At 50.4% G+C, this 274133-nt stretch overlaps 16 protein-coding genes, 3 long non-coding RNA genes and 1 pseudogene across 49 annotated transcripts in view; 12 read left to right on the forward strand and 8 right to left on the reverse strand.

Moving 5' to 3' along the window:
- Window positions 1–384: 384 nt before the first annotated feature.
- UBQLN4 (ubiquilin 4) lies at window positions 385–15315 on the reverse strand. 4 transcript variants are annotated; one of them, XM_067728148.1, is made up of 11 exons: window positions 15139–15311; window positions 13466–13617; window positions 12860–13077; window positions 11803–12065; window positions 10017–10175; window positions 6065–6290; window positions 4852–4991; window positions 4278–4361; window positions 3998–4113; window positions 3613–3799; window positions 385–2244 (listed from the first exon to the last, which is right to left on the reverse strand). In XM_067728148.1, exons 1-11 carry the CDS (start codon window positions 15244–15246, stop codon window positions 2092–2094), a joined length of 1806 nt encoding a protein of 601 aa, XP_067584249.1. In that variant the 5' UTR covers window positions 15247–15311; the 3' UTR covers window positions 385–2091. The 4 variants fall into 4 exon arrangements, 2 of the variants coding, with proteins under 2 accessions (XP_067584249.1, XP_067584250.1); XR_010941143.1 differs by having other exon boundaries at window positions 2107–2244; window positions 3613–3836; window positions 15139–15314; XM_067728149.1 differs by lacking the exon at window positions 4278–4361 and having other exon boundaries at window positions 15139–15312.
- Window positions 15316–16243: 928 nt separating this feature from the next.
- Window positions 16244–19703, forward strand: LAMTOR2 (late endosomal/lysosomal adaptor, MAPK and MTOR activator 2). The gene is made up of 4 exons (XM_067728153.1): window positions 16244–16430; window positions 16726–16888; window positions 19188–19277; window positions 19514–19703. The coding sequence occupies exons 1-4, from the start codon at window positions 16363–16365 to the stop codon at window positions 19568–19570; spliced, it is 378 nt and encodes a 125-aa protein (XP_067584254.1). The 5' UTR covers window positions 16244–16362; the 3' UTR covers window positions 19571–19703.
- Window positions 19704–21059: 1356 nt separating this feature from the next.
- On the forward strand, window positions 21060–27704 carry RAB25 (RAB25, member RAS oncogene family). 3 transcript variants are annotated; one of them, XM_067728150.1, is made up of 5 exons: window positions 21060–21369; window positions 24285–24480; window positions 26064–26257; window positions 26915–27053; window positions 27375–27704. In XM_067728150.1, the coding sequence occupies exons 1-5, from the start codon at window positions 21327–21329 to the stop codon at window positions 27442–27444; spliced, it is 642 nt and encodes a 213-aa protein (XP_067584251.1). In that variant the 5' UTR covers window positions 21060–21326; the 3' UTR covers window positions 27445–27704. The 3 variants fall into 3 exon arrangements, with proteins under 3 accessions (XP_067584251.1, XP_067584252.1, XP_067584253.1); XM_067728151.1 differs by having other exon boundaries at window positions 26915–26995; XM_067728152.1 differs by lacking the exon at window positions 26915–27053.
- Window positions 27705–28809: 1105 nt separating this feature from the next.
- Window positions 28810–46645, reverse strand: MEX3A (mex-3 RNA binding family member A). 2 transcript variants are annotated; one of them, XM_067728166.1, is made up of 3 exons: window positions 45278–46645; window positions 37830–38296; window positions 28810–34225 (listed from the first exon to the last, which is right to left on the reverse strand). In XM_067728166.1, exons 2-3 carry the CDS (start codon window positions 38281–38283, stop codon window positions 33117–33119), a joined length of 1563 nt encoding a protein of 520 aa, XP_067584267.1. In that variant the 5' UTR covers window positions 38284–38296; window positions 45278–46645; the 3' UTR covers window positions 28810–33116. The 2 variants fall into 2 exon arrangements, with proteins under 2 accessions (XP_067584267.1, XP_067584266.1); XM_067728165.1 differs by lacking the exon at window positions 45278–46645 and having other exon boundaries at window positions 37830–39270.
- Window positions 46646–57433: 10788 nt separating this feature from the next.
- Window positions 57434–69041, reverse strand: LOC137219493 (uncharacterized). The gene is made up of 2 exons (XR_010941146.1): window positions 68245–69041; window positions 57434–59068 (listed from the first exon to the last, which is right to left on the reverse strand). It is a non-coding gene; the product is annotated as an uncharacterized lncRNA (long non-coding RNA).
- On the forward strand, window positions 62969–81993 carry LMNA (lamin A/C). The gene is made up of 12 exons (XM_067728163.1): window positions 62969–63561; window positions 75008–75164; window positions 76488–76613; window positions 76874–77044; window positions 77247–77372; window positions 77929–78149; window positions 78243–78465; window positions 78896–79003; window positions 79112–79231; window positions 79661–79750; window positions 80547–80816; window positions 81093–81993. The coding sequence occupies exons 1-12, from the start codon at window positions 63206–63208 to the stop codon at window positions 81117–81119; spliced, it is 1995 nt and encodes a 664-aa protein (XP_067584264.1). The 5' UTR covers window positions 62969–63205; the 3' UTR covers window positions 81120–81993.
- Window positions 81994–88640: 6647 nt separating this feature from the next.
- SEMA4A (semaphorin 4A) lies at window positions 88641–113828 on the forward strand. Of its 8 annotated transcripts, none has more exons than XM_067728159.1 (15): window positions 88641–88717; window positions 95702–95872; window positions 98039–98199; window positions 100013–100075; window positions 100336–100434; window positions 100666–100771; window positions 101592–101708; window positions 102087–102211; window positions 102373–102545; window positions 103590–103740; window positions 109311–109491; window positions 111369–111487; window positions 111597–111754; window positions 112020–112120; window positions 112513–113828. In XM_067728159.1, the coding sequence occupies exons 2-15, from the start codon at window positions 95731–95733 to the stop codon at window positions 113103–113105; spliced, it is 2289 nt and encodes a 762-aa protein (XP_067584260.1). In that variant the 5' UTR covers window positions 88641–88717; window positions 95702–95730; the 3' UTR covers window positions 113106–113828. The 8 variants fall into 8 exon arrangements, with proteins under 8 accessions (XP_067584260.1, XP_067584258.1, XP_067584262.1 ...); XM_067728157.1 differs by lacking the exon at window positions 88641–88717 and adding an exon at window positions 91386–91475; XM_067728161.1 differs by lacking the exon at window positions 88641–88717 and adding an exon at window positions 91505–91645.
- On the reverse strand, window positions 110621–115315 carry LOC137219492 (uncharacterized). Its single transcript, XR_010941145.1, has 2 exons — window positions 115094–115315; window positions 110621–111292 (listed from the first exon to the last, which is right to left on the reverse strand). It is a non-coding gene; the product is annotated as an uncharacterized lncRNA (long non-coding RNA).
- Window positions 115316–115979: 664 nt separating this feature from the next.
- Window positions 115980–116463, forward strand: LOC137211357 (large ribosomal subunit protein uL23 pseudogene; annotated as a pseudogene).
- Window positions 116464–124062: 7599 nt separating this feature from the next.
- On the forward strand, window positions 124063–142589 carry SLC25A44 (solute carrier family 25 member 44). 7 transcript variants are annotated; one of them, XM_067728174.1, is made up of 5 exons: window positions 124063–124230; window positions 125625–125811; window positions 129554–130191; window positions 136324–136451; window positions 139971–142589. In XM_067728174.1, exons 3-5 carry the CDS (start codon window positions 129567–129569, stop codon window positions 140160–140162), a joined length of 945 nt encoding a protein of 314 aa, XP_067584275.1. In that variant the 5' UTR covers window positions 124063–124230; window positions 125625–125811; window positions 129554–129566; the 3' UTR covers window positions 140163–142589. The 7 variants fall into 7 exon arrangements, 5 of the variants coding, with proteins under 5 accessions (XP_067584275.1, XP_067584274.1, XP_067584278.1 ...); XR_010941147.1 differs by lacking the exon at window positions 125625–125811 and having other exon boundaries at window positions 124064–124230; window positions 136329–136451; window positions 139971–140111; XR_010941148.1 differs by lacking the exons at window positions 125625–125811; window positions 139971–142589 and adding an exon at window positions 133615–133721 and having other exon boundaries at window positions 124064–124230; window positions 136324–136446.
- A 93-nt stretch (window positions 142590–142682) lies between these two features.
- PMF1 (polyamine modulated factor 1) lies at window positions 142683–169955 on the forward strand. 6 transcript variants are annotated; one of them, XM_067728183.1, is made up of 7 exons: window positions 142683–142975; window positions 150804–150821; window positions 157558–157646; window positions 160248–160252; window positions 164086–164186; window positions 165465–165599; window positions 167123–167639. In XM_067728183.1, exons 1-7 carry the CDS (start codon window positions 142815–142817, stop codon window positions 167160–167162), a joined length of 549 nt encoding a protein of 182 aa, XP_067584284.1. In that variant the 5' UTR covers window positions 142683–142814; the 3' UTR covers window positions 167163–167639. The 6 variants fall into 6 exon arrangements, 5 of the variants coding, with proteins under 5 accessions (XP_067584284.1, XP_067584282.1, XP_067584283.1 ...); XM_067728181.1 differs by having other exon boundaries at window positions 142699–142975; window positions 165404–165599; XR_010941149.1 differs by lacking the exons at window positions 142683–142975; window positions 150804–150821; window positions 157558–157646; window positions 160248–160252 and adding exons at window positions 159697–159931; window positions 163228–163333; window positions 169643–169681; window positions 169886–169955 and having other exon boundaries at window positions 165404–165599; window positions 167123–167249.
- LOC137219499 (uncharacterized) lies at window positions 142992–148824 on the forward strand. The gene is made up of 2 exons (XR_010941150.1): window positions 142992–146642; window positions 148639–148824. It is a non-coding gene; the product is annotated as an uncharacterized lncRNA (long non-coding RNA).
- Window positions 167780–170887, forward strand: BGLAP (bone gamma-carboxyglutamate protein). Its single transcript, XM_067728184.1, is given in 5 exon segments — window positions 167780–169409; window positions 169643–169681; window positions 169886–169955; window positions 170109–170226; window positions 170228–170887. Coding segments are annotated over 5 exon segments (447 nt in total). The 5' UTR covers window positions 167780–169345; the 3' UTR covers window positions 170384–170887.
- Window positions 170888–170905: 18 nt separating this feature from the next.
- Window positions 170906–175101, reverse strand: PAQR6 (progestin and adipoQ receptor family member 6). Of its 2 annotated transcripts, XM_067728170.1 has the most exons (8): window positions 174305–174555; window positions 173849–173924; window positions 173275–173402; window positions 172937–173142; window positions 172684–172810; window positions 172193–172289; window positions 171836–171986; window positions 170911–171498 (listed from the first exon to the last, which is right to left on the reverse strand). In XM_067728170.1, the coding sequence occupies exons 1-8, from the start codon at window positions 174514–174516 to the stop codon at window positions 171224–171226; spliced, it is 1272 nt and encodes a 423-aa protein (XP_067584271.1). In that variant the 5' UTR covers window positions 174517–174555; the 3' UTR covers window positions 170911–171223. The 2 variants fall into 2 exon arrangements, with proteins under 2 accessions (XP_067584273.1, XP_067584271.1); XM_067728172.1 differs by lacking the exons at window positions 172684–172810; window positions 174305–174555 and adding an exon at window positions 174562–175101 and having other exon boundaries at window positions 170906–171498.
- Window positions 175102–176526: 1425 nt separating this feature from the next.
- On the reverse strand, window positions 176527–204416 carry SMG5 (SMG5 nonsense mediated mRNA decay factor). Of its 3 annotated transcripts, none has more exons than XM_067728168.1 (22): window positions 204307–204416; window positions 200151–200249; window positions 199503–199626; window positions 198980–199136; window positions 197010–197099; window positions 195967–196056; window positions 195177–195255; window positions 191510–191635; window positions 191336–191404; window positions 190666–190874; window positions 189825–189962; window positions 189060–189659; window positions 187166–187341; window positions 185945–186020; window positions 185063–185238; window positions 183904–184062; window positions 180733–180792; window positions 180172–180331; window positions 179657–179747; window positions 178734–178808; window positions 178162–178300; window positions 176527–177981 (listed from the first exon to the last, which is right to left on the reverse strand). In XM_067728168.1, exons 3-22 carry the CDS (start codon window positions 199599–199601, stop codon window positions 177898–177900), a joined length of 2853 nt encoding a protein of 950 aa, XP_067584269.1. In that variant the 5' UTR covers window positions 199602–199626; window positions 200151–200249; window positions 204307–204416; the 3' UTR covers window positions 176527–177897. The 3 variants fall into 3 exon arrangements, with proteins under 3 accessions (XP_067584269.1, XP_067584268.1, XP_067584270.1); XM_067728167.1 differs by having other exon boundaries at window positions 204184–204410; XM_067728169.1 differs by lacking the exons at window positions 198980–199136; window positions 199503–199626; window positions 200151–200249; window positions 204307–204416 and adding an exon at window positions 197662–197704.
- A 1693-nt stretch (window positions 204417–206109) lies between these two features.
- On the forward strand, window positions 206110–211826 carry TMEM79 (transmembrane protein 79). The gene is made up of 4 exons (XM_067728185.1): window positions 206110–206244; window positions 207038–207840; window positions 208121–208334; window positions 210762–211826. Exons 2-4 carry the CDS (start codon window positions 207081–207083, stop codon window positions 210973–210975), a joined length of 1188 nt encoding a protein of 395 aa, XP_067584286.1. The 5' UTR covers window positions 206110–206244; window positions 207038–207080; the 3' UTR covers window positions 210976–211826.
- A 255-nt stretch (window positions 211827–212081) lies between these two features.
- Window positions 212082–215079, reverse strand: GLMP (glycosylated lysosomal membrane protein). Of its 3 annotated transcripts, none has more exons than XM_067728187.1 (6): window positions 214930–215079; window positions 214177–214434; window positions 213773–213973; window positions 213430–213648; window positions 212700–212956; window positions 212082–212308 (listed from the first exon to the last, which is right to left on the reverse strand). In XM_067728187.1, coding segments are annotated over exons 1-6 (1014 nt in total). In that variant the 5' UTR covers window positions 215008–215079; the 3' UTR covers window positions 212082–212307. The 3 variants fall into 3 exon arrangements, with proteins under 3 accessions (XP_067584288.1, XP_067584287.1, XP_067584289.1); XM_067728186.1 differs by having other exon boundaries at window positions 212082–212585; XM_067728188.1 differs by lacking the exon at window positions 212700–212956 and having other exon boundaries at window positions 212082–212585.
- Window positions 215080–222557: 7478 nt separating this feature from the next.
- CCT3 (chaperonin containing TCP1 subunit 3) lies at window positions 222558–237548 on the reverse strand. Its single transcript, XM_067728189.1, has 14 exons — window positions 237380–237548; window positions 235439–235500; window positions 234670–234720; window positions 234518–234580; window positions 233726–233822; window positions 231296–231413; window positions 228929–229115; window positions 227869–228018; window positions 226969–227101; window positions 226707–226788; window positions 225030–225210; window positions 224033–224278; window positions 223626–223757; window positions 222558–222888 (listed from the first exon to the last, which is right to left on the reverse strand). The coding sequence occupies exons 1-14, from the start codon at window positions 237408–237410 to the stop codon at window positions 222784–222786; spliced, it is 1638 nt and encodes a 545-aa protein (XP_067584290.1). The 5' UTR covers window positions 237411–237548; the 3' UTR covers window positions 222558–222783.
- Window positions 237409–261860, forward strand: TSACC (TSSK6 activating cochaperone). The gene is made up of 8 exons (XM_067710454.1): window positions 237409–237431; window positions 238009–238112; window positions 242356–242478; window positions 243416–243457; window positions 248120–248171; window positions 250047–250127; window positions 255552–255722; window positions 260533–261860. Exons 1-7 carry the CDS (start codon window positions 237409–237411, stop codon window positions 255613–255615), a joined length of 489 nt encoding a protein of 162 aa, XP_067566555.1. The 3' UTR covers window positions 255616–255722; window positions 260533–261860.
- A 3307-nt stretch (window positions 261861–265167) lies between these two features.
- Window positions 265168–274133, forward strand: part of RHBG (Rh family B glycoprotein) — a 13872-nt gene continuing 4906 nt past the window's right edge. Inside the window, exons 1-5 of one of the 2 annotated variants that reach the window (XM_067728190.1) lie at window positions 265168–265546; window positions 270566–270752; window positions 271250–271400; window positions 271523–271670; window positions 273730–273896. In XM_067728190.1, the coding sequence (XP_067584291.1) occupies window positions 265360–265546; window positions 270566–270752; window positions 271250–271400; window positions 271523–271670; window positions 273730–273896 (840 nt within the window). In that variant the 5' untranslated portion in view covers window positions 265168–265359. Of the gene's footprint in view, window positions 265547–270565; window positions 270753–271249; window positions 271401–271522; window positions 271671–273729; window positions 273897–274133 lie in introns of those variants that run through there. The other variant, XM_067728191.1, reaches the window with a different exon arrangement.

Consider the following 274133-nt stretch of genomic DNA (forward strand, 5'->3'; position numbering starts at 1 on the left):
TCTTGTTTTGACCTTTTTCCCTGGGGTAAGGAGAGGGCAGTCTTGCCAAAAGATCAGAGGATGGAAGTAAGGACTTAGCCATATTCCCGGCACCTTTCATACATTCTTCTCCCAGCCCTGACCTATGGGGGAGCAGGGGTGGGATCTGATAACTTATGGTCTGGCGATGGGGAGTAGAAGAAAGCAATCCTTCCCATTCCTAAACTACAGATTATAGATATCCCCACGATCAGTTATCCCTTTATCTTCGATGTTTCTGAACACCTGTGGTAACCGAACCCAACTTCAAATTCCTCTAGATCCCACTTTACAAAAGTCCTCTAAAACCAAGAAGTTGTCTTCAGCCAGCCTCCTCTCCCCCAGAAAACAAACACCAAGACACCCTCACAACAAAGACCACACCATTTATTTACAAAGGCCAGTGTGGGAGTTGGGGGAGGTAGGGAGGGAAAGCCACACAGACATCCTCTCTGGACTGCTTGAGACCCTTTCCCACTTGGAGAAAATTCTGTTCCTCTTGCCTCCATATTCCCAGCAATGGATCCTCCAAGCAGCTGGGCTAAGTAGCAGATAGAGGAGGTGATACGAGCCTCCTCTGTGCTCCAATAGAGCAATGTCCAATTCCAGATCAAAGGCATCATTGCTGCCCTCTCCTTTCCTTCCTCAAATAGAACTTTCTGGCCTGGAGGGAAACAGTGAAAACTCAAAGGGCAGGAGCTAAGACGCCAAAGGCCAGGGGTTCTAGAGGGAAAGACTCCTCCCCTACTATTTCCCGAAGCAATGAGGGGAGGGGTAATAAGGGTGCTGGTCACAGCCCTGACAGCTTCAGAAGAGGTACCCACACTACCCTTGGCTTACCCAGTATCCAGAAGCCCAGGGGATCTAGCTCTCCAGGCTGTATTTATTCCTGACCTAGACTGGCCCTTTTGCCTACTTCTCTCTGGTGGGAGAAAACTCTAAACCAGAAATCGACAAGGGATCCACCCTCCCACTCAACTCACATGCACATGTGTGCGTGCATGCATGCATGCACCCACCCACCCCCACACACACCCACTGCTAAGACAGACCCCAATCCTCTTCATGTCTTTTGAGGGGAGCTTAAATTACTGGTACCTGGAGACACAGACAGGTCCTGGGTTCATGGAAATGTGTGTGTATATATATAAGCATGTGTGTTTGTGGAAACGGAACCAACATAACCCCTTGTGAGCCGTATTGTTTAGCTTCATTGAGCCCTTTTCTTCCACTCAAATTCCGTCAACATCTCTTAAGTCTCCTTTGCCAGGCCTGAGCCTGGACTCTCCGGCCTAAAAGAACTATTAGTTCTTCCATTCCCTAACTGTCAGTTCCAACTTCCAAGTCCTCTACTCAGGCTCTTTCCCTGATTGCCTTCCTCCAGAAAATCTCATTCCCTCCTCCCCTCATTGGGCTGGTCCAGGGCCTGTTAATTCGTGCTCCAAAGGGCTGTGTCTCACCTCTCCCTTCAAACGGGGAGAACAGGCATCTTCCTTCCTCTGGAAGTCCCAACAGACCCCATGAAAAAGTGCTGGATGAAGTGAACAGAACAGGGGGTGAGGAGGAAAATCACAGCCTGTTTCACCTGCCCCTCCTTCGGAGCATGGAAGTCTAGCATTGGTTAGGCTAGAGGTGGGAGGGGATGGGGGAGAGAAAGAAGGAAGAGTTACCAAAAGTAAACATAAGACAAGCAAAACCCTAGTGGTTCAGAAGGAAGACCCTGTTCCAGTAAAGCAGAGAGTCGGTTCCTCCTTCAGCTCTGCACTGCCACTGAGAAGTCTGAAGGTTGCAAAGGTGAAGGCGGGGAGGGCCAAGGAGGAGGGGCCAATCAACAAAACTGTGAGAACTGTTTAAATAGCTCTGCTAAAGCAGGACCAGGAGAGAAGGTTCTACAAGAGGTGCAGAAGTAAAACTGGAATTCTCAGAGCTACGGGGCTGGGGCCCACGCCTCTAAAGTCACCCTGCCGTCTGGAGAGGACAAGGGAGAAGACAGAAGGGATGACAAGCTGCAGAGGGTCGGAACCAAACGCTGGCATCGAGGGACGGGACAGGCAGGAGGCACGGGCCGAGGGATTAGGACAGCTGAGAGCCCAGGAGTCTCTCGATAGCTGCGTTGATGTCCCCTCCTGTGGCGATCAGGGCCTGCAGGTTGGCCTCACGATTGATGAAGCCCATGGAGTTGAGCTGCTCCAGCTGCTGCTGAAATCTCACTTCTGGCGTCTGCACCTGGAGGGGACAGGCCTTTTGAAGCGGGCACAGGACCAACGCCAGGGGGCCTATCTGATTCTGAGCGTTTATAATGGTGAGAAGAAGACATCCTCAGAATCAACCAATGGGGCAGGGGTCGGTGAGCTGCAAACAGAGGCCAAGGAGCCGGCGTCCCAAGTCACTAAACAACTGTGTCATCATAAGATGGGGGGCATCTTTCTTAAGATTTCGAAGTAATGGATAGGCCTAGATCAGCCGATATTCCCAACTGCTTTCCATCAACACTCTGGAGATGTTAACAGGCAATCCAAAAGCCAAATGTTCTGTGGTTGATAAATACCACCTCCAAACCCCCTCCTTCCTGGCAGTCAACACACACATGGCCATAGTAAAGGTCAGAGAAGGGCCCCAGGAAAGCAAGAACCTGCTAATTGTGTTTAACCAATCAACAAACACGGTTATTTACGAAAGAGAAAGCTTTTCGTTTTTGACACTCCTATAAACATCTCCTGGAAATGTTTTCCCCTAGGCATGTTTAGGAGGCACTAGCCTAGATCATGAACAGAAAACTCAGAGCTGAAAGGAGCACAGCAATCACAGAGGCCCCCAACACGCAGTACAAGAGCCGTTTCCAATGCTCCGTGCTGTTTTTCATCACGGTCCACACAATTTAAGCTGGACTGGGCCTTGGGGATCCCTTCATCCAGCCCCCTCAGTGCCTTGCACAGAGCTGGGCACACTTATATTCCTGTTGAAAGGTTTTTCCCAGATGAGTCACAGAGGCCATAGAAGGGTTAAGGGGCTCATCCCTGCTCCTCCCCCAAACCCCAGGCCTTGACTATGTGGCCCACGGCTCTGGTCACCTCACCTCCCAGAATCCTCCTCTCTTGTCACAGAGAGGGAGGCTACTTTAATTATCAAAAGGGTCCTCTGATATAAGCAGAAGTGGTGTAACAGTAGTTAAAGTGTAAATTCGGGAGCCAGCATGCCTCAGTTTGAATTTTAGCTCCATTACTTACTAGATATGCGACTCTGAGCAAGCCACTTAACCTCTCTGGGCTTTAGTTTTCCCCTTTTGTAACACAGAAATAATAATAATAGCTTCCTGGCAAGGCTGTTGTGGAGAATAAAGTAAATGAGCTCTTATACATAAGGCACACCGACCAGTACCCAGCTGACCCAGTAAGGGCCATTACTAGTCTCATCTCCATTTCACAGCTGTGGAAACTAAACTTACGAAGGTCGGTAACTTGCCCAAGGCTAGAAAGTAGCAGACCAGGAACCAAAGCCAGGTCTGGCTGACTCCAAAGCCTGCTCTGCTGTCTCCATTCTACTGCCACCCTGAACACTGCAGGGTCCCAGCGCCAGCCCCGCTGCCCCATGTACCTGTGAGTTTCCACTTCCAGCCAAAAGCTGGATCATCTGCTGCATGAGCTGCTGCTGAGCACTGGAGGCCCCTGTTGGAGAGGATGTGGCTGGCGGGGCTGGCAAGGAGGTGGGGGCCTCAGGCGCAGACCCAGCGTTGCTGCCTGTAGAGGAGGCTGGGGTCCGGGACATCCCAAAAGAGCCAAGGCTGCAGGCAGGAGAGACCGAGAGGTGGGAGATGGCCTCTGAGAAAGGGATGGCAATGTGAGATCCAGAAGGAAAAGCAGTTGGAAGGAACAGGAAAAAGACCCTCAGAGACACAAGGGCTGCTCAGAGAGTGGCAGGGAAAGGGGTTGAGGGGGAGGAGTAGCCAGAACCTTGCCGCCCACCTGCCACCGACCCTCACCTGGGTACCAGTCCGGGGGCCTCGGTCTGCAAGGTCTGCAGTCCCTGCTGGATCTGCAGCAGCGCCTGCATGGCTCGGGGATTGGTAAGAATGGAGAGTGACTCCGGGTTCTGCATCTGGTGGGAAACAGCAGAGAAAGGCAACAGGAGGTACCAGGAGACAGGAGGCAGCCTACACCCTGAGTCCAGAGCCAAGCGCGGCCCCTCCTTTAAGTTCCACCCACTGGGCCTCGGGGTCTACCCCGGCCCTCAACCTCCGCCCGTCTAGGCTCCTCACTCACCTGCTGCAGGAAGACTGGGAGCTGCAGGCGGAGCTGCTCCTGCAGCTGGGGGTTCCCCGCGAAGAGCGGCACGTTCACCATCATCTGCCAGGGTGAAGGCAGTAGGGGAGGCCTGGGCCTACCCACCCCCAGAATGCCCCCACGGCCTCATCTCCCTTGGCACCCCCTCCACTGCAGGAAATCTGGCCAGCTTTTCCAAGGCTCTCAAAGTATCCTGAAGGCCTAAGTGGGACAGTGAGAGGAAATGGAACTATACTCTGGACGAGGACGAGAGTCAGGAGCCAGTCTGACGAGGATGATGACAGCTAACATTTCCGAGTACGTAGGGCTTACTACGTGCCATGCCATGTTCTAAACACTTTATGGTATTAACTCAACGCTCACAACTCTCTGAGGCAGGAACTATTGTTATTACCATTTTACAGAGGAGGAAACTGGGGTTAAATAACTTGCTTGGCTCACGCAGCTAGGAAGTGGCAGAGCTCAATACAGAAACTCGGCGGTCTGGCTCCAGAGCGTTTTGATCATCGCAAGCAACAGCCCCCAACACACTCCCCTCGTGCCAGTTCCATACCTGAGCAGCAAAGTCGGGGTTCTGGGCAAGCGTTTGCATCATGCTGCGCATGTAGGGGGCTGAGATCACATTCTGCATCAGCTGGGGGTTCTCAGAGATCTGCTGGAGGAGGGCCTGCATTTCCGGGCTGTTGAACATCCCTAGGACAAGAAGGAAAAAACCAGAGAAAAGGGGTCCAGATGGAAACCAGATGCCTCACTTCCATCTACATTACTTCAGGCACTGAGTGGTTACAAAACTCAGAGAGGCAACAGTCAAATGGGCACCCAAGTACTGGGGCGTGGGTCCAAGTCTCTCTTGACTCCGAGGTCATCTCGCCCGGCTTTGTCCTGGCCCCTTCCCCAACTACTCTGCTAAGGACAAGCAAGTTGCAAACTGGATCTGATTCATGCCCCTCTGGACTGTTCCTGCCACAGGTCAGATGTCAGAGTTGGAAAGGATTTGACTAAAGATCATCCAGTTCAATGGTTTTCAAACTTGTCTTAGCAGCAGAGACCCTTTCCTCAAACCAAATCTCACTTGGAAACCAAGTATGTCAGTGGTCTGGTTGGAGCCAGGGCAGGAGGCCTGGAGCCTTTCGCTTTTGGTCTTCCCTCATCCTGGAGATGGGCCAGAGCCCTCAAGACTCAGATGTACAATTTTAAAACCATGGATCAGGTTCAAGTACCTTATTTATGAAATAAGCACACAGAGGGGAAGGGACTTTCCCAATCAAGATGCTCCCCAGGGTACAGAGAAATCAGAGCATCTACCACACATCCCTAGAGCCATATGTATAGTCATAGTCCAGACAAATGGGGCATCTCCCAGGGTTGTGCAGTGCATAACCTGCACCTCTGTACAAGGCAGCTCTGCACATCCCTCTCCCCCAGCCCACATCTACCTGCCCCCTGATTCCTCTCCCACACCCCATTCCCAGTCTGACCCATTTACTCTGGATAGTACCAGCAGTGTTGAAAGAGCTTAGGAAGTGGGGCCTGGTTTACTCATAAGCCTTTACTTAGGTCACTCCTAGGGACAACAGGACAGGGCCAGAACCAACCCTTACCCTGAGGGGTCGAGCCACTACTCCAGGCTACAGAGCCCCCTCTGTGGCTTCAATACAGTCTCACCTCTGTCTTCAATATTCTGGAGCAGTGTGAACCCCATTCAGTCCTGGGGCAGAGGGACTGCCCTGGTGACCCCACTAAGCTCCTTCCACCCTAGGACATACCTGACCCCAGGCTAGCCGCATTGATCCCAAAGGGGTTCGAGACTGTCGGGTGCACCTGGCTGGTCCCCGATCCTCCGGTGCCCTCCCCACCGGACCCGGGGGCCTGGGAGGTGGGGGGCGAGGGGCTCCAGGGGTTAGGGAGGGGCTCTCGATTCTCAGTCCGCAGAGGCTGGGAGGATGAGCTGTCGGAGTTCCCGGCCAGGGAAGAGAAGGGATTGTTGCCAAACTGGGAGGAGGGAAAGGTTTTGGGTTAAGGACTGAAACAAATCCTTAAGGGCTAGGCCCTTTCTTTCTTCTCACCTAATAGCCTCCCCTTCCCCGGGAAAGGGAGAGAGATCTAAAACCTTGGAGGTCCTCAGGTCAATTTCTAGCCCCACAATGGGCAACTTCACCCTCATCCTGCAGGGTGGGAGCTGCCTGCTGATGACTGGATAACTGAACCCCTCAGATAACTGGAAACGTCACTTCTCCCCTGGTGGCTCTAAATATTTGGTATCTAATCTCCTCTGTGCTCTATAGTATCAATACTTTACACACACCTTTCCCATTGTGTAGTGAGATATTTGTTTTCCTTAGCTCTTAAGGGGCAGAGACGATGTCAGATTCACCTTGGCACCCCTGGCCCCTGACACTAGTAGGTGCTCAATAGGTAATTATTGGCTTGATGGGAGCTGGCTCTCTACTTTGACCCCGATCTGCCTCTAGCTCTCCCTTTTCCAGCCACCTTGGTCTAAGACTAACTCCACTGAACCCTCTCCCTCACCCCCAGGTCCCCCACGTGGCATTCTGTCCATCCAGGCACACCACAATGGAGCCCCTTAGTGGGCACACCTCTGGCTGAGCACACCTCTGGCTGAGCACACCTCTGGCTAAGCACACTTCCCTAGGTCTTCTCCTTCTGTTGCTTCCTCCATGTAATCTTCTCCTTCCCCTCCCTCCCCACAGCCTATCTCCTCAGACTGGTTGCTTCAGCTAAACAGTCCCCCTCAGCACCAGGCCCCCAACTATGTTATCCAGGATCGTCTCAGGGTCTGCACCCCACCATATGGTGGGCTGCCCACGGCAGCACCCACATGTCCTCCCTCTGGACCCGCCAACACCCACGCAGGAGGTACCTGAGCAGCCTCAGCCCCTCCCCACCATGGAGTTTCGTATCCAGTCACTTTTCCTGTTTATTCAAAGTGGGTCGTGGGGACCAGGGTTGACCAAGGACCCTCCTGCTCTGAGCTGTGGTTCCTTCACCCTACCAGATACCTGTTCAGGTAACAGGGATTGCAGGCCAGGGTTCATGCACCACAGTTTCAGTCTTTGTCAACGTTTCAGATTTCCTGTTCAGGTTAACTTGCCTAGCACCCAAACCCACCTAGTTCTGGGTCCTGCTTTGCTCTTCCCCATACACCCTAAGGCCTGAATTTCTTTCCCTGAACTCCCAAAAGTTATAATAGCTGCCATTTATTGAGCACCTACTATGTGCCTGACCCATTTATTCTAATGTTTACAATATCCCTCTAATACACCAGTTCTCAAAGTGTGGTCCTAGGACCCCTGCAAGGTTTACAAACCATTTTTATAATCCTAAGATGTTATTTGCTTTTTTCACTCTCATTCTCTCATAAGTATTCAGTGGAGTTTTCCAAAGGCTATGTAACATGTGACATTGCAATGGACTGAATGCAGAAGCAGATCTGAGAATCCAGCTGTCTTGTAGTAAGCCAGACATTCAAGAGATCTGCAAAAAAGTCAAACAAGGCCATTCTTTCCTCTAAAGTATTGTTTTGGAAAATAAAGTTATTTTTCAAAAGAATATGCTATTTATGTTAATGTATAATGGATTGTTATTTTTAAATGAGTTAATAATTTTTTTTTACTTCTCAGCTTTAATTTCAGATACAGTGAATATCAATAGGCCTAACCCACAAAAACAAAAGCTTCTGGAGTCCTCAATAATTTTTAAGTGTATAAAGGGGTTCAGAGGGGAATTCCCTAGCGGTCTAGTGGTTAGGACTCTGAGCTTCCACTGCAGGGGGCTCGGGTTCAATCCCTGGTTGGGGAACTAAGACTCCCGCATTCCACACGGTGTGGCCAAAAAAAAAAAAAAAAATTTTTTTTTAAAAATTAAACAAAAAATAAATAAAGGGGTCCAGAGACCAAAATGATTGAGAATACTGCTATAACACATTGTCTCCATTTTGCAAATGAGGAAGTGAAGACTCAGGGAGGTTAAGCAACTCACTTAAGATCACACCACTGAAGTATGATGGAGCAGGTATTTGAATCCAGGTTTGTTGATGCCAAACGTTATGTTCTTTTAGTTGAACCAGTGGTTCACACACCTTAGAGTACATCAGAATTAGCTGGGTGCTTGTTATAAAGCCTTGCTCAACTACCTGAATTTTTTTTTAACCAGGTACATACATTACTTTGATATACATTTTTAATTAAATACTTATATAAAATTAAACTTAAAATAAATTAAGTTCTTTAAAAACTCACAGTTGATCCCTATAGCACTTTCTAAAATTTGAAAGAGCAATGGCAAGAATAACCAAGAGGATGGTGAAGTATAAGCTGGAAGGGGGGAGGGGAGGTTCACCCTACCTGATGCCCAGACTTAATTAAGACAATGTGGCATCATCGTAGGAACAGGGTCAACAAGGCACACTCATCTGTGGAGACTTGGTGTAGGGCAGAGACGGCATGAACAAGGAATCTGCTGGGATAGCACGGGCCACTCAGGATATGGTGCTTTTTCCTTTCCACAAGGAAGAAGGAATGTGAGGCCCCACCCTCCCACTTGGGTGCTGGTCGGGGATGGTGGGGCGTTCAGTCTGTGAAAATCCATCAAGCTCTACACTTATGATATGTGCACCTTTCTGCAACTATATTATTCTTCAATAAAACATTTTTAGATTTTTTTAAAAAGTTTAAAATTATATGAACAGCATGATAGCACTTCTATAAGGTTGAAAATATGCAAAACAAGGCCAGAGATTGTTTATGGATTCATACATAGGTAAATAAAAGAATCGAAATGACAAACACCAACTTCAGGGTGGTAGTTAGCTCCGGAGAGGGAAAGAGAGGTATAAGATGGGGGAGGGGTATGTGAAGGCTGCAATTCTATGTGTAATATCTTATTTGCTAATGTTTAATACGTCTAGGAAAACATACAAAATACTAACAACATTTGTTAACTCTGGGGTGGAAAAGAGGTGGCTGGGAGATGGAAACAGCAGGATCCCTTGTGTATACTTTTGTTGAGCCTATATACCTTTCTATACTTTTTAAATACCCTTTTGTTTACTTTGTGTAACTTTTGAGTTTTGAAACAGGTAAATGTATACTGTATTTAGTGTAAGCTAAACTTTAAAAAAAGAACCTAAAAAGACACTAAAACTATATATGGCAACATTTTAGGGCCACAAGGATACAAGAGAATGCTATACTTTTTGTATATTTGGAAAGAATTCTTAAAGCCTTTTTTAAAGTGTGTATTCCCAGGACTTGATTCCAGAGATTGACTCAATAAGTAGCTCAAAGGTGGGGACCAGGAATCTCATGGTTAACAAGCTCCCCAGGTGATTCTGATGCAGGTGATCTGTGGACCACACTTGAGACACACTGTGCTAGGGCTGGCTGTTTGACCCTAGGCGTGCCCCACAACCTCTGAGCCCTTGGTGCAAGAAGTTTGTCAGAACAATGTCAAATCCCTTGGATACTACCCATTGCCCACTCCCCTAGGGAACTCTGCTATCTTCTGCCCTAGTGCCTCAGTCCCATGCAAGTTGGACCATCCCTGGCTATGCAGCGTGAGAACCACTTTTAAGCCAAGGCCCACCCTCAGGGGGCTAGGGAAGGAAAGAGGAGCAGACAGCACCTCAGTCTTGCCTGGGTCTGGGGTAGGTAATCCTAAGTCCAGACTGCCCTCCCACAGCCCAGCCCCTGGCCCCACCTGTTCCCGGGCAGCGCTAAACATGGGCTCCTGGATGTCCGTGTACATGCGGCGGAGGGCATTATACCCTCCAGGGATGCTCTCCAGGTTGCTTAGGGCCCGGTCCTGGTTCCGCATCATCTCCTGCATCATGGCTGGATTCCGAGCAAGCTCCATCGTCTGGTGGAAAAGGGAAAGAGAGAGAATGGCCCTGGAACCAGGGGATCACCAAGCTTGGAAAAGAGTGGGCCCTGATGAGGAGGTCTGCATCAGGACCAGGGTCCAGGGCCTAGGAACTGACCCATAGTGGCAGGGAGTAGGGTGAACTGGACTTCCTTCCTCTACTGTCACCTTGGCTCTAACCCTGTCTCCCTATGGGTATTCTGGTTGACTTTTGGGGGTACAATGATCCCAGATGGGGTGAGGGCAGCAGCTTCCCTCCCTCAGGTTCAGAGGATCCTCAGAAGTGTCAGGGAGCACAAGGAAGTTGAATAAGAAAGGACATGAGAAAAAAGAAGAAGCAAAAGAGAAAATTAACATCTACTGAGCAGTTACGACATACAGGCACTGGGCTAAGTACTTTACAGAATTCAAATCATTTAATACCCACAATAACCATCCCATGTAGGTATTTCTGTCCCTATTTAGCAGATGAGGAAATAGGCTCAGAGACTCATTGCCTGGGACACACAGCCAGTTAGTGGTGGAGACAGGGTTCAAGGCCAGATTGGTCTGTCTGATCGAGACCAGACTATGGCTTCTGGTAAATGACAAGTTGGGGAGGGAAAGGATTCAAGCTGGGACAATGCTACCAACACCTTCTAGATCTCACCCCAGGTCTTTGGCCTCACTGAATCTTGAGAAACAGGATGGGGGCTTTCTCTTGGGAACCAATAGCTCACTTTCAATAAGGAAGGGGTGACCTATGTCAGCTCTAGGGGACAGCAGTACATAACAAATAAAATGAGCATAGCTGCTTCTTGTTCCCATCCAACCTGGAATGCCTTCCCTGTCCTTCCTCCCAAATTTGCTCCATACTTGCCTCTTCTAAGACACTTTTATGTCTATGATAAGATTCTGATCTCTTATCCCACAATTCGTTCATTTAATAAGTACTTATTGAGTGACTACTATATACCAGGCACTGTTCTAGGCAGTGAACAAAACACTTGCAAATCCTTGCCCTCTGGAACTTATCTTCTGGTGAGTCTAGCACTAGTGTCCACAGCTCTGCTGAGATCGTCTACCCTCGTCCCATTCCCTGGTGGATGGCCACGAGATGGAGCTCCCAAAGACCAACACCAAATCACCTCCCCTGGGTCTCCCTTACCCACCAGGCCCTGTCCAGACACAATGCTCCCCAATCCTCCTATTATCTTTCATTCCCAGGCCTTTGTACTTGCTGTCCCTCAGCCCTGAATACTCTTTTCTTTTTCTTCCTCTGGTTCATTCTTCCTCTTTTGGGTCTCTGCTTGGGTGACACTTCCTTTAGGGCCTCCTCTGAGCCCCAGGTAGGATCAGGAGCCCTTCTGTGTGCTTCTAGGGGATACCGTGACTATCTCTGTAATAGCACTGACCACACTTTATTATAACAGCCTGCTTACTTGTCCCACTTCCCTTTGAGACCAGAAGTTCCTGGAAAGCTAGGCCTATGTCTTTTCATCACTGTACCCCCAGGGCTCAAAACATGGCTGCTGACTGAATGAATGAATGAACAAGTCAAGGTAGGACAAGGTGGGAAAAGGCCAGGCAGGGCACAGCTGGGCACCAGGTGCCCTCCACAATCCCAACCTTCTCTCAGACCCACCTGCCTCATGAGCTCAGGGTTGTTAAGCATGTGGCTGATCTCGGGGTTCCGCTCCATCAGCTGCTGCATCTGGGGGTTGGCCATGATCATGTGGCGCATCAGGTCGGGGTTAGACATCATGTCCTGGACCAGGGGGTTCTCCATGATCTGCGACAGCATCTCAGGATTGGACATCAGCTGCCTCTGCATCTGCTGCTGCAGCTCCATGAAGTTGGCAGAGCCCAGGCCCAGGCTGCCCAGGCCCAGGATGCCCCCAAAGCCAGCTGGGGGGAGGGGGCAGGGTCACAGTCTGTCACAAGACTCTTCCCCTACCTGGCCAGAGCCACTGAAGTCAAGTCTCCAGGATGGGCCCCTTCTGCTTCTCACATCTCCCTTTTCCAATCATTTCCACAGCCCCAGCCCTGATCCACTGCTGGCAAAGAGATGTGAGCCTACTAGACTGAGACCTCTTTGATGGCCAAGGCTGACAGGCGGGCACAATACTGAGCACAGAGAGGGTAAGCAGTGATGGCTTACTGAATGAGCAAATAAATATTCCCCAACTGGCTACTGTTGGACCCACCTTTTTCCCAAACTCCAATATCTTTACCCAGGGTTCCCCACATCCCCAGCCCCATTTCTCCCCTCACTCTTTTTTTTTTTTTGCGGTACGCGGGCCTCTCACTGCCATGGCCTCTCCCGCCGCGGAGCACAGGCTCTGGACGCGCAGGCCCAGCGGCCACGGCTCACGGGCCCAGTCGCCCCGCGGCACGTGGGATCCTCCAGGACCGGGGCACGAACCTGCGCCGCCTGCATCGGCAGGCGGACTCCCAACTACTGCGCCACCAGGGAAGCCCCTCTCCCCTCACTCTTAACATTTTGCCATGCTCTCCTCTTCTGGGAAGCCCTCACAAACCGGTTTCTTCCCCCTCTTGGCTCAAGTACCAATGTCTGGACCCCTATGTCCAGGGGTCCCCAATCCCCATCAAATCAGGAGCAGGGACCATATTTTCCCCTCTTGGCTCTCCCACAATCCACAGCCCAAAACAGGACAGTGCCTTCCACACTAAAGGCTTACAGAGTATGGATGCAGTGGCACTGGGAGGTCCCTCCCCAGTCCCTGGGGAGGTACCCCCGCCACTGCTCCTTCGGCTTCCACTGCCAGTATCCGAAGTGGCACTGCCAGAAGTGGAGGGCTGAGCAGAAGTGGCGGGTGAAGCAGGCGTGGTGGAGGGCGCTGAGGCTGGGTCTGGAGTGGAAGGGGAAGAAGCAGTGGCAGTAGCCGGATCTTGAACCCTGAGGACAGAAAGAAAAATCCTAGTTGAAGTGAACACAAAAGGGAAGACAATGATTCCTATGTTTGCTGTGCAGGTACAGCCCTAACCCAAGCCACCTCCTAAGCAACCTTGAGGCTGGGGCAGGGTGAGGCTGGGGGCAATCAGTAAATCAGACAGAGGAAGAGAGGAGCGAGTATTCTCTATCTTCAGGGTATTCAGGGAGAGGTAAATCAGGTTCCCTTCCCCTGCAGATGAGATCACAGGGCTTCCTGGCAATCCATCCAAGAGCCACCTTCCTGGGCCTTGGCATAGGCCTTAGATGTACAGTTGAACAATGGGTGAGAAAGTATCAGATGGGGAAAAAAATGCCCAATCCGAAGCTGGACGTGCTCCTCTCCTGAACTTACTTCTGAGGGGTCTTGATGACCAGATGGACAGTGAGCCCATCCTTGATCCCATGCTGGTTCAGTGTGTCCCCATCCTTGAGGATCTTGCCTGCGAAGATCAGGACCAGCTGATCCTGCTGAGCCTTAAATCTCCGGGAGATTTCCTCTTTGAACTGTGATCAAGAGGCAAAGGTCACTGTGGAGGCTGCCTGGGCTCCTCCAACCAGGGACCCTGCCTCTTCTTCAAAGCCTCTGCATTCCCTTGCCCCCATCTCTAGTCGTGGGAAGTCCTTTCAGCAGTCCTGACTGCATCCCTCCAGCTGCAATAAGCAGCCCCTTTCTTAACCAAGGAGTGGACCAGTGAGAAGCTCCTCTCAGCTCTACCCCAGGGTCTCCCACCCTAGAAAGCCCTTGCTTCTATCTGCCACTCCTTCTTCAGTCCATCCACCCAGTTTCCTGTGAGCATACTACCTGGGCAGTTCTCTCCATCCTAACTCCTTCAACAGCCTTGGGCCTAGGCCCTATCTCCCTTCAGCCTTCTCTTTCCTCTCTTTATTCCCAGAGTTCCTGTAACAACTACAACAAATAGATCCTACTTATAACGGCACTAACTATTCACTAGTTAAGAGTCTAAGTCCCATGAGATACATGTTAATTATTATCTCCATTTTAAAGATGAGAAAACTGAGGATCAGAACAATTAGGTAACTTGCACTGGGCAGACTGGAACTCAGGTCTTGACATCAAAGCCCCAGGCTTTTAACCAAATACATGGGGCCACTCAATTAGGGCTGATTTCAAATTCAGCTTTGCAGGCAAAAATTATTTAAATTCTGGAATGTAGTCATTTTATAAGGTGGGGGGAGGGGCAATGACGGCACTAAAGAATGGCTTGGGGAGAGTTAGACTCCCCAAATCTATCAGCAACACCCCTATCGACCCAACCAAATCAAACCCACACTCTAAGTAAAAAGAGTGCACTTGTTAAGCAAAGGCAGCTTCCAGATCCCTCCCTTCCAACCAGACGCCTATCTTAAGCCCCGCCTCTGTGAAATTCTGGAGCAGCCACAGGGGGGTGGTGAACACAGGCAATATTCCCTCCTTCACTCATTCAACACATTTTTATTGAGCACCTACTGCACACTGTGTAAATCCCAGAGGGGCTGAGAATCAAATGTAACCACCTTGATTGGAAAGAGTAGGAAACATCCGGGCAGAGGGAAATCCTGCCCCCTGGCCGGGCGTGAGAATGCTGGGCGTTCTCTGAGGCGCACAGTAGCAGCCCGGAGCTCTCCCCCAACCTGCGCCTCCCGCCCGCTCAGCTCCTTGCCCGGCCCCCACTCTGACTCGGCGCCTCGAACCCCGACCAGTAACTGGGGCGAATACTCCCCTCAAACCCAGGGTCCTTCCCCCTTCCCTGTGCAAGGTGTTCTCTTCGCACTCTCCACCACGCCCCCAGCCCAGGCCACAAGGCAAATCCCCGGCCTCCCTTCCCCAACACGCGCCACGCTCCCCCAGACCACCCCCGCAGGACGCCCCCTACCCTCCTGCCCTTCCCTTCCGCTCCTCCGAGTGCGTGCTGGGCCCCCGCCCTCCTCTCCCCGGCCCTCCCGTACACCGCACCGTCTCAGAGCCACCCCCCTCTTCGCAGACCCCTCCTCCGCACTCACCCCCACCCCCGCCTCCCGTACTACCTCTTTGACCGAGGCTCGATCGCAGATCACAATTTCCTCCTTGTCCTTGGGGGTCTTGACGGTGACCCGAATGGGGGGCCTCGTCTCGGCCCCGCTCGGCTCCGCCATGCCGCCGCCGCCACCCGGCCGCCCGCCAGCCCGCCCCGGCTCCTCCTTCTCCCCGCCCGGCCGGCCGTCCGGGCTCGGCTCCGGCGCCTCCAACACTCCCCTCTCCCCTCCCCTTCCCAAGGTTTCACCGCCCCCTCCGGACCAGCCTCAGCCACAGCGCCCCGGGCGGACTGGGGGGGCCACTGCAGCGGGGTCCGCCCAGGACTGAGCCCGGGGTCCGGCAGCTTTGACAGGGCCTTGCTGGGCTGCGGCCCCCGAGGGGTTCAGGACGGAGGCGGGGCGTGTCCGTCACTGCGGGACGGGGGCCGAACTAGCCCGCCCGAGCCGAGTTGAAGTCCACCCGGGCCCAAAGCTGCCCCCGCCCCTCCGCGGGTTAAGTCCCGTTCCGGGACAAAGGACTTTCTGTGTCGCCGCTTTATCTCCGTTCCCTGTGATAACTGGTCTTTCTCGGGAAGCCCAAATTCTTTCTAGGCCTGAGACCTCTCCCGACTTTGAGGTTGAATTTTCCCACTTCTGGATGTCCACCTAAACCCTTGTCTCTAGGATTGACTTTATTCCCCTGAGAGTAGTGGCCTGCCCGAAGTCTATTAAGTACAGTTCTAGAGACCTGAATTTTGCCTGCGTGGCCCTTCTGAGCCTTGGTTTCCTCAATAGTATCTATCGCCTCATCTCACAGAACTGTGCATAATGTAGAAATTTACTTTGAAAAGTAACCAAAGGTGTGCTCGACAAATATAGGGATTTTATTTTCTTTTAACTACTGAATCGTGAATTGTCAAGCGGATATGACTTTTCTCTGCCCGAGGGGGTTAAATGTCCTTCCAGTACTGCCTCTGTCCTTTTTCTCCCGCTCTTTTCCCCCATAACCGCGTGGTCGCACTGGAAAAAACGAACTGTAGTTCCCAGGGTGCCTCGCGAAATCGCAAAGAACTACAATTCCCAGGGTACTCCGCGGTGGGGCGGGGTTGAGTCAGAACCACAAAGCCAGGCCAGAAAACTACAACTCCCAGGGCGTTCCGGAGCAGGGCAGCTGGACTACGGGAAGCGGCGGGCGGAGGGCAGCAGTAGGAAACTCGGGGATCTGGGTGCAAAAGCCCAGGGATAGGAGCTGCAGGCATGCTGCGTCCCAAGGCTTTGACTCAGGTGCTAAGCCAGGCCAACACTGGAGGCGTCCAGAGCACCCTGTGAGTGCGGACCGAGAACCCGAGTGGCGAGCACTGGCGTGGGGCAGCGCGCGACTCTCCGAGGGAGGGGTGGGGAAGGGAGGAGGTGGCAGAGGGAGCAGCAGCTAGGTGAACCGGCCGGAGGGCCCCTCTCGAAAAGAGAAACCGACGTAGTGGGTGCTCGGGGCACGTTGTAGCACACACTCAGCCCAGACGCTTGCTTTCTAGAAGGGCCAGTGGCGGGAGTTAGGATGGGAGCCCAGGCGTTTGATTCCCCGTCCTGAGCACGTTGATATCCCTCCTGCTCCTTCGCCAGGCTGCTGAATAACGAGGGATCTCTGTTGGCCTACTCCGGTTACGGGGATACGGACGCCCGGGTCACCGCTGCCATCGCCAGTAACATCTGGGCGGCCTACGACCGGAACGGGAACCAAGCGTTTAATGAAGACAATCTCAAATTCATCCTCATGGACTGCATGGTATGGAGAAGGGAGCCACTTCCTCTTTCTCTAAGGGCATCCCCAAGGGGCGACCTGGACCCCATCCTGGATGGTTGGAGGGGCAGGGACAGGATCTCTGGAAGATTACTAAGAGTCGGTCTGCAGCAGCATTTATAATAGGCAGGACCCTATGCATCAAGTGGTGATGAGAAAGGAGTCCTGGACCTGAGGTCTGGCTGGGCTTCTGGTCTCAGCTAGCCACTTATCATTTGTGGAACCTTGGGTAAGTCACTTAACCTCTCTGGGCTTTCTTAACCACACCTCCAAGGTGAAAACAATAATCCCCATCACCACACCATGCACACAGGGTTGTTGTGATCAAATGAAAGGGTGGATATAAACTGTAGAGTGATATGCAGACACAAAGTGTTGTCATCTGAGATTCACAGACTCAGAAGCATGGCAGAGTCTCCAGACCCTAGTCCAATCCCTTCAGTTTACAGAGGAACGCGATGCAGTCCAGAAAGGGGAAGTGGCCATTAGACTGTGAACTTCTTGGAAACAGAAGCTGTCTCATTCACCTTTCTATCTGTTCAGTCAACAAATTTTTAGATCCCTGCAGTGTTCTCAGGACTGGGGAAAAAGTAGCAAACAAGACAGACAAAAACTACAGCCCTAATGCAGCTTACAGTCTTACATATGCCTTAAATTAAGTAAAATATGTATGTTCATAAAATAAGTTCGTAAATATGTTTTGTAACATATGTATGTAAGTGTAAAAAGTAGTATGTTAGGTATTCAAAATGCTGTGGAGAAAAAGCAAAAAGTAAGTGAGATAGGATGTTTGTGTCAAGGACTGTCTCACTGAAAAGGTGACATCTCATCAAAGATCTAAAAGATCTAAAGGAAGTTGGCAAGCCATGTGGCTCTCTGGGTTAAGAACATTTCTTTTTTTTTTTTAATTAATTTATTTATTTTTGGCTGCATCAGATCTTCGTTGCTGCGCACGGGCTTTCTCTAGTTGCAGTGAGAGGGGGCTACTCTTTGTTGAAGTGCACGGGCTTCTCATTGCGGTGGCTTCTCTTGTTGCGGAGCACAGGCTCTAGGCACTCAGGCTTCAGTAGTTGTGGCTCATGGGCTTAGTTGCTCCGCAGCATGTGGGATCTTCCTGGACCAGGGCTCAAACCTGTGTCCCCTGCATTGGCAGGTGGATCCTTAACAACTGCGCCACCATGGAAGTCCAAGAACATTTCTGATAGAGAGAACAGTAAGTGCAAACGCCCTGAGGCAGAATGATGCCTGGTCAGAGATCAACAAAGTTGAAGTGGCTGGAGTAGCATGAGAATGGGAGAGGTTAGTAGATGAGGTACCCAGAGAGGCAGGGGGTGCAGCACCTGGTTCCAAGCACACAGTGGATGCTTAGCGAAAGCTTGCTGAACCAAATTGAAAAAGCCCCAAGACTGAACTCTCCAGGAAGGATTTCCACTGTAACTCAGCCACCTACCTCTTCCTCACTCCCTCCTTAACCAAGGATACTAGTTCCACTGATGATTCCTAGGGTGCCTACCCTAGAGCTGGTGCTATAAAGGCGATAGCTTTCAAATGTTCTGACCACAACCCAGCCATAAGAAATATATTTTAAGTCAGAGTCCAGTAAAATGAAAGTTTCATGAAACAGTACTTCCCTTACTATATGCAATATACTTCATTTCCCTTCTTTTTTTTGGCCGTGCCGCACAGCTTGCGGGATCTTAGTTCCCCGACCAGGAATTGAACCTGGGCTCCAGCAGTGATGGCGCCGAGTCCTAACCACTGGACCACGGAATTCCCCTTTTTTTTCTTTTAATGCTGATCAACTTCTTAATTGATCTGGGGTCAGTTAACCCTGGGGCCAAACCTACAGTTTGAAAAACATTACGTTGGGTAGTGAGGAGAAGTATAAGTTGGGTTACTGCTCTTCCCTTACCATAATGATAATAACTGTATAATAAGCCATAATAATAACATCACCCATCTGGACAGCCCTTTGCAGATACAAAACTCCTTCCTGTGTATTAGCATCTTCACCAGCTGGAGTGAGGTACGGGTTACAGAAAGAGTAACTGAGCTTCTGGGAGATTGAGTTTCCCAGGGCAACTTGGTTAGTAGGTGGCTGTGCTGAGGCTGGAATGGCCTCAGAACTTCACGTCCAGGTCTGTGGCCAAAGTTCCCCAGCAGAAGCTCCTGCTGTGCCCAGGACATGGAAGGAAGATACAGTCTCTCTCAAGAAGAGCCCATGGGGGAAGCGGGGCAAAGGGTGCAAGCAGAGCATCACATCCCCTGATATCACCCCCACCAGGAGGGCCGTGTAGCCATCACTCGAGTGGCCAACCTTCTACTGTGCATGTATGCCAAGGAGACTGTTGGCTTCGGAATGCTCAAGGCCAAGGTGTGTATGTGCCCATCCCTGTAAAACCCTGGGTCCAGCCTTCATGCTGTGTCATTGTGTCCACTCCCATCCCCACCACCTTCCCAGAGTCGTTCTCGTGTCACCCAATCCACGTCTGGTGCGGGCTAACACTGGAGGCTGGGGGCTGGGGGCTCGGCATTAGGAGTTGACCTGAATTTAAGATCCCTCCAATGGCAGGCCTTGTGTGGGACTGGTTTCTCCTCCCTTTCTCGCAGGCCCAGGCCTTGGTGCAGTACCTGGAGGAGCCTCTCACCCAAGTAGCAGCATCGTAATGGGTGTTGGTGGAAGCAGGGGTTCAGAAAAGAGAGATGACCTTTTGGAGGGGCAGGGCCCCCTGGGGAAGCCTTCCTGGATGTGGAGGGTTGGGGGGACTTTGTTCTTCCCAAGAATAAACTTCAACTCCTGTCTTGTGTCTTGGCTGCTTTCTTGGATGGGGGGGAATCAGAGGAGATAGGAAGGAGCAGGGATTGCTTATAAGGTTCTTCATGTTTTGCAAGTGAGGGGCTTCCCACTCACTCCTTCTCCACGACCTCCAACACCAAAAGGTTATTGGCAGTGATGCCTCAGGTCCCTTGGCCTCTCCAGCGGTGTGACCTCACCTGGCCGCCGCCACTCAGAGAAGAATCTTACCCACCTGTTGGCAAAACCTAGGGAGTGGGCTTCCCTGGTGGCGCAGTGGTTGAGAGTCCGCCTGCCAATGCAGGGGACGCGGGTTCGCGCCCTGGTCCGGGAAGATCCCACATGCCGCGGAGCTGCTAGGCCTGTGAGCCATGGCCGCTGAGCCTGCGCGTCTGGAGCCTGTGCTCCGCAACGGGAGAGGCCTGCATACCGCAAACAAAACAAAACAAAACAAAAAACCTTGGGAGTGAGCTGAGAGGAACAAGGGGCTGGTGGGGGTCATGTTGGACAGAGAGAAAACAGGGCGTGGGAGTTCAGTGTCCTTCAGTCCTGAAGTCCCTTGGGGGACACCTTTTCTACTCTTGGTTGGGAGAGTGCCCCCTAGCGGCCTACAAGGGCCACCCCTTCCCTCTTCTCCAGGCATTCACAAGCTCACACAGACCTTCTCCATATCAGGAAGCCCTTTGCAGACAGGAGGGCTTCTCTCTGAAGCCTCAGGTCCTGGGGAAGGAGTAGAAAAAATCCAGAAGTCCTGTCACTGCGCTCAGACCCCTCACCTCATCTGCTGTTTCTGCCCCAGGTCTCCCCCTATCCAGCGTCCTTAGAACAAGGCTGGATGGGGAGCTACCAGCCCCTTTCCTAGTGCTGTAGGAAGGGACCCATCCCAGGCAAGCAGGTAGGTTGCAAGTTCCAGCTCCACCCAGGATGAGGAACTGCCCATCCCAGGCCCTGGGCTGTCAGGGAGCGGCAGAAGTTGCTATATCTAAGATGCACCTCCCAGAGCTCTGCGCTGCAGCAGGGTGACCCCAGCCCCTCCTCACGACAGCCCTTCCTCTTGTGCCCCCAGTTACCCCTCACCACAGGCTCTGCGGAAAAGCGGCAGGCCGAGTAGCTTCCTGCTCCCCAAGGGACTATTACTCCCTGGTGGCTGGGCCCCCCATGGCCACAGGTCCCAGGAACCTAGCACCGCGAATTCTGTCCTCTCAGCTGGTTCTGTGAAGGTCCTGTCCCTGTCCCAGCTGCCTCCATTGTCACTCCCTTGAGCCTGCCTGCTACCTGCTTGCAGGAGCCCAGGCTGAGAGCAGACACCCAACCTGTCTAACCTGTCTGACGTCATTGTCTCTCCACCCACCTGGGCCCCAGGTCTCCAGCCGCTCACTGTTCCTGTTCTCAGCTTCCGTCCTCTCAGCTTCCTTACAACACCGCCACCTGCCAGAGCTGAGCCCCCCTAGGCCCTGGCTAGCCTGAAGTCGGCCCTCGATCCCTCTGGCTGCAGAAGTCTCTTTACTCCTGATGAGAGGAAGGCCGGATCCAGGTCTCTTGAGAGCTGAGGGTTGACGGCATTGAACCAACGCACAGACCCGTCACCTCTGCCCTCGAAGACACTTGTGCCCTCCATGTGGAGCCAAGATGGGGAACAGAAACGAGGAAGATTATAACTTTGTCTTCAAGGGTGAGTCGGGGTCCGTAGAGAAAGAGGAACGCCTGAGAGAGACCCAGGAAGAGCACAACAGAGCCAGAGGCCCCTTCCTGCTTTTTAATCACTTAGCAGGACCTACCTCCTAGGGCTCATCATTCCTTTGGATAAGAAAGAAAGCCTAAGGAGTGGGGGAGGGTCTGTTTACTGGCGCTGCCAGAATGCTCTAGTAAATAATGCTGATCACCCCTTAATGGTACCAAGTTAGGCTCCTCTGCCCTGTTCCTAATGGAAGCCCAAACCCCTAGGAATATTCAGCCACTGCAGCACCAGAGATGGAGGATTCCCTCCTGAGAAGAAGGGGAAACAAGCCGACTTAAGAGGAAGAAAGTCACCTTTCTAGGCAACTGTACAGGAAAGGAGAGATAGGATAGATCTATCCCGTCGTAGCGCTGGAGAAAGCCATAGGGAAGATGTAATGATTGGGAGAAGGGTCTAACAGAACCTGGAGGACCCCCAGCACCATGGCTTTGTCTGTCTGCCCCTTGGGCTCAAATACCAGCAGCTGGGTTCAACTTGGCTGTCCCTGGAAGCCCGCATGTATCTCTCCTGCTCCTTTATCTCGCCCCTGTGTTTGGTCAGTCTAGTGTTCCCCACCCCCACCTGCACACCTCCTTCAGGGCAGGGTGGACTGGCTGCCCTATGGTTCCCTCTCCAGCCACCCCACCCCACTGCCTCTCCCAGCCTCGGCCCCGCCCTCACTTGAGCTGGGACTCTCAGTCGACCAGGGGTTGGGGAACCTGTACTCCCAGCATCTTTCCCAGGAAGGGAGACAGAGTAAGGGTTAGCAGTAGGCTGGGGCAATACTACTCCTATCGTTTATTGAACCCTTGCTATGTGCCAGCCAGTGGCTCATTAATCACCATAACAACCCCAAAATTATCTTTCATTTTGAAAGCATGAGTTCAGATCTCAGCCCGGCCGTTTACGAGTTATTACAGGTTGGGGTCACTAGAAGCAGACACTGAGAAGTTTGGGGCATAAGATGTTTATTGTGGCCCAACAGCAGTGAAAGGAAGAGGCAGGACGCAGGATTGGGCAGAGGGAGAAGTCACACTACAAGGCAAGATCACAAAGCTTTGGCCGAGGGCAGGCAGCTCTGGGTTCCCCTCGCCTTGCTCGGGCGCTGCGTGCAGACTGCCCAGGAAAGGTATGACCTCAGGTGAGGCTACCCTCTGCATCAGAAGCAGATGCTGAAGGAGCCAACAGCTGAAGGCTGTGTGCTGACTGCACTGCCTGCGGCTGGGGGCAAGTCCTTCCTAGAAGGCTCATCTGAGCAGCACAGCTCGTGTTTACCACACTAGCTGTGCCATCTTGTGCAAATAATTTAACCCCCCTGTAAAAATGGGGTGATACTAATAATGGTACTTGCCTTATGGCATTGTTGTGAGGATTAAATGAGTTAATATGTGTAAAGCCTTCAGGATGGTGCCTGGCACACAGTAGGCGCTCAATAAATGTTAACCATTAGCATCTCCATTTTACAGATGAGGATGAGACACAGAGCAAATAGCTTACAAAAGGTCACTAAGTCAGTACTCAAAGCCAAGTCTGTCTGACTCCAAAGCCCTTGCCCTGAGCCCCTTTTGGGCCAGAGGATAGGGCTCAGAGCACACCCACTGGGAGGGATGAGATGGGGATGAGGTTCCCAGTAGGGGAGAGGCAGGACACACAAACACACACACACACACACACACACACGTCCACACAACCTCTTATCCACACACACCCATATAGCTCCCAGCTCTTTCCTGCACTAAACAAATAGGGAATTTTTTAAGTTGGAGGGGGCCTTTAAAGGTTTTATAAACAGGGAAACTGAGACCCAGAAAAGGTGAGCCACTTGTTCAGGGTCACACAGCTAGTCAGAGGCTGAGTGGGGACCAGCGCCCAGCATATGTGGTGTCCAGTCCTGGGGTGCCTGCCTGCCTTTCCAGAACCGCCCTGGGTAGCTCAGAGCCAGTGCGATTATGAGCTGTACTTACAGCAGCCCCACATTCTAACCCCGGTCCCAACTCACCCATGGTGGGTAAGGCTGGGCCCTGGGTGCTGCCCTCCAGCCTAAACGCTCTTCATGGCCCCGCTGGTGGCTCCTTGTCCCTGGAAACCTAAAGGTAAAAGCACTGTTCTACCAACAACAGTAACGACAGTAACAGTTTTGCACACTCACTATATCCTGGGCAATATCTCGTTTACTTCTTGCAACAATCCGTAAGATAGATGCTATTGTTATTACCACTTTTTCATAAGAAAAAGGTCAGAGAGGATAATAGCTTGCTGAAGGACACACATAGCTGGTCCCACACCCAGTCCCATGGTCTTAACCATACAAGACTGCCCCTTCTTGGGGACAACTGGATCCCAACTTCTTGTACACATACGTCCATACCTTTCCCCCACCTACAGACATGTCACCTGCCAAACTTTCTCCTCACCCACGCTTCTGTTCACACCTCTGCTCCCCACGCAGAGACACACAAACCTCCCACTTGTCCTTCCAGCTCGTATACATAGAAACACGCACAATGTTCTCATACTCCCCCACCCAGAAATGTGCAACCTCCCCCCCAGGCCCCTACCCTCCCTCCTTCCTCACAGCCCTGAATGCCAATACCCACAAACAGCCCATAGACGTCACTCCATCACCATATTCGCAGGTCGACTCTGCAGCCACGTCACAACACACCAGGCCTAGAACTCTTAAACGGCCTGTTTCAAACTCTCAGCCCTTCTGCCCACCCCCACCCCCCCGCCATGGATGCATTCATGTAGAGTTGCAGACCCTAGCCTCTGCCAGGAGACCTGGCTCCCTCCTCAGTTTTCTGAGCTCAGCTCCCCTTTTCGGATGGGCAGACCCTCCAAGCTCAGCCCTTATCTCTCCACTCCTTCAGTGGTGCTGATCGGCGAGTCAGGCGTGGGGAAGACCAATCTGCTATCCCGATTCACTCGCAATGAGTTCAGCCACGACAGCCGTACCACCATCGGGGTTGAGTTCTCCACCCGCACTGTCATGCTGGGCACCGCCGCTGTCAAGGCTCAGATCTGGGACACGGCTGGCCTGGAGCGGTATCGAGCCATCACCTCGGCGTGAGCTGGGGTTGGGGGTCTCCTGGGGCGCGGGGGTGCTGGGGAAGTCAGGGCACACCTCTGGAGGAGAGGTGGAGGAGGAGAAGGAGGCAAGGACCCTCAGCAGCAAGTTCCCTGCATGGGACCACAGGCCACTGCGCCCGAGTCAGGAGACGTGAGTACTGTGAGCTACGAACAGTCTGAGACAGGCTGCGGTGATACTGACTGCTGGACCTAAACACAAGGGTCATCGCCACCACTTACTTAAGTCTTTGCTATGTGCCCAGGAAGGTACAAGGCACTTTACATTGGGCATTTTATGTAATCCTCAAAGTACCACAGGAGTAGGGTGCTATCATTAATTCCTCTTTAAATACGAGAAGTTTGAGTCTCAAGCAGATGAAATCAGGGTGCAGCTGGGATGGGGGCAGGTTCCGTGGTCAAGAGCACCCCCTCACTTCTGCACAGTGCTTTGCACTTGGCAGCCTTCACTGTCTAACCACAAGGTGAAGGGCTGGACCCCTCAGCTGCATTTTACAAAGACTCAGAGGACATAGAGGAACGTAGGTCTCCTGACACCAGACACAGAGTGTCTCCCAGTCAGTGTTAGGCCAAAGGTGGTGTGTGTGTGTGTGTGTGTAGTGGGGGACAGCACAGGAGTCAGGGGCTTTGTTTATACATACCCATTACTCTTGCGCTGGTCACCTGACTCTTTTTTTAAAACGTTTATTTTATTTATTTATTTTTGGCTGTGTTGGATCTTTGTTGCTGCACACGGGCTTTCTCTAGTTGCAGTGAGCGGGGGCTACACTTCATTGTGGTGCGCGGGCTTCTCATTGCCATGGCTTCTCTTGTTGAGGAGCACGGGCTCTAGGCGCGAGGGCTTCAGTAGTTGCGGCTCACGGGCTCTAGAGCGCAGGCTCAGTAGCTGTGGCGCACGGGCTTAGTTGATCCGCAGCATGTGGGATCTTCCCAGACCAGGGCTCAAACCCGTGTCCCCTGCATTGGCAAGCGGATACTTAACCACTGCGCCACCAGGGAAGTCCTGGTCACCTGACTCTTATGAGCCTCAGTTGACTCTTCAATGACATGGGAGTAATTAGATACCGCCAGTCTGAAGAAGCTCCATCTAACTCCAAGAGTGAGACTGGGTGCTTGCAAGGATGCCTCAGATGATAGGGGAGATTTAGCTAGTCCTAGAAAGACGGCCATGAGAGAGAAGACACTGTGGGTCAAGATCTTAGAGGTGGGACATCTAGGAGGCTGTCTTGACCAGAGCCCTGGTATACATTGGTGAATAGCAGGGGCTAAAATCAGAAAAAAAGACCTGGAGAAGCAGAAGGGCTAGGAAGGAGGAGGGAGCCAGTGGTTTTGGAAAAGGGAGGTGAGTCTTCGGAGGCTCCAAGACCAGTATCCCTGGAGGGTGCTCAGCTTCGGACATGGGAGCTTTGGGCTGCCCTGTGCGGTTTGGGTCTCTGGACTCTAGTTTTCATATTTCCCCATCTCTGGTACTCATCTCTGGCTTTTGGCTTGAGGGCTCTGCTCTGAGGCTGGGCCTGATGGCCCTGACCTTGCCTCTGTCCACCCCACTACCCCCCACCCAGGTACTATCGTGGTGCGGTGGGGGCCCTACTGGTGTTTGACCTAACCAAGCACCAGACCTATGCCGTGGTGGAGCGCTGGCTGAAGGAGCTCTACGACCACGCCGAGGCCACGATCGTCGTCATGCTCGTTGGTAACAAGAGTGACCTCAGCCAGGCCCGAGAGGTGCCTACTGACGAGGCCCGCATGTTCGCTGGTGAGAGCCCACCGTGACCCAGCCTGACCCCTCCAGCCCTGCCGATGCAATCCCAGATCCCACCTCCCCAGCCCCTGTTCCCACCGTAGGGCTCCGGCCTGGACGTCCTCCGCAGGATCCCCTACCTCTATCTCATCTTCCTCAGAATCTCCTAGACCCTCCCCTCTGTGACCCCGTGTCCCTCTTTATGTCCCACCACTTGCCCTGAGATTGTCTTTATGGGCAATTATTCATAGTTGGTTTTAGGACAGCCCACCCTGCGATGCTCAGAGATCTTAAGTGTAGCAGGTGGGCTCCCCTTGACCACCTGCAGTCACACTTTCCCCAGGCTTTCTGGGGTTTAGAGGCAACAAGATACAGTGGTTAAGGGTGTAGGCTGTGGAGTCCCATGGCCCAGCTTCACATCTCTTGGCCAATGACTAGCTGTGGGACACCAAGCAAGTTCTTTATTCATTCTCTCTGCTTCTGGGCTTCAGTTTCCTCTTCTATAAGAAAGGGTTAGTATTCAAACCTACCTCACAGGTTGTTTTAAGTTTTATATGAGCTACACATGCCAAGGGTTTAGTGCATAGCAAATGTACATGGTAAACATGAAGTAAATATTATTATTATCGCGTTGGCCCTCCACAGCTAATGGTGTGCTTCCTTTCCTGTCAGAAAACAATGGGCTGCTATTCTTGGAGACCTCGGCCCTGGATTCCACCAACGTTGAGCTGGCCTTTGAGACTGTCCTCAAAGGTAGAGCCCCTGCCATTCGGCAGGCACCCTATCCCATCCGTGAGCTTCTGTGGACAGTGTGAGGAACGCAGACACCCAGCCCTCGCCCGCCCCAGCTGATTCCTCAGCCCCTCTGTCGACCCCCAGCCTTCTTAGAGCCTCCCTAGTATGCCCCCCACCCCCTCAGCTGGAGCTTAGGGAAATAAGCAGAAGGCCACACTTACCAGGGAGCTGAGTCTTAGCCCTTCTCCACCCACGTAAGTAGAAGGGACCCAGGTGCCCAAACTCCTCTTCCTTCTAGCAGAACCCCCGGTGTTCAGAAAGGGGCATGTGCAGTGTGTATGCGGAGGGCGGGCTCTAAATCTTCATCTGACCTGACCACTGCCCTCTGCCCTCACAGAGATCTTCGCCAAGGTGTCCAAGCAGAGGCAGAACAGCACCCGGACCAATGCCCTCACCCTGGGCAGTGAGCCGGGCCCTGGTGAGAAGAGGGCCTGTTGCATCAGCCTCTGACCTGCCCCTGCTGGCGCTCTGGTGTCCCCCATTCCCACCCCAGATCCAGGAGCTTTCCCTGCCCTGTGGTTCCAGATGTCAGAGTGGCCGGTCCCTGTTCGCAGCCCCGCAGAGCTCTAAGGTCTTCATGCGCTGCCCCTCCTCCCCACATATCTCTATTATCGGTCACCCCCTCACAGAATAGGGCCCCCCAATAAAGCTGTGTTTTGTATCAAGACCTGGACATCCTGCTGCTTCCTTGTGCCTCCCCTTCATCTCTGGCCCAGTTCCCCTCCCCCTCCCCCTCCCTCCATCCTCCCCACCATACACTGCCCCCCAGGGCCAGCTGCCTCTGGAGTCCGGGGACAGTGCCAAGGGGGTGGGAGGGGCCCGCCCTTCCCTCTGCCAACCCCCAGGGCAGGTAGGGGAGGGAGGACAGCATGGCAGAGAGGGGGTATCTGGAAGGCAAGACAAAAGGAAACCATCGGCGGGTACCATCTGGTGCCCAGGGCCCTGGTGCCAAGAACTGAGGGCACTCCAATGCCAGGGGTGAGGGGAGGAGGCGGGAGTCAGGGCTGGCCCTGTCTGTGTGTGCTGGGGAAGGGGTTTTAAGCCTGGGAGGTGGCGGGTCTAAGTGTTCCTTCCAGGTTTCTGCCTGACCCCGAAGAGGGGGTGTGGTGTGTAGGGATGGATTGAACCTGGTGGGGATGAGTGGGGAGTGCTGGGCTCTCAGCTCTCTGCCCCTTCTCCATCGAGTCCACGAGCTGGCTGTCCGGGGAGCATCGAGGTCACCCAGCCTCGCCTTCCCCTGTTCTGCAGGGCAGAGTGGAAGGAGGTCTGCTGGCACCCCCAAGGAACAGAAGGCGGTAAATGGGGAGAAAAAAGAGAGGTTGAGCACTTGGAGACGCAAGTAGGGAACTGTGGAGAGCAGACAGGAGCCGTCCACTTCCTGCAAGGTGAGCAGGGTCGCCCAGAATCACACCAGAGAAAACCCCACTCACCCCAAGGTGGTTCAGACTCGCATGCAGAGAAAAGAGGCCAGAGCCTTAAGTAATAATACTTTTAATAAAATTAAGTTCTTAATAGCACATTTAATACATTAACCCTCCCCCTTCTTGGTTTCTCTGTGTTTTGTGCAACATCACTTTGACTTGATTATTCATGGGTCCGTTTTTTTCCCGCCTTTATTTTGCTTTTGAAACGTTTTTCCTTGGTGGATTTGTAACGTGTCTTCACTAGATGCCTCAAATTAAGTCTGACCACAATCCTACTCTACTTTCTACAGTGGAGAGACCACTCCCCCTGCCCCAGGGCTGTCTCCCCCCACCCACCCTACCCCACCCGTACCCTCGCGCGGGGAAGGGGAAGCCCTCCCCACCCCAGACGCTACCTTCCCAAACTAGCGGGGTTTCTAGGACAAAAAGAGCAGGGGGGATATCTGTCCCTAGGTGGGGTGAGAAGAGTAAACTGGGGAGAGGGAGATGTGTGTTTGGGGTGTAGGGCCAGGGAGGGCCATGAGTCATTGGTGTCATGGAACAGGCTCTTCTTGCCAAGAACCAAGGGGCCTCCACACCCCCTTGGATAGGAGGGAGGGGCCCGACCTGATTGCAAGCTGGGGTTGGTAGAAGGCAAGTGCTTAAAAAACAAGTTGATTTCTCACAAGCGAAAGCCAAGCTCCCCAGTTTTCTGTGGGGAGGGCGATGTGCCCTGGGGCCAGGGCACAGTGGACGACCCCTACCTGAACACTTACAGATGGAGGTGGACTAGAACAGAGCATTAGGGTCAGGGTCACCCAAAGTTGCTGCTGCTCTCCCCCTGCCTTTGTACCCTTGGGGACCAGTTCTCCCAGGCCTTTAAGGGCAGCATCTCTGCTCTACCCCAGTGGGTGGGAAGTCCTTCTTGGAATCTAACTTCTATGAGATAATAAAGCACTTTTGCAAACCTGTAAAGCACAGTGCAGCTTTAAAGGAGAACGATTATCGAGTTGGCTCCTCCACCCGCTGCCATGGAGGTCAGAAGCTAAGTAGAATATCGGGTGGGAACAAGGAAGGGGGACAGACCACCCCCTCAGTCCCCTTGAAGCTCTGAGAAGGAAACATGTGCATGTGTGTCTGTTGGTGAAATGACCTACCAGGCTCTTGAATCAACCTGAGGTGGAGTGGATTGAGGTTATACTTCAAGAAGGACTTCCTCAGTTAGGCCCGGGAGAAGTTGCCTCAGGAGGGTTGGAGCTGGGCAGTCTCCATCCTCCCAGAGAACCCCAAGAGGACATATTCGGAGTAAGGGCTGCCCGACAGACAGGGAAGGCCAGGATGGCCAGGCCCTCAGGTACTGGGGTGCAGAGCAGGGGTGCAGGTGATTGTGCTCTCCCTCCTCTGCTGTCCCTAGCCCAGCCCTCCTCTGGTTGAAATGACCACTGTTCGTCCTTTCAAAGACCCTGGGAACTGAGCCCCTTATCTATTTGTCCTATAATTTAAAAATCCAAGGATTCTCAGAATCAACCCCAGCAGACGGGAAGGAAGCTCCTAACCTTACCTAGCAACCTGCTCCCACCCTGATATCTGAAGATGGAGCGGCTTAGGGTGGACTCAGCCAGCCACTTCCCTCCTCTATTTTCCTTTTCGTTATGACTTTTATACATTCTACTGGACCCAGGGGCCCTCAATGCTACTAAACTTTAAGCTATCTGAATATCATCTACTAAGTAACTAGTAATTCTTTCTCTTTTTCTCTAGGATTATATGAAATAAATTTGAATTATTATTATTATTATAATTATTATTTTGTAGTATTCTTTTCTTTTAAACCCCTCGGTTTCTTTCTTTTTCTTCTCTCTCTCTCATTTTTGGTTAAAAAAACAAACAAACAAAAAAAACTATTTCTCTTAAATCTCACACCTCTCTGAGGGTTCCCGTAGGCCTGCTAGGCCTCAGTTCTGGACTTCCCCTTCTCACTCGCCCCTGGGACAGGGCAGGGGAAGGGGGGGACACCCCAGGATCCTCAGTCCTCAGTCCTCCAGCTTCTTCCTTTCTCCTTAATCCCTTTCTTTGTTTGGCTCTGCCGGCTCCCCCGAGGGGGAGGGGTAGAGGGGAGAGGGAGCCCCGGGAGTGAAATCCAATCTACTTGCAGGGCCCCCGAGGGACCAAGTTCCCCTAGCCCCTGTCTCCACCATCCATCCCAGGATGCTCCCCCGGAAAAGCAAATGACATTCCTCCCCAAAAAAAAAGTGGGGGGAAAAAGGAACGTAAACCCGAACATATATTAAAAACACTTTTTTAAGATTTAACTCTGAATACAAATGTATTTTTTTTCTTCTCTCCCTACATATATTCTAAACCTTCTAAAGTTTTTTTATTTTTTTTAAGGATCACTTTATCATAAAATAAAATATCCTTTTCATATAATAAATTACCTAATAAAAAGTCTTTTTTTTTCATATTAGCCCAGGTTCTTTGCTACATTTATACGGTAATAAACGCCTTTATTAAAATAGAATATTAAATTATAAAGAACTGCTTTTTTTTTTTTTTTTTTTTTTTGCTATTTTTGTTTTCTCTCCTCTGTGTTGGTCACCTATCTCGCTCCCTCTCACGCTCTCTTTCTCTCCTCTATCTTGTCTCTCACTATGTGTTTTGCGTTTGTTTCTAGGTTTGGCTCAATTAGTAAGAGTGGGATTGAATTTTCCGAGCCCCCTAGTGTAACAGTCTTCTGCCTTTGTGGGTAGAGTGGAGAGGGGGAGGGGGATCGACAGACAGACATCCCATCTTCCCACCCCCCTCCCCACCCCCCCTCGGCGACCGAGGGGTGCCCATTTGGTTTGGTTTCTATTGTACAGACATCTCAGGATGGCTCACATTGGCGGGAAGGAGGGAAGTTGTCACAGGCCAGTGTTCCTGGCTGTGACCTCCTTCCGCTCCCCTCCCTGGCTGGTGGTCTGGAGGGGAAGGCTGAGGAGAGGTGAGTTAATTCACAACAGGAGGAAGGAGAGGAGGAAATCCCCTCTGTACCCCCATCCCTGCACCCCCTCTCCATCCAGGAAGAATGGGACTCCAGAGCTTAAGTGCTCAGAGATCACTTAGAAGAGTCCCACCCTACTATATACAAGAATCTCCTAGGACCCCCCTGGGACTCCCATCCCCCATCCTCTCCTGGCCCGGCCAGCGGAACCCAGGAGGGCGGGAGGCTGGTGGCTGCCCCAGATGAGCAGTAGGGAAGCAGCAAAGGGGGTACAAGGCCTAAAATCATACATGATTCTCAGAACAGGCCCTGCTATACCCCAATCCTGCTTGGCTCTGGACTGACCCCTGTCTGAAGACCTGGTCTCTCTCCTCAACCACAATGAGTGAGACACAGACTTCATGATTAGCGTGCTAATAAGGGTTCAGGTCAGGTCCAGAGAGGGGCGCACGGAGTGGGGCACTGCAGGGGAGGAGGAGCAGCCCCTCCCTCCAGCAGCCTCTCCTATGGCCTCAGGCCCTTTCCTGCTCAAAACTGCAGACACACTACCCTGGCTCTCCCCTCCCACCACCAGAAAATCCAGCCCAAGAACTGTTCCCTAAATGTAATGCCCCAAGATGATAAAGGTGGAGGTTTGACCCTTTATGTAACCCAGTATTGGTCCCCTCCTCAAATTTTCACTGAGAACGGGGATACATTCCATCAAGAATTTGAGGTGTTTCTTTGGAGGAGTAGGAGAGAGGGCCTCCGGATGCCAGAAGAGGAATTAGGGGGGACCATCAAATTGTTCTTCCCCCTACTTCTCCCCAGGGGGATGGTGTCCCCAAAGCTGGGCTGGAAGGAGCAGGAGGGAGGGGGGAGAAGGGAAGAAAGAGAAAGAGCAAGACAGGGCTCGTTGTGACAGCCAGCAAGGGGAAGCAAAGAGGAGAGTTGGGGGAGAGAACAAAGGAGTGAGGAAAACCCAAAGGGAAGAAAGATGGGGAGGAGAGAGTGGAGGGAAAAGCTGCAAGGGGCAGAGAGGGGCACCCCCTCTCCAGATTCCTCTAGCCCAGCATTGTGGGGATAGATGAGTTCTGAGCCCTTTATTGGTCGACATACTTCCTCCCCTTCCCCCTTAGAAAATCTATCCCGACTTCCGAAAGGGCCCCAACCCCCTTATACTGCTGGAAACCCAGGAACAGATTCCCAAACAGGATATGGCGGTGGAGGGTCTAAAGGGTCGTGGTTGGAGGTCAGAGGTCAGGACCAGAGGGCTTGGGGATCGTTAGAGCACCTCTAGATACAGATGGTAATTCTCCCTCTCCCTTTCCCCATCCCCTCCACAGAGGAAAGGGTAGTGTGACACACACAAGGGTAGGTGGAGAGGGGGTCAGGATACCTTCGCGGCCACCTCTGGCAAAACAAAAGTTTCTCTTAGCTGCTTCCAGACTGAAGGGTGTGTTGAGGTATCAGAGTTGTAACTCTAGTAAAATTTCCGGCCTGGCCCCCTCCCAACCTTTCCAGGACAGGGTGACCAGAGGCTCTGAAAGTGGTCCACCCTTCAACCACCATCGCCTCCCCTCCCCCCTCCCCAGAGAGCGAGTATCTCTAAGCACCTTGCCCCTCAAATCACTGATTTCCAAAAGGCCCTAGTGGAACACAGCTCCAAGAAGGGCCCCTGGGAGGTGGCCCCAGGAGGCAAGGGGCAGGGGGCTTAGGAAAATATTCGGATGGCTTGCGTGGCTGTGATGTGGCAGACGGGACACTCCGGGTCCGTCCTCTCGCAGATGCGTACTGCACACTCCATGCAGAAGAGGTTGTGTCCGCAGGGCACGAGTGCGGCAGTCACCTCACTCTCGAAGCACACCATGCAATCCCGCCCGCCGCCAGGGCTCCGCAGGCCGCCCCCACCAAGTTTAGAGAAGCCCTGGAGCGGCTCTCCCGGCGGGCGTCTCGGGAGTCCTGCCAGCTCAGGCCCCGCAGAGGCGGCAGGAGAGCGGTGCGCGCCCGGGGGCCCGGCGCGGGCCTTGGCGGAAGAGGAGGAGGAGGAAGAGGCGGAAGAGAAGAGCACCGAGGTGGGCGTGGCGTTCTCCTGGCCCGCCCAGAGAGGGGGGCTAGTCTCCGCCACCCCGTAATACACGTCCTGCTTGCCCACGCCGTAGCCGGGAAACAGGTACCCGCCGTAGCCAAAGTCCCCTCCCTGCTCGCCCAGGCGCGGGGCCTCAAAACCAGAGTCCACTCCACACTCGCCGATGCAGCCCAGACTGTTCTGCCTGAAGGTGGAGAGGGGCTTGCAGCCAGGCGGGTGCACCCGCCAGGCCTCGGAGTAGCGGCTATCAAGCGCGGCGTCGGGGCTCCCAGCCAGGAAGTCGTTTTCATTGTTGTACTCGAGGATCTTGCCCGTGCGGACCGCGATGTGCGTCTCGATCTCCTCGCGCGCACGCTCCACGTTGCCCGGAGCACCGGTGATCTCGAACACCGGGTCTCGGTCCCGGCTTGGCGTGATAATGTACGTGTTGGTCTGCTGCTGGATGCGTTTGATGGTTGCCCCCTTGGGGCCCACCACCAGCCCCACCACGCGGTAGGGCACCCGCACACGAATAGTCACTTGGCCGGGCAGAGCAGGCGCCACGCCAAAGGCGGCGCCCGACTTGTTGCGGGAGGCCCGGATCATGGAGAAGTGCTCAGCTGCTGAGATGATTTCGCGTCGGGCTGTGGCCACGTCCTCCCGCCGCCCGGTCACCATGAACACTGGCTCCTCGCCTCGCACCGGCGTCTTGATGTAGGTGTTGGTCTTGGCCCTCAGAGCCTTAATCTTGCAGCCTGGGATAGGTTGGGAAGGGAAGAGAGAGAAAGAAACTCACCGGGCAAGAAGGTTTGTGCTGAGTCCAACAAGCTCCTGCTCCTGCTCAGATACTCAGCCCCCCAAGGAGCCTCTGTCTACCCTTTGAACCCCGCCCCCCCAATCCACCCTAACCGGAACAATTCACTCATCGTATCTTAAATCTACCCAACGTCTCTATCAACCACAGATCGTCAAATGTCCCAACATTCCCTTGAATTCCATTCAGGACCTCCAAATTCACGCACTCTTTGAAATCCTGAAAAAATCACTGACCCTCCAGACGAGGTGCTAACCTCAAACCTACTCACTAATTCCTCTCCAACCACGAGCCGTTCCCACAATTTCTCTACTGATTTCTGGCTACTCAAACTTCCAAATCACTTAATCACCCCACCCTGCCCTGCAACTGCAATCTCCGATCTGTCACTGATCTTGATCTTTCCTCAGAACTGCAATGGACCCAGCAACCCACAATCTACTCCTTACTTGATCTCCATGCCTTAAAAGTGTCCTCCAGTCTACTCTGGGACCACTGACCCCCAGCTGCTCCCATGCCTTCCACCATGAGTGTCTCTCAGTGGGTCCCAAATTCATAGCAAGTTTTCAGCAACTAGTGGAGTGTGGGAGACTGGGAAGGGTCTGAGAATCAGAGTTTCAAGAGGGAAAGGAGGATAATGATGTGTGGTGCCTGACCCCATGGACACTCCTGCCACCCTGTCCCCTGGGGGCAGGAGAGCCAAGATGGGCTGGGAGCTGAGTAGGGTGGGGAAGAAGGTGTTCTGGACCTGTACTCTTGCTTTGAAGGAGTGGGTTCAAGGTAGGAGGTTGGGGAGAGAGGCAGAAAGAGAAATGAGAAAGGCCCAGACAAAGAGAGACAAAGAGGGAGAAGGGGAAAGAGAAAAGTGAGGGAGGCTGGGGTGGCCACACTGCAGTTTAAAGGTGGCAGACCTTGATGGCTGACTGAACAAGCCTCTCTCCTCCTCTCCCACTTCCCTCTCCCTGCCCCTAGCTTCACACAGAACCTCAGAGACTCACATGCTTTCTCGAAGCACACATGCTACGTGTGTGAGTTTGCGCGTGCGCACACACACACGGACCTAGGAGCCGTGATGCAGTGTGCCTTTATCTAAGTGATACTTGTGGTGCAAACCTAATGTACACTTTCACATACCCCTCTCTCCCATACACACAGATTCCCTGCGTTTCAACCTTTCATCCGTCCCACTCTTCCATCCCCATCATTCCCAGCACACAAGCAGCACATTCCTATACACACCTGCCCACAACTTTGGTCCCCATTCACATTTAGACACGTTCACACCCCTCTCCAGATACACATTCACCATTCCCTTCCTCGCTCCCCAACCAACGCCAGTGGTCCTAGTTTTCCGATTCTGCCCCAACCCTCCAACCACAGGCCTGGGGTGAGCTCATCTTTTTTTCCCTCTCCTTCCTCCACTCCAGATGGCTTCTTCTCCAGATTGGCATGTGGGAGGAGAGAGTGGGTTGGGGGTAGCTCTCCTCACCTTCAAGAGACCTCAGGAAGGAGAATTTGCTCCTCCCTTTTTGTCTTCAGACCTCTTGGCAGCTGAGAAGTCCTACCTGTTGTCCAGCCCACATCCTTGCTGCTCTAATGTCAGTAAATGACTGCTCTATTTGTGAGGCATGGAGGGTTAAGGAACAGTGAAGCCCCTTCTCCTACAACTTCTAATCGCACGGCATCTGATAGGCATCGGGGTTCTGGCTCTAAGTTTTGAGCCCATAAACTTACGCGAGAGCTAGGTGCCTTTAGGGACTGGAGTTAGGGTGAGGAGGACAGGCCGGGTATAAAACTAAGGAGAAAAGCTAGAGGCCTGGAGGTGCAGAACTGGTGGTGGACCTCGTCCTGGGTTTCGCAACCCTGAAGAAGCATCTCTTGAAGGGAAGACCCAGTTGGCTTCACCTTCCTAGAGGTCAAATAGAGGAGCACTGACACTGCAGCAGGAGGAGGGAGGTTAGACAAGAGAAAGGACTTCCATTTACTAAAGGAATGAGGGAGAGGCCTATCTTCTCTGAATAGGAGAAATCCCCCTACTTTTATGAGAGACAGGCCCATCTGATGCGGAGGCAGAAGAGGAAAGAATGACTCTATGAAATTCCGGGGCCTCCCAAGACCACCCCCGCACCCAAGAAAAGATATCAGTGTCCCCACCCAATTCCAGGGCTCTGGGTCCCTAGTTTCTGGCAACAAGAGGAAATTCAACTTTTAAAACCAGAAATCTCAAGAGATGGAGTGCCCAGGAGGATGAGGGCTATGCCTGGGAGTGGCATCTTCCCCTCCTCCATTCTGGATCTCCCTGCAAAATCCCCCCAACCCCCCACACTTCTGGTAGATGAGGTGAGATGTGGAATAGGGGCCCTCCTGGCTTGCCTCCCCTCTTCCCCGGCCAGCAGCCGGCCTCCTCCCTCACTCCCAGCCGGAATGCAGCTCCTCTATTGTTCCCCACTGTGGGACAGCTCCTCCCCTGCTCCTCCCCCACCCCACACCTCCCCAGCCCAGCCCCCTTGCAATTTCCAAATCCCACCCCCCAACTCCCCTTTGGGAAACTGGGAGAGGGAAGGGTCCCCAGGATCCCGTCTGCTCAATCTGGACCCTCACCAACACTCCCACCCCCACCCGCCCAGGGATGCTGGAGCGGAGGAGGGTGTGGTATCAGACATACTACACTGGATTAATTCTACACCCACACCCCCCTCCCCCCAACAACACACCCAGACACATGCCCTCCACCAAATCTCCAGGTGAAGGTTTCTTACCCCCCAGCATGCCCTCACCCACTCCGTCCTACTCTCTCACTACCAGAGAACCCTCTCCAGGCCTCTGGCCCCTGGCCGTGGCCAGCCCAGAACAAAAGCCTGAGAGGGAGGAGGAGAGGTCCACACCAGGACGTGGCACTTCATTGGAGGCGCCCCTTCCAAAACCCCACAGACCATTCAACTTTGGTGTGTGGGTGACCACAGCACTCCCTCCTCCCAGCAGCCCCCCTTTCCCACCTCACCCCCAGGCTGGGACCCTCCCATGAGCCACACCCCCTTCCATTCCTACACTCAGCCCAACAAAGAGATAGATACTCAGTCTAGCTTCCCAGGCCAGGTCTCCCCCAAAGTCTGTAACTCCAGGCGGCTGGGGGTCCCAGGGGTGCCCCCTCCCCAAAACCACTAGCAAATGCCGGAGTTGGGGCTTCTGAGTAACTCTTTGCACATTCCACCAGTTTTTCTGTCTACGAGTGGACACCCCCTCCGGACAGCCTCCCCAGATTGGAAGACCGATCCCCCTCCCTTTTCCCTCTCTCCACGAGAGGATATTTCTTTGTCTAAGGGCAGAGCCCTGGGGGAGGAAGGATCTGGAGAACAGTCCCAACTGGGGGGGTGGGGGTAGCAGGGAACTTTGTGGCACTTGGAAATCAGGGTAGGGGGCGGGTCCCCCTTTGTGGGGAAGGGACAGAGCCAGAGGCGGGCAAGAAGGGAGGAAATGAACTTTCCGTGGTAGGGATGGGGTGCCCCCCACTCCAATCCCTCTCCGCGGTCCCGGCGCCCGCTTACCTTGCCTGCCCACGATCTCGGCCACGTGCTCGGAGGTGGGCACGGGTACACACTCGGTGGTGTTGCTGCTGCCCTTCAGGCGCAGCTCGGCCTCTTTGTAGAGAGCGCAGAGCTTGGCGTCGCTGGCCCCTTTGGGGGCGGTGGGGGGTTGGGGCGTCTGCGCCGCGGGGGCCGCCGTCGGGGCGGCCGGGGGCGCCGCGGGCGGCGGCGGCGGGGCCGGCTGCGGGGGGGCGGCCGGCTGCGCGGGGGCGCCGCCCCCCCCACCTCCCCCGTCCTCGCCCGCCGTGGGGGCGGGGGGCTCCCCCAAACCCAGGAGGCAGAGTTGATCGAGAGCCAGCTGAAGGGCGCGCTCGTCTTCCAGCAGCCCTCGGTCCTTAGCGCTTCCCCCGAAACATCCTAGTTCTCCAAAGCCCCCATTTCTTTCCATTATTCCAGATACCACTAGACTAGGCATGGCGAAACAAAAGCTGGGGGAGAGAGAGAGAGGGAGAGAGAGAGAGAGAGAGAGAGGTGGTGGAAGGGAAAAGAGGAGAGAGGAGGGGAGGGGAGAGGAGAGGAGGGGGGTGTGTGGGGAGGGGGGAACAAAGAACTGGGGAGGGGGGAAGAAAGCGAGATAGAAAGATAGACCCTCCCCCTAAGCCCCCCTCCCCAAACACCCTGTAACCCGACTCCCCTCGCCCCAGCCCCCAGGGTGGGGGTGGGGGGAAAAAGAAGCAAAGCCAAGAAAGCAGATCTCCTCTCCTCTCCGGGGGTGACGGGGGGCGGGGGGCTGCGGGATTTCTGCCCCCACCCCTCCCGTCTCGGTCCCGGGAGTCTCTAGACCCCACCGTCCAGACGCCCCCCTTAGGCTCCCGCACCGAGCCCCAGTCCAGGAGCGGCGCTCAGTGGCCCCCAATAGAGCCCAGCCCCTTCCAGCGCTCAAACTCTTTTGTTTTAAATGAACTGGATGGAGCAGCATGGAACTGACGGGAGGGGGGCGCGCCGGGGGCGCCCGGGGCATGCCGGGAGTTGTAGTTTCCCGCCCTCGGGGGCGCGGGGACGAATTCCTTGACCCGAGGAAGATATGGATGTGCCTTCGGTCTTTACTCGCGGCTGGGAGGCGAAGTTGGGGGTGGGATGGAAGTCAAGGTCCCTCATTTTTCCAAGAGGCGGGCACCGGGAGAGGAGTCCGTGTACAGAAACGGAACGTGTTGAAAAAAGGCTAATGGAATGTGCCCCCCTCCCAAGACGGGCTCCTTCCCGATCCGGGCAGGTCTTTGGTCCCTCTTTCTTATGGTAATGAGGGGGGGGCGAGAGGGCGGGGAGCGGTCCCGGCTGGGTCACTGCGGCTTTCTGTCGCTCGCTCTCTCTCTCGCTCTCGCTCTCTCTCCCCTCTTCCCCCTCCCTGCCGCGCTCCCTCTCCGCTCTCAGCTCCCCCCTCCCGCTCTCCCAGAGTCGATCCCGGCTCTGGGCCGCGGGGAGAGGTTCTCCGCAGAGCAGACAAAGCCCGCAGCCGCGATGCGGGGAGAACACGGCTGGGCGCGCTGGGGGGGCCGGGATGGGGTGCCGGCTTGGAGGGTGGGACCCCTTGGTAAAAGACGGGGTCCCCTCATCTCCAAGCGGCAAGCCATCCCCCCTCGTCCTCTCCCGCTCCCCCAGTCTCGGAGATCTGAGAGGCACCGACTGGGAGGTGAGTTAGTTAACATCCTTCTGATCAGTAGAGGGGAGCTGGGAGGGCTGTGGAGAGATGAAGTGAGGAGGATGAAGGGGTGGAGGGAGAGGAGAGAAGTGGGGGGACAGAGAGTGAGGAGGCAAGGGAAGTCTTAAAGGCATGATGTGACTTAACAGTTTCGGGTGAGAGCCAGGAGCTTTGGGTGCGACAGAAGGAGGAAAGAGAGACTGGATGGAATGGAAACCCAGACTTCTTCAGGCCTGGGCCATATATGTAGCTTGCGGGTGATCTGTTCTTTAGCCTTCACCATCATCCCACCTCTCCCCCATTGAAAACCCATTAATTCAGCTCCTTTGACTCTGGAAATTTGGTGAAAGTAAAAATCAGTTTTTAAGGCATGAATCGGACAGTTGGGCACTTTTAGGGGAGTTTGTGGAAGTTGGAGTGTAATGCAATCTTTTCTCCCCTTACCCCATAGCTTCAACATTTCTTTTGTTACCCTTTTTATGCCTGGGTCTTTCCCAGTAGGAGAAGGGATGGCACTGCAGCTTGAGGGCTTGAGGTCAGACTTTTAAGAACTTCCCAAAAGTTTTATAAGAATGGGTGGGTGAGCTACAGTGGTAAGGTGTCCTTTTCTGGAGTGCCTTGGAAACCAAAAATCTGAACTAGTTTGTGAGGTAAAGTCCTGCTTGGAGGCAGGGGAACAGAGGAGATGACCTCATAGACCAGGCACTGTGAGGCCGTGAGGGCTGAGCTGCAAGCCCAGTTCCCTAAATTGATTCTTGGAGAGAGTAAATTTGCACACCAATGGGAGGGTGGGAGCCAGCGTGGAGGATCACAGGAGGGGTTGGGGGTTGGCACACTGCGGGGCTCTTGCTTCTTTGCCTGGCAGAAGATGCAGGGAAGGGGAGCCATGACTGAGAAACCCCGGAAGCCCCGGGAATTGGAGAAGGGGTGCCCTCTGGATCGAGAATTTAACATAAAGTTAACAACAGACCTTCTTGGACTGGGTGCTCCCGCCTCTAAGCAAGAGTGGGCGAGGAAGAATTGGAGAGACAGCCCTGTGGGAGTGGCTGTTTCCTGCTCTTGTCCCCTCTCCTTCTGCCCCAGGAACTTGGATTGGGGGAACCAGGGAAAGCGTCCTACTCTGTGGACCAGGTGACTGTTTTTCACATGAACAGAAATCGCACACGGTTGCATAGGACTGATTGTGTGCCAGGCCTTTCTGTCACCAGCCGGTCTGAGCCTTCCTGTCCCCTCTGAAATGAGATTCCCCCTAGACACTCACTCCTGAATTTGCCCTGCTTCCCACTTTCCTCCCCACTAAGCTAATTAAAGCAGGAGGTTAATGACCAAAGAAGCCTTGGGGGTTTGGCCAGGGAGGAAAACAAAGGACAGAAACAAGTGTGTGCGAGTGGGGAGGGGACAGCTGCTGAATGGGAAGGGACAGACTAAGGGGCAGGGTAGGGGAAGGGGCAGTCCCTGCTGGACCCCCGCTCACTGATCCAACAAGGACTAATCAGACCCCCTGGGTGTGTTCATGTACCATGGGTCCACCCTCAGGCTCCCACTGACTCCAAATAGCCAAGGTGAGAGAGGCAAACGTGAACCTGGCACCTGGAGGGCAGGACGTGTGTGTGAGCGCACTTAGGTCTGGGGCTTGGCTGTGCACATAGAGGCATGTGCCTGCAGATTGTGCGGGGTTCATCCACCCACAGGGGGCCTGCCAGAGTGCCCAGTGGCAGCAGAGCCTGGCGATGGGCACCTTGAGGAGCCAGGTTCTCAGGAGGTTTTTTTTTTTTTTTTTTGGCTGTAGGATCTTAGTTCCCTGGCCAGGGATTGAACCCATGCCCTTGGCAGTGAAAGCTCGAGTCCTAACCACTGGACTGCCAGGGAATTCCCTCGGGAGGGGTTTTGATGAGTCCTTCCCTCACTCCCAGAGGCTGGTGCCCTCCTTTGTTCAGGGGACTCCCCTCCTCCACTGACATTTGTGTTGGCCAAGCTGAGTTTCTGTCCAGGGGCCCTCCTTTTCCTTTCTCCCCCGCCTGCCCATTCTAGAATTAGGCCCATGAGGGCTGAAGGCCTTACTTAAACAATTTTGCTTGGAACTAGGTAGCTATGCCCGCCCCACCCCAGCCCTCACTCTGCCCATGACCAGCAAGGTGTGTAGGTGGCATATCTCTCCCCTTCAGGACCTTGGAGGACAGGACTGTGTGTCTCATCTTTTTTTTTTTTTTTTTTTGCGGTACGCGGGCCTCTCACCGTTGTGGCCTCTCCCGTTGTGGAGCATAGGCTCCGGACACACAGGCTCAGTGGCCATGGCTCACGGGCCCAGCTGCTCCGCGGCATGTGGGATCTTCCCGGACCAGGGCACGAACCCGTGTCCCCTGCATCGGCAGGCGGACTCTCAACCACTGCGCCACCAGGGAAGCCCTGTGTGTCTCATCTTTGTCATTGTCTCCTACCCTGGTCCCCCAGTACCTAGCACACGGCCCTGCCCAGAGCAGAAGCTCAGTAAGGGTGTAGTGAGTGTAACTGCGCATTCCAAGCTTCGTGATGTAGGAGGAAGGAGCAGACCTCTGGAGCCAAACATGCTGGGTGTTAATTCTGCCCCTTGAGCAGTCAATTACTGCTGAGCCTGGATTTCCTCATCTCTCAAATGGAAATAATAAGCCAAGTTCCTAGCACAGTGCCTGGCTCATTTAAGGTGTTCAATCAATGTTAGTTTGGGGGCCCTGTTTGCTCTCCCCTGGCAATTGACTTTACCTAGACTGTGGTCTTCATTAATTAATTTTAATTCATTCATTCAGCTAACTACTTCCTATTGAGCTCTTAGGATGTGCCAGGCACTGGAGGAGGTCCTGACCCACTGTGAGTCATTTGAAGATAGTTCTAGATCTAGACTTGCAGAAATAAGATCATCCCAAACAAACAGCAGATAAATCCAAAAATAATTCCTGTTGAGCACTGGAGTGCAGGTGAACTCTATATGTCTCTAGCACACACACAGCCTCGGGCCTGAGGAACAAAGGACCCTGTGGAGTCGTTGAGTTGGCTGTATGAGCCTGTGTGTCTATGTGCAGGTGTATCTGTGTGTGTGTGTGTGTGTGTGTGTACACAGGTCTGGCTGCAAGGCAGGAAAGGTGACCCAGTTGAGAGTGGGATGGCCCAGAACTCGAGTGGAGGCTGAAAGACAGGAGTGGGATGGGTGATCCAGACTGTGCTTATCTGTGTGTGGAGCTGTGTCCCTTTTCTTCTTCCAGCAAACCTGGGCACCTATTATTGCTGTCGTACCAAGGGATGGGGCACAAACCTAACACCTGCCCCTCCTCTGCCCTATTCTCAGAGCCCCCAGGGAGGGAGGCAGACACAGGAGGCTACCATCAAGGTTGCCCTAGCAAGCTGGCTGGCCCTTATAGAGGTTATCTCATCCATCTCCCTACTCCTCTCGGGATGCCTTCTCCATCTGTCTTAATCAGCTAGGCCTCCTGTCCTGTACTTTATGGGGTTTATGTTTTCTTTTCTTAATACCCCTCCCTATGGCTGCTGAGAGTGCAGCCAGTTTTCTCTCTGTTGCTGGAATACACTCAACTCATTAATTTCTTTCCTTCTTTCTTCCTTGCTTCCTTCCATCCTTCCCTCCTTTCTTTCTTTCTTTCTTTCTTCCTCTCTTTCTTTCTTTCTTTCTTTCTCTCCCTCTCTCTCTCTCCCTTTCTTTTTCTTTCTTTCTTTCTTTCTTTCTTTCTTTCTTTCTTTCTTTCTTTCTTTCTTTCTTTCTTTCTTTCTTTCTTTCTTTCTTTCTTTCTCTCCCTCTCTCCCTTTCTTTCTTTCTTTTCTTTCTTTCTTTCTTTCCAGCCACACCACACGGCTTGTAGGATCTTAGTTCCCCGACCAGGGATTGAACCCAGGCCATTGGCAGTGAGGCAGTGAGAACACAGAGTTAACCACTGGACCACCAGGGAATTCCCCTCAACTCATTAATTTCAATCAGTGAGAATGTATTGGGTAAAATTCTCTAGGACACACAAAAGAAGTAACAGACTTGATCTCTGCCCTCAGCAAGACACAGAAACTAGCCTACATGACCCAGAGAACATGGACAAACAGGATTAAATGTGAGGGCAAAACAGTCTTTGGTACTTGGAGGGCTACAGAGATTGGAGAAGAGAGGAGGTCTCTCTGGGTTCTTCCACTGTTGTGGGCCCAATCTCCAAGGGCTTTGGACCTGGACAGACAAACACCTCTCTGCTCCTCCCCTGGGACCACTCCAGCACTCCCCCTAGCAGGTCCCTTGCACTCTCTGATTTCCCTAGGGAGAGCAGCTCCGAGGGGCTGGGGCAGAACTAGGGTCCCCCAGGACAGCTGGCTGTCAGGGCACCTCTGGGATTCAGGGCCGGACCCAGGTGTCCGGGAGGCAGGTGATACCAGAGCTGTGACAGTTGGTCCCCAGATTCCTCACCCAGTGGCGCCAGCTCTGGTTTCGGGCTGAGGCAAGGGAGGGGGAGGGGCACCTGGTGCCAGGCAGGCCTGGGTGTTCTCTTGGGGCAGGGAGAAGGAGGCAGTAAACATGCCCTTGCTAGGTTGTTGGGGAGGGATTTTTCCAGTGCCCTCTCTGTGCCAGGCACTGTACTGGATACTAACAGGGGATACTGAAGCATAAGACACAATCTGGCACAGGTGAATTAATGGATATAAAAGACTGTATAGAATGTCATAGGTGGACTAGAAACTAAATGAATGAATAAATAAAATAGATTCACCAGTTATCTAATGACCTTGTTTTACAGAGAGGAAGATTGAGGCCCAGAGAACTCAGGTCCTATGACTCTCTTGTGCCTTTTGTTCCATCATGCTTCCTTTTTCAGGAAAGGGAGGAGGAAGTTAGAGAGAGAGGGGTGGGAAGAGGGACTTTCCAATTCCTGAGTTTCCTTATTTCCAGGCTCTCTTCTTGGTGTTTACAGACTTGATCTCATTTAATCCTCTTACAACTCTGTGAGGCTGGCATTGCCATCTCTGCTTAACCTCAGGGACCTAAGGCTCAGAGAGGTTAAGTAACTTGCTCAGGTCACACAGCTGGTAAATGGACACTCCAGTGTTCAAAGGCAGATCTGTCTGACTCCGGAGCCTAGGACCCCAGAAGTGAACAGTGATACCCAGTGAGTGGTCTGGAGGCCGAGGAGAGAGTGATCACTGAAGTTGGACCAGGAGAGGCTTCCTGGATCTGGAGTCCCTGAAGGATGAGTGAGGTTCGTGCAAAGGGAGAGGACTGGAGATTGATGTCAGAGGTGCCCAGGAGGCTTGCTGTTTGGGAAAGTGGCCTGCTTGCCTGGATCCTGAGGAGCTCCAGGGACAGGTGGAGGTAAAGCACCTTTGAACTTTGGCCACGAGGTGGCGCTGCAGGCCAGTTACTGGGAGCTACTCCAGCGTGGGCTTGCACACTAGGACCCAGAGGTTTCTTCCCTGCCAGTTAGGGATCCACGCCCAGTCCTGCCTCCTCAAGTGTCATCTCAAGCTTCCACCTTTCCCTTTTCTGGAGGGGCATCCACCAAGTGGGAGACAAGGAGGCTACCAGTCTATTCCTGACTAAGGACAAAAACCCAGGTGGCCGTGACCTGGGCATCCCCATGGTCTGACCAGCTCTGCAGGTCATCCTGAGCCCCCCTCCAGCTGCTTAAGACTGGTTAATGTCCAGTTGCCCTCCTGAGTCCCTGGCAGACACTGATCGGGGCCAGGCTAACCAAACAGACATTTGAGTACAACCGACCTGGGTCTGAAGCAGAATAATAATAAAACCTACCTAATAAGGAGTTAAAAAGTTTTCATCCAATAAACACATATTGAACACTTGCTGTGTCAGGCACTGTTCCAGGCATTGGAGATATATCATTGAACATGACAAAGTCCTTACTCTCATGGACCTGATATTCTGTGGGGGAGGGGAGACAGAGTAAACAAGTAGATCATGTAATTTATGGTAGTGGTAATCGCTGTGAGGAAAAACAAAGCAGGATTTGGGGGTAGAAAGGTGTGAGATGGTTAATTTAGAAAGAATGGTCATGTTGTGAGAATTTAACTGGACATATATAAAGCACAGTGCCTGGCATTGAGTTAGCAATTGTTACGATTATTTTGTTCCCTTTGCTTCTGCCCTTCTCCATCCCCATGTTCCCCTTCCTCTGTCTCACATTCTCCCTGCCTTTTCCCAGTAGTCCCCCCAGGGAAAACAGGTGCTGGCTTGGAACCAGGAGTCCTGAGTTTTTAGTCCTGGCTCTGCCACAACAGTCCAAACTGGCTTTCCCCTCCCCTGCTTCTGGTAAATGACATCACCCTCCACCTGGTTGCTCAAGCCAGAAATCTGGAGCTATCTGTCATCCCTGCCTTTTCCCTAACTTCCTCCCATCTAGTCCATCAACCAATTCTGTCAACTACACCTCAAAACATTTCTCAAATCCATCAACTTCCCACCTCCACTGCTACCCTCCTGATCCAAGCCATCATCCTCTCCTGCCTGCAATAGTCTCTAGCTGGTCTCTCTCCTCCATTCTTGTCTCCCCTGCCCCCTCCAATCCATTCTCCACATGGTGGCCAGAGAGATAATTTTTAAAAACCAAATATGATCATGAAACTCTCCTTCTTAAAACACTGTATTGGCCCCCCATTGTCATTAGATCCAAAACCAAACTCCTTAGTGTGATTTAGAATATCCTTCACATTCTGGCCCTTGCCCAGCAGTCAGCTGATCCTGCCCTCCCTCTCACCCTCCACTCCAGCTACATGAGCCCTCTTTCAGGGCTTAGAGCACACCATGTTCTGCCCATCATCCAGCTTTGGCCTGCGCTGTCCCATCTGCTGTTCCCTCACCCTTCACCTGGCTCATGCTGGTTCCTCTTGTGGGACTCAAATTCCATGTCACTTTCCCTGGGAAATGTCTCCCGGTCATTTTTGGAGATCTCTTAACCATTCCGCACACTATATTGTAACTGTCCGTTTACACTTCTGTCTCCCCAAGTACCTGGGAGCCCCTTGAGGACAGGGACCGGCTCTAGTCCACTCCTGTATTCCCAGCACCTGTGCCGGCACACAGTAGGTGCCCAATGTTTGCTGCTTGGAAGCTGCGTGCGCGCGCTCATCCATACTTCCCTCTTGAACAGCCTCTTCCCTTGACCCCCACACCCCACCATACCTCCCACCCTCCACACCCAGCTGCATCTCTCCCCTCCCCTCCCAAGCGCCACCCCTGGGCCCTCACAGCCATCCCTTGTCTGATCTCCAGAGGGGTGCCGTTTGCATGATGCTTGGCATATACCTTCACTGGGTTGGAACCAGGAGTCCTCCTCTCGCCAATGCCTAGTCCGGAACACATTCACAGCAGGAACTCCATAATGGTGCTGATTCACTGGTGTGACTTCTGACTGATGGCTCAGAAGGGATCTCTAAGCATGTAAACCCCTCCCCTCAGTCACTGCTGGTAAAAGGAGTCTTGGACCCAGTAGGCCCTTGAGAGTGAAAAGAAGTACACATAGATCATGTGCTCCTGCCAGGTCCTCTCATCCCCCTACGCCTTTGCAGGTGCTATTCTCTCTGCAGGTGCTACACTCTCTCCCCCATCATCTTGTCTATCTCCCACTCATCCTTCCCACTCACTCCTGAGCTCAGGAGTCATGTCCTCTGAGAGGCCTTCCTGACCGTGCTCATGGACTTCAGTGCTCCTCCTGAGTCTGCTGTGGCCCACAGTGCCGTCACAGCCAGTGTACATGTTCTGTATGCTACTCCAGACTTCAAGCTCCCCCAGGACAAGGGACATGTCTTGCCAAAGCCTAGCGGAGGGGGCACTCAATACAAATTTATTAAGTGAATGATTAATTGAATGAGTAAGAGGAAGAAAACTACTGTGTGATACTGAGTAAGTCACTCCCCATCTTTGGGCCTCAGTTTCCTCTTCTGTGGAGTAGGGACAGGAGACGGTAGAACAGAGGTGTGCTTGCACATATTTAATAACGGGGTGGGGTGGGGGGGAAGTCCTGGTTTGTGACAGTTGTCAATTTCCAAGGTGTAAATTCTCTCACCATGGCTGATTTCAATGTGAACAATGGGTTCTTACCAGCAGGCTTAAGCTCCCTCCAGCTCAGGACTACAGATGGGGTGGCTTGGGCCAGAGGGACTTCAAGGCACTTTCTCATTCCAACATCCTTGCACAAGGCCCCTTCTCCAGAGCCTGAGGGAGGTCAGGCTGTTTCCCAGTTGTACTTATACCCAGACTGCCAGTTATACCCTTATTGCCAGTTTTCTAGAGGCACATCCATGCCCATTCCAGGTGGGTAACTATACATGTCTCTCCCAGGCAGCCTTCCCAGACTGCTCCAGGCCTGTTGGTTGGCCCAAGCCCTGACATCAGACCTGTGCAGAGGGGTCACCTACCCTGCTCTCCCGGTGTTTCTGGGTCCCACCTTCCCACACTGATGGGCTCCCTTAGAGAAGGGGCTGAGTCCAGTCTCAGTTTTTATCTTGCTGAACCTCTGACCTCTGACCCTGCTGGCCCCTCCTTCCTTCTCTATACCCTTTATTTCCTCCCCAGCTTTTCTCCTACCTCCCTGGGTGCTCCTTTTCAGTTTCCTTCGCCCGTCTCTCCCCCTGTTTCCACAGGGCCAGTGATTTCCAGGCCTGCAGTTTCCTCCACCTGGAACACACTTTCTTCTCCCTTTCTGCCCAGCTATTCAAGCGAGAGCCCGTAGTGTCCTCCACACCTGGGCTACAGGTGGGCAGGTGACCTATTACTGGTGAGCTCTATGCAAATTAACTACTGTTACTGAATTTGTTTTCCCCATCTATAAAATGAAGATAAGGGTAGCAATTACCTCATGGGATTGTTATGTGATAGTGGCAAGAGGCATGTAAAGTACTAACATAGCGTCTAGTACACAGAAAGTGCTTAATAAATGTTGGTGATTATTATTCAGGACTTAGCTTAGTCACCCCTTGCTCGGGGGAACCGCAGCCTGCGTTAGGTGCCTCGTTCTCTGCCCCCGCCAACCCTCGCATCCCGAGCTGCGCCTTTTGAGGCACTCATGACAGTTTAATTGCTTGTTCCACAAGGACAAGAGCTATTTGGGGCACACAGATGGTAAATATCTGTGAATGAATGAATGAACTAATGATGTGAATGACTGTCTCCCCTGGCAGGACACAGAGCCGGGGCCTTCTGCCACTCAGGGCTAGCCTGGACACGCCCACCCTTAAGGAGGAGGTGGGGCTGGTACCCCCGGGCCAGCAGGTGGCGCCAGCGCCCGTCAGTCTCCGTCCGTGGCCACCTCCCTTGCCCTCGCTGGTTTTACAACCCCACGCTGACGGAATTTGAAATGGGCAGGAAAGGTGGGGTCCTGAGGCCCGCGGGGGCAGCCGGGGCTGAAGTTCAGTCATCTCTCACGGGCAGACGTTTTTCCAGGAGGTGCCCAGACTAACTTGGCAGGGAAGGGAGTGGAGGCCGCTGGGGAAGAGGGCCCTGCTGAGGGGCTGTGGGCACAGATCCTGAAGTGGGGACAAGGTTGATGGTATCCTGGGGACATGAAATGAGAAGCTGTTCAATCAGTGAGTCAAAAGCCGAGATCTAGGAACCAGACACAGTGTGGGGAACAATGTGATGAAATCAATCAGTGAGAGAGGAAGAGGAGGTCCGGTTTCTATGACAATGGTAGTGTTTGTGGCAAGCTGGGGACTCCTGGGACCCCAGGGCCTGTGAACAGTGATTCTCCACAGGAACGGGAAAGCTGCAGAGGGACTGTATGCTGGGGACCGGATGCCCTGTGATTCCTTCTTGGTGCTCAGCACGTGTTCTCCCAACCACAGCTCCTGAACCTGTGCTCTTTCAGATGCTGCGAGGGGCGCTGAGCCCTGACAAGAGGCAGGCCCTGTGCTCCTCACCGTACATGCACATTTCACTTATTGCTCACAACGGCCCTCTGGAATTAGTGTTACCCCATTTTACAGAAGAGGAAATTGTCAGGCTGGCCAAGGGTGACAAAAGTAGGACATGAGTGGTAGAGCCAGGATTGGAACCCGGGCTAGTCTGACTCTAACCATCCTGTGAAGACCCAGAAAGCAGAAAAAGAAGAACAGGGGCATGGAAGTTAGATCATGTTTGACCCCCTACTCTCCACTCCCAGCCCCTGCTAGAGCCTGGGAATTCCCAGCATCCTCCAGTCATTGTCAGGACAGTTTCATTCTTGTGTAGCTGTGGGGCCGCCACAATTTCAGTATGAAAGGGGGTATCCCTGTCTCATCCCCTAATGACATGCAAGAAGGAACTGTAGCTCTTCACCATCTCTTCCCCTGCAGCAGAAGGGATGGAGGTTGCAAGTGCCTTGGAAATCTTCCAATCCAGTCCACTTGTTTTGCAGATGAGGAAACCGAGACCCATAGAAAGGAAGCAATTTCTCCAAGGTCACAGAGCGAATTAATGGAAAAGAGAACTAGATCCCCTGTCTTCAAAGTTCTGTGATCCCAGAAAGAACCTTCTTAAATTTGGCACTGGGTTCTTAGATTGGAGTCAGGCAGAGGAACAGAGGGAGGACAGCAGATTAAATGGGAAAACCTAACATAGTATATAGCCCGTGGAAAGAAGGTACACAGCTCATGCCCCACCTGTCTACCACGTTACAACAGCAATGATAGTGGGGGGATCATCAGAAAGACTTATCACATATGTATGTCAGGGGGTAGAGGATCTTTGGTCAAAGTGGACTGCGTGATCGTTAGCAAATCACTTACCCTCTCTGAGCTCCAGTGATAATGTGGAGTACCCTACCTCCAGGGTTTTAGGGATGATGGATGGGATGGTGGGCAAGTTTTTATGAATTATGAGGTGACATGAATGTTCTTGGTTTTCAGGGAAGGCAAGTCATGTATAGTGGGACTGGAGATAGAGTTGCCCTGGAGTGCAGAGGTAGGGGATAAGCTGAGGTGCTTGACCCTTGATCCTTAGGAGAGCAAGGAAGCCACATGAGCCTTCCACATGCTCACTACAGGCAGCAATTCTCTTCCCTGGGGGAAGGGGGAGGTGGGCAGCAGGTTCCTGCAGACCCTGGGGGTGCCCAGAGGCTGTGGGAAGCTGAGGACTAATTAGCTCTCACTCCCTAATTGGACTTAATTGCCTGCTTGTGATCAGCAATTAGGAGGTTCCATCAATTAGCACAGGGGGGCTGGTCAGGGCTCCCCTTCAGGAGGGGAGGGAGGCAGGCAGGTGGAACGGTGGTCCCATGGGGAAGTTGCCTCACTGCCCAGGCCCTTACCGCCCAGCCCCTTCTGCCACTGTGAGGGAGGGGCCGGGAGCTTTCAGGCCTCCCACCTGGACTGTGGCTTCTCTGACCTTGGTTTACCCACTCTCACCGGCTTTCTGACTTCTGTCTAGAGGAGATGGCATCTGGCTGGGCCTGGCTCCACCACTGGCTCCTTTGCAACTTTGGGGTTGAGAGTGTGAGCTTCCAAGCCGGGTCTCTGGGGTTTGAATCCCAGCTCCACCACTGATTGGTTGTGTGACCCTGGACCCACTGTGCTTTGTAAAATGGAGCTGATAATAACAGTCCTTCCCATGCAGGGTCCTAGTGAGGATCAGGTGAATAATGCACCTGCTCTATTTAGACCAGTGCCTGGCATCGTCAGCACTCAGTGTTAGCTGTTATTATAATCCCTACTCCAAACCTCAGCTTCTCCATCTGTTAAATGACAGACTGAAGTAGTGTTTACTGAAAAATGCCAGGGTCCCACCCTAGATGAATTATTGAATCAAAATACCCAAACTTTGGGTGCTGGTGGTTTTGAAGGGCCCCTCCCCCAAGCAATTCTGATGCCCAGTGAGGGTTGAGACCACAGGGTTCCCCCCAGTCATGACCCCTGAAAACCCTCGAATAAATCCCACCCCACCCTCACCCCCATTCTGGACAGCGGCTCCCTGTCCTGTGCCACACAGGACCCCCTGCATGGCCCTGGAGCTTCTGCCATTTGGTTGAGAGCCACCTGTGTGGCCAGAAGCCAGTCTCTCTCCACTCACTTGGACCAAGTCCCCTTCCATAAAATGAGAATAATGACCTTGCCCAGCTCAACTCCCAGCGCTGTCCAGAGGTAATGTTTCAAGAGTGATAGGACTGGGGCTTCCCTGGTGGCGCAGTGGTTGAGAGTCTGCCTGCCGATGCAGGGGACACGGGTTCGTGCCCCGGTCCGGGAAGATCCCACATGCCATGGAGCGGCTGGGCCCATGAGCCATGGCCGCTGGGCCTGTGTGTCCAGAGTCTGTGCTCCACAACGGGAGAGGCCACAACAGTGAGATGCCCGCGTACCGCAAAAAAAAAGTGATAGGACCTGCTGTAAAGGTAGGCAATTATATTGTTCCTTCCCTCAGTAGACATTTATTGACGGCCTAGTATATAACCCATCTCCTTTACACACAGTGATGACAGAGTTATAAGCTCCTGGAGAGATTGGTCCTGAACCATCAGACAAGTCAGGTTCTTGGGCCAGTCTCTTTTTTTTAGCTCCTGCTGGGTATCAAATGAGCCAATGAGTGGAAAGAACCTAGAACAGGCCCTGTCCCATAGAAAGCGCTCTGTAAACAGTAGCCGTTGTTACTACTGGTATTGGGACTATGCCCTGGGCTGGGCGTGGAGAGAGGCCTGGTTGCAGAGCGAGCACACATAGAGCTCCGATACAGGGAGGCAGTGAGGGGCACGTGGGAGGAAGGCAGGGCTAGAATTAGGTGCTGAAGAGTGGGGTGTGTGGACAAAGTACAGGGAGGAGTTGAGCTTAGGGAGTGCTGGTTCAGGAGGGAGGTCTGTTGAGATGCTCAGCTCACATGTGAACAGAGAAACTTCTCTGTCCCAGGCACTGTGCTGGGTGCTGGGAATACTGGGGAGGGCCAGACCCACCCAGCCTCTACCCTCAAGGAGTTCCCCTAATGTGGGAAGACAGAGGCGAACACAGTGTCAAATTCGTGTGACAGGAGATGTTGAGGGCTTAGCGGGACACCTAACCCGGACTTAGTGGCACTTTTTAGCTGAGCCTGGAGGGTGAGTAGGAGTTGGTCAGAGGGCAAAGCATGTGCCAAGTCCAGGAAGGTTAGCTTAGAAGAAACGAGAGAGATCCAGATTGCTGGAATCTAGAGGGCAAGCAGTGAGGCTGGAGATAACAAGCAGAGCCTGGGCCATGGAGGGCTTCACGGGCCAGCTCAAGGAATTTGGACTTTACCCCAAATATAGTTGGGTAAGTGCTGTTAGTTTGAAGTCTTGTGGAAACAGGCGGAGGTTTACATTTTGGAAAGATGGCTGCGGTTTAGGGAGGAGAAAGGATCAGGGCAGAGGCAAAGGTGGAAGCAGGAAGACTGGCCGGGAGGCTCCTGCAGTTACTCAGGCGAGGGCTGTTGGTACTCAGAGCCACGGAGCTGGGAGTTCCCTTGCGGTCCGGTGGTTAGGACTCCGTGCTCTCACTGCCGAGGGGCTGGGTTCGATCCCCAGTTGGGGAGCTAAATCCCACAGGCCGTGTGGTGTGGCCAAAAAACAAAACAAAACGAAACGAAAAGAACCACGGAGCTGGAGGCAGAATGGAGAGAGATTCTGAGTCCACAGAATGTGGGGGATCACTGGCCAGGGGAGACAGAGGGGGTGAGGCTGAGGAAGGAGGAACAGAGTGGGGCTGGGGTGGTGTTGGGGAGACGTGAAGAACTCCATCTGGGACATCCAAGGAGGGGTGGCAAGTGTGGAAGCTCGGGAATCGCCCCTGACCTGGGAATCCTTGGAGGCCTCTTCCAAGAACTCTCTGGAGTGGAAGGGCCCCTCACCTATGGCCCAGTGCCAGGCTCCCCTTTCGCTGGCCTCTCCTGGACAGGCTGGGACTTCCTGGCCCAGAGACACCATGTTGGGGCAGGCCTGCCTGGATCCTCTCCAGCCCAAAGGGAGAGAGGTGCCCATGTGCCAGCTCCAGGACATATGTTTTGGGGAAAGAGCAGTGGAGGCAGTGAGTTCAGGGAGCTCCACTTCCTATCCCACCTCCCCGGGCCTCTGGCCTCCGTTGTGGCCCTGGGAACAGATTCCAAGGAGGAGGCCAGAAGGCGAGCTCTCTGGGCCTGGGCTATACAGGGCAGCAGGGTGCAGCGGCCACACTGTAGTTTCGGCAGTGGTTGTGTGAATGAATTCTCCTTCCTCCCTTCACTTGAGCATCTAAGTGTTTGGAAGCCGAATTCTCCCTGGCCCGAGGTGTTCCCAGTGGATGGATCACCGTACGCTCGTCTGCCCCAGGCCTGGCGCTCATCTCCATTTCTAGACCCCTCCTGCGGCGCCTCTCTGCCTTCTTCAGCCTGCTCTGTGCCCTCCCTCATTAAACGTGGTTTCTGTAGAATGTGATTTGAATTAACTCTTGGGAGAAAAATCACAGAAACCAGGAAAGGGGGGCCATGGGGAGGGGGCAGTGAGTCATGTTTCCGTGTGTATTTTTCAAACTTTCCAGTGGGAGTTTGGAAAGCAACACTCTTTCGGTTGCCAGCTTGGACCTGGCTCTCCAAGGGTCCCTCGGTCTGTTTCTATAGGGCTGTGCCCTGGCCCACCCTTCAGGTCTGCTTTGCTTCCTGGGATCCCAACCCCTTCTCCCTCTCGGCCGGCTCATGCTGTGGACGGGCTCGGGGAAGTCCCTCCTGGTGTGGCGCTTCAGTCTCGCCTCTGTTGTCATTTCACAGTGATGGCCCTCCATCTACGTCCATTTCAGGGTGGACCCATGGGGCCTGCAGCCACTCTGGCCAACCCTTCAGCCCTCAAGAACCTCCATCAGCACCAGGGAGCCTGGGCTCCAAGAACCTCCTCTCTGCTGTGGCAGCTTCCTCTTTGTGTCATTCCCTCCCATTTCTGCACCCCGATTTCCAGAGGGCCTGTGGCCGAGGGTGAGAACCCACTGACCCCCAGGGAGAAGCTCTGCAGAGCAAAGACCTCACCCTGAGGAGGTGGGTAAAGAAGAGAACCCCTCTTGTGTGCTGGGCCCTGGGCCCATCTTCTGCCCTGGGAAGGGGTGTCAGTATGTCCATTTTGCATATGGAAACCGAGGCTCAGCCAGGGAAATGGATGGGAACCTTACGGGTGGTGGGGAGGTCATCTCAATCCCTTCTTGCAGGCCCGGAGCCCTTTTGCCCTCCCCCAAAGCTCCCATCCGCTGCTTCAGGGGTCCTGGCCTAGCTGTCCGTCTCCCCTGCCCCTCCCAGCTTCTGACTAATACTTCCTGGCGGCAGTTGGATGTCCTGCCCCCACTGTGCCCATGCCAGCGACAGCCCACGTCACATGGGCCACATCTGGCTCCATTTGAGTACACCCTCCCCTCCTTTGTCCCTCCCCCTCCTCTGCCCAGGCACCAGATCAGGAAGGACCCCTGAGAACCTCTCTTCTCTGGATCCATTAGCCCTCCTTGCCTGCCCTTTCACAGCCTCTAAGGGAGTCACTCCTTCCCCTCCTTTCAGCCTCCTCATCCTCTCTTCCAGCCTCCACCCCCTGGACATCTTGACTCCATCCTTCAGCATCCCCTCCCTCACTCTATCCTGACTGCTTGGACCACCTCCTTCTCCAGCCACCACTGAACAATAGATTGGGAAGGGGAATTTTGCAAGGTTCGAGCCCCCAGAGCTGTCCTAGGGCGAGGGGAAGGCGGGCAGCCCAGGGATTAAGTTGCCTCTAGCCCAGCCCTCTGTCCTGTTACCAGCGTGGGGCTGGGGGGGGGGGGGACATTGGTAGAGGTGACTCCAACATATGTGTGCATGGAGGGATATAGCCGAGCCTGCGTGGAGTGGGTGGAGGGCTGAGGGGAACTGTATGGCTCACCCTCTCTAAGTTGTCTTTTGTGAGGGACGGGAGGAGCCTGGAAAGCCCTCTAGCTACTGGCTTCCCTCCTCCTTCCTCCCTGCTTAGCAACTGTTGCTGGGTAAATATTTGCCCCACCAGGATCTGTGGCTGGAGAGCTGGCGTCAGCCCGGGCAGCTGCCCCTCTCCTCAGTTCCTGGGCCTCCCCTCTGCCCAGCTCTCCACTCCTCCTGGGCCCCCTGACCTGGACTCCAGATGTGATCTCCCCCACACCTCAAAGCTCAGTTCTCCCTCCCTCACGGTAGACTTCTTCCCCAACCTTCTTCCTCTGCCCACTCTTATCTCTCCCCCATCCCCGCTTACCCTCTGTGCTCAGATCTCTCTGGTCCATCCTCCACTGCTGGTCCACTAAAGTGAGGCCCCACCTCTGAGCCAGACAAGTCCCTTGCCTCTACCCCACCACACTCCACTTGGAGCCCAGCCTGGCTATCGCATCTGGTACATCGCTGGTGTTCACTGAGCCCCAGAACCTAACCTCCTCTGCTCTAACAAAAAATATGCCCCCACCCCTAAACCTTATCTGAGCTCCCCGAAGCTCCAGGCAGAGGGAGGAGAGGGAATGCGGGATGTTTTGATGGACACCCTGTCCGTCCTCCATTCCCAGGCCAGGCAGCTCCGCTTCAGGAAGCCAGCGCCATTTTCACCTCCTCTGGGGGTGGCATGGAGGGAATCCTGGCCAAGAGGAAACAGATGCCCCCTTGGCCCCTCCCTGGGCAGCCTGAGAGCACACCAGCCTCAGCCCATGCATCCTGTCCCTACCAGCCAGTCCTCTGCTGCCCACCCCTGCTCCAGTGGTTTCCCCATCACCTATCACTGTGATGAAGAGCCCCTCAGGGGTCGATGGCCAAAGTGAGGTGGGCTCTCAGGGTGCCCTGTGAGCTTTGGATTTACTGGACAAAGAGGGCAAATGGGGTGCTACTCTGGGGCAGACCTGTGGGTGGCTTAGGGATAGTGGGAAGGGGGAATCTGGGAAGTTGGACCAAAGCAGGTCTAGAAATGAGGGGGGTTGGTCTGCATGATGTCCTAACTCCTCCCAGCTCTGAAGTTCTGGCTTCTAGGCAATGAATGATGAAGCACTGGCCCAAGGCAGTCCCTCCCCATCCCATGGGCCTCCCTCCAGGAGCTCCTGATCTTGGCAGAGATGCTGCCCATCCACCTGCCCCACCTGGCAGTCCCAGCCACTTCTCCAGAAAGCGCCCTTTGCTCCGTCCGCCCATCAGGAAATCTCTTGCAGATTAACCACCATTCTCCTTTTGAGAGTTCACTTTCCCAGTTGGCCCCCCGGCGTGGACCCTCAGTTGCAGGCCGGGGAGCCTTCCCGGCCTTTCCGGGACCCTCAGAGGAGTCTGCCCGTGTTTGCACGTGGTCATATTTCTGTGTAAAATCTGTAAAAGATATTCTCATATTTTAAAAATAAAGCCTCCTCACAAAAATTGGATGAACACTTAGGGAGACCGATTGTCTGGTTTGCCAGGAATTGTCCCGGTTTGAGCACCGCAAGTCGCTTGTCCCTTGTCTTAGGAAACTCCTCAGTGCTCTGCAAACAGGACGGGTGGCCACTCCAGTTTCAGGCCCCACATTTGTTAACGTTTGGTCCCTACGTGGATGAGGGGAGGGGGACGGGGAATCCTTTTCTACCTCACTTTCTGCAAGTGTACAGGGCTTGCGGACCCTTTTCTCCAGCCCCAGTCCTGGAGTTGTGGAGCTTCTGTTTGTTTCCTTGGCAACAGGGAGAGGAAACCCCCATTTAGGAGACCCGGGAGGCCCCAGCAACCATACACACACACACACAGAGACACACAGACTCACAGGCAGCCGCCCACACGCAGGCGCCTGCGTCAGCACTAGCCGTCAGCACTGCCCGCCTCCAGGCCGGGGCGGGGCGGGGAGGGAAGAACAACCCAGTCGGAGCCCGAGTCACACTACCGCCCCAACTGATCTGCCGCTCCACATGGCTCCACCCATGTCTCCGGTGCCCCGCCCCTTCTCACTCCTACCTCCCCTCCCCCACCCTCACCAGGTGGGGAGGGGCCATAGCTGGGGGATGGAGAGGAGAGGAAGATGTCACTGCCGAATTCCTCTTTGCGCCCTAATCTGGTGTGTACTGTGGCAGTATTGTGTACTGTGGTGTGTACTGTGACAGTTCCGGAAACCTGAGGCTCACAAGGTGGGGCGGCTCTCTTGGCCCAGTTGGGAGGGGGATGGGGTTTGGAATGTTGGGCAGGACCTCCCCAGCAGACTCTCCGGATTTTGCTGTTGGATTGGTCTCCTCGGGGCCTGGGCTGAAGAGAGGTGGGATGTAGTCAACCTGGAGGCAGACACCTGAGGTTTGGGGCCTGCTTCTGACACCTGTCTGCTGTGTGGCCTTGAGCAAATCAGTTAACCTGCCCAAGCCTCAACCTTGGGGGTAATGGTGTTTGCTTTCTGCATCTCTAAGAGGTTGGCGAGGGTTAGTGTTACGGTAGTAATCTTAATTGTGAAAGGATCACACCTGGGAGACCTGCCCAGCCAGGTATGAGGTGTAAAGGGTTAGTTCTCTGTCCATTATCCTGCAGCCCCTTCTGGCCAGGCCGGAGCCCTGAAGGAAAAGAACCGCGCTCTGGCTCCGCAGCCAGCACCCCTACGTCACAGTGACGTTCATGCCGGTCTCTTGAGGTGGATTAGCCCCTCAGATAGGTCCGGGGTGCTGTCCTGTCTCCTGTGATAGCATGCGTTGGGGGCAGAGTGCTATTTCGGGGGTTCTGAGTGACCTTGGGCACATCTTTCTTCCTCTGGCCTTAGAAGCCACTTGTAAAGAGAGGGGCTTATTCCCCAGAGCCCCGGGGGCCTCTTGGGAGAGGCGCAAGGGATCATCAGGCAGGAGTCCCCAAATCTCCCTACTAGAGAGGCTCTGCCTCTGTCATTTAGTATCTTGGGCTTTTGGGGTGAGATTTCATTCGAATGAGGGGTTCTCTGTCTTTCCAAACGGCTGTCAAACACATGCTCCCCTTCTAAGGGCCTTCCTGGCTGAACTAAGCTAAGCTAATTGCCCTGAACCTGCATCATTCCATCTAGCTGAGTCTGGGTAGGAAGAAGGCAGTCTAGTCAGCTGGGCTACCTTAGGTCAATTAGTCAACCTCTCGGAGTTTTGGGGTTTTGGTATATATTGATAAAATGCAGATAATAATACCTCCCTCATAAGGCTAAGGTGAAGATTAAGTGGGATCACCCACACACAGCCCCTAGCCCAGTGCCTGGTGCATGGCAGCCACTTAAAGAACAGGCAAGTCCTTCCACTCTCAAGGTTATAATAATCACCTGTGCACAAGTGACTCAGCAGTTCAACAGGTGTTTAGTACCAGACCCTGTGATCAAAGAATGAATAAGGCAGGGACACTCCCTCAAGAACTCACTATAAAGGGATCCTCAAACCATGGCCTTGACTCTCCAAATCAGCCCCCACTCCCTAGACCCTCCTCCAAAGGGTTACCTCTTCCCTCCCCTATGGGGGAATATAACTGTCTCCCCAGTGGCCTAGGACCCATCTGAATCCTCCTCTCTCTCACTCCTACCTGTCCAGGATTATAACCTGGTGGGTAAGTGCTTGGCTTTCAGAGTCAGGTCCACCTGTATTACAATCCCAGTTCTGCTACTTACCATATGACCTTAGATAAGTGGTTTTCAACTGGAGGTGATTTTGCCCCACAAGGGACATCGGCACTATCTGAAGACTTAAAATATATATATATATATTTATTTATTTGGCTGTGCCAGGTCGTAGTTGCGGCACGCGGGATCTTCGTTGCTGCGTGGAGGATCTTTAGTTGCGGCATACGGGCTCTTTTAGTTGCGGCATGCAGGACCTAGTTCCTTGATCAGGGATCGAACCTGGGCCACCTGCATTGGAAGTGTGGAGTCTTAACCACTGTACCTCCAGGGAAGTCCCCCTCTCTCCTTCTTGACCCCAGGCTTATCAAGCAGCAAAAATCCTCTCTCGCAGGCCCCATCCCTGAACCAGGCGGCTGCCTCCATCTCCGCCTTCTCTGGTCCTGGTCCTGACTTTCCTCCCACACTTTCCTGCCTCACCTCTAGTGTCTCCCTGCTCAGCTCAGCTGTGCACCCTCCTCAGCTCTTTCCCGCTTCAGCACCTCTACACAGACTTCCTCCCTGCACCAGTCCACCCCTACTCCTCCCACAGTCCTGACAAAGTGGCATAAGATAGTGAAGTCCTGGACCTGGCTGCCTCGTCCAAGTTCTGAGCTCGGCCTATTACTGTTTAGTTTTGGGAAAGTCAGCCTCAGCTGTGAAACAGGGAAATAATCTCCAGCCCATAAGGTGGTTTTGTGGAACGAAATTGAGAATGTATGTGAAAACACGCAACTATAAAGAGCGTCAAAGTGTAGGTTACCCAGTGTGTTGAGCATTATCCCACTTTATATTTTATTTTCATAGCACTTAACCACCTTCTAACAAACTATAATTTTGTCTTTTATTTATGGACCATCTCCCCCCACTAGGATGTCAGCTCCATGAGGGTAGGGATTTTTGTCTGTTTTATTCACTGCTGTCTCCCAGTGTCTAGCTCAGTGCCTGGCACACAGTAGGTGTTCAATAAATGTTTGTTGGATGAGTGAATTCACTATCTATGTATAAGGCACTTCTGTAAAGCCCGAAATCTACCTCCTCCAAGGAGCCTCCCTTTAAATGCATGTTACTTAATCATTGCAGCATCCCCATGCTGCAATGGGGAAACTGAGGCTGAAAGAAAAGAAATAACTTGCCCAAAGTCAGTCACCTGAAAAAGTGGCAGGACCAGATGCATTTGTTCATTTAAGAAACACTGAACACCTCCTGTATGCTAGGCTCTGGGCCAAATGTTAGGGACACAGATGGCCAAGATTTGGTCCCTCCTGTCCCTCACAGCACTTTTGGGAGGCAGGGTCAGAGGAAGGCCCAGGATGCTATGGGACCAGAGGAGGGTCCCCCTCCAAGGTCATGGGTCTTTGAGACAAGTACCCCTCCACTGCCCAAACCACCCCTTGGACTCAACAACCACATTCTGATATCACTTATTAACGTTCCAGCTCCCAGCTTCTGGGATCCATTTGGAATTCGTTATCCAGTTAAGGGTTCTATGCTGCTCTTTAACCACTTGTGCTTGGTTTTGCCTTTCCCTCTGTTTTCCCTACAAGTGGGCAACTCCCTTGAGAGCAAACATAGTAGCTCAACCCCCATGTCTCTGGTAGCCACACTACCCATGTTACAGGTGAGGGAACCGAGGCCCAGAGAATTCAGTAGCAGACCTGTCATCACATAGCAAGTGGGAGATAAGATTGGAACCTGGTCTCCACCCAGTCACAACTCCCCCCAGCCCTCACCCCCAGCAGGCTCCGCTCCTCTGGACCCGGCCTTCCCTGCTTTCTCCTGCTTCTTCTGGGACTGGTGATCTACACCTGGCAGCAAGAGAGCAGATGATGACATTTGGGATTCAGAGTTAGGATTGAATATTCAAGATAAAGTCCCTTCGAAGTTCACGTTTAGGATTGAGGCCATTGTGGTGGTGGTAAGGTGGGGGGACCCTTTGGAAAGGACCTAGAGTGAAATTTAGGGTTAGTTCCCCCCCTTCTTTCTCCTGCCTCTTTTCTCCAAAGATGGGGAGGTCTGGGCTAGGAAGGGTTAAGTGTGGTTTTGCTTCCCCAGCCAGGAGGGGAAGCCAGGCCAGGCAGGGACTGGGGGTGGGGGGTGGGGCGGGGGGACGCTCAGTGGAGTGGGGGCTAAGGCAGTGGGAACAGCCAGTGTCCCGCACGTTTCATTGGCACACCCACCCCGCCTCTGCTTTTGGTTTGGAGAGTACAAGAGGGAGAAACAGAACAAGGCTTTTTGTTTTGTCTGGGATGCTGAAGGTGAGTGCCATGCCCTGGGGGAGAGGGCTGCAAGGAGGGGAAGCCATGTCCTGAGTCCCTCAACTGGGTGCATCCTGGATACTCACACACTGCCAGTCACCCCCCTAGAGATGGGAACCTAAGCATCCCCTTCCCGGTTCCTCTCCCTGAATACTCAAGAGTCCCTGCCTTAATCCAGCCCCTTGTCCCTCTGAAGCCAGCTCCAGAACCCAGAACAGAGGACCTGTCCAGCTCTGCTTCTCTTGCGCATCCTGATATCCTGGAGCTGTAGGAGTCAGCAACATAATTTAATTTCCCCCGTTGCTCATCAGAGAATAAGCTGTGGAGGCCACAGGGGCAGGGCAGGAAAGCACATGGGTTCTGGAGCCTCAGCCACCACCACCTCTTAGGATGAGATGGTTGGTGGGCCCAGGGCCAGGATAAGGGGAGGGGAGTAGAAGGCTGATTAAAGGGGTCTTTGGTGAGTCCTGGGGAATGGAAGTCCCAGAGCCTAGGGTGGGGAAGCCTGGGGACTTGGGTGATCCTGTTTTGTGAGAAGGCCTGGCCCCTCCCCAGAGCCAGTGGCAAAGCAGACCTGGCCAGAGAGGAGTGTAGAGATAAGTGCAGTGCTGGCCCTGCAGCCAGCAAGGTTGTGGGAGTCTTTGCTGTCCCTACCTCCCACCACCCCTTCTCTGGCTGAAACCGGGATAGAGACCCAACATTGGCTGTCCAGCCCCCAGCCCTGCTCCCCCTTTCAGGCCCCTCTGGGAACCACAAAAATCTGGGACCTGGTGTCCTGGCAATGTGATGAATGCATGCACAGCTCTGGTATCTGTTTTAAATTATCCATTAAAATAAGTACAGTCCTGGAAAAAAAAATAAGTACAGTCCTGGAGTTGGTGGGGTGGGGTGAGGAGTAGAAAGGGACTGAAGGGGGAGGAACCCAAGGCAGGCTTTTATTTCCAATTGCTTGAATCCAAAGGAAAGGGGCAGGAGATGGGCAGTGCCTGGGTGCAATTCTTGGCCTTCTCTGGGGCCTGTGGCTTGTTCCTTGGGTCTAAGACCCAATGGTTGGTTTTGAAGGCAGATTAAATTGGGGCAGAAGATAGGAAAAGAGCGACTCCAAACTCCTGGTCCCCACCCCAAGTTTGAGGGTGTAAAAGGCACTCAGGATCCAGAACTTTGCTGCAGCCCTCCCTCCAACCACGCCAGGGAACCCAGGCATTCTTCCCCACCTCACCCTGGCATCCTGAGATGCAACTTTGAATGGACTGCCCACAGGTAGGGGGGCGGGCGGGGTAGGGGTGACTCACTATCACTATGGGGAGGAAAGGGGGAGCCAGTGGTGGAAGAAGAGTGAGTCACCCTGATGGGCACCAGCCTTAGCCCTCCCCCTACTTTATCTGCCTGCCTGGCACCCTCCCTTGCTTTACACCCACTTTCCCTCTGTCCCCCGCCCTTTGCCCACTCACCCTCACCCCTTGGCTCTGCCCTCTACCCCCGAAGGCCTGAGGCAGTGGTGGCAAGCTTGCAGCTTGGAGCGCTGAGCAGGCAGGGACCTAGACGCGAGCTTCAGCTAAGCCCCGGGCACGCAGGGGGTGCGCGAGAGAGGGTGGAGCCCTACTCCGCCACCACCGCCGGGTGGTCCTCTCCCCTCCTCACCCCTCCCGCCCCCCAACCCCCCGTGGGTATGCGACGGCCCCTTTAAGAGCAGTGGCCCCTCCTCCAATTCCCTAGACCTATTAGAGCCTTTGCTCGGGCGCCGGTGACTCAGAGTGTTCGCGGGAGCGCCGCATCCATACCGGCCAGCCCAGATCCCGAGGTCCAACAGCGCCCGGCCCAGATCCCCACGCCTGCCAGGAGCCAGACGAGAGCCAGCCAGCCGGCCGGCGAGCTCCCACCCCGAGCAGTCTCTGTCCTTCGGCCCGAGCCGCTTGCCCTTACCGGGACCTCTGCCCCGCGGGCAGCGTTGCCACCCTGCCGGCCATGGAGACCCCATCCCAGCGGCGCGCCACCCGCGGTGGGGCGCAGGGCAGCTCCACCCCGCTGTCGCCCACCCGCATCACCCGGCTGCAGGAGAAGGAGGACCTGCAGGAGCTCAATGACCGCTTGGCGGTCTACATCGACCGTGTGCGCTCGCTGGAGACGGAGAACGCAGGTCTGCGCCTTCGCATCACCGAGTCCGAGGAGGTGGTCAGCCGCGAGGTGTCCGGCATCAAGGCCGCCTACGAGGCAGAGCTCGGGGATGCCCGCAAGACCCTCGACTCGGTGGCCAAGGAGCGCGCCCGCCTGCAGCTGGAGCTGAGCAAAGTGCGCGAGGAGTTCAAGGACCTCAAGGCACGGTGAGTGCGCCCAGGTGGCGGCGTGGGGCCGGGAGAGGCGCAGAGAGGGCGAGCGGACTGTCGCCCTTGCCGGGCTCCAGACGGCTGATAACTTTGCGTTATAGTCTCCTCCCTCACCGGAACCGCCCCCAGCGGGTGACTGGCAGTGCCAAGGGAAATTGTCAAGACAGGACAGAGAAGGGAGGGGTCTCTGGGAGAGGGTGGAATATATAAGGTAACGGCGCGGGCATCAGGGCCAAGTAGGGGCTGGTGGCAGGTCCACATTCTGTCAGGGTGGGATTTGCCAGTCATTTGGGGCCTGGGGGAGAGTCTTGGGCAAAGCGGAACTGACTCTGCCAGGTCTAAGAAATCTGGGCACCCAGGACACTTTGGAGTGGGTGAAAGGCTCCTGTTAGAACTTTCTTGGCAGGCTTGGCACTGTGCCAACTTTGCCCAGCCTGGCTCTGAACACATGACACCCACTAAGACAGGGTTCCCAAGCTGGCAGATGTCCAGTGGTGCTGGAGAGAGGTCACCAAAGCAGGGTGACCCCCTTTTTCCCCTGCAGGGGCATGGTGATGGCCCCCTCAGCACGACCCTTACCCGGGTTCTCTCTAAGAGTTGGGAAGCTCTCCTTCACTCCCTACCTGTCTGAGACCTTCCCTGGACTCTGACAGGCCCACCAAAGAGCTCCAGGAGAGCGGCTTCCCCACAGCTCTCACAGCCCTTGGCCTGCTTGGCCCAGGAATGCAAGGGAGGGAGGGAGACAGAGGGCAGAGGCTCCCAGCTCAGGAAGTTGTGCTATGCCCAGGTCTGCCTCCCCCCTTCCCCACCTTCCCCCATCCCACCCTCACCCTCTGCCTGGAGTCTTCGAGGGTTGGGGGCTTGTCGCTCCCTGCCTCCCTCCTTGGGGTGAGCCGCTTTCATTTTCCCAGCCAAGCTGAGCAGCCTTTGCTCTGGCCCAGTCCTCTCAGCCGCTGACTTTTTGTTGTTGTTGTTCTTTGCCTTGTTCAACTACCAGAATATAGTGACATTTTTGAAATCCAGCCGTTGGAAGCTTCAGGCCACTCCTACCTTACCCATCCCTGCCCCATTCTACCGCACCCTACTTGGCTCCTCCCTCTTTTCTAAAAAGGCCTTCGGAGGTGGGAAGTTTAGGCCATCTTCAGCTCCCCAAGAATTTGTTTTCTATGAAGACCTCAGCCAAAGAGCACTAAAGGTGCTTGGAGGTCCCTGGTTGGGGTGGGGTATGGTTTGACTTTCCTTCTTTCCCTTGGCATCATCTTCTCCAGACTCACGCTCTTCTCAGAACCTCTGTGTATTCTGTGCTCTTTATACCCCTTCGTGAGCCCCTACCCCAGGCATGGTGGGTGTGGCAGATCCATCATCCCCTTGTGAAGATTAGATGGAAATTGAAATTGTGTGGAGAGGCAGGGTGACTTGCCTGCCGCCCCCCACTCTGGCTGTGGCTTGTGGGGATCTCAGTTCTCCCGCCAGACCAGGGATCGAACCCGGGCCATGGCAGTGAAAGCCCAGAATCCTAACCACAAGGCCACCAGGGAACTCAGGGTGACTTTATTTCTGTTGAAAGGGATCACTCCTGTCATTGTCCACTAGCGATAGGAGTAACTTAGTTAGCAGGGCAGACAGGAGGCAAGCTAAGGGGAGTCCCAGAGAATTAGTGTTCTAAACTAGTCCACGCAACTACCAAACTACTACCTTGCAGATCCCTGTGAAGGGCATTGTTAGCAGATCGTTTTCTGGGGAAGGCATTGATCAGGGAACAGAACAAGTGGAGTCTATGGTCTCTCGCTAACCCAGCCACGCCAGTCTGTCTCCTCTGCCTCCTGGTGCAGCTGTCGGGCCTGGGACACCAGGCGGGTGTGCACGCATGTGGGGCAGGGCCGGGGGTGGTGTGTGTACTTGTTATATTTAGCCACCTGCCTCTCCTCTCCCCCACTCATCCTGGCTGGGGAGGCTGGACTTCCGGAAAAGGGGGGGCGGGTTTGCACACCTGGATCCTAGGCTGATGAGAGGCAGGGTGGAGACAAAGAGGGCTCAGGTTGGGGTTTCTGTCCTGTTCTATGTCCCCAGTGGGAGGAGCAACGATTTGTTGCTCCCTTTTGCGTCTGCTGTGCTCAGGGTGAGGTGTGGAGTAGAATGAAGAATTTGGGAGAGGAAGAAAGGCATTGTCCTAACTCCTCCCACTAAAGCCTAGGGAGAAGGTGTTGCCTGGTTTAATGTTTAGTTAGAGCTCAGAGTTCAGGGCCAGGCTTTGGGTTGGGATGCAGAGCTGTCTGTAAGATCTTGTGGGGATTCCTGGCCCAGCCTGGGTACCTTGACCACACCCAGGGGTTTGGGGCACCCTCTCATCAGGCTGGGTTACAGGCTGCAAGCAGAAACACTACCCCCACCCACAAACACATACACACACCCTCTCAATTCTGGAGCTCCAGGGATTGGGACACCTAAGTGCGGGAAGAATGAGGAGGTTAAAAGATCAGGGAAGGCCTGCCTGGGGTCCAGGCTTGGAACTAGGCCCCACCCCAAGCAGGACAGCTGGGTGGATGACTCAGATGCTGCCCCCCTCTCTCCCACCCTTGTGGCTTTACAAAAGGCAGCAAGAGACAGGGTGGAGACAGCAGACGTCTTAAAGGGAGGGATGGGGGCCCGAATGTCTGCATCTTCTGCTCCCCGCTCCCCACTGCATCCTGGGATCCTTTTCTACCTCCTTCCTAAGGTTCTGGTGGTGATCTGAAACCAGGACTCCTGACAGGCAGTATGCACAAGTAGTTCTAGAGTTGAGGTCTAGAGTTATGGGCTTGGGCTGCGGGATGGTGCCAGGGTCTGTGTCTTCCCGTGCGGAACTGGTGGAGGAAGGCTGAGTCAGAAGTGGGGAGATCCCAGCCCCACAAAGCAGAAGCGTCTCTTCCTCCCCAGACAAGGCCTGGGTGCTCAACGACTTCCTGAATTGCCCACCTTTTGCGGCCCTGGTTGGGATAGGCAGGGACCTGCCAGGCCCAGGTTCATCCAAGCTCTCATCAGGATAAGAAAAGCAAAAGCCAGAGAGGTATAGAGGCTTGTGCCATGTCACACAGCAGGGGAGTGACAGGTCAGGACTTGAGCACAGGCCTTCTGCTTCTTAGTTATGTGCTCGTACCATTAAACCGTACTTCTCTAGCTTAGGGGACAGGCTGGAGGATCTGGAAGGCGGGTTGGGATGACTGAGGTGCACTCCTGCAGTCTGGAGATTCTGCTCTGGGACCAGTGTTGTCTTCATGTTCTGCTGTTCCGCAGGGCCTGTTAACCCTTGATCAATAGCCTTTGCCACATCCCATACCTGGAAAGACCCAGGACCCTGCCAGGCCATGGATCATGGGACAGAGCTCAGGGAGGCTGGTGATTCCTGTCTTGAGACTGTCTTGGGACTTGTCATGGGAATTGTCTGTCTACCTGGATCTGCAGGAGGCCGTGCCCTTTGGCAGATACATAAGGATAACAGGGATGGAGGCCTTTCGAGGGTACCTGGGCCCCAGTCCTCACCTGAGGGAGCTCCTGGTGTCATCTCTTCCCCCACCCCACACTCTGAAGTCCACATTCTTATTCAAACGGAAAGAAGAAGGTACAGCTAACCCTGGGGGCTGAGCAGTAAGTACTTAAGGAGCCCAAGAGAAACAAGAAAGACAGTAATTCCTGCCAGGGCCCCTGATTGCCTTCCCACGATTGATGCCCCCAGCCGGCACATCCCCTGGCCTCCAGGAATCTGAGACTTACTCTTGCATGGGATGTGCCCATTGTCCCCACTCCCAGTCCCACCCCCAGTGATTCAGTAGCTCAGTGTCAGGGCTGAAGGCAGGGACAGCTGTGGGGACAACTGGTAGGAGATGCCTTTACCTACCAACTGTGCCCTCTGCTCCCCCTCCCTTGCCTCCCTCCTCCCCAGCCCCTGACTACCTCTAGCAGCTGCAGCAGGCAAGACCAGGTCTGGCTCAGAGGCCCAGGGCAGTTCATTCCATTCTCACCTCCCTGAGCCCCACCCTGTGTACTGAAGATGACACAGGCCAAGCTCGAATATTCTTGGAGACAGCAGGAAAGAGGTTCTTTGGGGAAGGTTGCAGCATCTGCTACTGCTTAACAAGAGGCAAGGTGGTCCACCAACAAAATGACAGGTAGCAGGAGGTAGCGGAAACAGCCCTGGCCCTTGGTGTCCTTAGTTCTAGGCTTGGCCCTGCCGCTAAATTGCTGTGTGACCTTGAGCAAATCACCCCCCATCTCTGGATTTCCCTAGCTATAAAAGAAAGGGGTGAGGGCAGAAGGTCTCCAGAGATCCCTCTGGTTCCAGAGTCGTACAATGACCCACAAAGTGAGAAAACAGTCCTCTAAAATACCACGCTATAAGTATGAAAATCGAATATAATTAATAACCAATGCTATTCACAATAGAAATATTTCCCACAAGCTTGGAATTAAAAGTACTAACACCCTCCTCTCTTTCTCAGAGAAAGTTTGTGAGAAACGGTTAACTATTCTGGCATCATATCCTTGGCTTATGCTTTGTTTTTACTGCTAGTAGGAAAGGACACTACGTTTTTAATGTGTCTCCCTTCAGGACATGTCATGTAGGCTGTATCATGCAGGAGAGGGAGAGTCCCATGGATCTGTGTTGGGGAAGAAGGGAGGCTCTGGGGCAGGCAGGACTCTTACCTTAGTGCTGGCCAGGATTAGACAGCATGAACCCGGAATAAGAGGGAGGTGCAGGGGTGACCTTGAACTGCCCCCCTTCTCTCCTTCCTGCACCCGCAACCTGAGGCTGGGCTGTGAGGAAGTCTTGGCCCTTAACAATCTCTCAAGGAAGGGGACAGTTTGGGAAGGAGGCGGGGCAGGGTGGGGGGACAGGAGCTCCCCCTGCCCGTTTGTGGGAGAGGAAGCTTGAATCCTGCCTGTCGAAACCAGGAATAATTCTGGCTGGAATCCCAGGCCCAGCAGACGAGCTGAGTCACGGTAGAGGGCAGAGTAGAGAGTGGACGGGAGACCCTGAACTTGTCCAGTCAGAGAAGAAAAGGCAGAGGGATGGCCTTTTATTGAAAACTACGATGGGTGTTCTTGTTGAGTGGCAGCAAGAGGGATGAGGGCCTGAATCACATGAGGGACAGATGGAGGGGAGCAGAACACAGGAGTCCCTTTAGGGACTGGCTCAGGGGAGTTAGAGACCCTTAATTTCAAGGGTCCCAGACCTGGGCAGTTGAGAGGGGGCTGTTTGGGATTGCCAAGGCACCCCCTTCCTTCTCCTGAAGCTCCAACGCTGCCACCCTCTGCTGGCTGGGAGAGAGCATTGCATCTTCCCAGGCTGGAGTTGGAATGCAGTGGTACCAGAACTCCTCGGCCCTCCCCCCACTACCTCTCTCCATCCTGGGGTGCAGCTCCCACCCCCTTCCCGCTGTTGTCAGGGTTAATAACCATGAGCCACCAGTCGGAGGGTTAATACGTCCTAAGAAGGGACAGCTAAGTCACCTTCTTGTAGGGATCCCCTAAATGTCCCACCTTATGGCCAGTGGCCTCCCTCCCTCCCACCCCCAGGACATCCTACCTCTTCCCAGGCCTTCCGTCTCCCCTCCATGCCCCCACTTCTTTTGGTCTGTTCTCAGGCCTCAGCCCTGCATTTTTATGACAACACAGGAATAATTTCTGGAGAAACAGGCCAGGAAGAAGGAAAGTGGAGTTTGGCATGGGACCTGGAGGGAGCAGTTGGTCAGGAAGCCTGCTGCCTGTTGTCCAGGACCCCAGCACCCTGGCCTCTGGCCGCAGGCCTCTCCTGCCTCTGCACAATGCCACGTTGATACACCCAGCAGCTGTGACTCAGGCCTGGCCCCCTGCCAGTCCCAGCGCCTCTGCTGGAGTTGCGTCTGAACGTGTCAACAGGCCTCCTGTCCCCCTCTCAGCACCAGTTCCCCCATCCCAACCCTCCCTCTGCTTGGAATTAGACCTGTCTTTGTCTGGGGCGAAGACAGCTGGGAGCCTGGTGGCTCTGGAAGGGGATCTGAGGACCCTCAGACCCCGAGCATATGTGGCAGGTGTCACGCCCAAGGGAGGCGTGTGGAAGCAGAGCCGTGCCTGCTGTGGGTGCATGTGCCTGTGTGGGGAGGCCCATGCACCCACATACTGGGGGTCGACCTCTACCATGTGCTTTCCAGGTGCAAGACATTCAGAACTTCACAGGGTGGCGTTTGGGGGAGGCTCAAGGGGCTTCTAAGTCCCTGGAACACCTGCCCCTCTCAGTTCCTCTCTTCAAGGTCTCCTTTCCAGAAAGGGCTGGTACCTTGAATGCCAGAGTGGGGAACCAGATGTCCCAGCCTATCCACGTCCTACCCATACCTGAAAGTGATGGCAGACCCACAGACCAGCCAAGAACCCAAGCAGTGGTTACTTTTGGGGGTGGGGGACCGTCAAACTTCATGGCTCCACACACAGCTGTGGGAGTAGCTGATGTTTGAGGGCTGTTTCACTAAGTCTCTGTATCATCACTCTCAGACTGGGGTGGCTCCCAGCAATTGAGCAGAAGTCGAAGTGTCTTCCAGGCTCTCTCCCTGGGTGTCTCTGTCTACTTTCTGCGCCCTCTGTGTGTGTCATGCCATTTTCTGTGTCTGTCTCCATCTGTTTTGAGTGTCCTCAGGTGACTGGGTGGGCAGGGTTTTAGGGTCTGAGGCTGCTCTTCTCCAGGCCTCGGTTTCCCCATCTGTAAAAGGGCAGGAGTTGGTCCAGGAAGAGGTCCCCCTAGAAGCCTTGAGCTCCTCCTAGTCTCAGGGCATTTGGGGACATACAGAAAAAGCCCGGAGACACACTTATTACTGGAAAGAGAATAAACCAGCAGATAAAACAACAGCTGAACGCACTTGGAAGAAGAGAGAGGGCTGGGACTGGATCTGGAGGCGCTGGGCTGAGGCGGGGCTCAAACAGAGGTGGGGGCGTGGATTTGGATAGGTGGAGGGAGGGAAGGATACATTTCAGTGGGGGGAGTTGCTGGAACAAAAGGAGGAACGTGCGGCCGGCTTGGGGTGGCCGTTGGAGACGCCCCATCACCTGGCAGGGAGTCAGCCTGGGCAGAGGTCTAGACCCCTGGGAAGAGAGGGGAGAACTCTCGCCAAGCCAGGAGGGCTGGGACTCACTGCTCTGCCCCCAGCCCTGCTCTGCCCCCAGCCCTGCTCTGCCCTGCCCAGCCACAGGGGTCTCCCTTTCCTGTGAGGCAGGAGACGCTCGGGGGCTCAGGGCCCTTTGTGCGCCTGCCTCCCCTCCCCCTCCTCCCGTCTCTGACCCGCGGCGATGGGGAATACGGAGGGCCGGTGAGGCTGGGGCGGGGCCAGTGAGTGGACAGGGGCGGGTCTGAGGGAGTCCGGCTGGGCTGGTCCGGCTCCTCCACCGCTCCCTTGGCCACCTGCCCCTCCCACTTCTTATTTTTAGCCCCAGTCCGTTGTCGTTGCTCCCCTTGTCTCTTCCTCAGCTCAGCGGAGGAAATGGGGGCCTCTCCCTCGGGGCCTAGCAAGTTGCTCCCGGCAAGCGGGCCCAAACAGGCCTGCGGCCGGCCCTGGCTTCCATATCTGGCATCTGAGCTGGGCTGAGGAGGGTGACTCAGCGGGCGGGTCAGCGCCTGGCCCAGTGCCCACCTCAGCCCCTTTCCCGTGCTGCGTGCCTTTCTCCCCCTCCCCCGCCCCCCCAGGCAGCCCCCAGAGTCCTGGCCTGCAGTGGCCCTGGAGCCTGGCTTCCCTATCCCACCAGCCAGCCTCAGCGTAACAGAGCCCCAGCCTGGGGCCACACGCGCCAGCTCCCAGGTCTCATTTCTACCTTATTCTTTTCCTCTCTGCTCCCCTGCCCTCCCCCACCCCACTCGTCCCTCCTTCTGCGATCAGATATGCCAGACGTGGGAAGAGTTAGAAACAGGATGCCCAGCCCTTCTTGCCTCATGAATGCCCGCTGGGATGGAGCCACTCCTGTGTGGGAGGAGCCTGGCGGATGGGAGGGAGAAGCCGGCAACCCACTGGCATGGCACCGGGCCTGGGGCAGGACGTGGGTAAAGCCAGGGTCTCCCCTGTGAGCACCAGAGGATTTCCCGACCCCTGCCAGAGTATTGTGTGCTTGAGGATGAGTCACCTGTGGAGCCCCTGGTTCCCACCCTTCCAGCTCCCCTTGCCTGCCTCACCCTGTCCTCCCTGCCAGCCCAGTCCTCCCTGCCCTAGCTGTGGGGCAGCAGTCAGCATGTGCCCGGCTTTCCCACCGCCAACCCCCAGTGGACTCAGGCACGGGCAGCAGCACCACTCTGGGGCTGAACGCCTGGCCAGTGTCTGCTTGGGGTCCCTGCTAGGGCTGAAGACCCCAGCTAGGGAAGAAATGGCATTTGGACCTGGTGGTCAGGCAAGACTGGGGAGGAGGTTGGAGAGGCACTGGTTTCCGTACTGCCACCCGCAGCGGTCTCTTGGGGAGTGCTTGTGGCTCCCTGGCCACAGAGCTCCTGAGGTCTGAGTCATGAGCCCATGGGTGACAGTGGGTGCTTCCCCACAGAGGGGAGCTCCCCAAACACGGCTGAGAAAACCACAAAGGCTCTTCCTTGCTTCCCTCTCTTTGCTTGGGGTTTCCCTCACCTGCAGGGTGTGCCTTAGTCCTTTCATCGCATGTCTTTTAAGCGCTAATCAAAGCCTCCAGGAGGGGAAGGAAAATCGCCCCCTTAATTTCTCTGGAGGCCATTAGAGCACGGGAGGTGGAGCAGTACATCAGTGATTTCCAGCTCTGCTTCCGACTTGCTGTAGGACCCTGGAGGGACCCTGGACGTAGCTCTCTGTGCCTGTTTCCTCACTCACGCAGTATTAGCACCTATCTCAGTAGGGAAGCTGTGGAGATTAAGTGAGTTAATATTATAATATTTAGGGCAGTGTCTTGTATGCAATTAGGTGTGTTTGCTGTCATTATATGATTATTAGCATTAGTCTGAGTATCAGTATTAATATTAGTATTACTACTACCCCACCTTTGGGAGCAGAAGGAACTGAAGAGGTTATACTGAAGGACAAAATCCTGCAGTTGTCAGGCTGTGTGAGCCCCCGAGGACAGGGACCGTGCAGCTCCGTTGTTTTCCTCTGTCAGTGCTGCGTTGCACTGCCACAGGAAAGGTATTTCCAAGGAGAACTTCTGCAGTTCCTCTCCTGGTGTCTGAGGAGGCCAGGGAGGCGGGACTAGGGAAGAGACACCCTTGAGATGCCTTCCGAAAGCATCACGGTGCTCCTTCATGCTTCTCCCAGCTCAGGCTGGCTGGATCTGGGAGCCCTCTTTCTCCTGCTGGCTTCTCTGCTCTCTCTAGACCTGTGGCTTAGGGGGAGGGGGAAGGGGAGGGGAGGGGGAGGAGGGAGGGGAGGGGGAGGAGGGAGGAGTCCTGATCAGCAGCCAGAATTGACTGTGACCGCCGCCCCCCCCCCCCAGCCCAGTCCCTATAGCTGCTTGCCGTGCTTGACACTGGGTCACTCACCTTCCTCCTCTGTGCCTCAGTTTCCTCATCTGTACAAGGAGGGGGTTAAGCTGAACGTATGCTCAGCTCCTTCTAGTTCTCTAAATTCTGAGAGCCTCCCAGGATGGCCAGCTGCAGCCGTTAGCCTGCAGGGTAGAGAGGCCTCTTGGCTGGGAAGTCCCTGCCAACCTTGGAGTCAGCCCAAGGGGATCGGAATCTATGTCTGCTGCGTCGCTTCGCTTTACCAGCGGTTTTTCTTCTTTTTCCCTCCTCGCCCTGCAGCTGCCTCAGCTTCGGAAAAGTTCTGAAGTCATGGAAAGTTGGGGCTATGCTCCCAGCCAGGGGCTGGGCCGGATGGCAGCCAAAACCTGAGCTGGGTTTTGACTTTATTTTTAGCTTTTCTGGCTGAGACGGAGGAGGGGAGACATCCTCCAGATCTGGAAGGGCCTCTTTTCACAGGAGACAGACACTGTTGCATTAAACAGCTTGTTCTGAGATGTGGCCAGAGGCCTGGACAGAGCAAGCGTGCAGGCTGGGGGTGCTTCCCCCAGGTCTTCGGGTCCTTCCCTTGCCTGTCTGGGTGTTGCTCTGTCCCCCCTCCCAGTGGAGCCCAGTTGGAGGGGAGGTGGCTCCTGTTTGAAATCTAAGCTGGTGGCAGGAGAACACCGTCTCAGTCTCGGGCCCTCCCTCCAGAGCTGCCTCCAGTCTAGGCTTCTCCATCCTGCTTCACAGTGAATTGTTGGGTCTGCTGGAGCTGAGGGCTTTGGTGGCAGGAGAAAAATGTTGGCAGGGCCACTTTTCTCCTTTCCAGGATAGAATTTTTTTCCCCCTGCCCACGTTTGGTTTTCCTTTTTTCCATCTGCCATGGTGGGTTCATGCTTGAAGTCTGATGAGTTGCAGATGGCAACTGGGCCCAGGCCCCTTGTCTCTTCCCTTCCACTCCCTGGGCCTAGTGGTTTCTCTCACCACGCATTGCTGAAGGGATCATTACAACTGAAGAGTTCTTGGGTTCCCCAGAGGTCTTTAAGAAAATAGGATCCCTCTATTTCTCTAGGTCACTCTCCAGCAAAAGTCATCAGCGGCCCAGAAAGGGAAGGGAGGTGGCAGAGGCAACCCCTGTTTGGTTGGTTCTAGCTAAAGCTTTACCCAGTTTGAGGAGTGGGGAGGTTCAAGGCTGGAACCCAGGTGGACCTGGAGGCCTGGGGGTCACATCTGGAGCCAGATGCTGAGGCCTGTGGTCGATGTGTCGGGCTCAGCATTCTCAGGCTCTGATGAGGCCCAGAGGGAGGGAGGCTGGAACCCCTGTGCTCTGCCCAGATCAGGGGACCCAGACTGGGTCCGAGAAAGGGAAGGGTCAGTACCATGCCTGGCTGTCCTCGTCCCAGGTCTCCCTGAGCTTTAACCAGGCTTTCCCTCCCAGCAGTTCCCGGTGTGTAAAAGGGACTAGGGGAGGTGACAGACACCTTTAGGTCTCAAACTGATAAGTGTTAGGGACGCACAGACCCAAGGCCTAGGAGCCTGGCTGTCTGGGTACCCACAGGGAAGGAGGCTTGGCTGAATGGAAGGTGGGTGGAGTCGGGGGAGAAGGTTAAGGCCCTCTGTGGGAAGGGGCAGGAGACAAAGGTGGCTCTGTCTCTTTGGGAAGGAATGGGAGGGGAGAGAGGGAAAAGCATTCATCTCACGGGATCGAGCTTTGCCCTTGGCCCCAGGCGCGTTCCTGAGTACTGAGTCATGGGAAGGGTGGAGAAGCAGGAAGGGGGTTTTGGGGACCTTGGGGGAAGTGGGAGTCCAGCCCCAGAGGCAGGCAGATGCAAACGAACCAAAGTCAAGGATGCCCTCCCCTGGCAGTTTGAGGGATAGCAGAGCCAGGCCCCACAGCTGACCTCCCAGAACCTGCCTTCTCTCTCTCCCTGCGGGACCTGGCTCTCTCTAGGAACACAGACTCCTCCTCTTAAACCCACTCTTCCCTGGCTTCTTTAGCAATACCAAGAAGGAGGGAGACTTGATGGCTGCCCAGGCCCGGCTCAAGGACCTGGAGGCTCTGCTCAACTCCAAGGAGGCTGCACTGAGCACTGCTCTCAGTGAGAAACGCACGCTGGAGGGCGAGCTGCATGACCTGCGGGGGCAAGTGGCCAAGGTGAGGCCCGCCCGTGATGCCACCTGACACCTGTCCCCCCTCCCCTGCCAAATGCACACTCACTCTTCCACCCCAGGCCCCCTCAGGAGGTGCCCAGTCTGACCTGTCACATGGTATCAGAGCCATTCCCATGTCCTACCCTCGTTGCACCCATCCAGACCATATTGCATCCTCCTTTGCTGCCCATGGTGTCTAGCACGGTGAATTTAAAAGAATCCACAAGCCATTTCCATTTAACTTTGCAATGAATTGTGCCTGGCCCTGGATCCCTCCCGGTGTGACCCTGCTAGAGAGAGCCATGACCTCTCTGGGAGGCAGGAGAGGATGTAGCCTGTCCGCAGAGCCCTGATCGGGAGCTGATGGTCGATCACGTATGGATGCATGTTCTCAGTGCTCAGCATGTATACGATGGTCTTTACTTTCAAAACACTTTGCTATGTATTCTAGCCTCTAATCTCTCATGTTACAAGCTAAGGAACAGAATCAAAGAAGCTGGCTTGTTCCCAATCTCACAGCCACATCTGCTCAGAGCAGGACCAGGACTAGAGACAGTCACCAAGCTTCTGTCCTGGGCTGTCTTCCCTCCCAGGCCCTGCCGCCACGGTACACCGTGGAGAGACCAGGAGAAGCCAGCATGTTGACAAAAAAACCAAGGCTGGGCCATTCTCCTCCCAGGTCCTGCCCCCAGCCCTTCCCAGCTTCACTTTCCAGCTTGGGCTTTCTAAGATGAAGATCTAAGACAGGTGCACCCCTACTTGAGCTTCAGAGGATTGTTTCGTGGCAGATAAGGGCACGTCTCTCCATGATCAAACCCCTGCCTTCCAGTCTGGCCACCTCTGCTGTCACTCTACCCGCTGAGCCCTGTCCTTCAGGCTTCAGCAGTACTGACTGGAGATCCTGAAGTGAAGATCCTTCTTCCCTCTGTGCCTTTGCACTTGGTTCCTGTCTGCCCCACTCACCTGTCCTTCAGATCTCAGCCTCTTGGAGGCCTTCCCGGAAGCCCCCTCTACCACCCCAGGCACACTTTGGTTCCTTCCCTCATATTCCTTCTGTATTCTGGACATACTTCCTTTATAGCAATTGCTATGTTGTGCCAGAGAAAGGAGGCACTGTCTTTTTTTTTCTTAGCACAGTACCTACCCAGAGTCATTACTGTGAGGGAATAAATATATTATTACCAATATGGGTATCCAAGGCTCTCACTCCCCTAGACCTGTTTCTGCACATATAAAGGGATGTGCTGGATGCAGCCCACTTCTCAGCTTCCTTCCAGCTCTGATGTCCTATGATCCCTCTCCCTGACCTCTGCCCCCTTCCTCTCAGCTCGAGGCAGCCCTGAGTGAGGCCAAGAAGCAACTTCAGGATGAGATGCTGCGGCGGGTAGATGCTGAGAACAGGCTGCAAACCCTGAAGGAGGAGCTGGACTTCCAGAAGAACATCTACAGCGAGGTGGGAACTGTGCCCTGCAGACCGGAGGACCAGGGCTGGGTGGTGACAGACGTCAGAGCTGGGGCTGGGGGATCAGCTGTGTGCAGAGCTCCCTGCCTGACTCCCTTGTACTAGTGGATGGGGAGTTGGGGGGTGGCCAGCCCCCAGGTTAAAGTGGGGCTTTACAGTGACTCCATTCAGGGTTAGGACTGGGCCGGGAACTTGGGTTTCATCCTTGAAGGACTAGTTCTGATTTTGGTTTCTGGGTCCAACCCTTCCAGGAGCTTCGTGAGACCAAGCGCCGCCACGAGACGCGACTGGTGGAGATTGATAATGGGAAGCAGCGTGAGTTTGAGAGCCGGCTGGCGGATGCCCTGCAGGAGCTGCGGGCCCAGCACGAGGACCAGGTGGAACAGTACAAGAAGGAACTGGAGAAGACCTATTCTGCCAAGGTGCTCATTATCCCATGGCTCCCTTGCTGCCTCTGCCCCCAGCAGCCCTCCACCCGCCCACCCTGAGATGTCCTGTGGGAGATCGGGAGGACGGTGGCAGGAGCTCAGGGTACCCGGCCCCTGACGCTGCAGCAGTGATGCCCTTCTCAGGTCCCTCCTGCCTTTGGTTGCTGCAGCCCTAACCCTGTATCCTCCCCTCCAGCTGGATAATGCCAGGCAGTCAGCCGAGAGAAACAGCAACCTGATGGGGGCTGCCCACGAGGAGCTGCAGCAGTCCCGCGTCCGCATCGACAGCCTCTCCGCCCAGCTCAGCCAGCTCCAGAAGCAGGTGATGCCCCCACCCCGCCCCTCCCCCATCAGCCAATAGTCTGGGCAGGATGTCAGGCTGTCAAGTGGAAGTCCTGAGGAGGGGAGGGTAGTGGACAGAACATGCCCCCAGGACCACAGGCTGAGTAAGAAGCCTAGGATTTGGAGTCAGATGACCAGTTTGCTGTTCCAGGACTACCTCTTATCTCGCCTGTAAGAGCTTGCTTCTCAGAGCCTTGGTTTTCCCATTTGAATATGGAGATCATTCTTATCCTCCCTAACTCATAGATCTGCCAGGAGACCCAGTGTGAGGTGTTAAAAGCATCAATATTCTTCTAGCTGGCTGTGCCACTTGTGGCAGAGGAAATAGGTTCTAGCCTCAGATTAAGAGGTTTCAGTTGGATATTGAGAAGGCCTCCCCAGTGGTCACCAGCCAGCCGAGGCCACATTAGAGCCATAAAAGGCTCTGATGGGAGCCTGGAGATCCTGGGGAGGATAACTGGGTGTCCCCTGCCCCTTACATCTCCATACTTGGGGCCCTTGGGAGCTCATCAGACCCCTGCCCCCCCGTCACCCAGCTGGCAGCCAAGGAAGCAAAGCTGAGGGACCTGGAGGACTCGCTGGCCCGTGAGCGGGACACCAGCCGGCGGCTGCTGGCAGACAAGGAGCGGGAGATGGCGGAAATGCGGGCAAGGATGCAACAGCAGCTGGACGAGTACCAGGAGCTGCTGGACATCAAGCTGGCCCTGGACATGGAGATCCACGCCTACCGCAAGCTCCTGGAGGGCGAGGAGGAGAGGTGGGCTGTGCGGGAGTTGGGGAGGTGCTAGCGGCCGCCTCCGGCCTGCCACCGGCCTTGACGAGGCCCCCCACCCTGTCTCCCCCTCCGCAGGCTACGCCTGTCCCCCAGCCCCACCTCGCAGCGCAGCCGCGGCCGGGCCTCCTCCCACTCGTCCCAGACACAGAGTGGGGGCAGCATCACCAAAAAGCGCAAGCTGGAGTCCACGGAGAGCCGCAGCAGCTTCTCCCAGCACGCTCGCACCAGCGGGCGTGTGGCCGTGGAGGAGGTGGATGAGGAGGGCAAGTTCGTACGCCTGCGCAACAAGTCAAATGAGGTAGTCCCCCAGGTTGGGTCTAAGAGAATGCATCCGGGTTAGGGAGAAAACCTGGAAAGTGAAGGGATGGAGTTTGTGGGGAGGGCTGTTCCTCCCATCAGAGGCAGACCAGGGCAGTGTGGATATCTCCTCCACACTCTGGTTCCAGTCCTGGCTCCGGGACTCATCGGTGGCAGTGAGACCTTCGGCAATTTATTTAACCTCTCAGAGCATCGGTTTCCTCATCTGTAAAATGGGCATAATAATAGTCCCTAACCCTTTGAATTCTTGGGAAAATGAAAGTACTGAGTGTGTTTGGCACAGCACAAGAGCCCATAGATGTAGCTATTATTTATCCTTGAGGGGGAAGGCAGCGAGGGGCAGAATAGAGTGAGATAGACCCAAGAGCCTGAACGAGCCTCCCCCAACCTTCCCCTTCTCTCCCCGGCAGGACCAGTCCATGGGCAACTGGCAGATCAAGCGCCAGAATGGAGATGATCCCCTACTGACCTACCGCTTCCCGCCAAAGTTCACTCTGAAGGCTGGTCAGGTGGTGACGGTGAGTGGCAGGGTGTTTGGGACTCTGGGGTGGCCTCGGGTGGGGATGGGTTGGCCTGAGGATGGGAGTGCTGGAGTGAGCACCCTTCTCTAATTCTCCCTCCCCCAGATCTGGGCTGCAGGAGCTGGGGCCACCCATAGCCCCCCTACCGACTTGGTGTGGAAGGCACAGAACACCTGGGGCTGTGGAAACAGCCTGCGTACGGCTCTCATCAACTCCACTGGGGAAGTGAGTATGCCGCAGGCTGGCCTCTTACTGGACAAAGTTCCCCTGACGGCCAAAGTAGGAGCCAGCTGCCCCCAACCCAAAGGGGCCAATTCAGGGCCACTTCCTCCCAGCTCTCCTGTGCAGTCCCAGGCCCCAAACTCTCTAACCAGTGTACAGACCCAAAGCTGCCTCCCCCAGCAGCAGGAGGGGTGGAGGTTAGACAGTGAGGATTGTTAAGGCAGACCGTGCTCCTACCCAGAGAGTTTGACAGTGTCACCCTGGGGTAGAAACAATTTCCTTAGCTCCAGTACCACAGAGGACAGAGTAAGCAGCAGTTTGGACAAAGGGCAGGCCACTCGAAGGTTCTTAGGTGGTCACTGGGTTGGGTATGCTGCACACTCCTCCCCTGGCCCTGAGCCCTGACCCCTGGGGCTCTCGTATCCCCGGCAGGAGGTGGCCATGCGCAAGCTGGTGCGCTCAGTGACTATGGTTGAGGATGACGAGGATGAGGATGGAGATGACCTGCTCCATCACCACCACGTGAGTGGCAGCCGCCGCTGAGGCCAAGCCCACGCTGGGGCACCCAGCCAGGCCTAGGGACAGCCTCTCCCTGGCCTTCCCGTGCCCCAAAAATCTTTTCATTAAAGAATGTTTTGGAACTTCACTTGCTGCCCTGGCTTTTCTTCTCTCTCCTCCCTATACCTTGAACAGGGAACCCAGGTGTCTGGGTTCCCTACTCTGGTAAGGAAGGGAGTGGAACTTTCTGATGCCATGGAGTCTTCCCATGGGAGCAGTGGACAAGGGTCTGGATTTGTCTCCTGGGACAGGGATGGGAGGACAGATGTGGGGCACCCAGCCCTGCCTCTCTCCCCCAATTTCTGTTGCATGCATCTCCTTTCTTGTCTCCTCCCCATTCCTGTCACCTGCATGGCCTCTCATCTCCCCCATTTTTCCTGGGAGAACAGTCTCTCTCACCCACGCCGCTTCCCAATTAATTTTGCATGCCTGCTGCTCTACAAGCTTGTTCACTCTCTCTCCTTTCCCTCTTAAGCTCAGAGTAGCTAGGACAGAGTCAAAGCCACAACTCCCATTCCCTGTCTTCTGTCCCCAAGTCTTCATGACCCTGCCCCCTTTCGTGTCCTCCCTTCCCAGCCCTGGCCCCCTAAGCCCTATCGCTCGCCCACCGTTAGGTTAGGTTAGGTTAGGTTACTTGAGCGCAGAACCCCACCTTCCCACCTGGTAACTGGGAACCTGCAGGAGCGCGGAGCCTGGGTGTTGGGCCTGAGCAGTCAGTCTCAGACTCGCCGTCAGGCCTGAGCCTTGTCTCCCTCCTCAGGGCTCCCACGGCAGCAGCTCGGGGGACCCCGCCGAGTACAACCTGCGCTCGCGCACCGTGCTGTGCGGGACGTGCGGGCAGCCTGCAGACAAGGCGTCTGCCAGCAGCTCAGGAGCCCAGGTGGGCGGATCCATCTCCTCTGGCTCCTCCGCCTCCAGTGTCACAGTCACTCGCAGCTACCGCGGTGTGGGGGGCAGTGGGGGTGGCAGCTTCGGGGACAGCCTGGTCACCCGCTCCTACCTCCTGGGCAACTCCAGACTCCGAACCCAGGTGAGTTGTCCCTCTGCCTCTACACCCCCACAGGCAGCGGGGCCCTGGTCCCTGAGGGTTAGGGTGGCCCTGTGGGGGGAGAGCCTTCTCTTCCGCAGCCCGGGGGAGTGGGAGCCTCCTCCCCGAAGCCCAAGATCCTAGATGGTCGCTCCCGCATCCTGCCCCTCCTGTCTGAGCCCCAGATTGGAGGGCAGGGGTGGGGCGGGGGGTAAGGGGAGGGAGGGTATGGGCCAGGTGCTGCGGCTCACACGTCTCCCCTTCTTTCTTCTCTCTTAGAGCCCCCAGAACTGCAGCATCATGTAATCTGGGACCTGCCAGGCAGGGATGGGGGCGGAGGCCTCCTGCTTCCTCCTCACCTCATGCCCACCCCTGCCCTGCCCCTCCTGGGAAGGGGCTTGAAGCCAAAGAAAAATACCCCTTTGTTTTTTCTTCTATGTTTTTGTTTTTTTCTAAGAGAAGTTATTTTCTACAGTGGTTTTATACTGAAGGAAAAACATAAGCCCCCCCAAAAAGCGCATCTATCTCAATCCCCCCCTTTTTTCCCCTGCTTCTGGGGAACTCCATATCTGCCTTAAAACCAAAGAGGGAGCCAAGGGAAAGGGATGCTTTTTACAGAGCCTAGTTTCTGCTTTTCTGCCCTGCCTTCTGCCCCCATCCTGGGGACCCTGTGACATGGTGCCTGAGAGGCAGGTGTGGAGTCTTCTCCGCCAGGCCCCTGGGCCATCCCCCATCGTTCCACTACACCTGGCTGAGGCTCCTCCGCCTGCCCCGCCCCCAGTTCCCCCCTGTCCCCAGCCCCGGGATGACTTGATTCTCCCAGGTACCAGCTGCGCTTGCTTTTTCTGTATGTTATTTAGACAAGAGATGGGAATGAGGTGGGAGGTAGAAGGAGGGTGAAGAAAGGTTAGAATGAGCCTGCCGTCACCCAGCTTCAGAGCCAGGGGTGGGCTGTGCCCAGTCACTGGAGATCGAGGTCAGGTGGGTGTAGGGGAGGAGGGAGAGGGAGGCTGACTAGAATGGGGGAGAGCCTGCTGGGGCCCCACCACAGAGGAGGAAGATGAGGAAGGGTGGAGGGTGTGTGGCAGTGGATTTTGGCAAACACTAAGGAGCCCCTTGCCTCCCATTTCCCATCTGCACCCCTTCTCTCCTCCCCAAATCAATACACGAGTTGTTTCTACCCCTGGCTGCTGTGGTGTCTGTCTTTGTTGGTGGGTGTCACTGTGTGTTCTGAGGGGCAGACAGACAGACAGACACACACACACACACAAATGTCGCTCAGTCACCGCATCCTCACGCCTCCCAGCCTTGCCCCTGCTCTAAGGGAGATGCGACAAGGCCCTCAGAGCTTCAGATGCACATCTGGGCACCCAGCGGTGGCTGATGGGGAGTGGCTCTGACCTGAGCATTGCCCACCCAGTGCAGGGCTCTCTCTCCATAAGTCCCTCAGAGAAGCAGAGCCTGAAGGAGAGCATTTCCTTCCAAGCTTTCTTCAAGCAGCCAGCACTTAGCGAGCACCTTCTTTGTGCTGCACCCTGAACTCAGCGTGAATACTGAGACATGATGATATGGACCCAGTCTGAGGGTGGTGACATCTCAGGACCTGGGGCAAGGACAGATGGGGAGGAGGGAATAGAAGCCAGTGAGAGCAGCAGGAAAGGGGCAGGACTGACTTTGCAAACAAGCAGTTAATGTCCCTCTGCGCCACACTCCATGCTCAGCTCAGGGACAGGGAAATGGACAAGACAGTGTGTTCAGTGTCCTCAGGGACCTTACATTCCACTGGGAGCCAGAAAACGTGGACTGCTGTGGACAAAGGGACGTGTCAGGCGGAGTAGGAGCCTCAGAGAGGGAGCCTATCATCTGGGGGAATGAGGAGCCCAGACTGAGGGAAAGGGCCCCAACCAGGGAAAATGAGTTATAGGAACCAAACTTTCTCTGGCCCTTTATAAATTCCAAAGCATCTCTGCGCTATTTCATTGGACCCTCATACTGTCTTGACAGGTGGATATTGTCCCCTTTGCCCCTGGAAATGGGGACTCAGAGTTAACTCGACAAGACCACACAGCTAGTAGATGGCAGAGAACCCAGGGTCCTGGCTGTAGACCCCTACTTCTGTGACACTATGCTCCCCCTCTGAAAAGAAAATAGTGATGATAAAATATAAGTTTGTATTCCCTGGGACAGAGGAGTTGAGCCTGCAGTCAAAAGTCAGTGAGAAGGGGCTTCCCTGGTGGCGCAGTGGTTGGGAATCTGCCTGCCAATGTAGGAGACACGGGTTCAAGCCCTGGTCTGGGACGATCCCACATGCTGCGGAGCAATGAAGCCCATGCGCCACAACTACTGAGCTTGCACTCTAGAGCCCGTGTGCCACAACTACTGAAGCCCACGCGCCTAGAGCCCGTGCTCCACAGCAAGAGAAGCCACCGCAATACAGCAAGAGAAGCCACCGCAATGAGAAGCCCATGCACCGCAAGGAAGAGTAGCCCCTTCCCCGCTCGATGCAACTAAAGAAAGCCCGTGTGCAGCAACGAAGACCCAACGCAGCCAAAAAAAAAAAGTCAGTGAGAAAAAGAGCATGTCTGGGTTTGTGGGAAAACAAATTGGAGAAAAATGAATGAGAGGAGAAAAGCCTCTTAAGTCCGCTGGAAAGTTCTGGTTCCCCATGGGCTGAAACCAGGTGTCTCTGGGAAAGGGATGCTGAGAGGATGGGGAGTGGGCTTGAGGAAGTGGTCCCTTTCTGAGGTGGGCAGCTTCGAAGAAGGAAACCCTTTCTCAGTCCCAGGCGAAGGCCTCAGGGGTCCCAAGTGGGTATGGGGTCTTGGGCATCATTGGAGTCCTGTGTCTGTTCTTTTTTATTTATTTATTTATTTATTTTTGCGGTACGCGGGCCTCTCACTGCTGTGGCCTCTCCCGTTGCGGAGCACAGGCTCCGGACGCGCAGGCTCAGCGGCCATGGCTCACGGGCCCAGCCGCTCCGCGGCATGTGGGATCTTCCCGGACCGGGGCACGAACCTGCAGAACCTTCCCGGACCGGGGAACCTGTTCCCTGCATCGGCAGGCAGACTCTCAACCACTGCGCCACCACGGAAGCCCCTGTGTCTCTAATAAATGAGGACTTCCTGGGATGGACACGTGGGGGCGCCAGAGCCCCACCCACGCCGTTGGTTCCCCCCCAGCCCAGCAGGACCCCGATGGATGGCGCGGGCTCTGAACATAGAAGGCTACGTGCGCACTGTGGGCTGGGAAGCACCAGGACCAGCCGGCAAGGTCCCGGCTCTTGAGGAGGGCAGAGCGATAAGGCAAGTCCGCAAAAGCTGCGGCAAGCCGACCATGCAGTCGAATTGGTAGCTACGACTCAGCCCAGCGGGTGCGTCGCACACGTGGTTACTTCACATGACACTCAGCGGACCACAAATGACTATTAAGAATTTTGTTGCTGTTAATAACATGTAACACATACTCTGTAGTAAAACGGAAAACACGGGTAATTACAAAGAAGAAAAAAGAAGTCATCCCTTTCAATCACCCAGAGGCAACCCCGGGTGGATTTCCTTCCAGATTTTTTTTTTCCTGAACATGTATTTATTGATAGTTTACATAGTTAAGGTCTCACCGTGGTTTAAACTTTGATTCTGCTATTCTCAGTTAACATGCATAAGCACTTTCCAAAGTTATTTCAAAATAACATTGACTTGGGACTTCCCTGGTGGCGCAATGGTTAAGAATCCGCCTGCCAATGCAGGACACATGGGTTCAAGCCCTGGTCGGGGGAAGATCCCGCATGCCGCGGAGCAACTAAACCCATGCCCCACAGCTACTGAGCCTGCGCTCTAGAGCCCAAAAGCCACAACTACTGAGCCCTCGTGCCACAACTACTGAAGCCCGCACACCTAGAGCCCATGCTCTGCAGCAAGAGAAGCCACTGCGAGAAGCCACTGCAAGGAGAAGCCTGTGCACTGCAACGAAGAGTAGCCCCTGCTCGCCATAGCTAGAGAAAGCCTGCATGCAGCAACGAAGACCCAACACAGCCAAAAATAAATAAATAAGTAAATTTGTTAAAAATAATAATAATAACATTGACTCTTTTCCTATCATGTAAGTAATACTTGGCCATTACAGAGAGGGTAGAACAAGAGAAAGAAAAATATTATAATCATCTGTGCTGCCACTACTCAGGGGTAAACACTATGAACACTATGGGGGAAGGCCTTCAAGCATTTTGTTTTCAATTTTCAAATATATACATATATTTACAATTTTCTCCTGGCTCTTGTAAATAATGTGTCCTGGAACAGACATCTTTGCACACATCTCTGGGCATTTCCAAGAAGTAAATTCCAAGAAGGGGACTAGCTGAGACAAAGGTATATACATATTATAAAGGCCGTTGATAATATTGTCAAGTGTCATCCAGAGAAACTGGGTCATTACCATTCTCACCTGCAGCAGAGCCCACTTTTTCCCAAACTCTTCCCAACACCAGGATTTTTGTCAGTTTTAATCTTGTTAGGAAAACAATTATAGTTCATTAGTGTTTCAAATTGCATTTCTTTGAAGAGAAGTTGAAACCTCTTTTCCATCCACATATATTGGTTTTTTGCATTTCTTCTGGTGTGAATAACATGTTTCTATCCCTTTTGCTCATCTTTCTATTGGCAAGATTATCTTTTTCATATTGGTTCTTAAGATAAGGGAGAAATGGGACTTCTCTGGTGGCGTAGTGGTTGAGAGTCCGCCTGCCGATGCAGGGGACACGGGTTCGTGCCTCGGTCCGGGAAGATCCCACATGCTGCGGAGCGGCTGGGCACGTGAGCCACGTGAGCCACGGCCGCTGAGCCTGCGCATCCGGAGCCTGTGCTCCGCAACAGGAGGGGCCACAACAGTGAGAGGCCCACGTACTGCAAAAAAAAAAAAAAAGGGAGAAAGCTTTTCCTCTCAATTTTATCTATCTATAGCTATTAAGTCATATGTTTTGCAAATATATTGTGTTTTGCAGCCATTTTTAATGCTGAATGAATATACAACACTTCATTTAACCACCCTCTCTGGACATTTAGATTAATTCTCAATTTTATGATTGTAAATAATGTTGCAGTGAATGTCTTGTCTTTAAAGATTTCAGGTAGTTTCTTCGGATGGAATTCTGATGACTCCCCTGCTGACTGGTCTTTAAATTCATGACCACGCACCCCTGGGACTCCCTCCCCTGCTACTCCTGTCCCTAGCCCACTCATCCCTTTTCTCCAGATGGCTATTTCATACCTGTCCTTTCTCTTCAGACTTCCCCTCTTCACTCTCAGCTGCTGATCTGCTTCCTCCTTCATTCCCAAAAGACTGCTTTTGCAAGGTCCCCATGACCTGCACATTGCTAACCCAGCTGCCACTTCTCAGTCTTCATCTCCCTTGACGTTGTTTGTCACTGCAGCTGACATTGCTGAATCTTCCTCTTCTCCCCGACCTCTGATGGATGGACCCAGGGCTCAATTCTTCTCTCCTCTGTCTACACTTAGGCCCTGAGAGACTTCCTCCAGGTGCATGGCTTTAAATACCATCCATATATTGGTGACTCTCAAGTTTATACCTTTAGCTCATTCCTTTGCCCTGAACTCCAGACCTGAATACCCACTTGACAGTCTAATGGCTCTCAAAGTTAACATGTCCAGAACCGATATGCTGATTTCTACACCTCCACTCCACTCTAATCTGCTCTGTCTATAATCTTCTCCACTTCAGCCAATGACCACTCTTCTTTCCGGTTGCTCAGGCCAAACACCCTGGAGTTTGTCTTTAACTCCTCTTGTCCTCTCATACCCCACGTTCAGTCCATTAGTAAATCTTGCCAACTCCATCTTTAAGATATATCTGGAATCCAGTTCATTCTCACCACCACTACCATCTCTTGTCTGGGTTATGGCATTAGTTTCCTGCCCTTGCTCCATACACTTTATTCTCCACAGAGCAGCGGAGTGGTCCTTTAATTGTTGGGTCACTCCTCTGCTCAGAACCGTCCAGAGCCTTCCCAAAGCACTCAGTGTAAAAGCCAAAGTCCTCTAAATGGCATGCAAAGCCAGGCATGACGACCCTTCCAGCTCGTCTCTCAAGGCTCTCCCTCGTGCTTACTCTACTTAAGCTGCAGTGACTGCCCATGTAATTCCTAGAACACACCAAGCACACGACTGCCTCAGGACATTTGCACTAGTGGTTCCCTCTGCCTGGACCCCTTTTCCCATCAAATATCTGCTTGCTTGTTCCCTCGCTTTCTTCAGGTCTCTATTCAAATGTCACCACCTAATAAAGCCTTCCCGGACCAAATTTAATAAAACAGCATCCTCCTCCTCATTCTGAGCCACCTTCCCTGGTTTGTTTTTCTCCAGAGCACTTATCATCACTGGACATATTTTGTTTGTATATTTGTTCATTTTCTGTCTTCCATACTGGAATACATACACCTGAGAATAGGTGTTTTTGTCTTTTTGAATCCCCAGTACCTGGTGCAGTGTCTGACAATATAGTAGGCGATTTATAAGTATTTGTAACTGCATAGACTCAGAAATAGACTCAGTGGGAGCACTTTTGCAGAACCTGAGACCTTTAGCCAAATTACTTCCAAAACAATAGGGGGCAGACTGTTAGTATTCCCGTTTTAAGTGAGGCAGCTGAGACCCAGAGAGAAGAGAGGTTTACCTGAAGTCACCCAGCTCACTCCAGGACTCCTGATTCCCAGAAAACACTGTGGCAACTCAGAATAGTGTGGGAGGACCCAGGAGGGCTTTACAGAGGAAGGGGTCCTTTTGTGGGGAGGGCATGGAACATTTCTATCAGGTAGAAATGAGGAGAAATACCATCCCAGGTAGGGCATAGAGTCTAAACTGAAAGTTGAGGAAAGGCAGGGTCCAAGTGGACTGGGCGGAGCCTTCCCAGGCTGAAGGGATGAGAGGAGGTCTAGAACACCAGTCAGGGAGTTTGAAATTAATTCCACAGGCACTGGGGAGCCAGGGGGGATTTTTGAGCAGAGCAGTGATGTGAGAACTGAGATTTTCTGCTGGCTCACTGCTGTCTTTCAGTTTCCACTTCTCTTTCCCTCTACTTATATGTCTCTCTCAGCTGCCCCCTGCCCCTCCAGGGCCAGAGGTAACTGGTTAAGTCATTTTCCTTTTCTATGTCACCACCCTGACAGCTGATCAGGGAGTAGGAGGGGGAGGGGCTGAGCCAGGACCCTTTGTCTCTTAGCCTCCCCAGCACCTCAGTGACCCCTACCCAGGGAGGGGCGGAGGAAACAAGACTTAGAAGGTAGTTGAGAGGGGAAGGTGCCTCCTGCCCTCCCCCACCCTAAATTGACTCTGAGGTGCTGGCCTCCCCTCCCCCTCTGGGGCCAGGCCTCAGTCCCTTACAATCCTTGGGCTGATTCTCCGTGCTTAGTACCAGTCAGTGCCAGCTGGCAGCTCTCACCGGAGACTGAGGTGGCACGAATATGGGGAAGGGGGGAGGAAGTGGGCAAGGGCCCAAGGGGAATAGGGGCCAGGATTCGAAGAGGTGGTAGTCATAAGCTGGGTGGCCAAAATGGGGGTCGTATGGGAGGAAGAAAGGGCTAGACTGAGGAGTCTGGGGGTTTCCAGGGGAATAGAGGATGTGTCAGGCCCCTTACTCTGGCCCTCCTGTCCCTGGCAAACCTAATCCTCTCCCCACCACCTACTTTCCTCTACATCTACCCCCTTAAGCTGCCCCTAGCTAATTCTCCTTGGTCCCTTTAAGAGCTGCCTGGGAACTGGGGCACTGGAGGGGGCTGGCAGGGCCCCCACCCCTCCCCCTGCCCTGCCTGCCTCTGCTCCGCCCCCTGCCCGGTACAGACTCTGCTGGAAGTCTTGGACGCCTGGGTTAGGGTCTCCACTGCTGGGCTGGGGGTAAGGCTTCAAAGTGGTGGGGAAGGGGGACCGTGGTCCCTGGGGTGGGATGGGGTGGCGTGGGATGTCAGTTTCCTAGCCCTATGGACACGGAATATCTGTGTGCCAACTTCAATGGATAATGTAGGGGGCCCTCTGAGTGGTCCTCCGGCCTCGGACTGGGGGAAGGGTAGCCCCAGGTATCTTGAGGGACAGAGCCTAGGGGGCAGGATGCCTGGGTATCCTCACCCTTCACTCCCCCATCTTATTTTCCTGGGACCCTCATTTGCTAACCTCCATCCAGCCATTTCCTGCTCTTCCTGAAATTAAAGACATAGGGCCCTGACGCCGCCTTCCCACAGATGGGGAAACTGAGGCTAAGCAAACCAGAGTAAATGGAATTGTGTGTGCCTCAGCAGGAGAAATGGAGATTAGGCTGTAGAAAGGTTCTCCTTTCTCTACCCCAGTGAACTAGACACAGGGGACTTGGGAGTCCAGCGTACCCCAGCAAACTTCTAACTACAGCCACAGTCCCCACCGGAGACTAAGCCCCTGCTCCCTCGTCAAGACAACTTAGCTCCTGCCTGCAAGTTTTGATTTCCATATGTCAAAGCCAGGAGAGGTTCCCCGAAGCCCAGCTGGGTAACCTGGAACGAAGTGGAGCTGGGGGCGGGGGCTGTAGGCCCCCCCTACTTTACTCCCTTTTCAGAAATGGAAATGTAGTCCCTTCCAGTTCTGCCACAGAGACTGTGAGCAATTCCCCTAAAAGGGAAAGAGATGGGGGCCAAGGACACCGCCGGGTGTAAAGTCGTTCTGCAGTCCAACCTGCCCTAGCCCAGTTTCCTCTAATCCCTGCCACCTTGATTCCAAATCATTTCTTCCCCTCCTGCCGTGTGTCCCAGTCCTGGGGAAGAAGAGCCTGTAGGCCCCCTCTGAGTTCCCAAGGGCCTCGGGCTGAGGGCACACAGGATGGCATGTCAGGAAGTGGGGGAAAGTGGTAGCAGCTCTGCTCAGTCCACTTCTGCTTTCACCACAGATGCTTCTTGCCCTGCCCCGGACAGATATGCTCACCCATCACCCCAACCCAGACCTAATCTAAAGGGGAACCAGGTTTGGCCTGTGAAACTCTCTGCCCTGGGCCGGCACCAGCACACTCACTTCCTTCTTCCTAAAAATACTCAGTCTAGAGATAAGCCAAGCTGCTTCCAGGTAGGCTGGAAAGCCATCCTTTTACCTATGTGAATCAGAGAGGGCAAGTGCCCTGCCTATGATCACACAGCAAGTTATAGGTATGCAGGCCTGGGATCCAGGGCTCTATTTTTGTTTTAATTTTTAAAAATTTTATTTATTTATTTATGCGGTACACGGGCCTCTCACTGTTGTGGCCTCTCCCGTTGCGGAGCACAGGCTCCGGAAGCGCAGGCTCAGAGGCCATGGCTCATGGGCCCAGCCGCTCCGTGGCAGGTGGGATCTTCCCGGACCGGGGCACGAACCCACATCCCCTGCATCGGCAGGCAGACTCTCAACCACTGCACCACCAGGGAAGCCCCGGATCCAGGGCTCTTGCTCCCCAGTCCCATGGTACCTTTTCTCACAGTCTTCCCACAGGCGGAGAGAGGCCAACCTGGAAGAGGCTTTTTGTTTTCCATTTCTTTTTTCCTTTTTGTTTTTTTTTGGCCACAGGGCATGTGGGATCTTAGTTCCCCTGCCAGGGATCGAGTCCACACCCCCTGCAGTGGAAGCATGGAGTCTTAACCACTAGACCACCAGGGAAGTCCCCTGGAAGGGGCTTTTTCAACTCCTCATTTTACCAGTGAAGAAGTTGAGGCCAAGGGGGAACAGGAGGGAACTCTGGTAAACAGTGGCTCAGGATCAGGCCTGGAAAAGGACACCAGGCCCAGCTCCCAAAGCTTCCACCCAGACCCCTGCTTGCCTCACAGATGGGAAAGGATCCAGCTCAGGCTTGTCTCTTTTTAGCCCTATCTCATCTGGACCTCTGGAAAGTCCTTTCTGAAGTCTTCCCTCAATCCCTCCTCTTATAGCACAAACTTTCTCCTAATAGGTCTCAGGGAGTTAGCCAAAGAAGACTTCTGGCATCTTCTTGGTAAAGTGGCTTAATAAGAAATGGCAGAACCTGAACCTGGCAATGGAGCCCTTGCCATGCAAGCCAGGATAATATTAATAGAAGAGGGCTTCTTGGGCTTCTTGACAGAGACCCTGTCTCTTGGCTTCTTTGCATAGATATTTGTGGGTTCATTTGCATCCTCATTGGCAAACTCAAAAATTTGCCTGGGGTCAGGCAGACCAGCATCCAGGTGTGACCCCCTTACTTATACACAGTTCCCGAGAGAATGGGGAAAACACAGAGAAACCGACCATAAAGGAGAAATGGCCCCACCTGACCCCCTGAACCCAGCTGGGGAACATCTGCACTGGGGTGCCTGCCTGACGGTGGGCAAGGGAGCTGAGCAAGGACCCCCAGGGGTTAGTGTGCCCCCTCCTGCCTCCCCCCACATCCGGAGCCCTGCCTCCTCCACACATGTGGATCCAGGAGCCGCAGAAGGTGGGGCGCAGGGGGACACTGGGAAGGAGGAGGAAGAATATGGGGAGATTCTAGTCCCTCCCACTTAGAGATGCAGTTGCCATGGTGACTGAGGACGAGTGAGGCGGGATGGGATTGGGGATGGGGGGTGGGGGTGTGGCAGGGCCGAAGGCACTGGGAGACAGGAAGCCTGGCATTCCAGGGGGAGGGAAACACGGAGGCCGCTCCAAGCTCCAGGTAAGGGAGCGGGAGAGCTGACAGTTCAGAAAGGAGGGGGCGGGCCATTGTCTGGCGCTCGCTCTGCCCTGAGGAGGGGACAGAGAGAGGGGGTCGGGCCATTGTGTTCAGGACTCAGCTCAGTCTCCCAGCACTAGTCAGACGGAAGGAGGAAACCTAGCAGGCACTGGGTAAGGGGTTAGGGGGGACTGGGCTGGGTGGGCGGCAAGAAGGCTGGGAGACTGGGGATGGGAAGAGGTGGGGGGGATGCTGGGGGAGTAGAGGTTTGACGATATCGCTAGTGCCTTAGACACAGTAGGCACTTAATAATTATAAGTTGATTTGACTTGCTTGTGATTGTAACAAGAGGGTAACGAAGGGCAGGGCAGGTGGGGCTAAGAAGGAGAGCCAGGAAGCTGATGTTCCCTAGGACTGTGCCCTTCTGGGGCTGTCCCTGAAGCCAGAAGGGAGAGGTGGGTGGGGGGGAAACTGGACCAGCTGGGTCATTGGCAAAGCCAGGAGTGGCTTCTCTCCTGGCTTCAGGAGCCCCTCCCTCAGTGAGGTATCCATGCTCGCTCAGGGTGCAGAAGAGACGGAGTCCCTGGGGTGAGCATGGGGTAAGTGTGGGAGTGACATCCCCATCTCCCTTCCCACCTCCATCCCCACATCTACATCTCTATCCTGGGCTGAAAGCTGGCCAGAAAGGGGCTACTATTTGATGTGGTCTAGGGGCCGTGGGGGAGGAGTCCCCACTGGGGGGGTCAGGGTTGAACTCAGCATTGTTGTCATGGGGGTCCCCAGGCTGGGCCCCAGGGCTGGGAGAGAAAGGAGTTGGGGAGCTCCCACAGTGGAGCTATGAAATGGCACGGCCCCTACAGCCTTGTCCTTGAACCTCTGACCCCTTCCTACCACCACCCCACCTGAACTGCTGCCTGACTCCAACCTCAGCCAGGACACTTCGCCTCCCTGGCCTTGGTTTCCTGGTTTGTACAGTGAGGGGGTGGGACCCTGTCAGCTCTGAGCATTCTTGATATTTTGGGCAGGACCTGCTACATCATTTGCAGGGCCCAGTGCGAAATGAAAGTGTGGAGCTCCTGGAACAAGATCAAGACTTTCAAGACGGCAGCAGCTGGGCATTAGACCGAGCGTGGGGACCTGTGTGACTGCGCAGGTCACATGCCCAGGAAGCCAGCCCTGGCTGTGGGCTCTGCAGGCTGCAGCAAGGGAGATGGCAGTGTAACTTGGGATCTGACTCCTGAGGCTCTGGTGCAAGACAAGCAGTGGTAGCGGCAGGGTGCCCTTCCTCCCCACCAGGCTCCTCCAGGGAGCTAGACCAGAAAGCCCTTGTGGAGACAGGGGGTGGGACCTGTACCTGATGGCCTTTCTTCAGAGAGGTTTCTGTTTCCTCTTGAGTCAGGAATCACCCTAGAGGCACTGTTTCTTAGCCCATAGGAGCTAGAACTTGCCACCCCCCACCCTACACACTTGCCTTCTCCATGCAAGTGGCTCAGAGCTGAGTTTCCCCAACTAGGGCAGGAGTAGGACTCCTGAGAGACAGTGTAGCTAAGGGAGTCACTCTGGTATGAGGCAGATATGAGTTTAACTTGGCTTCTGGCTGTGTAACCTCCTTTGCCTCACTTTCTGTCATCTTTAAAATGGGATTATGGTGGTACCTAGCTAAAATTGTTGGGTAGACCAAAGCCTGATAATGCAGACTTCATATTCACTGGAGAGGCTGGCGAAAGGGAGACTTGTTGCCAGAAGGAGAATTCCTGGGTCTCTGGAGAAGGAGGAACTCGGCTCAGGGCATTGAATCTAACACTTCCAGAGAGGTGGGAATAGGGCAAGGACTGGGAGGGTGGGGCTGGAACCTCCTTCCCCAAGCCCCACCCACCCTATCAGAGCTCCTCCCAGAGACCCAGAAAAGACGATTTGTTCAAGCAGAGAGGTCCCAGAGCAGGTTAGGCTCTGAGGTGGGGTCTGGGTGGGAGTTTCCCTTGATTCTGAGAGTCTACAAAATGTTCTCTGGGTGGCTTAGACCATGGCTTCTCCCAAGGATCTGGCAACAAGACTCCATGAGAGTCTGGGGAAGTCTTAGGTAAGTCTTGATAGAAACAGTTGTCAGGAGGGGTTGGGCTGAGGCCAGCCCTCAGGGAAATGGAGGGAAAATGGGAGCAGAGGGAAAGGAAAGAAGGCTGAGCAGACTGATAAGGAATTCTTCTAAGGAGGAGCCTAGGCTGTCCCATCACCCTGTAGGCTTTGCTGTGGCAAGAGGGACGGAAGTTACCCTACAGGAAGGACTTCCTGACCATGAGGAATGTGCATTTAAGAAGGAGGTGGGTTATTTATCGGAGTCGGATTAGCCCTGGCGTGTCTGTGCTCTTTAACCAGCAGTCAGCGGGGCTCAGGCGGAGTGGGCAGGAAACTACCCACTTTATAGGTCGTGAAGCCCTTGGTGCTAGATGCCTCATTAACCCTGGATTATGAGGTTCCCCCTGGAGCCTTCAGGGAGGGGGTGAGCAGCCATCATCAGGCGTTCGGGTGCCCCAGAAGTATGTTCAAGCTCAGATGGGAAATTTTCTGGGTTTCCCGCTGGCCTGATGCTGCCATGAGAGTGTTGGAGATAAGACTACAGAAGGAATTTCCACAGCAAAGCCATGGATAAGAGCTTAATGCAATGGTTTTATTTATTTATTAGATTTTTTAAAGCCATTTTAAAAAATTGAAGTATAGTTCATTTACAGTGTTGTATTAGTTTCAAGTGTACAGCAAAGTGATAGTTGTACATATATATATTCTTTTTCAGATTCTTTTCCATTATAGGTTATTACAAGATAATGAGTATAGTTCCCTACGCTATACAGTAGGTCCCTGTTGTTTGCAATTGTTTTATTTTTTAAAGACTATGGCCCAGTTGGAAGTGGGAGGTTTGAAAGTTTAGATCACTGCAGGGACTTCCCAGTAGGTTAGAGTAGAGAGACCGCACCTTGTGGGTAAGTGGAAAGAGGAATATGAAAGACTGTGTCATGTCTCCTAGCTGGGAAGTCTTGAGCAAGAGGAGAAACCACTGCTAGTCTGGTTAGACTGGATGTGATGAGATAGAGGGACAGGGGAATGGCTGAAATGACCCAGAAACTTTCTGGCCGTTTAAACTTTCTGGATAGATGAGGTGAAAGACAGAGGTGTGCCTCCTTTTAGTCCCCTCCCAATCCACCAACTTCCACCCAAGCCAGGGATCTGTCACAACTCGAGGTGGAAATTCTGGTTTCCCTTGCCCAGAGCTCCCAGTGCTGGCTTTGCCGCTATGGGTACCTGGAGCACCGCACGCCTGGCCCAGCCAGGCTGAGCCTCCCGTCCCCTGCCTCTGGGGCCTGGGAACCCCCCTTCTTTCTTCTCTTGGATGGCACCTACGCCCAAGAGTCTGAACATCTAGGTTCTGCACTGTGTCTGGCTCAAAGGTGAGATGAGATGGGTGGCTGGGGGTTGGCAGTCCCAGGGGAGGATTATGCAGAGGCCCAGGGAGATAGACAGCAGCAGCACAAGGACCAGGGAGAGAGGGGGCAGCTGCAGAGGCTGGGAGACAGCCAGCTAGTCCCTGCCCGGGGCCACTTTCCGCACGATGCTGGTAGCCAGCCCTCCAGGCTGGACTCCCATCTCCTCCCTGCAAGAAGAGGCTTGTAGGCCTGAGAGTCAGCGACCTAAGCCCAGTTGGGGAGAGATCAGAACAGGCTGATTCAGACCTGGTCTGCTTGTTTGGGTCATCAGAGGGTAGGGCTGTGTACGAGGCCCTGGGTATCAACAGATCTGAAAGTGCCAGGAGAGTCACGTCTGAAGAATCTATACTGTGAGTGCAGGAATCTGCTCCCCAGAAAGTTCCCTGCCCAGGACCAGGCATTGGTTTGGGCTCTGGGCTATAGGAGGAGGGAAGGCAAAGAGGAAACAGCAAGAAAGACTTCCCTGAGAGTAAGGTGAGAAAAGGCAAAGTGGCGCTATTGGTGCAAAGAGATCAGAAGGGCGGGATGGGGAACAGCTGGCCTCCTACCCAGAGGGGAGAGTGAGGCGGGATAAGGCCTGTGGGATGATGGAAGTGAGACTCTCTAAGGGCACTCTGGAGAGGAAACTGGCCCGTCTCTCTAGCATCCCCCCCACAATACACACTTCTGCTGCCTGGGGCTATCTGATTGGTTCCCAGGGACGATGTGGTAACGACTGCTCACCCAGAGAGTGGCGGGTGCCTGTTTCCCCAGAGCCGTCTGGTGACAGCCTCTGGCTGAGCATGGCCCTTCCAGCCCTGGGCCTGGACTCCTGGAGCCTCCTGGGCCTTTTCCTCTTCCAGCTGCTTCTGCTGCTCCTGCCACCACCGACGACTGCACGGGGTGACGGGCAGGGGCCCACACCCAGGGTCAAATACTACGCAGGTAAGTGTCTGATGATCAGGAAGTGTGGGGATGGCAACACCGGGCTGACTGAGACAGAAGTGAATGATGAAACTCACCTGGGGCAGAGATTGAGGAAAGGGAAGTGAGGGGACCAGGGGGCCAGGGGCGTTGTGCCTTCTTGTTCTCCAGAGTTGGTGATTTTTCTTTCCCTCCTTAAATGTCACTGGTATCGAACTGGTCACCTCAAACCCGTAACTGCTTTCATGCCCTCAAGTGCCCCAAAGCCAAGGCCCCTGCCAGAAGAGCATCTGTGGGCCTGGTGACCCAGGACACACCAGGACACACAACTGCACAGATGATGCTGGACCACGTCAGGCCCAGTACTGTGGACACCAAGAATACAAGAACTCAGTGTGGCCTGACTGGGATACGGACCCTGGGACCCTTTAGGCACAGCTTGGCTGGTTTCTTACTGAGGCTGTGGTGACTGCTGGTCTTGCACCTCCAGGGAAAAGATTCAGGAAGGAACACGGGCTCTGGAGGAGTTGTAGGGGCAGACTCCTGGGCACAGCTGTGTCTTTAGCGTCTTTCTGGGGCAACGCGGTAAAGGAAATGCATGTTGCCCGTTGATGGAGGGACCTCTGTGTTGGGCGCTGGGATTACAACATAAACAGGGCTCAGCCCCTGCCCTCAAAGTGCTGATGGTCCCAAGGGGGAGGCAGATGAACCGACAACCACACTTTGGGGCAGTCAGTTCAGTAACAGAGGGGTGTATACAGTTCTGGGGAGGCCTGCCTCTCCAGCACCTTGCCACACGTTTCCCCAGCTCCTCCTCTTGGTTGGTCCTAACAGTCTCTGAGCCTCCGAAGGTAACAATTAGCTAGTCAGTCCTCTAACTAATGCAAAAGTACAAATGTGCTCATGAGAGAGGATTTCAGAAGCTCCTCCCCGCTTGCTGATATGCCAGGGGACCAGGCACACACGCCCCACCTCTGCCACACCACGGTGATGGGGAGACCTCAGGGAACTTCCCACAGCCAGCTGGAATCCCATGCCCAGGTGACATCTAGGCGCTTGCAGGAAACTTTGGAGAAAAACATTTCCTTTCTGTTCAGCCTATGGCAGTGATTCTTGTGGTGGAAATTTCCTGCAATAGAGGCGGGGAGGAAAGTGGGGCTGGTGAGTGGGTCCCCTACAACCCACAGCTACTTTGACACATAGTCTTATCTACATCTAGCTTTCCTGTCTGTGGCCGCCAACACCTTCCTGTCGTCTCTCTGCCTTCTGCTCTCGCCACGGGTGAGGACCAACGTGTCCTCCCCCACCGCAGCCCCCAGGCCTGGAAGAGCATCCACTGTGCCTCACTTTATTTCCTGTCCCTTTGTCTGTCTCTTGGGTATGGGCCACCCTCCCCCAGCTCCAGTCTGTCATTACCCTGTCTCTGGCTGCCTTTCCTCTCTACTATGAGCTCAACACACAAAGCTCCTATGGCTGCCAGCAGGGTGGGACGAAGCGGGGAGCTGCTGATGAAGAGTGGGTCCAGTTGCCAAGGTCTGGGGAACACACTCTGCCAGCCCTTTTCTTCCCCTGATTTTATTTCAGAAATCAGCTGCTTGCCCACTGACTTATTTTTTTTTAACTTTTTTTTTTTCTTTTTTTTTTTGCGGTACGCAGGCCTCTCACTGTTGTGGCCTCTCCTGTTGCGGAGCACATGCTCCGGATGCGCAGGCTCAGCGGCCATGGCTCACGGGCCTAGCCGCTCCCGCGGCATGTGGGATCTTCCCGGACCAGGGCATGAACCCGTGTCCCCTGCATCGGCAGGCGGACTCTCAACCACTGCATCACCAGAGAAGCCCTAAACATTTTTTAAAAATTAATTAATTAATTAATTTTTTGGCTGTGTTGGGTCTTCATCTCTGTGCGAGGGCTTTCTCTAGTTGCGGCAAGCGGGGGCCACTCTTCATCGCGGTGCGTGGGCCTCTCACTATCGCGGCCTCTCTTGTTGTGGAGCACAGGCTCCAGATGCGCAGGCTCAGTAGTTGTGGCTCACGGGCCTAGTTGCTCCGTGGCATGTGGGATCTTCCAAGACCAGGGCTCAAACCCATGTCCCCTGCATTGGCAGGCAGATTCTCAACCACTGCGCCACCAGGGAAGCCCTGACCACTGACTTCTCATCACTGTCTCCTTCTCCCCACCTCTCAACAGGGGATGGACGCAGAGCTCTTAGCTTCTTCCACCAGAAGGGCCTCCAGGATTTTGACACTCTGCTCCTGAGTGGTGATGGAGACACTCTCTATGTGGGGGCTCGAGAGGCCATTCTGGCTTTGAATATCCAGGATCCAGGGGTACCAAGGCTGAAGAACATGGTGAGAGGCCAGGGGAAGGGCGTGGGCTGGGAGTGAGGAGGGGACCGACAGCTGCCCTGCGCTTGGGCTGCTTACGCATGAATAACCACCCGATTTGCTGTTACCTATAATCAGCAACAATCAGCAATTCTTTTTTTTGTTAATATTTATTTATTTTATTCTTTGGCTGCATTGGGTCTTTGTTACAGCGTGCGGGCTTCTCTCTAGTTGTGGCCCGCGGGCTCCAGAGCGCGTGGGCTCTGTAGTTGCAGCACGCAGGCTCTCTGGTTGTGGCTCGCGTGCTTAGTAGTTGTGGTGTGCAGGCTTAGTTGCCCTGCGGCATGTGGGATCTTAGTTCCCTGGCCAGGGATTGAACCTGAGTCCCTGCATTGGAAGGCGGATTCTTAACCACTGGACCACCAGGAAAGTCCCCTGGTGGGGATTCAGCAATTCTTCGTCTAAACATATATATATGATTGGTATAACAGACAAGAAACACTATAGTGGCCTCACTATTCATTGGTACCATGAATACTGGTTGAATACTATTAATTACTAAAATGGCTGATATGGAAATCATTGACATATGAGAGAAACATTGACTCAAACTGTATCAATAATATGATATCCACCCACCGGTAGAAATCACTGAAGCTTCTGTGTTAAATTACAGCCACCCTACTCATGGGAACAACGTGAGGGAGAAAGGGAGAGGGAAGGATAAAAGGGAGGGAGGGAGCTAGCAATTACTGAGCATCTCCACGGTTTGTTTTTCTCAATGTGTGGTCTGTGGGCCACCTGCACACATGGGACGCCAATTAAAAATACAGATTCTTGGGCTTCCCTGGTGGCGCAGTGGTTGAGAGTCCGCCTGCCGATGCAGGGGACACAGGTTCATGCCCCGGTCCAGGAAGATCCCACATGCCGCGGAGCGGCTGGGCCCGTGAGCCATGGCCGCTGAGCCTGCGCGTCCGGAGCCTGTGCTCTGCAACGGGAGAGGCCACAACAGAGAGAGGCCCGCGTACCACCAAAAACAAAAACAAAACAAAACAAAACAAATACAGATTCTGGGCTTCCCTTGTGGCACAGTAGTTAAGAATCTGCCTGGCAATGCAGGAGACACGGGTTTGAGCCCTGGTCCAGGAAGATCCCACATGCCGCGGAGCAACTAAGCCTGTGCGCCACAACTACTGAGCCTGCGGTCTAGAGCCTGCGAGCCACAACTACTGAAGCCCGTGCGCCTAGAGCCCGTGCTCCGCAACGAGAGAAGCCACCGCAATGAGAAGCCTGTGCACCACAAGGAAGAGTAGCCCCCACTCACCACAACTAGAAAAAGCCCGCATGCAGCAACGAAGACCCAACACAGCCAAAAATAATAAATAAATATAATTTTTTAAAAATACAGATTCTCTGAGGTGTGAGGAACTGACATTTTTAACAATTTCCTCAGGAAATGTGGTGGTTTTTTTTGCCAACCTTTGCTTTTATACCATGCATGGCATTAGGCGCTTTACATATGCTACCTAGTTGTGCCCTCCAGAAGCCTGTGCAGTTGACCAAGATCACTCAACCAGTAAGTGGCTGAGTCTAGATTCAAACTCAGGTCTGATTCCATAGGCCATGCTCTACCATGGAGCTGTGTCCTAATGAATAACAGTATCATCAGAGTAATAGCCAGGGTCACAAAGTGAGGTTATTATAGCCCACTAGCGTGTAACTAACCACTATGCCTGTTGGTGATTTCACATCAGAGCCAAGGGGGGGGATGGTAGGTCAGAGCTAGAGCTGAAGACCTCATTCCCTTTATCTCCTCTTTCCCAATGCCCCACTTCAGATACCCTGGCCAGCCAGTGACCGAAAAAAGAGTGAATGTGCCTTTAAGAAGAAGAGCAATGAGGTAAGTAGAGGTGGAGATACTGGGGCTCTGGTAGAGAACCCTGGTGTCCCTAGACCATCACTGGATGATCTCAGGTTGGGCAGGCAGCAGAGGATGCTTGTTTGCATGATAATTGCCTGCATCATGTTCTATAAAGACAGATGGGGACTGCCTCAGCATTGCCCAGCCCTTCTCCCTGCTAGGGAGTGAAGGAGCAGCCTCTGGGGGCCCAGGAGTTTGGGGCAAGTGCCCTGGAGGCCTGAATTCTCTATCTCCCCCAGACACAGTGTTTCAACTTTATTCGTGTCCTGGTCTCCTTCAATGCCACCCATCTCTACGCCTGTGGCACCTTCGCCTTCAGCCCTGCTTGTACCTTCATTGTGAGTTATCTGGCACCAGCTCTCAGGCCCCAAGCATCCCTCCTCACGTCTACTCCCAGCTCATCCTCTGCAGCTCTGGAAAACTCTGGTTTTCCAGACGCAGGACCCTTGTGAGCTTCCTGGCCCCACACCAGTTTTCCTCTACATCCCCTCCCCTCCCTCCCTCACGCCCCTCCTTTCCCAGACATGAGACTCTGGCGTTCTGGCCCCCCAGCCACTCCCCCTCTCTAGGAACTCCAAGATTCCAACCTGTTGCCCATCTCAGAGGACAAGGTTGTAGAGGGGAAAGGCCAAAGCCCCTTCGACCCCGCCCATAAGCACACGGCTGTCCTGGCAGGTGAGTATGAGGTTCCCTGGTCCATCCCAGCAACTGCTTTCCCTGGTCACTCTGTGACATATGGAATCTGACAATTTCCTGAAAAGCAGGGGACAGAGGGAGGAGAAGCCAGGAGCCTCAGAACACAAAATCAGAGGGAGAATCAGGTACCCCAAACATCAGCTCCTGCTGAAACTGCCACAAAAGAGGTGGAGCGAAATGGATATGGAGAGAGGCACAGAGGTGGGAGGGTCCAGGAAGGGTCGCAGGCAGGGAAGAGGTCTGAGATTCAGTCATTTGTTCAACAAGTATGCTCTGTATGAATGCCCCCTCTGGCGTGCCAGGCATTGTGCTAGGAACTGTAGGGATTACAAAGAAGAAATCATGGTGCTGTGCCCTCCCAGACACAAACCATTACAGACTTCCCACCCTGGCTTCCTGAAGGCGGTGGACTTTGACTGAGTGGGACCTTGAAAGATAGGTAGATGGGCAGGGAAGGTGTTCCATGAAGAAAAGGGTAGGACTTAAGGTACGGAAACAAAACGAAGCCGTCTTCGGGCAACAATGAGTGATTCTAACTGGCAAGTGGTTTAGCTGGGCATGGGAGGGAGGAGCCAGAGAAAAGTGCCAAAACACTGAAGGCCATAAGGTTGGCCATTCCCTGTGGGCAGAAGGACCTAAGAATGGTGCTCAGTGTGGGGCTGTAAGCTGGGCTTTGGGATTCCATAGGAAGGTGTAGAACACATGAAGGAGGCCAGAGACTGATGTGAAGGCTGACAGGTCTGAGGAGGGCAGGGGCACCCTCCAACTGATGAGGTCTCCCCGCCTCTCCCCACACTAGATGGGATGCTCTATTCCGGCACCATGAACAACTTCCTGGGCAGTGAGCCCATCCTGATGCGCACACTGGGATCCCAGCCTGTCCTCAAGACGGACAATTTCCTCCGCTGGCTGCAACGTAAGGACCTGAGCCCCACCCAGCACAGGTTTGGCCCCCTTCCCCAAGTCCCGGAGACCTGGCACTGTGAACTGCTGTTAATTCACTCAACTCTCGTTTGTTGAGGTATAACAGTGTGCAAGGCAGTACTGTTAGGCATTGGCGGTACTGCAGGGAAGAAGACAAAACTCCCGTCCTCTTGAAACTTTCATCTTACATAAATAATTAAAGAAGTACCAGTCGCTCCCCGCCCCCACCCCCCACCCATGGCTACTTCTCGACCAGCTGTGGGACACGAGAGGTCATGTCTCCTGTCCTCCAGAGCCAAGAGTTTTCACAAAGGGGAAGCAAGGGCATCCAGGTGCTCCATCTCTTAGCCCATTTGCCCCGCCCCTGCAGCGGACGCCTCCTTCGTGGCAGCCATCCCTTCGACCCATGTCGTCTACTTCTTCTTCGAGGAGACAGCCAGCGAGTTTGAGTTCTTCGAGAAGCTCCACACATCCCGGGTGGCCAGAGTCTGCAAGGTCTGCAACCTGGGCGGGAGGCGGGGCTGGCTGTGGAGAAGCCAATGGGGAGACGGCAGAGGCGGGGCTGAGCACGTAGTGACCAATGGGAGTGAGGGGCGGGGAAGAGGGTGAGGTCACGTGGGGCAGGGGTCGTCCCCTGACTCCTCTGGTGCCCCTAGAACGACGTGGGCGGCGAAAAGCTGCTGCAGAAGAAGTGGACCACCTTCTTGAAGGCCCAGCTACTCTGCGCCCAGCCGGGGCAGCTGCCCTTCAACATCATCCGTCACGCTGTCCTGCTGGCAGACAATTCCTCCACCGATCCCTATGTCTACGCTGTCTTCACCTCTCAGTGGTGAGCAGCCAGGCGGGAACGTGGCGGCTGGAAGCGGGATTACGGGTCAGCACCCTTGTTGCCCTGGCCCGCCAGGGCGGGTAGGAACCGATGTGAGCCGAGCACATACTCCACACTTCACATACGAGGGCATTTGATCGTCACCATCTCCCAGGAATTTGACTCATGCCCTTAATGTAGATGGGAAAAATAAAGCTCAGAAAGGTTCTTATTAGTTTATATCCTGCCTGGTTCCAAAAAGGATAGGAGGCAGCTTACAAAAGGCAAACATTAAAATAAAATAAAATCCATGAGGAAATGGAAATAAAAGGAGAATAAGAGAACCCAGGGATCCAGTCAGCACATTACACATGTGCTTTACAAATGTGCACTGCTGGGATGTCGGCACAAATTTAGCTCTGAGCTTCCTAATGGTCAGAGCAAAGAGTGAAACACCACCAGCGACATAAGATAAAAATACAGTCATTGCTTGGAGGCTGAGAAAGTTTAACTTACTTGCTGTGGTCTGGGATCTGCTGACAATATGTCAGGTATCAAAGATATCTGTTGTAAGCAGGGTCTGGTATCTATGGCATCCAGAACTGAGAATATGGTGTATGTCACAGGTTAAAGAGAACAGGAGAGACCATTTGTCTCCACAGACCAAGGCTGAAGGAATAAAAATAGTTGTAGTTAGGCTCTGGTTGGTTATCTGAGGACCAGGAATACGTGGGATCCCCAAGGAGGAACACTTCATCTGGAGCCTGTTGGGCAGCTGGTTATACTGCTCCTCCCATAGGGGCCCAGTCTGGGCAGGCCAGGCAGGAGACACCCCAGGGCATGAGCCCCCATTTAATTCTCATTAAAGATAATCACACCTCAGATCCTAAGATGGGCTAGAGTCTGGGGCTCTCCTAGCCCTTACCACCACAGCTGGGGGCTGACCCAGCCCTTCATCCTCCTGCCTTTCTGGGGTTTCTAACCAAGGGTGGGCCAGGGTTGGAAGGGGAGCTTCCTGGTATAGCAGAGGAGGTTACAGACAATGTCCCCTCTGGCTTTCTGCAGGCAGGTTGGTGGGACCAGGAGCTCTGCTGTCTGTGCTTTCTCACTCAAGGACATCAAGCATGTCTTTGAGGGGAAGTATAAGGAATTGAACAAAGAGACTTCACGCTGGACTACTTACGGGTTCTCTGATATCAGTCCTCGGCCAGGCAGCGTGAGTACTACCCATCCCACTGAGCAAACCCTGCCTCCCCAGTTACATAATATGCATGTCAAAGTACCTATCACGGCATAATAAATGCCCAATAAATGCTAGTGTTCCCCGCACCCCCAGGTCCTGTCTGCTCAGATATTCACCCATTCTGGCTGCCCACATTCCACATGTGTCCAACCCCATCCTAAACACAGAGCAGCACCTCTTCACCCCAGCTGAGTGCACCCCAAATACCTGGGTGTATCACTAAGGAAACAAGGGAGCACGGGCTGTGCCAAGGACTGTCTTGGGCATCTTCACCTGCATTTCTTATTTAACTTTTGTTTTTTGATCAGAGTGTATATGTACAGCATTTAAACAATCACATAGATTTACATGGTTAGTTACAAAAAACAGCCCTGTTTCCTATCCTCAGCACTTTTTCCTCTCTAGAGACAACCACCTTCAACTCTTTTAGCTGATTCTTTTGATATTTATCTCTAAATCTGGAAATACTTTTCTTACTTCTTCTTGATGTTTCAGTGTCAGGCAGTGTCTATTGAATTCCCATTCTGGATGGTGAGGATTTAACCATGTCCCCCATCCGCACTCAGCGATGTGCTAGAACTGGCTTGCAGCAACTAGCAAGAACCATTTGTGCATCTCTTTACAAATCCGAGTTCAGTGACAATACATTGATAGCTTGAAATCAGCCATGGTGGGAATAATACATCATGGAAATCAGCAAACACTTCAAATCAGAGGTCCCCCCACTCGTCGTTCCCCAGAGCTGCCTTATCAACACACCACTGCACCCACCCATCATCTCCCAACATTGTTTTATAGTAATTTTGGTTAAATCAATATTTGTATTATGATTCATTATTCACAACTGAGCCAGGTAGTAAGACATGATTATTTTTCCTTTTTGCATAATTTAAAATTTTTCCCTGGGGTTAGTAATTATCTTGATTATTATTATTATTATTTTGCTTTGTTTTCTAAGCTCTTATCTTTAATTCAACCCCAGACTATTCCTCAGTTATCTGAATCTCTTTTAAAAACAGATCCATAAAAAAAAAAAAAAAAAGATCCATTATGTATTCTAAGAGTTTCATCTTCCTGGAGATCCTTCCTATCTGCTGTAGTCTGTACTACATCTTAACTACATCCGGGACACAGCTGCCATCCTGGAATCTCCCTTCCTCATCATTCTGGGCATTCCCTTTGCCTCTTCCTTGTGCAATCTGGTGTTTCTTGCATCCCACAACTTCCTCTCTTTTCTTTTTTTTCACTATCTCATTTTAGTGGAGATTCCCGGAAAGGGATACATGACAGGTAAATTTTTTTGAGACCTTGAATGTCTGAATATGTCTTTATTCTACATTCACGTTTGATAGTTTGCCTAGGTGTATCTAATTCGAGACTAGAAATGATTTTCGTTCCAAACTTTGAAGGCTTCCTCTATTATCTTCTAGCTTCCAATGCTGCTGTTGAGAAGTCTAAAGCTATTCTGATCCCCAACTCTTTGAATGTCACCTGTTTTTCTTTTTCTCACTAGAATCTTGTAGTACCTTTTTTGTGTCGCTGGTTGTTTTGAAATTTCATGATTGTGCCTTGATGATATCTGTTTATTCATTGTCTGGACATTCAACTTGCCCCTTAAGCCTGGAATTTTAGTTCCTTCAGTTCTAAGAAGTTTTCTTGAACTATTTCCTCCTGTTCCCTTTTCATTCAACAAATATTTTTTGAGGCCACCTGTCACTGTTCTAGGCACTGGGGATATAGCAGTGAACAAAATAGACAAAAGTCTCTTTCCTCATGGAGCTGACGTTCTAATGTCAGAACGTTTTTTCACTTCTTTCTGGACCTCCTGGACTAGTCCTCTACCTTTTAAAATCCTTTAAAAGATTTTTTCCATGTCTTTGGTTTTGTTCTACTTTCTGAGAGAGTATCTCAATTTTATCTTCTGATCCTTCTATCAGATTTTTAATTTCTGCTATCAGATATTTAATTTACTAGATTTTTTGAGCTTTGAATATGTCTTTTATAAACATGTACCATTATAGAGAATTTTAAATATATAAAAAGTGAACAGAATAGTGTAATGGACCTCCGTACAGCTCCCATCAGCTCCCATCAGCCAGCTTCAACTCATAGCCAATCAAACTGTTTCATCTATACCCCACCCACTTCTCCTCTTATTATTTTGAAGCAAATTCTGGTCATTGTATCATTTCATCTGTATTAGTTTCCTATGGCTGCCATAACAAATTACCACAAACATGGTGGTGTGAAACAACGCAAGTTTATTCTTTCACAGTTCTGAAGGCCAGGTGTTTGAAATCAAAGTGTCGGCAGGGGGCTTCCCTGGTGGCGCAGTGGTTGAGAGTCTGCCGGCCGATGCAGGGGACACAGGTTCGTGCCCCGGTCCGGGAAGATCCCACATGCTGCGGAGCGGCTGGGCCCGTGAGCCATGGCCGCTGAGCCTGCGCGTCTGGAGCCTGTGCTCCGCAACAGTGAGAGGCCACAACAGTGAGAGGCCTGCGTACCGCAAAAAAAAAAAAAAAAAAGTGTCGTCAGGGTTGGTTCCTTCTGGAGGCTCTGAGGGAGAATCTATTCTATGCCTCGCTCTGAGCTTCTGGTTGGCTGCTGGAAACCTTTGGTGTTCCTTGGCTTGTAGGCACATCACTCCAATCTCTGCCTCTGTCATCACTTTGCCTTATCTCTGTATGCCTTATCTCTCCACTTCTCTTATACAGACACTTGTCATTGGATTTATTGCCCATTGTAATCCAGAATGAGTCATCTTTTTTAAAAAAATATTTTATTTATTTATTTGGCTGCGTTGGGTCTTAGTTGCTGCATGCAGGATCTTTCATCGCGTTGCAAGGGCTTCTCTCTAGTTGTGGCATGCGGGTTTTCTCTTCTCTAGTTGTAGTGCACAGGCCCCAGGGTGTGTGGGCTCTGTAGTTGTGGCACGCGGGCTTAGCTGCCCCGCGGCATGTGGGAACCTAGTTCCCTGACCAGGGATCAAACCCACGTCCCTTGCATTAGAAGGCGGATTCTTTACCACTGGACCACTAGGAAAGTCCCCAGAATGAGTCATCTTGAGATTTTTAATTATGTTTACAAAGACCCTTTCTGCAAATAAAGTCACATTCACAGGTTTTAGATGGACATGGCTTTTGGGGGGCTACCATTCATCCCATTACCTCATCCATAAATATTTTAGTATGTATCTTCAAAGGATAAGGGCTTTGAAAACAACAACAACATAGCCGTAGTACCATTATCACACCAAAAAATTAATAATAGTTCCTTAATCTAATATGCATTTAGTGTTCAAATTTCTAATAGTCTCACAGATATCATAAGGGTTTTTAAAAACTATGGTTTGTTTATTGGAATCAAAATCCAAATAAGAACTGTAAATTTGGATTGGTTGTTCTTTTCAGTCTCTTTTAGTCTGTATGTTCCCTTTCCAACTTCTTTTTTTCTCTTGCAATTTATTTGTTATGTAGAATTTTCCACAGTCTGGATCTTGATTTTGCATCTTGTGATGGAGTTTAAGTATTTTCTGTAAATTGGTTGGTGTTTGGATCTAGAGATGTAATCAGATTAAAGTTTGATTTTCGGGAACAAAAATACCTCATAGTGGTAGTGTAGTCTTCTTTCAGGAAGTATGTAACCTCTGGCCACACTCTTTGAAATAACAACTCCTCTTTTGTAGCATTATGTTCTTGTTTCATGGGTATACTAACTTCATACTTATCTCTCTTAAGATAGTAATTATATTTTGCTGTGGTTTTCTTTTCTCTGAATCATTTCTGTTTCTTCTTAGGTTTTCGTTTATTCATTTTTCCATTTCCTTGTTTTGATCTCTTTCATGTTCATGGTTTCACTCACATATCTGGTAATCCTTGGCTATCTACTCATATTTAAGAGGGAGGGGACCATGAAGCTGTTTGGAAACTCTGCACCCTGGGCATGACTTGGCAACTTGAGCTCCGTAATAGCTCCACTGAGGATGGTCTGGCTGGACTGCTTTGTTGGGGACCTTCAATGTCAATATCTTTAAGTCTTTCCTCTTGGACCTCTAGTCAGTTTTCCTGGAGTAGATTCTTCCAGTCTTCTGCCTGGAGGGAGATGGTCTGGCTCCTGGTGTCTGGGAGCCATGGGGAAAGAGGGCTGGGTGTGGGGGAAGAGTCTCAGCAGGTACTGTGTCTACTTGGATTTAATCCCCTGCTTTCATGGTGGTGTCACCCATCTCTGCTGTACTCCATTCAGAGTCCCTCTGTCTTACCCTCTCCAGAGAATAAACCTCCAGTTTGGGGCTAGGGTATGGAAGGGTCAGTCACTCAGTGGCATGGAGCTGGGAGGAAATCTGCCTACTTCTTAAAGAGACTTTCAAATAATCTTCTTTATTCAGCCCCTCCTTTGCCCCATTTCCAGAGGTGACTGGGGCCACTAATCCATGAACTTCAGGAATTCTGCCTTATAAATCAGATAGTTTGGGGTTATCCCTGGGCTGGCTTAAGAAGATTCTTTTATCCTGCTAAATCTTTTCCTATTTGTTCATTTGCTTTCCAGCTTCCAAAATGTGGCTGCTTTTGCCTCCTCTCCTGTTCTCCCCATCCCTGTAGGTTTGTGTCTTTAAAAACAAAAAAAATCCCTTTGGGAGGAAGTGAGAGTAAGTGCCTATGCTCATTCTGGCATCAAAATGAAATACAAATGTTATTACATCACTTTACAGATGAGGAAGTTGCAACTCATAGAGGTGGGGTAACTTGTCTGAGGACATATCTTGTAGGTGACAGAGCTGGGGCTGGTGTTAAGACAGTGCTCTTGGAAACGGAGGACAAGAATCGTGACCAAAGATCAGGACACAGGTGTCCCAAAGCCACAGTATGCTGGTGTTGGCAGGGCCTTTTGAGAACAGCTGGTCCAACCCCCTCATTTTATGAGTAAGAAAAAGAAGGCCCAGAATGGAGAAGGGATTCTCCCAGAGTCACGCATCAAATTCATGCCACACCATGATGAGAAACACTCCCTGTTCACCACCCCTTTCTGTGACATCATTCATTCAATTACTGACTCAGCGAACATTTATTGGGCACCAACTGTGTGCCAGGTCCTGTGTTATGCCTGGACTTAACAGACATGAGTTCAATGTGGTCCTTGTCTGCAAGGGACCCTCACTCTACTTCCTGCTGGTGGCCAGGCATCCTTGGTGAAGGTGACGATGGAGGAAAATAATGACAGCTAATGTTTATGAAATACTTACTTTATGCCAAGCACTGTTCTAATTACTTTTCATGTGTTGGTGCATTGCATCCTCACAGCAAGCCTGTGATGTATTGGTAATAGGCCCATTACACTGTTAAGGAACCTCAGGCACGCTCAGTTCAGAGGCTGGAATTCAAAGCCAGGCAGTTCCCGAGTCCAGCTTTAATCCCCATCCTGAAATGAGAACTGCCAAGAGGAAAGGAGGCAAAGGATATTAGCCAAGGGGGAGGGAGGGAGGGAAGAGGCAATGGGTGAGTTGAAGGAAGGAGAAAGCTGACCTGATCTGCCGCCTTCCCCTTCAGTGCTTGGAGGGCCCCTCCTCTGATAAAGCCTTGACCTTCATGAAGGACCATTTCCTGATGGATGAGCCGGTGGTGGGGACACCCCTGCTGGTGAAGTCTGGTGTGGAGTACACACGGCTTGCGGTGGAGACAGCCCAGGGCATCGATGGGAATAGCCATCTGGTCATGTACCTGGGCACCAGTGAGTAAAGGGCTGAAGGTCCTCAGGGGACCAGAGCAGGGACTGCAACTCGGGCTGAGGAGGGAAACCTTTGAGTTCATTGACTCAGGCATTCATTCAACAAATGTTTTCTGAGCACCTGCTTTGTGCCTGGCACCCTGCTAGGCTCTGAAAATACAGTGGGAGGACAAAACAGTCCTGTCCCTACCTTCTCTGAGCTTTCAGTCTGGTGGGGGAGAGAAACATGGAGGGCTTTGGTGGCCTTAGCAAGAACTGTTTATCTTATGGGGAAGACATGCTAGAGAGGTGAAGAGTGAGGGAGGATAGAGGGGGAGCTGGAAACAGCGAGAGTAGAGATCACAGATCATGCTTCAGGAAGCTTGGCTGTGAAGGGGAAGAGGGGAAGGGGAGGTAACTGGAGGAGGGCGTGGGATCCAGCCAGCAATCTTTTTAAAGATGGGAAAGATCGTCAGGATCCGGTAGAGAGGGAGATGGCGAAGAGATGGGCAGGTGAGGGGCTAAATGGCAGGTTAAGTTGCAGAGGCAGCAGGAAGCCTGGTTCTAGAACCAGGGGGAGGGACTGGTCGTGAGTGGGGGAGGTACAGACCTCTGCTGGGATGGGAGTGAAGGAGTAGAAGGGGGGATAAGACAGGAAGGGGGAATGTATAGACTTGTGGGGGAAATGGGCAAGACATAGAGGGAGCTCTTTTGTGAAGGCTTTTGTGTTTTCTACGAAGTAGGAGGACACAGGGTCATGAGTGAGGGGCGGGGTGGGTGGAGATTGAGGGGTAGAAAAGGTGGGAGGTTTGAGGAGAGAGGAAAAGATTCAAATATTCATCGTAGAAAGAAGGAGAGGGACTTCGCTAGTGGCACAGTGGTTAACAATCCGCCTGCCAATGCAGGGGACACGGGTTCGATCCCTGGTCCAGGAAGATTCCCACGTGCCACGGAGCACCTAAGCCCGTGCCCCACAGCTACTGAGCCTGCACTCTAGAGCCCGCGAGCCACAACTACTGAGCCCGTGCTCCTAGAGCCCGCGCTCTGCAACAAGAGAAGCCACCACAATGAGAAGCCTGCACACCACAATGAAGAGTAGCCCCGCTCGCTGCAACTAGAGAAAGCCTGCGCGCAGCAATGAAGACCCAACGCAGCCAAAAATAAATAAATTTATTAAAAAAAAAAAGAGAGAGAAAAAAGGAGAGACAGTCTGCGGGGGAGATGGGGAAGATTGCCAAGCATATATTATATTGAGGGCCTGGCTGAGATGGATGACCTTGAGCTTTAGTGGAAGAAACCCATCAGGTTCATTCATTCTTTTAGGACATCAGCTGTGCATATATTGGGTATACAATAGAGAACAAAACAGACAACAATCTAGCTCCTTTTTGGAGTGCGTGGGGACAGACAATAAACATACTGAAGAGTCAATTACTGGGTACATTATGAGATTAGAAAATAAATGGAGCAGTGTGTGGTCAGGAATGCCAGTTGGGGTGGTAGTAATTTTTAAAAGGGTGTTCAGGGTAGAACTCACTGAAGTGCCTTTGAGTAGAGGCACTTGATGGCGGTGAGGGAGGCTGGTGATGTGATTTTCTACAGAAGTGCTCAGCAGTCCACTTCCCCATGTCCATGGAGAAAGGGGACGGTTGGGTTCCTCCAGGCATGGAGTTTTATCAGGCAGTTGCAAAGGAAGGGCCGAGAGGCAAGGGATTTCCAGCCATTTACAAGCAAGCTCATCTCCGTGGCATAGAGGGAAACGGTCTGACAGGTCTGTGTCCAGTGCACACTTCAGAAGGAACTTTCTGACAGCTGGGGAAGCCATCTGGAGTCAGAGAGGGAGCACAAGAGGGGTGTGTAGATGGGGTCAGACAATTTCAGCTCTCTCTGTCACTTCACAGGCACAGGATCCCTCCACAAGGCTGTGGTGAGTGGGGACAACAACGCTTATCTGGTGGAGGAGATCCAGCTGTTCCCTGACCCTGAGCCTGTTCGCAACCTGCAGCTGGCCCCCACCCAGGTGAGAAGGGGCCTGACCCTCAGATGGCCTTCTAGTGGGGCAGACCTTGGGTGCTGGGTTCTTCCTAGGTGTGGCGAGGACACCCTGACACTCTCCACCTTTCTTCCAGGGCGCAGTGTTTGCAGGCTTCTCAGGAGGCATCTGGAGGGTTCCCCGAGCCAACTGTAGTGTCTACGACAGCTGTGTGGACTGTGTCCTTGCCCGGGACCCTCACTGTGCTTGGGACCCAGAGTCCCAAATCTGCCGCCTCCTGCCCACCCCCATCCCGTGAGTGCCAGTTACCCAGCTTATGGTCTTCCTCTTTCCAGGTGCTACTAACACATTCCCTGCAAGATTCCCCCGGCCTGTGGGGGGCTCCTTCAGGGATGGAGTTGCTTCAGGCAGTCCACTCTGGGCTTCTCTTCCCCTCCTCTCTGTTCCACCTAGTCTCCCAGACCCACCTTCTTCCCCCCTGCACTTCGCTCTCTTGCTCCCTCCTCCTCCCACTCTTGGCTGTTTCAAGGGATAATTTTTGCTTTCCCTGCCTTCTCAGGAAGTCCTGGAAGCAGGACATGGAGCGTGGGAACCCAGAGTGGGCATGTGCCAATGGCCCCATGGGCAGGAGCGGAAGGCCTCGGAGCCGCCCCCAAATCAGTGAGTGTGGGACCAGGGGAGGCACAAAGGCTCGGGAGGACTTCTGGGAGGGGATGGGCATTTCTGCCTCAGTTTCTCCCCCAGCACCTGCCTGGCTTGAGACCTGAATACCCAGAGTTGGAATGGATTGGGATGTAGGCTGTAGGGAGGAGGGATAGGAATTCTAAGCTGGGATTCAGGGCTGGGGTTGAAGTTGCTTCTGGTGTCAGAGTTGCAGTCAGATGGACTGGGGAGGTTAGTATGGGGCCCAGACTGGAGATAGGAAAGGGGTCAGAGTTGAGTTTAGGAGTTGAAATAGAAGTTGGAGGTGGGAGTTGGGGCCCACATGTCGGGTAGAGACTCCCTCCTGCCTGCTCTCTCCTTAACCTTTGGCCCCTTTCCCTTACCTACAGTTAAAGAAGTCCTGGCTGTCCCCAACTCTATCCTGGAGCTCCCCTGCCCCCACCTCTCAGCTCTGGCCTCTTACCACTGGAGTCACGGCACAGCAGCGATCCCGGACATCTCTTCCACAGTCTACCATGGCTCCCTCTTGCTGCTACTGCGAGATGGGGTGGGGGGTCTCTATCAGTGCTGGGCCACTGAGAATGACTTCTCATACCCTGTGGTCTCCTACTGGGTGGACAGTCAGGACCAACCCCTGGCCCTGGATCCTGAACTGGCGGGCATTCCCCGGGAACGCATGGAGGCCTCGCTGACCACAGTCGGTGGTGGGGCTGCCCTGGCTGCCCCGCGGTCCTACTGGCCCCACTTCCTCACCGTCACTGTACTCCTTGCCTTAGTGCTTTCAGGAGCCCTCATCCTCCTCCTCGCCTCCCCTTTGGGGGCACTCCGAGCCCGGGGCAAGGTCCAAGGCTGTGGGACCCTGCCCCTCGGGGAGAAGGCCCCATTGAGCAGGGAGCAGTGCCTCCAATCCCCCAAGGAATTCAGGACCTCTGCCAGTGATGTGGACGCTGACAGCAACCTCCAGGGCACTGAGGTGGCTTAAACTCTGGGTACAAGCTGGAGCTGTCGGGTAGGGCAGGGCGCCTGGCCGTGCTGGCTGGGGGTACCGGGAGCAGTGCAGCCCTGACTAGGGTGGGAGTAGCACAAAAGACCACCTTCCTCCCACAAGAGGACCTTCTCTGCCATTCTTTGCCACCGATAGCACTCAGTGGGACTGGGCACAGCGGTCTGACTCCCCTATGGGACTCCCTTCTGCCAAGCACGTGGCCTCTCTAATGGGGGCTGCCCCAGACCTGGACCTAGGCTATGATAGGAGGACCTAGAGAGGATCCTTCAGTTCTGGCCATTCCGGGATCTTCCAGAAACATACTGCTACAGGAGACCCTAAAACACCAAACACCTAAGCAACTGTAAGATGGCACACCACACCTGGAGACTCCACTCTAAAAGCAGCTGTCACCTTGGACACCAACACTCCCCTCTCCCAAGGCTCTCCAGGACTCTGCAGGGAGCTGCTCCCTTCCTGCTCCCCTTATCAACTCAACCAGGGAGGCCTTTCCTGAAGTCTCACCTCCTTCCGTCTTGCTTCAGTTGGGGCAGATTTAACCCCTTCTGGCCTGGCTAGAGCACAGGGGTAATCTGAGCCTTGTTCACTCCTTTTCCCTGTCTGACCCCTGGACCCCTTTCCTCTCCCCTCTCCTTTGTTTTGGGATTCGAAAACGACTTGTCACAGACAGTTTATTTTTTATTAAAAAGACAAAGCTTATGACTGGTGCTGTTTTTGTCGGAGCAGAGCGCTGCAGCCGAGGACCGCGGGAGGTAAGGGGAGCAAGCAGTCCGAGGACATTAGTAGGTTTGTAGGGTGATTGTTCTCTCCAGCTCCAAACAATCTTTTTTGCCCTGCCAGCTGCCTCCCAGCCCCCAGCCAGCCCCACAGCCCTTTCTTCCACTCCAGGCACTGCTAGAGAGTGCCTGCAACTCTGCCTTTGGGGCCAACACACGTCTGTGTGTCTGCCGGCCAGGCAGCACCTCATCCATCACGGACTCCGTGCTGCAGTCCCACAGTTGCTGTCCCCAGCTGTCCCACACTTCTCTTGACTCCTCCTCAGCCCCCCTTTCCCACTGCAAGCTGTTGGTTTCAACTCTTGGTGGATTGAATTTATAGCAAGACTGTGCAGTCACCCCCATCCTGGCCACATCCTTCCCAATATCTGACAAACACTCTGTCCACGCCCCCTTATCACCTTCCCCCTCTCCCTCCTGTCACGAAGGCACATGTCCCTCCTCCAACGAAGGCTAACAGGTGCATTTGCCCCTTCCGCTGTGCCAAGACCCCCTGCATCGCCCTCCCCACTTTATTACTCCCTCATCATTAACCTCCCTTCTTCCACCCACAAGTGTGCTCTCTGTACCGAAAAAGAAAACAAAGCAATAATCCTTCCCACAGCTCCACCCTTTCAGTCTAGCCCCTCCACCCTCACTAACTCTTGCCTGTTACCACCAATCACCAGGCAGGGTCCGTTCTCGCTGCCCCCCACCCCACCCCACCCCCAGTGTCGCCCTCACCCTCTTTAATGCCCTGTGGTCTGTCTGGCTTTTCCCCCACCTCTCTGCTCAGATGACTCTCCACAATTTCCCAGAAGCCCCCCCACTGGCCTTGACCTCTGTGCAGTCTTTACACCTTGGCCACACTATTCTTCTTACAACTCTCTTCTACTATGGCTTTTTCTTCAAAAAAAAAAATTTTTTTTTTTAAATTTTCAATTGTGGTAAAAAGCACAAGGTGATATAACATTTGTCTCCTTAACCGTACAGTTTAAGCATACAGTTCAGTATGTTAATGATATTCACATCGCTGTATAACAGATCTCTAGAACTTTTTCCTCTTGCGAACCTGAAAGTTGATGTCCATCAAACACCATTCCTCCTCCTCCCAACACTGGCAACCTTCTGTCTATTAGTCTGACTACTTTAGGTGCCTCATATAATCATATAGTATTTGGCCTTTTGTGACTGGCTCATTTCACTCACCATACTGTCCTCAAGGTTCATCCATGTTGCTGTATATGACAGGATTTTCTTCCTTTTTTGAGGCTGATTAATATTCCATTGTATCTATAGACTACAACTTCTTTATCCATTTGTCTGCTGATGGACATATGGGTGGTTTTCACTTCTTCACCATTGTGAATAATGCTGCAGTGAACATGGGCGTGCAAATATCTCAAGATCCTGTCTGCTAGGTCTCCTTTATTGGCGTTATTTGGCTTCTCTTGGTATTTCTCCCCTTCTGGTTCCTTTTCTTCCTCCCATTACCCAATGCACTTTTACCCTGAGGCCTGGCTTTCACTGTTCCAAGCACCCTTTCCAGACCTTCTCTCTTGTGGCTCCCCATGACCTCTAGGCCAACGGCTGTGGGGTAGTGGAAAGGGAATGAGGCCAGGGTTGAGCTCCTGGGGCCTTCGTCTGCTGTTAATAGACTTGGACAGCTCTTCCTGTCTGCACCTCAATTTCTTCACCTCTCAGAGGGAAAGGATGCATAGGAAACTTCCTGCTTTAAGCATTATGGATCCCTCACTGTCAAATACATAGCTCCAGAGCTGAACTTTCTCCTGTCCTCCAGCCAGTTCAAGGACAAGCCTGCTGGACATCTTTATCCAGGTGACCCAAAGGCTCCCAGAACACCTTTTCTCTGTTTCCCTTCTCAGCCTCCCACCAGCACCACTCTGGAATGTACTCTTTCCTCATCTCCCTCTAAGGTATAATTTAGAGGTTATCTCCTCCGTGCCATCTTCCCAGTCTGCCGCAGTCCTGGCTGATTAGTCTTCTCTAAGATTTCCCCAGCACTCACTGTCTACATCATTCATGAGGTACTTAGATCCAACCATAAGAATGTAAAACACAGCTTTTCACGAAGATGGCGCTGAAGGCGAAGAAGGAAGCCCCTGCCCCTCCCAAAGCCGAAGACAAAGCAGTCTTTAAAGGCCAAGAAAGCAGTGTTGAAAGGCGTCCACAGCCACAAAAAAAGAATGTCTGACGTAATCTACCTTCCAACGGCCCAAAACACTGAGGCTCCGGAGGCATTCCAAATATCCTCGGAAGAGCGCCTTTCAGAGAAACAAGCTTGACCATTACGCCATCATCAAGCACCTAGTCAGCCATGAAGAAGAGTGAAGACAACAACACATTGGTGTTCAATACGGATGCCAAAGCCAACAAATACCAGATTAAACAGGCTGTGAAGAAGCTCTATGACATTGACGTGACTAAGGTCAACACCCTGATCAGGCCTGATGGAGAGAAAGAGGCATATGTTCGACTGGCTCCTGACTATGATGCTTTGGATGTTGCCAACAAAATTGGGATCATCTAAGCTGAGTCCAGCTGGCTAATTCTAAATATAAAAGTTGTCAGTATATATAAGAGAAAGAATATAAAACACAGAAGGGGATGACACATGCAGTTACCCCTGCTGGACTCTCAACACCCTGGGGGCAGGAGGTATCTCAAGCCCATCTCCACAGCCTAAAGCGTGAGGCACTGTGCTCTAGTGAGAGGAGGCACCTGGGAAATGCTTACTGTTTATGAGAGCAAGACCTTTTCAGTCTCATCCTACCTGACTTCTCTGCAGCCTTTGACCCTGGTGACAATTCCTTCTTGTAACACTTATGCTTTGGTCTCTGGCTGCAGTGCTCTTGCTTACCTTCCTAGCTCTCTAACCACTGCTCCTCAGGTCTTTTAAGCACTTCTCTTTTCTTATTTCCCTTGAAAATTCCCCTTGGACAATATCTTCTGTGCTTATTGCTTCCACTCTCACCTCTCAACCAAGGATGCCCATTTATTCATTCAGCAAACATGCACAAAGTACTTGCTATGGTTCAGAATCTGGCCTAGGGACTTCCCCGGCAGTCCAGTGCTTCCACTGCACGGGGCTCAGGTTTGATCCCTGGTCAGGGAACTAAGATCCTTTTTGCCAGCGCAGCATGCCCACCCCCGCCCCGACCAAAAATAAAAAAGAATCTGGCCTAGACAGCTGGGGAGAAACCTGAATCAGACCTGCTTCCTACCCTCACAATCTGGCAGTAGGGACAGACTAGCAACAGTCAGAGCCCAGGGTGGGGTGGGGAAGAGCTATCGTGGGGGACAGAGTACTGCAAGCTCAGGCTTCCTGTCTCCCCCTCTAGCTACTGGTTACAGCCACCTGGATACGCCACAAACATCTCTGATGCAACGTGTCCCCAGCTGAATTTATCAACCCTTTCAAACCTACTTGCCCTCCCTTGTTCCCCAGCTAGTTAACCTCACTGCGATGGAGAAGCCTGGGACCTCTTCTCTCTCACCCCTCCACATTTAGTGGGCCACCAGTCTCATCCCCCCTTCCTCCTCTCTCTCCCTGGAATTCCTCAGCACCTCTCCATTCCCACAGGCCCAGATCACTGACCATGACGGCCAGAGCTGACCCCTGACCAGCCTCTGCCACCTTCTCCTGCTCCCATCCTGCATTCCACTCTCTGATAAAGGGTAGTTTACTTTAAAAAAAAAAAAGGGTTTCCCTGGTGGCGCAGTGGTTGAGAGTCCACCTGCCGATGCAGGGGACACGGGTTCGTGCCCCAGTCTGGGAGGATCCCACATTCCGCGGAGCGGCTGGGCCCATGAGCCATGGCCACTGGGCCTGCGCGTCCGGAGCCTGTGCTCCGCGGCGGGAGAGGCCATAGCGGTGAGAGGCCCGCGTACAGCCAAAAAAAAAAAAAAAAAGAAAGGAAAAAAACCTGCCTAAAACTCTAAATGGCTTTTCATTAAATCTAGAATTAAAAAAATGAAAACCCCTTGGTATGGCATGGCTTGCCTCCAGCTCCTCCATCCACATCTAGGCACTACTTGTAAATCCTGAGCCCCTCTATACAGCTTTCTGGAAAGATTTATTGAGTGCCTAGCACTATTCCAGGCCTTGGAGACACAGAGATGAATAGACATTCTGTGTAGAGGAACCAACAGTGAGGTTCTTTGGGTATGCTGTGTCTCCCTTCTAGAACAGCATCTTATCTATGTGTTCTTCTCTACCCTCCCATGCAGAGTTAGTGACCTATGCACACTTCAGTATAACCGTTTTCATACAGTGCTGTTTTTTCATTGTGTTTCTGTGAGCCTGACATATGGTAAACACTCTCTCAGTGCTGAAATCCATTCATTTATTCAACAAATATTTACTGAACACCTACTATGTGACAGGCACTGTTGGGTGCTGAGGGCAGATCAGTGAAAAAAACAGACACTATTCTTGCCATCACGGAGCCTACATTCTAGTGTAGGAGAGTGATAAATAAGTAAAATAAATAGGGTACTTTATAAACAACTTTTTTTTGTTTTTTTGGCTGTGCGGCTTGCAGGATCTTCCCCAACTGGGCCACAGCTGTGAAAGCCCAGAATCCTAACCACTAGGCCACCAGGGAACTTCTGATAGGGTACTTTATTTTATTTTTTTTAAATATTTCTTTATTTGGCTGCATCAGATCTTAGTTGCAGCATGTGGGATCTTTGTGGTGGCATGTGGGCTCTTCATTGCAGCACACGGGCTCTCTAGTTGTGGCATGCTGGCTCAGTAGTTGCAGCACGTGGGCTTAGTTGCCCCACGGCATGTGGGATCTTAGTTCCCCGACCAGGGATCGAACCCACGTCCCCTGCATTGGAAGGTGGATTCTTAACCATTGGACCACCAGGGAAGTCCCCTGATAGAGTACTTTAAATGGAGATGTGCTATGGAGAAAAAAATTTGAGTTGGAGAAAGAAGGTTGAGAGTGGAAGGAGTGTCTACAAGTTTAAATAGGGGATTCAGAGTAGGTCTCATTGATAAGATGATGTTTGAACAATGAAACAATGAAGTAAGTGAAAGTAGGAGCTACGTGGATGCCTGCAGAAAGAGCTTCTAGGCAGGACCAACAGCCAATGCAAAGGCCTTGAGGCAGGAATGAGATGAAATGAGAAAGATGCTGTGTGTGCATGGGGGAAGATTGTAGGACCCTGTAGGCCACTGTAGAGACTTTGGCTTTTACTGTGAATAAATGGGGGAGCCATTGGAGGATTTTGAACAGAGGAGGGACATGATCTGACTTAAAGCTTAAAAGTATCACTCTGGCTGCTTTATTGTGATTGGTACATAGCAGAAGCAAGGGTGGAAGCAAAGAAACCAGTGAGGAAGCTACTGGAATAATCCAGGTGATAGATGATGGGGGCTCTGATTAGGGTGTTAGTATGTTGGTGATGGGAAGTGGTCAAGCTCTGAACATTTAAAAAAATTTTTTTAATTGAAGTATAGTTGATTTACAATGTGTTAATTTCTACTGTACAGCAAAGTGATTCAGTTACACATATACATACATTCTTTTTCATAGTCTTTTCCATTATGGTTTATCACAAGATGTTGAATATAGTTCCCTGTGCTATACAGTAGGACCTTGTTGTTTATCCATTCTATATACAATAGTTTGCATCTACTAATCCCAAACTCCCACTCCATCCTCTCCCCACCACTCCCCAGCAACCACAAGGCTGTTCTCTGTGTCTGTGAGTCTGTTTCTTTTTTGTAGATACATTCATTTGTGACATATTTTAGATTCCACATATAAGTAATATCATGTGGTATTTGTCTTTCTCTGTCTGCCTTAGTTCACTTAGTATGATAATCTCTAGCTGCATCTATGTTGCTGCAAATGGCATTATTTTGTTCGTTTTTATGGCTGAGTAATATTCCATTGTATATATGTACCACTTCTTTATCCATTCATCTGTCTATGGACATTTAGGTTGGCTAATTATAAATAGTGCAATGAACATTGGGGTGAATGTATCTTTTCGAATTATAGTTTCCTCCAGATATATGCCCAGAAATAGGATTACAGGATCATATGTCAACTTTATTTTTAGTTTTTTGAGGAACGTCCATACTGTTTCCTATAGTGTATGCACCAATTTACATTCCCACCAGCAGTGTAGCAGGGCTCCCTTTTCTCCACACCCTCTCCAGCATTTGTTGTTTGTGGACTTTTTAATGATAGCCATTCTGAATGGTGTGAGGTGGTACCTCACTGTAGTTTTGATTTGCATTTCTCTAGTAATTAGTGATGTTGAGCATCTTTTCATATGCCTATTGGCCATCTGTATGTCTTTTTTGTAGAAATGTCTATTTAGGTCTTCTGCCCATTTTTGACTGGATATTTTTTTAAATTAATTAATTAATTATTTTTGGCTACATTGGGTCTTCGTTGCCGCACGTAGCCTTTCTCTAGTTGCGGCAAGCGGGGGCTACTCTTCGTTGCAGTGCGCGGGCTTCTCATTGTGGTGGCTTCTCTTGTTGCAGAGCACGGGCTCTAGGTGCGCAGACTTCAGTAGTTGTGGCTCGTGGGCTGTAGAGCACAGGCTCAGTAGCTGTGGTGCATGGGCTTAGTCACTCCATGGCATGTGGGATGTTCCCAGACTGGATAGAACCCATGTCCCCTGCATTGGCAGGCGGATTCTTAACCACTGCGCCACCAGGGAAGTCCAGGTTGTTTGTTTTTTTGTTATTGAGTTGTGTGAGCTGTTTGTATATTTTAGAAGGTAAGTCCTTGTCGGTTGCATCGTTTTCAAATATTTTCTCCCAGTCTGTAAGTTTGGACATATTTTTAAGATAAAGCCAATGGTATTTGATGATGGATTGCATGTGATATACAAGAAAAAGAGAACCTTTAAGGATGGCTCCAGGAACTATACTCAATATCTTGTAACAACCTATAACGGAAAAGAATCTGAAAAAGAATATATGTATATATAGTTATCTGAATCACTTTGCTGTACACCTGAAACTAACACAACATTGTAAATTAATGATACTTCAACTTAAAAAATTGGTTAAAAATTTTTTTTAATAAATAAAATAAATAAAAAAGAAAAGGATGGCTCCAAGATTTTCAGTCTGGGCAGCCAAAAGGATGGCGTTGCCAATGAATTGAGATGAATAAGAGAGCAGGTAGGTCAGATTTCAGGGACAAACAAGAGTTCCATTTCTGACATGCTAAGTATTAGTCAGGATTCTTCAGAGAAGAGAAACAGAACCATTAGGATATATATATGTATATATAATATATATTATTTATATATATAATGTATATTTTTTCATGGCTGAGTAGTATTCCATTGTATGTATGTACCACATCTTCTTTATCCATTCTTCTGTTGATGGATATTTAGGTTGCTTCCATGTCTTGGCTATTGTAAATAGTGCTGTTATGAACATTGGCGTTGATGCTGCCGTCTTTATTTATTTATTTATTTATTTATTTTTGTCTTCATTGGATCTTCTTTGCTGTGCTCGGGTTTTCTCTAGTTGTGGCGAGTGGGGGCTACTCTTGGTTACACCGCACAGGCTTCTCATTGTGGTGGCTTCTCTCGCTATGGAGCACGGGTTCTAGGGGTGCGGGCTTCAGTAGTTGTGGCACGTGGGCTCAGTAGTTGTGGCTCAGAGGCTCTAGAACGTAGACTCAGTAGTTGTGGCGCACGGGCTTAGTTGCTCCGCGGCATGTGAGATTTTCTCAGGCTAGGGCTCAAACCCGTGTCCCCTGCACTGGCAGGCGGATTCTTAACCACTGCGCCACCAGGGAAGCCCTATTTATTATTTTTTACCATTTAAAAATTGAAGTATAGTTAATTTACAATGTTGTGTTAGTTTCAGGCATACAGCAAAGTGATTCATATATATATATATATATATTCTTTTTCAGATTCTTTTCCATTGTAGGTTATTATAAGATAATTGAATATAGTTCCCTGTGCTATTCAGTAGGTCCTTGTTGTTTATCTATTTTCTACATAGCAGTGTTAATCCCAAACTCCTAATTTATCTCTCCCCCCACCCTGGCCATGCTGAAGTCTTTTTTTAAAAATTAATTAATTAATTTATTTATTGGCTGTGTTGTGTCTTTGTTGCTGCAAGCGGGCTTTCTCTAGTTGTGGTGAGCAGGGGCTACTCTTCGTTGCGGTGCGCAGGCTTCTCATTGTCGTGGCTTCTCTTGTTGCGGAGCACGGGCTCTAGGCACGCAGGCTTCAGTAGTTGTGGCATGTGGGCTCAGTAGCTGAGGCTTATGGGCTCTAGAGTGCAGGCTCAGTAGTTGTGGCGCACGGGCTTAGTTGCTCTGCAGCATGTGGGATGTTCCCAGACCAGGGCTCGAACACGTGTCTCCTGCATTGGCAGGCGGATTCTTAACCACTGCGCCACCAGGGAAGCCCCATGCTGAGGTCTTGATGCAGAATTTCTTCCCAGAGAAACCTTAGTGTTGCTCCAAAGGCCTTTCAACTAACTGGATGAGGCCCACCCACATTATCAAGGTAATCGTTACCTAAAGTCAGCTGATTGTGGATGTTAACCACACCTACAAAATACCTTCACAGCAACACCTATTAGTGAATAACTAGTTACTTACTATAGCCCTAGCCAGATTGACATAAAACTAACTTTCACACTAAGCTTGAAATGTCCATTAGATATTTTGAGGCAATTGTCAGTACAAATCTGTTGTTCAGGAGGGACCTTTCCTAGAGGTATCAAATTCTTTAATTGCAGTAAAATCACATAACATAAAATTTACTATTAGTGATATTTAGCCATTCACAGTGCTGTACAATCATCACCACTATCTAGGTCCAGAACACTTCCATCACTCCAAACGGACACTCTGTACTAATTAAGCAGTCACTCCCCACTCTTCCTCCCCCCAGTCCTTGGCAACCACTAATCCACTTACCTGCTTTTTGTCTGTATAGATTTGTCTGTTCTGCATATTTCATGTAAATGGAATTACACGATATGTGACTGTTGTGTTTGGCTTATTTCACTTAGCATAATGGTTTCAAAATTTATCCACATCATAGTATGTATCCATATTTCATTCCTTTTTTTGTTTTTTTTTAATTCACTGTGTAATATCCCATTGTATGGGTATACCACCATTTGTTTCTACGTTTTGCCTATCGTGAAGAAGACTGCTGCTGTGAACATTTCTGTACAAGTTTTTGTTTGAACTCTTGTTTTCAACTCTTTTGGGTATATATTCAGAGCGAAACTGCTTGGTCATATAGTAATTTTGCTTAACATATTGAGGAACAACCAAACTGTTCCCACAGCAGCTGCACCATTGTACATTCCCACCAGCAATGTCTGAGGGTTCCAATTTTTCCACATCCTTGCTAACACTTGTTACTTTCTAGGTTCTTGTTTGCTTGCTTTCTTGCTTGAATTTTAGCCATCCTCGTGGGTGTGAAGTGGGATCTCATGGTTTTGATTTGTTTTTCCCTAATGATATTGAACATCTTTTCATGTGCTTTTTGGTCATTTTTTTGAAGAAACATCTATTCAAGTCCTTTGCCCATTTAAAAAAATTGGATTGTTTGTCTTTTTGTTGTTGAGTTGTAGAAATATCTATTTTGAAATGAATCTCCACCCCCAGCCTCCCAGTCCCTTATTTAAAAGGCTCTGCCTCTTCTTTTAAATCCAAGCATAAGCAAATAGTTTTAGAGCTGGAAGAGACCACTCCGCCTCCAGGATGTTCCCTATTCCTGCAGTTTTTTGAGTTCCCAAACCTTAAAATTGGTTGTCTAAACTTAGTCCTTCCTGCTGCACACTGGCCTCTGTTTTGGCTCTGTAGATGAGAAAAATTACACAAAAATTTACAGATTAGATTTGAATTTAAGGATTCCAATAGATCGGAAACACAAGGTGACCCATTTAGAACAAGATCTTCAAGAAGCGCCGGGTGACTTTAAATTTCCAAGAATTAGAAAGACAACGCATGCGCTGTAGAGCTAAGGGCATGTCGAAGCCAATGAAGGCGTGGCCTCTGCCCGCATTCAAGATGGTTCCCAGGACCTTCCACCCTTGCTGCGGGGGCGGGGCGAAAGGCTAAAGGCTCAGAACGCCATTGGTGGAGTTGCACACCGTTCATCCCCGCCCCCCGTAGGAGGCGGGAGTGACAAAGTCCCAATTTCCGGTTCCGTCAGTACCGGGAGCCCGGTCGAGATGGAGGAAGATGCGACCGGAGGTCATCAGTCGCCCGAAACAGAGGATAGAGTGGGAGCTGCGGCCTAGAGATCCGCGCTTGGAGTTCACCTCAGACGGGGCGGAACCGCCCTGATGTGAGAAAGTAAGAAACCACCGGCTTGGGGTGCCTGAGGACTAAGTTCTCCGAGGACCTGGATCTGTCAGGGAGGCAGCGGGTGCCTGCAGTGGCCGGCTGCAATTCAGTGGGAGCCCGCCACGCAGTTTGGGGAATGAGGGGCGACTCTAACGAGTCATCTTTTCCTGTCGGAGGAGCATGAGTTTCGCTGACAGCGAAAGAAGCATGGCGAGAGGCATCTCGGGGGCCAGGACAGAAGCAGCTTAAAGGGGGTGTCATGTGGAGTAGGTGAAGAGGACTGTCATGTGGTGTCTGTCATGAGGGATCACGTGGGCACCTATGGAAGACCGAAGGAAGGCTGGATGGAAATCGCTTCATGCCCCAGAGGGGAGGTTGTCTTGAAGGGAGAGGTTAGAGGCATGCCAGGGAACTTCCCTAAGGAAATGCATGTTCATTAGGACAGGTGGGCAAGCATGTAAATATATTCACATTCATGTGGTAGATAGCTCCCAGGATGCAAAGCCTTGATGCAGTTGCAGTAAGAAGTACAGAGGAACAGAAGGAGGAAGCAAAGATGTTTCCAGCACAGAAGAGGGGACCAAACCCCACGGATGTCTTGTCAGGAGTTGTAGGTGGCTATTTGACTTGGGGGGGGTTGTTGACTGAAAAGATTTGAATAAGTCTAGAAGTCATCACTGAGCCCAGTCCTGGTGACAAGTCAGGATGGAGTCAGAGGGCTCCTAACCTAGTCATAATGGTCTGGACTCCTAGAGTAGTTGTTATTGTTATAATACTGACAATCCTTAATATTTAAGGCAATACTTTCCAAACTCTGATATATGTATTAACCACCCAGAGATCTTGTGAACGTGTTGGTTCTTATTCAGCAGGCCTATGGAGCATCCTGAAATTTTGTATTTCTAACAAGCTCCCAGATTATGCCCATGCTGCTGGTCTGAGTAGCAAAGATTTAGAGCAGCACTGTCCAGTAGAGCTTTCTGAAATGGTAGAAGTGCTTTGCTGTTAACAAAGTGCTTTCACACATTAGCTCATGTGAGTTGCACCACAGTGACATAGCTATGGCAGGCTTTACTAGCCCCATTTCACAGATGAGGAAACTGAATTTCAAAGAAGTGACTTGGTTCCAATCCTACTAGTAGGTAATGGAAGTGGAACTCAGACTTGGCTCTCCTGACTACTAGTGTTCTTTTCATCAAATGACCTTACATTCCAGGTGACACTGCCTTGTCCTGAACCAGAATCTTATCTCAGAACCTAGTGAACAGTCTGGTGTGGTTTTTCTGGTACAGGGAGAGGGGAAGTGGAGAAGGAGGTATACCTACTTGGGCCAGTTTGTCCCTTTCCTCTGATGGGCTCAGCAGTGGGGGTTCTGCCTCTGACATCTCATTTGATGATTTCAGGACATCCTGGGTCATCTGTTGGGTCTCCATATGAAGCACTTTAACCTTTGTGTCTAAGCTGTGTTAAAAGATGGGGGAAAATTCAGAATTGGAGCCATGAACACAAATAAGGATCTGGGAAAGAGCCATAAAGAAGCTGGGCTGATTGAATTGGAAGAAAGGAAGGCTGAAGGAAGTGAGCATACAGGTATCTGCATGGAGGATTTTCCAGAGGGTGAAACACAAGGAACTGGTTTTGATATTTCAGCGGGAAGTTTGGAGGTTAAATAACAAGGATCAGGTTGAGATCCCAACTTTTAGGAGCAACCCACCTTTCAAAGGGATAGAGGGGGTGGGTGCAGTGCCTTCCCCTTCAACTGTAGAGGCTCAGCCCTCTGTGGCATGACCTTTAGTGGCTTCTTCTGTCACCATGGTAATGATAGAAATTACCTGCTTTGGCCGTGGAGAGTCCTCCCTTCTTTCTGGGAATTTAAAATAGACTGGCACATGTGAGAGATGGAGGAAAGTGGGGAAATGGGGCGCTGGGTGCTGCTGTAGAATTTCTCATCAGGAGTTGTTGGCACTCTGTCATTCAGTTTGATAAGTTGAGACGGTGCCCAGAAAACCAGGTCCTAGAACAGAGTCCTTCGTGGCTCTGGCTCTCTGCCCTGCTCAGCACACAGTATCCATGAGCTGGGCAGGAGTCCTTGCTTGAGCCCTGCCGTATTTGTCCTGTGATGACAACAGGCCTGCCCAGCCACTCAGCTCAGTCACTCCACAAGCACGCTGGGAAAGCAGAGGCAGCTCTTGGTTTCAGTGGAACAAAGCGGAGAGAAATCCCTGGGCATCTGCTGCCGGGAGCTTATGCTTAACCCTTGGGTGACTGGCAGTCATGAGGGCATTAATTCTGCCTCCCAAGGGTGGGAATGACCTGGCTTTATACTGAACAGAATGATTTGTGCTGGAACTCCTCAACTCCCATGGAGTAGAGGGCATGATGGAGTAGAGGAGCAAACTTGGCTCATATCCTGCCTCCGCTAACCAGCTGTATGACCTTGGGCTTGTTCCTTTTAACCTATTTGTTGTACCTCAGTTTCCTCAGCAGAAGTGTCTTAACTGTGTAGAGGTTAAGTTGTAAGGATTACTTGAGGTAATAGGTGTCTAGGTGTCTCTCTCTCTTCTCCTCCTCTCTCAGTGGAAATGGACACATAACCTTGGGACCCTGGATGCCAAACACCCTGTTTGTCAGTGATACAGTGATCCCCTTCTCTTGAAGGACCTTAAAGGAGAAGTTTGCCACACTGGACTTGATGGGTGTCCTGGGCTGAGGCTGGAGGAAGGGCCACTTTTGCCCACAGCAAGTGGCACATCAGTGTTCCAGGGGTTCTCCTCCTAGAACCCCATCTCTAGCTCATTTCCCATGGCCTAGATTCTCTGTTCTGGTCAACCCAGTTGTTTCAAGCCATTGTTTTCTCCCTTTCACTGTCCACATGTATTCCTCCATTCAAGCTGCTTTGTCCTCCTCCAGGAAGCCTGTCTTGGTTACATGTGCCTCACCCATGCCTCACCTTGAAGCTGAGGTTTTCCCTCAGCTCACATGTACTCAGTTTGCACTGCAGGTATCTTATACTTTAATGAAAGTGATGCAGTCCAGCTCAGGAAATTCCAAAAAGCTAACCTTGCTTCCCCACTGACTTATATGGTAAACCAAGAAGCTACTTAGGCTGGTTGGGACCTTTGGTTGGGGAAGGTGGTTGAGGATGAACTCTGGTTATACACTTGACATGAGATTTGTCAAGGCTTTGGTGCTGGGACTGCCTGTGTAGAACACTTCACCTCTCTAGAGTTGTCCTTTTGATGTGGCCACCTCCTTTCCCATCCCTTAAGGATTTCTCTCAGAGCTTAGGGAGGCCCTGATTTCCTGCTTCCTGGACTTTAACTTCTCACTTTCCCCTTCTGGCTGAAAATGTCCAGTATCCTACACAGGAGCACATTACATTGTCACTATGTGTATGTCCAATATATGATGTCCTCTCATTTGACATTTCTTTTTTTTTTAATTATTTATTCATTTATTTAATTTTTGGCTGCATTGGGTCTTCACTGCTGCACGCCGGTTTTCTCTACTTGCTGAGAGTGGGGGCTACTCTTTGTTGCGGTGCGCGGGCTTCTCATTGTGGTGGCTTCTCTTGTTGCAGAGCACAGGCTCTAGGCACATGGGCTTCCGTAGTTGTGGCACACGGGCTTCAGTAGTTGTGGCTCAAGGTTTCTAGAGCACAGGCTCAGTAGTTGTGGCGCACGGGCTTAGTTACTCTGTGGCATGTGGGATCTTCCCGGACCAGGGCTTGAACCCAGGTCCCCTGCATTGGCAGGCGGATTCTTTCTTTCTTTTTTTTTTAAAAATTAAGTTAATTTATTTTATTTATTTTTGGCTATGTTGGGTCTTCGTTGCTGCATGCGGGCTTTCTCTAGTTGCGGCGAGCGGGGGGCTACACTTCATTGTGGTGCACGGGCTTCTCATTGTGGTGGCTTCTCTTGTTGTAGAGCACAGGCTCTAGGCGCGCGGGCTTCAGTAGTTGCGGCATGCGGGCTCAGTAGTTGTGGTGCACAGGCTTGGTAGTTGTGGCACACAGGCTTAGCTGCTCTGTGGCATGTGGGATCTTCCTGGACCAGAGCTCAAACCCATGTCTCCTGCATTGGCAGGCAGATTCTTAACCACTGCGACACCAGGGAAGCCCCTCATTTGACATTCCTTAAGTTGAAAGCTCCTGATTTTATACAGTTATTACAGTTGTAACCTTATTAGTTTTGTTTGAAACTTTAGTCAGTGGATACACTTAACATGAGGGCCACATGTACATTAATTTGCCCTGGTTTCTTTATCTCTGTGTCTTATATCCGTTCCCCAGAGGGATACTGTGTCCCCTTGAAGAGACTGAGTTTCTCGAAGGCAGAGTCTCTATATCTTTTCTGTCACTTGAATCTCCCTTCGCTACCTAGGGGCTGAGGTTATTATTTATATGCTTGGGGATGAAAGAGGCCAAGCACGTTCTCTACCCTGTAGTTAAGACTCTTCAGGGAAACTGCTTAGCTCTCAGGTGGTTCTCTTCTTTCTCTAGAGTGAGTTATCTAATAACCAAAGAGGACTCTGACCTTTGGCTTGTTCCTAAATTTCTAACTCCTTTCATTAGAAGGAAGGGAGGTGTGGGGGGGTTCCTGTGGAGTGAAAGCCCCACTTGTCTTCTTCCTTGCACTTTCTTCTAATGCAGACTGGAGAAGGTGTAAGTGTAGTGAATGTGGGTCAGGAGGAGCTCAGAGGGGCCAGCACAGGAAACCAGAAATAAAGTGAGGTGAGTCAGCTGGTAAATGGTGGTAAAAGAGGCACCCTGCTGAGGCTCAAAGGCCCAAGGCCAAAGGCCATGGCTCCTCAGGCCCAGGAGTGTCAGAAATGGAGCACTTCCCTTTAGCCTTTAGGAACCTCCAGAATGTCACTTAGTGACATCCCATTAGCCCACTTAAAGGCCAGGTGGTTGGTTTGCCCACAGCATCCTGAGCTGTCTGGGTGAGCTAGAGAAGGAAAAGGAGAATGGGCCGTGACACCAGGGCCTGGGCAGAGGCAGAGAGACCAGAATAGCTGATCTGATAAGCTGGGGGTAGGGAGCTGAGGTGGGAGTGGGCCCACGGGAGTCACTGAGGTGAGAAACAATTTTCAGAAGAGGGGTCCTGAATTGGGACAGACTGGTAAAGGAGAGAGAAGAGGGCACTATCCCGATCCATGAAGGAAGAATCAGGCAGGGGTTGGCAGAGCCAGACTGGGTGAAGTCTAAACTTTGGAGAAGTGAGTACCCCAGGAGCTGAAGCCTGAGAATGGGGTTTCAGAGCCCATCCAGGAGGGGAAAGTGCAAATTCTGATCTCCTTCACATTCCCTCCACCCTGCTTAAATCCGCAGGTCTCCAGACACAATGGAGGACAAACGTAACATCCAGATCATCGAGTGGGAACACCTGGACAAGAAGAAGTTCTACGTGTTTGGTGTGGCAATGACGATGATGATCCGTGTCAGTGTCTACCCATTCACCCTCATCCGCACTCGCTTGCAGGTTCAGAAAGGCAAGAGCCTCTACCATGGGACCTTTGATGCCTTCATCAAGATCCTACGGGCAGATGGTGTGACTGGCCTCTACCGGGGGTTCCTGGTCAACACCTTCACCCTCATATCTGGCCAGTGCTATGTTACTACTTATGAGCTCACCCGGAAGTTTGTAGCTGACTACAGCCAGAGCAACACAGTCAAATCACTGGTGGCCGGTGGCTCGGCCTCTCTCGTGGCTCAGAGCATCACAGTGCCCATTGATGTGGTCTCCCAGCACCTGATGATGCAGCGCAAGGGTGAGAAAATGGGCCGCTTCCAAGTGCGAGGGAATCCAAAGGGACAAGGGGTAGTTGCCTTTGGCCAAACCAAGGACATCATCAGGCAGATCCTGCGGGCTGATGGACTTCGTGGCTTCTATCGGGGCTATGTGGCTTCGCTGCTTACTTACATCCCAAACAGTGCTGTCTGGTGGCCCTTCTACCACTTCTATGCAGGTAAGCAGGGACCAGGAGGGTGGGGGTGGAGGATGGTCACTAATAGACAGAGATGCTTTTGCTCTGTGCATGTTGGAATGAGTGATTTAATGGGAGACTGGACCATTCATACAGCAAACATTTGAATCCAGGAGGATTCAGAGATGAGTAAGACATGGTTCTTCCCTTCAAGGAGCTAATATTATAGTGGAGGGAATCAGACAAGTAAAGTATATGACTGTAGGACGTTCTCGATGAATCAGGATCAACTAAGTTTAGTGGAATATTGGCAGAGAATCATAAGGTGGGGAGGGACAAAATCCATAGGATTTAAAGATGAAAGCAATGGAGCAATGGGTAATAGCTTTTGAGTTGGATGCCTTTCCTTACTATTTTTTTTTTTTTTACATTTTTTTCTTTTTTAAAAAAAACTATTTTATTTATTTATTTTTGGCAGCGTTGGGTCTTCGTTGCTGCGCACGGGCTTTCTCTAGTTGCGGCAAGCGGGGGCTACTCTTTACTGCGGTGTGTGGGCTTTTCATTGCCCCGTGGCATGTGGGATCTTAGTTCCCTGACCAGGGATCGAACCTGTGTCCCCTGCATTGTAAGGTGGATTCTTTACCACTGGACCACCAGGGAAGTCCCTCTCCTATTTTTCTAATTGTACTTTTTTTTTGTGTGTGTGGTAGCTCTGTCTCTTCTTCTGTTTAACACAGTCTTTCATCTGGAGTATTTGGTAAAATTCAGATACATGGACTCCACCTCGACCCTTTGTATCAGATTCTTTGGGAATGGATGCTGGCAATCTTAATGTTAGAGAACCTTCCAAGGAAACGTGAGCATTTTCTCTGGAGTCTGTCCTCACCCCTCTCTCCGCATTTGATTTCATTTACAATTAGAGTTGTCCTTTTCTAATATGTCCAAAATTTCTATTTCTGTTCCCAAAGTTACGTGTCCAGAGCTCTGGACAGACATCCTGGCTGTTGGACCTTTTGACCTGGAGGCATGCACTTACATCTGAAATTTGTTTCAATTAACCATTTTTCATCCCAAGCTGGCTTTCTCTTCTGACTTACTTTCATGTGTCAGTGGCCATGTTATTCTCCAAATCACTGAAACTGAGGCCTTGGGCATAGTGCTTGGCCCCTTGTCCTTGTCCCCACATCTAGTCCTAGTGACCCTGGAATGTCTTGTCCAACTTTCTGTCCATTCCCACTGCCTTTCCTGAAAACCATTCTCTGTACCTACCCTCTTGGACCATTGCATCAGCCTTCTAGCTGTTCCAAGTCTCTTCCTTCCTATCTACACACAAGTCCCTAATGGATTAACTTTATTTATTTATTTTTAAAATTTTATTAATTTATTTATTTTTGGCTGCTTTGGGTCTTCGTTGCTCCGCGTGGGCTTTCTCTTGCTGTGGTGAGCGGGGGCTATTCTTCATTGCGGTGCGCGGGCTTCTCATTGTGGTGGCTTCTCTTGTTTCAGGGCACGGGCTCTAGGCGCGAGGGCTTCAGTAGTTGTGGCTCGTGGGCTCTATAACACAGGCTTAGTAGTTGTGGCGCACGGGCTTAAGTTGCTCCACGGCATGTGGGATCTTACCGGACCAGGGCTTGAACCCGTGTCCCCTGCCTTGGCAGGTGTATTCTTAACCACTGTGCCACCAGAGAAGTCTCCCTAATGGATTAACTTTAAACTCTGGTTGTGATGTTCAGTGGCTCCCACTGCTTACTCAATAAAATCCAAACTCTTCAGCCTGGCTTCACCTTCCCTTTTCAGTGAAACATCTTGCTGTTTCCCTATGTATAGTCTATGCTGCAGCCAGGCCAGTTCACACACCGTTCCTCCACCGTGCATCATCTCTCCCACCTCTGCTGTATTCATATCCCTCTGCTAGATGCCTTCCAGGTCCACTTACCCTGGTGAAATCATGACTCATTGCCTCCTCTCCCATCCTCTCCATGTATCTCTCAACTCAGAAATGATCTTTCCCTCCTTCCAACTCCCATGACATTGCTTCAGTCTTTCTTAAGGCAGTTAGAACATTTGCCTTGATGTTATTTTTATGTGCCTATCTCTTCTGTTATTTGCACAGGTTCTTCTTTTTTCTTAATACTTTTTTTCCCCCAGCTTTATTTTGATATAATTGACTGGAAAGTTTCTTGGAAGGGGGTGGAAACTAACATTTACTGAATACCCACTGTGTACCACACTCTGTGACACTGTGTGTCTCAGGGCCTGGTGAATTGTAAGTGCTCAGTAAATATTTGTTGAGAGAGTAGACTGGTTTTTGTCACTCCATTTTGCTTAAAATCTACCAATGCTGCCTTATGGGTATTTACAATAAAATCTAATGCTTCTCACGGTCAATACAGGTCTATGTGATCTGGTCCCTGTCTGCTTCTCCAGCCCCATCTTGTGCTCCTCTGCCCTTACTCACTCTGGTCCATTCTCACTGCCCTTCTCTCAGTTCCTGAGACACACCAAGCTCTGTTCTCACCTCAAGGCCTTTGCAGATACTGTTCTTTCTGCCTGGAATAGACTTTCCCCTGTTGTTTGTGTGTCTGGGTCCTTCTCATGCTTCAAGCCTCAGCGTACATGCCATCTTTGCAAAGAAGACTTCTTTTTTTAAAAAAAAATTAATTAATTAATTAATTAGTAAATTTTTGGCTGTGTTGGGTCTTTGTTGCTACGTGCGGGCTTTCTCTAGTTGTGGTGAGAGGGGGCTACTCTTCGTTGCAGTGTGTGGGCTTGTCATTGCGGTGGCTTATCATGTTGTGGAGCATGGGCTCTAGGTGCGCAGGCTTCAGTAGTTGTGGCACACAGGCTTCAGTAGTTGTGGCTCGCAGACACTAGAGCACAGGCTCAGTAGCTGTGGTGCACGGGCTTCGTTGCTCTGTGACATGTGGGATCTTCCCAGACCGGGGATTGAACCCCTATCCCTGCATTGGCAGGTGGATTCTTAACCACTGTGCCACCAGGGAAGTCCCAAGAAGACTTCTTTACCCAGTTGGAAAGAGGGCTCTTCCTGTTTTCTTTTTTTTAATTGATTTATTTTTAAATTTTATTTATTTACTTATTTTGCCTGTGTTGGGTCTTCATTGCTGCGTGCAGGCTTTTCTCTGGTTGCGGCGAGTGGGGGCTACTCTTGTGGTGTGTGGGCTTCTCATTGCATTGGCTTCTCTGGTTGTGGAGCACAGGCTCTAGGCGCGTGGGCTCAGTAGTTGTGGCTCATGGGCTCTAGAGCGCAGGCTTAGTAGTTGTGGCGCACAGGCTTAGTTGCTCCGTGGCGTGTGGGATCTTCCCAGACCAGGGCTTGAACCCGTGTCCCCTGCACTGGTAGGTGGATTTTTAACCACTGCGCCACCAGGGAAGCCCTGTTTTCTTTTGTAGCACCTTGTTTTCCAGATGCTGCCTTCCAGTGGTTGTGAAATGTTTTCTTCTCAGGAGCAACAAGACACCCTTGAGGCAGAGCCACCAGTTCACTTTGTTTCTTTCTGTATGCTGACCCTGGGGAAGAAAGTGATTAGAAATCCAGGGGAGAGGTGGTTCTGGTAAGGCTTAAGGAATTCTGTCATGCCTTCGGACTTGGAAGCCCTCGCTTCTGTCCTGCCAACCTCCACCATCCTACTTTTTTCCTAATCTTTAGTTGCCTGGCGGTAAATTACCAAAACTAGGAGCATAAGAAAAAAATATATATATATATATATATTTTTAAATTGAAGTATAGTTGATGTATAATAGTTTATAAATTACAGGTGTACAATATAGTGATTCACAATTTTTAAACGTTATACTCCATTTATAGTTATTACAAAATATTTGCTATATTCCCTGTGTTGTATAGTATATATCCTTGTAGCTTGTTTGTACCTCTTTTTTTTTTTTTTTGAGGTATGCGGGCCTCTTACTGTTGTGGCCTCTCCCGTTGCGGAGCACAGGTTCCGGACCCGCAGGCTTAGCAGCCATGGCTCACAGGCCCAGCCGCTCCGCGGCATGTGGGATCTTCCCGGACCAGGGCACGAACCCGTGTTCCCTGCATCGGCAGGCGAACTCTCAACCACTGCGCCACCAGGGAAGCCCTTGTTTGTTCCTCTTAATCCCCTACCCCTATATTGCTCCTCCCCGCAAGAAGAAATTCTTAAAGGTATTATGGTGACTGAATTGTACAGAGAAAACTGAGAGGGAACCTTGGAGATGATAAATCTATTTTACATCCAGTCTCACTCAGAGTAAGAGCCAAAGTCCATGCAATGGCTTCAGGGCCATACCTCTTAGACTTCATCTACTGTTCTTTCCCTCATTCATTCGGCTGCAGGCATACTGGCCTTGGTGCCAAAGACCTCAGGCATGCTCATGCCTCAGGGCCTTTGCATAGGATGTTACCTCTGCTTGGAAAGTTCTCGCCACAGATCTATAAGGCTTATACTATCCTTTAGGGCTTTGCTTAGACTTCACCTTCTACCCTTTCTGCCCTTGGCATTCCTTATCTCCTTTTCCTGCTCTATTTTTTTCTATAATTAGCACACAACATGTCTGACATAGTTGTATATTTTGCTCTTTATTTATTTATTGTCTGTTTTCCCCCACTAGAATGTAAGTTTCATAAGGACAGGGATTTGAGGCTATTTTATTCACTGTTGTATCTTTAGAACCCAAAGTGACTGGCTCGTGGTAATCACTCAATAAATCTTTGTTGAATAAATGAACGAACTCTTGTCTCTCACCTCCAGAGAGGGAAAAGCAAAATAATTCAATTGCAGGTGAACTTCCTAGTGACACTGGGATTGGGTGGATCTGGGTATTATTACATCTTCTTCATCAGCATTTTGAAAAATGAATTTTCCTTTCTTTTTTTTTTAATTAATTAATTTATTTATTTTCGGCTGTGTTGGGTCTTTGTTGCTGCGCGCGGGCTTTCTCTATTTGGGGCGAGCAGGGGCTACTCTTCCTTGTGGTGCGCCGGCTTCTCATTGCGGTGGCTTCCCTTGTTGCGGAGCACAGGCTTTAGGCGCGTGGGCTTCAGCAGAGTTGTGGCACTCAGGCTCAGTAGTTGTGGTTTGCAGACTCTAGAGCTCAGGCTCAGTAGTTGTGGCGCACGGGCTTATTTGCTCTACCGCGTGTGGGATCTTCCCTGTCCAGGGCTCGAACCCATGTCCCTTGTATTGGCAGGTGGATTCTTAACCACTGCGCCACCAGGGAAATCCAATTTTCCTTTCTTGATATAGGCTGAAGAAAAGTTCTCACTGTAGGATATGATTTTCTCTTTTAATTGTAATTGTTTTTATTTTTTAAAACATTCATATGGTTCAAAATTCAAAAGGTAAGAAAGGGTATGCAGTGAAAACACTCCTCACCTACCACAGTCACCCAGCTTCCTTCCTTAAAGACAATTAGTGTTACCAATTTTTAATGTATCTTACCAGTTATCCAGTGCACGTATAAGAAAATATGTGGTGTGTGCTTTTCTAGCCAGTGAGTTGTGAAAAGTAGAGCATAAGCATAAGAGTTTTACATCAGGAGTGATTTCTGAAAGGAGTCAGCAAGCAAAGAGGTTTTGAAATCCCCTTCTCCAGAGGAATTTTTGTCCTATGCAAAATGACTTCTGGAAGGGGCCTGAGATTTAAAAATTTTTGTTGGTTCAGGGCTTCCCTGGTGGCGCAGTGGTTAAGAATCCGCCTGCCAATGCAGGGCACACCGGTTCGAGCCCTGGTCCAGGAAGATCCCACATGCTGCGGAGCAACTAAGCCCGTGCATCACAACTACTGAGCCTGCGTTCTAGAGCCCGCGAGCCACAACTACTGAGCCCACGTGCCACAATTACTGAAGCCTGCATGCCTAGAGCCCGTGCTCCGCAACGAGAAGCCACCGCAATGATAAGCCCGCACACTGCAACGAAGAGTAGCCCCCACTTGCCACAACTAGAGAAGGCCTGCGTGCAGCAACGAAGACCCAGTGCAGCCAAAAATAAATAAATAAATTTATTTAAAAAATTTTTTTGTTGTTGGTTTAGATGGAAGCAAAGATGGGAGTTATAGGGTCTAAGGTGGCTAAGGATGGAGGGTTTGTCATCGTTGGGCCAACTGGTAGAAAAGGTTTGGGGCCGTGTGGAGTGGAACCTCATGTCTTGAGGCATTATCTTTCCCTTGATTCCAGAGCAGCTCTCGTCCCTCTGCCCTAAGGAGTGCCCTCACATCGTCTTTCAAGCCATCTCGGGGCCTCTGGCTGCAGCCACTGCTTCCATCCTCACCAATCCCATGGATGTCATCCGAACCCGAGTACAGGTAAGACCAGTCTTCTCCCCTACCCTCCTCCCAGATAAACCATTAGAAGTGTGATCTTGAGGCCCTCCAATATTTCCTGACCTCTTTGTGTCATGGCCCTCTAGTCTAGCCAGCCTTCTCCTGGTCATCCAAGCCTCTTCCTTGTGGTTATGCTTACCATCTGCAGAAACCAGCTGAGCACTTTGAATCACCTAGAATGTTTCTGTCATCCTGTCTGCTACCTTGCATGCCTCTACTCCTTTCCTTGCCCATGCATCTAGGAATTCTTACTGCTTTCTTCTAGGCTTTCATCATAATAGCATAGCCTATCAACCACCTTTTCCTTACCTTGTAGCTTTGTGGTTATTAGAAATATGATTTTAGTTAATTTCGTAAGTCTATCTAGCTTCTCCACTTGGCTATGTGCTCTCTACAGTGAAAATGACTGTCCTTGAACAGGTTTCACAGATTGTTCTGTGTGGACTCAGCACAAACACAGATAAAGCCCTGGGTGGTGTTGTCCAGAAGTTATAGTCCCTGTCTTTAGTCAGCTTAATGACAATTTCACAGCCCCGAGTCCAAGGAAATAGAATCTGAATGATAATGTATAATATACACATGGTAGGTTTTGCTATATAAAGCTTTAGGTGGAGGGACTTCCCTGGGGTCCAGTGGGTAAGACTCCGCGTTTCCAATGCCAGGGGCCTGGATTCAATCCTTGGTCAGGGAATTAGATCCCGCATGCATGCTGCAACTAAGAAGCCCGCATGCCACAACTGAGAAGCCCACATGCTGCAACTAAGACCCAGTGCAGCCAAGATAAAAAAATAAATAATAATAAAATTTAAAAATAAATAATAATAAAAGAAAATAAATAAATAATCATAAAATAAATAAATAAATATTTTTAAAAAAACTTTAGGTGGAGAGAATGGGGGAATTTTAATATCTGATTTGGGTAACTTAACAGGACAGCTGTCCAGGAGGGTGTGGTCATTGAGTTACAGTGAGGAGAGGGAAGGAAAATAACCTTAGCAGATGGAGGTGAAGTCAGCTTCCCTGATACCAGGATGTTGGGATGGAGGTGGCTGGTAAATCTAGGTACAGTTGACTCTTGAACAACATGGAGTTTAGGAGCACTGACACTCCGCATAGTTGAAAATTTGAGTATAACTTGGCCCTCTGAATCTGTGGTTCGCCATCCACAGATCGCATAGTACTGTAGTGTTTTGGGTTTTTTTAAGTATAAATAAAAATGAATTTTTACTTAAATCATTTTGGTATAGATTATAGTCAAAGATATTTAAACACATTGTGGGTAATATAAGCAGGCAGTTCAATTTTAAATTCAATTTTTTATGTAGTAACTCTGCTACGTATGTACAATTTTTTTTTTTTTTTGTGGTACGCGGGCCTCTCACTGTTGTGGCCTCTCCCGTTGTGGAGCACAGGCTCCAGACGCACAGGGTCAGTGGCCATGGCTCACGGGCCTAGCCGCTCCGTGGTGTGTGGGATCTTCCCGGACCGGGGCACGAACCCGTGTCCCCTGCATCGGCAGGCGGACTCTCAACCACTGCGCCACCAGGGAAGCCCCCTATGTACAATTTTGATTTATTTCCAGAGAAGTAAAATAATCTCTTTAAATTTAATGTTAGCGTAAGCATGGAATTCTTAAATTAACCAAGTGTGTACTTTAGAGAAACAGGAATATATCTTGACATGTTTAGAGAGATATACAATCCATAAAGGTTAAATAGCAATGGTAAAGTCTTCCCGGTTATTATATTTATTTTATTTATTTATTTTTAAAATTTTTATTAGTACTGTAGTGTTACTTGTTACTGCTGGAAAAAAACATACTGCATATAAGTGGACCCATGCAGCTCAAACCCGTGTTGTTCGAGGGTCAGCTGTGTATTGGTCCCTAGGAAAGTATGCGCCCCCTCCACGACCCACACATTTGAAAATGAGTGGCATCTGATTGGTTTGCAAATAATAAAGTGTATAGGTTCCATCCTTATTCTCTCCTGAGCCTTGTTCTGGATGTTCCATGAGGAGATTCAAGGAAAAGGACAGGTCCTTACTTTGACGAGTTCCCAGGCTGGAAGAGACAGCACATATGAGGACCAGGGCCATAGCTAAAAAAGCCCTTGACGTGGCTGTGGATAAGTGGAGGATTAGGGGAGCACAGGTGGTCAGAGGAAGAAGGGAAAGGGGGAATGTGGAGGAGGGCGCTAAAGGAGGCAAAGAGGAATGGGGAGACGTTCTTAGTCAGAGATGGGACCACCTTGTGAATAGAGGGAAGTATAACAAGGAGTGTGTCTGTCCTGCATTGGCTGAAGGTCTGAAGGGGGTAATCTCTAAAAGTGTAATTTGGTGGCAGGTATGGGGGTGGGGGGGAAGAAGAGGGCAAGACTATTAAGAAAAAAGAGAGAAAAGATTCCAGTATGATAGGGAAGACAGGTCACAGGGTGTGTGGGAGATGACAGGGTTGGAGGGGGAGGACTCTAGCCATGGGGCTTCAGAGGGATTGAGATGATCAGAATCAAAATCACTGGTAGAGAGAGCTGAGACAGGCTGGGACCTGGGCCCCTTTGCTGCAGTGCTGCAGGGCTTGCACATGGACACACCTCTCCTTGAGCAACGGAATATAAAGAAACTATATGGGACTAAAAACAACTGTGTGCATGCCCAGTTGGGGCAAATTCTGGACCCAAAACATACAAAGAAACCAAAAAACCCAACTGCCACTTTTGAAGTGCCGGGAGCAAAAGCAGGGTACTGTGCATGCTCCCTGCACACACCACCACCTAAGGGGCGGCGAAATACCTAAGCCACCCCTCTGGCCAGACTCCTGGACACACCCCTACCCTCACCCCATATAAGAAACAAGCTTACCTCCCTTTGGGGAGTGAGCAAGCAAAGGAAGCTCTTGTTTGTTCTTGCTCCCCTCTTGTGCAGCAAGGGCCCCAGTAAAGCCTTGCCTGAATTTCTTGTCTGGCCTCTAGTCGATTTCTATTGCTTCGGGAAGGCCAAGAACCCTGGCCCGTAACAGAGCTGCAGAGGCCCTTAGAGGTGATTTAATCCAGCCTCCCTGAGACCAGAGAGAAGCACTTGGTCCAAAGACTCATCACTATGTAGTTTATCTAATGATATGAATTATAACTACCATTTATTGAATACTTACTGTCTGCCAGGCACTGTTCTCAGCATTTACAAGTATTCTTTTGTTTACTTCGTAGAACAACCACACAGGGTAGGTATTATCATTACTATTTTATATTTGAGGAAACTGGGGTGCAAAGTGTTAAGTAAAGTACCTGAGATTATGCTGTTAGTAAATTGTGGAGCAGAATTCATACCAGGCAGTCTGGCACCAGAGCCCATACTCAGTCACTGTGCTGAACTGTCCCGCAGAAGCAGAGTCCAGCCCTCTGACTCCCAAGTCTAATTCTTTCCACTTTAGCCTAAGGCAGAGGGAGATTGGGTAGAGGGGCTTTGACTGCAGACCGTCGTCCTCCAATGCGTTGACTTTTCCAGGTTGAGGGCAAGAACTCCATCATCCTGACCTTCCGACAGCTGATGGCAGAAGAGGGGCCTTGGGGCCTCATGAAAGGCCTCTCCGCCAGAATCATCTCAGCCACGCCCTCAACCATTGTCATTGTGGTGGGCTACGAGAGCCTCAAGAAACTCAGCCTCCGACCTGAGCTGGTGGACTCAAGACACTGGTAACGAGTGATGGGGAGAGAAGCCTGCTGTTTCCCACACTACTCTGAGTCAGGGGCAGAGAGGAGAGGGTAGCACCCTCTTCAGGTGCCCCACCAGATACCGAGTCCGGCCCTGGATCAGGGACAGAGACTTTGAACTGCTCTTGCTGAAGAGGCTCCACGCCTGGATCCCCTGCTCTCATTTTTAAATTTTCTTGCCAAACTCGGCTCACTCATTCAGTGCAGGTACTGTCCTGCCCTAAGGAAATCCACTCTCCCTGCCAATCCCACTCCATCCATCCCCTGCCAACCCTTCTCTGCCTTCCCCCTCCATCTGTGTCCCTGAGATCCTGAGAAAAGCTGCACATAGAACTTGCTTACTACCACTGGTTCTTCCTCTTGGGCTTTCAGCCCAGATTCCAAGCAGTTGCCATCAGCCCTTTCCTGCTTCATCTCTTAGGCTTGCTTATTTTTATTTTGGGACTGAGCTGCCCACCAGACTACTCTGCTTTTCCCTGCCACTGGGGGCAAGGTGCCAGGCACTTTTGCACAGGGAGTGGGAGCAGCAAAAACCTCTGGTTCTCCAGAGCACTCATCCTCTGTTTGGAGAGTTATTAGGTTGGGGAGAAATGTTGATACTTTATTTTGTGTGTGTATTTTTCTGTGAACCAGGCTACTGTCTTAGTCCTGCTAAAGCACCAATCCTGCAGTCAGAGCCCACCCCTTCCTCAGACAGGTGGAAAAATATCATGTAGCTTTTCCCTCAATCCCAGTTATCTATCCCTCCCAGTCCCTTCAGTCCCAGCAGCCTCAGGATATATAAGCTGTTTTTTTCCTCCTGGCCCAGATGACTACAGTGGTGGGCACAGCTCTAAATAGATCAGACTGTCTGGGACACACTGGACTTGGAACACTACCCTGAAAAGTCTGGTTTAGAGAGTAGTTGGTTTGGAAAGTGACAGGAGTATATGTGTGCCCTAGTGCATCTCCCTCGACCAGCTGAGCCAAACCTAGGAGAGGGCAGTGGAGGTTCTCAGCCCCAGGCAGTCATGACACACATATATACCCCAATCACTTGGGACTCACAGAAACAGATGTTGTCTCATCTCTGAGATGTGGAACTGTTTGTGTTTTTCTTGTCTCCGATCTGAGGAGTCATCCCGGTCATGGTACCCTCTGGAGGGATGCTTGGAGGCGGGTAAAGGGCGGGTCAGGAACTCACCCAATACCAGGACCACTGCATTTACCAGCCTGATACTGCCGAGATGATCTGTTGAAGCTCTCAGGAGCTAGATGATGAGTGCTCCTTCCCTGCCTCATCCTTCCCCCACAACACACACCTCCTCTACCAAGCTTGTGTTGCAGGTGAGGAGAGGTGCAGTAAATGGAATGACAAGAAGGCATATCAAACCCTGCACTTTTACTTGAGACATCTGGCTTGGATGACCCTTCAAACTTTCTTATTGGTCCCACCCCCTGGGAGAAGCCATGGTGCCAATTTGAAAGGTGCTAGCTACCTGAAGCCTTGATATTTCTTATGGCTGCCCCACATTCTATCCCCCAGGCAAGATCAGAATCTGAATTCTCTACCTTCACCACCACCACTGCCCATCTTGGGCTCTATCTTTGAGGGTTATTTTCTCTTTCACTTATTTTTATTTTTGACTGTCCCTTCTTGCGCTTTGTCAGGAGTCCTCCAATTTCTATTCACAAATGGTCATCCAAAGGGTTGGGCCCACAGATCATGAATCTTCCTGCCTCTCAGTCACTCCTTTACCCTAAGAACCACCAACATAATAGAAGCCAGGGGTCCCTCCTTTCTCTTTAAACTCATCCTAGTGAGACCTTTGGAGGTTGGTTTTCTCAGCTCCACACCTTCCCCTCCCTACAGTCTTGTCTTCAGTCCTTCCCCACCATTGCAAAGTGGGTAAAGTATCAGGGACAGGAGGTAGTCTCCTGCTTCTCATGTCTTAGGTTGTTTCCATCCCAGACTCCTCCAGACTCTTTCTTCTGTTTTATTTTATTGTACAGTATTTCAGCCTTTCACCTGTTTCCTCTGTCTCTCTGTCACACACACAGTTTTAAAGGACGATGGGCATTTACTAAAAGGGACCCCTGGCCCCTACTTTCCCATCTAATATTTTAGGGACTGGGATTGGGTTTGGTTAAAATGCCTTGGTGGGGGTGGGATAGTGGGCTTCCATTTTCCCAGGACCATGGATCGGGACCAATTGGAATTTTTGATACATTGGTCTGTAGCCAAAATTGGAAGAAACTTTCAGGGGACTGGGCAAGACGGGAAACCTGATGGGAGTATTTAAGGACAGGGGAATAAAGTGCAGATGCAGTTAACATTTGATAAAATGGACTCGTGAATATTAACAGCGAACATTCACTGTTGCACTGTATGAAGTCTCCGAAGTGTAATTAAACGTTTTTATTGAGTCCTTGAGCTTTGCGCTTATTTTGCCCGCTTGCCGAGAAAGTATGTTACGTAAGTGTATCGTTCTTGTATTAATACGTGTGTAACCCTCCGCCTCGGCAGTTTCCCCGGTGTTTGCTCGGTGATAGACATTCGCTGCTTCCAATCGGAGGCGCGCAGTGCCGGGAGTGGCCAATCGGGGGCTTCGGTGGGCGGAGCGGCCGGGCCAGTTAGCTTTGGCGGTTTTATTTCAACATGGCCGAAGCGAGCGGCGTCAACTTAGGCAGCGGCTGTGAGGAAAAAGGGCCTGAGGAATTAGCTCAGGAATCTGCGCGACCCGGCACTACCATCTCGAGGGTGAAGCTTTTTGACACCATGGTGGACACTTTCATCCAGAAGTTGGTCGCTGCTGGGAGGTAAGGTGGAGGAAGTGAGGCTGAGTGCCAATCTCGCAGTAGGTTGAGGCGGGCGAGAGGCAAAAAGAGGGTTTGTCCCGCCAGAGTCTAAACCCCGCGAGACCAGGACGGCCCCAGGGAAGCCAGCCCAGTCACGTGGGTCTGGGGGGGGGTCTGGGTTATTTATCGGCAGTCATATTCTACCCTCAATTCCTAAGCCTCCGGAAGTCACGTGATGTTTACTAATACATAATTAGGTAATGTGGAGCACATTTAGGAAAAGTAGCTACTCCTTCCAGTAAACCTAGTTTTTGTTTTGTTTTTTTTGTAAATAATGGATGCACTTATAAATTTATTTATTTTATTTATTTTGGGCTGCGTTGGGTCTTAGTTGCTGCCTGCGTGCTTTCTCTAGTTGCCACGAGTCCGGGCTGCTCTTCATTGTGGTGCGCAGGCTTCTCATTGTGGTGACTCCTCTTGTTGCGGAGCAGGGGCTTCAGGCGCACGGGCTTCAGTAGTTGCGGCATGTAGACTCAGTAGTTGTGGCTTGCGGGCTCTAGAGCGCAGGCCCAGAAGTAGTGGCGCAGGTCTTAGTTGCTCCGTGGCATGTGGGATCTTCCTGGACCAGGGCTTGAACCCTTACAGTTTCTTAACCACTGCACCATCAGTGAAGTCCCCAGTAAGCCTAGTTTTGATTATAGGTGGTTGAGAGGAAACACACTGGCTTTGGAGTTAGATTTAGGGTTCAAGTCATGGCCCAACTTAAAGTGAGCGAGACTTAACTGCTCTGTGCCTGCGTTCCTCATAAATAAAATGGGAACAATAGTACTTTTCTCATAGGGTCGGTCTTTCTGAGGTTTAAATGAGTAAAAACTCGGAAGGCTCTTAGAACAGTGCCGGCTACGTAGAAAGCATTAGACTTCTAGCTGTTGTTATGGAAATAGTAATAACCTTCACTGGGTGGTTGTGAGGACTAAATGTATTGCCATAGAAAGAAACACTTCCTCTCTTGATTTCTACTTTATATGCGCAATATTCTGACAATGCTGTTGACCTGAATTGTTGGATACTTTAATCAATAGAAATTGATATGGGCTTCCCTGGTGGCGCAGTGGTTGAGAATCTGCCTGCCAATGCAGGGGACGTGGGTTCGAGCCCTGGTCCGGGAGGATCCCACATGCCGCGGAGCAACTGGGCCCGTGTGCCACAGCTGCTGAGCATTCTCAAGCCACAACTGCTGAGGCCCGCATGCCTGGAGCCCGTGCTCCGAGGTGGGAGAGGCCACCGCAGTGAGAGGCCTGCCCGCTGCAGCGAGGGGAGGACCCCGCTCTCTGCAACTAGAGAAAGCCCATGTGCAGCAACAAAGACCCAACACGGCCAAAAATAAATAAAATAAATTAACCTCCCCCCAAAAAAATGAATAAAAGAAAAAATATTTTTTTTAAAAAATAGAAATTGATAAGAGGCCAGAGGAGAAATTCAGGCAAGGCTTTATTGAGACTCATGCTGCTGCATGAGGGAGTGAAAACAAGTTACAGGTGTCCTTGCTCATTTTTCTGAGGGGGAGTGAGCTGGTCCCTTAAATGGGGTGAGGGTAGGGGTGGATCCATTGGTCCGCTGGAAAGGTAGCTTAGGTGGTCTGCCTACCCCCTCAGTGGTGCTGTGTGCAGGGATCATGGGCAGTACCCTGCTTTTGCTCCTGACACCTCGAAAGTGACAGTTGGCTTTTTGGTCTTTTTGTATCTTGATCAGAATTTGCACCAACTGTGCATGTATGTAGTTGTTTTTAGTCCCTTATAGTTACTTTGTATTGTTGTTTGAGGAGACATTTGCCTAGGTGCAAGCACTGCAGGAAAGCGTCCCAGGTCCCAGCCTGTCACAACAGTATTGGACACTTTAAAGGAAGAGTTTTGTCCATGGTCCCATACCCCAGAACATTAATGCTGAAACACTGTTATCAGAACTTTAAGGGGTCTGACCACAGCCTGTTTTCCATCCACCCTCTATGTCCCCACTACCCCTGTTCTTTAACATCATCAAGACTCTCATCTGCTCCCTATTTCCTTCCCTCCTGGTTTTAGGACTTTACCTTTCCTACAAAAACCTTATGATACATCTCTTCACTCACTGATTCACTCAGCAAATATTTGAATGACTATTCTGTACCAGGCGCTGTGTCAGGTGCTGGGGATATGATAAAGCAGACAAGGCCCGTCTTATATTCAGTGGGTAGAGACATGAAGTAAACAAAATAATCATAGAGTTTGGTAAGGTAATGAACGAGCAACTTGAGGGAAAGGAAAACACTAGGTAGGATAGTTAGGGGATTCCACTCTGAGGAAGTGACATTGATATGAAAAAAGAATAGGAGGGCACCAGCTTTTCAAAGAACTAGAGAAAAAGCTTATAGGAGGGAAGGACAGCTTGTGCAAAGGTCCTGAAATGGTCAGGGCGTTCTAGGAGCTGGCAGAGTGAGAGGAAATCAGAGGAGGCCGCACAGGCAGGTGACAGCCTTATCAAGCAGGGCCTAGTTTCCATAGTAATAAATTTGATAAAATAATTTGTAATCATTTTTATGGCCCATTCATGACACACCATCATTTTATGTCCAGGCAAGATTTCTCCATTGATTGATTGATTGGCTTTCCCTTACTCATTCTTACCCTCCTCTCTCCTCCCCACAGGCCCTGCTTTCTGTTGGCTATATGTCCTCCATTTATTCATGTATTCATGTACAAATGTTTTTTGGACATCTCCAGTGTCTCAGGCTCTGTTTTAGGAGCTGGAGATACAGCAGTGATCAAGATAGGAAGGTCCCTGCTCTTGTGGAATAGACTTTCTTGTGCCACAAAGAAAAATAAATCAGCGTGAAGGAACAGAGAGCAATGGGGAAGTGGTCTGGGTTAGTGTGAGTGCAGGGAGGTGACATTTGAATAAGTCTGCATCCTTGTAAAGTGTGTTGTTTTGTCTGTGTATTTTTTTTAATTTGTTTATTTATTTTTGGCTACGTTGGGTCTTCGTTGCTGCATGAGGGCTTTCTGTAGTTGAGGTGAGCAGGGGGCTACTCTTCCTTGTGGTGCGTGGGCTTCTCATTGTTGCAGACCACGGACTCTAGCTGTGCAGGCTTCAGTAGTTGTGGCCCATGGGCTCTAGAGTGCAGGCTCAGTAGTTCTGGCGCACGGCTTAGTTGCTCCGCGGCATGTGGGATCTTCCCAGACCAGGGCTCCAACCCATGTCCCCTGCATTGGCAGGCGGATTCTTAACCACTGCGCCACCAGGGAAGTACCCTGTGTATGTTTTAAATTTATATGAATGATAGTTGTGCTGCATATGTCTTTTTTCACTTAATAGATTTTTTTTTTAAATATCTAACCATATACTATAAATGCATATGGTTCAGAGCTCTCAGTGCTGCTTGTCATTTCATGATATGCATCCAGCACTTACCCGTTCCCTATCGTGGCACCTGGTTGCTTCCAGCTCCCTCCTCCACAAATTATGTCAGGGTACATCCCCTCACAGACTAGTGCTAGAATTTCTCTGAGGTATATAATGGATTGGAATCACGGGATCCAAGGGTTTATATCTACCTATGTTTTGTCAGATTGCTTTCCAGAAAAGCTGTTCCTTTCTCCTGTGTCCTCACCATCACTGGGTATCTACCATTCTAATATTTGCTATTCTGAAGGTGTGAAAGGGGTATTTCATTATTATTTTAATTTGCACATTTCTAATTCCTCATAGGTGTGGGCAGTTCCTTATATACCTCATTAGTCATTTGGCTTCCTTTTCTGTGAACGGCCTACTTATTTTCTGTAGTGTTTTTTTTTTTTTGGACCTTTTTTTTTTTTAAATTGGGTTTTTTATCTTGATGATTTGCTGGAGTTCCCTGTATAGTCTAGATATCAATCCTTTGTCTGTTTCAGACTGAAGAGGAAATAGCTGTCTCTATTAGATGTTAACTTTGTCTATGATGTCCTTTGAGTAACAGAAATCCTTAATTAAATAAAAAATTACACAGATTTTAGTTGCTTACACTTTACCCCAGGAAGATGAAGCAGAAAGAGAAATGTAGTCATCCCAAGGGACCTTCTCCCAAGCAGTATGGATACTCATGACTCTTCTCAGCCTTTGCACTAACTTCGCATCCTTCAAACAGTCATAATAAATTGCTAAGTATTGCCTAATCAATTTGTATTTTAAAACCCTTAATTTTCATGTAATTCATGTTTTTCATTTTATGGCTTGTGCTTTTGAGGTCTTGTTTACAGAGGCTATACCAATGCCCAGGTCACAAAGATAATCTCCAGTGTTTTCTTCTATTGGCTATTTTATCATTTTACTCTCTGCTCTAAATCTGTGATCTGTCTGGATTCAGGTGTAAAGTGGTAGTCTCAGTCAGTCTCATTTTTTTGTTTTCCCAATCATTGTCAGCTAAACAGTTCGTTCGTCCCCATTGCTTTAGGGAGCCCCTTTTATCGTATGGCAAGTCCCTCTGCCTATTGTGTCCCTGGGTCTCTCTTCTGCCCCAGATCTATTCACCTGTCTTTGTGCCAGTGCATATGGGTTCTTAATACCAAACCTTTGTAGGAAACCGTAAATCTGGTACAGCAAGTCCCTCTTCTCTCTTCACTTTAAAATTGACCCAGCTATTTGAGAACCTTGATTTTTTTCCTTGTAAACTTTAGAATGAATTTTTCTGGATCCTCAAAACATTCAGCTGCAATTTTTGGTATGTATTTTTGGCAAATTAAGGAAGTCCCTGTCTCATTCTAGTTTTCTGAGAATTATTAAAAAGATCATGATTTGGTGTTGAACCTATCAAATGTTTTCTTCCCCAGTTAAGAAGATCATATAATTTTTCTTCAGTTCATTAACGTTGATGATCTACATTGGTAGATTTTATGGAAGTTAAACTATCTTTGCATTCTTGGAATAAATCTACTTAATTATGATGCATTTAAAAAATACAGTTGGATTTAGTTAGATCAGTGTTTGTATGCCATAAGTGAAATGGGCCTATGGTTTCTTTTCTTTCACTGTCCTTATCAGCTTATAGAACCAAAGATATATTAGCCACATATATCCCTCTTCAGGAACGATTTATATAAAATCAGGATTATCTAGTCCTCAAAAGTTTGGAAGAGCTCATTTACGCCTATAACTTTCTGGGGTTGTCGAGGACTGCCAGTATTATGTTAAAGAGCAATGATGCAGTATGCACCTTTGTTTTGTCCTCAAAGTGTCCCCATAGTGTTTGTTGCAGATTTTTGGTGTTTCTGTTCTTTAACGGCTACAAGTCTGTTTAGATGTTATTTCTTCTTGCGACAGATTTGCCATTTTACAGGTTCCCCCCCAGAAATTTGTCTCTTTCACCTGTTATATTAACTTGTAACTGTTTGAACTGTTTGAAATTATTAATTTAATTTTCATTATTTCCCTTTTTTCCATTATATGCTGTTTATTTTGGACTTTATGTAGCCAGAGTTCTATCTTATTAATCTTTTTAAAGAATCAGCCTTTTTTTTTCTTTAATTTCTGTGTTTTGAGGTTACTATTGGTCTCTTTGTCTTTGTATCTATCCTTATTTTTTTAAATTTATTTAGATTTATTTTATTAGTCTCTTCACAAATTCTTTCTTTCTTTCTTTCTTTCTTTCTTTTTTTCTTGGCGGCGCCATGCAGGTTGCAGGATCTCAGTTCTCAAACCAGGGATTGAACCCAGGCCACGGCAGTGAAAGCCTGGAATCCTAACCACTAGGACACCAGGGAACAGCTCCAAAATTCTTGAGTTGAACATTTAACTCTTCTTTTTCAATCGTTTTTGTTTTCTGAACAATGTGTTTAAAACCATAAATTTTCATATAATTACTGCTTTTGCTGGTTTCTACAAATTCTTATATCTAATATTTTCATAGTCATTTATGTTTTTAAATTGAGATTTAATTCATAAAACATAAAATTCACCTTTTAATGAGTGAAATTAGTATATTCAAAAAGTTGTGGAACCGTCACCATTATCTAATTCCAGAACATTCTTTTCACTCCAGAAACGTTGTACAGTATTCATTAGCAGTCACTTCCCATTTCTCATCCCAGTCTCCCAGCTCCTGGTACAGGCCTCTCATTGTTGTGGCCTCTCCCGCTGCCGAGCACAGGCTCCGGAAGCGCAGGCTCAGCGGCCATGGCTCACGGGCCCAGCCGCTCCGCGGCATGTGGGATCTTCCCGGACCGGGGCACGAACCCATGTCCCCTGCATCGGCAGGCGGACTCTGAACCACTGTGCCACCAGGGAAGCCCTGGATTTGCTTTCTCTGGACATTTTATATAAATGGAACCATATAACATGTGGTCTTATGTGTCTGGCTTCTTACACTTAGCTTAATGATTTCAGGGTTCATCCGTGTTATAGTATATATGAATCCTTCACTCCTTTTTATGACTGAGTAACAATTCCATTGTACGGATATACCATATTTCATTTATCCATTCATCAGTTGATAGACATTTAGAGTTGTTTTTAATTTTTTTTGTCTATTATGAGTAATGCTGTTATGAACATCTGTGAACAGGTGTTTTCAGTTCTCTTGGGGATATACATAGAAGTGAAAATGCTGGAGTGTATAGTAATTCTATGTTTAACTTTTTCAGGAATTGCCAAACTATTGTCCAAAGCAAGTGTACCAATTTACATTTACACCAGCAGTTTCTGAGGGTTCTGATTTCTCCACATCCTCACCAATACTTGTTAGGTCTATCTTTTTAATTACAGCCAATAGTCATCCTAGTGGGTGTAAATTGGTATCACATAGCATCTTGGATTTGCCTTTTCCTAATGATTAATGATGCTGAGCATATTGCATGTGCTTATTGACCATTTGTGTATCGTCTTTGGAGAAATGTCTATTCAAATTCATTGCTCATTTTAAAAAAATTATTTATTTATTTATTTATTTTTATTTAGTTGTGCCAGCTCTTGCAGCAGGCAGGCTCCTTAGTTGCAGCAGGCAGTCTCCTTAGTTGTGGCTCACTGGCTTCTTAGTTGTGGCACATGGGCTGCTTAGTTGTGGCAGGCATGTGGGATCTAGTTCCCTGACCAGGGATCGAACCCAGGGCCCCTGCATTGGGAGTGTGGAGTCTTAACCACCGTGCCACCAGGGAAGTTCCTCATTGCTCATTTTCTAATTAGGTTATTTGTTGTTTTATTGTTAGCTTGTAAGAATTCTAATTTTGAGAAGTCCAATTTAGATTACTTATTAATTTTATTTATTTAGGTTAAAATTGAGAAGAGTTTTTTCTTTGGTTGCTTGAGCTTTTAGTGTCATATTTAAGAAAACATTGTGTAATGCAAGATCACAAAGATTTACACCTATATTTTCTTCTATATAGTTTTAGCTCTTACATTTAGGTCTGTGATCCATTTTGAGCTAGTTTTTGTATGATATGAGAAAGAGGTCCAATTTCATATTTTTACATATGGGCATTGTCATTTAATTTTATGTACTTTGTAATTTTCCTTACCATTTCCTCTTTAACCCAATGATTATTTAGTAGTATGTCATTTGGTTTCCAGACATGTAATTTTTAAAAAGTTTTCCTTTTGTTGCAATTTCTAATTTTATAGCATTATGGTGAAATAACAGTTTGTGGGATGCTGATTTTTTGGGAATTTTTGACACTGGCTCTATATGGCTAAGTCTATGGGCAGTTTTTGTCAGTGTTCCGTGTACACTTGAAAAGAGTGCAGTTTCTGTTTCTTGGGTATAAAATTCTATACTTATTTATTAGTTTGAGCTTTAAAATTTTATTATTAAAACATTTTAGGAATTCCCTGGCAGTCCAGTGGTTAGGACTCCATGCTTCCACTGCAGGGGGCATGGGTTTGATCCCTGGTCCGGGAACTAAGATCCCGCATGCCACGAGGTGTGGCCAAAAAAAATATATATATATATATATATATATATATATATATATATATATATATATATATATATTTTTATATGCTCATTTTAAAAATCTTCTTGATTGAGCCATTCATTTCTTTTTAAAATCTTCCATCACAGTTGTTTATATCTATTTTTCCCCATAATCTATCTTTGTTGCATTATATAGAGAGGTTATTATTTTTACTAGGTGCAAGGGAGTTTATTATTCTAAGAGAAATGGAAAGCCATTGATATTTTTTAAGTCGTGACTGATCTTTTTTTTTTTTTCCGTGTGTGGGAGATGGCTCTCCACTGGCTTAAAAATCTATTTATTTGAAATGCTCTGAATACAGTGACTGATCTTTAAAAGGTACTCTGACTGCTGTGCAGATGATCGATTGTTGATAGGATTCTTTTAAGGTCTTTCTAGGCTTCTAGACTCTGATTTTTTTGAGACCCCAGCCCACATCATGACAAATTTATTTATTTAAATTTATTTATTTACTTATTTATTTTTGGCTGTGTTGGGTCTTCGTTGTTGCTTGCGGGCTTTCTCTAATTGTGGCGAGCAGGGGTACTCTTCATTGTGGTGCACGGGCTTCTCGTTGGGGTGGCTTCTCGTTGTGGAGCACAGGCTCTAGGGCACGCAGGCTTCAGTAGTTGTGGCATGCAGGCTCAGTATTTGTGGCTCACAGGCTCTAGAGCAGAGGCTCAGTAGTTGTGCATGGGCCTAGTTGCTCCACAGCGTGTGGGATCTTCCTGGACCAAGGATCAAACCTGTGTCCCCTGCATTGGCAGGTGGATTCTTAACTGCTGGACCACCAGGGAAGTCCGACAAATATATTTAAAAAGCATCTAGTATCTTGACTGAGGTGGTGGTTACACATGTGATAAAGATACACAGGGGCTTCCCTGTTGGTGCAGTGGATAAGAATCCACCTGCCAATGCAGGGGACACAGGTTCGATCCCTGGTCCGGGAAGATCTCACATGCTGCAGAGCAGCTAAGCCCGTTGCCACAACTACTGAACCTGCGCTCTAGAGCCCGTGAGCCACAACTACTGAAGCCCGTGTGCCTAGAGCCCGTGCTCCACAACAAGAGAAGCCACCGCGATGAGAAGCCCGTGCACCGCAATGGAGAGTAGCTCCTGCTCGCCGCAACTAGAGAAAGCCTGGGCGCAGCAACGAAGACCCAATGCAGCCAAAAATAAATTAAAAAAAGATGTACACACACAAACAAATGTATGTGTAACTGTTGAAATCTGAATGAGATCTTTGGATTGCACCAATGTCAGCTTCTTGGTTTTGCTATTGTTTTATAGTTGTGTAAGATGTTAATAACATCGGGGAGGATACATTTCTTTGCAGCTTCGTACAAATCTATAATTATTTCAAAAAAGTTTACATACAAAAAATATTCATCGTAGCTCCATGTTCAGTGGAAAATAGTTGAAAACCACCAAAAATGTCCAATATTTGAAGAATGTGGTTATGTAAATATAATAACTATCTAATAAAATACTACGGGGACTTCCCTGGTGGTGCATTGGTTAAGAATCCGCCTGCCAATCGAGGGGACACGGGTTTGATCCCTGGTCTGGGAAGATCCCACATGCCACGGAGCAACTAAGCCTGTGTGCCACAACTGCTGAGCCTGTGCTCTAGAGATCACTAGCCACAACTATTGAGCCCACGCGCCCTGGAGCCCATGCTCCGCAACAAGAGAAGCCACTGCAATGAGAAGCCTGCGCACCGCAAGGAAGAGTAGCCCCCAATCACTGCACCTAGAGAAAGCCCATGCGAAGCGAAGACCCAACACAGCCAAAAATAAATATAAATAAATACATTTTTTTAAAAAAGGTTAAAAAAAAAAGAGTGGTTTGGAGGGGAAGATGAGGGAAAGGGGAACTCCAAGAGGATGCTGACTCTTCATGACAGTGGTTTAGTGGAGGGTTTTACCATCTACTGAGATGGGCAAGAAACACTCCCTGCTGAGAGCTGCGGGAGAGAAATGGGTCTGGGGTTGGAAATCAAGACATCTGTTTGGATAGGTTCAGTTGGAGATGCAAGGCAGCCACACTTCTGTTTCACAGCTCTTTTGCTCCCTCATCCTTCCAGCCCACCGACTGTCAAACCGAACTTCAGTATCCTGTCTGTACTCCTCTGCCCCTACACTCAGCCTCCGCGCAGCACTGTAGAGTCTCACCCATGGTGGAAAACGGTGCCTCCACAAAGTCATGTTCTTGGAATTCACGTGGACCCTCAGTGAGCCTATGATCCTCGTGTCTCCAACCAGTTCTCTTGCCCTTCTCCACAGTAGCTATTTAAAATCTTCATCATGTCCCTCAGGCCCTTCCTCTGCTCTGCTCCCTGTACCCTCTCAGTGAAAATGACCCCAACACCTGGTTCATAGAGAGAATTGAGACCACCAGGCAGGAGTTTATACATTTACAAATTTGGCTGAGAGATGCCCAATCCTGCATCCTCCTAGCGACCTCCGCATCAATTTCCTTCCCTTTACCTCCCAGGTTGTGGCTTTGGGTCTTTGCATTCCCAGGTTCTAGTTCTCCATCTCCAGTTTTTTCCTCAGCTTAGGGCAATTTGCCACCATTCCCCTAAAACCTTCCTTTCAAGGTCACTAATAACTCTTTGTTGCTAAATATTTTGGATATTTTTTCATCTTTAACCTACTTGCTTTCCTTGCAGCATTTGACTGTTAACCACTTCTCTGTCCTTGATATTTCTCTCTTGGCTTGCAACACCATTCTCTGTCCCTTTACCTCACTAGTTGCTCCTTCTTGGGCTCTTCTTTCTCCACTTGTCCCTTAAATGTGTGAGTATTGCCCTTTCCTTACTTCACCTACACATGTTCATGATCACATCCCATTTGATATCTTGCTGCTGCTGAAAGTCCTTTGTGACTGTTCATTGCTCCTTACCGTGGCTTCCAAGGCCCCACATGTTCTAGCCCCTGCCTACTTCTTGTTCCCCTCTCTAACTATACTTGGTTATACTAACCTCATTTCCTAGAATGTCAAGAACTTTCTCACCTCAGGGCACTTTGCACTTGTTGTTTGCTCTGCCAGCAATGGTTTTCCTCCATCTCTTCCCTGACCTTCTCTAAAGCCACCTTTCTCCCCTGGTTATTCTTTATCATGGCACCGTATTTTATTCCTTCATAGCACTTATCACAGTATATAGTTCTACTGTCTGCCTGTTTGTTTGTGGTCTATCTTCCCCACATAAAACGTAAGGTCTTTGAGGACAGGATCTTATCTGTCTTGTTCACCACTCTCTACTCATTGCTTATTATGGTGCCTGGCACATAGTAGATATTCAATAAATAGTTTTGGAATAAATGAGGGTTCCCAAGCCACATCTTCCTCCTGAGCTTCAGACCTCTATCTCTAACAGTCTACTACTAGAAATCTCCACTTGGTGTCCCTCAGAACCATTAAGTTCAGCAAAACAGGATTTCTCCTCCCTCTGTGGTCCCAAACTTGGTTGAAGATACCACCATCTACTCATTCTCTAGGCCAGAGATTTGGGAGTCCTCATTGACCCCTTACTTACAGTCAACCACCAAGCCCTGTTGGTTCCAGCCTGTCTCCTCAGTGTCCTCTCCATCCTTTGCAAATGTTTTAGTTCAGCCCCTCACTATCTCTCATACGATTGTTGCACCAGCTTCCAAAATGGCCCTCCAGCTTCAGTCCTGCCCCCTCCAGTCTACAGCTCAGATTTGAGCGTGTCTTTCTCCTGCTTAATTGGCTCAGGGTTGCTTCCAGAATCAAATGTCAGCTCCTTAGCTTAGTGTAAAAGGCCATTAACTCCTTGGCCCCTCCTGTCTCTCTAGCCATGGTCAGGGCCATGGGTATGCAGCATATGCACACTTGCGTGCAGGTGCAAACATACACGCACATAAGCTCTTCTGCATTGAGTGCTGCACTGTCCCCTCACCCTTGCCACCTGCTCTTTCCACTTACTGCTTCTCGCTAGAACAGCCTTCCCCTCATTTTGTTAAGTAGGAACTTATGGCTGGTTTCCACATAGAAAGGGCTCAGTAAAATGTCGTATGAATACAGACTTTCAAAATGTATCCAAATGCTTGACCCTCTCCCAAGTCATTAGAAGTCCTCAGTCCCAAAGACCAAGTATTTATAGCGAGGACAGGAATCTTTACATAGTAAAAGCTAGTTTATTCACATGTCATTTATCCAAACGGATATTTTAAACCGCAGGTTGGTTTTCCCTACAGCTCAGCATATTTTTCACATTCATGTTAGCTTAACTAGGGGGGCAAATTATATGATGCACTCCACAGTGACTGGAAGATTATTGGCCTCGCTGGGCTATCAGATCTCACAGACCCACAACCCTATCTTCAGTTAGGGTGTCTTCATTTCATTGGACCGGCTGACGCAAAGACGCCTGAATCTGTCCTTTCTCAGGCTTCAGAACATAGAAACGTGGCCATGTTGGAACTTACCATTTGCGACCTCTCCCTTGTCCTCTGAAAATGAAGGATTCTTTTCTGTCCTTACAGCCTCCTGGACCTTCTGAGAAACAGCTATTCTCTTAAAGCAAGCAGATGAGGCTTGCTATGTTTTGTTATAAATCAGGACCCGCCAAGAGAGGCAGTTGATTAGAGTTGGTGTTGGTGGGGCCCCGGTTGAAGTTTGCACTGTTTGGGGTACCCGTGGCACCTGGCAGCTGTGCCACATGTGTTGTCAGTGCTGGGGGGGCTGAAGGGAGTGAGAGGTGATTGACAGTTCCTAAGTTCTTAGATGCCAGACTGGTCCAGTGCCTTCCTGGTCCAGTCTTGCAGCCTGAGATGTGCTGCAGAGTGTGATTTGTGTAAACTGACTTAAAGCCTACGTCTGACAGTGACCAAGGAAGGAGAGCTGATTGCACTTGTACATGAACTGGTAGAGTTTTAAACTAGTGGCAGAGACTGTTGGTGTTCATAGGAAACAGTTTTTCACAGGAAAGAGTGGTTTGATATATAAAATGTTCCGATTAAATAAGTGTTTCAGAAATGTCTCACCATCTTTGAATGTGCAGATGATGCGTGCTACTGGCAGTGATTAGTTTCTGAAGTGTGGTATGACTCACCAGACTGTGGTGTGCGGCTTCAGCCCCATCATGCTGATTCTCTCTTCTTTGTGTGTTTCCAGGCCATCTACCTCACTCTATCCCCACTGTGTCTGCCTTGCTCAAGTCGGCAATCACCTCAGCTGTGCCTCCTGAGTCTGCCCTCACACAGCAGCCGGAGGGAGCTTCTAACATACAAATATGATCTTGTCCCACCCCTGCTTAAAACCCTTTTCTAGCTCTTCCCATCATGATATGGTCTAGACTCTATGTGTCTGGCCTACCAGCCTGCAGACTGTGTGTCTTGGAGGTCAAGGCACCTGATCCAGAGCAGATGGTTCCACATGTCCCAACTCTGTGACCTTCGATAAGCTTCTCTCTGCCTCAGCATTCTCATCTGAAAAATGGGCATGGTGATAATAGACCCTACTTCATAGAGTTATCGTGAGGACTAAATGAGTTACTTCACGTAGAGTGCTTAGAACAGTGCCTGGTTCTAGTCAGTGCTCAGTACACATTTCTTGTTATTACATCTTTATACACAGGCATGTCTGTGCACTCTTCAGCTGCGCTGCCAGGGCCTTCTGTCCTCTGACCGACTCCTGCTACTCTCATAGGTCTCAGACGTTGCTTCCTCCAGGAAGCCCTTGTTGGTTGCATCACTTGCAAATATTTTCTCCCAGTTCGTAGGTTGTCTTTTCATTTGGTTTATGGTTTCCTTTGCTGTGCAAAAGCTTGTAAGTTTGATTAGGTCCCATTCGTTTATTTTTGCTTTGATTTCTATTGCCTTGGGAGGCTGGCCTAAGAAAACATTGGTACAATTTATGTCAGAGAATGTTTTGCCTGTGTTTTCTTCTAGGAGTTTTACGGTGTCAGGTTCTATATTTTAAGTCTTTAAGACATTTTGAGTTTATTTTTGTGTATGGTGTGAGGGAATGTTCTAACTTAATTGATTTACATGTGGCTGACTGATCTCTTATTTTCATCAAGGAACACTTCTGCTTTCTTTTCCCCTCTTGCTTTCTCAGTCCTGGGGCTGAGAAAGGGGGGAGGGGGAAAGACCAAACAGAGAAACCCCTTCCCTCCCCTCCCCTCCCCTCCCTTCCCTTCTCTTTTCTCTGCTTTCATTTTTTAAATAAATAAATAAATTTATTTATTTATTTTTGGCTGTGTTGGATCTTTGTTGCTGTGCATGGGCTCTCTCTAGTTGCGGCAAGTGAGGGCTACTCTTCTTTGCGGTGCGTGGGCTTCTCATTGCAGTGGCTTCTCTTGTTGCAGAACACGGGCTCTAGGGTGCGCAGGCTTCAATAGTTGTGGCTCGCAGGCTCTAGAGCGCAGGCTCAGTAGTTGTGGCGCAGCATATGGGATCTTCCCTGACCAGGGCTCAAACACATGTCACCTGCATTAGCAGGCGGATTCTTAACCCCTGCTCCACCAGGGAAGTCCGAAAAACATTTCTTAATGAAACAGGGCAGCTGTACAGGTGGTGGTTGGAGGGTGGAGAGCATGAATTTCTGTCACTGCGCTCCCCAGCTTCTATCCCCAGCTTCTATCCGTCTTGGTCTGTCTTTGGCCTCCACTCCTTTACTGGTCGGAAACGCCAGTTCTCACCCGCCCTCTGGCGGACAGTCTGTGGAACATGCGTTCAGTCGGGCAGCAAGCCGGTTACCATGGAGAAGCCAGGGCTTCCTTTGCACTAGTACATGTGTTTACTTGTCTGTGCCTCTGTCTTTCCATTCTTACACAATTTATCTGCGTATATAAACTGACAGATTGACTAGCCACCAGAGTTTGATTCTGGCCTTAAGTACTTTAAGTTAAACTTGTGTGATAATTCAGTTTACAATGAGTTTTTAGTGCAGTAAAAGACATGCTTTATCAGTGAGTTCAAAAACAGTGATGGGGCTTCACTGGTGGCGCAGTGGTTGAGAGTCCGCCTGCTGATGCAGGGGACACGGGTTCGTGCCCCGGTCTGGAAAGATCCCACATGCTGCGGTGTGGCTAGGCCCGTGAGCCATGGCCGCTGAGCCTGCGCGTCCGGAGCCTGTACTCCGCAACGGGAGAGGCCACAACAGTGAGAGGCCCGCGTACCGCAAAAACAAACAAACAAACAAAAAAAGTGACGGTATCTCAGATATTGCACAAGAAGTATTTAAGAGAAAAAAATAGGTTAAAATCAGTTAATGTAGTCATCTCTGTTTTGAAGCAGTAAATGCAGCTTTTAAAAGTTACTTTCGGGAGGGAGACGCAAGAGGGAAGAGATATGGGAACATATGTATATGTATAACTGATTCACTTTGTTATAAAGCAGAAACTAACACACCATTGTAAAGCAATTATACTCCAATAAAGATGTAAAAAAAAAAAGTTACTTTCATTGATGACAAATGTGGTCCTTTTTGTGGGACCACAGTGTAGCCTTTTCTTTGTAGTGGGGGCCAATGGGTTCTTCCTGCATATGCAGTTGCAACCAAAATGCTTTTACTAAGCCCCTGCTTCTGCAGACTTCTCAACCCTGGGAAGCCAAGTTACTGACTGTGTTCTACACTTCTCAGGGGGTGGTGAGGACTGTTCCTTTGAGAATAGTAATAATAATTGTAGCTAACATGGAGCATTTCCGGGTGTGCTCTGCACTGTACTAAGTATTTATATATGTAACCTCATTTCATCCTCACAGTAATTTTGTGACTTATGGATAGTTATTATCTCCATTTGACAAAGGAGGAAACTGATGCTTATAAAGGTAAAGAAGTTGTCCAGGATCACTCAGCTGATGAGGGGTAGAGGTAGGATTTGAACGTAGGCAAAAGGACAGGCAGTCTTTAGAGCCGTACACTTACCCAGCACAAAGCTGGATGGCCCCTTGTGTACCCTTGGAAGGCCGAGGCCAGGAGACCGTTCCAGCAGAGGGCAAAGGGGGGCTTGGCAGAGGGACCATTGGGGATGCTCTGTGAAGAGGACTGCTCTGTCCAAGTAGCCCAGGCCCTGGTACCCTGGAGTCCAGGGTAGGGGAGGTGGCTGGGAATGGACCAAGCCTGAGGCCAGGCAGCCCAGGTCTCAGCTCAGCCCCAGTCGCCTGGTCTACAGCATGTCTTGAGTGTGCTATGTATCTAACACTGTTCTGGGTACCCTGGAAATCCCAGCACCATTGCAGATGGCGTCCCTATCCACAAAGACATTAGAGTTTACATGAGAAGATAAAAGTTGACATTTGGAGGGAGTGGCAATGAATGTTTTCTAAAATGCATCACTTTTCCTGTTTCTCTGTGAATGTATGTTTTCAGGAAATTCACAAGGGCATTCACAGCATTCCCAGGTCTGCATTGTCTCCCAAGAAAGGAATCCCTGGGGGCTGGGGGGAGAGGGAATTGCATGAAGTTGATCAAAAGATACAAACTTCCAGTTATAAGATAAATAAGTACTAGGGATGTAACGTACAACTTGATGACTACAGTTAACACTGCTGTATGGTATATGTGAAAGCTGTTAAGAAAGTAGATCCGGTCTTCCCTGGTGGCGCAGTGGTTGAGAGTCCGCCTGCCAATGCAGGGGACATGGGTTCATGCCCCGGTCCGGGAGGATCCCACATGCCGTGGAGCCGCTGGGCCCGTGAGCCATGGCCGCTGAGCTTGCGCGTCCGGAGCCTGTGCTCCGCAACGGGAGAGGCCACAACAGTGAGAGGCCCGCGTACCGCAAAAAAAAAAAAAAAGTAGATCCTACGAGTTCTCATAACAAGAAAAATCCTTTTTTTTCTTTTGTTTCTTCTTTTTTGTTTCTATTTGAGATGATGGATATTAACCACACTTATTGTGGTAATCATTTACCAATATATCTAAGTCAAATCATTATGCTATATACCTTAAACTTACAGGGTGCTGTATGTCAATTATGTCTCAACGAAACTAGAAGAAAAGAAAAGAAACCTAAATGTCCATCGATAGATGAATGGATAAAGAAGATGTGGTAAATATATACAGTGGAATATTACATAAAATATATACAGTGGAATATATATATAAATATATATACAAATAAATATATACATATAAATATATACAGTGGAATATTATATAAAAAGAAATGAAATTCGGTCATTTGTAGAGATGTGTATGGACGTAGAGTCTGTCATATAGAGTGAAGTAAGTCAGAAAGAAAAACTAATACCATATATTAATGCATATATGTGGAATCTAGAAAAATGGTACAGATGAATATATTTGCAGGGCAGGAATAGAAACGCAGACGTACAGAACGGACCTGTGGACACAGTGGGGGACAGGGAGGGTAGGATGAATTGGGAGATTAGGTTTGACATAAATACTCTACCATGTGTAAAATAGACAGCTAGTGGGAACCTGCTGTATAGCACAGGGAGCTCAACTCAGTGCTCTGTGATGACCTAGATGGGTGGGATGGGGGGGAGGGAGGTCCAAGAGGGATGGGATATATGTATACATATAGCTGATTCACTTCACTGTACAGCAGAAACTAACACAACATTGTAAAGCAATTATATTCCAATAAAAAAAGAAAAGAAAAGAAATCACTTTCCTCCTGGCCTCCAACCTGGCTGTTCTCCCTCCATGTCCTTGGAGCATATGTTTCCCATCTTGCGTGTTTGTAACAGTGTACATGTTTCTGGGTCCTTCACTTTCACTGAAGTCTCAGAAGGGTTGACGGCAGCACTGGTGGGCAGAATTATCCTCACCCCTGCCCTGGGCCCTGTCTGCTGCCAGCCGCCTGAACTGGGTGGAGATGCACCCAGCTCAGATGTGCCTGGCGAGTGGGCTGGGAGGAGGAACAGGATCTCCCGTGTTTGAGCCAAACCCATTTCAAGCCACAATTACCCGGTTTCAATTCCAGCTGTGCTTTGTCAGGTGTCATGTATCCCTCCACATTCCTCCATGTAGCCACATGGCTGCGTGGCTCGTGGGGTCAGTGGCAAAACAACAAGATGTCTGGGGCTCTGCTGCAGGTTGAAATGATGCCTGTCATCTTTGTATTGTCCTTTTGGTACCTAGGTTTAGCCTCCAAGGGGTACTGATGTCTAATGTGTACCCTCAGAAGGATGAGAGACTGTCACCCTTACCCAGAGGTGTGCTGGTAGGTGCATACAGCCAGCTCTCCTGAAATAAAGCCCTGGCTTGCAGTGTTTGCCAGTTTCTGAGGTGTAAATACTCCTAAGCTTACCAGCGTAGCATCACTACACACAGTAGAGAAGAGATGGGCAGCAGCACACCTGTTTCCACAGATCGAGACCATAGATGGAAACAGCTTCCAGAGCAGAGTAAAATGTGTAGAATGATTAGGAAGTCATATGTTTTGAGCAGTTAGTATCTTTTTTTTTTAATAAATTTATTTATTTAATTTATTTATTTTCGGCTGCGTTGGGTCTTCGTTGCTGTGTGTGGGCTTTCTCTAGTTGTGGCTAGCGGGGGCTACTCTTCGTTGCGGTGTGTGGGCTTCTCATTGCGGTGGCTTCTCTTGTTGCGGAGCACAGGCTCTAGGTGTGCGGGCTTCAGTAGTTGTGGCACGTGGGCTCAGTAGTTGTGGCTCGCGGGCTTAGTTGCTCCGCGGCATGTGGGATCTTCCTGGACCAGGGCTCGAACCCGTGTCCCCTGCATTGGCAGGCGGATTCTTAACCGCTGCCCCACCAGGGACGTCCCGGTACCTTTGTTTTTAATATAATTGATTGTAACTTTGTATAATTTAATTTTCAGTAATGGCTGTGTTTAACAACTGGCTCACAGATTTCCTGGAAATTGAACGGTTATCTCTTACAAGCCACAGTGAGCTGGCCTTGGCACACCACTGCTCTCACACTGCACCTGTTTCAGAAGACATTGTTTTGGGGGTAGGAATTAGGCCAGGAGGCCCAAAGAGCCATGAGAAAGGGAGGACCCAGTAGTGACTCCCTGGGTGTGGTGGGGGCTATGCATGGGGTTCCAGGTACCTAACCCCCTGTTTGTCCAGAGCCCAGCAGCCTGGCTCACATGGCTGAGGGGTATCTGGGCCCATAGCGAAGCGTCAGGGTGGGTTTTTTTGTGTTCCAGGACTCCTCCTCAGACACTTTTCGCAGGTCCCTTGAACATTGCTTCATCAGAGAGGGCTTCACCGACCACCTCCCCACTTAGAGGTGATGCCCATGGTACACCCTCTCAGCCCCATGACCCTGGTTCTTTTCCTTCCAGGCACTCTCCACAAGTAATCTCCTCCACATTCACATGTGAGTTTCTATGTTTGCTGCCATCTCTTCCTCTACTGGAAGCTCTAGGAGGGCCGTGCCAGTCTCACTGACCCGGAGCACCCAGCACATAGCAGGTGCTCAGTGAACACTTGTGGAAGGGAAGGGCCTGAGAGAGCAGGCTGAGAGACACGCACAAAAACGAGGAGGGGGAGGAGACAGCCATTTACCTTATTTGAGTTTCTTTTTCCAAGAAGAACAAGCTGTTGGCAGTGTACTGGGTACCCTTTGACCTTTCCAGCTACAAGGGGTGTATCTGCTGCCAAGTGACAGAGACCTGATTTTAAATGGTGTGAACAATAAGAGAAATCCATTAGCTCACTAACAAGAAGCCCCAAGGTAGGGTTGCTCCAGGTGGGTGTTTTCAGCAGCTCGACGATGTTCTCAGAGACCCGGCTTCTTTCCCTCTTTCTGCTCTGCCTCCTTAGGGTAGAAACTTTGCTCTCAGACCAGGCCCTCCATGGTTGCCGGGAGCTAGAGGCATCACCTGGATATAGTCATGCCCTACAGACATCAGTTCCTTCCGGTGTGGCTCTTTTTAGGAGTAAGGAAACCTCTCCCAGAGACCACATGTCCTGTCCTAACGCAGCCCTGCAAGGGGACTAGGATGACCAGAGATTCTCAAAGTGGAGTGCCCAGACCAGCAGCACCAGCAGCACCTTGGAGCTTGTTCAAAACTGAGGAGGTGGGGCCCAGCGATCTGAGTTTTAACAAGCTCTCCTGGTGATTTGGTGCTTGGTAAGGTCAAGTTTAAGAACCACGGCTGGCCCAATTGTGACCCACCCTTCAGAGGGTGAACTCAACTGGGGCTCTGCTGAGAGGAAGTGGGGAGACTGGTGGGGCTGAGCCATCCTCAGAGACTGGAGCTGCAGATGAGACACTGCATCTACTGCCTTTAACCAGCACCATGAAGGAGACAAGGCTCAGAGTCCTGTGATGAGGGGCAGGGCTGCCCAGGCAAGAAGAGCCTATGACTCTGAACCCCCCAACCTTTGCCTTCTCTCCTTACCCCCAGCTACCAGAGATTCACTGACTGTTACAAGTGCTTCTACCAGTTGCAGCCTGAGATGACACGGCGCATCTATGACAAGTTTGTAACTCAGTTGCAGACATCTATCCAGGTGAGTGGCAAGAAGCCCAGCAGGTACTATTGGCTCGGGTCCTGCCTCCAGATCGTCAGCCCCCTGAAGGCAGGGACCCTGCCGTCAGCCCCTCTCTACCCTCAGTCCCCGAAACTGTCCTCTGTGCCCCCAGGCTGCAGTGGCCATCATCCGTTCCCTCCAAATGACAGGGGTGTCTTGAATGCCTCTTGTCTCATTGCCCTGTGTTGTAATTGAGTTTATAGTTGTTGTCCCACCTGACCTTGTGAGCTCAGCGAGGGCACGCCTGGGTCCACTCCTCTGTGTTTCTCCAGCACCTGGTGCAGAGCCTGGCACAGAGGAGGCATTTAGCAAATTGTTGAATTCATTGGAACTGCATACCAGAGGGGATACAGAAAAGGACAGGATTCCATTCCTGTCTTTAAGTGATCCCTCTTGGGGGTTTAACTTCCATGCTGTCACACTCCAGAATGGGCTTCGTTAGGCATCAGAATGTATGTGTGCTGTCCGCAAAGGGTGCTCAGCTGTGGGGACAACAGCAGGGATGCAGCCTTCAGAGATGATGTGCAGGAGGAGAGGCTTGCTGCAGGCTCTTTTTAAATGTATTCTATTTTATACTTTATTTTCTTAATTATAAAAGTCACATGTAGAAAAGTTGGAATGTTTGTATAGAGACAGAACTTAAATTAGCTAAAATTTTACTAAGTGCCGTTAGTAGTTCAGCGTCTGGAGTTGTCTGGTATTACTATAGCTCTTTCCTCTTTTCTCTTCAGGAGGAAATCTCTGAAATCAAAGCGGAGGGAAACCTGGAAGCTGTCCTGAATGCGCTGGATGCGATTGTGGAAGGAAGCAAGGACTGCGAGGAGCCGGCTTGGTGAGAAGGGTGATGCCTGCCCCCCGGCACGGACAGGTGGAGAGGACCAACACCAAACAGTGACCCAGAACAGAGAGACAAATGCATAGCCCCTCTGGGGCAGGAGAGCTGGGGGCAAGCGCATGTAGTCCAGGGGGTTGAGGTGACTGGGATGAGAGAAATCTTCCCAGGGAGCTCATTTCAGGACCCATCTGGCCTGTAAGAGAGAGGGTAGAGGGAGTGGGATGAGGCATAATAGTGAGGTTTGGAGTCTTATGTCGATTAGTCTGGCCCAGGCATCTGGTTTTTATTCATTTGTTCATTCAACAAACACTTAGAAGCACTTACTATACGCCTAATACTGTTGTAGATGCCAGAGATTCAGCAGTGACTAAGACACGAAAGACCTTCTCTCCCGGGGCTGTCATTCCAGTGGGCAGCCCTGCTGCCAGGTTGTTCTGGGCAGGATGGAGAAGGAGGCCCTGGGGACAGGAGTGGAGAGTTGAGACCACCGAGATGGCAAGTGGCCTGAGCTCCTGCCTCCTGCCTCCATTCCCTGCCTGAGTAGAATCCTAGGTCAGGAGGAGTAAAAACCTTTTTTGTGCTTTTCAATTTGCTAATGCTTTGTGACATTCATAACTTAAGAGAATTAACTTTTATAACTGAGAAAGAATTTTTAAAGAACCTACAGTGGCTTCTACCCCACTGCCCATCAGAACTGGCCTATCTCCTCACTCTGGGCACTCAGCACCCCCTAAACTCTTGCCTCCTCAGACCTGTCTTTCCTTTATCTTCTCACATTAGCCAGCCAGGGCCTCTTGGGGTCTGGGCCTGCTCTCAGGCCGCCACCTTCCCCATCTCTCCAGCTCACAGTCCCATGGTGTGGATGCACCAGCAAGGCACATGGTCACAAGGACTGAGGAAATCATCTCCAGCCCTGGAGGTTTACAGCTGGAGGGAGTGTCTGTGGATGAGGAGGAGGGCTAAGGTGTGGGTTGGTGAGAAGAGGAGAGATGGGTTCCTGGGAGCTGAAGCTAAGGGACAAGGGGTTAGCGTCCCCTCAGGAGCAGGAGCCATGCGGTTGGATCTTGGGAGTGAGAGGGACTACAGGAGAGTCCTGGAGAGCCAGCCAGCTGGAGGCTGAAGGTGGGAATGCCACTGGCTGGGTTTGGAAGGAGAAGCCTTACCCCACACGACGACTCTCTGTCCCCACCCCTGCGCCCCCTGCGGCCCTGCAGGCGCCCTAGTGGGATCCCAGAGAAGGACCTGTGCAGTGCTGTGGTGCCCTACTTTCTGCAGCAGCGGGACGCCCTGCAGCGCCGTGTGCAGAAACAGGAGGCCGAGAACAGGCAGCTGGCAGATGCCGTCCTGGCCGGGCGCAGGCAGGTGGAGGAGCTGCAGCTGCAGGGCCAGGCCCGGCAGCAGGCCTGGCAGGTGAGTGTCCCGGCCCTGCCCTCAGGCACGTGCTCCCCTGCTGCAGCCAAGGAGAAAACGGGCCCAGGGAGGGCAACTGACTTGCCCAGGGATGGCTCCTCCATGTCAGGATCAGGGTTAATCCTCTGTAGCCATGGTGGTTCTACTCCATGTGATCACTGCCCAGTACTTTTAAAATGTGTACAGAGAATGACTTCTAGAGCCGTCAACATACCTAAGATATATCCTCCATGCAACAAATACGTGTCCTTTGAGGGTGAACTCAGTTTCTGAAAGTGGCCCACAGTCACTTGGGGCCAAGTTGTTGAATAAGGGGGAAGAGAGTAATCAGGCTGGGTGACGCAGATAGCACGTGTGGCTACAGAGTGATGAGATGGACTTTCTCGCCGGCTCAAAATGTAGTTCCAAAAGAGGGTTTCTAGTGGGGCTTGAATGGTGGCCCATTATTGGGTTCTGCTCATCATTTAGATGTCCAACTTATGTTTACCTGTGGCCACTCGACAGCTCCCTTCCTGGGGCAGACCCTCCTATTCCCAAGGGGGATAAGTCCCCAGATCCATGGCTCTCAGGTCCCCTGGTCTTCTTCCCAAGACCAGTCAGGGGCAATCTGAAGGCCCTGCCCCAGCCTCAGCAAGGCCCCAAGCCTCAGGGAGGCGGCAGCAGGAGAAAGGCTGGTGCCTTGCTCTGCTTCCTCTTATCTTCACCCCCTCAGCCTCCTCCTGTAACACACTGGCCCTGGGGGTGTGTAGTGTAGTGTAGTGTAGTGCAGTGGCCCAGGCTCTACACAGCAGACACCCAGGTGGTATAACCGAGGCCTCAGCCTCGTGCCGTCTCCTGGGACAGGTTCCACAGTTGAGAGTTGTGTCTCGGGTACTCTCGGGGCTGCCTTGCTGAGTCCTCCGGCTGCTCTGCCATTGGCGCTTCATCACCATGAGGCCAAGGGTCACTCCCCTGTCTAGGCTTTGGCTTCCAAATTGGCCAAGTAGTGATCCCCAACGCCCTGCCAGCTCTGACATTCAGTGCTTCTATTTTAAGAGGAAGAAGGAAGCCCTCTGCTCTTATAGCCACACCTCTCCCATTACAGCTACAGATGCTAACCATTGTTTGAAGTGGGTCAGCTGGATTGAGTGTTGAGTGCTGAGCCCTGTGTGGGCTCAAAGAGCCCTTTTTCACTACAATTCCCATGTCTGTAGCCCAGCTGCAAGTCCACTTAATTTAAGAAAGTTTCTCTGCTAGAAATCTCCAGTGAGGTCAGAGGATCAGGGGACACTTAAGGGGCCCTTTTTGAAAATCGGCTCTTCTCTGGGGAGGCCCAGCCTAGGTGGCCATGGCACCCAGCCTGCCATAAACAACCGCTGAGTGGGGCGGATTTCCTAATATGCCCTGCTGGGCCTGTGATATGAGTTTCAGACCCCTTCCTTATCATCCTGGGGGAAACCCAGGCCTGGAGTCAAGGACAGTGGAGGGAAAGCATTTGGATTTTCTCATCTCCCAGTCTGTCTGTTCTCTCTCATTGGTGTCAGGCTCTACACAGAGAACAGAAGGAGCTGGTGGCCGTGCTGAGGGAGCCTGAGTGAGGAGGAGAGGGCCCGGCCTAGGAGCAGAGGGCAGTCAAGGTCAAGGGCCTGTGGTCCAGGATGCTGAGCCTGAGTGAGCTGCCTCCGAGAACAGTCCCTAAGCAGTGATGAAATTTGCCGGAGAAGGAGGCCTCAGCTGTCTCCACTGCCGTTGTGCCTCTGGGGCTCCTTTGGGGTCAAACACACACACTACCTTCAGATTCCTCCCTGTTTTCTTCTAACTTTAGGATTCTTGGCCAGCTTCCGCCCTGGGAATTAGGCACCATGCTGCCTCTCCTTTAGGTTCAGGCCAACCCCCCACCCTACCCCCATCATACATATTGCCTATTCCTGAGCCCTCCCTAGGACCTGGCTTGGGGAATCTGTATTCAGTTTCCACTGATTGCCCCCTTGCTGGCCAGCCCAAGGGCCCCTGCCATGTTCTCCCCACATCCGCAAATAAACTTCCTTCACTACACTGTAATCTGTGAGGATGCTCCCTCTGCCTGGGCCTCTCCCAGGACTCTCCTAGGCCAAGATCCCACCCTGGACTCCAGAGTCCTGGCTCCAATCGAGGCCCCAGTTGCAGGGCTCTGAGAGCCTCCAGGCTGGGGAGGGTTGGTGGGGGGTGTATCTGACCATCTGTATGGAAGGGCAGTGAAGCCCCTTGTCACAGAAACCAGGAGCCTTGGGTTCCCTGAGGCCAGGACAAGCTGCCGGGGGGGGGGGGGGTGTCACTGTCCATGCGCCTGCCCTTCTCTTTGCCTTGGGTTGATTCTGAGAGGCTCTATGGTGGGCCTCCCTAGGTGTTTGTTTGTGCCTGGTGAGTGCTCGAACATGGAGCAAGTGGGCCCTCCAAATGGCTGGGGCTTTGTCCTCTGGCTTCTCACAACCCCCTCTTCCCCAGCCAGGGCCACAGGGCATCAGGAGTGACTTAGCCAAAGGCAGGGTGGGTGTTTCCTCCAGACTGGAGGGTGAAAGGAGTGGGTGTGGGTGGGGGCAGAACTTTCTTCCCTGGCGAGGGCTTCACCCTAACTCTGTAGAGAGAGGCCTGGTTGGGTCTGTCTAGGAGCAGCGGGGACACTCGGGAAGATGGCAGGGTGGTCCCTGATCATCAACCCCACCCCCCCAAGTTGAGCCTAGTGGCTCCTCTCTCCTCCTGGACACGCCTAAACATCCAGCCACCGGCCGTGGGGTGGAGGCAGCAGTGCTTCGTCTGGCAGGTCTCCACCTGGTGAGTGGGTGGTGGGGGAGGACACCCTCCCTCTTCTCCAGGCTGAGCTGAGGCAGAAGTGGCTTTCAGGTCTGGGGTGGCGCTTTTCAGGCTGGATGTTCTGCCCCTCGGAGGACAGGTCCCCAGGGTTGTTGGCAGTGGGGAGGCTGTGAGGGCAGGAAAAGGATCGGGGTGGGGCGGTCAGGAGCTCAGAGGTGCGAGGGGCATGGGGAAGGGGGTTCCCACCTCAGTGCCCACCTGGCCAGTCGCAGACAGAAGGGCTGTCCTTACCTCACACCTGGCCACACCTGTGTTGGCTTTTGGCTCTTGGCCCTATGCTGCCCCAACCCCTTCCCCCGTCCCAAGGCTCAGGGCCTGAGCAGAGTCGAGCCGCCCCCATGCCAGGCCTGCTGTTGAGATCTCTCTGGGGCAGAGGCCCTCGGGGTGAATGAGGGCATTGGCCCTCCCTCACTGAGTTTGGCTCCTGCCCACAGGGCTGACAGTGGAAATCAGTCTGTGGGAGGCTGTAGCCCAGCTCTGTGCAAATCTATTTTGGACCTCTGGGCCCCCCTTCCTCTCTAGGCTCCCCCTCCTACCCCTCCCCGTCTGCCCCGCTGGTGCTCAAACTGAGGCTGGGGCTCCGAGGGAGAGTGAGTAGGGGCTGGGAGACCTGGGGCAACCCCCTTGAGGAGGGGCTGGGGACCTTGTCTGGAGGCTGGCAGTCTTGGACTGAAGCCCACCTTCCTCCATCACTCCCAGAGGCCTGCCCAGGCAGCCACAGCTCCAACCACAACATCCTTTGGGGTTTGGCCTAGGCAGTTGACCCCCAAATAGCCCTGGTAGATTCCCCCAAGACCCGCCCGCACCCTTGCCTCTGGGGCACAGCCCAGAGAGTATAAAACAGTGCTGGAGGCTGGGAGGGGCAGACCAGCTGAGTCCTGAGCAGCAGCCCTAGCACAGCCGCTGACAGACACACCATGAGACCCCTCATGTTCCTCGCCCTACTGGCCCTGGCCACACTCTGCCTCGCTGGCTGGTCAGGTGAGTGCCCCTACCCCTGCCCCAGCCCGCGGGAGCTGCGAGGGGAAAGCACCATGGCCTCACCTCTCCTCACCCCTTCCACTGGCAGTCCCTATTGGCAGTCTAACCACCTTTCTGTGGGCTCAGTCCATTTGCCCCCACTGCTGTCCTTGTGGAGGGAGAGGAGAGGAGAGGGGAGGAGAGGGAGAGCCCTAGGGATGAGCAGGGGTGAACTGGGCTCCTTTTTCTTGCAGATGCAAAGCCCAGAGATGAGGAGTCTGGCAAAGGTGCAGGTATGAGGCAGGGCCTGATGGGAAGCTGTGCCCTGTATCACTCAATGGTGCTGCCCACTCCCAGCACCCCTGTCTCACCCTGGTCCCCTCAGTCCCATTCTCCCCTCCTGCCCCCTCCCATCTGGCTCTCAGGAAGGCCAGCCTACTCCCCACCTTGTCCACCCAAACTCGGAATCACCTGACCCCTGACCCTCTGCTCCACAGCCTTTGTGTCCAAGCAGGAGGGCAGCGAGGTGGTGAAGAGACTCAGGCGCTACCTGGATCATGGGCTGGGGTGAGAGAAAAGGAGGTGCTGGGCCAGGGCCCTGCATCTCCAGGATGGGCTGGGAGGAGCGGCCGCTGTGGGAGGACTCTGGAGCCCCAAGTGCGGTGGGAGGAGGGGCGGGCATTTTGCATGGAGGCTGACGCCAGTGTGTTGGGCTCTCAGAGCCCCAGCCCCCTACCCAGATCCGCTGGAGCCCAGGAGGGAGGTGTGTGAGCTCAACCCCGCCTGTGACGAGCTGGCTGACCACATTGGCTTCCAGGAGGCCTATCGGCGCTTCTACGGCACAGCCTAGAGCTCTCAGCCCTGCCGGCCTGGCTGGCAGCCCCCAGCTCTGGCTCCTCTCCGGGACCCCTCCCCCTCCCCTCTCCCTGACCTCCCTGCCCGGCAAGTGTGAGACCCCAGCAGCTGGGAGCATCATCCCAGCTGCTCCAGAATAAACTCCGGAAGAGGAACTGGTGGGGCTGTGATTCTTTGTCCATCTATGGAGTGTGAGGAGGAGGTGTTGGGAGGATGGGGAGTGGAGAGGTTTTATCTTTTTCAGTCCCAGAAAGTGCTTCCCAAAATCTGTTGTTGAGTTATTTATTTATCCCTGCCTCAGTCCAGAAGCATTGAAGGTGGCTTCCTAAAGTCTAAATAGGGTTCTCCTCTCTAGCCCAGCACCCTCCCCCACCTCAACCCACTGCCCCATCCGTGACACACCCAAATAGACCAGATCCCAAAGGCCTGGACGCCTGGAGTACACGGCTGTGACCAGGACAGACAGCCTCATCGCCATAGGCAAAGAGCTTCCGGTAGATGGTACTGCCTGGTTTGGGGGTGGGGGCAGTAGCGGGCCTCCTGGCCTGGTTAATAAGCATTCAGGATGGGCCTGGGTTAGTCATGTTAGTTCTTGCCTGGGCTGAGCAGAAACTCCAGGAGCACCAGAGATGGGACCAGATGAAAGGGCCCAACACCTCCCCATCCCAGCCTTCAATGGCAGGTGGGGCAGCTCCAGCCTGGACACACGCACCTCCCCTCTCAGACCCTCAGCACTTCCCCCAGCCCCATCAAGAGCACCCTCCCTGACCCTCCTACTCTCTACCAGCCTCCCAGCCCCTCTCCTCTCCTCTGCCTTCTGATCTCCGCACTCTCTTCTCAGCCACTCCTCTTGGTTCCAGGCTCAGAAGTGCCCCTGTCTTATCAGGCCTGGGTCTGGGCTCCTCCCCAGCACGGGGGCGGGGGCGGGGGGGGGGCACCTGGCCTCTGCTTCCCTCCAGGGCAGGCTCAGAGCTGGGGCCTCACTGTAGTTTGGCCTTTGTATTCCTCTCCAGCGGGCCACCCTGCAACAGGGGGCACGTACTGGGAGCCTGAAATAGGGAAGCTGTGAAAGCAGCAATGATGAGCAGGTTCCCAGCCACTGCCAAGCCCAGTGTGGCCACTGTGCCCGCCAGGCCCAGCGGCGGTTCCTGCATGGCCAGCCAGGCTCGGCGAGATCCCATATCAGCCAGCACCGCCTCCAGCTGGAAGTGTGTGCCCAGCACTGCACAGATGTGGAATAGCTGGTGGCTGTGGCCTGTGGGGAGGATGGGCGTGTGAGGGCACATACCCCATCCCCAGGGCTGCCCCAACTCATCCTGTGACCCATGGTGAGCACCACATCCTCTGGGCCTGCTACTCCCCTAAAACTGGGAATAAGAAACCCAATTCCCAGAGTTATTGGCAAGAGTGAGTGAGCTGCTGTGCACAGAGCCCCTGGCCTACAGGCTGCTGGTTTTGTTGTTATCTGAGGACTGGGGCTGGGCCTGGACCCTGAGGGCCCTGCCAGGAATACTCTCCTTTACTCAGTTCACTCTGTGCTCTGGGGAGCTGTCTCCCCATCCCCTCCTGGGCCAGGCCAGGTCTGCTCTCACCGATGTAATCAAAGCGTCCTGGTGCCAGCCGCTCAGGCAGGTGGGAAGCAAACAGGAAGCCAGTGAGCAACGCGCAGAAGAGGTGGTAGCCGTGGCTGGTGCTCAGTGCCTCCTGCCCACAGCTGTGGCCCCTGCCCCAGCACAGTCCGAGCTGGCAAAGGAAAAGCAGGGTTGACGGGGAGGGGCTTTGGGGGTGGACATCATGTGTCTGGGATCTGGTGAGGATGAGGAGGGGGAGGGCACAGCTGGACTGGGTGCTGGGCTAGGAGGGTGGGCAGCAGGGCTGAGTCAGGGATCGAGGGGGCAGGGCTGGGAGTGGGCACTGTGAGGGTCAGGACAGGAAAGCAGGAGCCTTACCCGATAGAAGAGCGGGAGGTTGTCGAACAGAAAGGGATAGGTGAAGGCAGCCGTGCGGAGGATCTTACTGAGCGCAGGGCTTTCTAGCTCTGGGAACCTGGGAGGCGGGAGTGAAAGGCTGGTCACCATCCTTATGCTGGGGTGGGGGTCAGAGGAGGGCAGGGGACCTTTGGCCAAGATGGAATGTCAGTGTAGCTTAGTGGCTATGAAAGCCCTTAGGCCACATGACTCCTCTGTGAGTGACAACAGCTGTTAGACGGGGATAGACACCTGCCTCTTAGGTGGCTTGTGAGAGTTAGAGACAGCGCAGGGATGGTGCTGGTGCACAGGGTCTGGGCACAGTAAGTCCTCAATAAACGGTCCCATTGTTACCAATGTTGTTCAAGAGCAGTGAAACGCAGGCACACCCCAGTGGTCCTGGGTGTCCAGGTGTTTGTGGGTGCTCTGTCCTGTCCCTCCGCCTTCCCCTTCACCACTGGCCGAGAACCCACCGGGAGTAGCAGGAGAGGCCGGTGCACAGGAAAGAATTGAGTGCGGCGGCGGGCACAAATAGCTGGTGCAGGCGGCTGTGCAGCCAGGAGGCCGGCATGGAGTAGGCGGCATAGGGGAAGGCGCAGCCTGGCGGGGGGGGAGGGGGGAGGGGAGCTGAGGCCCCGCCCCGGAGACCCCACGCCACACCCCCGCCCCGCCCCGGAACGCCGCCGCCCCCCTGCCCACCGCCCCAGCCTCCGCCGCGGGGCTCACCCAGGCTGTAGAGGCTGAGCGCGCCGTAGTCCAGGAAGTAGCAGATGTGACGCGCGCGGGGTGACATGGAGCTGAAGGTGTGCGCGCAGCACGACGCAAACGGGTAGAGGCAGGCGGGCAGCAGGAAGACGAGCAGCGGCCAGTGGTAGGGCTCCGACCGGAAGCCCTGGCCTCCCGCCAGCGCCAGGAGGCGCCACAGGAAGTACCTGCGGCAGGCACGTGCTCAGGCCACCGGACCCCCAGCGACTCCCAGTGCAGCCCGCGGGCCCGGACGGTCCCGGTCCGCCTGAGTACCCCCTTGAGCTCGAGGCCCAAGCCTGGGACAGAGCCTCCCTCACCAAGTGGGCAGGAAGTGAGTCCAGATGTTGACGGTCTCGTTGGTCATCTGGAAGGAGCTGAGGACACAGTCCAAGGCCGAGCTGGTGGGGCGGCGGTAGCCAGACATGATACCATCTTCCCAGAACACCTGGGGTTGTGGGGGGCAAGGGAGGAGAGGAGTCACTGTGTCCCACCCTTTCTCTCCAAGGGACTCCACTGTGTCCCACCCTTTCTCTGGAAGCAGGGTGGAAGGGAATGGGCTGGAGATCACAATGGCCCCAAAGTCAAACTAAATCCAACCCCATCTCACCACAGTTTCCAGTACCCAGAGAGCAGGTGAGAAACAGAAGAGGCAGAGTAAGGGGACAAGATAGGATGGACACAGGGTGCTCTGAGGAAGCCGACTCTGGATAAAAGAGTGTTCTGGGCTCTAGGGAGCAGGTCACAAGCCTGTTCCTTAGAGAGCAGAAGAGTCCCACACTGAAATGGCAGGGATAAGAGTTAGCCTAGAGCAGGGACTTCTGCACTTGCAAAAAGAGAAGAAACTTTGCCCCAGCCAGTCCCCTGAGAAGTAGGAGTTGGTGACTCCCTCACCCTGGGGACCTGGTGGACGCGAAGGAGTTGGGGCAGCTTGAGACTGAGCATGGTGGCCCGGCACCTCCACGTTGACCTAGAGACAAAGGGCGGGGGGGGGGAAATTAGGTATCTGCCCCCATCCACAGGTCCCTTTTCGCCCAGGTCCAGGCTGAACCTGGTCACTGAGTCCCAGGGTAGGCTGTGTACCCGGGCATGCATGCGGGTGGTAGCTGGCCACCAAGCTGCTTCCTTCAGGCCAGGGGAGGCTGGCCCAGCTTCCCCAGTGGTCATAACCCCAACCCCTCCCCAGCCTAGCCTGGGGGCTATTTAGTTCCCCCATTGAGAGGGGCTGGTCAGCCTCGACTCAGCAAGGAGTGGAGGGTCCTCCTCAGCCAGAAGGCTGCCTCAGTAACCCTGGACCCTGGAGCCAGGTCCCCAACCCCCAGTTTTTGTCTCAGAAGAACCCTGACTTACGGAGGCCAGCACAGAGAGCGCCTAAGCACACACCACCACCGCCATCGCCAGCACCAGAAAGCTCCTTGGCTCACAGTGCCTGGGCTGAGCACAGAAAACTTAGGGTGCTCAGGGAGAATTCTTGGAGAGGCCAGATGCCTACCGGTGGGACAAGGAATTAGGGGGATGCCTGGCTCTTCTCTGAAGACTACACGTGTGCCCCGGGGGGGCATTTGGGGTCCCTGCCCCACCTGAGCCCCGGCCCCTCAGCCTCAGACCTGTGTGCTGCCTCCGGGTGGCCGCAGCTTTGCTGCCCCGCCCGCCCGCCTCCCAGGCTGCCTCTCCCAGGCACATTCCTTGGCACAAGTGGATGGGCTGGGCCACCAGGGCGGGTGGAGCTGCCCCAGGAGGAGGGAGAACAGGACACTCCTCCCACCTCTCCAGGCCAAAACTTTCCAGCCCCGCCCCGTGCCTCTTCCTGTCATCGCTTTGCCTACTCTCTGTGTGCATGTTTGCTCCGCACACACTCTGGGCCCTCACACCGCCAGCCTGAACCCCAAGCCTCTGTTCCTGTCTTTCAACATTTTGGGGGCCCTCTGCCCTTGAGCTGGGTGCTGGGGACCCTGCTGGGCACAAGGCCGACCTGGTCCCTAGTCCCTGCACCCTGGCTGAGATTTGATAGATGACCCCGGGAATTCCCTGGCGGTCCAGTGGTTAGGACTCTGTGCTTTCACTGCCGAGGGTCTGGGTTTGATCCCGGGTCGGGGAGCTAAGATCCCACTACCACAAGCCTCGGGGCGCAGCCAAAAAACAAAAAGAAACTAAGATAGATGACCCCTCCCGGAAGTGGGATGGGGGTATTCTGACCTATCCTGAGTGCGGCCCAAGCTGCCTGGGGGAGGGGTGGACCAGGAAGATGCTGGCGTCTAGCTCCCCTCAGGGTCCCTTCCCTCAGCACTGGGGTTCAGAGGTCTCTGAAGTAGTTTGTGCTGGAGCCATGGAAATGGGGGAGGGGCCGGCCGGAGCAGGCGAGTGGCCTCTAGTTCCCCAGAACGGGCGTCTTGGCCCCAGGTGAGCTTCCTTACCCAGAGTTTGATGGGCGCTCCTAAGCCGGTGGGTCGGCAGGCCCCGGGCTCCACGGGTGGAGTCCCTGGCTCTTGCCAGCCGGGCCAATGGGAGGGAGAAGAGAGTGGCGGGCAGGCGGGCCAGGCCTGGGCGGGGAGTGGGAGACAAAGGGGAGCCAGAGAACAATCCCAGCCTTGTCCAACCTCCAGAGCGCCGTGCGGGGTGGCCCAGCCCCATTAGCAGGCAGCTCACTCGGGCTCCAGCGCACAGCCAGCCCCTTCAGCTTGACCCCACCCCACTGAGAGCAGACTGGCCGGAAGAGGCCAGGGCCCTAGCCAGGATGCAGCCAGGGTGGTGCAGAGCGCCCCCCTCAGACCAGGCTGCCCCACGGCTCCAGGGTTCCAGGCTCTCCCAGGAGCTGAGAGTGGCTCTGCCTCAAGCTGGGCAGAGGAATCCAAACCCTGAATATGAATTCTCCAAAACCTCTTCTCACTGTGCTTCGCTGCCTCTCAGCACCTGGTGCTGGGCAGAATCCAGAGCAAATGCATTTGGTAAATGTTGGTTCAACCTCGAGGGGTTCACCAAGCTTCTCCACTCCCCAGACACACTTGAGGTGTCAGTGCTTGCGGAGGGATGGGGTTGAATACTCAGAGGCTGGTTTCAAGGTTCACCCTCACCTCTCCACTGAGGAAGTTTCTCCCTGATTCAGAGGACCCAGCTGAAAACCGCAAACCACCCCCAGGGAGCAACGTAGCCTTCAAAATAGTTGACCATTGAACATAGGTTTGAACTGCGTTTATATGCAGCTTTCTTTCACTAAATATGTACTCAGTACTACACGGTCCCCAGTGGGTTGAATCATGGATGTGGAACTGCAGATACAGAGGGCGGACTGTAAAATCAAGTGCAGATTTTTGCTTGCATAGGGGTCAGCGCCCTAAAACCACATATTCTTCAGGATCATCTGTATATTGTTTTCACCTATCACCCTTGTGAAGGCAGCAGCTCAGTTCAATGAACTTCACATCTATCAAAACCGTCTCTGGAGTTTGTGCTCCAGCTGCTGGTTACTTGCTTCAACTGGGCCACCTCAAAGAAACCTTTCCAAACTGCCATTTCAGTATGTAATCTCCAATGTCCCAATAAAACTGTACAGAAAGGCACCAGGAGACAAGGAGTGGGCTTCTGGGGGTCTTTATTAAGTGATGCTTTAGTCTCAGCCTCTGCCAGGGACTGGAAGTGGGGGTGATCCCACTCCCCCCAGGTTGTCCCAGACTTGCTGTCTTAGAGGAAGGAGGCAGGCAGCCAGTTCTCCTCCGAGAACAGTCTGGGAAGCTAGGCTAGTGCTCTGGGGTGGGGAACAGCAGAGCTGAGATCCCTGACCCTCAACCCCCAGCCCGAGCTGTATGTGCAGCCCGAGCGGGAGGGGCCGAGGCAATCCTGGCCAAAGCCTCCCACACTCAGCCCCACTCTTGCTGCTCCACTCACTGCCCTGAGCTATTCGTGATCTCCGCTCTCACATTCACCTCAACACTCCAGAAGCTAGCCCCATGCTCAGCTCCTCCAGGCCTTTAGTCCCGGGGAAGGACAAAAGTAGGGAAGCCCATCAGGGCAGAGGGTCCCTGGCCGGGCAGCTTCAAGAGCCTCTCCTTTCTGCTGTCCATCCGAACACAGGCCCCTCCCTAGGTAGTAAGGGGGGTTGTGGCCTCAAACTTCACCCCTCTCTCCTCTTACTGGCATCCCACTCTGTCCCAGCACAGCAGCCCAGAGCACAAAGCGCAGTGACCATGGGGCTGGCGGGCACAGAAGCCCTCACTGGCATATAGGCCAGACTGCCTGCAGCCGTCGTGGGCCTGCTCCCTGCCCTGGAAGCTAGACGAAGGGAGACAGAAAACAGAAGTGGGGCAATGGGTGTGCATCCCCTGCAGCAGGAGGAGGGGATCTAAGCCCCGCCCTGCTACTGGCGCAGGCAGCTCCAGGCCCCTCTTCCTTAAGAGTCCCCAAGGCTCCAGAGCTGCCCAGCCCCTGCAAAGGGAGATGAGAGGGGGATGGGTGGTCCTCAAGGAGAGGAAGGGTCTGCAGAGAACCACCCAGACACCTGGTGTTACCCAACTCTACCCCCAGGCCCAGAGGGCCCAAACTCCTGGCACCAACCACCCTGCGTCTTGGGTGAGGAAGAAGGGCCCCTTCTGCTGTCCCTTCCCCTCAAGAGGTCCAGGAACCACTCCAACGAAACGCAGACACCCGTGCCTGCCACCTGCCCCTGGGGAAAGCAGGGGGGCTGAGGCAGGAAGGCTGGCTAGGGGCCAACAGGCCTCTCCTGCTCCAAGCACTTTCCTTGCTTTCCTGACGTCGTCTTGGCAACAGGGGGACCCCGCCCTCCCAGCTGGCTCCTGGGCCCTCCCTGCAGCCTGTGTGCAGCTGGGCTTCCTTCCTGTGTGCGTGCGTGAGTCTGCGTGTGGTGGGGTGACTACAGGTGGTGGTCCTGGCTGCCAGGGAGGGCAGGAGAGATCTGGAGTCAGCCCCGCTGCAGGGCCTGGGGGTCGGTCTCAACCAATCTCCTTCCACTGCTTGTAGAAGTCCAGAACATTCTTGATGTCCACACTGGCATGTGCAGCGGCCTGCAAGGCTGCCTGTAGAATTGGGGGGAGGACAAATGGAGGAGGGTCTGACCTCCCAAACTCTGGGACAAGTCGTTGAGGGGCTGGGGAAGGGGTGATGGAAGAGGAAAAGGCAGCTGTCTGGTCTGAGGGAGTCGACACCGGTACCTCCTCCCCATTCCACACTCTGCCAAACATCACCCCATGACCCACCTGCATAGGGCCTGAGAGCGTGCTGGGGTTGTCCAGTGGAAGGCCTGTGATGATGGTCACCATGCCACTCGGGTCCTCCTCACCTGCCCCCTGGGCCAGAGTCAGCTGTTTGCAGCTGTCCAGGATCTTATAGAGCGTCCTGGTGGGAGCAGGGGGAAGGCGGGCCAAGCCCCAGCATTAGCACAGCCTGAACACCAGATCTCCAGGGCACAGGGGAAGCTGGGGGTGAGGAGGGCACCAGGAGAGAGCGAGAGAAACCAGGCAGCCCAGAGGAGAGGGTCCTGGAAGCTGGCCCCAGAGGACATGCTACAGGGACTGGGCAAAGGTTCAATGAGTGAGGAAGCTGAGCCCAAGGATCTCAGGGCCACGGGGGCTCAGATGCTGGAGCAACTTCTCACTCCATCTAAGGTGAGACCTGCAGGAGGCCTCCGGCAGAATAAGCCTGGCCCCGCGCTGGTCCTGCTGCCTGTTACGGAATTCTCCGGCCCCGTCCCTCTGTCCTGGGGAGTGCCCACAGAGGAGCAAGGTAGGCAGCCTATCTGAGGTTCTAGGGGTGGGGGCTGAAATTTTACCAGGCATCTGCATCCTGCCTCTTCAGCTTATGCCGCTCAAAGCTCTTCCCCACCTCTTTCTGGCAGCGAATGTACCTGCAAAGGAGACGAGAGAGTGAAGGTTGGGGGCAGGGGAGAGGGAGGGCACCTCATACAAAGCAGGCCATTGTGGCGCAGGGGACCCAGTTTTATCGGGGGGGGGGGCACGTCTCCCACATCACAGGTCTGTTTGGAGTCATTCTGAAGTGGCTTCCTAGCTGCTGAGCCCAGCTTGCTTTTCCTCCTGATAACATCAATTCTTTGGTTCCTCCCTGGGGAGGAGCTGGGAGGGGAGAAGCAGCAGGTGCTTTTCAAGTCAGTGCTTCTGGAGACAAGGTCCAAACAAGCAGGCTTTGTGCAGCTTTCTGACCAGGCAAGGGCAAATGCAGAGGAGGGGTGGGCCAGCCAGCAGAGAGCAGGGAGCTTTCTCCCTCTTCCCTACACCCAGTGTCTAGTCCTTTTCTGGCCCCAAAGGCCAGAAGGAAGGGCCTGTGCTGGGCTGAGCACCTATACACTGCCATCTGTCCCCTCAGCCCCATGGGAAGCCCCTGAGCAGCCCCGATGAAGGCACTCCCACCTTGGTCAACCTGATCACCTAAAGCAGGAGAACCTCCTGCAAAGGAGTCCATAGGTTGGAGGTGGGGGCTTGTTCCCCTCTCCCCGGTCACAGTGATCTCATGTTTGCCCCAGAGGTAGATGGACAGCAGGTCACTGTTCCCCAACAGGGCTCCTAGCTCCTCCAATCGCTGTCTATTTCAGCACCTAAGACCCTGACTTCTAATTATGTCTTCGGCTTCCCTCCCCAGGCAGTGAGCCAACTGTGACCAGGGGCCACGTGTCTTACACGAGGAACACACGCATTTGTTGTCTGTGCTCAGCAGAGGTCCAGCCAGGCCTGCACTCACCTGTTCCCTTTTTTAAACTCTGCCTCCAGGTATCGGATCCCATCCCGGGCCCCGGGGTGTTCCTTCTTCAGCAAATCCAGGCCATCGATCACTGGCGGGCAAGATGGGGGGGTGGGGGAACGACAAAACAGATGAGCTCAGGCTGTCGTGACATGGGGCTCTGCAGAAGCATCTGCACTCACTCCAGGACACACTGCAGGAAAAGGGGCCGTAGCTCCTACAGGAATCCTGAAGTTCTTTCAAAGACTGACCTTCTGCCAACAATGTATGTTGGCAACTTACCAACTGCTTTCACTTAGATTTTCTCATCTGTTTCTCCCAACCATCTTGTGAGTCAGGGTTTAACAGGGATTGTCATGCCCACTTCGCAGATGAAATGACTGAAGTTCAGAGAGGCGGCAGGACTTGACCAAGGCCACTGTGTGTAAACTGGGCCCCAAGTAAGGGTCTCTCAATCCCAAAGCCAGATTCTCTTTTAGCCACACTCTCTGCTCCCACCTCTCCAATATACTCACCTGTCCTTGGGATGATGACAATGAAGCGGCCACTGGTGGCCAGCTGGCGGATGACAGGGAGGTGGTGGCAAAGGGCTTGGGTGTCGGGGACGAGGTAGGGAGACATTGCTGACTGGGCCTTGGGCTGCTGCAGGCTCCCTTCCAGCTGAGAGACCTCGAGCTGTTGAGAGAAGGCAGAGTGGGTGGAGCTGCGTGCAGCCTGGGCAGGGGAAGAATGGTACTCAAGGTGGCTCTTATGGGGCTCCTCCTGCTGCCAATGGGAACAAGGGACCCCTTCGACGAATGGCCTCATAGGAAAAGTAGACAGAAACAAGTGGTAAAGGAAAGAGGAAGAGAAAGAGAAGGAAAAGAGACAGAAGTGAAGGCAGAAGGGACCACAAAAGCTCAGTGACAAGTCAGCAGCTGGAAGGCAGTCTAGGAGGCTGGGAGGGTAGCCAGGGCAAGGTAGAGAGCCACAGCGGGCAGAACAGGGGCTGAAGCTGGAGGGCTGAGGACGTGCCAGGGGGCTTCAGGCAATAACCAGATCAAGAGCAGAAGGAGCGCGGGGCCCCAACTTCTTACCTGAAGTCGTAGCTGGGCCATGTCTCTCATTAGCCTGTTCCGCCGAGCTTCCTCCTGTGCCTACAAGGGGAAAATACCAGGTGCTAAGCTTGGGACAAGAAGCTGGGGGAATGAATATTCCTTTCTCCAGTGATCAAGAAGACCAAAAGGGATTCCTGGGGTCTGAAATAGGTACGGCCTCATATAAAGTCAGCTCTCTATCACTCCTGATAAGTGAGGGGAAGGGAGGTGTGGGAGAAAAAATATCCCTCCTGTGTAATCTGAACACACTTCATTAGCAGCCCACAGAAGCTCACGCCTCCCAGGGAGAGAGGGAGGGGATGGCACCTGTCTGTGTCTCAGGGTTCCACCTCTGCTCCTCTCAATCTGTCCTCCCTCCCAGGGGATACCATCCATGCACCCCTTCACTTTCTATCATCATCCACTTGCCAACTTCTTCCAAAAGCTGCAGCTTCAGCCCAGACCTGACCACTCCTGAGTTCCAGACGTACATACCCAAATGCCTACTTGACAGCCCAACCTGTTTCTCAGAACCTGCTTCTCATCCTCTAGTGTACCCCAGCTTGCTAAGTAAACCACCATCTGCCAAGCCAGAAAGCTTAGCTAGCTTTGACTTTTCCCTCTCTTTCAGCCCCAGAAGCTATCAGCCTCCCAGTCCTGTCAACTGTACCTCCTAAAAAATCATTCACATCCCTCTGCATCCCTCCATCTTCAACATGCAACCCCGGTCTAAGCCAGTACCTCCCACCTTGACTATTATAACCACCTTCTTTTTGGTCTCTGCCTCCAGCCCAACTCATTTTCTCTGCCTGCAACCAAGGCAATCTTTCAAAAACCATCTGCTGTCCACCATGGCCCTGACTAAAAGTCCTGTGATGGTTTTCCTTTGTCTTCTAGATGAAGTCCAAATTCCTTAGTACGGTCTAAAGATGGGGACTTATTCTGAAAGACATGGGGAGCCACTGAAGGCTCTTTGGCAAACTGGCATCATCAGAGTGATGCTTTAAAATATTAATCTGGAATGTATAATCTCATCCTCATCCTAAGAAGACACCAGACAAAGCCAAGTGAGGGGCATTCTACAAAACAACTGCACAATACTCCTTAGGACTGCCAAGATTATAAAAGACAAGGAAAGGGACTTCCCCGGTGACGTGGTGGTTAAGACTCTGGGCTCCCAATGCAGGGGGCATGGGTTCGATCCCTGGTCAGGGAACTAGATCCCACACGCATCCCACAACTAAGGAGCTCGCCTGACTCAACTAAGATTCAGTGCAACCAAATAAATAAATAAATATTAAAAAAAAAAAAAAGGACATGGAAAGACTGAGGAGACATTAAAACAATCAAATGTAATGTGGGATTCTGGAAAAGAAAATAGACATTTACAGGAAAACTAGTGAAATCTGAATAAAGTCTGTAGTTAACAGGATTGTACCAATCCTAACTTCTTAGTTTTGATAATTATACTATGGTTATGAAGTGTCCACCTCTTACCCGCCTGTGGAGTGTCCCCTTCGAGAAACTCTGGTAGAGAAAGCAAAGAAGGGAGGCAGAAGACCAGACCCATCGGGAAAGAGGGGTCCCTAAACCAGGCAGACACTAGAGCCCAGAGAGTAGGAGCAGCGCCCCGCCTGGCTTGCAGAGAAGCTAAGCTCCCACAGCAGCTTAGAACAAGGACAAGAGCCTGGTCTTTCCAATTCCAGAGCCCTGGCTCTGCCACTGATACCTCCTCCTTTGTCATTCTGAGCCTCCTTGTCTATGAAATGAGGCTGCAAGCACCCACCTCACAGGGCTGTTACAGAGTTAAATGAGATGTCACATGCAAAGCAGCTTTGCACATGGAAAACTCTCGGTAAATGATGGGAGAAGGCAATATGACAAGGACCACGCTGCTGCTGCCAGGGGATAAACCCCTTGGGGTGGAAACGTGACTCAGGCAGAGCAGGAGGCAGTCCCAGCAGGCAGTGTGGCCTGAGTCCACCGTGGCCTGTGGTGTCTAGCACCACACCAGAGGGGCTTTCAAGTATTCCGTGCCCCCAGGAGGAGTCTTCGGGAGGTTTAGGCCAGAGGAAATGCCTGCAAACACTCTAACATTTTTTGAAGCTGTGTGACTTCCCCGTAATTATTTTTGTAACCCCCTGTGTTTCCCCCTATGCAACAGCAATGAAAGCCTTAACACAAAAGGTTAGTTTTTAACAAAACGTGCTTGCTTTTAAGGCAGCAAGGAGGGGGGTTTCTGGGGAGACTGTGCCCCTTCCCATCCGCAGGAAGGGGGTGCTCATAGGTCGGGGAGCCTGCGGCTGGGGAAAGGAAGAACATGGGGGAGGAGACTGGCTTGAGATGAAGAAGAACCCCTGGGCTTGCCAAGACACGTGGGCCGTGCTTCCCGTGCCAGACACCACCCCCCCAAATGTACTGGTGCCACTTAGCTTGGGGAGGACAACACGCCCAGGGTTGTGCAGGCCCCACTAAAGAACCCACAGTGTTGCTCACGAAGTATTAGCCTCACAAGAGAAAGGCCTGTCTTGTTTGCTGCTGTAACCCTCATGCCTAGGATACTGACGGGTCTGGCATAGAGCAGATTCTCAGTAAATATCTGTGGAATGAATGACTGACTGGAAAAGAGGTAACACAGGCCACCTCCTACTCTTTGAGGCTTCTGTGGGATGGAAGGGTTCCTGCATGGTGTCTGATGCCAGGATCCCTCCATTCCTCAGTCTTCATCCCTCGAAAAGGAAAGGGAAAGGAGCATTTTGCTGAGCACACGTACTCCACAGCACACACTCCATAATGCAAAGTGCAAAGTGCCTGCCATTCTCTATCATTGCACAGTCACAGCAACCCCATAAAGCTGATTCAACTATTCCTGTGTAACCGATGAGGAAACAGACTTAGCAAGGTTAAGTGACTTGCTCAATTCAGACTAGGAGCTGACAGAGATGGCCCTCAATCCCCAGTCAGTCTACATACAGGCCGGTGCCAGGCTGCCCCTGCTCAAAGGAACTCTCACTCCCTATCAGCCCTCAGTTCCCTCCCCAGGCTCAGTCTCCCCGGCCCCAATGACCAGGTTCTTCAGTCGAGGGCCACCAGTGTGTCTAAGCCTCTGACCCTGGGTTTCTCAGTGAGCCCATGGGAGCAGAGCAGACAGGGAGGGGAGGCCTGACTCACCATGCGGAACTGGGCCTGGGCCTGCTGCAGCAGGCTCTCCTGCTCAGACTGGGCGATGCTGACGAAGATGCCAACCTCTGGGTTGAACTGCAGGATGCTGCCTTGCAGGCGGGCAACGAAGTGGCCAAAGCTGCGGATGCAGCAGATGCGCACGACCGTCTGTGAGGAGACATGGGAGGCGGCCCGGCTGAGCAGGGCCCTCCAGGCCCGCTGGCCCCCGCTCCTCCCCTCTGCCGTCCCTGCCAGTCCAACCAACTCAGCAACACGGGCTCCCTCGTAAGGCCTGTGGTCTATGGGGTGGAAAAGAGGAGCGCCGAGGCCCAGGGCCTCTAGCTAACGGAAAAGGAGTGGGCAAGTAGGGCGAGGAGACTCCCAGAAGGACTAGAGAAGCAGGACTCAAGGCTGAGAAGAAAGAGACAAGGGCATGGGCTGGGAGTGATGAGACCTGGGTTCTTATGCCATCTTTCTCTGGGTCTCAGACCCTAACGTGTAAAATGAAAGGACAAACTAGATCACCATTTCCAACTTATGTTTTTGGCCAGCAAAACCCTTCTTTCCCCATCAAACAAAAATCTTATCTAGAATGCTAAAATATAAAACAGACTATCAAGCCAAGCTGGAGAAGGAGGAACCAACGAGGGGGTGGGGGTGGTGTGTGTGTGTGTTGGGGACGGGGGCTGGGACGCCTGTCCACTTGGCTTCCCTTTGCTGCCCCAAGACGGCCCATGTGGTGACACAGATTCAAGGGTGAAAATCACTGGACTAAATGGGTAGCACATGCCCTTCCAGCTCCAACTTTCTGTTTGCTGGTCAGCTTAGAGGAGGCTGGGCTCAGAAAAGAAAAGAGACCAACAGAGATTTCAAAGCCCTAATAATTTACTTGTTTGGTCCTCTCCAAAAAGCGGAGAAAGGGGAAGGAGGCTTGTTCTACAAAGGGAGACACTACCAACAGCAAACCTGTGGAAGGACATCCTGCCAAGGAGGAAAGGAAGTCCAAATGGTTCACCGAGTGAAAAAGGACTCACAGCTGCAGCCCCAGGGACATGCTCCCTGTCTGGATGGAAGGGGTGCCTGCCCGTCCCCTCCAGCCCTGAACCCCTGCTTTGCTACTGAGTCTGATGAACAACAGAGCTTGTGGCGTGAGAAATGATATCCCCACCTCCTCTGAGGTGCTGAGCAAGAGCCGATCCGTGTCGAAGTTAAAGCGTCTGTGGGCAGCCCGGAGGGGAGGCAGGTTGCGAAGTGCCATGTCCTCTGGGAGCAGCAAGCTAGACGGGAGGTCAGGCAGTTCACAACCTTCAAGAAGATCCTGGACCTCAGGACACAGGACCAGGCCTGGGGAGAAAGAGGACACATGAGGCCACCTGCTCTATGGGAGCCCCCAGTCAGAGGGACACAGTCCTTCCTCAGAGGCTGTGAGACAGGACATACTCCTCGGACACAAAGTGGGGAGAGGTGGCGGGGAGGAAAGGAGAGATGGGTACACAGGGCCATCAGGCAGAGCTTTAGGAGACCAGAGCTGGGAGGGTTAGAGGACCGCTCAGACTGGGATGGCCCCCTGACAGAGGGACAATTACACTAGGATGGATGTGAGAGGAGGAGCTCTGGAAGAAGGAATGGACTGCCCTTGGGTGAGTCCAGAGGTAGGAGAAGGCGATTTCTAGCTGGAAGGTGGCAGGAGGGGATGACCCAGACAGATGGGCTCTGAAGGTCAAGGTCAATTCTCAATGAGGAAGGCAGCGGTGCCACACCAGTGACTGGGGCTGGCTCACAGGCTCCCCTCACTCTGCTCTTGCCACTCCACTGCCTTCCCCAGGGAGCACACTCCCTGGTGGACCAGGCCACCTGCCCACAGTGGGGCAGTGTTGGGGCAGGAAACCAGAGAGGCCCAGACCACAATGACTGCTGTGTGTTAGGGAGGATAGGCAGTGAATCCCATTAACCTCCTTACCCTAAGGACCAGGTTACCAGGAAGGGGGAGGCGGGCTTTGTGGGGCCAGTGAGGGAGAAAGAGGGAGGACAGTGCCAGGGACTCACTCACCAGACTCTTGGAGTTCGCCAGCAGCTGGCAACAGATTAAGCAACACAGAGAGGCGGTTCCACAGACTTTGAGAGCTCTTGAGGGAGAGAGAGAAGAGGAAGCCTTCAGCTGGGGCAGTGCTGGAGGCTGGCAGTGAACAAGAAAAGCACTATATCTGAGGGGTCTGGGGCTATGGTCACAGGCCTAGAAGCGTTTGAGAGAAAAATTAACAAAAGAGGCCAAGGCGGGGCTCACGGAGGACTTGGAAAACAGGGAGGAATGAAGAAGGGGACCATGAAGCCTCACTGAACTTCATCAACCGCTGAAGGCTTGAAACCACAGGAGAAACTCTCTGGATCTTGGTAGTGGAAAAAGCTAGAGCGCTGGAGGAAGCTTCTCCCTGTCTAGCACAAACTTTTCCTTTCAGCCCTCCACGTGTCCACACTGGGCCACCTCTCTGGGGATATGATCATCTTCACCACACCGCCCTCGATGACTAACAATGACTAACTAGCTGTCATCAGGCACAAGCACATGCCCAAGGCTGTGCCTGGCCCTGACCTAAACTCCCTCATCTAGGGAAGAGGGCGACCTGCAGAGAAAAGGGTCTTCCACAGCAGGCAGGTGTGCTACTGGAATAAAGGAACACTGAAGAAAAGCCTCAGGGCACCGGAGGCTCAAGATTAAGACTCTGAACCTGAGAAAGGAAGGAAAAGGTCACAATCACGCCAGCCAGTCTTCATGGCAGCCCGCTTCTGACACCACTCACTCCAGCTACAGGACTCTCTTTAAGCCGTTTCCCTGCTCACAACACCTGCACCTTGTCTGAACATCCTGTCACTTCCCAGTCTCATCTCTCTTGTCACTACTCAGTGCTCTCTCCTTTCTCTGGACTCCGGTGTTTACCTATCAAGGTTAGCCCTTGAACACATACTGTCACAGACGTTACTCATAATGGCAGGCATTATGCCTAGCGTTGGGGACACAAAGCAGAATAAGCAGTGCTATTTTCCCAGTCCACAAAATTTGTATCCCAGCCCAGGCCACAGACTCTTTGAGGGCAAAGGTCATGCCTAATCCTTGCCCTGTAAAAAGCATAAGGAGCCAGCACAGAGCAGGTGCTTGACAATAACTTTTGTCTTGACCAGCCCACCTGAGGGGATTCCCACACCCCATCCTGGCTGGCACCCTCCCCTTACACCTTGGGACCTGACGGAGAGCAGTGGGAGTGGAGTGACGCACCTGCGCACACACTATGATGAGGTCGGGGTTAGTCCGTAGCCAGTCCAGGAAGACTTTCACAGCAGGAAGCAGGCCTTCCGCCATCAGGACTTGCAGCTTCTCCTGGATGCTGCGCTCATTCCGACAGGAGCGCCCACTAGACTCACTTCCCTCCGACTCAGAGCCCTCTTCAGAGGCTGGGGATGGGTGACAGAGAACCAGGATGAGCGACTAGTAGGCACATGGCAACAGGCTTCAGCTCTGTGCGGGGAGCATGCCCCAACCTGCTTGGACTCTTCTGAAGAATTCTGATGTGAGAAGAGAGGACTCAGGCTCCTGCCTAACTTTTCTAGGCTCACTAAGTAGTTGCTATTTTTTTTTTTTTTTTTTACTAGTTGCTTTTAAGCCAAGAGCCTGGTGCCTTTTAAAATACGAGCTAAGGAGCTTCCCTGGTGGTGCAGTGGTTAAGAATCTGCCTGCCAATGCAGGGGACATGGGTTAGAGCCCTGGTCCAGGAAGATTCACATGCCGCGGAGCAACTAAGCCCGTGCACCACAACTACTGAGCCTGCGCTCTAGAGCCCACGTGCCCCAACTACTGAAGCCCGCGTGCCCTAGAGCCCGTGCTCTGCAGCAAGAGAAGCCACTGTGATAAGAAGCCCACGCAATACAACGAAAGAGTAGCCCCTGCTTGCCGCAACTAGAGAAAGCCCGTGCACAGCAACGAAGACCCAACGCAGCCAAAAATAAATAAATTAAATAAATTAATTAAAAAAAAAAAACACGAGCTAATTTGTGAGGTCTACAGCTACTCACTCAACTGATATTTATGATGTGCCTATACTGTGCAAAAGGCAGGGCAGACAGTCAGAAGTGAGCTACAGGTGGGGAGAAAAGGGGTACAGAATTAAAAGAACTACTTCCAACTCCTAGCTCTTCAAGTCTGCAGGTTAGAACACTAAGTAGTTCACACTCCAACTCTGAGCATCAGCTTCCTCATTTCTTTTATTCATTCAAAGTCCCAACCATGTGCCAAGCACTGTGTTAGGTAATGAGGATACAGCGATAGACAAAACATGGACTGCCCTGCCCTCAAGAGGCTCATGGTATTGCGGGGGAGGGACAGACAAGTCAACAGACAATGTCACTCAAGTGGGAAAAGGCTGGAAGTTGCCAAGGTGCAGAGTCTACAGGAGCCCACAGGAAGCCTACCCTTGGAGGAATCCCAGACCAAGTGACTTTTAAGCTAAAATCTAAAGGGAGAATTAGGCAAGCAATTGGCGAATTGAGAGGCTCAGGGCAAGGGAGGAAAAGTATATTCCAGACCAAAGAAGCACCGTGCACAGAAGCTTGGAGGTAAAGAACAGAATTTAGAATAGGGATGATAACTCTTCCACCACAAGACTGCAGTGAAAATTAGATAAGACCCCCAAAAAATCCAACCTAGTGCTTGGCATAGAGTAGATGCCGCAAATGCTCACTGCTGCTGCTGACCAGGTGCCCGCTTTGCACCTCAGGGGAAGACCCTCAGGGAAACAGTCTCATTCTAATCCACCTGCCCTGGTGGGTGTGGTTTTTCTAGCTTCCAGGAGCCCTGGTAGGACCTGGGATGGCACGGGAGGGAGTTACAGCTGCAGTGCTGTGTAGGGAGAAAAGCCCCAAACCCACGGGGCAAGGTGGGAGTGGGAGGAGAATAAGACCATGAAATCAGTTGGGAACTGAGAATAAGGAAGTGAGCAGCAGAGGGGATTCCCAGGAAAAAACTCCAGGCCACACTACAGGCAGAAGCCGAAAGCCAGGCAGTGAGGGTGGGGATGAGAGGTACTCAAACAGAGAAAAAAGTGGCCTCTCTCAGATGAGTGCCGATGGTATAGAGGTGAGGACCAGAGCAAGATGATGAAGAGAGGCCCAAGTACCTGGCTCTGAGGGCTTGTCCACATCCCCATTGACACAGGGCCTGCGGCTGGCCAAGGTGGGAGCTTCGGTGGCGGGCTGGAGGAGCAGGTTGCTGAAGGTGGGGGCCAGTCGGAAGCAGCGTTTAGTCTGGAACATCTGGGTGGACATGGCTTGTAGATTGCTGGCAATGCTGGCCTCACTGGGGCCCAGTGGGCCGTTGAGGGATTCAGGAGCCTCTGACCTGGCCCGAGGTGGCTCCAGGGCTGGGGACCGTGTCCCTTCCTCGTCCTCCATATCTTCCAGGTCTGATCGGGACTCTTGGCTGTTCATTTCTGAATCTGTCTCGGCATCAAAGGCTGTTCCCCCACCTTCAAGGCTCTTGTCGGAGCCACTGTCTGAGCCCTCACTGGCCCGGGGTGAGTCATGGCTCGAGTCTGAGTCAAAGCCTTCACTCAGGTCACTGTCATCACCAGCTTTGGGTGGGTGGCGCCGACGGCGGAGGCAGGAGAGGCGGGAGAACTTCCGGCTCTTTCTGACCTCGCCATCTTGAGATGCTGCAGGAGGAGGCTCAGGACCCGGCTCCTCCACGTTCTCCAAGGGTTCCTTGGACTCTGTTTCATCTGTGGAAAGAGGATGGTCAGGTGGGGCCTTAGGGACAAACCGGAACGAGGACACTGGCAGGTGCTCTTCGACAGCACCTCCCCTGCCACAACTGTGTTCCCCTCCCACGATCCCCACACCCCATGCTAACCTTTCCACAGTCACAACCTCCCCCGTGCCTGCACCTGTGCCATCACTCTGGAATGCCGGGACGGGATTCTCGCCCTCTTCCAGCTCAGCTTGCAGCCGTATGTTGACATGATTGACAAGGTGGGAGAAGAGGGCCAGGGTGAAGGCAATGGCTGCACTGTACTGCTTGGATCCTAAAACCAGGAAAGCCAGCATTAGGGGCCCAGGGCCCTGAAAAGGAGTAGGCTCCACTAATTTCAACCTCATCTCACCTGTTCTCAACCCTTCCAAGGATCCAACTACCTCTGAAAACTTCCTCTAAGGTAAAAAAAGACTTCTCAGGTCTCTTCACTCGCATCCTGTAATGTGGAATGTGCCAGCTCATCCTGCTTCCTCATGTAAGCTCATGGATGCTCTTGTCCCATCTCATCCTCCCTGGCTTTGATGCCTTCACGCAAGCGTCTCCCCATATGCCCCAAGCATCTTTGCACCCAGCCCTGCCTCCCCCTCCCTTCCATCCAACTTTGCTCTACATACACCTCCGGCAGACAGGTTTCCAGAACTGCCTAACTGCCCCCACCCCCAGCAAGTCTGAATTCCGTCTGGATCATCAGCTAAGCATCTCAACCACTGTGTCTGCCTGGGTCCTGGCCAAGGGTACGTGTGTTTGTGGGTGTAGGAGGGCGGAGGGGGTGGGAATATGCTGTCGCCTTTGTTCATTCACTAGGAGCTTCTTTAGGGCAGGGTTCCTTGCCCCTATCTCCCACAGCCAGGCAGCGACACAGGTAGTGAAGGGACTGCTTGTGGAAGCAAGTTCATGGATAAGGAGCTGCAGAAAATGGTAGTGAGGATCCCAGAAGCCAGTCGGGGAGAAATGAGGGACAGAGGGAGAGTTACCTGCTCTCTTCAAGCTGTGCACACCCATAAGGCAGATGATGACCATCTGAAAGATGAGAAGGTCCGGGAGGAAAGCATATCCACTCTCATACTCCTCCTCATCCTCACTGGCCAGGCTGAGGTTGGGTGAGGAGGGCAGGTAGAAGAGACAGAGGTTGAAGTCCTCCAGGACTGACTGGCAAAGTGATGTCAGCTCTGAGTCCACAGAGCTATGGAAGGGCAGGATAACAGGGGAGGTCAGTGATGGGGGCTGGGGCAGGCAAAAAGAGCTGGGAATACAGGATTCAGAGAAAAGACCACAGGATCCTTAGCGGAGACTTCAGAAAGAGGAGCAGGGGGAATCAGTGCTTGCTGGTCTCCAAAGCAGACAGAATAACACGGGAAGGGCAGACACGCAGTGGAAGGGATGTGGGTAGGCTTCCCATTCGGCCACTCCTTCAACATCTAGTAAGCACCCACTGTGCCAGAGGGTAAGCCACCCAGAGAATGGGCACAGAACCTAGGGTGAGACAGTGAGGGATGCCAAGAAAGGACTAACCAGCTAAATAATTTCCAATCAAAAGGCAGAATTCACCAGCCCACTCCCTCCTCTTCAAGTCCCCTGCCAGAAAGAAGCCATCGTGATGGGGCTCACAGGACACAGTTCTTGCTCACACTCTCTTCCACTCACCTGCTTTTGGGCTGCAGGAGGCTTTGCAGATACATAAAGTTCACCAGCAACCTCTTAATGTCTTTACATCTGAAATGAGAGGAGCCCAAGGTAAATGGTGAACAGCTCCAGGGTCCCTATGGTCCTACTGCACCAACTGCAGAAAGACCCCCTCTTCCCACAGGCCCCACTCACCGCTTCTTGCTGGGAGAGAGCTTCCGAGTCTCGCACTTCTTCAGCTGGTGGTACATTTTGGCTGCCTTGTCATACAGCCGCTTGAGGTTCCCATAGGCCCCCTCAAAGGACACTTCCGACTGGATGCTGAAGGAGACAGAGGTGAGCTACTGAGTCTTGGCAGAGGCAGAGGGGGAGAGGGGAAATGTCAGTCTTCCAGGGATTTAGGGAGCACTGTTTCTAGTCAATACAGGCTGCTCCCAGCCTCCCCTTCCATGTATGTACTCAGGGTGAAAGCTATCTTTCCTAATAAAATACACACATACAACTTCCAGATTAATCAGAGTAATGATGACATCTGCATCTCCTCTGTATCTAGAAATGGGACAATTAATCTCACTGAATGTTACAAACTTAACTTAGTTACCATCCCTGAAATACACTATCCTTCGTCTTAAAGCACAGGCACTTACTAGGTAGCATTTAACAAGCATTTACTATGCGCAAGGATATTTACATACACTACTTCAGTTAATCCTCATGATGTTCATTCAAATGCAAATATGTACTGAGCACCCGACTCTGTGCCAGGCACTGTACCCTACTATTGTCCACATTTACAGATGAGGAAGTAAAGCCTGAGAGATCAAGTATAATGCAAAGGTCACATAACGGACTTCCCTGGTGGCGCAGTGGTTAAGAATCTGCCTGCCAATGCAGGGGACATGGGTTCGAGCCCTGGTCTGGGAAGATACCACATGCCGCGGAGCAACTAAGCCCATGCGCTACAACTACTGAGCCTGAGCTCTAGAGCCCACAAGCCACAACTACTGAAGCCCGGTGCCTAGAGTCCGTGCTCCCCAACAAGAGAAGCCACCGCAACGAGAAGCCCGCGCACCGCAACAAAGAGTAGCCCCTGCTCACCACAACTAGAGAAAAGCCCACGCGGGGCAATGAAGACCCAACGCGGCAATCAATCAATCAATCAAACAAAGGTCACATAGCTAAAACATAGTAGAGTTGAGTCTCCAACCCAAGTCTGTCTTACCACAAAGGCTATGACCTTAAGAGCATGCTATACTTTTTAAAAAATGTCTTGTTTTCGAAACATCTTTTAATTACAAAAAGCAGTGATAGAAAAGAAATACACGCCAGTGGTGAATTAAATATAGCTACAGGGCTTCCCTGGTGGCACAGTGGTTGAGAGTCCGCCTGCCGATTCAGGGGACACGGGTTCGTGCCCCGGTCTGGGAAGATCCCACATGCCGCGGAGCGGCTGGGCCCGTGAGCCATGGTCGCTGAGCCTGCGAGTCCAGAGCCTGTGCTCCGCAACAGGAGAGGACACAACAGTGAGAGGCCCGCGTACCGCAAAAAAATAAATAAATAAATAAATTTTTTGATACTCCTTCCACTGAGAAGTGGGCTCTGTGTCACCTCCCCTTAAATCTTGGCAGGGGATGAGGGTGGGAGACAACGACTATGCAACTGCTTTGACCAAGAGAATACTGCAGGAGTGACTCCACCAGTTTCCAGGCCCAGGCCTTAAGGGATTGGCAGGCTCTACTTCCAAGTTTCTTGGGTCATTATCTGCTGTTGGAGCCCTGAGCCACTATGTAAGAAGTCCATCTGCCCTGAGGAAGATACCACATGGAGAGGCCCTGAGACTACAGGGAGAGGGAGAGGGGTCCAGATGAACCAACCCTCCAGACATATCAGACCCCCAAATCAGCCAAATACCACTGACTGACCCTAGACAATGCCACCAGGAGGAGAACTGCCAAACTGGGCCCTAGCCAAATGCCTAACCCACAAACCATGAGATATAATTGTTTAAGCATAGTAGAGGAGGACCTTATTTGGCACCTCCCAAACCTGGATGTGCTTGGCTCTCTTTGAAAGTGATTCACCCTAAATCATGATTATGAATGTGATGAGGGATCCAGGACAAGTAAGGGGGGCATTCCCTGGAAGGCATGCAAGGAATGGGAAAGATGCAATGGGAGGTTATAATATAAAACCTGGTAATATATTCAAGAATGAATACACAAATAACAAAGGCTGGACAGGGTGTGGAGAAAAGGGAACCCTCCTACACTATTGGTGGGAATATAAATTGGTGCAGCCGCTATGGAAAACAGTATGGAGGTTCCTCAAAAAACTAAAAATAGAGTTGCCATATGATCCAGCAATCCCACTCCTGGGCATATACCCAGACAAAACTATAATTCAAAAAGATACATGCACCTCTATGTTCATAGCAGCACTATTTATAATAGCCAAGACATGAAAACAACCTAAATGTCCATTTACAGATGAATGGATGAAGATGTGATACATATATATATATATATATATATACACACACACACACACAATGGAATATCACTCAGCCATAAAAAAAGAATGAAATAATGCCGTCTGCAGCAACATGGATGGAACTAGAGATTATCATACTAAGTGAAGTAAGTCAGACAGAGAAAGACAAATACCATATCATATCACCTATATGTGGAATCCAAAATATGACACAAATGAGCTTATCTACAAAACAGAAACAGTCTCACAGACATAGAAAACAGACTTGTGATTGCCAAGGGAGAAGTGGGGGTGGAGGAGAGATGGAGTGGGAGTTTGGGGTTAGCAGATGCCAACTATTATATGTATATAGAATGGATAAACAACAAGGTCCTACTGTATAGCACAGGGAACTATATTCAGTATCCTGTGATAAACCACAATGGAAAAGAATATAAAGGAGAATGTATGTATATGTATAACTGAATCACTTGGCTGTACAGCAGAAATTAACACATTGTAAATCAATTATATTTCAATTAAAAAAAAAAAATGAATACAGTGGATGGGAGGCCAGTCTGTAGCGATCTAGTAACAGACCAGGGTAAATATTTGTTGATACAGGAAACAGGTTTCCTTGGCCAGGAAGGCAGAATTAGGTTATTTTACTTGACACCTTAGTAGCTGACCATTTAAGCTATGAAGACCACCCTCATTCCCTTTAGGCTTTGAAGCCCAATTCACTATATAACTTCTTCTGAGATAGATTTGGCTTCTCAAGTAGAGAAGCCAATCTGGCCCTGATTAGGTGGCAACAGTGAGCTTCCTGGCAGTTTATGTCTCACTAAGACTTAACCAACGGCATTCTCATTTACCTGTCACTCTCATGTGCATTTGGTTATGGTGACTTAGTAACCTAAGCCTAATCAACTTTGGGTGCCCTGAAAAAATTGTTTTTTCATTCTAAGAGCTAAGTGTGAGATCCAGGGAAGCAGTGATCTACCCTGTTAAACTTGTCCCCCCGTGCTGTCATCTCTGTCACCTCAAGACACTGAAGCTCTATAGTTCTGAAGTTCTTGTCAGAGGCTACTTTGGTACCATTTTATCAACTATATCAAATTTATTTCCTTCTTCAGGAAGGCGGCAATCCTGTTATTTTTCATGACAGCAGACAGCTACTTCAGCTGCCCAAGTATCTACAAGTCCAGGTGGCTATGTGAAAAGCAGCAGGGCTGTGTCAGGATGCCCCTGAGAGAAAGGACACCCTCAATCTTAGCATTCTTCTATCTATCTCACTCAGGAGCTAGAGAAGGGAGAAAGGGAAGAGAGAAAACAAAGGAGGAATTGTGCAGACATGAAAGTAGGGCTGGGGAAAGAGCTGGCAAATACTCACCAGCGCAGGTAGCAATACATGGCTTCCACATTATAGTACTTGCTGCCGGCAAGTGTGCCCAGCTGGTTGAAGGGCATTCCTGGAGAGGAAGAAAAGTCACACAGTCTGTAGCCATAATACTCACCGAAAGCTGCAAGGCCCAACCCACGTTAAGCATCAGAGAACTCATGGGGAGAACAGCGGGTCTGCAGGCGACACTGGTGTCTCAGGTGATCAGCAGTTTAATCGTGCTCCTCCAGGCGTTATCTATTCTAGACTCACTTCCTATCAGTCTAAGCCCACCTGGACCACCAGGGATTTCAGCACTGACAGCTGCCATTCCTTCAGCAGCAGCTGTGCCTCTTCCAATGCTGACTGAACTCCATGGAGCCCTCTCCTCTATCCCAGCTCAGTCTCTCACCTCTGAGTTCTCCTTCCTACATGCTAATCCCCATCTTTCCCTGTAATGGAGCCTGATCCGTTCCCTCACTGTGCCTCCATGGGGGCAGCTGAAGTACAGTCCCCTCTTTCTACAGAAACCTCAGGGACAGGGAAGCCATCTTGTCTCTCCCTCTTCTTCTGCCTCCTTCCTTCTTAGCTCAAGACTTTCCCATTTCTCTTCTCCTTCCACCATCTTCTGAGTGTGTGTTACAAGGGTCAGAATGCAGAACCAAGGTGAAGTATGAAAGAATTGAGAGTGGGTGGGAAGGACCCAGGGGGAAGTGAGTATGGCCTGCCTGCCATCTCAACATTGTCTTCCTCTTGGAAAATGCTGCTGGGTTGGGAGGCCCCAGTGGAGGGGTCCACTTACCAATCTGGGGAGCCACTGACAGGGCTTGGTAGTAAAATCTCTCAGCTAGCAGCTCAGTGTCCACGCCAGCTAATTCATTCTGATATCGTGCTGCAGGAGGGAGAGGAGGAAAAGAAATACAATGATTCCGTGTTTCAGAAAAACCTCCCCTCATCTGGGAGTCTACTCTGGAGAACTGTAATAAGAGCCCGGGAGGAAGATACCTGAGCTAGAAGGCAGGCTGCTTGGGTCTCTGGCACAGTCTTAAGTCTGCATGACTATGGGCAAACTGTTCAACTCTCTCTTCCTTGCTGGTAGGTCCAAAATGTAAAGAATATTTAGTGTTTGTAAAGTAAAGAGGCTCTTCTTGATTATCTCTTCCCAATGAAGGGGCTGCAGCATATATAAATGCTTGAAAAGACTTCTGATATTTGGTTCTGGAATTCAACTGCTCAGTTCTAGAGAGAAGACATTACTAATGACACTTGGTCAATCTACTGTGAAACAGCTGATTCTCTCTGTGCCCCTTGCCTATAAAGGGTCCAGGAGTGGGATGGGGGCAGGGAGACGAGCCTCAGATCAATAAAGGATAATGCATCTGACAGCCACACACCGGCAGCCTAATGACAGAACCATTGTCTATCAGGACTAGAGACCGGGGGCCATAAAGCAAGAGTACTTTTCCATTCTGAGAAACATATTTCAGGCAGGTAAGTCCTCCCTGAGGTCTAACTGCAATTCCTCTAGGAATCCATGAAGAGAAAACCCCAAAGGAGAAAGACATCAAATTAAAATCTTCCTAACCCACCGCTGAAACCAGGTTATCACCCTGACTTTCTTAAAGAGCAAAGACATTTTCCTTCTTCTTGTATTCACCATCCTTTTCGACTCATGCACGAACAGTGAAAAGAAGGAAACACTGTAAACAGACTGGAGGAGAAAAGTTATCAGAGGCCACACTGCGCCTCCTGCTCTCCAATCACGTAAAGGGTGGTACCAACAAGAGCAGTTGGAGCCTGTCCTGTAGCCCAAAACAGAGAAAAATGAAAGGTTCGGATTCTTACACAAATCCCCCAGGTACACTAGACATCGGTGGCATGCCATCTGTGCCCAATCCATCTCCTTCCCTGAGGCAGACACTGGCTTCTTGCATCCTGAGAAAGAGAGAGAGAGAAAGAGAGAGAGAGATATGTTTATAAGCCCATTCCTCTGTCCCTACCTTTGGGGAAACACCTTTCCTAGGTGGAGAAAGGAGATAAAGAATCCAGGGCTAGTTTTAGAACACGGCCTTATGGGGCAGAGAAGACACCCATCCAGGACACAGATAGAGACACAGGCTCACAGGTAGACAGAAGTAGAGACACAGAAACTCATAGGCAGGGGTCATTCATAGGACAGAAAGGAACTAGAACAGATGGGCTATGGTCCTCAACCTAGGACAGCTCCCTGGGGGAAGGTCATGTGAAAGGTCAGCATAGGAAGGCTTCTAGAAAGTAGAGGTGAGGCTCAAGTGTCAGTACAGTTGTGGGTGCCTTGGGTAGCAGCTCCCCACCTAAAGGTAAAAGGTTTGGGTAAAGATGGGAAACTTGCCCAGGAAGAATGGCATTTGAATGAGGCCAAGGTAAATGCTCCTGGCTTCTGCTTGGTGGGAGGTCCACACAGAAGGCAGCCTATGGAGAGTCTATTCATGAGGGAAACGAGGTCATCTTGCCTGACCTGAGGACTGGTGGTGGCCAGAGCCAAACATGCATGGGCTCTCTCCTCTCCCTTCACCCAGGCAGCCTTGTAACTTCAGAGAGCTCCGGCTACTTGGCAGGCAGTTTTCCCATGTGCCAGGTACTGTTCTAAGTGTATTAAAATATCAACTTAAGTAATGCTCAAAGCAACCGCATGAGGTAGTTACTCTTGTTACTTCCATTTTACAGTTAAAGAAATCAAAGTTGCACAGCAGGTAAGTTGCATAGCATCCTCCTATCCATTCCACTTTGCAGCCACACTCCTGGGTGTGGAGCTCCCATTCTGAGCAGCGTTTCCTAATATTCTTTATAGAGACATTGCTGAGTTGGCTGAATGAGAAATATCAATAAGGAGAAAAACTAAAATGATTTGGGGAACTGACCCTTTGAAATAAGGGTTCTTAATCTTTGTTTAAGCTACGGACCCCTCTAGCAATCTGGTATAACACCTATAAATGTTGCCTTGGATTGACGTTGTTTTGTTTTATTTTTGGCTGCGCCACACATCTTGCAGGATTTTAGTTCCCCAACGAGGGATTGAACCCGGGGTCCCAGCAGTGAGAGTGCCAAGTCCTAACCACTGGACCGCCAGGGAATTCCCCATTGTTTTGTTTTTAAATGTTTTTAAATGTACAAAGTACAGTGCTCTGCTTCTGACCAGAGAATGCTGCCACATAGGGGTGCAGACACAACCTCCATCTCTGACCCAGAATGTCTTTGTCCTGGTGAGGGAAGGGGCATGGGGCTGGGGGAGGGTAGGGGGTATAAAGAGCAAGGGGAGTTGGAGGAAGAGGGAAGGAGCTCTAAAGGATAGCTGAACTGAAGAGAAAACCACCATAGCTGCCAGTACCTCAGAAGGCCAAAAAGAGATTTGCACTATCTTGAAAGAATGTCCATGATTTCCCCAACGTTTCTAAAAACTTTAATACTTTCATCAAATACTAGGAAACAATCTCTAAAGTTAAAACAAATGCCAGCCAAATTCAACTGGAAGAAAAAAATGCTATTAATAACATCTTTCAGTGTCAGACCTACTCTAGATCATTCCATTCCCTCCCCGACTCCCCATCGGTCTACAATCCCAGACTGAAGAGGGCTCTCTCTCTCCTTCCTTAAGATCTTTACCCCAAGTCATACGGTTGTTTGGGTAAATCCAAATTTCATGAAGCATTTGTAGGTCTTCTAGAATGCTCTCTGCCTGGCTGGGTCACAAGGTACATGGATCCTGAGGGATAAGAAGGCCAGAAGTAGAAGCATATGAACTTGCTCCTCGAGCCCACCTTTCAGGTTTCACTGACCTATGAGGGGGTCGGTGACATGGGTCCAGTCGATGCAGCACTGCAGTTCTAGCTGGTAGTGGGACTGGATATAAAGAAGGAGATGCTGGTAGAAGCCGATACCAGCGACCAGGTGTGTCCTGTAGGCACATTCCAAGGTGCTCCGGCTGTGGATATGCTGGAGATTGGGAAAGGGAAGGGGCTAGTTAAGCAACAAGATCAGAGTTCTGCTCCCCCATCCCTAATCATATTCACCTCCCTGAAGAAATAAACTTATCTTCTTGGCTCTGGAACTTTATCCACATCTCCTCTCACTCACAAGTTACCCCTATACCCTTAGACCTACTTCTCTGGTCTCCCCATCTGGGATCAGGCTCCCCTCCTTCCCTGATCCTAATTCCATATGACTCCCTCCCTTTCTGCTATCTCTTCCTTGGTTTCCCTATCTACAACCATACTCTGGCCCACTTGCCTCGCTGTCCTTTTCTTCCTTAGCTTCCCCTCTTTAGACAAACATCTTCCCAAGATCTTGACCTCCCCTTACCTTTTTGTTAGTCTTGATAAGCTGGATAACTTCGTAGTACACCTTTCTCCACAGCAGCTCCTCTGCCTTCCTCCCATAGTCCACCGGGTGCAGGAACATAAGCTTGACGCAGAGCTCACGCAGCCTGGGAGGGTGTAGAGGAGAGCATGAGAGGGACTGCCCATCCCTTGGTGAGGGACACAAGAACTGAGGACAAGAAGGCATTTGCCAACACCCCGACTGACAAATCTCTGTGCCTCGCAATAGACATCCAGGGTCAGTCAGTAGGACCCAAGACAACAGCAGTCCTGGAAGGCAGTGGGAGCCCCAAAAGACAGAGGCAGGAGCAGTAAGAATTTTAATAATCTTCATTTCTTTCCCTGCACCTTTCTCTCCTTTTTACTCTGCCTCTGTATCTCCTCCTTCCTTCCTTCATTATGCAGTATGGCCAACTCCTCCAACTCAAACACCATTCTAATGGTGTTAGATGTAGAAGCTGCAGAGAGTGAGGGATCCCCTCTCCCTCTTAGGAAGGCCAGAGACTTCATACCCCATTATTGTACCATGAGGTCAGGAGATAAAAGAGAACATGTGTCTATATGTGACAGGGTTCCAGGTGGAAAGGAATAAAGAAACTGTAAGAATGTGTAGTTTAGAGTCTCAGCTTACTTGTTCCTCAAGCTAATGTTCTCTGGTTTGAACACTTCTTGATAAGCAGTTTTGTTGCAAAGGATGAGGTCAAGTCGATGCACAGCCTCCACCACGGCCCTGCAGGGAAATATAGGCAAACAGCCTCTGAGCCATGTGTATGGTCCACCTATGATGCTGGAACACTGATCCTAGAGGAAAAGCTAAAGAATTTGGGGTGGGGAAACTAAATGGCTGCAGATTGAGCTCCGTACAAAACAAGATGAACACAGTCTCCATCCTGACACAGCAGTCCCCTCAGGAGACATCTGGCAATGCTGAAGACATTTTTGATTGTCACTACCTGGGGGAGGGGAAGAAGAGGCATGCTATTGGCATTTACTGTGTGCTGCTAGACACCCCACAATACATGGGAAAGTCTACCACCATAACTATCCTGCCCCAACTGTCAACAGTGTCAAGGTAGAGAAACTCTGTGATATGGAAGGTAGACTCTCTCGATGGAAAGAGCATAGGCTGTGATGCCAGGCAAAACATCTAGGGTTTGAACCTGGCTGTGTCTTACTAACTCTATAACTTTGGGCAAAATTACCTACCTCTTTAAGCCTTAGTTACCACATGCATAAAAGTGGAAATAATAGCAGTTACCTCAAAGGGCTGTTGTGAGGATTAAATGAAATAATTTATATACAGCACTGGTATACAGTAGGCATTCAATAAATATTGGTGGAAGGAATAAATTATTATTATGCAAAAGCTTATTATCTCTGACATAAAGGAAAGGCATTCCTAATATAAAGTTCTGCTTTGGAATAATGGGGTAAGAGAAAGGGGGAGGGTGTCCCTAAACTGCTTAGTTATAAGGTCTCCTGGATCCTGCTGAAGGAACTGTTTCTTTGATATAAAGTGTAGGCTCTGGAACCAGACAGTCTGGGTTCAAATCCTAGCTCTACTTCTTACAAGCTATGTGGTCCTGGGTAAAAAATCTAACTTCCGGGACTTCCCTGGTGGTCCAGTGGTAAAGAATCTGCCGTCCAATGCAGGGGACATGGGTTCAATCCCTGGTCGGGGAACTAAGATCCCACATGCCGTGGGGCAACTAAGCCTGCGTGCCTCAACTAGAGAGCCCATGTGCTGCAAACTACAGAGCCCACGCACCCTGGAGCTTGCACACCACAACTAGAGAGAAAAAACCCACACGCCACGACTAGAGAGAATCCCGCACGCCGCAAAGATGCCGCATGCCTCAACGAAGATCCCGTGTGCCACAGCTAAGACCCAATGCAGCCAAAAAAAAAACCCTTAAAAAGAAAAATCTAACTTCCTTATGTGTCAGTTCTCTCATCTCTAAAATGGGATTAATATCATCATCTACTTTGTAGGGGTTAAACTAGCTAATATATAAAGCACTTGTAACAGTGCCTTGTACACAGTAAGTACTCAAAAAATATTAGTCTTCATCCTGAGGAAGATATTCCAGACCCTAAGAGAAAAGTTCAAGGAAACTCTACAATGGATGGCCAAGAGGTGCCTGGGTAAGTATCATCTCTGGAAGGGTAAAACCCAGAGGACAGACAGCAGCTGTGAGAACAGGTGAATCAGGCACAGCTCTGGACACAAAACAACCAAACAATAGGGAGTGATGATTCATAAAACAGTCCAAAATTGTTTCAGAACACTGAAACATGCTCCTGGGCTGGGGAAAGTGGGCCACAGCAGGCTAGTATCTTGTGGTGGCTCAGGTGGTACACCACTAAAAGCTGTCCTGTACAGGGCGAAGTGACCGCCAACACCCAGCTGAGTGGGTGGGATGGTAATCAAGGCCTTCTCACAGGCAATCTTAAGAGCCCAGCATTTCTCCAAACACCTCCTGGGCTGCCTAGAGATGGAAGCCAAACCCTTTCAGCCATCCTGGCCCTCAATGCCAAGGGCAGCACCAGGCAGCCATCAGTGATATGCCAGCTTAGCCCCCAGGAAAGGGCTTTTAACTTCAGTGCCATGTACAGATGTAAGGAGGCTGTGTGTGTATGTATTTTTATGGACAGGCCCCAGAGCTTTCCTTAGATTCTCAATTCAAAAAGGTTAGTAACCACTACTCAAGGAAGTTCTAATTGCAAACTCTTAAACCTGAGAGGTCTCCGCACTTTCTTCCACATTTCCCATCAGACCCTAAGCTCCTCCACTAAATTGTAATCTCTAGAACAAAAACTACAAAAAAAAGTCTTGTGTCTCATTCACTATTGTAATCCTAGGCCTAGCAGTGTTAAAAAAAAAATGTTTTTAAAAAAACAGTTAAAATTGGCCTAATTAACTGGTGCTTGTGTCCCTTCCAGCATCCCTTTTCCAGCTGCCTTTTCTGAGGGGCTTAAAACATTTCAGAATTTCATTTCTGTAAACAGACCGTGGGAATTTCCCAACTTTACTGAAGGTCGGATGACAGTTACATAGTCTAACAACATATTTACCTTGGGCCAAGAAATCAGACCTTCCTCCCCCAGTTCTTCCACCAATCAACACTGCTATAATAAATAATAAAGAGAGATCCGCTGCCTCAAATTTCCACCCTGCCCAAAGCCAACAACACACAATTACCAGCAGAGATACCCACGTGCACACATGTAAACCACACATGCAAACATATCCGCTTAAGTCAGTCAGTTCTGTGAGGGCAGTGGCTTGAGAAAAAACAAGATTTGTGAATGATTAGAAGGATGACCAGAGCCATTTCCAAAAGCTGGAGACAAGTAAGGAATCTTGCAAGCACTGCCCACTCTCTGTCTGACAGGCAGCACTGACAATCGGCTGCATGACAAGGCACACGTGCCATCCCAGCCAACTGCTCACCCACTTGGAGACTGCTTGGGGCAGCCCACAGTGAGAGCCCTGGGGCTGATAGATTGGATCACTTTTCTATTTTTGCATCAGCCTATACTCCCCTCTGCCTTCTGGCTTAGGAAGCCAAAGCAGGCAGGATGCCTACTCAAGGGAGGAAAAGACAACATGTTCTTGACTCTTTCACTGTCAAGATGAGGCCCATGGCTCTGAAGCTGGTCTTCTCATGCAAACACCTCTGGTTCTATAGAGCCTGAGCCGAATGAAAACCCCAAACCCTACTCCCTATTAGAAAGCAGAAAACTCAATTTGGTCTCTATGCTTCAACCTACTTTGATCCAGTTCAAGAGCCCATGTTTCAGCTGCCCCACACAGAAAATCCTCGACTCGGGGCAGGAGGAGCTCACTCAGGATGGGAAGAGCTCATACTGGCCTGTTCCCAACAGAGGGCTGAAAGGCTGAAGATGTGAGTGGCACTGTGGAAATCAGAAACCAGGAATGGAAGTTGCCTGGCAAGAGACTGTAGTCATGAGGCTGGAAGGAAGGCAGAACTCAGGAGTCCCCAGGTGCCCTGAAATGGGCTCCTATGACCTAAGAACATTCTGGACTCAAAGTCCTTCACCGCCCTTCCAGTCCAACACAAATAGTCTTCCAGCCTCTTTCTTTTCATTCCGATTCCCAAAACTTAGAGTCATAAGGGACCTCAAAGCCTATCAAATCCAAACCTCTCCTTTTAAGGGTGAGAAAACTGAGGCCCAAGGTTAAACTGTGAGAGAATGGCAAAGCAAGGAGCTGAACCTGGCTCTCTTGATTTCAGTCCAGGCCTCTTCCCTGTAAGTCCTTACAGGGTTCTAAGCACCATTCCCTTCCGGGTTTTTCTCCTATCTGTGACCCCGCCCTCACCTTCCCAACCCCTGCAGTCCCCAGTTCCCACCTTCTTACCCCAAATCCGCAAAGCTCGGTGCCAGCCCCAAGCTCACTGCGGAAGGTATCCCTCCACGTGCTTCCCTCCCAACCTCCCACCCACCCAATTCCTTCTTTCTGCTCAATCCAGCGTTACGGGGCCCCGAGCCCTCTGCTCCCTCCAAAATTGCACCCCCCCTCCCTCGCCCGCACCCCAGCCCGGCACCAGAGCCCGCCCGCCCGGGAGGCCCCGCCCCTCGCTGTCCCCCCCCCCCCCCACTTCCCTTGGCGGCTGCACTCACACCCCGGCCCCTCTCACCGGTAAAGCCGCTTAGTGTGGAGGACCTTTGCTTCGGGCTCGCTGCTCTCCCCTGTGGGGGGGCCTTGGCTCATGGTGCCCGGGCCCGGGGGCGGATCCCGGTCACAGACCCCCGCCACCTACCGCTACCGCAACCACTGCCGTCTCCGACCGTAGCCGCAGCCACCACCGCCGCCGGCCCTGCTCGGCCGCCATAGCTGCTAGGCAGCTGCCCGCGACAGCTCCTCCTCCGCCTGCCAAATATCGCGATACAAGCTGGAAGTTGCGGGCCATTGGCCTGCCACTACCAAATCTCGCGAAACTCGTTTTCCCTCCCGGGAAGTTGCCAGAACTAACTGTGGGCAGCATGGCATCTTTCTGGCTTCTGCAAGCCCTTGCGAAAAACTTTATTGACAAAGCTGTGAGAGAACGAACAGTGAACTCTGCGGGGGAGCTGAGGCTAAGCTGGATCCGGGCAGATGGACTCACAGCTAGGAGTATGACTTTGCTTTGTCCGACGGTGGTCATTTGGTCCATCCTTCTGCCCGCACCCCGCACCCCCGCCACATTTGAGCCGAGCCCCTTTCAGATTACTAGTTAGGGTGATTCCACTTCTCCCTTTTCCCCCATTATTTAAACAAACAAAAAACGTGTATGTGAAAATTTTCTTGGAAAGAGTCAAGCATAGCGTAAGAGTAAGGCCCTCCAATACAGGACTCTTGTACAGGCACCTCGGCCCTTCAGCTCCCGCACCCCAACCCAAAGATTTCCACTTGCATGTTCATCTCTCACCAGTCCAGCAAACATTTATTGAACACCTGCTGTCTTCCAGTCACGATGCTGGGTTCTGGAGACACAGAGATGAGCAATCCAGACACTGTCCCTGCCCTCACAAAGCTCAAATAACTTCAGGGGAAAAGATCCACAGGACTGAGAAGGTACACCCTTAAGCGTTTCTGCCCCCGGAAAGATCACCTTGGATTCCAATTGCTTTCTTAAACCTTAAACCTAACCTAAAAGGCAAGGTGTTCAGGGGACCTGTGTACCACTGTAATGGGAACATAAATTCCTTTTCCAGACACCGACCTTCTTTCTGTTCCTGAAACAACCTGTCTTTTCCACTTATTGGCCTTTCACCTGCTGTTTCTCTGCCTGGAACACTCGTTCTCCTGATTTCCCATCAAGTCTCAGCTCAAATATCATTCTGGCAAAGAGGTTTTCCCTACTGAAATTGTCATATTGGTTTAGTTGCTAGGCTTCTTTATTATCTGTTATCCCAAAAGAACAAGCTCTTTAAGCGCAGAGGCTTTTTTTTTTGGCCGCGTGGGGTCTTTGTTGCTGCACGTGGGCTTTCTGGCTTTCTCTGGTTGCAGGGAGCGGGGCTGCTCTTCCAGGGGCTACTCTTCGTTGTGGTGCGCGGCCTTCTTATTGCGGTGGCTTCTCTTGTTGTGGAGCTCAGGCTCTAGGCGCGCAGGCTCTAGAGCACAGACTCAGTAGTTGTGGCACACGAGCTTAGTTGCTCCGTGGCATCTGGGCTCTTCCCAGACCAGAGATAGAACCCGTGCACGCTGCATTGGCAGGCGGATTCTTAACCACTGCGCCACCAGGGAAGTCCCAAGCACAGACACTTTGCCTGTCATCTTGCTCTTTCCTGTGTCTGTGCCTACCTAATAATAGGTGCTCAATAAATATTGAATGAATAAGTGTAGAAATTCAACCTCTTTTTGGGTATCCCAATCTACTCCAAGCACCCTCTGATGCCCAAACCCACTTCTTCCTCCTTTGCTTTCCTGTGCTGAGGGTTCCTACGCATCCCATGTTGCTAGGACACACACTTACCTCTATGATCAGCTGCACCCCCACTTTCAGAAAGGATGACGTCCTCCTTTAATGCTTTTTCTGTCGGCAGATTCAGCAGGGCGGGGCCTGCCCCTTTAAACTGGGCCGCACCTGCTCTGGTCAGACTGGTTTGGAGACACAGGTAAAGGGAGGGAGACTGAGAGGAATACTCGCAGAGCCAGCAGGGAGCTGGGCAGCTCCTTCCCGGACACTGGGAACCCTCTACCTCTCTCCAGATGGAAAGTAAGTGGGTGTCATGGGTCCAGACACTAAGGGTTAGGAGGTCCTTGAGGAGATGGAGAGAGGGGAATCAGCCCCATCCAGAAGCAGTGAGATGGAAGGCGGCAGGGAGGGAAGAAAGACCAGCGAGGAGGCACGGGAAACAGTCTTGATTAGACTTAGAGATCAGAATGAACAGACTCAGGCCCTCCGGAGACGTTGTGGGTGGGTTACTGAGAAGTTTGGAAACTGACCAGGTATCCAGATTGGTGACAAAAGAACAGGATGCACTGCTGTTGCCAGTTCCTTGGGACAGATCTCTTGGCAAATCATTGGTATCAGTTGCCAGGAGAGTTCCAGTTGGGGATCTGCAGGGGAATGGGAGGTGTGGAGGTGAAGGGGCATCTTCTCTGTCCCACAAGAATATCCTTAGTGGGAATAAAATCCTTGGCAAAATTCTAGACCTCTCCTTTTCCTCCCATTCCTGCATTAGGGTGGCCATGACCCCAGGGGTTTTGGTGGAGGGGGTAGAAGGCGTGGGTGGAGGCTGGCTGAGGCCACAGCTGCCAGCACCTGTGCCCCCTGACTCACCCTCTCCTGCTGAATAGCATTTGATGTCGAAAGGGTGCCTCCATTTCGGCTCTCACTTCCCTCCTGCCTCCCTCTGTTTCAACACCTTCCTCCGGACCATGTTCTCCCTAAGGTCCCAGAAAGGACTAAAGTCCATGAGGCCGGCTGCCCTGGAGACTTCCTGTTCTGTCAGCCCTTCCTGAGGGCCAGAGGATGGCAGCTTCTGAAAGAACTTTACTCCCTCCAGGGTGACATGACCTTGCGGTAGACCCCAGAAGTGAAGCCCCAGGATGACAGAACCCGAGACCCTGGCCCTGCTGGAAGTGAAGGGGCCGGAGGCCCTGGAGAAGAGCCCACCCCAGGCTTTGGTCCCCAATGGCCGGAAGCTGGAAGGGGAAGATGGGGTTGAGTCCCCTGGAGCTGAGTCCTCCAGAGCGGGATCTTCAGCTGGGTCTCCCACAGCCGGAGAGGGGACGGAGGATGGTCTAGACAGCACAGTAAGTGAGGCTGCCACCTTGCCCTGGGGGACTGGCCCCCAGCCCAGTGCCCCGTTCTCAGATCCCCCTGGCTGGAGGAACATTGAGCCTGAGCCCCTTAAGTCAGAGCCACCCAGCAAGCTAGAGGAGTTGCCCGAAGATGACGCCAGCCTGCTGCCCGAGAAGGTGGCCCGGGCCTTCGTGCCCATCGACCTACAGTGCATTGAGCGGCGGCCCCAGGAAGACCTCATTGTGTGCTGTGAGGCCAGCGAGGGTGAGCGCCGCCAGACCTTCCTGCCCACCCGGGCCACCCACCCTGAGCCCCCGGAGCGCAAGTGGGCCGAGGCAGTGGTGAGGCCGCCTGGGTACCCCTGTGGGTGCTGCAGGGGACGTGGAGGCCATGAGGGGCTGAGGGCCATGGCCTCGGTGGGAGCCGCCCTCATCCTCTTCCCCTGCCTGCTCTATGGGGCATATGCCTTCCTGCCCTTCGATGCCCCGCGCCTGCCGACCATGAGTTCCCGCCTCATCTACACGCTGCGCTGCGGGGTCTTTGCCACCTTCCCCATTGTACTGGGTGAGCCTGGGCCCTGCAAGAAGGGAGGGGGCATGTGGGAGCTCGGCTGGAGGGCAGGGCCTGCCTGGCTTGGGGAGCAGGGGAGTTTCCCTTCACTAGACCTGGACCCTCAGGGCCTCCCACACCCTGTCACCCCTGTGTGCCCACCTCCTCCCAGGACCACCTCAGCCCCACCCACGGTGCAGAGCCCATGCCCATGAGCTCTCTGCTACGAACCCTGCCTCCAGCTTCCTGCCTGCCGCTCCTCTCCTGACCCTATGTGTCCTCCAACCCTACCCAGGGATCCTGGTGTACGGGCTGAGCCTGTTGTGCTTTTCTGCCCTGCGGCCCTTTGGGGAGCCACGACGGGAGGTGGAGATCCACCGGCGATACGTGGCCCAGTCGGTCCAGCTCTTCATCCTCTACTTCTTCAACCTGGCCGTGCTTTCCACCTACCTGCCCCAAGACACCCTCAAACTGCTCCCTCTGCTCACTGGTCTCTTCGCCATCTCCCGGTGAGCTGGGGCTGGGGGTGGGGCAGAGGGAGGTGCTGGTGCTCAAGAGGCCCAGGCATCTGAATGTCTGGAGAGCCAGGGAGCTTTCTGGATTCTGCAGCAGCCCAAATGTGCACCCCGGAAAGTTGAGTCACTTTCTTCCTTGTACTTTACCTCACCTGGTAGCAGGTGATCAGCTCATATGTCTTTCATAAGAGACATGTATCAACCTAGAACTGGAAAGGCTTTCAGGTGTCACCTAGACCAACCTCCCACCCCTTGCGGCCACTCCTCTGTGGCACTCTGGTCAGGTGGCCACTGGCTGAACACTGGTTGAACAGCCCCTGTGACCAAGTGCTTAGTTCTTTGTAAGGCAGTCTTGTTTCATTTTTCAGAAGTCCTAATTATTAGAAAGTCCTTTTTTATATTGTGCTAAAAACTGCCGCCCTGACTCTGACCTCTGTAATTGCCTAGACAAATTCAGATCTTTGAAAACAGCTCTCAATTCCCCCACTCCAACACTCTGCTTCCCCAGTGTTTACTTTGCTAAATGGCCCTGGTCCCTTCACTATCCTGTGTCCTTCCCTCTAGGCAGGAAATTCTCCTGTCAAATGGGAGGGATGGGGGCTGGTCAAGGGTATTGTCCTGTTCATACAAGCCAAGGCCACATAGGTCTCATGGCAGCCTCATTACTCTGCTTTCATTTAGAATTTGTAGGCACCTGAAATCCTTAGGGGTGTTTTCACGTGAACTACTGTTAACCCAGAAGGCACCTTGGAATTTCTGAAGCCAAATGCAGGCTTTCCATTTTGTCCCCTAATACATTTCCTTTTGTTATTTTCCATAGAGCATTCCAGGTAGCTTTAACTGCTAAAGCATTCTTCCTATTTAGCTTAAATCTGTCTTCCTGTCACTTCTGACTGTAGTCTAGAGGTCATTTGTCCCACCAGCCTCCTGACCATCATTCAGCCCTGCAAGTTCTCCCAGTAGATGTTTCCCAAGATAAATATGTTCCTGCTCATGTAACTCAACCTCCCATCTCTCTCTCGGGGAATGCTGGTCTCAGACAGAAGTTGGTTTAAGCACCAAGAATCATCAGGGAGCTAAAGGACCAGCAATCGTCTGGTCCATCTCACCCATTTTACAGAGAGAAAGTGACTACAGATTGGGGGAGAAGACTCGCATAGGTCAGTCAGCAGCAGAGGCAGGACTAGAACCCAGGTCCCTTCCTTCTCTCATCCAGGGTCCTTCTTCCCTACCATGGGCAAGTTACTTAAGTATTTTGTGCCTCAGTTTCATCATCTGTAAAATGGAGTTATTGTGAAGATTAAGTGAGTTAATTCATGTAGAGTGCTTGCAACAGTCTAGTACTTGGTAAGTGTTCACTAAATGTGAACTTTCATATTATTATTATGCTATGCTGCCTCCTGGTGCAGTAGAAAAGCAGCAGTTACTCTTTCCTCCGTTTCCCAGGTAAAAAAAATAGAGACATCACAATTTTGTAATAAGTGATCCTTCATATATTAAGAGGAAGCTGCTGCCCTCCCGCCACTGAGGAGTGTGTATTTTGAATGGATCTTCAAGAGGGGAAATTTGGTTGTGCCTAGTCCATCCCTCTGGGCTTCAAGCTCTCTTGAAGCTGGTTTCCTTACTCTCTCCCTTCCCTGAGGGGCAGGAGACGGGGTGATGAACAGGCATGGGTTCAAACCATGGTTTTACTATTTCCCCAATGTGTGACTTTGGACCAGTCTTACTTAACCCTTTTGGAATCTTAGTTTCTTCATCTGCAAAAGGGGAAGTAAATACAATGGAATGTACTGCAGCTGTGAAATAATGAAGCTGTTTATATACTAATATAACACAATCTCCAAGATACATTAAATGAGGGGAAAAAATCAATGTGCAGAACAATCTCATATTTAGTATGCTACCAAACTTCCAAAAAAAAAGAGAAAAGGAAAACATAAATCTTTTTGCTCATATGTACAGAAAACATCACGATGTACAAGAAACCATAATACTGGATGTCTGGGGTGGGAGTGGAAGAGGTGAGAAGGTGAAGGACGAGAATAGGGTATCTGGGAATCAGTAAAGGAAGACATTTTACTATACTCACTGGTACCTTTGAATTTTGAACCATGTAAACGTATACTGCCTACTCAAAATTTTTTAATTAAAATTTGAAAAGTACACAAAGAGGGAGGTGAACAATATTCACACTTCATAGAGATGCGGGGGTCTAAATTAAATTAAACATTGCCCCTAAAGTAATTGGTACCATGCCTGGCACATGGTAAGTACATAAACACTGGCTGTCTTTAGAGGTATCAGTTGTGCTGACCAACACCCAGCTACTGCCTTCACTTTGTATTCTCCCCATCATCAGCCTGTTGCCAGTTAGCTCATGTACTCCCCTCAAGGAAAGCCTGATCTTTTCTTGCCTCCCAGGCTGATATACTGGCTGACCTTTGCCGTGGGCCGCTCCTTCCGAGGCTTTGGCTACGGCCTGACATTCCTGCCCCTGCTGTCCATGCTGGTGTGGAACCTCTACTATATGTTCGTGGTGGAGCCCGAACGCATGCTCACTGCCTCCGAGAGCCGCCTGGACTACCCTGACCACGCCCGCTCAGCCTCAGACTACAGGCCTCGCTCCTGGGGCTAAGCCGCCCCACCCCCTTGCTCCCAGCCCTGGTACCTGGGTGGGATGAACCCACCTACTGCCCCGGCAGGGGTCCCATCCAATCAGAGCCTGGACTGTCCCCTGCTCTCCGAGCTGGGGCACTCCCCTTCACCTTTGGAGCCTGGGACAATTAGGCGGGAGGGACTCAGACATTCTTTCAGGGAAAGAGGTGGACAGCCATATTCCTTAAGGATGCTGAGGACACAGGACCAGGAGCAGAGGCATGGTTCCTTCCTGAGCAGCCTCCCACCACTGCCGCTAGGGCCCACAATGGCTGGACTCTGCTCCACTCTCCAGCCTCCTGTAAGGCAGCCAGCAGAGCCACAGCCAAAACTCTGACCATTTCTGTGCTGGGTGTCCAAGCAGAGGGCCTCAAAGAGACTAGAAACCTTGCCCATGCCTAAAGGTAATGGCTGGCCATCAGATCAAATAGGACGTTCATGTCTGGTGAAAACCTTCTTGGGGACCTGTATTCAGGACCCTCCATGACTGGCCATATAGGCCCTTGAGCCTCAGTCAAGTCAATTACAGCTGTCCCAATCCAGTGTGGCTGCCTCCTCCCTTCCAACCCTTTAGGTCCCTGTAACCTTGCACCTCCATACTGCCCAGAAGTCATACCTCTCTCATGGGAAGAGGAGCAGACAGGGAAACCTGCCTCCCAGGAGGCGTGTATGTGTGTGTGTGTGTGTGTTTGTGTGTGTGTGTGTGCGTGTGTGCGTGAGTGCGTGCGCGCACACACCCACACCTGTGGTGGCTGGGAGTGGTGGGAAGACATAGTGGTTGATGTTAACCCCATGTGAACGTGTGTGTAACAATAAACAACTACCACTGTCTTCCTTGGCTCTTCCTTCGTGTTTGCGCCCTCGTCTCAAGTGTCCCATCCTTGTTTGATTCAGACTGCACCAGGGACCTCCCAGCTGCACATGTTGAAGAGTGGCCGGCAGGAGCCTGGTCCCATGGCAAGGGAGAGAACTGGGCCTGGGGAAGAAACGGCGCTGCAAACAAGAAATTGCCTTCCATGCCCACCTCCAGCCCTCTCATTCCCTGGAACCAGACCCAGCAACACTCACACACTGGGAGACAAGCCCTGGGGAAAAACTTAGTCTATTTCATGCCCTCCAGGGTAGCAGACAAGTCAGAAGGCCTCTCATTTAGGCCTGTGAGTCCCATTCAAGGGAAATGGGGGGGTGGAGGGGCGGGGAGGCAACGAGGAGGGGACCCTCCCTCTAGCAATCACTCTGTCCCTGGTCCCTCCTCAAAGTTTGAAGGAAGCCCCACCTGGGTCCGCAGGAAGTTGAGGCTGGTCTCTGAGGTTCTGCAGAAAAGCAAGATGCGAAAAGGGAGCAGCTGGCTAGGAATACTGACCCTCAAACCTGCAGACCAGCAAGGCAGTTCCAGTAATGTCCTTCCCTCTAGAGAGCAGGCCTCAGTCTATAGGCTGATATTCTGAGTACCGCTTGTGGCCCAGCAGCAGAAACACGCCTCCTGCCAGCAGCATGAGCGCTGGAGCACCCAGGGCCACTGCCATGATGCCTAGGACTAGCGAGGACAAGGCATCTACTGGAGGGGTGCCCACACCCAGGAGCATGGACCTAGAGCGAGCAGAGTGAGAAAGAGAGGTGAGCAGGCTTAGCGGGGAAGGCCGAGAGGCCCAACCCTCCTCCACTTCGACCTCCCAAACCCTTGGCCCAGGCCCTGACTCTCACCAGCTGAGGTAGTGTTTGTCCCAGTAGCCAGGGCCTGTGGAAGTCCCAAATGTCAGATTGAAGGCACAGAAGTTGTTCTGGGACCCAAAGAAGGCTCGGACAATGGGTGACTGGGGGAGAAGGTATGCCAAGGTGGGGTAAAGAGGGGAAGCTTGGCAGGGCATGGCTGATTCCCGGCCCCCCTGCTTCTGAGAGAAAGCCACTGGTCGCCATTGCATGAAGCCTGATGGGAGGGAGCCCCACAGCAGCTGGTCCAACTGGGGAGAAAGGCAAACAGGCAAGATGAGGAGGACCAGAAAGATGCCCGACCTTTCTGTTCCCCCACCCTTTCCCAGCCTCTGTCTGTCACGAGTTGTCCTGAATCCTAGGCCTGGTTCTAGAACTCACAGGCTGTTTGCATCGATCTCTCCTCTGTAGAAAGGGGAGCTGGACTGGATGGCACTGGGTCCTTTTCCAGCCTCAACACTCAGCAAGCCTGCACTCAGCTCCCTCCTTTGGGCCCCCGGGCCCTTGCAAATCCCATCTGTCAGAGCACTAGTCACACTGTACTGCCTTCCCTCTGGCTCCTCCACTGAGAGCAGAGACTGGGCTAATTCATTAGCACAGTGCCCAGCACTTAAAGGAGCTGAGTGAAGTGTTGCTAAATGGTAAATGGTTGAATGATTCTCTGAGGTCCTAATGGGGTCCCCCTTCACCCCACACCCATCTGCTTCTCTGCTGGAAGGCTGACCTGGAAGACGGCAGGTGCATATTCATCATCGATGGAGTGCTGCTCCTGCACTGAGGGGCAGTCAGGGCCATGGCCCAACGTGGCTACCTCCAGCCCAAACAAGGAGTGGTTTCCCCGGGGAGAGGCCCCAACCAGGTCCACCTCTAGCTGGCAGGTGTCTGCTGTGTGCAGGAGGCGAGGGGGTTGGGCCGGTCGGCCAGATCCGGAGAAGGCCTGAACCTAGGATGGAAGAGGCATGGGAGGTGTGGGAAGCAGGTGGATGCCTGTGTTTGAAGGCAACCCCCATCATTAACTCCCACCCTCGTAAACCAGCCTTTTGAGTTCTGATTCCCCATACCCTTACCCTGAAGGCCAGGCTGCCACTGGCAAAAGCCCCAGTGGGGTCGTGAATGGGGTGGCCTCGAAATGTGGCACTCAGGGTGACAGGATCCAATGAGTCAGTGATGTTGTCCCAGGAGAAATCGGCCAAGGAGTATGGGGGATATGATTTTCCTGGAGGCTTTGCGGCTGCATCGGATGTGTCGGTGCTGTCAAACTCAAACAGCTGGCGGGTGGGGGTGCGGAGGGACTAGGCTTGCCTGAGTCCAGCTTTCTCCTGAATCACCACCACCACCCGTTCACTGGCCCCACTCCAGGCTCTCATACCTGACTCGACTTCACCTACCCCCAGTCTTCAGTTTCTCCCTCTAACTCGAATGAACCCTCACCTCTGCACTCTTCCCCTTGGTTCTCCCCCAACCTCCTCACCCTGGTAAAGACGATGGCAGAAGAAAACTGGATGCTCTCCTTGGGGAGCACCATGAGACCCCCGTCAGGCTCAGAGGAAATCAGGAGGTTCCAGTTGACACTCAGGGTGCTGTTGGGGGTGTTGGTGGCCACCAGCAGCACGGCTGGGGGTCCCAGGCTGCTCCACACATAGTGCAGGGTGGAAGTGGCACCCACTGCCCGGATATGAAGCAGGTTCTGGGAAGGGTCCAGACAGTCAGAGATGACCTTCAGAGACACCTGGAACATGGAGCAGTGGAGGGTCAAGCAAACAGGATCAGGGAGAGACACAGAGCAAAGAAGTTTGGGGATAAGGAGAGGGGCCTTGGAAAATGATGAGGAAAGGGTGGGACCTTGGGGGCCTAGGCAAGAGGAATGCTTGTGGGAGCTAACAGAACCTTCTTGTAAAGGGCAGAGGTGGGTAGAGCCAGAACTGCCTTGACCCTGGTGGAGAGATCAGGGCACAGGGCTGAGAGGAAGAAAGAAATCCAACACTTGTTTGGACCTGGCTCACTCAGAACTAAGTCAAGGTCCAGGTTTCACCAGAAGACAGGAAGCTCTCACATCCACCCTGCTCCACAATCCTGTCCCGTGACCCATGGCTGCTCCGACCCCCAGTTTGAAAAACTCTTTTGTCAATGCAAGCACACTCCACCCCCACCAATTGTTTGCCCTAGATTCCAACCACCCTTCAAGGTAGCATATCCGGAAACACCTACTGCTCTAGCCCCTCACCTGGCGGGTCTCCTCCCCCAGAAGGCCAAACGGAGCTGCTGTCAGAAGTAGGCTCAGGAGGAGCACGGCGCTCCTCATAGCTTCTCATGCAGTCCCAACTTCAGAAGGCGGAAGAGACGCTGAAATCATGTGACTCACAGATTCAGCTGATCTCTTTAAAGGGCGGGACCATCACAACAGTTCTTAAAGAGACCGCCTCCCTTAACCCAGATTTGTGAGTGAGAATAGAATCAGAAAGGTTAGGAGTTCGTCATCCCCAACTGACCTGGCAAGCAAGTCATCCCAGGCTAGATCTGCAGACATCCTCCCAACCTCTCCTACCCAACTGGTCCCGCTAAAGTTACCTATAAGCAGGCATGATGTCTGGATTCAACATCCAAATGTAATCTATAGAATGACTCTGTGGCAGGGAAGGCACTGAGAAGAATTTGAAGGAATTCGATGGAAGCGATAGCACACCTCAGAGGGTTCTTTTTGTCAGTTTTTAATATTTATTGAGCCCCCAGCTATGCAGGTTCTTGTCCTGGAAGAGCTCACAATTTTATTGTGGAGAAAAGAAACCTCAGAAAACAGGACATGAAAGTGATACATAATTGTCATAGGAGGGAGTTCATGTCTGGCTGAATGAATGCACTTTTTATTTTTCTTGGTTTTTTTCTTTAATTTTTAAATTTTATGTATATTTTGGCTGCGTTGGGTCTTTGTTGCTGTGCGCGGGCTTTCTCTAGTTGCGGCAAGTGGGGGCTAATCTTCGTTGCGGTGCACGGGCTTCTCATTGTGGTGGCTTCTCTTGTTGCGGATCACAGGCTCTAGGTGCATGGGCTTCACTGCGACGCGTGAGCCCTAGAGCGCACAGGCTTCAGTAGTTACAGCACGTGGGCTCAGTAGTTGTGGCGCACAGGCTTAGTTGTTCTGCAGCATGTGGGATCTTCCCAGACCAGGGATCGAACCTGTGTGCTCTGTATTGGCAGGCGGATTCCTAATCATTGCGCCACCTGGGAAGTCCTTTCTTGTTTTTTTGTTTTTGGTTTGTTTGTTTGTTTTGCCTAATCCTAAATCCGAGTGTATGTTTTGTTGGGTTTTTTTGCCTAATCCTAAATCCGAGTGTATGTTTTGTTGGGTTTTTTTTGGCCGCGCCATGTGGCATCTGGGATCTTAGTTCCCTGACCAGGGATCGAACCCGTGCCCCCTGCAGTGGAAGTGCAGTCTTAACCACTGGACTGCCAGGGAACTCCCTCAAGTGTGTGTGTGTGTGTGCACACTTGATAATACATATATACATATACATATATACACACATATATATTTATAATAAGATACAACGGAATCCACTGTTCTGCAGTTTGTTTTTTCACTTATACATTGAGGAATGTTCTGTATCAATGCACTTGGAGTTGTCTCATTCTCCAGTCTTTCATTGCAGGGTGGACGTTCCATGGGTATATTTAGCCAGAACCTTGATAGTATCCAACATTTTGCTACGGCAAACAACACTGAAAGGAATATCCCTGTATGAAAAGCATTTCATACATATTTGTAACCAAATCTATAGGATAAACACCCAGGAGTAGAATTGCCCAGTCAAGTTGCCCTCTATGAGGTTCATCAATTGACACTCACACCATGTCTGAGAGCCCATTTCCCCCACACCCTGGCAAGTGCTTACCAAACTTAATTTGCATTTCCCTATGAATAAGGTTAAACATCTCTTCATGCTTTATTAGTCATTTATTTTTTGCTTCTCTGGAGCTATTTATACACTTTGCCTATTTTTCTGAGGCCCTATCTTCTTTTTTTTTTTTTTTTTTTTTTTGCAGTAAGCGGGCTTCTCACTGTTGTGGCCTCTCCCGTTGCGGAGCACAGGCTCCAGACACGCAGGCTCAGCAGCCATGGCTCACGGGCCTAGCCGGTCCGCGGCATGTGGGATCTCCCCGAAACGGGGCACGAACCCGTGTCCCCTTTATCGGCAGGCGGACTCTCAACCACTGCGCCACCAGGGAAGCCCGGCCCTATCTGCTTAATGGCCAAGTTCTAAAAGTTCAAGGAAATCAACTCTTGTATTGTTGCAAACATCATCCTCCCTCTCCCATTTGTTCTTTTTTTGCCATGCAAATATTCTATGTAGTTACATTTATTATTTTTCCCCACTCTGATAAGTCTTTATTTATTTACTTACTTACTTACTTACAGCCACACTGTGCAACTTGCAGGATCTTAGTTCCCTGACCAGGGATGGAACCCGCGCCCTTGGTAGTGAAAGCGCAGAGTCCTAACCACTGGATTGCCAGGGAATTCCCCTGGTAAGTATGTTTTTAAATCTCGTGTCTTCTTCTAGTACTCTTATATTTAAATCTTTCAGTCGCCTGGAATTAATTTTGCTGTAATAAATGAAGAAAGGATCCAATTTAATTTTTTCCCCAAATGGCTACTCTAGGATAAACTAAAGTTTCCTTAAAAACTTTCATTTTTCTGGCCTTACTACCCAAAGCAATCTACAGATTTAATGCGATCCCTATCAAATTACCCATGACATTTTTCACAGAACTAGAACAAATAATCCTAAAATGTACATGGAAGCATAAAAGACCCAGAATTGCCAAAGCAATCCTTAGGAAAAAGAACAAAGTAGGAAGCATTGCCTTCCCAGACTTCAGACAATACTACAAAGCTATGGTAATCAAAACAGTGTGGTATTGGACTTCCCTGGTGGTCCAGTGGTTAAGACTCCATGCTTCCACTGCAGGGGGCGAGGGTTCAGTCCCTGGTTAGGGAACTAAGATCCCACAATCTGTGCAGTATGGCCAAAAAATTAAAAAAAAAAAAAGATACCAGCGTGGTATTGGCACAAAAACAGATGGAACAGAATAGAGAGCCCAGAAATAAACCCACACACCTATAGATAATTAATCTTTGACAAAGGAGGCAAGAACATACAATGGGGAAAACACAGTATCTTCAGCAAGTGGTGTTGGAAAAGTTATACAGCCACGTGTAAATCAATGAAGTTAGAACACACCCTCACACCATACTCAAAAAAAAACTCAAAATGGCTTAAGGCTTAAATATAAGACATGACACCATAAAACTCCTAGAAGAGAACATAGGCAAAACATTCTCTGACATAAATTGTACCAATGTTTTCTTAGGTCAGTCTCCCAAGGCAACAGAAATAAAAGCAAAAATAAACAACTGGGACCTAATCAAACTTACAAGCTTCTGTACAAAGGAAACCATAAACAAAACGAAAAGACAACCTATGTACTGGGGGAAAATATCTGCAAATGATGCAACCAACAAGGGATTAATTTCCAAAATATACAAACAGCTCATACAACTCCATAACAAAAAAACAAACAACCCAATTGAAAAATGGGCAGAAGACCTAAATAGACATTTCTCCAAAGAAGACATACAGATGGCCAATAGGCATATGAAAAGATGCTCATCATCGCTAATTATTAAAGAAATGCAAATCAAAACTACAGTAAATCAACCATACTGCAATAAAAATTAATTATACATAAAGAAAAACCTACAATGAGGTACCACCTCACACCAGTCAGAATGGCCATCATTAAAAAGTTTACAAGGGCACTTTCCTGATGGTCCAGTGGTTAAGACTCCGTGCTTCCTCTGCAGGCAGCACAGGTTCGATCCCTGGTTGGGAAACTAAGATCCCGCATATCGCACAGTGCGGCTAGAAAAAAGAAAAAGAAAAAAAGTCTACAAATAATAAATTTTGGAGAGAGGGTGGAAAAAAGAGAACCCTCTTACACTGTTGGTGGGAATAGAAATTGGTGCAGCCACTATGGGAAACAGTATGGAGGTTCCTCAAAAAACTAAAAATAGAGTTGCCATGTGATCCAGCAATCCCACTGGATTTGGACATACACCCAAACAAAACTATAATTTAAAAAGATACATGCACCCCCTATAGCAGCACTATTTACAATTGCCAAGACACACAATGGAATATTATCCATAAAAAAGAATGAAATAGTGCCACTTGCAGCAACATAGATGGACCTAGAGATTACCGTACTAAGCGAAGTAACTTAGAAAAAGACAAGGACCATATGATATCACTTACATGTGGAATCTAAAATACAACACAGGACTTCCCTGGCGGTCCAGTGGTTAAGAATCTGTGCTTCCACTGCAGGGGGCACGGGTTCGATCCCTGGTGAGGGAAATAAGATCCCGCATGCTGTGTGGTGTGGCCAAAAAAGAAAGAAAGAAAAAAACACAAATGAACATATCTACGGAACAGAAACAGACTCACAGACGTAGAGAACAGACTTGTGGTTGTTAGTAAGGGGTGGGGGTCGGGGAGGGAAGGATTGGGAGTTTGGGATTAGCATATGCATACTATCACATACAGAATGGATAAACAAGGTCCTACTGTATATAGCACAAGGAACTACATTCATTATCCTGTGATAAACCAGAATGGAAAAGAATACGAAAAACATGTCACTTTGCTGTACAACAGAAGCAGCCACATGGCACAGGGAGATCAGCTCGGTGCTTTGTGACCGCCTAGAGGGGTGGGACAGGGAGTGTGGGAGGGAGAAGAAAGAGGGAGGAGATATGGGGATATATGTATATATATAGCTGATTCACTTTGTTATAAAGCAGAAACTAACACACCATTGTAAAGCAATTATATTTCAATAAAGATGTTAAAAAAAATTTAAGAGAAGTTATAATGCCATGAGAAAATGCCTCTGACCCCAATGCTAAGTGAAACTAACAGATGAGAAAAATGTTCTATATGTGTTGAGCTTTTTCTGTTCCTTTTTTTTTTTTTTTTAAGATGTTAGGGGTAGGAGTTTATTAATTAATTAATTTATTTTTGCTGTGTTGGGTCTGCGTTTCTGTGCGAGGGCTTTCTCTAGTTGCGGCAAGCGGGGGCCACTCTTCATCGCGGTGCACGGGCCTCTCAGTATCGCGGCCTCTCTTGTTGCGGAGCACAGGCTCCGGACGCGCAGGCTCAGTAGTTGTGGCTCACAGGCCCAGCTGCTCCGCGGCATGTGGGATCCTCCCGGACCAGGGCTCGAACCCGTGTCCCCTGCATTGGCAGGCAGACTCTGAACCGCTGCGCCACCAGGGAAGCCCCTGTTCCTATTTTTTTTTTGTTTTTCTTTTTCAATAAATAAAGTTTTGCACAGAAATAAGACTGGAAGTAAAAATAACAAAATACTAACAGTGGTTGGATTCAGATAAAGGGGCTTTGGATTCTTTAGAAAATCATTTCTATTTTTCTGTATTTAATAAATATTCTTTTGGAACTTTAAAACAATCTTAAATCAACTATACTTCAATAAAACTTAAAAAAAGTCTTTTCACTTTTCTTGAGAAAAAAAGTACTTGTACCCTCTGAGGTTATCAACTCTGGACTTGACAAGCAAGGATATAAGCAAGAGTCTTGGCTGAGTTCAAAGGGTTTCAGTAAATAAGAATTCAAGTCTCCCCACCACCCCCAATACACCACTTTTGGGGGGCGGGGTGTGGAATAGGACTTACTTGAATCCAGGAATTTGCCAGGGAAGAACCATGACAAAGTCAAGGTGGCAGCAAAGTTGTGTTCATGGAATCATTTAGAGTTCACGCAGGCAACAAAGTGGCTTGGATAGCCTTTAATCACTGTTAAATTTAGCCTTTGAACAGCACAGAGGGGCTCTGAAAGCTAGACTGGAGAGTACAGATTGATCTAACATGCCAGGAGGAATTTTCATAGGTTCAGGAGACTTTTTAAGTCTTAAAAGAATAAAGAGGCACTGATGACAGGAGGGAAGACTACTATGTACAATTATCCAAGTGCTTAACCATTACAGCTGAAACCAGAATGGACCCAGAAAGGTGTTAAGGAACAAATGGGAGGCAATTCCTCCCTCCACAACTTCCAAGCACTACTTCTTCAAGATATTTTTATCTACTTGAGAATTAACTCATCTTTCTTTAAGGTCTTAAAGCTATAAGGGAATTAACACTGCAAGTAAAGACGCAGGGATTTCAGCAAAAGATAGGTAGGCTTATTTCAGAGCCTCTCATTGAAGAGAAAAAGCTGAAGACTTCATTTTTTTTTTAATTTTATTTTTGGCCGCGTTGGGTCTTCGTTACTGTGAGGGCTTCCTCTAGTTGCAGCGAGCACGGGCTTCCCACTGCAGTGGCTTCTCTTATTGTGGAACACGGGTTCTAGGCACATGGGCTTCAGTGGTGTGGCACACGGGCTCAGCAGTTGTGGCTTGTGGCTCTAGAGCGCAGGCTCAGTAGTTGTGGCGCACGACCAGTGTCCCCTGCACTGGCAGGTGGACTCCTAACCACTGTGCCACCAGGGAAGTCCCAAGCTGAAGACTTTAGACTGGGTTAAGCAGGAAGCTGAATACTAGGCATGAACAGAGTCTCCAGAAGCCCTTTTCCACAGCACACCTCTGTTCAGGCAGCACAGCCGGCTGTGAATGCACTTATAGAGGCAGACTGCCTACACAGGAATTCTAGGTCTGCCATTTATCAGCTTTGGGACCCTTGGACAAGCTACTTTATGCTTTGGATTCCCCATCATAAAATGGGGTTATTACCTACCTTATAGGGTCCTTTTGAGAATATGCAAAGTGAACAGAACGTATCTATTATACAATAGGCAATGTGTGCTAGCTATTATTATTCTACCTAATATTCAGCTTAGTAACACTAAGTCCCGTGGTCAGGGAGGAGACACAGTCTGATTGCATGAGTCATGAGGACAAAGGGGACAGTGGAAGGCCCAGAGGAAGGACTCCAAAGAAATCAAAGGCTAGCCCCACCTAGCTTCCAGCATCTCAGGGCCACTACATTTTTTTTTTTGTCTTGATAAAAACAAAGCACAAAATGGGACTTAAATCTTTTGTTTCTGCTTACAGGGAAAGCAGAGGTCCTACTGTGACACAAGCATGCCAGGAAAATAAGCCAGCAAGCCAAAATAGACTGGAATCAAGAACACCACTGGGGGCTTCCCTGGTGGCACAGTGGTTGAGAGTCCACCTGCCAATGCAGGGGACGCGGGTTTGCGCCCTGGTCCGGGAAGATCCCACATGCCGCGGAGCGGCTGGGCCTGTGAGCCATGGCCGCTGAGCCTGCGCGTCCGAAGCCTGTGCTCCGCAACGGGAGAGGCCACAACAGTGAGAGGCCCGCGTACCGCAAAAAAAACCCCAAAAAACAACAACACTGGGAGAGGGCAGAGAAAAAGAATTCTAGGTATGATAGGAAGGATTCTGAAAAGTTACAGGATACAGTACAGAAACAGATACTCTGTGTCCTTTAGGATAAATGCCTGAGCCCTAGCATGTACTGGGTGTTGCTCTACATACAACCACATACAAGGAACACCCGTGGTTTGGACAGGTTCTTCCTGTTCTTTGAGCGGTGAATGCAAGGTGGTACTTTTTTAAGCTTTACAATATCATGCTTTGAACTCCAAGAGCCTTCGCAACCAGCATCTACTGAGAAGTCTGAAGAATACCCTCTCAAGGAGGCAAAGATACTGAATGACCTCATTCCCATCTCTTCCCAGTAAGGTTTTTTGCCTCTTCCCTCCTTGCCAGGAGGCAGAGATATGACCCAAGGTTGAAAAACAAATAACCACCATCTCAAATGACTTAGATTTAATCATCGGAAGCAAACTAAATGGAAAGCTTACAATAGAGAAGAATTACATGTCAGTGCCTTTTGCAAACTGAGCTGGGACAGAAAGGGACTGGGGCTGCCCCTCAACCCAATCTCTTCCAAACAAAGACATCCACAGTGTCCCTGGCAGTCTGGCTCAGGGAAGGGGGAGACTGTTGGCTCTGTGCGTTGAGGTTGCCTTGCCACCGCTCACTCCTGGCCAGCATCAGGAGCCCCGCCTTGCTGGCTCTGGTCATCACCCTTTTTTTTGTGGCCTGATACGATGTCATCAATCCGCAGCAGTAGAACTGCCGTCTAGGAGAAAAACCACAGCCCCAAAGAGGTTAGCAAAGAAGGGAAGGACACTTGTTTTCTTTTAGACGTATCACCTAGCTCCTCCTATATAATTACCATTTTATCTGAAATCTACCCTTTCAGAGTCTTGAATGTAAAATGCAGTTCTCGGTCAGCAAGGGATGCAGCCTGTGCTACGTTACCTTGCCTTTTTTTTTTTCCTTCTTTTTTTTCCTTTTGGCCATGCTACACAGCTTGTGGGATTTTAGTTCCCCAACCAGAGATTGAACCCGGGCCCTCAGCAGTGACAGAACGGAATCCTAACCAATGGACTGCCAGGGAATTCCCTTTTTTTTTTTTAAATTAAAAAAATTTATTTTTGGCTGCACCAGGTCTTAGTTGTGGCATGCGGGACCTTCTTAGTTGTGGCATGTGGACTTCTTAGTTGCAGCATGCAAACTTCTTAGTTGTAGCATGCGAACTCTTAGTTGCGGCATGCATGCGGGATCTAGTTTCCCGACCAGGGATCAAACCCGAGCCCCCTGCGTTGACAGCACGGAGTCTTACCCACTGGACCAGGGAAGTCCCCCTACCTTGCTTTTTAAATGAGCTAAATATAAGTAGGGGGATGGAATTCCTTGGGAGATCTTTTGGGGAATACTCTGCCTTCTATCCCCCCCTCCTCAAGACTGGACCAAACACAGTTTTCTGGTTATCTGGAAATTAACAGCACAGCATATGTCTTAAGAGTGCCTCACCTCCACTGCTGTCTTATACGTTTGCAGCTTTACAGCCAATGGTTCCCAGATGCCCAGTTCTTTCATGTCCACCAAAGTACCTGTCTCACCATTTACGCCCCAGGTCTCACAATTCTCCTGGGTGTGCTTGGCCTATAGTTGGAACAAGCATAAATAATTAAAGGGGAAAATACTAGGGACAAGTAAGCTGACAGAGACCATTACATAAAAATCAAATACACTACACTGATAAGCTAGGGATAAGAGGAAATGGCAATGACAACAAACAAATCAAAAATTAAGAAAGAGAAGAGATTTTAAAGGAACAAGCTACCAGGAGAACCTGGAAAGACAGACATGAACTACCCTCTTAGGCCAAACACAGTTTTTCCTACCCCATCAAGAGAAGAGCATGGAAAGGAACTCACCCGAAGGGAGGTAAGTAGACGGATGGTGCTGGCCCCACAGTTTTGAATAAGGGTACGAGGGATGACCTCTAGGGCTTGGGCAACAGCCCGGTATGGCCATTGTTCCACACCAGTCATGGCCTTGGATTTTTCTGTCAAGGCATGAGCCACAGCCATCTCAGAAGCCCCACCTCCAGGCACCAGCTGAGGGTCCAGGAGAACATTGCGGCACACCTGCATGGCATCCTGGAGGTTGCGTTCTACTTCCTTGGGAAAGCAAACAAAGAGTATAAAGCCAGAGCTTGATGACTCAAAGACAAATCAGAAGCACCAAAGGACTTCCTGACTGCCAAATTCGGTAAACCACCAAGGAGGGCAAACTAAGAAAGGTCCTTCAAACCTTTTGGGCAGGGCAGATGCTACTAACTCTGGAAAAACACATTAACTACAACTGCAACAAGGCCAGGGGGAATGTGGTATCACTCTGGGATGTTAGGCTTTTGTCCATTGTGCTTGACAGACCTATAACCTTACTCTGTCCTGTCTAGCTGTGTACTCTAGGAGGCTGCACAGTGTAGTGGAAACTCTCTGCTTACTAGCTATATGCCTTTGGTAAAATACTTAACCTAAGGAAAAAAAAAGTAATATTTATAATTTCAACTTAAAAAACAAGGAAACAGTGGTTGCTAGTGGATGGGGAAACGATGAGCCATTGTTCAATGGGTATAGTGTCTCAATTTTTTGAGATTAAAAAAAGTTCTGAAGATCTGTTGCATGTGAATACACTTAAAACTGCTGTAACTGTAAACTTAAAAATTCAGATGATAAATTTTACATTAAAAAAATTTTAAACCATGATTAAAAATAAAAATATTTAAAAAATAAGAGAGAGATTTGTGGCTTCAGATGGTAATTAAATAACTATAAATGGGCAACTGGATAATTTTAGGCTCTCTGGGAAACTCTCAAGAAATGGAACGACCTAGATCATTCAGTCACACTTCCAAGGCTGACTCACCGAGAGAATCTCTTTGCTGGCCCCCCGTAGGAGAATGGTGCAGGCCTTGGGGTCTCGGCACTCAGTGATGAATGTAAAGTACTCATCTCCAATTTTCTTGATTTCCAACAGGCCTGCCCCTGTGCCAACATCTTCTTCTCTCAGTTCCTCTGGTCGGCTGACTATTCGGCCCCCACAGGCTCTATTGATTAGATGGGGAGAAGGGGGACAGGGAGAAGACCAGATGATGTCAAATACTTTTACTCATCTTCCTGGTCCTTAGGGTCTGTGGTGGGGTGTAAGGGTTAAGGGCCAAAGTGGACTGCTAGCAACACTTCTACCTAACTCGAGACGTCTTGGTTGCCTGGTGAAATAGATTTCCAAATATATAGGTGAAGTTTCCTTAAAGTAATATGGCTTTGTAAGTGAAAGTGTGCATACCTAAGGCAACTACTGTAACGAGATACAACTTAATTCAAAGTATACTTAGTGGACCCTAAAATTGGGACAAATGAATTCTTATGCATATCTGACCAAGTGTATAACACATAATGGTCATTTCTAGATAGAACTCATCCTATAATGCCCAGTTAGATCTCAAGGCCAATAACAGGACTGTACGAAAGACAATGTAAAGGTCAAGCAAGAAATAAGGTGATTAGGTACATAAGTATATGTCTCACCCAGTTTTAATAAATATAGGGCTAATTTTTTTTTTTTTTTTGCGGTACGCGGGCCTCTCACTGTCGCGGCCTCTCCCGCTGCGGAGCACAGGCTCTGGACACACAGGCTCAGCGGCCATGGCTCACGGGCCCAGCCGCTCCGCGGCATGTGGGATCCTCCCGGACTGGGGCACGAACCCGTGTCCCCTGCATCGGCAGGTGGACTCTCAACCACTGCGCCACCAGGGAAGCCCATGTAGGGCCAACTTTTTATTTGTCACTTTTTCCCCACTCATGGGCATGTAGAGTCAACTATGTATATGTATGTATGCTGAGCCATTTCAGAGAAAGCGTTTTAAGTATAAAATTGGATTTGGATCTATGGCATATTATGTGATGTTAGGATAGACTTAGCTTTTAAAAAAAAATTACTCTTAAAAATAGATGGTATCTGAGCCTAGATATTTGTGCTGAAGTAGTGAGTGCAATCTAAGGTTGCATTAACAGCAGCTGAGGATCCAATCAAGGTAATTGTTGGATCTGCTATATTCTGAGCTAGTTAAAACAGACTAATCTGAAATGGATCCCTACACCAAGGTAGTGATCATAGATGTCTAAGCATAAGCTGTTCACTACTGGTTAGGAGCAGCAGAGTCTCATGCAGCAGATAACTGTTACTCTAGATAGAGGACTTCTTCTTCTTCAAATACTTATTTACTTACTTGGCTGCACTGGGTCTTAGTTGCAGCATGCAAGAACTTTAGTTGTGGCACACGGGATCTAGTTCCCTGACCAGGGATCGAACCCAGGCCCCCCGCATTGGGAGTATGGAGTCCTAGCCACTAGACCACAGGAAGTCCCTAGACAGAGGGCTTCTGAAGAGGGCAGATGGCTAAACCCAGGTTATTTCCATCTGTAAATAATTTGGCTGGCTTTATCCTATGCTACACTTTTTCAGATAAAGATGACTACATTATGAAGCTACAAAATAAAAACACATGGGAAGGAGAATCTTATTTTTACCTGGCCTACTCACCTAGCAATGCGATTATTGTCTGTCTTCCGGACTCTGCGGATGGCTGTGATATTGGCCCGCATGAGGTAGTGCTGAGCTAAATCTGCAAGAATAGAGGTGTCAAGCTGGAAACCAGAAACCCTGGGTTCTGAACAGGTTTTATCCTCCACGTACCCTAACCATCACATGTTAATTATGTTCAGTGTATGACAACATGCGAGGAAAAAAATCACCGACCCTCTTCTACCACAACAAGAGTCTGGAAAAATGAATGTAGTCCTACCCGAGATGCCCTTTTCTGTGATGACCACGTCTGGCTTCAGATGGATAATGTCCTCACAGAGCTGCTGAATGTATTCTTCTTCCATTTGGAGGATTCGGGTGAAGTCTTCCTCTCGTGTGATCTCAATGTCAGTCTATGTGGTGAAGAAAAGTCACTCTGAATTAAAAATTTTGGATTGGTGAAGCTCTTTAGGGTCATCCCACCTACCATACTCCCTCCATCCAGCACTCTCATGTATCCCAGAAAGCATGAGTTAGAATAAGCCACGACCCAACACCTCATAAGCCACTTTAGCTCCAGCAGTCATCTAGTTTAACCCCATTTAATTATAAAGCAACTGGAATGCTAAGTCACAATGTAATTAGTGGAGTTTGGCTAAGGTCTCTAGCCACTTAGTTCAATGTTTCCTCTGACCTGTCAGTGTGCATGGTAACTCAGCGTCTTAATTCTTCCCACTAATAAATCGATTCTTGTTGCCAACCACTGTTTGATAAGCTTCAATTACTTTGTTTTATCCAAGGGTGATGGAGCCTTGTAAGCTTCCTGCCCTCTGGAAATTCTTTGGCACTTCAAAGCTCAATTAACTCCTACTCTATGTTCTACTGATGCATTATGAAAGGTGGCATGATAGTGTGGAATTGAAGCCGAACAGAGCTGGGTTCAAATTCTGATTTGGCCAATACCAGCTGTGTTCCTCAAGCCATTAACCTAACTTCTCTGAGGTGTAGATCCCTCATCTGTAAAATGGAAGTCAGTATCATCTGCTGTAAAGGGTAGTTGTTAAGAATCAGAGATTACTTGTAAAGGTCACAGAGTAAGCATGTAACAAACTTTTTAATTCCCTTGCCCATATTAACAGATTCTTACATCAAATTTAAGGAATAGGGCCAGGAACATTACCTGGCTTTCTCCTTTCTTGTATTCCAGAGAAGAATCCAGCAGCACAATGCGAGGGTTCTTAATATAGCGCCGCATCCGCGGATGGGTCACATCCTTGTTAATCATGACTCCACGTAACACACACGAGTCTTCAATGATGCCACCGGGTATCTGAGCAAAAGAACCACTTCAATCCACAACGAGGAGACAATTTCTCAACTCCCTGCCCAGACATTCATCTTTCCCAAATAACCACCATTTCAGATTTTTAAAGTATCTTTTTTCCATGAACCTCTAAAACAACTACAGTTGCAATCATATTTCTTTCTCTCTAGGAAGCACATCAATCTTAGCACATGATACACAATTTGAAGGTTGGCTGAGACAGAAATTCAGTGATTGACAGATTTAAAGGGGCACAGGGACTTCCCTGGTGGTCCAGTGGGTAAGACTCTGCACTCCCAATGCAGGGGGCCTGGGTTTGATCCCTGGTCAGGGAACTAGGTCCTGCATGCGGCAACTAAAAGATTCTTCATGCTGCAATGAGGATCCCGCGTGCTGCAACTAACACCTGGCGCAGCCGAATAGATGAATGGAGAATCACGCAATACTTCTTAAAAAGAAAAAAAAGGGTGCAGATCTCTACTTCCTGAAAGATATTTCCATGAATTTTAGACATAGGGCTCCATCTACTGGCCACAAGATATTAATGCTACTTTTAAATCTTAAATTAATAAAGATGGAGAAAGCATTCTGGGGCTTATTAGCGCTATGCTGTAGAGCTCTTGTTTATTTCCTGACCCAGTGGCTGATATGTACACAAATGCACAAATACAGACACAAAAATAAGCCTTTCTCTTGCCCCTGTAGACCCTGTGTAGGGACAGCAGTCAAGCTAACAGAATTATTTCAGATACCTCTTTGGCACCCTCTTTTTCAAGTTTTTTTTTCCAGGTAGCAAATACTCTTCTTCCTGGTTCTAATAATAAAAATATCTTGCTCTGATTTAAACTTATTTCCTCCACAAGTGTCTCATTCTAGGAAATAATTTGTCTCCAAAGTACACACTCGAAGAGTTTACCTTTTCTACCCTTGCATATTTCTTGATGTCAATCTCCTTCCGACCATTCTCCTCAAACTGTACAGTTTTGACAGCATCCAGGGCAATGTTGCAAGCCAAAGAAGACCACCGACTGATTACTTTGGTAGTAATGGAGCTGTTGATGATGTTCAGCATCGCATCTCGGTTACTGGTGTCAACAGGGGTACTGGAGAAAAGAAAAACGAATAATATGCTCAGTGGGATCTTGGATGTTTATGGAAGTCCTCATCTGTATCTTGATGACTATAATAGTGGGCCAACAGGCAGAACAAGGGGAATCTGTTCCTTTGTAGGAAACAAAGTGTTATCAAGAAGTAACTTTGTCCACACTCTGCCTTTTAGCAAGATTATAATTAACGCATCCCTGAAAGGTGTCTCAAATCCCTGAGTAATCTGTTCTCATGTCTGACAACTCTCCACACTTAGAGTTTACAGTAAAATAATTTCTTTACCTTCTGCTCCAACCAAATAAACTCTATTACTTTCACAACTTGGGTCAAGACACATTTTATCTTTGAAACCTCATCCTGTAACTAGCAAATTCTGGGAGCTCCTCTTGAGAATCACCATCGGTCTGTGCTATCCATTTGGACAACTGATTCTATTTTACCTAGCATCATAATACATGGTGCGCCACAGTGTTTTTATGTGTTTAGTCTCCTCCAACGAGACTATAAATTTGTACATGGCAAGACTATCTAGTAAGAGACCTTGGATACCATCTTGTCCAAATTTTCACATACTGTTGAAATCCCTTTTATTAACACAGTGAGACACACAATAAGCAATCATTAAATAGTTGCTGAATTATGTATTTTAGGGAAAAAGCAATAGCTCCAAAAATATTATCTAAGATATACAAGCAGTTATTGCTTGATAAAAAAAAACATTAATGATTCAGCTCCAAATATTCAATAAATCCTTTGTGTACTCTATATTCTTACAAAGTTTACTTCATAAAAATGTTTTTTTTTTTTTGTTTTTTTTTTTGTAGTACGCGGGCCTCTCACTGTTGTGGCCTCTCCCATTGTGGAGCACAGGCTCAGCGGCCACGGCTCACGGGCCTAGCCGCCCCGCGGCATGTGGGATCTTCCCAGACCGGGGTACGAATGCATGTCCCCTGCATCGGCAGGCGGACTCTCGACCACTGCGCCACCAGGGAAGCCCCATAAAAATGTTTTAAATCAAACACCTCCTTCTGTTAAGAGTGCTAGACAGATATTATCATATACTTTGTTTCTTAACAGCAGGAAGTACAATACAAAGCTCACCAAATTGCTAGGTGCTTGTGTACCCGACAACCTAAGGATATGAGTAGAAAATGATAGGTTTTAATTAATTAATTAAAAATGAATTTATTTAATTGATTGATTTATTTTTGGCTGTGTTGGGTCTTCGTTGCTGCGTGTGGGCTTCCTCTACTTGTGGTGCACGGGCTTCTCATTGCGGTAGCTTCTCTTGTTGCGGAGCACAGGCTCTAGGCGCGCAGGCTTCTGTAGCTGTGGCTCGCGGGCTCTAGAGCGCAGGCTCAGTAGTTGTGGCTCATGGGCTTAGTTGCTCCACGGCATGTGGGACCTTCCCGGACCAGGGCTCGAACCTGTAACCCCTGCACTGGCAGGCGGATTCTTAACCACTGGGCCACCAGGTAAGTCCCAGGTTTTATTTTTTAAACAACCTTTTTAATCAGAAAAATTTTGCATTCTGTATCATGTTCTTACTTAACTGACATTTCCTCAAGTAGAAGTCACACATTCCTATATTCCTTTTACTACCTTATAGCACTCAGCAAACATAGACTAACAGCAAGCTCTGTGATACTAGAGAGGATTCAAATAGCATTTTCAGTACCAGTCCTTTTGATTTTAATGAAAACCCCTGGCTACCATCCTCCACAGTACTTTAGAGAGAGTACTGACTGAATTAGTTATAATCATACACGATGGTAGGGTATTTTAAGCCCTGAATAATTATCTAACTCCTTAACTTATTTCTCCCACTAGAATCTAAAACTTTGCAGAGTAGCTCTATTTTACTTACTACACATTTCCCATAGCAGTGCCTAACATGGAAACTAGCAGACTGCATATAACCAAAATATATTTTGAAGAATTAAACCTAGCTTCTTTTATTTGTCTGCTTTGCATCCTTTGCCATTTTCTAAAAACTTTTATTTCTCTTATCCTTCCCTTCATTTTGCTCCCCTCTTTGTTTCTCCTTCTCACAAAATAATACCAGGGTATAAACTACTGGTGATGTGCTCGGTCTTCCTTTACCATCTAAGAACAGATTAGTCTTCCAGGCCTCCCATAGTTGACACTACCCATTTCCGGTCCCCACCTCCAATACCTTATTTTCTTAAGGGTGCTGATCATATCGTCCAAAGCCCTGCGGTAAGCACTGATCACCACTGTTGGGTGCATCTGCTGCTCTAGGAAGTGCTCAGCCACAGATAACATCTCCCCTGCTGAAAAAAGATACATACACCATAACACTTTGAAAAGTACCTGGATATCAAGGCAACTTCATTATGCTTCTAAAAATACCTTTTTCAAAAAAAAGTAGGTTTTTCTAAAGTAGGTTTCCCCAAAAGTATGCAAATACTATTCCAAATTTTATACTTTGTACAAGCAAATTCGGAAAAAAAAATTCTCATCAGATATATTTTAAATGATCAAAGATTGATCCCAGGGTTGACTTATTCTTGTGATCTTACTAAATATTTGTTCCCAGTTTCCTAAACAAATGGTAAACATTTTCCCGAAGACTCTAAAATTGAAAGAAAAATAAAAGAAAATTGACTTGCTTATTATTTCAATACCTAGCATGTAGTCAAACTGCTGGAACTGAAAACAAACAAAACCCACAAAACTTTATATCTGCAAGAATACCCATAAAAATTTATAAAATTTACCCTCTGGAAGAGGGATTATTGGTAAAATGTCCCTTCCTTTTAAAAACTGTCCTTACTTTCTAATTCTAATTGACACACACACACACACACACACACACACACACACACACACACAAAAGCTTGTTTCTAAAAAAAGTTTTAAAGAGGAAAAACGATTATTTTGGTCAAAAAAGGACCTTCTGCACAAAGGGCTTGTACTACCAGGTCCACTGACACTAATTTTTAAAATGTACACAAATGTGTAAAAGTTCACATGTATACTCTTTGGCACGTGCTCAAATGTTTGATTTCAATACTTTAGAATTCCTAAGTGACCATCATGTGTATTAAAAGAAAGATAATCAAATATTTTGAAACATGCTCTAATAAGTTAACTTAGAAAAGACTATACCCTGTTAAAGAAGAATCAGAACAGTATCACAGAAGAAAGATATCTTCAGAAATGGCAGTTTTGGTTTTTTAAAAGCTACCTAAGTCTAAGAAACCTAGACTCATGGATACTTACTTAATATCTCCACGAGATTTAACTAAGATTACCAGCTAAAAAATTCTGCCTGATACCTAAAGCTCATCTTCTACCCAAATAAGTGAAAAAGCATATGGAGTCTTACCTACTTCTTTCATCCTCCAAGTTTCTCTTCAAAGTACAGAACTAGCCATATGTAATTAATTCTCAATCCACAAAAGAACTGGATCTAAAGATGTGATCAGTTGGTGGTGACTCAAGCAAATTTCCACCCAACTCACCATTCTCAAAATGCAATACAAAGGCATTTAAAAATTAATTTTTAAAAAGTTCATATAATAATAATTTTGTTAAGGATTCTATTTTTAGGCCTGTGGACCAACACTATAAATTGGCATCTCTTAATTAGAAAATAGTTTTTTTCTCAATTCCTAAAAACATATTGCTACAGATTTTCATTTTCTTAAATTAATTAATTTTTTAATTTTAATTTTTGGCTGTGCCACACGGCTTGTGGGATCTTAGTTCCCGGACCAGGGATCAAACCCACCCCCTTGGCAGTGAAAGCGTGGAGTTCTAACCACTGGACCACCGGGGAATTCCCATGTAACACATGTAAACAAGTGTCCTTTACGTGGTATATTTAGTGGCACGTTTTCCACATTTTTTGCACATTTTCTTATTGATTTCACTGTTTAAAATGGCCTAAGTATCGTCCTAAAGTACTATCTAGTTTTCCTACATGCAAGAAAGCTGTAATGTGCCCTGTACAGACAATAACTTACTACATAAGATTTGTTCAGGCATAAGTTATAGTGCTACTGGGCATGAGTCCAGTGTTAATGAATCAACAATATATATTAAATAAGGTATCTTTAAAACAAACATAAAACGTATATATTTATGCACTGATAAATATGTGACTGGAGGCTTGAGGAACCTAACCCCATACTCCCCCCGGAGTGATGGTTTAGTATTCACTAATTCAGTGTTTGTGGTGACTTTATAGAATATAACTTATTGTGAGTAATGACAATGGACTGTATTTTATTCAACCAGATTTGCAAAGCTCATCCTATACCACGATGAACATTTTATGCTCAGCTGGAGAGAATACACAGAAAATTAGCAAAAAGTTCTTTAAACATTTATAATTAGTGGATTGGTAAAAATGTTCTTCTTAAAATATGACTCAGGGGACTTCTTTGGCAGTCTAGTGGTTAAGACTCCATGCTTCCACTGCAGGGGGTGTGGTGGATTCCATCTCTAGTCAGGGCACTAAGATCCCACATGCCACGCGTTGCGGCCAAAACAAAACAAAAATATCTGACGTTATTTCTGGCAAAAATCTTAATGTTTCAATCTAATTTTCCTTATCAACCTTCCATTCTTTTCTTACCAAGAATAATTACAGATGTGGTCCCATCTCCAACCTCTTCATCCTGTGTCCGGCTAATTTCAATCATGGACTTGGCTGCTGGATGCTGTACTTGAATCTGAAAGAAAGACCTCTTAACCCATTCTGCTTGGTCCTAACTCTTGAGCTTCTTGCTTCCACACTGACTCCCTTTTATTGTTTTACCACAGCTTTAAAGATTAAAAGTGGCCCCTAAGAGATCTAAGTAAAACACCTTTCCAAGTCTTTCTTTTTGGGGAAAAATGCATTAGGACAACTTAACTACTGAAGTTTCTTGAGAACAGAACAGTATCTTTTAGCTTATTTATTGCGAACACCATTGTTGTGGTTGAATTGTGTCCTCTGAAAGAACATGTTGATGTCTCATCCCCTGAAAACTGTATTTGGAAATAGGGTCTTTGCAGATGTAACCAAGTTAAAATGAGGTCACAGGGGTAACCAGGGTACGTTCTAAACCCAACCACTGGTGCCCTTATGAGACACACAAGAAAATGCCATATGACAGAAGGGGAGTTTATAAGCCAAGGAATGTGGTCAAGCATCAGAAGCTATAAGAGGAAGGATTCTTCCCTAGAGCCTTCAGAAGGAGCATGGCACTGCTGACACCCTAAGTTTGGACCGCCAGCCTCCAGTCCATGTGAATAAATTTCTGTTGTTTCAAGTCACACAGTCTGTGGTAACTTGCTACAGCAGCCCAAAAAAGCTAATCATTATTTACATTATCTCTTTATGTATCCTTTATAAAATGTTAGAAAGCAAAACGAAAAGTCAAACCTCTCGAAGAATAGCATTGCCATCATTGGTCATCACGATGCCTCCCATTGGGTCCAAAAGCATCTAGGACAAAAGCAAAAGTTATATTTAAGTGTCCCAGAAAACAGAAAGGGAAAATCTGTAGTCGAAGTTTCAGTATGAGATAAGCCTACCTTCATCATAGACTTGGGTCCCAAACATGTTCGGATGATATCTGCAATAGTCTATGGAAAGAAAATACAAAACATGTAAGCACAAATCAGAAGATGGTGAGTGTGTTAGGGGAAGAGGCATGAGTAACCCACAGAGCCAGTGTTTTAACAAGGACACTTCCAAAGTAGGGTTGGCGACCACTTTAAATACAGCACGCCACATGGCTAGATTCTGTTCTTTGCTTTTTCCACTTTGGGAATGTTTTCTGGATGCAGAAATAAATAACTTTTCACAAGGAAAAAAAGAGACATGCCTTCCAGAGCTTCAGTTTCCCAGCAGTCCAGATAACTGAAGGTCCGTGTATTTGTATTTCTTTCCATGATAGTAGCCTCCACCCCACGCTAATTAGATCTAGGGCTTTTTCATTCTTTCATTCAAAAGATATTTACTGAATACCTACCTATCCAGGATCTACAATGAGTACTAGGAATACAAAAGGGAATTAATACAGTTCTTTCCTTCAACTAACTCAGTCTAGTATGGGAGACAAACACAAATAGAATATTATGAGACAACGTACAGCAATAGAATATGCACAAGTTAACATGAGAAGACCATTAGGCCTAGCTCAGAGAGGGAAGGCTTTCTTCTCCTTATCACCGAGAGGGAAATATCCTGAAGGAACGGAAGTCAACTTTTCCTCTGCCAAATTGCAAACAAATACAGAAATACTAGGGAAGGCAGCTACAGGCAAACTATTATAAACAACTTAAAAGATGTGCTACCTACCTTGGCAGCATTGATGTTTCCAGATTGAACTTTTCTTCCAGATTCACGCTTTGTGTTCTGGCCTAAAATATATAAAAACAAAAGGCAACAGCTCAGGACTGCCACACTGTATATAAGCTATTTATTCCCCGATCTTTGAAAATAAAAACACCCAGGTTTCATCATGTATATATGAATTAAAGCTTATCAACTTGTACTCTTTAAATATGTGCAGCTTATTGTATGTCAACTATACCTTGACAAACTGTTAAGAAGTAAACGTACATACTTATGGCTACTTACTTCTTTATTTACTTCAACCCCTGGTATATGAAGAAACAATCCATAAAGCTTCAATTTTGGAATCCTGGTCATCACTTTCCCTCTAGCCAAACATTCATGTATTTACAGCAAGAATTCATAACCTGAGATCTGCGATCCGTGAGATTCTCAAAGGGCTGGTGTCTCTAAAAGCATCGATCTCTCCTTTATGTAAAAAGGGAGTTTGGGAGTTCATATTCTCCTACTTGGATATGGGGAATCATACTGACAGTCCTAGCATAATTACTGATAGTGCCCCCCCCCCCCCCCCCCGTGCTGTGGAATGAGAACACACACTCAAGTGTCTGGGTCTGCCAAGATAGTCACTTCATGCTTGGACATAACAAGAATGCCTCAGTTACCCATTTACCATTAGGAAGAGCTGACTACATATTTTATAAGGAGCCTAACGGGATAGAGCCACCAATGCCAGAGATTAACGTGGACCTCCAGAGGGCTGCACAATGCACCACTCAGTCACCCCAGGGCCCTCTCAATGGGAGACAAGCCAATGACTATAATTGAACCGAAGTAACGTCTCACTCCTCTCTCCAAATTATATTTTCCCTACAATTTGCTGTAAAATTTTCGATCCAGTCCCATCAAAACTAAACACAATTCTCAGGATTTTGATTCCTATTTCAGACAGTGATAACTAAAATCCTGCATGGACCTTTCTGATGGATTCATCAGAAAAAACAGGGTTTTTTTCTGGGTTAAGTGAATTCTTGTCTGAAAACAGTTATTTTCCAGGTATAGACAAAATAGATAAAATCTTGGAATAGCATTTCTCTACAAAGAAGATGGTGAGGGAGGGAAAATGGCTAGTCAGGCAGCTCAAATGCTCTTGCAAATAGGATACAAAAGTTACACAGGTTGGAATCATACCAAGGGAAGACAAGGGAAATGGGACTCGTAAGTAAGGAAAGAAATCTGGGATGTTCCCGAAGGGTAAAGAGAACCAATCGAGGAATCTGGGAAAACTCAGCTGGTAAGTGGGAAAGATTACAACGGAGGGGACACTTGAGGGAATAATTACATCTAAGCCAGACCAGTGAGGGAAGCAGGGTTACTTCGTGAAAAGGGGTTGACTAACAGAAATTCAAGAGGATGGCTACCGAAGAGGAAGTGGCCAAGGATACCACTCACTGTTTTGACAGACCCTCTTTTAAACAGCTGTATCTCCTTATCTCATTTAAGCCTCACAATCCTATGAGGAAATACTGTTAACCCTAATAACAAAGATGGAGCCATTTTCAATCAAGCAGTTTGGCCGAGGCTACACCGTTACGAAGGGATGGGCCAAGATTATAAAGCTAGGCCAAACTAAAAAATCTTTATTCATTCAGCTACACACTGAAAATCGCTCAAGGAAGAGTGCAAGGGCGGGGGTTGGGGGTGAAGAACGGAACGCCGTTTCGTTCAACAGGCTCGGCGACAGGAAGGTCAGTTTGCATTTGCCAAGACAGGGGAATGGGTTAAGAGAAGAGAGGAAAACGGGAGAAGGGGCTTCCAAAATTAACGACTGGAAGGCTCAGTGGCCGGACCTGAGCGGGACTGGGCTGAGGCAACGCTGTAAAGTGCGGAAAAAGAAGGGTGGTGAAGAGGGAGGGTCCCTTCCCCGGCTTTCCCACAACTCACTAAGCACGAGTACCGGACGATGGCCCATCATGGCGGCGCGATGCAGAGCCGGGTACCCCGAGCTGGGGGAACCAGCAGAACCTTCTGGAGAGAGAGAACCAGCGAAGCCCAGAAAACGCTGCCTCCACAGGGCTCACACGCAAACCCGCTACTCTCCGGGTCGCCACCAATCACCGCACCCACCTCACTGACCGGCACGCACACAGACCAATTGACATTCTTAGACCCGCCCCCTACGTAAGAACGCAGGGAAAGCTAGATAGAGAGAGCACGATGACGGCAGTGAGAGGGCACAGGCGCTTGCGCAATAGGGTGGCCGCTCCCGGCCGCGTGCAGCGCGAACCTCCGCGCAAGCGCCAAGGCTGGGGCAGTTGGCCGACATGCCACTGCGCATGTGTACCAACTACAAGGGTTGGTGCTGGGGTTGAGGCTTTCGATTAACACCGCAGGTGAGGTCCTTAAACTCTTGCGTCTCAGCCCCTCTCGGGTTCCGAAGGTCAAGAAAAGCGTAACAGTTTCCACGCTTTAGTTCCAGCCTTAGCAACCGGGAGGGCTGGAGGGGCGGGGCTTAAACCGGTGGTTGAGGGAAGACCCGGCCCGTGTGATGCGGGGTGAAATGGGAGTTGTAGTCCGATCGGACTGGGCTGGGCGGTTAACTATTCTTCCGGGCACGCTGGGAATTGTGGTTTATTGTCTCTGACTCGTTGCTGTGCGTGGACCTTCACCTTCTTAGGTAAATGTGTTCTGCTGAGGCTGTGAACGGTACTAGAGGGTGATGGCTTACTTTTTCCCCGAGTTATCCTATCTAAAACACTTTTTCAAGTGTTCCCTGTAGTGCTCTAAGATTTTTTTTCTCCACGCCCATTCCCTCCTCTGCCCTCCTCATCTCCTCAGCTACCGGTGCGTTAGAGATGTTGGGAAGCCAGAGTTTTTAAATTACCTTACAAGACAGGAAAAGGACGGATATTACAGAAATTAAAACGAGGAGAGAACACAGAATATTTGCCCGTTCATAGGCGATTCTTAAGGTTTGGGCATGGTTACAGTACTATTTTGTCCGGGAAAAAAGGCTGCAGTGCTACCAGAAGCAGCTGTTTTCCAAACTAATGAAGGGGCTGTGAGACCAAGATCAATTCAAGAACAATTTCTTATATTTGGCCATGAGATAGAACAGTACACCCTTTCACATTTTTTCCTCCCCAAATTGGAACAGCCTGAGCTCTGCTGGGGAGAACTTATGAAGTTGTTAATAGTAAAATAATAGCATGGGTTGTCAGTGGTCATATGATTCTTTCCCAGGCACCACACTTCAGATGGAGCAGCATTCTAGTCATCCTACTAACAGAAGAGGTGTGTCAGAGGCCCTGCTTCCTCTCCCTTAAAACCAGATCTCCTTGGGCTTCCCTGGTGGCGAAGTGGTTGAGAGTCCGCCTGCTGATGCAGGGGACACGGGTTCGTGTCCCGGTCCGGGAGGATCCCACATGCCGCGGAGCGGCTGGGCCCATGAGCCATGGCTGCTGAGCCTGCGCGTCCGGAGCACAGGCTCCGCAACGGGAGAGGCCACAACAGTGAGAGGCCTGCGTACCACAAAAAAAACAAAAAATAAAACAAAAAAAACCGGACCTCCTTAATTGCTCAGCTTGTGGGAAAATGAAGCTAGTTGTATGTATGTTTTTTCCTATTACTTATTTAATTGGAAAGTATTTGTATTTGTTCTGCATTTCCCACTAAATGGAAACATTCCTGTATTCCCAGTGGCTAGAACTGGATCTGTTAAATAATAGATGCTCAATAATTTTTTAATATATTTTAATAAATTTTTAAATTTATTTTTGGCTACTTTGGGTTTTAATTGCTGTGGACAGGCTTTCTCTAGTTGGTGGTGAGCGGCGGCTGCTCTTCGTTGCCCTGTGTGGTCTTCTCATTGCGGTGGCTTCTCTTGTTGCAGAGCATGGCCTCTAGCCGTGCGGGCTTCAGTAGTTGTGGCTCACGGGCTCTAGAGCACAGGCTCAGTAGTTGTGGCGCACAGGCTTAGCTGCTCTGCAGCATGTGGGATCTTCCCAGACCAGGGCTTGAACCTGTGTCCCCTGCATTGGCAGGCAGATTCTTAACCACTGTGCCAACAGGAAAGTCCCAGATGCTCAATAATTGTATGTTGAATGAATGTATTAATTATTCCTTTGTATCTCCTCTTAATACTTAGAACAGAAGACATATTGTTGGCTAGAGTGAACAGATACTCAGACTGAGTGGGACAGTCCCACTTGGTGGCCAGGGAAGTGCCTGAGACCATCTGACTCCAGAGCCTATTCACTTAACTGTTAGGTGGGGTAGATTACTCTATCTGAGAGGCTTGCTCTCTCATAACTTGAACATAAATGAACTAGCTCTTCTCACAGATTATATTGTGCAGTGGTAAGGAGCATGACTGGAGTCTATAGGCCTGGATTTGATTCCGCCATTGGCACATACTCATTGTGGAATCTTGAGCAAATTTCCTAACTTAAGTTTTCTCAAAAAAAATGCAGATAAAGCTACCTACTTCATAGGGCCATTATGAGAAATGTATAAGATAATGTATGTAAATCACTTTTTATTATTTTCTCTGTTCTGCTTCCTTTTGCTGCTCCCCAACCTCATCCTCTGTTATACATTGTCCAGTCAGAAATATGGTTCCTTTAGTATGGACTGTGTGTAACATACTCATCAAACCTTAGAATTCAGTAGAAAATGCATCCTCATACACCTAGGAAGGGCCCAAATTAGAAGTGCATTTGCATGGAAGTTCACAAATTTTTCAAATGGCGAGAAGAATCTTGAGGCCTGAGTTTCACCTTCTAGCTCCTTACCATGCTGAATGAGCCATCAAATGTGGTGATGACTCTGGAGCAGGAGTGAGGAGAAGATGGAAGACCTACGGTAGGGCTCAGAAAAATCCACAAACCCAGGGCAAAAACATGGATTTCCCTCACCAAGAGTAACTGATGGTGCTTGATCACTTAATGACTGTCTAAACGGCAATGCTGTCAGTTCCATGAGAATAGCAACCATGTCTGTTTAGCTCACTGTGGTATCTTCAGTGGCTGATACATTGCAAGCACTTAACTGTCTCTTACATGTATGAGTGAATGAATTCAATTTTTTAATCCTTTTTTGATCTCATTATGATAGTGAATAATGGATTCCCCACTGTCTCAACCCCTTTAATTCTTTCATAGAACCAACTGTTCTGCCTTTCCATCCATTGCTCCTCTGTCTACTTTGCCACTTCCTTTTCATCTTCCAAACTCCTGAGGAGGAGTTCCCCAAAGGTCCAGTTTTCTCTCACCGTCTTTGACCTTGGAGAGCTAATGTATTTTTGCAGTTCCTTCATCACCTCTTTGTGACTGGCCTGGCAGTTTGACCTTTCACCTGAGCTCAGTGCCTTCTCTCTGGCAGTTTTTCTAGGCATTTCTATTTGGACTGTCTTGTCTCACCTCAGATCCAATATGTCCAAAATGTGATTTATGTTAATATGACATTACCCCAACTCAGATTCCCTTGAGTGAGAAAGGAAATTCAGAGGCTTGTGCAGTTGGGAGGTTGCTGAGGTAGTCAGAGAGTAGGAAGAAGAGCTACCAGTAAGTACCACAGGGACTGGAACTGGGGATTCAGTGCCTGTAGCTATCTGCCCATCTCTCCATCTTTCTCCTGCACTCTCTCTTCTCTCTAGTCTCTTGCTTGTATCTGCTTCTCATAGCATGCTAGCCAAATTCAGTAGCTTTCATTGACCCCAAATTTACGTCTTCCCAGCATAGCAAATCAGAGGAAAGCAAGCTTTGACACAGAATCTATATATCAATGCCAAGGAATGACTGGCCCAATTTGCCTCATGTGCTTACCCCTTCAATCAGTCACACTTGCCAAGGGGGATAGGATACCATGATTGCCCTGTATTGGGTCACATGCCTATTCCCGTTGGAATATGGAGAGGGGTCTGATGTATGTATGACCTGGAATCTGGGGAAAGAGTAGTTTTCCAGAGCAAGGGTTGCCCAGTAGACAGAAATGACATATGTCTCCTATAGGACTCATGATTTTCTCCCTACAAATCAAATTTTCCTTCTAACGTAACTATTTTTGCCAAAGGTAATCTGTTTTCCCCTTTGAGAACTTCCATGTCCAACCCATTTTAATCCCAGTGGATTAATTAAAGTAGAAATTTTATCATATTTTCTAATCCTAAAAGGCTCAGTGACTTTCTGAGAAAGTCTCAGATTTGCTATTGGAAAGGGTCTTCCATGACCCATCCTGCTTTCCCACTCTCCACCCTCTAATTCTGGCCACTTTCTTAGGGCTCCTCATCCTTCTGGCCATATTCTTGCTTCCTTGCCTTTGCTCACGCCATCTTTTTTTTCTCCCACTTGAAATATCTTTTCCACTTATCCAAAGCTTCCTGTTTTCAAGGTCCAATAAATATCCTCCACCTGCCTGGAGTCTTCTCTGACTGTTGTACTCATATTGATATCTTACCCCATTTCAAAAACATTCATTTTTACATTTAATCACATCTTAGTGTAACTAAAAGATAAAAGGACTTACTTTCACCCAAGACTGTCAGACTCATTGTTTATGTCCTGTGTTTTTATATCACCATTTCACCAGTGTCTGATTCGTCTCCCTAAGTAGGTATTAAACACCTAAGAAACCATATCTTAGATGTCTTATGTATGCCCTAACATTTAGCACAGTAGTCAGCATGTAGCACAGATCAATAAGAACTTGCAGAATATAAGCAAATTAGATTTTAGCTTATCCCAACCCTGCTTGGTTTTCCTCAGTCCCATTATGGTTTCTCTTTTGTCTTATATAACTTTCTTTGAAGGTATTCAGGCCAAGGTCTCAGCACCTGAATTCATAGACCAGGCACAGGGATCTAATTAGGCTGTCCCTTGTCGGAATGAACTCTGACTTAGTTGCCTCTGATTTTGTTCCAGCCAAAGAGGAAGGTAATGCTGTGCCTCTTTGTCGAGCCAAACCCACCCCCAGCTTTATTAACCTTCAAGCAAGTTCCCCACCAGCCACTTGCCTGAAAATCCCGGCAACAAAGCTGTCCTCAGGTAAGGAAGGATGCAGGGTGGATTTCCCAAATGGACTCAGCAGGGGGAAAGGTTGTATGGAGGAGGTGGCTGGAGCTGGCTGAAAATTTTATTGCTTGCTAGTAATGTTAGTTGAAAAGTGGCCAGGGAAGGAAATAGTAACAGTTAGCTCAGTTTCTTTGCATTTCAGTTATTCATCCTCCCATGGCGACATCAGTGGGTATTTAGCATACCTGTGGGAAGCCACACAGCACACTAGACAGTCATGACTCCTGTTTCTGAGGACCTCAGAGTTTAACAAAGAAGTCAAGACCAATAAATACACAAACAATGGATAAATAACTACCAAGGTTAACTAAGAGCTGGATGTGTATAATGTAGTTGAAAACATTAGAAAAAGAATTGATTTCAGCAAGACTGGTGAAAGTTAGACAACAGGAAGAACTTTGGGTCACTGCTGATGACCTTACTATGTCAGGTAAGAAGAATGCTGAGGCATCCCCTGAGCTCTTGAAAGGGAAGTTAGGCCTCACTCTCAGACCATTTCATTCACTCATCAAATATTTGTTGAACACTTATGTGCCAGGTACTTACTCTTCTAGGTGCTGGGGACACAATAGTGAACAAATCAGACAAAAATCTGTGCCTTCCTGGAGCCTACATTCTAGAAGAGGGAATTAGCCAACAATTATGTAACTAATTATGAAATATGCCAAATAATCGTAAGTACTAAGGGAAAAATAAAGCAAGAGAGTGGGTAAAAAGTTCCAGTGGATTGGTTTCAAATAGGGTAGCCCGATAGGCTTCATGGAGAAGGTGACAGCTGAGCACAGCTGCATCTGGGTTGAGTTGTGCCCAGAAAGATTAGAGCAGTCATCTTATTAGAGCCCTTCCCACCTCAGTACAATTATAAAATCTCTCTTTTGTCTCCTTTGCACCTCCATTGCTCTTCCTTCAGGAACTGACCACAAGCCCAAGGAATGCCTAGGACTCCTAGAATGTATGTATGCCAGTCTCCAGCTTGAGACCCAGCTTGCCCAACAACGGATGGCTATTTTTGAAAATTTACAAGCATCCATGACACAACTGGCTCCTGGGAGAGAAAGCCAGAACTCTTCTCTCCCAACCTTATCTTGCAATCTGTTGTTAAATCACCTGCCCCAATTCAGTAAATGAATTGTGGAACAAAGTTATCGTGTATGTTTTCCCTACTCTCTTCCCAGTAAACCCTTGGTGGAATCTGGGCATATATATTCTACAAGTGGTTGGTTAGTTCACAAGTTCATAGTAGGTGCTCATTGAGTGCAAAGCACTATACAAGGCACTTGGGGATACATATTACAGAAGAGAGAGTTTTGGGGGATTTACTATCTAACAAGGCAGATAAGAAAAAGAATTCATTGTAAAATTTAGTGGTACTCTGAGGGGGAATGGAAGTTCAGAGATAGAGGTTAGTAGGATACTGGACCAATCGTGGAATCTTGCTGGAGGAAGTGGTGCCACTTGATGAAGGAACTGCATTGGATGGCATGGACGGATGAAGTAAGGTAGTTCCATGTCAGTTGGGAAGCTTGGACAAAGACCTAGAGGTAGGAGAATAAGTCATCAAAAATTAGGATAAGAGGGTTTTTTATGCCCAGAATATAGGATATGAGGCAGAATGTAGAGCAGCTGAGAACAGACAGAGCAGCTTTCCCTGGGGAATTATTCTGGTAACAACTGTTAGAAGACTGTCTGATTTTCATTCTTTTCTTTTTAAATTAATTTTATTTATTTATTTATTTTTGGCTGTGTTGGGTCTTTGTTGCTGCACACGGGCTTTCTCTAGTTGCGGCGAACAGGGGCTACTCTTCGTTGTGGTGCACGGTCTTCTCATTGCAGTGGCTTCTCTTGTTGCGGAGCACGGGCTCTAGGCGTGCGGACTTTAGTAGGTGTGGCACGTGGGCTCAGTAGTTGTGGCTTGCGGGCTCTAGAGTGCAGGCTCAGTAGCTGTTGCACACGGGCTTAAGTGCTCCGCGGCATGTGGGATCTTCCTGGACCAGGGCTCAAACCTGTCTCCCCTGCATTGGCAGGCAGATTCTTAACCACTGCGCCACCAGGAAAGTCCCAGCTCTGATTTTATTTGAAGCACTAGAGAGCAATTGGAGGCTTTCAAATAGCAGCAAGGCACATATAATGGGCAAAACATTTTGGGGTGAAGGGAGAATGGAAGTGGAGAGGCCTGCACTAATTAATAATAGCAATCTGATACAATACTACCAGGGTCTGGATACAGGGTTTAGAAATAAAGACAGGCAATGGGTAAATCTGAGCTAAATTACAGAGAAGGACTAGTCTTGAGCTTGAAACACCAAGAGACTGCATCCTGAGATTTCTAAGTTGGGAAGTTAGTTTAGCTTTAATGAGGGTTCAAGTCCAGCCATAAGTTTTCAGTGTTTGAGAAGGGGACACCTGAGTTTGGCTTAGCCATTTGAGCTAAGGTTGAGGAATTGGGGTTGGGCATTGAAAAAATTCTGATTAAGCTATTATCCATGGAGAAAGAGAAAGAAATAATTTAAATAATTTTACAAAGATATTTGTGGATAAGTTTGGACCAAATTGTGGTGCATGGGCTTCTCGTTGCAGTGGCTTCTCTTGTTGCGGAGCACAGGCTCTAGGCGCATGGGCTTCAGTAGTTGCAGCACGTGGACTCAGTAGTTGCAGCACGTGGGCTCTAGGGCGTGCAGGCTTCAGTAGTTGTGGCATGCAGGCTCAGTAGCTGTGGCTCACAGACCCTAGAGCACAGGCTCAGTAGTCGTGGTGCATGGGCTTAGTTGTTCCGTGGCATGTGGGATCTTCCTGGACCAGGGCTCGAACCTGTGTCCCCTGCATTGGCAGGCGGATTCTTAACCACTGCGCCACCAGGGGAGTCCCCAAAATGCAATTTTTGAATGAAGTCTGAATGGGGTCCCCTATTCCCTTAGCCAGTGATCTCTCCATTCACACTTAAAATTTAAGAGTCATGCTGCCACTAGAATGGCTGTCATCAAGAAGACAAAAGACAACAGTTGCTGGTGAGGATGTGGTGACAAGGGAACCCTTATACCCTGTTGGTGGGAATGTAAATTGGTCCAGCCACTATGGAAAACAATATGGAGATTCCACAAAATATATCTGCCATGTGATCCAGCATTCTACTACTGGGTATATACCCAAAAGAAATGAAAACAGTATTTCGAAGAGATAAATGCACTTCCACGTTTATTGCAGTATTTGCAATAGCCAAGGTATGGAAACAACCTAAATGCCCATCAGAGGATGAATGGATAAAAACGATGTGGTATGTATACACAATGGAATATTTATTCAGCCATGAGGATATCCTCATGAGGATATCCTGCCATTTGTGACAAAATGGATAGACCTTGAGCACATTATGCTAAGTGAGATAAGTCAGATAGAGAAAGACAAGTACTGTATGACATCACTTATATGTGGAATCTAAAAAAGTCAAACAAAAAATAAAGTAAAGTAAAATGGTAGTTTTCAGGGGATGGGTGTGGGGGGATAAAAAAGTGATGTTGTCTAAGGGTACAAACTTGCAACAAATAGTAAATAAGCCGTAGTGATCTTAATGCACCCTATAATGAATTTAGACAACAATATTGTACTATAATTGTGTAATGTGGTAAGTATCACTACAACAGCAATCATATTACAAAATATAAATATATCAAAATAACACATTGTACACCTTAAATATACACAATGTGATTTGTCAAATATATTCAATAAAAAAAAGTTATAGTCACGCTTAATGAAAACAAATTTCATGTTCATGGATAGGAAGACTGAACCTTTTTTTTTTTTTTTTGGCTGCACTGCCCAGCATGTGGGATCTTAATTCCCTGACCAGGGATGGAACCCACGCGCCCTGCAGTGGAAGCATGGATTCTTTAACCACTGGACCGCCAGGGAAGTCCCAAGGGAAGACTCCATCTTGTTAAGATGTCAGTTCTTCCTGCCACTGCAATGAGAAGCCCGCGCACCGCAATGAAGAGTAGCTCCCTCTCGCTGCAACTAGAGAAAGCCCATGCGCAGCAACAAAGACCCAACACAGCCAAAAAGAAAAAGAAAAAAAGACAAATTGTACTGCCAGGGATAAAGAGGGACATTTCATAATGGTAGATAGGTTAGGATAAAATGTTATATTCAAGCAATGGAGTGCTACTTAGCAATAAAAAGGAACAAACTACTGATACATTCAACAACATGAATGAATCTCAAAAACATTACATTAAGTGATGGACATCTTGCAGAAAAGAGCACACATCGTACCATTCCATTTATTTGAAGCTCTAGAACACACAATATTAATATATGATGGAAAAAAACCTAAAAACAACAGTTGCCTCGGGGGATGGAGTGGGAATAAGAATTGACTGGGAACGGGCAGAGGGAACTTTCTGGTTGATGGCTTTATATTTTGATATAGGGTTTGGGTTACACAGATGTATGCATTTGTCAAAACTCATCAAACGGTACACTTAAGATTTGTGCGTTTCATCAGATGTAAATTTTACCTTAAGAAGAAACTAAACAAATATTGACCTCTAGTTAATGATATGCATACAGAAGGTTTAGGAGTGAAGTATACTGATGTCCGCAACTCACTCTGAAATGCATCAAAAAAAAAAAAAAAATAGGGGCTTCCCTGGTGGCGCAGTGGTTGAGAGTCCGCCTGCCGATGCAGGGGACGCAGGTTCGTGCCCCGGTCCGGGAAGATCCCACATGCCGTGGAGCGGCTGGGCCCGTGAGCCATGGCCGCTGAGCCTGCGTGTCCAGAGCCTGTGCTCCGCAACGGGAGAGGCCACAACAGTGAGAGGCCTGTGTACCACAAAAAAAAAAAAAAAAAAAAAAATAGATGGAAGGATGGATAGATAGTTATGCAACAAATAGAATAAAATGTTATGGTTGAGTTTAGGTATTGGTAGTCCATGAGTTTTCACTGGAAAAAATTCAACTATTATGTATGTTTGAATATTTTCATAATAAAATATTGAAAATAAGGGTCCTTATGTTTAGAGATACATACAGAAACATATACAGATGATGTCTGTGGTTTGCCTCAAAAGAACCTTGGTAGAGGGGCCTGGGTTGGGGTGCGGATGAAATAAAATTGATCATAGGTGGTTAATTGTCTTATCTGGGTGATAGGTACTTGAGACTCCAGGATAAATTCATCAATAGAATTGTTTTAAAAATGAGGTGTTTTACAGCATCGCTGCATTCTTCGTGATGAGATAATCCTAAAAATGATAACATTTGTTGTTCCTTTTTTCTTCATTTCTTCATTCATTCATTCACTGGGTGCCTCTCATGTGGCAGGCACTGATCTTGGAGCTGGGGTTAGAGCAGTGGACAGAACAAAGTCTCCATCTCGTGGAGTTTTCATTTTAGTGCAGGGAGACTGACAGTAAGAAAACAAGTAAATACATAGTTATGTTGGATGACAGTAAGAACTATTAAAATATAGTGTAGTACATAGTTCTGCAAATGGGGCCAGGGACTCCTGAGTGTTCCTAAAACCCTTTTAGGGGATCCTTGAGGTCAAGACAATTTTTGTAGGAAGTAATACTAAGACATTATTTGCCTTCATTCTCATTCTCTCATGCGTATACAGTGGGGTTTTCCAGAGGCTACATGGATGTGATATCACAACAGATTGGATACAGGTATGAGAATCCAGTTATTTTTCTATTAAGCCAGCCATTAAAGAGATTTGAGATTAAAGAGATTTGTAAAAATGTAAATAGTGCTCTCGCTAATTTTGTTTTGGATAATATAGTTATTTTTATTAAAAATATTTGTTAAATATTTTTAATAAAAATATTTGTTAAAAAAAATATTTGTTAACATGAGGTTGCTAATGTTTTTAAATGAATACATGAATATTTTAAAATGTTCTAATTTCTAACAAAGTAAATATAGAGAGATATAACCCATATAAACAAAAGCTGTTTGGGGTCCTCAATTTTTAAGAGTGTAAAGGGGTCCTGAAACCAAAATTGTGAAAACCCTTGGTATAGTGTAATGGAGGGAAGGGGGAGATTGTGGGAGGTAAGGGAAGCCTTACTGATAAAGTAGCATTTGAGCAGAGACCTGAAGGTAGAGAGGGAATGAGCCATATAGGAGTAGAACATTCCAGGCCAAGGGAACAGAAAGTGCAAATGCCATGAGGTATGCCTGGAATTCTGGAAGAACAGACAGATATTTGCAATGGCATGACTGCAAGGAAGAGTTGGAAGGAGGTGAGATCAGAGAGGTGATGAGAATCCCAGATGATGTGTAGGGCATTGCAGGATATTTTAAGGGCTTTGGCCTTTTTTATTTTTATTTTTATTTATTTATTTTTGACTGTGTTGGGTCTTCGTTGATGCGCGCAGGCTTTCTCTAGTTGCAGCGAGCGGGGACTACTTTTCGTTGCCGTGCGCGGCCTTCTCATTGCGGTGGCTTCTCTTGTTGTGGAACACAGGTTCTAGGCACTCGGGCTTCAGTAGTTGTGGCACAAGGGCTTCAGTAGTTATGGCACGTGGGCTCTAGAGCTCAGGCTCAGTAGTTGTGGCGCATGGGCTTAGTTGCTCCGCGGCATGTGGGATCTTCCCAGACCAGGAAGATGAACCTGTGTCCCCTGCATTGGCAGGCAGATTCTTACCTACTGTGCCACCAGGGAAGCCCAGGACTTTGGCTTTTACTCTGAGTGAAATGGGAAACCATTGGAGGATTGTGAAGAGTCATGTGATCAGAAATACATTTATTTTGACAGGATGACTCTAGCTCCTGTGTTGAGAATAGATTGTGTAGAGGCAAGGGAGGAGGAGGAGGTTATTTTAATAATCCGAGCAAGAGGTGAAGGCAGCTTGGACCAGGGTCGTAGCCACGGAGGTGGTGAAAAACGTTTAGAGTCTGAATATATTTTGAAGGTATAGGTCTCAGGATTTGGTGATGGATGGATATGATGTATGAGAGAAAGAGAAGTCAAGGATGACGCTAGATTTTTGACCTGAACAGCTGGAATGATAGAGTTGTCATTTATGAGATGGAGAAGCCTGGGGGAGGAATAGGAAGGGGTGGATGCAGAAGCAAGGTTCTGACTGTGTTAGATTTGTGATGCTTGTTATGTATTTAAGTGGAAATGTCCACCAGGCAGTTAGATACATGACTTAAATTCAGGGGGGAGGCTTGGGAGGAGAGAAAAATTCCATAGACATCAGTATATTAATGGTATTGAAAGCCACAAAACTGGAGGAGATCACCTAGAGAATGAAGAGGCAGAGAATAGAGCTCTGGGCACCACAAGGCTAAGAGTTCCATGAGAGGAAGAGCTACTCTCAGGCTCTGCTGTCCTTAGCTTTGACTGGAAAGGCTAAGGTAGTGTTAGATGAAAACATCTTCAAGAATGAAAGAACCAAATTACCCTTCTTTCACTGTTAGGAACGTAATTTGATTACTAGAAACAAAAGTTACTTTAATTATTTTCCCAAATTTTCCACCAATATTTTCTTTCCCGTACTTCCTTGTCTCTGATTTTCCAATCTTTCTCCTTCCAGGCCCCTGATCAACCAAGCCATTCACCACTACCGTCCAGAACTCCATGTATACTCGACCTCAGGCCACTTCTGCCATACAAAGTAAATGACTGACTAGGTGTGATGCTCAAGGCTCTGGTCCGGAAGGATCTCCCTCCATGGTGTCCTTTAGGGCCACCCCTGAGTAAGGCTGTGATACAGCAGCAGCCCATTTACAGCTAACCCCAGTGTATCATGTTGACCCATCTCTGGACCAGACTGGGTTTTTGTTTTAACTTTGATTTACAGAGAATTTAGAACATACACATAAGTAAATAGAATAGTATATGAACTCCCATCTATCCCTAACTCAGGCTTAACCATGGCCATTTCTGTCCCATTCATCTCCCCTCTCATGATATTTTAAACAAGTTGCACACATTACATAATTTCACTGTAAATATTTTAGTATGTATCACTAAAAGATAAATGCTTTTGAAAAATGACATTATTATTACACTTGAAAATAGCAGTAATACCTTAATATCAAATATATAGGAAGTGTTCAAAATCAGACCTGAGTTTTTGTTCCTCTGTTAGTTGGTCTTGGAAAGTTTCCCATGAGGCCATAGATATAAGTTGAGGGAAAAGCACTGGAGCCAAGGACATAGACAGTCTGGACCACCAGTTGATGTAATTAGCATGGGTCTTTTGGCTCTGCTCAGGCCTAATCCCAAATATGCCATTTTCCCATTGTACAATGGATTGCTCCTGTGCCCCCTCAATCTTATGACTCAATGGATCTGATAATACCCAGTCAAGATGAGTAGCTCTGGATGAATAGTCACTCGATGTCCCATAGTCAGTGCTGGGTCTGTGCTCAAGCCCTATAGCCCATTTTTCAAATGATAACATTCTCTTTCACAGTAGGCAGAGTTTGGCTCCAGAACCCTGAGTCTGTGTTACAGCCCTCCTATTGGGGCTTTTTAGAGACTCTCTACAACGTTCTAATCCACTGTAGAGGCCTTTGGATTCATTATGTTTTTTTGTGTGTCATGTGGCTTTAGTGGCAGGACAGCTTCAATCATAGCCTGGACATGCCATAGAGCTCTCTCTTGCTTTGAACCCCACTCAAAACTGATAGCGCTTCAGGTCACCTAATAAATGGTTTGGAGCAATATTCCCATGTGTGGGATATGTTGCCTCCAAAATCTAAAGAGTTCTGAGGGCTTCCCTGGTGGCGCAGTGGCTGAGAGTCCGCCTGCCAATGCAGGGGACACGGGTTCGTGCCCCGGTCTGGGAAGATCCCACGTGCCGCAGAGCGGCTGGGCCCGTGAGCCATGGCCGCTGAGCCTGCGCGTCCGGAGCCTGTGCCCCGCAACGGGAGAGGCCACAGCGGTGACAGGCCCGCGTACCGCAAAAAAAAAAAAATAAAAATAAAATAAAATAAAGAGTTCTGCCAGTTACCATTCTTCTTAGTGGTAGGGGACACAAAATGCAACTATTTGTCCTTCACTTTAGGGGAGATGTTCTGGCATACCTCAGATTATTGGATCCCTAAAAATTTCTTCAATGTTGCAGTGTTGGAGGACAGAGGGAATGAAAAGCACCCACCAAACTGAGAAGGCATCTTGAGACGGAAAAACGAGGCAGCTCCGTATAATCAGTGGATCAGTGGGTGGGATTGGGATCGAGCTGCTTTCCATACCACAGAGGGGCCATTGGGATAATTTTATAGTTAACCTAGGGTATGGGGGTATGTGCTTGGAAACAGGACGTACATTCCTAAGTTAAGATTTGTGAATGGGTAACTAGTCTTGTGGGCACTGGGAATATGTCAGGGAAGGTTTTTCATCATTGTTTGGGGACTAACAGAGCATAGAGGCTACCTAGTCCGAATGATCATTAGGAAATATCTATTAACTACGAAGCCCTTGATGACAGAGAAGTGATTCACTGCACACTACAGTCCTGGGTAGGGTCAGCGAAAGGTCAGGAGAAACTGTAAGGGCCCAAGATGGCGTCAGTCACACTAACAGCCATACAGTCAGGAGCCTGAACCTTCTAGTCTTACTGAACTACTTACCACTTCATGATCATCAAGTCCAATTAGTAAATCATCAATATAGTGGACAGGCATATGTTGGGCAGCGCGTCAAGACAATTGATTTCCCTTCAGACTCTTATTGGTTAGAGAACAGAAGAGTTAGCATGGTCTTATGGCGAGACAGTGATTGTGTACTGCTGTCCTCATATAAAGGCAAATTGCTTTAAACCATCCTTACCAAGGAGGATAGAGAACACACTTGCCAGACCAATAGTCACATATCAATGCTAGAAGCTGGCCAGTAAATACACCACATTGAGTATGGCAGCTATGATTGGGGCTACCATGTGGTTAAGTTTATGGTAACCCATTATCGTCCACTCTGTTTGGCTTCTGCAGGAGCCAGACAAATGAATTGAATAGTATATGAACCCTTATGTATCCATCCCTTTATCCCAACAAAACTACCATCCCTGTATCCTTTACGTATTCGATGGTGGTGCTGATCGCTGCAAGGGGAGAGGATTGCTTCTGCTGGCCTGGAGCGTTCAGATGAAGCTGGAGGTTCAGCATTCTCAGGTTCATGTGCACAGATGTCTCATTCCAGGTCTTTGAGTCTTACTCTTTTCCTATCAGGGTCCTGACTTTGATATAGGAGACCTGTTGGTGCCGTGCATTCAGTCTCCTTTGCTGTTCTGCTACCCTCAGTTAGATCCCGTATCTGATTTTCTCACTGTCTGCCCTGCAACTTAGATGAGAGTCTCCTTAGACATTGCCAAAGAGGCTCTCTGACTTTTGTGGTATGCCTTGAGTTGTTAGTTAGTTGACCTGAGCCTATAATTTTCTTTTTTTTGAAGGCTTCCAAAGCAGTTAAAAGCCAGCCAATCCTTATAAATTACCATTGCCCCCATGCCATTAAAGGGTCATAGCTATCACAAATGCCAACACTTCACCTTTTACCACATCCCTGTCCACCACGGGTGAGAATCTTAGTTATTTGATGCTGTCATACACCAGGAATTACCAGCAATGGAATCCTTTTTGCCATCTGACTAAAAAGTGATCCAGCTCCAAAATCCCATCCTGATAGTCTTCATTCTAGTCTGGAACCAGTTGTTTTAGCCAGTTTCTCCCCAAAGCAAAGCCTGAATCAAGAGTTTTTCATGCAGGTAGTTTAGTTGGGAATGAGATCCAGAGAGAAGGTATGCAGAACAAGCGGAGTGGACAGGGAAGAAGGGAAAGATGATATAAAGATGCATCATTCAGTTGGCCACCACTACAGGTGACTCATGCTCAATCCCACAGGACCTTTTGAGGAGCCTCATGAAATGGATCTCAGAACCATTTCTGAGAAATGAAATGAAATGAAAAGAGGTAATGAAAAGGGGAAATGTATCTATTGGCTCCTGACCCCTGCTGATCAAGAGTGCCCCACTCTTGTTAACTCCCTGTCTTAATCAGTCTAGGATGCTATAACAAAGTACCATAGTGGTGATCATTTTGTAATGTATAAAGATACCGAGGGAATTCCCTGGCAGTCCAGTGGTTAGGACTCCATGCTCTCAGTGCCGAGGGCCTGGGTTCCATCCGTGGTCAGGGAACTAAGATCCCGCAAGTCACACAGCATGGTCAAAAAATCAAAACAAGACAAAATAAAATAAAATACAAATCGAATCACTATGTTGTACACCTGAAACTAATATAATATTGTAAGTCAGTTATACTTCAATAAACAAACAAAAAACAGAAAAACAAAGTACCGTATACTGAGTGGCTTATAAAAAACAAATTTAATCTCATAGTTCTGGAGGCTGGAAGTCTAAGATCAGGGTGCCAGCCTGGTCGAGTTCTGGGGAGGGTCCTCTTCCAACTTCTTGTATCCTCACATGGTGAAAAGAGGGTGAGAGAGCTCTCTGAGGTCCCTTTTTTTTTTTTTTTTTTTTTGCGGTACGCGGGCCTCTCACTGTTGTGGCCTCTCCCGTTGCGGAGCACAGGCTCCGGATGCGCAGGCTCAGCGGCCATGGCTCACAGGCCCAGCCGCTCTGTGGCATGTGGGATCTTCTCGGACGGGGGCACGAATCCGTGTCCCCTGCATCGGCAGGCAGACTCCCAACCACTGCGCCACCGGGGAAGCCCTCTGGAGCCCCTTTTTAAGAGAACTAATCCCGTTCACGGCGGCTCCACCCTCATGACCTAATCAACTCCCAATGTACCACCTCCTAATACCATCACATTGAGGGGGTAGAGTTTGGAGTTTCAGTTTCAACTTGGAGTTTCAGTTTCAACTTAGAGTTTCAGTTTCAGTTTAGAATTTTGGGAGGCTACATTCAGTCCCTGGCACCCCCATGCTTTCAGTTTACACATGCATAAGTCTTTGTAGGTTCTTGCAAAGAAACCCCAGGGCAATAAATGGGAGGGGTGGCACAGATTCCAAGGAGAGACACTGACAGGTTGTACCTGCACTTAACTGGTTGAAGCTTGTATGAAACTGTCACCGCAGCATTAGCTGGAGCAAGAGGTAGGGTCCAGAGGATTTACAGAACAGTTGCCTGTTATAACACATGATAGTGCCTTTGGGACATCCTCATGACAGTGTCTCAGAGGGAATTGCAGGGAGGGGTATGGGAGAAGGAAGATGGCTGGTGTGCCTGAGCGGCGTTCCCCCAGTGTCCTTCTCCTCCTGGCTTTCCCCTCAATGGAGCTGAGATTTCACTAACTATTGTTCTTCTTCCTTCTTACCTGACTGTGTATCCTAGATTTTGCCATTACTTCCTCTCCAGGGCTTGATTCCTTTTTGGGTTCTGGGGCCTTTCTAATTGCTCTGAGGCCAAGAGAAAGGCCCGGAGAAAAATCTCTGAGGGGAGCCTGGGTCCCTCCTTCTCTTCTACACTGGGGCAGAGGGGGTGGGGTGGAATTGACGGATGGAAACCCTGGGATCCTCACAGCCTTCTAGTCTCATCCAGAACCTCCAGCGCAGAGTGCTAAACTACCTCCCTGCGAATAAGCCCTCTGCTGTGGGCTTCCTCTGACACAGGGTTTTGGTTTTCCCTTCCCTTTACCACTGACACATTGGCATTTTTCCACTGAATGAACAGTGGTGCCCGGACTGACATCTTCTGCTCAAGCCTGCTTTGCCACCACTTTCTTCTCTGGGTGAGCTGGGCCAACTCTTGCCTGGCAGGTCCTTCCCTCTGTGTACTGACACTGACTCCTGGGGATGGGATGAAAGCCAAGTGGATGGCAGGGTCCCATAAGTGAAGACCTCATAAAGCAGGCAGTCGGGTCCTAAGGACTCAAGTAGTCGATTTTCTGAGACAGGAGGTGATGGGTGCATCTGATTCAAGGACTACTGTTTGCTGCCAAGCTGAACACTTACTGAAAAAGTCTGAAGATGGGTAGTTTTTGTTTTGGATTTTTCAGGAAGTGAGACACTAACAAAGAAGTGAAACCATTCTGTGATCTCAGGTTTGACTGGTTTGACTGGTTTGCTCTCTAAGCAGGTTAAACCATGAACGCACATCCTTGGTGAAGAGGGTAAGCCATTATCGACCTTTGTTTCCCTGAGGTTCTGAGACTCTTAGAGCTAGAAAAGGCCTGAAAGTTCGTTGTTGTGCATCAGAATCACCCAGAGGGCTTGTTCCATGCAGACTGCTTCTGGAGTTTCTGATTCGGTAGGTCTGGGGAAGATCCTGAGAGCTCTCCTTTCTTTCTTTCATTTATTTATTTATTTAATTTTGGCTGCATTGGGTCTTTGTTGTCGTGCGCGGGCTTCCTCTAGTTGCAGCGAGCAGGGGCTACTCCTCGTTGCGGTGCACGGGCTTATCACTGTGGTGGCTTCTCTTGCTGTGGAGCACGGCCTCTAGGCGCCCGGGCTTCAGTAGTCGTGGCACGTGGGCTCAGTAGTTGTGGCGCACGGGCTTAGCTGCTCCACGGCATGTGGGATCTTCCTGGACCAGGGATCAAACCCGTGTCCCCTGCATTGGCAGGCAGTTTCTTAACCCCTGCGCCACCAGGGAATTCCCAGCCTCTCCCTTCTAACGAGCTCCCCGGTGGCAGGGGGCTGATGTGCTGGTCTAGATCAGCGATCCTCACCTCTAGCTACTCATTGAAATTGTCTGGAGAGCTTTAAAAGAAAAATACTGGTGCTGAGACTCCACCCAAACCTATTAAATCAAAGTCTCTGGGGGTGGGGGCAAGCACTGGTATTTTTTCAGAGTTTCTTCCCCAACCCAAATGATTCAGAGGGACACTGATCCAGTGTCTCCACCAGGCCAGCATGTTTCACTTGAGGGAGTGCGTGCTGCCATACGGGGTCTCTCACAATCATCTGCTGAGCCTTTTCAACTTTCCCGCAGTGGCTCTGGTGAGTGTGCTTTAGGCCCCCTACCCCTCTGTGTCTATGATTCTCCTGCCAGGAATTACCCAGCTACCTGCCTAGCTGCAGGAAGCCCAGTCTCCTCCCAGGGCAGCAGGTCTGGGTGCTAGAAGGCTCTTGTACCTAAACCTGGGTCTGACTCCTACAGCTTTCTCCAAGCACTTAGTAAGCCAATTCCGTGGTGAAGACAGGAACCAATAGTGCCATCCCCAGCCCCTGCAATCTCAGACCTCCATTGCCCAGATAAAGCAGCCCCAGTTCCTGTAACATCCTCCTGTGGTTTTCATCTGAACCTGCTTCTCTGTTTATTGCTCATCTCAGATGTGGCAGTTCTAACTGAATCCAGAACTTCAGGTATGTCCAGAGCTTGGAAAAATGAAGATCGGAAGGGGAGATTCAGAACCCTGGAGGAGTTCTCTGGGAGCATTTCCCCAAGACACTCCTCCACCCCACTGGCCCAGCTTCTCCCTTCCTGAACCCAGGATCTTCTGGGTTTTTTCATCTGATATTTGCAAACCACTTGACAGGAGTTTGATGCCGTCAGACCACCAGTTTCAAGGAGTGACACATTTTATTATTATTATTCTTTGGCCACGTGGCGTGGCTTTCGGGATCTTAGTTTCCCAACCTGGGATTGAACCGGGCCACGGCAGTGAAAGCGCTGAGTCCTAACCGCTGGACCACCAGGGAACTCCCAGTAGTGACACATTTTAAAACAATACAGTTAAAAAGAACTTTAGTAAGTTTCACATTCGTGAAGAATCAGGAGTTTTTTGTTCCTGTTCTTGACAGCTTTTCCCGTTGCTGTGTGACCAACGCATAGAATAGTGCCTGGCACATAGCTGGCTCTCAGTAGCCATTTGCTGCATATTTAAATGGCTAATAAAATGAAATACTTAAATAGATAAATATTTATTGAATGAGTAAGTGGGAAGGATGATATTGTTTACAAACTGATCTGGCTAAGAAGATAGGACAGTGAAGGGCACACTGAGAGCCAGCCAGGGAGCCTAGCCCAGCCAACAGGGCGGGGCCCCCCTCTTTCCTGTCCACCATCGCTGCCCACGCCCGCGGAGATGGAGGGGTGTGGCCTGCCCCCTCCATGGGAGCTAACCTGCTACTGGCTTGAGCTGTGAGTGCTGGAGCTGCAAGCCTAGGGTGAAGGTGTTGTTGGCAGAGGAAGGTGGGGACTGGTGTGATGACTTAGCTCCATTGCCAGCTGACCAGCTGTCTCAGGGTGGAGGGCCTGGCAGAGGAAGCAGTAGAAAGAGCGGGCCCTCGAGGATGGAGATCTGGAAAGGACTCCCAGCGGCGGGAAAGGACTCACCCTGGTGGAGTCAAAGTCCTGTCTCCTTTCAGCCCAACATTTCAGTCAGCAATTGGGTGTGGGGACCATGCCATGCCCAGTAGAGGGGTTGCCCTCAAGGTGGCCCAGTCCAGAGAAGGGGTGGAGGTATAAATCCCAATGGGGCATCCAGCACTCTAATTTGGGGAGCACACAACAAGGAGCCCAAAGGCAGGGAATCATACTTGAGGTGGGCCTCGAAGGTGAAGTCCTGTTTTAGTTGAAGAAGGGGCACGCGGGTAAGAGCCTGAACTAACTACCCGCCAGAACTAAAGTACAGAGTCTGGAAAGTGAATCTCTCAGCCTGGAGGGAGAAACAGGCTGCATTTGGGAGGGGTCTTCTCGGCTCCCTGCTGGAGATGGGCCCGCCATCAGTGGCTCAGGTCAAAAACCTGGGTACCATCCTTGACTCGTACATTAGTCAGCTCAGGTTGCCATAACAAAACACCATAGACTGGGAGTTTCAACAACAGAGCTTTATTTTCTTACAGTTCTGGAAGCTGGAAGTCTGAGATCAGGGTGCCAGCATGATCTGTTTCTGGTGAGAGCTCCCTTCCTGACTTGCAATCAGCCACCTTCTTTCTGTTGACCTCACTTGGCAGAGAGGGCGAGAGTGAAAGCGAGAGCAAAAGAGGTGGGGGGAGCTCTCTGGTGTCTCTTCTTATAAGGGCACTGATCCCATCATGAGGGGGCCACTCTCATGACCTCATCTAAACCGAATTATCTTCCAAAGACCCCATCTCCAAATACAGTCACCCTGGGGGTTAGCACTTTGACGTATGACTTTAAGGGCACACAATTCGGTCCATAACAACTCCTTTCTCTCTCCCCTCATATCCAATCCTTCGGTAAACCTTGTCAATTCTACCTTCCAAATATTGGGCTGACCAAAAAGTGCGTTCGGGTTTTTCATAAGACGTCAAGGAAAAACCCGAACGAACTTTTGGGCCAACCCAGTACGTCCAGAATCTGACTGCTTCCTGCACTGTTACTGCTACCGTCGGCTCTTGCCTGGGTTGCAGCAGTGGCGTCTGGACTGGTTACTTGCTCCCCAGACAGCCAGAGGAATCCTTTAAAATAATACATCAGGTCATATTATTTCTCTGCTCTTGACCCTTCAAATTTCTCCCCGTTATCCTTACGGTAAGGTCCAAACTCCTCACCAGGGCCTTGAGCCGTCTGTGTGCTGGCCCCCGCTACCCCTCCTGCACTGCCCCATGTCTCACTGAGCTCTTGTCACACTCCTTGCTGTTCCACCTCAGGGGCAGTGCATTTGCTGTTCCCTTGGCCTATCAGTCTGTAAGATCCCCTCTCACTTCCTTCCATCCCTCCTGAGGCCTTCCCTAGCAATCCAGTCTAGCAGCATCCCTGTCACTCTATCCTCTAGCCCAGCTTTGTTTTCTTCAACAAACCTCTCGTGACATCTTATGTATCTATTTGTGTGTGTTTATTGTGCGTCTCCCCCGCTAGAACAGCAGCTCCATGAGGGCAAGGACGATACCTGTTTGTTCACTGCCAGGTCCTCAGGGTTGAAAGCAAGGCCTGTTTGACCTTGCAACGCATGGCTCAATAAATAGCTACGAAATGAACGGCTGAATGGTCATGACCTTGCTTAACAGCATTAAGAGACTCAGATCCCACATTCTCCTCTGTGTCTCAGGAGCTTGGTACGCTGGTGGGGCTGCAGGAGGGAGATCAGAGCAGACAGCCCACGTCCCTAGATGTGCCCCAGGGAGGCTGAGTCTGATCACAGCCCAGTCTGATCGCTCTTCTGCAGCTCCTGTCAAACCTTATGGAACCATCTTACCACCTCCATCCCGGCTGCTTCAGGCCCGGGGCAGAGAAGATGTGCTTCCAACCTTTACAATTGTCCTGTCCTGGGTCGTATGTAAAGAATATTTCTATCCAACTGCTCCCTTTCCAGAGAAGAGAGGTGTTCATCACAAAGTGTCACTCACTTTTGGGGAGGGGAGGATGGGACTGGCCTAGGAGAGCAAGGGTCCAACACCAGGATGCCTGAACAACAGCTCCCGGCAGAGGGAGACGTAGTAGGGCTTGAGCCGGCTTTCCTGGCTTGTCCAGGGCGGAGTGTGGTTTTGGTTGGTTTGGTGGCGGCAGCAGAATCCTTAGGAGAACTGAGGAAGGGAAGCTGGGGTGGGGATGTGGCTTCTCATCTCCTCGCTCCCTTTAACTGCTGTCACCTCCGCCTGACCCATTTCTAGATGCAATTCCACTGCACCCTAGATTCCCTCCCAGCTTTTCTCTCTCTATCTCTTGTTTTTGTTTTGTTTTTTTTGCCTGTGCCACATGGATTGTGGGATCTTAGTTCCCCGACCAGGGATGGAACCCTGGCCCTCGCAGTGAGGGCTGAGTCCTAATCACTGGACAGCCAGGGAGGTCCCCCCTGGCTCTTCTCTTAAGTGGCTCCAGTCAGGCACTTGAGAGTTAACTGAACACAATTATATTTTGAAAACTAAGGACTGAGGGACTTCCCTGGCTGTGAGTGCTGACCAACAGTCACAACCATGGCTGTACTATTGAAGACGTACTACATGTCACGTGATTTGTGGACCTTAATCCTCACAACAACCCCTGTGGGGTTATTACTATTCTTATCTCCATGTAACAGATGAGGAAACTGAGGTTCAAGGCATGGTAAGCAACTTCTCCAAAATCTCTTTTGGACAGAGCTGGGACTCTGACCTCTGTCCCTCTCATTCTGAGGCCACACTCTCACCTTCTGCTCTTTGCTGTCTTTCAGAATTTTACTGTTCAGGAATTGATCACAGACCCCCAACAGGATCGCAAGAATTGCACCACTGAAGCAGAGCTGCTGTCAGGCCTTGGGAACTGAGACTACATCTCATCCATCTTGGCATCCTGAGAACAGAGCATGATTCTGCTCTGTTTGATGGTGATGGAACGTGGAGGATATTCCTCCAGAATCTAGCCCGTAGCGTAGCACCTGGCACATAGCAGGAATGCAAACAAAATGTATTACGTGAGTGGAAAACATTTTAATTTGATATCACTGCCTTCTGACAAACTTTTTTCCCAAGGTATTGTCATTTTCATTTTACAGATGAAGAAACACAAGTAATCTGATTTTGGCAATCTTTTACATGGAAGTTGTTTTGGTGAGCCTCTGGGGACAGAAAGCCATATTTGATTTTACCGTTGGCTGTATGTAAACACAACAATATTTTGTATGGTGCCACTGTGGCTGTGGTTTTTGGGGAAAAACGAGGTCTGGGGTTTTCCACCCCCAGAAAATGGGTGCTGAGGAGTTCTCTAGTATAGTTTCTTTTTCTAGTTTCATACCAGACTGTTAGACAAAAAGGAATCCACCTGTTCCACCTTACCTGTGAAATTAGGCCAGATCTCACGGTAAGCCTCACTTCCTCTGGGAAGCCTTCGCTGATCACCCCCAGCATGGGTTGGATCCCCATAGGACCTGTCTCCCCCACTATCACCTTGGCAATGCGATTGCCTGCTGATTCACTTGCATCCCCCCCAGATAGACCTCCCACCCCCACCCAGGGATATATCTCGTTCCACTGTATCTCCAGCCCCTAGCACCGTGTCTGGCACACAGTAGGTGCTCAATATATGTTTGTTGAATGAATGAAGGCTCTGCCTTCTCCCAAATCTCCTCTATTCAAGAGTTGTTGTGTCACAGGGGCTGCTGGTCTGATGGCCCTTTCTGAATATGCTTGTCCTAGGCCCCAGACTCTGCTGGTCACTGCCTCCAGCCGATGACAGGAAAACACATCAAGTCTGTGTCTGCCCCCTCCATCCTTTCCTGTCCCCAGAGGCGCATGTGCCCATAGTATGTTGGAGTCAGCAACCCATTTGCCCTCTCTGCTCAGCCAATCAGAACAATAATAACCATATCTGTTGACTGCTTATGAAAATGCCAATGCTCTACATCAATTATTTGTAATCTTCGTAACACTTCCACAAAGGGAATATTATTACTCCTATAGATAAGGAAACTGAGACTCAAAGAGAGCTCAACAATTTGCTGAGGTCACACAGCAAAGATGTATTGAATGAAGGAAGGAATGAACAAACAAGTGTCTTACTGATTCTGGTGCTTTGCTGTTTTTCTCTTTTGTTCTCCATAAACACTGGGGATAGCTTGATGGAGCAAAAGGACCCAATTGGCTTTGGGGATTCCTGAGCCAAGAGAGCAGAGAATAGGGAGGAGGTGACCCCAGTAGAGAACAGCTCCAAGCAACCCCGAGTTACTCAGTAACCCAAACCCTGGTCCCCGTGGACAGCCTGGCCAGGCTGGGCCAGGGCAAGCAGCAGACACCAGTTCCCCTTGGCCACCCTCAAGTGCCCAGCTGGTCACAGCTGGAAACTGGAGATGGAAGGTCAAAGATTGGGCAGACCCCAGGCCGGGCAGGATGGGAGCTGGTGACAAAGTTTGGGCCCTGAGAGGAGGTCAGGGGTGGAGGAAGGGGTGAGAGGTGAAGCCCCCCCATTCCATCAGAGTTTTCAGGGCCAGAGAAGGCAGGAGGAAGGGCCAGGGGCCCTGACAGCACTTGGCAATCCAAAAGAAAACCATGGACTGAGATTCTCCATAGTGGGTGGTGGGCCAGGGGAGCCCTCACAGGTGTAGGCCTGCCAGGAGAGCCCTCAGAAGGGACGGGTGGGCCAGGGGGACCCTCAAAAGGGGAGGACTGTCAGGGTTTTGCTCTCTGTTGGACCAGGGGTGATACCAGATGGTACCCATTAGTTGTTAAAATACCAAGATCCAGGGCTTCCCTGGTGGCGCAGTGGTTGAGAGTCTGCCTGCTGATGCAGGGGACACGGGTTCGCACCCCAGTCTGGGAGGATCCCACATGCCGCGGAGCGGCTGGGCCCGTGAGCCATGGCCGCTGAGCCTGCGCATCCGGAACCTGTGCTCCGCAAGGAGAGAGGCCACAACACTGAGAGGCCCGCGTACCGCAACAAAACAAAACGAAACAAGATCCTCCTATAAAGATGGTATTTAGCAGTTCCCCAAAGGTCTCCAAGTATGCCCTCAAGAGGTTGGCCCAGCTATCCTGGCCCTTCCAGGAGGCTCCCTCTAGACCTCCCACAATCCAACAAATAAAGGGTTGACACCTGCCAGGTCTGGAGGCATCCAGGACCCAACCATGTTACACGTGTGGCTAGAACCTCAGGTCACAGCCCCAGGACCTGGCTTAGGGTTGACGCTAAGTGAATATTCATTGAATGAATGACTGAGCAACAGAGGAGAGGGAAAAATCAAAGATTCAGAGGAATTCAGAGAGACTAAGAGAGACAACAGGTGAATAGAGATGGAGGAGGCTGGCATCAGGGTGGAGGCTCCCAGAAGATGCTGGGAAGGCCCAGCTCACTCCTTTCTCTCTTGCGTTCTGCTGCTTTTGAAGACTCTTCCCCTTAAGGGCCTGTCCAGTCCCTGCCTGTGCAACCCAGGGCAACCCCTGCTCCCAAACAGGGCTCAGGAAGCAGGCTGAACTTCTGGGGCAGAAGGCTGGACCTGGGAGGATACCCCAGATGCTGAATTATCTGAGAATCATTATCCAAAGGCTGCTGACCAGACATCTTCTCCTCCCCCCCGCCCCACGCCACCACCTGCAGAGGAGCTAGAAAACAGCCATCTTGCTGACCAAGAAGTGAGAGAGAGTCTCGGGGCCAGGGGCCACCGAAGGCCAGAGAGGCTGCTCAGCCTGGTAGAGCAGTGCTATCAGAGGCAGCTACCACCCTCCCATGACTGCCTGGCTGGGCACCTAGAATCCAACTGTACCCCAGAGCCCATGCTGGGCCAGAGGATCAGGACCCTGAGGGGAGGTAGGGAGGAGGCGAACTGGGGAGAGGGCAGAAGGGGAAGCAAGGAGGAGGGTCAGGGACCCCTGTCACTCCTGTCCCTTCCAATTCTTGAGAAGGGGCAACCCCCATTCCTAGGAAGAGCCCTACCCTGCATCAGTTCTGGGCAGTGGCTGGTCCCTATGGGCCTAGGCCACATCCCCTAAGAATGGCAGCTCTTCCTTCAGGCCGAGGTCTGAGACATCTTTGCAAATACCCACAAGTCCCTCCCACACAACAACCCCTTCAGACAGCTGGGGTTAGGCTACGGGCAGTGTAGACAGAGGGCCTTCCCCACCACCAGCCCCACTGGCCTTCACGTTTTCCTCTTTGAAGCCCCTTGTGGCCTCTGGGAGTCAGAACCAATAATGTGAGGGTCCTCCATCTGTTTAGAGGTCTCCAGGGGCCCGGCACCCACTGGGTAGAGGCCACGTACCTCTGCCTGCTGATACCCACCCCTGGCCTCAGTTCCTGAGCACCCTGAACGTGTGCACGGTTTCTGCTTATGTGGGTCCCCTTCTTGAAACATCTCCTCTTCTTTCTTTCTTCACTTACTCAGTTTCTAGGTTGGCCTTCCAGGCTGCCTTCAGACACCACCTCCTGGGAAGCAATTCTCCATCTTTGTCCCCTCCGTCATCCCCACTCCTGTGGGTTCTGCAGCCTCTCCTCTAGGCCCCCAGAGCCTCTGTGATTCCCAGGGTCACACATTTACCCCAGTGGTAATTCAGTTCTCTCCTATGTGTCTCTTTCCCAACTGGACAGTGGCTCCTGGAGGGAGGGGTCATCTGGTTCATCTCTGAAGCCTGGTTCACAGTAAGTGCTCAATTAACAGCTGCCTCCTCGCTGTCTATCTATCAGGACCCCAGCGGATGCAAATCTTGCTTGTGTAACAAGGGTCTCTTGACTCTTAACTGAGAAGATCCTCCTGCCATCTAGCTTCCCTTCTTTCCAGCTGCTGGGGCAGCCCAGACCCTCTCATATCCACACTGGATGTGCAGGGAACCCAAGTGTCAGTTGGCCCCTGCCCAGCCTGCTCGCAGGTCCAGCCTTCTGACCTACGAGTGTGGTGGGATGCAGACGCGGGTGAGGAGGCTGAGGCTTGGGAGCGGGGTAAGGAACTCAACTGTGGAGGCTCAGACCTCCCCGGCCAGGTTAATCATCAATGCCTAGAGAGCCGGCTGTTCTTTATCTCCGTTCCCTATCGCCTTTTCAGTTGGGCAAAAGATTGAGTAATCCCTCTCCTCTCTCTTGTATTAACCCTGGAGGGGTTCGGCCAGGGAAGTCTGAGCCTATAAGGCCGCTTATTCTTTGGGAAACACTCTCTAACAGCATGTTTGAGGGGGCGGGTGCCCTCCCTTCTTCCTCCCCCCCACCGCCCCCTGCGGTCCCGCAGCTGCGCCCCAGCAGGCAGAACATAGGGCGCCTCTCTAGGGTCATTTCCAAGGACCTGTCCCAACCGGAACGGCGCCAGGGTCAGCTGGCCCAAAGGAAAGAGGACTTGGGGGTACAAACGCCCCATCGCCTTCCACTCCTTGCCCCACCTCAGGCCTGGGACGCCGCCCACCCTTCCCCGCCTCCCGGGCTGGAGCCAGGAACTGCGGGCAGGTAAGCCACCTTGTGGGCGGGGCCTGGCTCCAGTGGGCGGGGCCTGGCTCGAGTGAAACCTGCCCGGCCCGCCCGGTGAGTGTCTCCCAGAGCCGCGCGCCAGGAGCCCTAGCCGGAGACGGAGACTCGCAGCCTCTATCCCATGGCCGGGTCTCCCCGCCGCACCGCGGGCCGGCGACTGCAGCTGCCCCTGCTGTGCCTCCTCCTCCAGGGCGCCACCGCCATCCTCTTTGCGGTATTTGTCCGCTACAACCATGAAACCGACGCTGCCCTCTGGCACTGGCACAACCACAGTAACGCGGACAATGAATTTTACTTTCGCTACCCAAGTGAGTGCGGGTGAGGGCACGGGGAGAGCTAAGGCCCTAAGCTCCCCCGATGTCTTGGGAGGGAGCACTTGGATGCCCAGATCTAAGGTGCCCCAGATTTATTATAATAACACCCTTTCGCTAGCGTCTGCCACGTTCCAGGTATTATGCTGAGGGCGGCACATGCATTTTTTCTCCTTTAGTCTATGAAGTAGGCAAAGGTGGGGAAACTGAGGCTCAGAGAGGCTAGGTGGCTGGTTCAGGGTCTTGCTGTCAGAATTGAGGGAGCTGGGATTTGAACCCAGATCTGAAGCCCCAGCTTTACCTACTCTCTTGTTGGCCTAGTTGGGCTTTGCTGGGCTGTTCAGAGACTTTGCCTTTCCTGGGGCCTCCACCCTGACCACAGGGAAAAAATCATCTGGGCAGGGGAGGTAGGGAGTGGGGCGCAGGGGGCAGTGATGGTATTAGCTGTGAAGGCAGCCAAGACTAGTGGACTGAGACATTTTTTCCCCAGTCCCCCAAAGCTGGTCCTTCCAGAGCCAGAGAGAAAATGATGTAACTATCCACCAGCCAATCACAGAGTAGCAGCCCCCCAGCCCTGCGAAGAAGGCAAGGCAGGGTCATTAGCCCATTTCACCCGGGAGGAAGCTGAGGCTCAAAGGGGTTGTGATTTGTTCATGATCACCTACCATGTGAGTGACAGAGCTGGAACTAGGACTCAGCCATCCTCAGGTCCTAGCACCACAGCTCACCTGCCTGCTGACAAGGCCCAGGAAGGAGAAGGTTAAGCCCCTGCCCCCTGTTGTGGACAGAGCCTTTCCCTCAAGATTGGGGACCCAACCTTGTGACTCAGGCCCTGGGCAGCTGGGACCAGATCTCCCAGACTTCATCACAAATGTTTGACCAGGTCTCTAAGCCTCAGTTTTCCCCATCTGAGCAATGGGGAGAAAGATGCCTCCATTTGAAGGATATCCATTCAAATGAGGCCCAGAATGTGAGAATCTCCTATAAAAATCCCAGGCTGTTATTACCCTACTTTCTGTATGCAGAGCTGGTGGCAGTGTGTCCCCACCTGACCCTCTCCCAGCCCCAACCCCAAGAAAATGAAGCTCACAATGCTGAGGATAGAGAGGGTGAGGTGGAGGCTTGGACCTGGGCATAAAGTGCCAGAATACCGGCCATCCTAGGCCGAGGGAGGGCTACAGCTCCTCCCGCCCCACATTTCACCCCAATTCTGGCTGCATGAGGTGAGCCATGGATGCTGGAATCAAAGTCAGAGCCACAGAGCTGAGATGGCAGACTCTTGGGGTCATACGTTTGTCCACAGAGATGGGGAGTTGGGCAGGGACAGTCCACAGGCTGAGAGAAGTAAGCTCTTGTCCTAGGGTCTGACCTGGCTGCCTGCCATGAACCCCCATTTGCTTCTCCCATGGGCCTCAAGGCCTCCAAGCCCTGCTTGCTTCACAGTCCTCCCTGAAACCCCCAACCTCTCATCCCTCTGCTGCAATGGTAGGCTCTCCTGGAGGCACAGTTTTCTGTCCCTGGATTGCAGTAAGAGGAATAGCAGTGGGAATCCTACCTCTTTTTCTGCACTAGGTTTCTATCCCTGTGGACTTGGGACCCTGGTGCAGGGATGGGTTGGGGAGGAGGGAGGTGTGAGGTCCCTGGAGCGTGGGGCTTTGATGAGCCAAGTCTTCACCTATCCCTGTGTCCTGGAGAAGTGGTCAGGGCCAGAGGGTGGTGTAGCCACTGCCCTTTGATTTGGGAGATGAAAGAGAGTTTTGCCGCTGTTGTTTAGCTGTGGGACTAGCCAATGTCAAATGCGTGACTGCTCTGAGTATCTGTCTGTGACCTCTATAGGAAGGGCCTTTAGAGCTCATCTGATCCACTCCTCTCAGATGTGGAGAGAGAGCCAGAGAGGTCATGTGACTGCCCAAGATCACACAGCAAGTTAGCCAGCCTAGAACCGGGTCTCTTGACTCCCCATCTGCAGACTTTCCCCCACATTACAAACTTCTATCCTATGAGGCAAGTAATGGAAAATAAGAAAGGGGGAAAACTAATACAACATGTAAAGCAACTATACTCCAATAAGAAAAAAAAGAGAGAGAGAGAGAAATAAAGAAGGGGAGAAACTAGGGGAAAAGACTAGGCATACAGGGGACACAGAAGCAAAGATGAGAAAGGATTCTAAGAAAAAATATGGACAGTTTCCTTTTTATATATCTCTGAGACCTGACTTGCAAGGAGAGGGATTTAGGACAAACGGAATCAGGATTTTCTTGAGGTGGGGGCAGGGGGAAGTGACTGGGACCAGAGTGGTTTGTGACTTTTCTAGGAGAATACAGCCCTATCTGCCCTCTTAAAGGCACGTGGGGGTAGAGTGGTGGGGGGAGATGGCCTCCTCAGCTTACCACTCCCTTTTTCCTGCTTCTCACATTTTATATCCCCACTTTACAGATGAGGAAACTGAGGCTTAGAGAGGTTAAGTGGCTTGTCCAAGATCACACGGTGAGAAGTGGAGGGGGGAGGTGCTGGAATTTAAATCCAGCTCTGTCAGATGCTAAAGCCCCAGCTTTAACTGTCCCCTTGTCCCACAGTCTGACCTTGTTCAGGAGTCATCTGGTGCGGTTGGGGAAGGGCAATAAGGGAAGGAGGGAGGGTGATAGGTGGCCCTAGAGGGCTTTTATCTTCTCTCCAACCAAAGGTGCATGGGTTTGGTGGGGGTGGGGATGTGATGGAAAACAGGCTCCATCCTGCCCAATCCAGGGATCCCCTGAAGGGAATGTTGAGGGGTCATCTCATCTATGCCCCTGCCTCCAGCTGGAATAGCCCCTTACCCACCACAGTCCATGGAGAATGTGTGGAATGTTCCACAGAGTGGAATGAGTAAAGGAGATTTCTTGATGTTTAGACTCCAGGTGAAAGACCAAGGGATTGAGTTTTGATTCCAAACAAACCCGGGGTGGGAGATGTAAATATTATTGCCTTTTAAGACAAGTTCTAGAGCGGTTTCGGCATGAAATGGGCATGACCCAGTCCCTTTTGTTGCTTTGTTATCCTTGGGCAAAAGGACAGACCTGGCACCCCCTTTACCGTTTGCACAAGGAGAAAACAAGTCAGGCCGTGAGGCTAAAAGAACTAAGGCTTCGGGCTGAGTTCTAAAAGATACTCTCCTTTTCTGTTGGGTTTTAAGATCTGAGAGGGAAGAGAGATCTGGGTGATTTGGGGAGTGAGTTGGGCTGGAAAAGTGGCACAGTGGTGGAGACATTTAGTGAGGCCAGCGGACCTCCAGACCCTCACCCACTTGGCCACTGGGGCTGGCAGCTGAGCTGTAGACCTCCAGTTCCAACATGCACCCCACCCTCTGCCAAGGGCTTGCAAACTCATTTCCTATCAGCCCATACACAGCACACACACACACACACACACACACACACACACACACGCAGAAAAATTTGCTTCTCTCAAAGTCGTTGATTACATTCTAAAGTTCAGTAATAAATTTTTGGCTTGTTGGTCCTTCACCTTTAAACAAAAAAGGTGATTGTGATTTTCTTTCTTTGTGATCTGCCTCTTTGTACAAGACACGCGATCATTTACAACAAAAACGTGAATAAGAAAAGTATAGAAGCAGTACACAAATAAGGAACACTGTGAAGGCCTACAGTTGTTATAGTTGAAATTCCTGTAGCTCTGAGCTTCCAGGCAGCTAGGAAAAAGGGGTAATATGGTCAGTTATGTGTTCTCATCAGAATCAAGGAAGCCTCACATATGTGATTCTTTGATCCTTTGATGGCTGTCCTCCACCGACAGCTCTACATTCGCAGAGCCTGGTGCATGACTGCTTAGTAAACATCTATCACATGAATGAGGGAAAGCAAACCAGCTCCTGGTTCCTCAGGGGAAATGACATTTCCTAGTACTAAGTTCCAGGAGAAATTTCTCACATGGAGCTATGAAAGGAGAGTTTATGGTCGTGGTTGACCCTGTTTCTCAGTAAGTTATTTACAACAAATGCAATAATGCACTCAAGTGTTTCTCTAGTATTTCTCAATTAAAGCCAAAGATAGCACAGCATTATGGATACATAGACCCAAGACGAAGGAAACAGGACTAGATGCACTGGCTGAACATCATAGTAGGTTGTGTTTCAAACCCTATTTACAAGTAGATGGGGGGAGGGGTACAGAACAAACTAATACAAAAGCAAATTGTTGTATTTATCTCATTTTCACTATTACTGTTTATTATTTTAGATCTTTTTACACAGAATAGAAAGCAAACAGAAAAGACCCCAAATCTCCCTGCCCAGAAACCCCACCGACACTTAAAAAAATTCAAGTGATTCATCTATAAAATTAAAACATTCAAAGTATAGAAAGAAACAAACTATAGGGTAAAATCCTCCTTCCCGGAGTGGCCATATTGCACACCTCCAGGGGGCATTATTTGCTCCAGAGTTGTACAGCTCAGCAGCCCTGCCCCCTCCCTTCAATTTCTTTTCTCTGAGATAATCTCTGTTAACAATTTAAAGTTATTTTTGTAAATTAATTTATAAAATTTAAAATCCTGAAAATGGAGAGGTATAGATTCTGAAGTATGAGGAATGGAGGGTAGACATCAAGAAGGACTTCCGACAGAAAGGGAAAATTTAAGAAAACCCGGCAGGGGAAGAGAATTTCCAGCACAGAGGGCAGGGACTGTGCCAGGAAAGAACACAGGAAATGTTGGACTTTTCACTGGTTGTAAGCAACCCAGGGATAGGGCAAATGAGTGGGGCAGAGAAGAGAGCGGAAGGCTCTACTCTCTTGCTCTGACCTGGCGACAGCAGGGATGGTCTGGGTCCCACTGCTCCAAGCTGGCCAGCTCTGCATGGGGGATCCGGGCTGGGAGGCCGGCCATGTCCAGGGAGTTTTATAGGCTCGGCTCCAGCCTCAGGGCGGCCCTGGCTTGTGAGAGCTGGGGGCGCTGGCAGGATGGCTGATTGGTGGATGGGTGGCAGCCTGAGCAGCCCTGAATGCCCCCTCCACCCTGCAGGCTTCCAGGATGTACACACCATGATCTTCGTGGGCTTCGGCTTCCTCATGGTCTTCCTGCAGCGCTACGGCTTCAGCAGCGTGGGCTTCACCTTCCTCTCGGCCGCCTTTGCCCTGCAGTGGTCCACACTCGTCCAGGGGTTCTTCCACTCCTTCCACCATGGCCACATCTATGTAGGCGTAGAGAGGTGGGCAGTGGCGGCCACCCTGGCTCCCCTGAGGTCTACCTGGGAGGCCCCTGTCCAAGGGACCCAGCTCAAACCCAGTCCCTCAAGTCTGCTCCCTGACCCAGGTTTTTGACCCATCCGTTGATTTCTTTTAGGACCCCTGCCTATTCTGTTGCCTGATATCTTCTCCCATCCTCGAGCCCCACCTCCCCATTTCTTTAGGCCCCTTATTACCCAAGAGATGTTGGGAGGATAGATAGTGTCATGGAAAAGGGCAGGGTTCAGAGGAGCTCTTGATTCAAGATCTGGTTCTTCCACCTGTTGTGGGCTTTGTTTGCTAAGGCCCAGAACCTCCCTGAGACTCTGTTTCCGCATCCACAAAAAAGGCGAGGTGATACCTTCCTGCCTACCAGGGAAGAGCTTAGGTGGGTAGGCTCATTGCCTCCTCCCCTCCCCCCACCCCCCAGGGCTGCCCTCGCTTCCAGCCCCCTCTCACCCTCCCCATCCCAACCCCCCAGCATGATCAATGCTGACTTCTGTGCTGGGGCTGTGCTCATCTCCTTTGGTGCCATACTGGGCAAGACTGGGCCGGCTCAGCTTCTGCTCATGGCCCTGCTGGAGGTGGTGCTGTTTGGCCTCAACGAGTTTGTGCTCCTTAGTCTCCTCAGGGTGAGTCTGGATGGGGATGGGGTGAGGAGTGGGAGTGGCCAGGGCCAGGCCCTGAGCAGGGAGGGCGTGGGGTAGGGGCAGGGGCGAGGGGCTGCCCCTCCACCTCAGCTCCACCTCCCCAGGTGAAGGATGCAGGAGGCTCCATGACTATTCACGCTTTTGGCGCCTACTTCGGGCTGGTCCTCTCCAGGGTCCTCTATAGGCCCCAGCTGGAGAAGAGCAAGCATCGCCAGGGCTCCGTCTACCATTCGGACCTCTTTGCCATGATTGGTGAGGCCTGCTGAGGTGTGGTGGGTACGGGGCCGGTTCATCTCCAGGCCTGGTCTTGGGGTGCCACCTAGAATCCTTGGGACTCTGGCTGGGAACTCCCTTCCAACTCGGATTCTTCCACCAGAGCCCCGGGAATCCGTGCTCACCATTCTCAGTAGTTTTATGACAGGTTCTTAGAACTCAGCACTGGGGTATGCACATGCCCTGAGATCCATCCTAGGGGCCTTTCTCAATCGAAGTCTGAGGGCACCAGTCTCTGTTGAAGACCTCCAGGGTCCCCACTACCGACAGTTAGATACCAGACTCCTCAGCCTGGCGCACCCACCCCTGCAGGATCTTGGCTACTCCTCCCCCCCTTGCCCCCTCCCCACTCACTCTCCCCACGCTCTCTCTCCAGCCAGACTCAGCTTCTCCCCATCTCTAACCTCCAGGCTTTTGTCCCTGGGGCTGCGTCCCCCCTCCTGAGGTCACGTCCTCTCAGGGGATTTCCTGGAAGCCCTTGCACTCTCAAGGGGGAGGAGGAGAGGTCGTAGGTCACGCCGGCGAGCAGTAGGGTCTGACCTGCAAGCCCCATCATCACCACCTGTTTCTCCTAAGCGCATACCTCTGCCTTGGCCTCTGCTCCTCTCTCTTTATTCACTAATGAGTCAGGAAAGGAAATCCATATTTTATGGGGTTTTTTTTTGCGGTACGCGGGCCTCTCCCGTTGCGGAGCACAGGCACCAGACGCGCAGGCCCAGCGGCCATGGCTCACGGGCCCAGCCGCTCCGCGGCATGTGGGATCTTCCCGGACCGGGGCACGAACCCGTGTCCCCTGCATCGGCAGGCGGACTCTCAACCACTGCGCCACCAGGGAAGCCTTATTTTATGTTTTTGAGGGTAGTATTGAGTAGTGACCGAAGTGCCCGTTCTTACATTAAAAAGAGACTGGTTTTGTATTTCTTGCTCACCTCTGGGTTTGTTGTGAAATAGAGCATGTGGAATCCTAGGTCAGCTGAGGCCTCCTTGCCCTTTGAGACTCAGATAAGTTTAGCTTGAAGTCCAAAGGCTTCCCCAAGATGTCTGTGCTTTCCTGCGAGGCTTACATTCTCAGATCTCCTCTGCCTCCCAGCTTCTTCCAGACAGGAAAACTGGCCTCTTCCTCGATTCCTCCCAAAACTCTTCTCAGAAGATGCATGTGTATGTGTGGTAGATTTTAATCAGACTGTGGAGGTGCAAAAGTTACATCGCAACCCAAGGACCACTCAGGACTAAGGGGCAGTCTCTCAAGCCTCTTTGCTCTGCTGACCCTACCCTACCGGGTCCCCAGCTCCCCTTCACCTGCCCTTGGCCCCTCCCCCTCTCCCTCCAGGACTGACCTGGGACCCGCAGGCAGGGCATATGTCCTTACCCCAGATGCGCAGGCCCAGCCCATCGGTGCTCATGGCAGGGCCCACCCTCTCCAGGGGGCAGTTGAGGTTATAAAACAAGTGATTTTCCTCTTATGTATATCAAGTACCAGATTAGTGCCTGACATGTGGTGCCCTTTGCCTTTTTTTTCTTTCCTTTTCTGATACTTAAAAAATCTCGGGCTTCCCTGGTGGCGCAGTGGTTGAGAGTCCGCCTGCCGATGCAGGGGACACGGGTTCGTGCCCTGGTCCGGGAAGATCCCACATGCCGCGGAGCAGCTGGGCCCGTGAGCCATGGCCGCCTGGCCTGCGCGTCCGGAGCCTGTGCTCTGCAGCGGGAGAGGCCGCGGCAGTGAGAGGCCCGCGTACCGCAAAAAAAAAAAAAATCTGAACCCCCTGTGGTTTTCAATCAAGGAGCTCCCTTTTGTGCCAGTACCCTGCGATAGCTACCATTTGTTGAACATTTAGTACTGGCTAGGCCATGCGCTATGCACTTGGGATGTATCACCTCATTTAGTCCTCACTTTATAAAGTGGGTATCACTATCCCCACTTCACAGATGAGAAAACTGAGGCTGCTGAGGGTAGGTGACTTGAGTGCAGTTACACAGCTTGTGCCTTGTGGGGGAGTCACCTCCTTCCTCGCATTCTGCCTGCCTGCCCACCATTTAGGGACCATCTTCCTATGGATCTTCTGGCCTAGTTTCAACTCTGCACCCACTGCGCTGGGGGATGGGCAGCATCGGTCGGCTCTCAACACGTACTACTCCTTGACTGCCAGCACCCTCAGCACCTTCGCCTTGTCAGCCCTTGTCGGGAGGGATGGGCGGCTGGACATGGTATGGGGGAGAGGCTTGGGAGAGGCAGAGGGAGGGACCGGGAGGCGGGGGAGAGATCGGAGACCCTGCAAGGAGGATTCTCCAGGGGAACAGGTAACGGCACAGGCATAGGGGGCTCCATCTGCACTGGAGGCGTTGGGTCAGAGCATGAGGTGATGACAGGATAGCAGGAGAGTTAGAGGGTTAGATGGTGGGGGGACTTCAGAAGCAGTAGGTGCCACTGTGGTGGGCGGGGTT

This window comes from Pseudorca crassidens, chromosome 2 (genome assembly GCF_039906515.1).
Source record: "Pseudorca crassidens isolate mPseCra1 chromosome 2, mPseCra1.hap1, whole genome shotgun sequence".
NCBI classification, from domain to species: Eukaryota; Metazoa; Chordata; class Mammalia; order Artiodactyla; family Delphinidae; genus Pseudorca; species Pseudorca crassidens.

Excerpts from the sequence above, each read along its gene's own strand:
- UBQLN4 (XM_067728148.1), bottom strand. The coding sequence starts at position 15,246 with ATGGCGGAGCCGAGCGGGGCCGAGACGAGGCCCCCCATTCGGGTCACC. Across the intron at positions 4,114-4,277 it reads TCCCAGTCTTCCTGCAGCAG|ATGCAGAACCCGGAGTCACT; the intron begins GTGAGTGAGGAG and ends GTTTCCCACCAG. Across the intron at positions 3,800-3,997 it reads GCCCCCGGACTGGTACCCAG|CCTTGGCTCTTTTGGGATGT; the intron begins GTGAGGGTCGGT and ends TCCTGCCTGCAG.
- LAMTOR2 (XM_067728153.1), top strand. The coding sequence starts at position 16,363 with ATGCTGCGTCCCAAGGCTTTGACTCAGGTGCTAAGCCAGGCCAACACT. Across the intron at positions 16,431-16,725 it reads GGAGGCGTCCAGAGCACCCT|GCTGCTGAATAACGAGGGAT; the intron begins GTGAGTGCGGAC and ends CTCCTTCGCCAG. Across the intron at positions 16,889-19,187 it reads TCATCCTCATGGACTGCATG|GAGGGCCGTGTAGCCATCAC; the intron begins GTATGGAGAAGG and ends CACCCCCACCAG.
- RAB25 (XM_067728150.1), top strand. The coding sequence starts at position 21,327 with ATGGGGAACAGAAACGAGGAAGATTATAACTTTGTCTTCAAGG. Across the intron at positions 21,370-24,284 it reads TTATAACTTTGTCTTCAAGG|TGGTGCTGATCGGCGAGTCA; the intron begins GTGAGTCGGGGT and ends CCACTCCTTCAG. Across the intron at positions 24,481-26,063 it reads TATCGAGCCATCACCTCGGC|GTACTATCGTGGTGCGGTGG; the intron begins GTGAGCTGGGGT and ends CCCCCCACCCAG.
- MEX3A (XM_067728166.1), bottom strand. The coding sequence starts at position 38,283 with ATGCCTAGTCTAGTGGTATCTGGAATAATGGAAAGAAATGGGGGCTTT. Across the intron at positions 34,226-37,829 it reads CGAGATCGTGGGCAGGCAAG|GCTGCAAGATTAAGGCTCTG; the intron begins GTAAGCGGGCGC and ends AACCTATCCCAG.
- LMNA (XM_067728163.1), top strand. The coding sequence starts at position 63,206 with ATGGAGACCCCATCCCAGCGGCGCGCCACCCGCGGTGGGGCGCAGGGC. Across the intron at positions 77,373-77,928 it reads TCAGCCAGCTCCAGAAGCAG|CTGGCAGCCAAGGAAGCAAA; the intron begins GTGATGCCCCCA and ends CCCGTCACCCAG. Across the intron at positions 79,232-79,660 it reads TCATCAACTCCACTGGGGAA|GAGGTGGCCATGCGCAAGCT; the intron begins GTGAGTATGCCG and ends TATCCCCGGCAG.
- SEMA4A (XM_067728155.1), top strand. The coding sequence starts at position 95,533 with ATGATGGAAGTGAGACTCTCTAAGGGCACTCTGGAGAGGAAACTGGCC. Across the intron at positions 95,873-98,038 it reads CAGGGTCAAATACTACGCAG|GGGATGGACGCAGAGCTCTT; the intron begins GTAAGTGTCTGA and ends ACCTCTCAACAG. Across the intron at positions 98,200-100,012 it reads TACCAAGGCTGAAGAACATG|ATACCCTGGCCAGCCAGTGA; the intron begins GTGAGAGGCCAG and ends GCCCCACTTCAG.
- SLC25A44 (XM_067728174.1), top strand. The coding sequence starts at position 129,567 with ATGGAGGACAAACGTAACATCCAGATCATCGAGTGGGAACACCTGGAC. Across the intron at positions 130,192-136,323 it reads CTTCTACCACTTCTATGCAG|AGCAGCTCTCGTCCCTCTGC; the intron begins GTAAGCAGGGAC and ends CCTTGATTCCAG. Across the intron at positions 136,452-139,970 it reads TCATCCGAACCCGAGTACAG|GTTGAGGGCAAGAACTCCAT; the intron begins GTAAGACCAGTC and ends TGACTTTTCCAG.
- PMF1 (XM_067728178.1), top strand. The coding sequence starts at position 159,753 with ATGATGGATATTAACCACACTTATTGTGGTAATCATTTACCAATATAT. Across the intron at positions 163,334-164,085 it reads AGTTGCAGACATCTATCCAG|GAGGAAATCTCTGAAATCAA; the intron begins GTGAGTGGCAAG and ends TTTTCTCTTCAG. Across the intron at positions 164,187-165,403 it reads GACTGCGAGGAGCCGGCTTG|GCGCCCTAGTGGGATCCCAG; the intron begins GTGAGAAGGGTG and ends GCGGCCCTGCAG.
- PAQR6 (XM_067728170.1), bottom strand. The coding sequence starts at position 174,516 with ATGCCCCCCCGGGGCACACGTGTAGTCTTCAGAGAAGAGCCAGGCATC. Across the intron at positions 172,811-172,936 it reads GCTCAGCCTCTACAGCCTGG|GCTGCGCCTTCCCCTATGCC; the intron begins GTGAGCCCCGCG and ends CCCCCCCGCCAG. Across the intron at positions 172,290-172,683 it reads GGCCTCTCCTGCTACTCCCG|GTTCCCAGAGCTAGAAAGCC; the intron begins GTGGGTTCTCGG and ends CCCGCCTCCCAG.
- SMG5 (XM_067728167.1), bottom strand. The coding sequence starts at position 204,257 with ATGAGCCAAGGCCCCCCCACAGGGGAGAGCAGCGAGCCCGAAGCAAAG. Across the intron at positions 191,405-191,509 it reads CTCTCTCCCAGCAAGAAGCG|ATGTAAAGACATTAAGAGGT; the intron begins GTGAGTGGGGCC and ends CTCTCATTTCAG. Across the intron at positions 189,660-189,824 it reads ATTCCAGAGTGATGGCACAG|ATGAAACAGAGTCCAAGGAA; the intron begins GTGCAGGCACGG and ends CTCTTTCCACAG.
- TMEM79 (XM_067728185.1), top strand. The coding sequence starts at position 207,081 with ATGACAGAACCCGAGACCCTGGCCCTGCTGGAAGTGAAGGGGCCGGAG. Across the intron at positions 207,841-208,120 it reads CACCTTCCCCATTGTACTGG|GGATCCTGGTGTACGGGCTG; the intron begins GTGAGCCTGGGC and ends AACCCTACCCAG. Across the intron at positions 208,335-210,761 it reads GGTCTCTTCGCCATCTCCCG|GCTGATATACTGGCTGACCT; the intron begins GTGAGCTGGGGC and ends CTTGCCTCCCAG.
- GLMP (XM_067728186.1), bottom strand. The coding sequence starts at position 215,007 with ATGAGGAGCGCCGTGCTCCTCCTGAGCCTACTTCTGACAGCAGCTCCG. Across the intron at positions 213,974-214,176 it reads CTGCCATCGTCTTTACCAGG|CTGTTTGAGTTTGACAGCAC; the intron begins GTGAGGAGGTTG and ends CCCACCCGCCAG. Across the intron at positions 212,586-212,699 it reads GACAAACACTACCTCAGCTG|GTCCATGCTCCTGGGTGTGG; the intron begins GTGAGAGTCAGG and ends TGCTCGCTCTAG.
- TSACC (XM_067710454.1), top strand. The coding sequence starts at position 237,409 with ATGGCGGCGCGATGCAGAGCCGG. Across the intron at positions 242,479-243,415 it reads GGCAACAAAGCTGTCCTCAG|GAACTGACCACAAGCCCAAG; the intron begins GTAAGGAAGGAT and ends CTCTTCCTTCAG. Across the intron at positions 248,172-250,046 it reads TCACAACAGATTGGATACAG|GCCCCTGATCAACCAAGCCA; the intron begins GTATGAGAATCC and ends TTCTCCTTCCAG.
- CCT3 (XM_067728189.1), bottom strand. The coding sequence starts at position 237,410 with ATGATGGGCCATCGTCCGGTACTCGTGCTTA. Across the intron at positions 233,823-234,517 it reads GCAATGCTATTCTTCGAGAG|ATTCAAGTACAGCATCCAGC; the intron begins GTTTGACTTTTC and ends TCTTTCTTTCAG. Across the intron at positions 224,279-225,029 it reads CCAGCAAAGAGATTCTCTCG|GAAGTAGAACGCAACCTCCA; the intron begins GTGAGTCAGCCT and ends TGCTTTCCCAAG.